This window comes from Gopherus evgoodei, chromosome 5 (assembly GCF_007399415.2).
Source record: "Gopherus evgoodei ecotype Sinaloan lineage chromosome 5, rGopEvg1_v1.p, whole genome shotgun sequence".
NCBI lineage: Eukaryota > Metazoa > Chordata > Testudines > Testudinidae > Gopherus > Gopherus evgoodei.
The window spans coordinates 63,066,932-63,355,289 of NC_044326.1; the positions used below are offsets into that span (position 1 = coordinate 63,066,932).

Sequence of the window (288,358 nt, forward strand, 5' to 3'; positions counted from 1 at the left end):
ATATATTTTATATGTATATATAGTGTATATTGTGTAATTTTTTTTTTAAGTTTAGATAACTGAGATAAGGAGGAGGATGAAACATAACCAACTGAGTGGAGCACAGAAACAAACTGGTGGAAGAAAAGAAACTGAAAACTAGTGAAATTTTCCAAAATCTTCCAAAACTGACATCATTTTTCGAAGCAAATCCATCAGAAGCAACATCTTCTCTCAGTAGCACAGATGTGGTTCCAAAACCTGTAGGTGTTTCAGAGACTGACCCTTCTTCTATTGGTGAAACAAACACCATTCCAGAACATGTGGATGTGTCAGAGACTGTAACTGATCATCCTACTCCTGTAATTGATACACTTGAAGCTCATATGAAGAGGAGAGGTGAAGTGTACAAAGAAGTATCACGTATATTTTCTTTTCTAAATGATATGGACTTATCTGATTGATAATATTCACAAGGTTCCCAAAAGATAGTTGACTCATACCCTCTTGACTTGAACATGAATCTCTGTGGAGATGTACGGCAGTTCCACTATTATATGTGCACAAAGTTTAATGAAACAAGAAAAATGAAATTCAGTCACATTGATCTTCATGACACAATATTGAAAGATGGAATACAATGGGTATTTCCAAATGTAGAGATTGCACTATGTATTTTTTTAACATTAGTGATTACTAACTGCTCCGCAGAATGCTCTTTTTCTCAGCTGAAAAGAATAAAAAACCCTCAGTGAACAACAATGTGTCAGGACAGACTTTATTCACTTTCCCTATTGTGTATGGAAGTGGACATGCTTCATTGACTTAGCTTCGATGAACTTATCCAGAATTTTGCAATCAGAAATTCTAAAAAGAAACTATTTTAATTTCAGCATACATGTAAGTTTTGTGTTATTTCAAAAAATAAAATTTTATATTACAGTATAGTATTGTTTTTATTTTGAATTACATATGGAGGGGACATAATCTTTTCATTGCTTAGGGCCTCTAAAGGTCTTAATCTGATCCTGAATGAGAGTCAACGGTGTAACACTGTTGCAAAACAAACAAACAAACAAAACCAAAAACCCACACATCATTCTGGGATGTATTAGCAGGAGTGCTGTTAGCAAGCCAGGAGAGGTAATTCTTCTACTCTGCTCTGCTCTGATTAGATCTCAACTGGAGTTTTATGTCCAGTTTTGGATGCTGCATTTCAGGAAAGATGTGGACGAATTGGAGAAAGTCCAGAGAAGAGCAACAAAAATGATTAAAGGTCTAGAAAACATGACTTATGAGGGAAGATTGAAAAAATTGGGTTTGGTTAGCCTGGAGAAGAGAAGACTGAGGGGGGACATGAAAACAGTTTTCAGGTATATAAAGGTTGTTGCAAGGAGAAGGGAGAAAAATTGTTCTCCTTAACCTCTGAAGATAGAACAAGCAGCAATGTGCTTAAATTGCAGCAAGGGCAGTTTAGTTTGGACATTAGGAAAAACTTCCTAACTATCAGAGTGGTTAAGAACTGCACTTGCCTAGGGAGGTTGTGGAATCTCCATTATTGGAAATTTTTATGAGCAAATTAAACAAATACCTGCCAGGGATGGTCTAGATAATATTTAGTCCTGCCATGAGTGCAGGAGACTGGACTAGAAGACCTCTTGAGGTCCCTTCCAGTTCTATGATTTTATGATTTCTTGGGGTACTATAAATCATGGAAGTCAGATCCCAGAGAAATTTTAGAGCTTCTGTGGTCTGTGGGGTACCTGATGATGTAGAATATTGAGGTGAGGGATTTCATGATTATTTTCTACTCTTTCCTGTGGTTTCTTTAAAAAAATCTCACTTCCAGACTGAGAGAATTACTGACAGCAGACTCCAACTCAAGGCTTTGGTGTCAATAATAGAGTTTGTATCATACTATTGTATGCTAGGGTTTCCCATGCCATCTGGGGGCTTCACGCAGATAGTGTGTTTACAAATGAATGTGACCCAAACAACTCAGCATTGCTTGGCATGGATGAAATCTAGTGCCAAATTCTGTCTCTGCCAAGCTAGACTGCTTGGTGCCAGTCCCACTCTTCAGGGAAATTGTCTGCAGAAATACAATTTAGTATTGTATAGTGTCACAGTTACAGGGCCAGCTGTACCGTTGACTTCTCTACTGCAGAGGAATCTCGTGATTCTCCCATCCTTTAGACAGGCGCTGGGGCTACAGTACCCTGTGTATCAAGTGTGCTTACCCAGCAGGTCCAACTGGATTTGGTACCTTGTGGTTCTTCTCTTTGGGAGTCTGTGATCAGTGGATTACAGTGATCCATGGCAGCCTTCTTAAACCAAAGTATTATTTATTTAACCATAGGAACAAATCATTTTCAGATAAAACAATCCCAAAACACCAAAAGATATATATATATATATATATATATACACACACACACCTATCTGTTTAATCATCCTCCTGAGGGGACCTAAATAGAGCTAGCTTCTCCCCAGATCCACACACAACACGCTCTAGCATCTCCTTAGTGCAAAAACCTGTCTCTCACGAGAGAGAGAAAAAGAGCGAGCGAGCGAGAGAGAGACTTTAAATCAGATGTTCTCAATCTGTGTGGAATGCCCCCTAGGGGGGCACACAGGAACATTCGGAGGGAGCATGATAGGGACCAGGGCAGCCCTCACAGAGGATGGGGCAGGAGCGCTACCCAGACCTGCTCCGCCCCCAACACTGCTCCTGCCCTGTCCTGGCTCCCAGCCACAGCTCTACTCCTGGCCCCAGATCTGTCTCGTCCCCAGCCTTTGCCCCCGAATGCAGACCGGCTGCAGCTTCTGGTCCCAGCCTTGCTCAGCCCCCAGCTACAGCTCCTCTCCCGGCCCCAGACCCACCCCCAGCTGCAGCCCAGTGTTGGTCCCTTTACCCGTCAGCGTCCCACCCACCAGAGCCATGGCCCTGTTCCCGGCCCTGGCTTCCTGGGGGTGGGGTGGAGACAGGGGTAAGGGTATGTGTGCCGATGAAAAGTTTGGGGACCACTGGTTTAAATCCAGCTACAGTTCCCTTTGATGTCCTCCCACCCAGCAAGGGGCCAAGGCAGGCCATCAAAGTGAATGGCTCTTGGATTGTCTCTCAAGTGGTTTCTGAGACGTATATATTTGTTTCCACTTCTCCCTTCCTGGGTGCTGCCCTGACAATCCTATTGAATGACCTCAATATACACATACAGTAAACATCAGAATCACCTGGTCAAGATGCAGTATTCACAAATTATTGCAGGCCACTCCAAATCTGTCACATATCATCTGTTACATATTGTAAAATGATTAATACACTCATTAAAATGCTCTCTGTGGGCACTAGTTCCATAGAACTATCAGCTTATCTGACCCAACAGTGATAGAGTTAGCTACAGATGGCTGTTAATTTCGATTTTTGGCAGTGAAAACCTGGCAAGTCAGGAGTGAGATGTAATTGTTTTATTAGCTGGATAAAGCGTCATATAGACGTGTGAGCAGAGAGTTCCCAATGGGTTCTGAAGACAATAAGGAGCTCCACAGATGTGATTGACAGCTGGGTTTCAGCCATCCAGTGGGGTAAAGGGAATCCAGTACCCTACAGTCCACCATGCTGTCTGTCAGCTGATTTACCCTGCTGCATCCACTTTCCCTGGAAACCCCAACAGCAGCCTTGCACCTGTGCGAATCCTCCACAAGGCACTGCCAGTTTCCAGTGTTGACAATTCTTGTGATTTTTTCACATGCCTCATGATTGTTAGTGTTTTTCTTAAAGCCCCAGCTGCTGAAATCATGGTACTTGATAAGAATCTCAGTTTTCACTTAAAAAAAAGAAAAGAAGAAGTTTCTAGCCCTCAGGGTTGCAAAGAAAAAAAACATGAAAATGTGAAGCATGTGCACCCTAGAGGCTCAAAAACCAGAAGGCAACTTAAAACCAACATATTTTTTGAAAAAAGTCTCATGAGTTTTAGGAGCCAGAGTCATGATTTTTGAACATTTGAGGTTGGCAATACCGTGTTTCACTGGCATCCCCATTTACCGCACACCTGTGAAGTCTCTCCCTGTTTTGGGCACACTTTGATGTGTTCCCCAGCACTGCTTCATTCTCCTGAGAGCTGCAGAGCTGGGGGGAAAGCGCTGTAGGGAGTGTCTTCATTCTAGCTCTCCTCCAGATAGAGAGTGGACCTAGAGAGATCCTACCATGGGAGGACTGTAACCATAGAGACCCCACCTAGAGCATAGGCCCCAACCTGGCACAGGGGGAGCAACACTGGGCAAATTGATATTGCTGTTGCCAAGTCTCGGTGTCTTTGGGTGTCTTGGGTACCATGCTGTAAGGTCAGGGTGGGGAGATGATTTAAGTGGGATGGTCAGCAGTCAGCATAGGAACTAGAGATGGGGATTGGTATAGAGAAAACCAAACCAGGGTGATGGGAGTAATTCAAGTGGGGAGCAAGGCAGAGTGGGGGACAGACCAGGCAAAGGGGCCAATATAGGGTGTGGGGAAGTCAGAAAGAGGAAGTGAGGCAAGGGGAGTGTATATGAAGGGGTTGGGGAACCAGAGACGGAAGAGGTGGCACATGTGAGGAACTTGAGGGGGAAGCCAAGAATGGGGGAGGTTGGAAGGGAAATTCTGGTGCAGAAATGTTTGGTTTGCGAAGGAGAACATAATGGTTCGACAGGAAGGAAGTGCCAGGAATTGAAGGATTTGACTGAGGGGAATATGTGTAAATGAGACAATGTATATTTGTTGAGTATACAAATCAGAGCGTTGAATCATTTGTATAAAACCTCCTTCTTTCTGAACTCACAGCTTAGCAGCTGTGCTTTACTGCATGCGCGAGCCCATTCAGTTTCCCTACGATTGCCTCAAACCTTTCTGTGGCTCCTCTCCTTCCCCCCCCCCCTCCATCTAGTCTGAACTCACGCCTCACATTTCCTCTCCTTTTCCCCCAGTAGATATCCCAGTCTCACTGAGCTCCCAGATAGCTCTTCAATGCAGAATTATGGAAGAACACTTGGAGGTTTCTTCCCACTAGTAAGAACCGCCTTTCTGCCTCTTAGGTAGAGAGGCCAGATAGCAAGGTTGAAAAATCAGGACAGGGGGTAGGGGGTAATAGGAACCTATATAAGAAAAAGACCCCCCAAAATTGAGACTGTCCCTATAAAATTGAGACATCTGGTCACCTTACTCTTAGAACTGAGGTATTGATAAGCCTGTAGTAGCACTGGAAGCCACAACCTATGAACCGCTGCTTTTACTTACTTGCACCTTATGCAGTCATTACAGCTTTGAAAAGTGAGTGCAAAGAGGTGGAAAATGCAAATCAGAAAGCAAGCATTTTACCCTCACTTTGCACAGATGTAAATGACTACACAGAGCAAAGAAGTGGAGATTCAAGCCCTGAGGGATGTAAAATGCACAGATGATCATTCTGATCTAGTGATTTGCACTTCTTCACTATTTCAGAAACTTCCCACTGCATGTCTTATTTACCTGATTGTATCACATTCTGGATTCTGTGTTTGTCTGGTGCTTCAGTATGACATGCAACTGAACGCAATAGACATGTACTCAGAAGTTTTCAAAGCACTGAAGGACGGAAGTACAAGCCATTGTATGTGGCTCTGAGCCCAGCTATTGCAACTGTAGCCCTTCGGCCAGATGTCAATGACTGCAACAAGAGGCAGGTTCAATCTGTTTAGCAGTCCCTTTCTAAAATGAATAAAATGGCTTGAGCCACACTTTTCTGGCTCTAAGAAATTACAATGTAACTAGGGTTGGCAGAACTCAGTTGTTAGTTGTTTATAATTTCAATGCATGATGATGTTTATTTTTAAGCATTTTAAAATTTTTATTACTTACATTTTCATAGTTGTAGGAAATTGTAGAGGGGTCAGACAATAATTATTTAATGATATACATTCAATTTAATGTTGAGATTCAAAAAGTTAAAGCTTTATAACTGTTGGAACACAAATTGGCAACATTGCATTTCAAAATATACAAAGTAAATATCATCTCCAATAAATCAAACTCCAATAAATTCTCAAACAGCATTTTCCTTACTTTGCCTCAATCGGTCAATTTCCATTTTTATCGATGGAAATATTTTTTCATCAGTTTGTGGGTGTACAATGAAATCAACGTTTACTGACATTCACTGATAAATTCTAATCCTTCCAAGTTCAAATATAACCTTCCTGGTCACTTTGTACCTGGTTATTACCACTCACCAGCACTCAGGAATCCTTGGGAATATGGATCCACAAACACCTATTTATTTAGGGGAAAGCAAACAAAAGAAGCACACCACCAATCATGTAACCCTGTTGGAGGGGGTGCTCCTGAAATACCACACTAAGCCTCTAGGAGACCTGCCCCTGGACTACACAGTAATGGAGACAGAGGCCCAGGACTCAGTGTCCCAGCTTGCCTAATGATAGAGATAGAACTGGTTAGCAATACTACTGGAACCAATCATGACTCAGAGAAAAGGGGCTGATGTTACGTTCAGTTGTCTCTTGTCAGTGTGTTTGGAGCCAGAGCGTAGCAGGGAAAGGAGCTATATAGCCAGAGAAAGCACTTCTACCCTCCACAGTCTTAGCCAAGGCGAAGACTGAGCGTCCTTTTAGGATTCCTGCGATTTTGAGCAATGTCATCGCAGCAGAAACCAGACACCCAGGAGGCTGAGGAGAAAGTCAAGGTCAGGCAACCAAAATCCAGCTTAACTGCACAGTCACATAAAATCATACATGTCATACTGACACCTCTGGGTGGTTTGTCAGCCGGGGGGCTCAATACATGAACATCTACTGTCTGAGCTAAAACACCCAGGTTAAGCCAAGACTACAGCAAGCTCCTCCATTTTTAGTTGGCCTAGCCACCACTAGAGGGGGACAGAGTGCCGCGCTGAGCAGGCATCAAGGCATGGCTTGCATTCTTCCCCCTCAGGGAAGTGCATCTGGAGCTTCATGTTAACACTCCGATATGGGTGGTCAGCAGTGGGGATCAAATACCTGGATCTTAATACCTGCAAAATGAGCCATCCATGTGGCAGGAGTGCAGCCCCCCCAATTCCAAGTATTAACTGTCCAGCTTCTGGAGGCCCAGAACTCATAGTCACAAAGCAATCCCTCACCCACTTAAAGCCCACTCAAGGGATATAACAGGGTATTCCTTCATCTCTTTCTTCTTGTCTCACAGAAACTGTGAAGACTCCACTAATTGTGCATTCACAGTGCCATTTATTTTGAGTTCCCTCCCCCAGTACCTCTACAGCCCCAGTGAAACAGTCTATTTACAATATCTTCTGGATGTTTGTCCCTCTCCTCAGAACCTGAGAGGGAGCAGAGGCTGCTGTTCCCTGAGGCCTCTGTTGCATATGTCAGTACTGTAATTAGAGGGAGAGAGAGCTCTGTGGTTTGAGCATTGGCCTGCTAAACCCCAGGGTTGTGAGTTCAATCCTTGAGAGGGATATGGGGGAAAATCAGTACTTGGTCTTGGTAGTGAAGGCAGGGGGCTGGACTCACTGACCCTTCAGGGTTCCATCCAGTTCTAGGAGATAGGTATATTGCCATTATTATTATAGACACGCGCAGCTGGCCTGTGGCAGCTGACTTGGGGCTTGCAGTGCTTAGGATGGCTAAGGGGATGTTTAATAGCGGTGTAGACATTCCAGCTCAGGCTGCAGCCCAAGCTCTAGGACCATCCCACCTTGCAGGGTCCTAGATCCCAGGCTCCAGCCTGAGCATCTACACTGCATATAAACAGCCCGTTAGCCCTCTTCAGAGGAGGTGCTGGACTTCTTCGGTGCATGTTTGCCCCCAGGCTGGTTTTCCATCTTCCACCTTCAGAAGTCACACTTCATGGGTGTGCGCTGCCACTCATAACTCTGTTTATGCCCATAGGCCCGCATGCCATGGGCAGCCTATTCCTCACTTTTTTTTACCCTCTCCTTCTTCAGCGTGGGGTAGGGCCTGTTGCTGTGCCTTATTTTCCTCCTCCAGTAGGGGCTCAAGCTCCCACAACCCCATGGACTGGTGCTGGGATTCCTCCTCCCACTGTTCTGGTGGTGAGGTTCCCCAGAACTGTCTGATTTCCAGCAGCAAGCTGGAGGTACCATTTACCTCTACTCTCATTCTAAGCGGCCTTTTTCCTCCCTTCCCTTTCCTAGGGAGGTCCCGTTTTCCTTCTGGCTTGTGTATCAGGTTCTCTGGTGTTTCAATGTCAAGTCCATTTGCTTCATTTCTTATTAATTTTGCTTCATGCCAAGGGGGGATCTGGACCCATGATTTTCTTTTATAAGGGAAGGGGCTCCAGACTGTCCCTATAACAGGATGAGGCAGTCCATGCCCCGCCCCTACCAGGGCTGGCTCCAGGTTTTCTGCTGCCCCAAGCGGCAAAAAAAAAAAAAAAAAAAAAAAAAAAAAAAAAAAAAAGCCGCGGCAGCACAATCACACCGCTCCACTCTTTGGCAGCAATTCAGCAGCACGTCCTTCACTCCAAGAGGGACTGAGGGACCCGCTGCCGAATTGCCGTCGAAGACCCAGACGTGGCTCCCCAATAGCGGCCAGAGGGCCCCCCCTTGGTATTGGTTGCCCCAAGCACCTGCTTCTTTAGCTGGTGCCTGGAGCCAGCCCTTACCCCTAGTCACTTCCATTTAAACCTCCCCTTAACCTCTAGGGCAGTGGTTCTCAACCTATTTACTATTGTGGGCCACATATGCGGCCCAGTGCGTTGTGTGGGCTGCATCCAATACTACCTTTATGGCGCTGAGGATGACATATGGGCCGCAGCTCTGTGCTGATTGGGCTACAAGTGGCCCGTGAGCTATAGGTTGAGAACCGTTGCTCTAGGGGTATTTCTGCCATTGGGAAGTCTCTTCTTGCCATGAATACATTCTAGTACAGCTCTCACCTGGCAGCATCCAATGGGGCTGTGCAGCAAATACCTCCAGACCAGGGTGCATTTTGAACCAGTGTTCACCAGTTCCTTCTGATGCCTCCTCCCCACATTTACAGGGATAGAGGTGTTTTCTTTTCCTGCATGTCTCTCATAGTTTTAGTCACAAAATTCTGTGAACCCACCTTCCCTTATGGGGCAGTCTCACTTTATATGCCTCGGCCATCCATACCAATAGCAAACTACTCCCTGGTTCCCTGAAGGAGTTCCCCTTGTCTCCTTCTTTTTCTTCTCATTTGTCATGGGTGTGTCAAAATTGCCTCCCTTATTCCCCAGGTATGGTCCCTGAAGCAGCTGGAATTCTTTCCTGGGTAAGTCTGCATCCACAAACTCTTCTGCAACCTCTATAGCTTCCTTTAGGGTCGTTGCTTGGTGCCTCAGGACCCAAACATGTGCACTTTCAGGGAGGCTCTGGAGAAATTGCTCCAATATTATCATATCTATTTTTAACCCAGCACTTTGTGTGTCTATCCTTAGCCAGCGAGTTGCCCAGTCTGTTAAGTTTTGCGCAAATGCCCTGGGTTGCACGCCCCCATTCATCTAGTAGCCCAAAACTTCTGACTGAAAAGTCAGTCCTGTCAGAATGGCCACCTTTATCCCATAGTAGTCCTTGGCCTGTTCTTCACTCAGGCCATGTAGGCTGCCTGGGCTTCCCCTGAGACAGAGTGCCATTTGGAGGGTCCATGATACCTTATCCCATCTGACTCCCATTGCATTTACTAACTCACAAAAGTTAGTAAAAATACATCAGGGTCATCTGCTGGACCCATCTGACACAGGCTCAGCCTCTGTGTCCTACTGCTATTCTCTGTTGGAGGACTTACCAGACCTTGTATCGGTTGCTGCTGCATCTGTGCCTGTTCTTTTATGAACTTTTGAAGGCTCTTCTGCTGCTTGGCCTGCCATGCAAGGAGGGACTGTCATTCCATCTGATGGGATTCCTGGAACGAATGCATGGTCTTCTGCACCTCTTTTTGTTGTTCCACCAACCATTGTAGAGTCTGATCCATTGCCCAAATGCCGAATCCTCACCCCAACTTCTCCTGTCTGGTCCTCTGTCACCACAGATGGGGAAAATCATGCTCCAGGACAAGACCCTCATGTGTACCAGGGTGTGCCTTCACTCCTGTCTTCTTGCCCCACAAAAACTGTGCAGACTCTACTAGCTGTGCATTTAAGTGCCATTTGCTTTAAGTTCCCTCCCCCAGTACCACTGTAGCCCCCATGCAACAGTCTAGTTACAATATCTTCTGTGCTTTTGGGTCCCTGTGTGACTAGGTTCAGCTAGCCCTGTTCCCTGCCCTCTCCCCCTACCCTCCTTGGAGCTTCCTTCCTGTACCTCATTATCTGATTTGGGCTGATGGGCTAACTGGTATTTTATCCCGCCCAGCTGGTTATCTGATTACCTCAATCAGCTTCCTAACTGCACTCTGTCGCAGGGGGCCACTTAGACTTTGGGGTAATCAGAGGTATGTCTCTTCTCCTCCAGTCAGCTTCAGTTCTGAGAAGTCTGAACTACCAGGCTCTGCTCTGCTGTGCAACTACCTGTGTCTGGTCTGTGACATCAGCTCTTGTCACAGCTGGTGTGAAGTCAGATCTGCACCATCATTGCCACCCGTCCAGCTCACAGCATTGCCAATTCTTATGATTTCACCATGAGTAATATGATTTTGGCCCCTGTTGGAGTCAGGCTCACAATGATGCAAGACGGTCCACCCATCCCTCAAGTGATTTCCAGCCCTCCACAGAGGGAAAAAAAAATCCTTGTCTGCCTTCTCAGTGTCCCCTATAGAGGTAGTAGAGTTCCATCCTTCTCAGGTCATGTCTACACTACAAACATATGTCGACTTAAGTTACATTGGCATACAACTGCCGCAGTTAGCACATCACTTGTGTGAATGCATACTTGGCTTCTTGTGTTTGTGCTGCGTGTACTCACCAGGAGTGCTTGTATTTATGCCAAGTGTGGTGACTATGGGCAGAGGTAAATGTAAGCCGGTACGCACCGGTATGGTGTACCGGCAAGAGCCAGTGTGCCGTACCAGGGCAAATCAGCTTCCCCTGGCAGCAATTTAAAGGGCCTGGGGCTCCCAGCAGCGGCTGGAGCCCTGGGCCCTTTAAATTGCTGCCAGAGCCCTGGGGAAGCAGGGATCTGGGGACGATTTAAAGGGTCCAGGGCTCTGGTAGCCACTACTGCCCCAGGCCCTTTAAAATTGTCCTCGGAGCCTGCCGCAGCCCTGGAGTAGTGGTGGCAAGGCTCTGGCAGTGATTTAAAGGGCCCGGGGCTCAGCCACCACCACAGCCCCAGGGACCCTTTAACTTGCCGCCGAAGCACCATCGCTGCTACCCCAGGGCTTGGCAGCAGGGCTCTGGAGATGATTTAAAGGGCCCAGGGTGGTAGCGGCACCCGGAGCCCCAGGCCCTTTAAATCACTGCCCAAGACCCTAGCTGCCGCTGCTACTCCGGGGCTCTGGCAGTGCAGCTCGGGTGATGATTTAAAGGGCTCAGGGCTCCTACTGGTGCTACCCTCTGAGGCCCTTTAAATCACCACCCGAGCCCTGTTGCTGGAGCCCTGGGGTAGTGGCAGCAGGGCTCTGGCAGTGATTTAAAGGGACAGAGCTCCTGGCTTCTGCTACTGCAGCGGAGCCCCATGCCCTTTAAAGCTCTGCCAGAGGCCAGGGCCCTCTCTGATGGTGATTTAAAGTGTCCGGGGCTCCACTGTGTTAGTAGCAGCTGGAGCCCTGGGCCCTTTAAATCACCCCCGGGGCTCCTAGCCGCCTCTGCAGCTGGTAGCTCCGGCAGTGATTTAAAGGGCCCTGGGCTCTCAGCTGCTGTTACCACAGCCCCAGCCCTGGACCCTTCAAATCCTAATTTAAAGCACCCAGGTATTTAAAGGCCCCACCTCTTCCAGCAGAGGCCACGCCCCCTCCTAAGGACTCTGGAGTACTGGTAAGTCCTTTAAGTTACTTTCACCCCGACTATGGGTAGGTATCCCAGTAGGGTGACCAGATGTCCCAATTTTATCGGGACAATCCTGATTTTTGGGTCTTTTTCTTATATAGGATCCTATTACCCCTGACCCCATCCTGATTTTTCACACTTGCTGTCTGGTCACCCTATATCCCAGTGTGCAACTCATCTCCATGCAGTGCACAGTCTTTTGGGAAGGTTTGGCAATCCACAACAGGGCTGAAAAGAGTTGCTCGGGAGCGTCTGGGAGCATGGAATCAACTTCCCAGTTTGCAGCTGTCTCAATCCCTTAATGTCATCTGTATCCCATAATTTTCATGCCTCCCCCCCTCACAAATCCCACATACATACCCACCTGGCCATCCTGACTGTCCACCATCTTGGACAGAAGCATGAAACCTGCATACCTCTGCACTATTGTCCTGAGTGTTGTAAGCACAGGACGCACAATTCTGGAGTATTTGCAGAACTGCAAGAACCACCTAATGAATGTGGAACATAACAATTCCTTGGAGGACAGATTGCTGTGGGACATAGTAAGAATTACTTCAAGGTTATTGGTGGCATTCACAGAGCAGCTGCACATGGTGGAGCATTGCTTCTGTGCCTGAGAAATAAGCACTGACTCGTGGGATTGCACCGTGATGCGGGTTTGGGATGACAAGCAATGGCTGCAGAACTTTTGGATGTACAAGGCAACATTCCTGGATGTGTGCACTGAGCTTGCCCCAGCCCTCCAGTGTAGGGACACCAAAATGAGAGCTGTGCTGACAGTGGAGAAGTGAATAGCAATCACACTGTGGAAACTTGAGACACCAGATTGCTACCAGTGGCTTTCACAGTATAGTGTAAGTGAAGCTGTGATTGTCTTTAATGTCCCCCAGGATAGAATTGTCAAGGTAGTTCAGCAACCCCTGAGGCCATGTGGAGTGTTGAGAGTGGGGGGTATAGGGAGATCCTGATACTGAGTTCTCAACAGGCTGAGCCCCGGATTGTTGAACCTGCAGGTCTACCAGAGTCTGCAGCATCTGTTTGCTACCTGAGAAGCCTCACTATGTCCTGGTGCATCTCCCTTTCCTTTACCTCCTTTGGACTCCTGGGCCTTTCTCCTCTCCGCTCTTTCGCTCTCCAGGCTGTCCGCAATGTTTATTCTCCTGGTCCTGTGCTCTCAGTCTGATGCGGCACTGGCTCACAAGTCTCACTGAACATGTTATCTTGAGTCTTCTTCTTTTCCCTCCTTATCTGGCTCAGGCATTCTGCACGCGTGAAGAGGGATACCCTCAAGGCCGCAATGCAGCAGCTGAAGATAAAACACACAGTGGTAGTACCATTGCCAGCATATTCACTACGTAAAGTGAAACCTAAGATGCTGATACGTAAAGTGAAACCTAAGATGCTGAATTCACGTCCCTTGCTTCCCTAAAGTTTTAAGCACTACATTCTTACTTCTGCTTGGGATTGCTTGTGCATGGCACCAGTCACAGGACTAGCCACGATGAGTATGGCCTGCTGGGGGTTGGGTTTGCACAGTTCTACTAGTATAGGGCAATGGCACTGAATACTGCACTATTTTCCACAGATGGTGATGATTTTAGCTGATATCTCACTCCTGAGTGTTACAAAGGCGTGTATGCTGCTCGCCTGTGTATTACAATGGTGCCTGCTGAAGTTGGCGTGGGAAAGTGTCCTACTGCGGAGGAAGAAATAAGGCAGCCCTCCCTAGAAACCTACTCCGGGGAGTGGGGGCCTTCTCTATAACTGAATATGTATGTACACACTTACCTGAGGTTTCTTCACCTGCATTGGGCTCGTCCTGGCTGGACTGCGGTGGATTCAAAAACAGGTCCTGGCTCACTGAGCAGCTGGATTCCCCTGGTCACTTGTCCCCTATACTCCTCCTCCTCCTTGCTGTTCACAGCAGGAACTTGTGACTCAGGCATCTTGGATGGTGCTGTGGTGGGTGGTGGTGGGATCTCTGCCCAGTATGGTATACAGCCCTTTGTAAGAGCGGCAGGTCTGAGGCTGAGCACTGGATCAACTGTTGGCCTCTCTGGTATGCCTGCCACAGCTGCTTGGCTTTCACATGACACTACTGCTGGTTCCTGTTGTAGCCCTTCTCCTGTATCCTCCATGCTATCTGCTCATAGACATTGATGTTTCTATGGCTAGCTTCGAGCTGTGCCTGCACAGCCTTTTCTCCCTGCAGGCCCAGGACTCGGGAGATCCAATATCTCCTGTCTACTCCAGGCATAGGCATGAGAGCATCTGGAGTGTGTAGCCATTATGATCAGTTGGTCAGTCACACTCAACAATGGAGAGCTGGTAAGTGTGCTCACTAAGCCAGGAAATCAGGAAAAAGAATTTCAAAAATTTGCAGGGCTTTAAAGGGAAGGGGAGCTTCCAGTCTCTGTGACCCCTGGGCAGTGGAGTTCATAATGGTGACCAGATTCATTAGCGTAGGGCATTATGGGACAGCTGCTGAAGGACAATTAGGGTCAGCATAACTATCGCAGTGTCTACACTTTCAGCCTAAGTATATTGACCATGACTCTATGCCTCTCAGGGAGGTGGTGTTACTATGTCAGTGTAACGGGGCACTTACCTCAGTGGGAGACAAATTTAAGTGTAGACACGTGCACAACTAGATTGACATAAGTTGCTTTGCCTCAAACTAACTTTGTAGTGTAGACCAGGCCTATGCCTTTGAGCTCTGGGCCTAACACGCCTATACGCAGGATTCAGCTCTCTCTGCTAGTTCCTTTCTGCTCCCCCCAATAACTACACACAGCTGGTGGACAAAACTAGTTATACCCAAGCACACACTCATAAGGTTTGTCAAGGTTCCTTCCCCACTCTGAACTTTAGGATACAGATGTGGGGACCTGCATGAAAGACGCCCTAAGCCTATTTACCAGCTTAGGTTAACAGTAAGCTGCCACCACCAAGCATGTTTCAAATCTTAGAGGAGAGCCACTTGGAACTCTGCCTTTCCCCAAATATTTCCCAAGTCCCTAATCCCCCCCTTTCCTGGGCAGATCTGAGACTAATTCCTCCCCCCAAGTCCTTACACCCCTTTTCCTGGGTAGGCTTGAGAGTATACTTTCACCAATTACTCCTGGTGAACACAGATCCAAAACCCTTGGATCTTAAAACAATGAAAAATCAATCAGGTTCTTAAAAGGAGAATTTTAATTAAAGAAAAAGGTAAAAATCATCTCTGTAAAATCAGAATGGAAAACAACTTTACAGAGTAATCAGATTCAAAGAGCCCAGAGGAACCCCCTCTAGCCTTAGGTTCAAAGTTACAGCAAAATGGGGGTAAACCTCCCTTTAGCAAAGGAACATTTACAAGTTGAGAAAACAAAGATAAAACTAACATGCCTTGCCTGGCTGTTACTTATAAGTTTGAAATCTGAGAGACTTGTGCAGAAAGATTTGGAGAACATGGATTGATGTCCGGTCCCTCTTAGTCCCAAGAGCGAACAACACCAAAACAAAGGGCACAAAACAAAAGCCTCTCCCGCCCCCAAGATTTGAAAGTATCTTGTCCCCTTATTGGTCTTTTGGGTCAGGCGTCAGCCAGGTTACCTGAGCTTCTTAACCTTTTACAGGTAAAAGGATTTTGGTGTCTCTGACCAGGAGGCATTTTATAGTATTGTACACAGGAGCGTTGTTACCCTTCCCTTTATAGTTATAACAGGGTTAAAAGGGGAAAAGGTAGAGAATACAGGATAACAAAGTTCCACAATCTGACTCTTTGCTGTATTTAAATTTGTGCTGCACTGAGATGCCACAGAAATGGGTGTGGATCTCTGGTCAGGCAGGTACACACTAGGCAAACCAGGGGACTGCTAGAGTTAGGTGCCACCGCACAGAAGATGAGAATTGGAGAGGCATAGCAGCAGAGGTTCAAAGCAGATCAATCCTTTTGTGCAAGATTATAGATTTTCAGGCAATGGATGGGCAGGAAGAAGCTGGGTTGTTGTTTACGGGTAAAATTTTAACATTTTTTTCATGTGTGAATTTGTGAATCACTCATTGATATTTTACAATGTTATAGAACACAGAAAACTTGCTCGTTTACAAAAGGGCTGTATGAATAATAGATTGTCTAATATTACAACACCACTTCACAAGTGGGTTCTTAGACTTGGAGCAGGGATTGTCATTTTTTTCTGGTTGGACAGCACCTAGCAAAATGGGGTCCTGGCCCATGACTGGGGTGCCTTGATTCTATGGTAATACAAATAAATAATGAGATGGGTTTTTTATGATAATCTTAGTCCAGTTTTCTACCAAAAGCCATAGCAAGAAAATAAATTACACCCGTGTCTCTGGAGATCATTTTAAAACACTCAAAAAGAGGTTGTTAACCTCTGTTAGAGTTCTTCTACTTAAAAACGTGGTTATTTTTTTAAAAGTTGTTTGCATTATTGCAGTGGTTTTTACAGACATAGCTAACTGAGTGGAACATGGAGTTTTATGCTGAAATAGACTCATAGAAACTGGAAACCAAATGCTACATAATTCCTACTGTTTTCTTTTGTTAGGCCAGAAGGCAATGTTAACTAGCACACACTGACTGATTCCTGGAATTTCATCTTAGTCTCCAATTTCTTGTACACAGTGTTTTTCCATTGCTCAGTACATTTCTTGAACACAAAAGTAACAAGCTCTCTCTTCTGCACACACTATACACTTGGAAGCAAAGTTAATCATACTTTAGCAATTAACCTGTAATCTTGCAAGCAAAGCAGTTTTAATAAATGGTGCTGTACCTTTAAACCCTGCAAGTCAAACCGGCCAAGTGAGAAGAGCAGCGTAAAGTCCAGCCCCTGAAAGCAGCTTCAGACACCTCACCCAGAGTCATTGCAAAGGGACAGGCAGCACTGACAGTCCTCTGGCGAGAGTTCTATCAACATGGCAAAGCACATGACCCTTTCTTTCCTCCTTGTTCTCACTATGGCAAGCTCATCTTTTGCCCGTCGAAAGCTTTTAGTGTTTCTGATCGATGGCTTTCGTTATGATTACATTAATGACAATGAACTGGAGTCCCTGCCGGGCTTTAAAGAGATTGTGGACAGGGGAGTGAAAGTGGATTACATGACCCCAGACTTTCCCAGCCTTTCCTATCCAAATTATTACACATTGATGACTGGTGAGTACTTTCTTTTATGTGTTGTGATGCTCTTAAGAGTTGTCAGCTAGCTTCTTAGATAAAGTTAAGTTCATTGGATCTTGCTACACAGAGGGATGAATATACTCTAGGTTAGGCTTTCAGCTGTATTGTTACCCTTAGTGAGATCTAAAAAGTATTACAGTACTCACTCTGAATTACAATGAGGAGAGCAAGATAAATAAATCTATCAGTTCTCTCCAAGCTAAAGTAAAGTCAGACACATGCTGTGTAAATATAATCTTGCAGAGCAGTTAGGATTTGTTTGTAAAAGTTTGCTTTTTCATTAGCTCACCAGCTATTTAGTTTTCATAATAAAGTTTCTTAAAAATTATTGTAATTGCTGTATCTATAACCTGTAGGCACAGGTGATCTCTAGTTGCTTCTCCTGTTGCATTTCATTTTCTCTGAGATACAGTACACACAAAATTCCTCAGATCTAAGTAAAATGCCATTTTTCATGCTGTCTGGAATATCTATAATGCTTGGACACTGTGTGACTAAGTGTCTTTTTCTGTCTGAGTTAGAAAGTAGAAATGGCTGGGAGACATTTGGAATGTAAATATACAAAGTATGTCCGGAGACTCAATTTATGCATTTAACAAGGACTAATATAAATCGAGGATGACCAAAGTATGTCTTGTTTTCAGAAAGCAGAGCTGCTCTAGACAGTTCTGCATTAAACTGGTCTTTAAATAAAACTGACATCCTGCTTTGGCCGTTAGATTATGGGCATTTATTGAAGTCTGTTTTAACTCTCCCAGGGCTGCCCAGAGGTTTCAGGGGACCTGGGGCAAAGAAATTTCCAGGGCCCCATCTATAAAAAAAAGTTGCAATACTATATTCATGTGGGGGCCCCTGCGGGGCCCAGGGCCTGGGGCAAATTGCCCCACTTGCCCCCACCCTGGGGCGGCCCTGAACTCTCCCCTAAGACGCGATATTTGTAAAAGACTATGAAGCATGCAATTAGAAATGAAAGAGTGTAAAGATTCTTGCTTTTGCTCATTCCCCTTAAAGCATTCTTACAATGCAGGCAATGTGACCACAATATTACAAATGCCCATTCAATCTGTTTTCATAGTATATTTTAAAATTGGTTTCTTTTTAACTCAGCATGATGCTAGACAGTTATGCAGTAGCAGACTAGCTAAGTACGTTAGGAAAGTTACTTTGGAGAATAAATGTCAGCTAAACAATCAGAAATGAAGAATTACTGTAAGCAGGGAATAGAATTTCTCAAACTTGAATGTCTCTCCAGTTATTCAATAAACAAGACCTTCAGACTAACTAGAAAAAAATCAGTTCTTTTCTAGCCATGTAGTGGCTTTGTCTGTCCACAGAACAATACAATGGCTAGCAGTTTATGTACTGCTTGTTTAGAAACAAATAGATGCCACTGTAAATCAAAAAGCTAAGGTCAGTTTTGCCTGGTTTGTTTCAAAATTACTTAACTCTTCCTTCCCTAGTTTGGAAGAAAATGCCCCTTTTCAATACTCATTTCTTAGAAAATGCACAAATGGCCACATCTTTTCATCACCATCCAGGGGAAGCCTATGAAAAACCCTTTTTGCAAGATAAACATCCTTATAAAGAATAAAGGTGAGACTGCACCATGGATCATTTTCTTGCTATATAAACAAATCACATCAGAACTTCATATTTGTAAAAAGGCTTTGCCTGAAATTGGCCCAAGAACAAAAAGTACAGAAGTGATTGCTTTCTCTCACTGCCAAGCTTGACCATCACAACCATTAGGTTTACACAGGAAAAGCCTCCTATTGGGGACAAAAGGGGCAATTTTCCCCAATGCCTGTTCGAGAGGGCCCAAAACCGAGTGGTGTTGTGACTGGTGCACAGGGTCACACCACCACTCAAATTTGGCCTAACTGCCCCTCCATCATAACAGATTCCTGGACCTCCCCTTAGAGGTAATTTGTTTTTTGAAGGATTGGGGGCTTCAGTTTCAGATTTTGCCCTCATCTCCCAAAAAATCCCTGTTCGGTTTTGTATACAGGTGGAGTGAAATCCACAATCTGTTCATCTCTTTGAGAGTGTAGCTCTGTAGCCCATAGGGCTACCTTAGCCTGCATTATATCTAGCTGTAACATAAGAAACCTACAGGCCCATATCCTGTAAGACCTTAGTTTAAGCAAATTAGTATAAATTAGCATAAGTATAGTAGGCCTGTGACTGTTGGCATAGAGAAATAGTGTGACTGTCACCCCTTAGATTCTGGGGCACTAAGTATACCTGTCACCCCTTGCTCAAATGGATCTTGTAGTGATCACTTCCATGTTCCTTGTGGTGACCTTTTACTGTTAAGTTCCAGCTGCTGCCATCGAGCAAGCTACCCTTAGTTCCCCAAAATCTAAGGGGGGAGTGAGTGTTTGGACTCATGCCAGAAGACTGTACAAGGACCATGCCATTGCTTAATCTTTAGCAAAACATGTGTGGTGTTACAGATCCCACCCGTCACATTGCTCCAAATGATAAGTGTTGGCACAAGTCCAAACGTGTGGATCGCTCCTTCACATGCCCTTGAAAACATTTCAGACAATACCAGATTAACAATTGTTCATTTTTGATGAAGTGTGGGAACCTTCCCACTTCTAGAAATTGCAAGGCAGCAGTATTTCTGTTTGCAACATATTCTCCATACACCTCGATAGTTACAAATTTACCTCAATAGTACAAATTCAGCAAGGCCCCCTTTGACATGTGTATACACTTTAAATGGCACAAAACTCACTCCCCACACATTGGAATCATTGCCATGCCGGAGACAGAGCTGGTTCTTTGTCTCTCACCACTAGGTACTCAAGGAAGAGGAGAGGGGGAGTATGAAAATCTAAGAGCTTATGAAAAGAACAATACCACAGCTATCCCCAGTACTATATTATTTTATCTTTTTTTCACGGGGCTTGGAGCTCTTCTGGCTTTATTAATTTTAATAACAATCTGCAAGGCTTTACTTTGCCCTCAGTGTGAGCCTCCTTGTCATCCATCCTGAGGATTCCAACAAGATATTGATTTTAATTCTGTATAGCCTGATTTGGAACAAGAACCTTATGACCTTTTGATCAACTAGCCATCAATACAATGATTATTAACTGTCAACAGGGTCAGGCAACAAGAGCTTGGAACATGGCCTGCTTCAAAGATCCTGCATACAGACGTCTCTCGCATGTGCTCTTGATGTTCCATAGCATTTATAAAGGAAGACTACGGCTTTAGATGAGGAAACAGGAATATTAGTTCTTTTATATTACCGCAGTTCTCACACCTTGGCTCGAAGCTACAACACAATTTGCAAAGCAAAATTCTTGTCAGAATCACATGTAATTACATTTAAATGTCACGTGTCATCCAAGGATCTCAAAGCATTACAATTACAAAATAATTTTAAGTATTAATTAAGCTTCATAAAACTCCAGTAAGACAGGAAATAAGTGAGTCAGTAGAAAAGCCAAGAACATGACTCGGGAGCTGGGCAAATCCAAGGAAGTTTATTTTCTGCTAATGACCACAAAGTTTGGGGAGCGTGGAAAACCCAAAGTTAGCCTTCATCTATCCCTCCAACTCTCCCTCCATACTCCAGGAATACGTTTCAAGAGCAACTTCTGGGTCAACTACTGAAAAGTGTGTAGTGTGGAAGGATGACGTGTGTCAAAATGCTGCAACTCCATGTTATCATTTTGTAATGCCACACCCCATGTAGTTATGCATCTGTGAGTACAGCATAGAAGGTAGGAGCTTTGCATTTTAATTTCCAATTCACTTTTAGCAGACTCTGATGCCACAAGCTGGGGCATGCTTGCATTTCTGTCCAAAGTATTCTTCCTACCCTATTAGGTATAAACTACTATTCAGGCATAGAGGACTTGAATTTTATCACAAGTTCTTTCTAGAACTCAGTGTTCTTATCATTTGAACAAGGTATTCTTCACAGCTTGTTCTAAACTGTTGTATTTGTGGACTGCCAAAGAGCTCCCATGTTCTAATCTCAGAGGTAGCTGCATTTCAGTGCACGTGTGTGTTTGTTTAGAAATTTATATAGCACTTAACCCCATCATAGTGTGAAATTAACAAAATTCCAGTCAGCAAGGAGTCAGCTGATGTTTAGTTCTCTCCTGACTTTACTCATGCATGTCAAGCTTTTTCTTTCCTGTCTTCTTTCTCCTAGTACCATCTGTGAATTTAGTCTCTCCGTTAGGAGGTGGTTGTTGCCGAGGGAAAGTTCTCATGAAATGTCAGTCACATCTGACCAGGACAATACTGTCTGCTGGACTGGAAGCCAATTTTCACCAAACCAGAATGATAGATTTGTATCCAGAGATTCAAATCTGACCACCCCTGCTACCTCTCTCTAGGATTGGGATCCAAAGTTCTGTTTTTGGACCATCTCCAACAGTAATATGAACCCTCATATTGATAGCTTATGTATCTAGCACCTCTCATTGCAAAGGGATCCAAATACTTCACAAACTACACCCACACTCACTACTAAAATGTAGCTATCTCTAGAGCAGACGGACTACATCAACTACACACTGCACAACAGCCTAATATTTACATAATGCTGTCCTTGAGAGTCAAAAAATCTTACCGCATTATAGGTAAACCGTGTTATATCGAACTTTCTTTGATCTGCTGGAGTGTGCAGCCGCGCCCCCCAGGAGCGCTGCTTTACCACATTATATCTGAATTCATGTTATATCGGGTTGCGTTATATCAGGATAGGGGGTACATATTGTAATTACAAGACAGGAAATCAAACCACAGAAAAATGTAATAATAATTAATAATAATAATAGTCATAGTCTGGCTTACTCCCATAAATAACCAGGTCATTCAGAGATCAGGAAAAAAAAAATCTAGTAACACAGAGCTAATCATAGACAGAATGCCATGTCGCACCCCTGGTATCATCCAGTTACTAATGGACATATTGCATCACAGATGTAGTCCAGTTATTAACTGCCATGTTGCACCTCACATATGGTTCACTTATTAAATGCCACGTTGCACTTCTTCAGTACACTGCAGTCTAGTGCAACAGCAGGAGGTTCAAGGACAATGAATAATACAGTCCTGAGCAATATACTGAGGTGTGGGAGTGACTTGTTTGGCAGTAAGAACACAACAGGAATGCATGGCAGTGTTCTGTCTTGAGAAAAGCCTGTGCTACAGATGATGTTTAGTTTAAAGAGAACACCACTCAACACTGATAATTGCTTCAGCCAGTGGGATCTGTCTGATGTGTAGGCTAAGAAACTAGTTTGATATGAACATCTTGTGACACTTCATGTTACCCTTAATGACCCACTGACATAAAATTCAACTATTTGAAAATCAACCTAACACAAAACATTTCCTGTATTTCCCTCCCCGCTATCTTCTCCTACTAAGGAGGATTGCATCAAAGCAGGATATTTTTTTAAAGAATTGAGCTGCTGCAGTTGGGCCCAGCTGATGCCTTAATCATAGGTTTATGAGGTTACAATTGGTTGCTTTGAAAATTATGTTAACATTACAGAAGATTTTGATCCCAGATGAGCAATGGGGACTGTCTGGCACCTGGGAAGTGAATCAAGTCTGGTACATCCCCAGAGGAGTAAGGTGCATCAGGGAAATTTCAGCACCAGGGAGATGTGTTTAGAGCACTTTTCTGGGAGTAGCAGGAGAATTTTAATCCTGAAGTGGGGCAAGGTGTATAAAGATGAGATGGGCACCTTCTGGAAGGTGAGTTTGGAAACTTGTGGAGGGGGCCTTGGTGGGTTGTAGATGGGCTTGGCAGCTGAGAAGTGGGGAGAAAATTGGGGCACTCAGGTGTTCTAAGCGTTAATTCAATTGTACCATGTGTTTTTGTATGAGTTAAATCACAGTCATCTTGGATGTTTATTCTTTTGAGAATCTTCACACAGATTATAAGGCTTAATATTGCTCTCTCTGATTTGGCCTGTTGCTGCATAAAGATTTCTGTCCAAAATAAATGGAATGTCTGAGTTACCTCTCCATTACCACTTACAGCTACCATTTCTTACTTCATAGTGGTTATTGCAGCATTCTCTGGAACAAGCCGCCCAAGATAGTAATTTTTGGGGTCCAGAGGTGCTAAAAGACTCTTTGCAAGGTGCTGCGTGTACAATAAGATAGCTATAAAGAGATGCTCGCTCCATAATGAGCATCCCCAAAATCAGTAACAGCTGAATGAATGCAGCACATCACAATGCCCTTTATAACTGAGGCCACAGCCAGCAAAAATAATTGATGGACAGTATTATATCTCAGCTGGAAATTAAGAAGGGGATTTTTCTAAGACTTTGTCAACAAAAATAGTCTTTTTTTTGGCACATCATTTTTTAGAACAAGTCAGCAAACCAATTTGCTCTAAAGCATAACTTTTCAAAAAATATATTTCTTTTGGCTTCCATGAACAGGAGAGGGACATTCCTACTTATGCAGCTGATGAAAAATTGCTAGATTAGGAGATAACATAATGGAGTTTATAGACAGTTGAAAGATTTTGATCTGAAATTGTAGGTAGAAAGCTGCAATGTCCCATGAAACCTAAGTTATTATGGATACACTGAAATATAAAATGCTTTCATGTAGAACTTTTCATTTGTTAAGCCTCTCAAATCACTTTATAAAGCATCTAATTAAGTCAGTGGTTTTCCTGCATACCCCTTCATAGGAGAAGGATCCCAGCTGTGATACTTTCTCCTGACTTTCCTACTTTATGACTCTCAGTGTGAAAACAAGATCAGTTCCTTGATCTTTACATGGCTATATCATGGTTCCACAACACAGTTATGACAGAGTCTGGTGTCATCTACAAAGAGAAGGCCAAAATGCACAGCCTGGTGGCCTGATGTGTACACAGTCCTTGTTTATAGAATCTTACCCTTATACTGCACCTTTCCTCTTTAATGATGAAATAGGGAATATTCAAGCCAATTATTTCATATTTATTAGTAGTACTTGTATCTGCCTTCCAGTAAAATATGCCCTCTGCTCTCTTACCTGTGCAGTCCTTCCTTGATTTGCATCAGACACATTGCATACTCAGATACGCTTACATATTTCTCACTTGCTCTAAATAGTTCTCCTGCTTGATAGGACAGATTCTCAGTATTTAAACAGCCAATGGTTAACAGACATAGCCTCATCCTTTGTGAATCACGAAGGACAAAACATGGTCTGAGCTGGAACACAAAAGCTGTGATTCAACCTCTGAGCCTTGCTGTTAGTTCTAAAAACTGCACTTTCCTGAGTTAAGGCTTCAACAGATATCACAGTTATTACAATAATTCAAAATATGTTCTATATTAGCATATTAAACACAAACAACACTAAAAGAATGAGGGATGGAGATTAATGCACATGAAGGCAGGGTGGAGATACAATTCTTGGCAGCTAGTTATTAGAGCAGCATTAAAAAAAAAGTATTAGCATAGAGTACAGTGAATAATGGCAAAATCCAAATCCCAAACAGCACTTGACACTTATTGTTTTAACTTCATTGATCTGAGAGTAAAGATGAGGGTTCATCTTCAGCTACTGTCTCCTCCCCAACCAAATCTGGGAAGTATCAGGACTAGAGCTGAGCAAATAATTTAAGTTTTGGTTTGATGGCCAAACCAAAAACCTGTAGGGGGAGGGGGAATCAGCTGATTTTGAACAGAAAGAAATTTCATTTCAGGTCTTTTTTTTTGGGCAAATGTATTATTGAACTGAAAAAAATTGTTCAGGTCTAGTCAGGACATGATGTCATCATTCACCAAGAGTCTGGAACTCTTCTATAACAGGTATGATAAACTCTCTAGGAAGCTATCTACAGTTCTGCACCAAGTAGAGGCAAGGGCCCAATTCTCCACTATCCTGCACCTTGTGAAATCATTAGCACCAGTTTAAAGAGGCTCGAAAACACTATCCAGTCAGAACAGCAGCATTTCACACACATGCTGCACTGGTGTAAATAACCTCACCAGGTGTACTAGTACAGCTGAGAAGGATAGATCTTTGCAAGTATAGAACATGAATTTATTTATAACATGGAAATGAATGGTAGGGCTATGGAAAAGTGGCATATAGCTCTCATTGGGGATTCTAATATTTATCCAGGTCCAGGCCTAGCAGCTGCAGAACACATTTTCTTATACCATTTTGCTCATTGCCAAGGGCAAAACAGCTCAATCACCAGACCTCTCTAATGACAATAAAGTTGGCAATTTGTGCCAAATGTAGTGGTGCTTTTTGTGATATGAGCATCTGCTTATTGGGTTAACCAACCCAGTTCCTAGATGCTGGGGGCAGTAGTTATCACTAAGTCTGATGAAGAGGCAAATATTAACTCAAGCTCATAATTGCATGGTTCAATGCCCTACTAACAACATTATTATTAACCTCATGGTAGTGGAGGATAATGCATGCTTGGAGGACACCGACTATCATTTTTCTCATATGATAGAAGCATGTGCCCGGTTTTTGCTACATAACTAACATTATCTGGGCTACCACTTAGTCAAAGAAGAGACTAAATTTAGTTCCAAAAGTAAGCTTCTGTTAGAGACAAGACCAAGGGTATGTTTACACTACGAAATTAGGTCAATTTAATAGAAGTCAATTTTTTAGAAATCAATTTGATACAGTCGATTCTGTGTGCTCCCATTAAGCACATTAAGTTGACGGCGTGCGTCCGCAGTACCGAGGCTAGCGTTGACTTTCAGAGCTTTGCACTGTGGTAACTATCCCACAGTTCCCGCAGTCTCCGCCGCCCATTGGAATTCTGGGTTGAGCTCCAATGCCTGATGAGGCAAAAACATTGTCGCAGGTGATTCTGGGTACATGTCATCAGGCCTCGCTCTGTGAAAGCAACAGCAAAAAATCGTTTCCTGGGTTACCTGTGCAGATGACATACCATGGTAATCATGGAGCCCACTCAGCTCATTGTCACCATATGTCTCTTGGGTGCTGCTGGCAGACACGGTACTGCAGTGCTACACAGCAGCATCCCCTTGCCTTGCCTAGCCTTGCGGACGGCAGACGGGGCAATACAACTGCTAACTGTCGTCATCGCCCTGTGAGTGCTCCTGGCTAGCCTCGGTGATGTCGGTCGGGGGTGCCTGGACAAAAATGGGACTGACTCCAGGTCATTCTCTTCTTTATGTTTTGTCTAATGGAGATTCAGTCCTGCCTGGAATATCATGCCAGCTGGAGGCTTCTGCCTTAGGTTGCTCTCCCAGTCAGCAGCAGCGTGCAGTTGCACCTACATCAGCCTACCCCTTGCTCCCATGGCTCATGAAGCCTGAACAGCCTGAAGAACTGAAGGAGCAGTTCAACTATAGGCTGAGCAAGTGCATAATGGTGGTAGAATGTGCCTTTGCATGTTTAAAAGCTCACTGGCACAGTTTACTGACTTAGTTAGACCTCAGCAAAACCAATATTCCCATTGTTATTACTGCTTGCTGTGTACTCCAGGGCTGCCGGGGGGGGGGGGCAAGAGGGGTATTTGCCCCAGCCCCGGGCTCTGCAGGGGCCCCCACGAGAGTTTTTCAGGGCCCCTGGAGCGGGGTCCTTCACTCGCTCGGGGGCCCCAGAAAACTCTTGCGGGGCCGGGCCTCGGAACTTCTTCCGCTCCCGGTCTTCGCTGGCGAGGGAGTCCTTCCGCTCCGGGGCGGAAGGACCCCCCCCATCGCATTACCGCTCAAGCGGGACCTGCCGCCGAAGTGCAACCCGGTCTTTGGCGGTAATTCGGCGGCGGGGGGCCCTTCCGTTCAGGGACCCGTCGCCGAAGTGCCCCGAAGACCTGCGGTGGGGGCCCCCCGCCACGGAATTACCACCGAAGAGCGCACTTCGGCGGTGGGTCCCGCTTCGGCGGTAATTCGCTGGCGGGTCTTTGGGGCACTTCAGCGGCGGATCCCAGAATGGAAGGGCCCCCCGCCGCTGAACAGGGCCGGCTCTAGACATTTTGCCGCGCGGGGGGCCCCCTGCCGCTTGCTGGTCACACGGCTCCGGTGGACCTCCTGCAGGCATGGCTGTGGAGGGTCTGCTGGTCCCGCGGCTCTGGTCGACCTCCTGCAGGCGTGCCTGCGGATGCTCCACCGGAGCCGCGGGACTAGCGGACCCTCCGCAGGCATGCCTGTGGGAGGTCCACTGGAGCCGCCTGCCACCGATGGCCCCAGGAATCCTCTGGGCATCCCTGGTGTGCTCCACAATATCTGTGAGAGTAAGGGGGAGATGTTTATGGTGGGGTGGGAGGTTGAAGCAAACAGGGCTGCCCAGAGGATTCAGGAGGCCTGGGGCAAAGCAATTTCAGAGGCCCCTTCCATAAAAAAAAGTTGCAATACTATAGAGTACTATATTCTCGTGGGGGCCCCTGCAGGGCCTGGGGCAAGCTGCCCCACTTGCCCCCCTACCCCCCGTAAATGGCCCTGGAGGCAAATCACCTGGTTGCTGATTATGCGCAGCCAGACACCAGGGTGGTTAGAAGAGCACAGCAGTGCACATTGTGCATCAGAGAAGCTTTGAAAACTGGTTTCATGACTGGCCAGACTATGGTGTGAAAGTTCTGTTTGTTTCTCCTTGATGAAACCTGCCCCCTTGGTTCACTCTACTTCCCTGTAAGCCAACCACCCTCTTCTCCCCCCTTTGATCTCCGCTTGCAGAGGCAATAAAGTCATTGTTGTTTCAAATTCATGCATTCTTTATTAATTAATCACACAAATGGGGGGATAACTGCCAAGGTAGCCTGGGAGAAGTGGGGGAGGAGGGAAGCACAGGGGTGGGGTAGTTGTAGGGGCACCCCCTAGAATGGCATGCAGCTCATCATAAAAGCGGCATGTCTGGGGCTCTGACCCAGACCAGCCATTTGCCTCTCTGGTTCTTTGGTAGGCTTGCCTGAGTTTCTTAAGTTTCACGCAGCACTGCTGCAGATCCCTGTTATAACCTCTGTCCTTCATGGCCTTGGAGATTTTTTCAAAGAGTCCAGCATTTTGTCTTTTGGAACTGAATTCGGATAGCACGGATTTGTCTCCCCATACAGCGATCAGATGCAGAGCCTCCTGTTCGGTCCATGCTGGAGCTCATTCAGAAGTTTGCAGGGCTTTTCCTGTCTACCCGGCCAGTGCATCTGAGTTGAGAGTGCTGTCCAGAGTGGTCACAATGGAGCACTCTGGGATAGTTCCCGGAGGCCAATACCGTCGAATTGCATCCACACTACCCCAAATTCGACCCAGCAGGGTCGATTTCAGCGCTAATCCCCTCTTTGGGAAGGAGTACAGAAATCGATTTTAAGAACCCTTTAAGTCAACAAAAATGGCTTCGTCGTGTGGATGGGTGCAGGGTTAAATCGATCTAATAAATCGACCTAAACTCGTAGTGTAGACCAGGGCCAAGAGAATGTTTCATATTTTAAAGACTCAAATGACATATCAAAGAAAACATATTTTTAAATATGTAAACATTTCCCATGCAGTGTCTGAAACACAAACACTGGAGCACTTAGAAGCTGAGCAAAATCAATTATAAACCAAACTGAAACTCACTTCACTAATTTACTTTGTCCATGCTGAGAGCCATGCAAAAAGTGAACAAAGAGCATAGTAACAAATAGTTTGAATGTTAAAGTTTTCCTTCCCTTTTGACAATCAAAGGTATTATTAGCAACAGCGTTAACATGTTTGTTTATGACAAAGGATTTTTAAGTTGACAGTGTCTCCCCTTCTTGAGTGATGTACTGTTACATTTCAAATGCCATACTGTGAATCACATACTGTAGCTGGCATTGCAGCACCACTACATATGGGCTGGTTACCCCACAGGAGAATCTATGGATATAACTACACTGCAGTCAGCTAGTTTTGACCTAGTGGCAATAAGGCAGTGGCACAAGCTACCTCTCCTGCCAGCCCAAATACACCCCGGCCCAGAACCCTAGGTATGTATGCAAGCAGCTAACCTGTGGTGCTTCCCATGCTGCTGAGACCACATGGCTCAACTGTGTCTAAACCAGCTTCACTCACTCTTCCTGATTGTAGTGTCAGCATAGCCATAGTCTTACAACATTATCAAGGCAGGGCCTGAGGTGCTATCCAGGGGAGTTGGGGAAGCTTCCCAAGTCTTGGGAGGTTCTTAATTTTGTTGACCCATGCATTCTATAAAGTATACGTCTCGTGTTGTTAATCCACTAGTATGGTTCTGAGTGCTAAATATTTCCCTTTGGATCTCAGAAATGTGAACATTTGGGTTTGTTTTTACTGGAAAAACATCCCAGAATGGAAAACATAAAATGTGCACAACTCTGGAGAGAAGTTCATATGCCACAAATTGAAGCATGGAGCTTTTTGCTCATCCCGTACCTAAAACTTTGTGTTGCACATCTGTCTATTTATGGTACTTCTAAGAATGTGCCTGTTACTAGCTAATAGTAGCAGTATCTGGACACAAATATCTCTAGGTATTTATATATCCAGAGCTAAAAGTATTGTAACCATTCACCACTGGAACACTGTAAAAAGTTCATATACTTTCTAGTTTACACACCATTTAGTAGAGGCATCCATTAGATCCTCTTAAAATATAGCCCTTAGACCAACAGCCACTATAATCATTAATACACCAATGTAAGGGTTCATGACATGAAATGGATCCTCCTTAGAAATCGAAAGCATGTTAACTAAGCTTTCTTTCTCATCCATTTGACATAAGATTTCCACCACTGCTGCACATTTGTGTATATTTTAGGCAGGGCCGGTGCAAGGATATTTTGCGCCCTAGGTGAAACTTCCATCTTGCGCCCCCCCCCACAAAAAAAATCACATACATTATACACAATACACGGTCACGAAATTGTGCCCCAGACCTTTTTTTTTTTAATCTGCCATGAGGCTGCATCAACTGTAAACAAAAAAAAATGAAATTTTATTCCTATCAGTCCTTTTTCTTGTTCACTATTAAAAGTAAAGGATAGCGAATGCATGTCACTTACTATAATTAGCTATTTGAATTTCATCAACTGTTTGACGTAAATATTGATTAAGAGATCAAAATGACTTTCCCTTAAAATTAAGCAATGTTGATTATAATCAGAAATATACCTTTTTTAGTCACGTATACGTCCTTCCTTCATATCAAAATCTGACTGGGAGTGCTGCGGAACCCATTCTGCCTAACTAGCCATGCACCTCCAAATGATTAAAAACATCAAATGGTACAAACTCAATTTGAATGAAAAATTCCATTTTCTAATAGGTCACACACACTCAAATGGTTGCCAAGTGCTCTCTGTGGTGGTATGTTCATCTGCTCTAAATGCCTACTAACTTCCCTGTGAAAATAATCTTTGACTTTGATCCAATGAAAGCAGGATGGAAAAGCTCCCCCCCCCAGAAGACCTAAGACATGATGGCTGGATGACATAAACAGACACCTGTCCCTCACAGGCACTACCTCATAACATGCCAGTTGGGCTTAGGACAGAACATCACAGAGGAATATTATGCATTCAGTGGTCTCTACACTGGCCAAGCAACAGCACGACAACTAACCTAACCAGTCCATCCAACTTTTTTGACTGCTTCTTGGGCACTGGTGAGGGGTAACGGTGCCAGACTGAGCCCGGTGATGGGTGCAGTACAAGTCCACAAACTGAGGCAAGGTGCTGGGCCTAGAGTCCTGCTGAGACTGCTGTCCTGCACCAAGTGGAGCACAGCCTCCATGAGGAGAGAACTCAAATAAATATAATGCTCCTTCTGCATGATTCCCCCAAGCACTTCTTCAGGCAGCTGCTATGGGGGTCACTCACAGGCTTAGGCCTGTCTGTTGCAGGCAAAACACAGCAGCAGGGCTTAAAACTCAGACAGGGCCGCCCAGAGGATTCAGGGGGCCTTGGGCAAAGCAAAATTGGGGGCCCCGTCCATAAAACATTTGCAATACTATAGTAACATGTATTAGGAAATGTAAAAAATAACTAGTGAAATACATTCAAAAATTAACCTGTAATAATTTGAAAATACACTAAATACATTATTTAAAAACATTAAAAGCTGTAATGGTATGTATACATTTGCAATTACATAATGGGCAGATGATGGGTGATTGTGATGGTTGGTACCAATGGGCTGTCGCTGCCTGGGGGTGGTGCTGTTGTTGCCCACGGCTGGGTGGGGAGCTGGGCTCTGGGTTCAGGGTTGCCCAGCTCACAGGGACTGGGCTCAGGGATGTGGGGAGATGGGGTCAGGGTGGTGTCCAGCTCAGAGGGGCTGGGCTCGGAGTTGGGGGTCAGGGCTGTGGGGGGATGGGGTCAAGGGGGGTGCCTGGGGGCACTGGGGCAGCAGTTAGCAGTTGTTCAGCCAGAGAGTTTTAACTCTTTCCCTGCCCCACACAGGATGAGATCTATGCCCCCCCATTACACTGTGACTGTATTATTCCCTGGTGTTTCCTTTTATTCTCTCTGCATGGTAAGGGACTCAGAAGAAAGCATATACTGTACCAACTTCATCCCAGCTGCAGGAAAACCTTTATGCAAATCTAAAAGCCACAAAGGATTGCTTGAGTGACTTGTTCCTTTCTTTGTGAGAGATCCAGAGGCTAGCTTTGGGCAACTGCTTTTCTGCCCTCTCATGTGAGGAACCCTAGGTTTCTCCTTTCTTTTATATTTGTGTGTGTGTGTGTGTGTGTGTGTGTGTGTGTGTGTGTGTGTGTGTGTAGAGAAGGACACTGAATCGATATACTATGGTGTCTTCAATACGTTTACTACTATACCCAGCTCTGGCTCCATTTAATCTAACCTGCCTGATGCAGTGGGGTGGCTTACCCAGTGCCTGACTGAAGCTGGGGATTGGATGTGGACCAGCTGGCTGAGGCTCAGTCTAAACAAGACCAAGGAAATACTGGTAGTTTGGGAAACACAACAGGAAGAGATAGCAGAGATTATATCAGCATCCCTTAATGATAGGGTGCACCACTGATTTGTCTCTTCAGTTAGCAATTTGGGAGTGTTCATAGATCCATTGCTGCTTAGGTATCTGACCTGAAGGAGAGCTCTGTATAAGCTCAAAAGCGTGTCTATTTCACCAACAGAAGTTGGTCCAATAAAAGAGGATCTCACCCACCTTGTCCCTCTAATACCGTGGGACTGATATGGCTACAACATTGCAAACAGGTATTTATCATCACCTCTGGCAAAAACAGTCTGGGTCTGTCTACACATAAAAACTGTACAGTGGCACAGCTACAGCATGGTTCTCCCATCACTGTAGCAACTCCACTTCTCCAAAAGGCAGTAGCTAGGTTGAAGCAAGAATTTCATGCTGTCTCAATGGGTACTTAGGTCAGTTAAGTACATCATTCAGGGAAGTGGGGGATTTTTCACAAGCCTGAGCAATGTAGGTGGGTCAATCTAATTTTCCAATGTAGACCAGCCCTAAATTTCATCTGGGCTTGGTGAGAAATGTATCATTCCTCTCAGATGGAGAAATGGTACGTTTGTCATCAAATAGAAGTGTGACAGGTATACAAATCCCACACTGGTCAACCAGGGATTAAGGAACTGCTCTGGGCTCAGCCAGCCCCACTCCTCCACACCTGTAGGAAGTGCACCAACCGGAGGCATTAAAAGGAAGGGTAGCAGCTCATTTGAGGGCAGACCAGGGAAGAGAGCAGACCTGCAACCATCAGCTCCAGCGGAGAAGAGCTGAGGGAAAGGCGGAATCTCTCCCTAAGACAACTGCCCACTCTGAGGGAAGGAAGGACCTCCTAGAGAGACAGCCTGAAAGGGAAGCATTCCCCTCTCTCATACAAACTCCAGACTTTGTTAATTACCTTTATTTTTTTTGGACCACCCCAGCAGGAGAAAGCCCTACGACTGATAGTGACCTGGGAGGGTGGGCCATACTACAGGAAGAGGCAGTTGCCACCCAAGAGAGCTATCACACTACACACAGCTGCCAGAGGCTGCCTTGGGGTGTGCGGACATCCTTCATGCCACCTTAACCCAGACAGCAACTTTGGGACAATCACGGGTGATGGAAAGTGGCCCAGGGAGGGCAGCCTTATGCATCCCCTGGCTGTCAGAGCACTGATAGCCTTCAAAAGGGCCCTGGGTCAGAGCCCCTAGCAACACCCCTCCACCCTGTGGAAGTCATGGGCCTAAGCCCTGACCATTAGGAAATGCTACCCTACCAATTAACCACTGAGCGAGGACCATCACAAGAGGTGAAACTCAGACGCATGACCTTCCTTCCCCCATCTAACCACACTACACCCCTCAAGACAATCCTGAGAAATTAAACGAGGCTTGAAGCATATTTTAAACATAAACTAAGCAGCACTTTGTTAGACAAGTGAGGGCAGTGACTTACACAGTCAAAGCCCCCTAAAAGAAATGGGAGATTTTTAGCTCACATCCCTCCTACAACTGCAATGACAGTGGCATCATACAGGAGAGATGCATTTTCTGAAGTAGTTTAGGGTTTTACAGGTCAAAACCAACATCTTAAACTCCACCCAGAAACAAACTGGAAGCCAGTGTTTTCTATGTGAAGTGCTACTTAGTAATGATCTGACCCGACATGCATTGAAGTCAAGGGAATTAGATTTTAATGGAGGCCAGATCAGGTCTTGTGTTAATAGCCTCATTCTTGGAGCAACTTGAGCTATGTAATGATCTGGGGTATAGCCCATGAATCCAGGTCGCTACTGAATGAGCAAGGGTAGTGATTTTGGAGTGGGTGCTGTTTGGGGCAGTTGATTGCAGATTTTTAAAATTTCCTCCTTGGGGTTGGTATATTTTGCTGTTGGCAAAAGTGCCTGGAGTCAGTGGGGGAAAGATGCTTGGAAGAGACCTAAATACAGAAAATAACGTACCATCCTAAATTAGCTGCAGCATGTAAACGTGCAACTAGTTTTGCTGACAACCTTCCCAAAGTGTTTGGTAGCAACTATATTCTTGGGAATTATCTTCTCTGTTTTTTCTGTTGCTTGGCAAAGGATGTTTTTGGACTGCCTTTACAGTCACTGTATCTAACAGACATATGCATATGTCATCTGCCTTTGCCCCATTGCTCCTCTTGAGGTTGTCCAATTAATGTTTAATTATATGGGGATGTAACAGCAGTGATAGTAACAATACAGCATGTTGTTTTGGTAGCCATCGAAAAGCAATGATGTAATTTTGCCAGGTGCCAATTGTTGAAAGATCTCCACAATTCATTTTCTTTGGCCTGAGAAAATGCCTGGCGGTAGAAGACTTAAAAAGCTTAATCTGTTTAGCTTATCAAAATGAAGTATAAGAGGTGACTTGATTACCATGTACCTTCACAGGGAGAAAATACCAGGAACTAAGGGGCTCTTTAATCTAGTGAGAAAGACATAACGAGAATCAATGGCTGGAGTTTAAAGACACACAAAAATCAAATTAGAAATAAGGCATACATTTTTACAGTGCTAATGGTGGTTAACCACTGGCACAAACTACCAAGGGAGATGATGGTTTCTCCATCTCTTGATGTCTTTAGCTCACGACTGGATGCCTTTCTGGAAAAAATACATTAGTCAAACAAGTTATTGAGCTCTATTCAGGGCAACAGGTGAAATCTTAAGGCTAGAGCCCTGCACAGACGAAAAATTTGTATCCACATCTGATCTGTGATCCACAGCCATGGTCTATGGATATCTGCGATATAAAGCAGATAACTGCAGATTTGCAGAGCTCTACTGATGGCTTGTATTAAGCAGTAGAGAAGACTAGGTGATCTAAGGGTCACTTTTGGTCACTTAAAATCAATGAATCTGAAAAATATTTTAAATGATCTTTTGTGCTTACTCCTTATAATAAAATCTATTGCAAGTTTGAAACTTCAGTTTCCCCACCATCACCCATTATGGGTGTATTGTAATAGTTTGTTATTTTAGGAGCATGAACATCTGCATGTTTTTAAATTGCAGCAAGGGAGGTTTAGGTTGGTCATTAGGAAAAACTTGCCTAGTGAGGTTGTGGAATCTCCATCACAGAAGACTTTTAAGAGTACGTTAGACAAACACCTGTCAGGGATGGTCTAGACCAGACGTGGGCAAACTACGGCAAACTTCCATCCTGCCCAGCCTGAGCTCCTGGCTGGGGAGCCTAGTCCCTGGCCCCTCCCCTGCTGTCTCCTCTCCCCCGCAGCCACACCGCTGTGCGGCTGTGCTCTGGCCAGCCACTTCCACTGGGCAGCATGGGGATGGCAGCTGGCTCTGGCCAGGTATCGTGGCTGTGAGCTCCTGCTGCTGGTAAGGGGGTGGGGAGCAGTGCGTTCTGGGGGTCAGTCAGGGAAGAGGGGGTGGTTGGATCGGGTTGAGATTCTGGGGGAGGGTGGTCAGGGGATGGGGAACAGGGAGGGTTGGGAGTGGGAGTCCTGGGGGGCCTGTCGGGGAGCGGGGATGTGGCTAGGGGTCGTGAGGGCAGTCAAGGGACAGGGAGTGGGGGAGGTTGGATAAGGGGGTGTGATATCAGGGGGGGTTCGGGGAGGGAGTGGTCAGAGGACGAGGAGCAGAGGGTGGTTGGATAGGGCATGAGAGTCCCGGGGGGCTGTCATGGGGCGGGGGTGTGGATAGGGGGCAGGGCAGTCAGGGGACAGGGAGGTTGGATAGGGGGCAGGGGTCCTGGGAGGGGGCAGTCAGGGGACAAGATCAGTGGGGGTTGGACGGGTTGAAGTTTCTGAGGAGGGCAGTCGGGGGCAGGAAATGAGAGGGGGCAGATAGGGGGCGGTGGTCAGGCTGTTTGGAGAGCCACAGCCTTTCCCACTCAGCCCTCCATACAGTTGCGCAACCCCAAAGTGGCCCTCAGGCCAAAAAGTTCTAAACAATACTTAGTCCTGGTCTAGACAATACTTAGCCCTGTCATGAATGCAGGGGACTGGACTAGATGACCTCTCGAGGTCCCTTCAGGTTCTATGATTCTATGTGGAAACACTGCAGAGTCCGGCTCACTCGGTAGATTTTTGCAGAATACAAAGTTCCTTTACAAAATGTGATGGGAGCTTTGAGAATGAAAACTGATGGCCCATGGCCTTGTTGAGCTTACTGTTAAAAAAAAAAATGAATCCATAGCAATGTGAGCTTCTCACTGATCTGAATAATTCTCTGCTCTCTGTTTAACAAACAATTAATTAAACCTCACAGCAACTCTGTTAGGAAAGTATTATTTTACCTACCAGATAGGTGGATAAACTGACAGCAATAGTATATTGACCCTTAAACCCCTAAATCATGGGTTCGAATCCAACCCAAATCCATGGAGGCTGAAGATCATTGTTATATGAAGGCTCTTTGGTAGCCTCAGTCCTGTTCTCAGTGAAAAGATCATATTACACAGAAAGTGATTGCAAATGGCAAAAATCTGGCTACCAGCTTCCAACACAAGCCAGGCCTGAATGGACGTGGAGACTGAACTACTCTTCCTAGTCGCGGGAGTGGTTGCTCCTATGCAGGGTAGTGCAGGGGTGGAATGATATCAGAAAGCATGTGCTGCGCTGCTGTTGATATTGTGACTGTTCTGTGGATAAACAGAATTATTAACTTTCTAGAGCTTTCAGGCTGGCACCATTCACAAGCACAAAATTTACCTAGGGGGATGAGCACCCAGTGGCACACACTTCAGGAGTCAGAATTGCCACACTATTCTACTACAACGAGTGAAGTTGGTTATGGAGAGGGAGGCTCTGTATGCACCAGGGATGGACTTCATGCATACTCTGCACAGTCCCACAAGGGAGCTGGAGACAGACCAGGGAAGGGGATGGATTTCTTCCCCCAAACCTATGCATAGTTTCCCCATACAAAGGCTGTTTCTACTGTTATAATGGAGGGAGTTTGTAGATACCAAAAGTATGTCTTTGACCTATGGGCAATCACAGACCTCAGTGAAGCTGATGAGCATGTTAGCTGCCTTTCAGTCAGCCTAAATGGAGCAATTAAGTGCCGCCTGATTTAGTGATAGCTGAAACAAAAAATCCACTGCCCAAGTCACAGAACAGCATGGTATGGTTGCAGTAGAAGCTGAACCTTAAGGTCAATGGCTTGAACTGAGAGCAAATACAGAGACTGAGAACAGATTGGATTGTAGCTGCATGTCTCTGTGTGTCAGAAGGAGACAGCCAAAAACAGAAAAGCAGCCAGGAGACCATCACAGAAACACTAGTGAGCCCTGAGAGGAAGCCGAGAGAGAGCTTCTTTTGGGCCGAATTGGAACTAGGAGCAAGGAAAATAGCTGCTGTCTGTTCCTACCACATTCAGGAAACAGGACTGTGTGTACATTCTTTATATATACAGTAACTCCTCACTTAACGTTGTAGTTATGTTCCTGAAAAACACGACTTTAAGTGAAACGATGTTAAGTGAATCCAATTTCCCCATAAGAATTAATATAAATAGTGGGGTTAGGTTCCAGGGCAGCTTCCCCTACTCTGCAAGCGCCAGAGCCAGGGGGCTCAACCTTCAGCTCGCCCACTTCACTCCTTCCTTAAAGCCCCCACCCTTGACTCACCTCTTCTCCCTCCCACCTCCTCCCCCTTTACTTCGCTCACTGCATCCTGGCTCCTCTCCCTTCCTCCCCTCCCTTCTAAATGCTGCAAGCCAGCTGACTGCGGAGTAGGGGAGGGAGAGGGGAGGCGCATCGAATCCTCTCACCTCCCCACTTCCTTCTGCCCGGGACAATCAGCTGGCTTGCTGCGTTTGGGAGGTAGGGGAGGGAAGGGGAGCCTGCGTGCTGAGTCCTCGCTCCTCCCCGCTCCCTCCTGCCTCCAGCCAGCTGATTGCTGCTGGCAGGAGGCAGGGGAGGCGTGCCAAGTCCTCGCTCCTCCCCCCTGTCTCCTGCTTCCAAAACTCCGCAAGTCAGCTGATTGCCCCAGCAGGAGGCAGGGGGAGAAGGGGATAGGAGCTGATCCGCAGAGTTTGCCGGTGGGTGGGAGGCATTGTGGGAACGGGGGCCTGTAGGGAGGCTGCCAGCTATGGAGAAAGCCGGCAGCCAAACATCATAAGAGTGGAGCATTGCACAACTTTAAATGAGCATGTTCCCTAATTGATCAGCAACGTAACAATGAAACAACGTTAAGCGGGACAACTTTAAGTGAGGAGTTACTGTAAACAGAATTACACCCAAGAAATGACTATAATCAGTTTAAGTTCCTAAAGGAAACAACCCATCAAGCTCTGAAGATCGGCTGACCACTCAGGCCAAAAAAAGGCAACGGTATTTTGGCTCTCTGCACAGCAGGAGAGGTCAGAGGGTGGGCAGAAGGTGCATTAAAAGGGAATAGATTTGAAGAATGCCATAAAACATTTAACCGGTTGCATGCTACTGGATGTATGTGGAACAAAGCATTCATCAAGCAGTGCCTCATGTCACAGCTATGACACTTTGAAATGCTACTGAAATATTGCCACTTCACGCAGCAGCTCACAGGACTGGGCCCATTTCATGGCTATGCCTGTATTGCTGTTCCCAGAATAACTCTTCCAGAGACAAGACGCTGTAGTGCAACTATTATGTATCATGCTGGGTGTGCAACTGTTTGGGAGGTCTAGCAGGTATTTCTTCAAAAGAGGAATTTTTTTAAGTTAAAAAATTCTTAAAATTAAAAAGTAAACTACATGCTATTTTTCCACTGGGGGGTGGGAAGGTAGAAAGGCAGGGGTCGGGTTGGGGGAGAAATAGCTTGTGTCATTAATTCAATGTATAACACATAGTAGAGAAAGTGATTTAAAAACCCTTCTCAAAACCATATGTACTCAAAGGATATGAAATCCTCCACTCAACAGATCTCATTTTAAAAATAATGTTGAGGTTATTTTAGTTGAAACTGCTGCACTTGTTCTCACAATAATCAAAACCTGTTATCTTGGTCCTTGCAATATCTCTGACTCACAGCTAATGATGAAAGTGTCTCTCACATACATCAGTTGTTTATTTAAGATGCGTAAATCATGAACTTTCAGTGCAACTTCATCTTGAACATTGCCTTTAAAAAAAGCCAAGTTAGTGATTAACTTTTAAAATACAGTATTCTGTCTTCTAGTAATGCATGGAAATTACAGACCACCTATCAAGAAATATGTGAACCTAGTTTCTTTCGTTGCATGGTAAATTTACAACAGACTTCTATCAAAAACTATATGAGTTTGTTTGGCAAAATACTGTAAACTCATCTCCAATGGATGCTAGTCAAACTGTGTCACAAAGATTTCAAGTGAAGAAATGTTGATTTGAACATCTCTGTGACTAAGCTACCTCCCATTATTTTTTCTTTGCTTTGGCACCATCCATCAAGCAACACTTCTCCATTTGGAGGGATTTTTTTGAAACAGGTGTCTTGGTAATCGTGTGCAAGGAATGTATTTTCTGTGTTAAAGGGTTCTGAACATCTCACTGCATCTTATAAGTCAAATTCATCCACTGACTTCAATGGAATTGAGGCTGTAACTGAGTCTTTGTACAAGGCAGTTTGTCTTCAAGGTGCACAAAGCTTCTGGTGGATATGAATGTGGAATAAGGATATGGGCCCCATCGAATCCTCTATGTGCAAATATGATAAACACCCTGCAAATATAGGAGAGATGAATATGACAAACAGGAGTGCAGGCTCAATGACATCATTCCACTGAAGTGTAAGCCACATTCAAAAGGGCTCTATGTAGTTGTATAGCTCTGTACAGATTTAAAACCAGTATTTCATATGCTCCTTCGACCTTGGTGTGGCTACAATTTAGGACTAAGCAGAGAATTATATATGCAGTAAACATGAATTATTTTTAATATCAGTGCTGGCATTAACTGAGGCATCATGAATATAATTAATAATGGAAAAATTGCATATTACTGACAATAGGTGTTAAGAGTCTTATTCAGTATTACTACAAAGGATAACTTTGCAGGACACAAGAGAAGCGTAAACTGAACCGTTAACTGTAGATAAACATGGACATTGAAAAATCTCCCAGGAACTAAAAAAACTATTCTTAACATCAAAACAGCATCTGGCCAACCACACACCAAGCAACCTCCTTCAAATTCTCTTAAAACTCACTTCTTCCAGTTAATCTTTGGTGCCAAATTTTTCAAAATGACCTCCAAGATTTTGGCTAGGAAGACCCCTGTAAAAAATGTGGCTCCCAGTCTCTCCCCTCTTCAGGGCTCTCCATGCTACTGGTATGTCTATACCAGGGTGCTGGAGCAATTTGTACAGTGGGGGTGCTGAGAGCTATTGAACCAAACGGTAAACTCTATATGAGATGGAAAGCACTTCAAGCCAGGGAGTGAGGCAGCTCCCCCAGCACTCCTAGTTCCAGCACCTATGGTCTGGACCATATTATGTTTCTCTCTCTCTCTCAGTTAGATTACAAGGGCATATGAGCCAAGGCAGGGGCCCATTCTTCCCCTATGTTGGTAAAGCACTATGTACTCTTATGGAATATATAATAATGGCTCTGATTCTGCTATCTTTGTGCACACTGGGTAGTACCTTACTATCAGAGTAGTCCCAGTGAGCTTATCAGAGCTGTTTGTATAGCAAGGCACTACTCAGGCTGAGTAAGGGTGACAGAATGCAGCCCTATATTGGAGAATAAATACCAGACTTGAGCCTTTCTTCTTACTGTCACTGAGGCTGTCTTTTGTGTTTGTCCAGCTGTAGACCTTATTCTAAAAAGTTAAACAAAACATAATGTTTTAAATATTATCCTGGAAAGAATGCAACTGATGCTGCACACAAGAGCAAACACAAGGAAAATATAATATTCCACAAACCGTCCTCTATTTTTATTTTTTAAATAATACTTTAATGATCTGCTGTTTGCAAGCCGCTTCACTGCCTTCACCTACCATTCTGGGTGATTTGGACTGTGTGTACCTTGAAAAAGGTCTCAGACTTGGCAGATGTCTCAACTTCAGAAGGACTCAAACCAGTCAAACATCTGGCATCTGTGTTTGCTATAGCCACAGTGAGTTGGCTTATCTGGGCTAAGCAGCGCAGGGTGTACATTATACACATGAGGCCAGAGAGGATCTATAGGAGCGGGTTACCATGGCTGAGTTTTGCATTGGCGTCAATCCCAACTGGAAGAAAGCTCTTGAGTTTTAATCCTGGCTCTGCTGCTGACTCACCATGTTGCCTTAAATAAATCATGGGCCCAGATATTTTTAAACTGTCTTTTAATTGTGAATGAATATCCAAAGCTCCAAATAAGGTCAAAGGGAGCTGCTGGTTCACAGTATCTCTGAAAGCCCAGGCCCTATGTGTATAAATGTTAGGGACCCAAAAACAGAGGCACCCGGAATTAGAAGCTACTATTTTCAAGTGTTTTAACATCTGTAAAATGGGAAGAATAACTATTATCTTGCCTAATTCACCAAGACATTGTGAGAATTCATTAGCTGTTGTTTTTCCAGTACTTTGGAAATAGAAAGTGGCAGATAAGTGCTTAGAATGAGAAGCTAAACACACTCTTTTCCTTTTTAGGTCGCCACTGTGAAGTCCATCAGATGACTGGAAACTACATGTGGGACCCAAGTACAAATACGTCTTTTGACATTGGTGTGAATAAAGAGAGCCTGTTACCTCTTTGGTGGAATGGATCGGAGCCTTTGTGGATTACCATGACGAAAGCAAAGAAGAAAGTTAATATGTATTACTGGCCTGGTTAGTATCTCTAAATGCAGTTCCTCAAAACCACCATCTAATGCTGCATCTTTAAAAATTATGGACAGCTATGTAGGATGATTCTTGAATACCTTGCAGGCATGAAATGGAAACAACAATTGCAAGTAGGTTTTTTAACACTCACACATGGCAACTCTATTTAATTTTTTAACATTTTTGATTAAAATATGCACATGCTAAAGATTATATTAAAGTAACCATTAATGCTTTAGCTTACGAAAACAACAGGAAATAACTGAACCTTTACTTTGAATAGGAAATGCTCAGTCTGCCTAGGAAACATATATGGTGTATAGAGTAAGAACAAGCACTTTTCATTACCTCCCAGCATTGACGCTCTGGTTACCTTTTCCAGACCTGAAGAAGAGCCCTCAAAAGCTTGTCTCTTCCCCCAACGGAAGTTGGCCTGATAAAAGATATTACTTCCCCCACCTTGTGCATCTCATATACTGGGACCAATATAGCTACAAGACCACCGCAAACATCATCTCTATCAGATGGAAATGTTACATATATGCACCATGGGCAAGTTACAAATACACATATGCAAGGCACTTAACTTTTCACTTCTTGAATTTTTATCATTTTAACACTGTTGTCCAAGCACTGCATTAATATACTTTTATATACATATAATTTACTAGAAGATCACACATCAGAATCATAAATCTCCAATATGGGTGGGCACAGCAGGAGAAGCTGACCCACTTGTTCAGGCTCACCGCCACTTTATCTCATCAAACCACACGTGCGCCCAGTCATGTCCTCCTAGCACAATGCTGCATAACAACATTCGAGAGAAAGGACAACACTTCACAGGAACAGATAGAAATGGCAACACAAGATGGTTTATATTCCACACGCTGACAGTCAGAGAAATTAGCCAAACAACTGCTATGTTACTGAGCAAAGCAGGAAACTTTGTATTGAAACATTGCTCCACGGGCCCAATGACACAAATATTTATGCTGTTTAAACACCTTTCGCCCCCTCAAGCTCTCCCCTCTTGAGGACTCCTGACCAATGTAACAGCACAATACATATGATGACAAACTTAAACAAAGCCTTTGTTTAAATTTATTAGCATATGTTTTGTGCTGTTAAAGCCATATAAAGAATGAATGTCCTCCCTAGCTGTGTTCTGCTCCTTTAAGGAGCAGAGTGCTGGTCCCACACACTCCCACCCTCCCGAGGAAGGGGGCGGGCTAGCCCCAAGTCTTTCTGCTACCCCGTACCTGCTAAAAATCTCTTGTTGGTACTGTATATTGGAGGGTACCGCCCTATTTGCACCCCTGATCATCTGAGTCAGATACCACCCGCAGAAAGTTGATTTTCTTTTTTGGTGGTTTGGGTTCTGTAGTTTCTGCATCGGAGTGTTACTCTTCTAAGACTTCTGAAAGCATGCTCCACGCCTTGTCCCTCTCAGGTATTGGATCGCACTTCAGATTCTTAAATCTTGGGTCAAGTGCTATAGCTATTTTTTAGAAATCTCACATTTGTACCTTCTTTGCATTTTGTCAAATCTGCTGTGAAAGTGTTCTTAAAATGAACAGGTCTTAATCCAAGACTGCTATAACATGAAATATGTGGGTAAAACAGAACAGGAGACATACAATTCTCGCCCCAGGAGTTCAGTCAGATATTTAATTAAAAAATTATTTTTTTAACGAGCATCATCAGCATGGAAGCATGTCCTCTGGAATGGTGGCCGAAGCATGGAAGGGGCATACAAATATTTAGCACATCTGGCACATAAATACCTTGCAATGCTGGCTACAAAAGTACCATGTGAACTCCTGTTCACACTTTTAGGCCATGGTTACACTGGCACTTTACAGCTCTGCAACTTTCGCACTCAGGGGTGTGAAAAAACACCCCCCTGAGCGCTGCAAGATACAGCGCTGTAAAGCCTTAGTGTAATCAGTGCTGCAGCGCTGGGAGCACGGCTCCCAGCACTGCAAGCTACACCCGTAAGGGATGTGGTTTACGTCCAGCGCTGGGCTGGCGCTCCGACCACACTCACACTTCAAAGCGCTGCCGCGGCAGCGCTCCCGCAGCGCTGCCGCAGCAGTGCTTTGAAATTTCAAGTGTAGCCATACCCCTAGATGACATTGTAAATAAGAAACAGGCAGCAGTATCTCCCGTAAATGTAAACAAACTTGTTTGTCTTAGCGCTTGGCTGAACAAGAAGTGGGTCCGAGTGGACTAGTAGGCTCTAAAGTTTTCCATTGTTTTGTTTTGTAGTGCAGTTATGTAACAAAAAAAAATCGCATTTGTAAATTACACTTTCATGATAAAGAGATTGCACTACAGTACTTGTATGAGGTGAATTGAAAAATACTATTTCTTTTGTTTATCCTGTTTACAGTGCAAATATTTGTAATAAAAAGTAATATGAAGTGAGCACTGAACACTTTGTATTCTGTCTTGTAACTGAAATCAATATATTTGAAAATGTAGAAAAACATCCAAAACTATTTAATAAATTTCAATTGGAATTCTATTGTTTAACAGCACGATTAATTTTGTTAATCGTGATTAATTTTGTTGAGTTAATTGCATGAGTTAACTGCGATTAATCAACCGTCCTATTAAAAAGGTACAATTTTCTATTCACTTCTACAAGATTTTTCTGTAAGGGAATTATCCAGAAATAGGGGAAGAAAGAAGCGCTGGGATAGACAGATACAGAATGGTGGCAAAGCAGAAGTGATGGTTTAAAACTACTAACGGTGCATGTTCCATACAGTTTTTACACTCAGGATTATGTGACCTCCCAACATTTGATTTTTGTTAGGGTATAGTATGTGGCAACTTTGCTTAGCAGTGGATAGTGGATCTTGGAAATTTGTTGCAGGTTCTGATCAGGAAAAATCTGGGATGCTGTAACAGTCACAGAGAGGTAGGCCAAATTCATGGTGTTGGGAGATACAATTTGCCTTCTGATCAATAATAAAGACTAATCCAAACAGACATTCATATACAAAACAAGTGTCATTTAGCTAACAAGCAGGACTACACTTTCCTCATAAGAATCAGACCATTAGGAGACATGAATTTTGGGTCTAAAACATGGAAATATGAAAGGGAGGATGCTAAAGTTATGTATGAAGCTCAGTGTTCGAGAAGCTAATCTAAAAAGTTAGTAATTAAGAACATAGAAAGCAGGAAAGTCCTCTGTTGTGAATAATCATCTATCACTTAATCTATGAGGATGCAAAAAATAAGAAAGCTAAAATGCAGGCAGAGTTTATTTGAGTGGAAACATAAAAGCAAAAGTATCCACACCAATAGGGCTCATAATTGCTGTCTGTGTTAAAACATCAATGTTCTAAGCATTTGGTTTTATGGAATATTTGCTCCTTCCTAATCACTACACAAAGAGGCCTGTTTCAGGGATGAGCAAACACAATTTATTAAGCAGTTTCTGTTCTCCCAATCTTTATCCATGGGTGAAATATCATTTATCCTTTAAATGATTTGCTGCTAAGTAATGTACAGCAAAATGTACTGTATCTGAAGTGAAATGTATGGCCCAATGTACCCACTAATTCACTTTGAAGCACTGATGTTCCAGTGGACCATGGCGCTTCAGAGAATTGCTACTGTATTTTAGCTGTAGCAGAAACACAGCAGTAAATGGATTAAAGTTCTCTTTCTTTTTTTCTCAGTGAGTTATGAGGTGGATTTTAACCAATAACCTTGTAGCTGCCCAATTTGTCAGGTTTGTTTTAAGTGAAGTATAGAGGCCTCTCTTTTAAATGTGATCAAAAGAAAAAACAAAACAAAACAACATTTTCCATTTAAACAAGACATTTTCCAGACCTTTGTGCAGGTCTGGAAAGTTTTCAGACCTTTGTGTTATGACACTTAACGTCCAACTGTTAAATCAATATTTAGAAATGCAAGTTAGAAATGGCAGAGGTTCAAGTTTCTGTGTCAAATAAAGGAAGATGCAGAATAGCATCTATATCATTGTGAAAGGGGTCCTCGTTTCTGCCCGAATCCCAGAAGTTCAGTATTTTAAAACAGTAGGTCAGTGGTGTGCAAAATGGTGCAACAAAAATATCTGAAATTAGAGCTGTGCATACAAAGCAAAATTTCTTTTTCACAATCAGCTGAATTTTAAAACATATTCACTTTACCTGCTTTTGCACATTTCTTATGTTTGCTTTCCATTGATGATAGAGTGAACAAGTTTACCAGCAGTTATGATCATGGACACAGTGAATTTTAAGTAATTACTGAGTGTTCATAGCAAGAAAATTATGATTTTGTAAGAAGAAGCCTGATTTTAAATTATGTTCAAGAAAGAGGGAATAAAAACATATGTGACTTTGGTGTCTCATCTACACAGCCTGAATTTCAAATATTTAATACTCTCAGTGAACTTCTCACATACAGACCAAGAAGTAGTACCAGAAATTATTTCTGTCTATAACTACCATATCATAGTGATCACTTGGCAGTCTAGAAACAGCTAAGAAAGAAATCTGAGCAACTAAGTTACACACAGCCCAAGGAGGTTAATACTGTAAACAAAAAATTAGAAAATAACTCTGAAAAACTACATTTGAGAAAACTGCAACCTGTTTGAAGACAATATGTGAACAGAAAAAGAGGCTAAATTAATCAATAGAATATATTTGTTATGCATAATTAGTCACCCTACCTGAAACATTCTGACTCAAAGTTGAGCCTGTTTGGATCTGTAATTCTAGATCAGGCCCATTACAGAGATAGGGCCAAACCACAAAATTCGGGTCTGGATTTGGATCCAGACTTCTCCTAAATGCAAGAGGCAAAGGAGAAGTTGGATCAGAAGTTCCAGTTCAGGCCTGTCTCTGTATAATACTAATAACACATGCCCAGACATAGGGAGATGCTATCCTCCATGATATTTGAGATCAGCTGCAGCCCAGTGCTCTTCTGCCAGTAGCTACTGGAGGCAAGAAACTTTCAGTGACGCACTGTTAACTCTAGAATTCATTCTGTCCCTTGGTGAGCCAGAGTTCAAGTTAGTCAGCCTTCAGTGCATGAGGTGAGGCGCCCTTGTTTGATCAAGCATTTGCCTGAGGTTGGGTTAGATAGGTAATGGGTGTCTGGCATGGAAATAATGGGGGTTGCTCTCAGTTACATGTATCATTCAGTGTTTTAATCGTTATGTAAATATACTTAGTGACTGTATTATGGGCCCAATATTTATGTATAAATTAAATCCAGTTACAGGTAGAATAGACAAAAATGGAGAAAAAGCTCTTGCTAATAAAGCTAAATGGAGTCAGCCCTTAGCAGTCTATACACTTCTGAGACAAGCCAAACTTTTAATTACTCTATTTAATATAGGCCAGCAGCCTTAAAAACATCACCATCTAAGTACACAGGACCAAACATCAGCAGGGACTTACTACAACAGCCGGGCAAATACTCCTTTTTTTGGTTTATTGGCAATTTCAAAGAACTGGGAAAGAACAAAGTTCTGCTTAGATTTTGAGCATTTTAGCAATTTTTAATCATTTACAATAAATTATAGGAAATTGTGAACCAAAAAAAAGTAGGTTTGAACAGAAAAAGATCAGTGTTTCATTTACAAAATGTCTAACTAAAATGTTTCAGTGCGGGTTTTTTTGTGGGGGGGAGGAGGGAGTGGGGGAGGTTCAAGAGGATTAATTTGGCAAACAAGGATGAACTTGTAAAACATTTTGGTGTCAGTGACCTGCATTTTTTTTTTGCTGAAAAAATGCTTCAGTCAAAAAATTTTGTCCTGCTTTATTGACTACCTAGACTTCCTAAAGCACATCTCTGTGCTACTGCTGTAGAAGACTAGTTAAAACAGAGATTGAATCTACAGCCTATCGTATGGATTATGCCATTCATCAATAATAAATAAGTGTACCTACCATGAGGCATACGGCCACACCACACATGTGCCTGGTTGATGGCCATACATTCAATTCCTATGGGTCAGTGAACTGTTTGTAATTCCATGTGATAAATACACTATAGTGAGGAATGCATCAGAAATGCCTTAGATTAAGGCTAAATTTTTCAAGAGTGGTTGTTTAAAACTAGGCTTCTAAATTCATATTGAAGCATGTAAATAAGTTGCCTGATTTTCAAAATTTGAGCACTAACCAATATCAGTTGATTTCAATGGGAGCTGCTAGGGGCTGAACACTTTTCAGCTTCTTTACATAGGCTCTTAAATAAGGATTTAGGAGCTTAACTTTAGGCACTCACTTTTAGAAATCTTAGCCTGAGTAGATAGATCACAATATGTCAATAAAGTATTTAATTCAGCATACTGATCTTGAAGTAATATCAGAATTATAGGACTGAAAGGGCCCTCAAGAGGTGATCTAGTCTAGTCCCCTGCACTCATGGTAGGACTAAGTATTACCTAGACCATCCGTTACAGGTGTTTGTCTAACCTGCTCTTAAAAATCCCCAATGATGGAGATTCCACAACCTCCCTAGGCAATTTATTCCAGTGCTTAACCACTCTGACAGTTAGGAAGCTTTTCCTAATGTCCAACCTAAACCACCCTTGCTGCAATTTAAGGCCATTGCTTCTTGTCCTATCCTCAGAGATCAAGGAGAACAATTTTTCTCCCTCTTCCTTGTAACAGCCTTTTATGTACTTGTATGTGATCCACAATGCCAAAGGATTCATATCTACAGCTATGGAGAAGCATCAATGTGCCAGTATAGCCTGCTTTATTTGGGTATTTTGTATTTTTCCTTGCAAACCAGCATTGTGAGTTGGTAATATGAGCTCAACCAGGCTGAGAGTTAGACAAATGGCTTTTTTTTGAGAGTCCTATTAAGCAACTATCAGAGTGGTAGCCATGTTAGTCTGGATCTGTAAAAGCAGCAGAGTCCTGTGGCACCTTATAGACTAACAGACGTATTGGAGCATGAGTGTTCGTGGGTGAATACCCACTTCGTCGGATGCATGTCATCCGACGAAGTGGGTATTCACCCATGAAAGCTCATGTTCCAGTACGTCTGTTAGTCTATAAGGTGCCATAGGACTCTTTGCTACTTCTATTAAGCAACTCTGACTGTAGTTGCTGGAGAGGTCACACTGAGATTGCTCAATCAGGGCAAACGGAAATGAATAGGGCAGACGATCTCCAAACTGGTGGTTTATTCTATAATTAGATTTTATCAATCTGCGGGGGTAATCCAGAGTAGCTCTGGAGACTTCAGTCTTGTGACTTAGACTTTCCCTGATAAATTTTAAGCAGATCTGAGATAAAACAGGATCGGGCCCGACTTCCTTTATAGCTAAAACAAGTTGTGGTCATAGCAGGGCTTCCTTGGCTGAAGAATAGGTCATATATATTGTTGCTTTGAAGCTAATCCCTATTTCCTAGACATTCACTGTTACCTAGTTGTATTCATTAGGTAATTAACCAAACAGTTCACAGGTAGTCTACTACAAATGTCAAAGAGGAATGAAGACAATAATATTATTACACCTCAAGTCCAATATAAATGATAATATCCTCTTTTGATCTTTGAATCAATAGAATACAGTAATAAAATAGCATAGACAGGAACAGAAGTTTAGCACTTATAAGATAATTAGCAGCTATAGGTTTACCTACAAGATACAGATAAACACAGACAAATACAGTTAGTATCTACTCTTAATTCTCCAACAATACAGGCCTACATTTCAAGGACTCTAGTCTATTTAAGATGGCTTTACTAACTATCTATAAGGAATGGCCCTGTTTTAGCATTTCAATACTCTTCTAATATGTCCTTAAGGGTTGTTTTCAGGTCACGTAGGCTGCTGGTTACTTAACCCTCGCTGGCTCAGCACCATAGCAACATAAACAGTGCTATGCATAAGTGCCGACTCCATGGGTTCTCTGGGGCTGGAGCACCCCTGGGAAAAAAATGGGTGGGTGCTGAGCACCCACTGGCAGCCACCCTACCACAACCTCCCTCCCGTCCAGCACCTTCTGCCCGCGGGTGGGCCCCGCCAATCAGTGCTTCTCCCTCTCTCCCAGCACCTACCACCTGCCACAGATCAGCTGTTTCGGGGCATCAAGAGGTGCTGGAGGGGAGGGGAGGGGAGTGAGGGCACAGTGTGCTCGGGGGAGGGGGCGGAACTGGGTGTGGAAAGGGTGGGGAAGGGAAAAGGCAGGGTAGGGGTGGAGCTGGAGTGGAAAAAAAGCAGGGAGGGGTGCAGCCTTGAGGGAATGGAAGGAGTGGGGGCAGGGCCTGAGTGAAGTACCCCCCAGCAGATTAAAAACTCAGCACCTGTGGTGATGTGTAACCTTATTTCTTCCTACAACAGAATCCAGCTCCCAGCATTCCTTAAAGCATAGTTCTGTAATCCCAAAGGTTTAGCAAAGTGGCCCAAATTGTGGCAGTTTCAGAGTGCTGCTAACACCACTTTAGGGTAGAAAAATACTCTTTTGTTGACCTAGCAAAACCTCAAAATATTTTACTACATATTTGTCTGAAAAAGAGAAGACAGAGGGGACATGATAACCATTTTCAAGTACATAAAAGGTTGTTATAAGGAGGAGGGAGAAGAACTGTTCTTAACCTCTGAGGTAGGACAAGAAGCAATGGGCTTAAATTGCAGGAAGAGAGGTTTAGGTTGGACATTAGGAAAAACTCTCAGAGTGGTTAAGCACTGGAATAAAGTGCCTAGGAAGGTTGTGGAATCTCCATCTGTCAAGTATAATTCCCAAATCTGGACCTTAGCGTCCAGGATATGAGTACTAGCATAAAGTCCTCTAAGCTTAATTACCAGCTTAGATTCTGTAGCGCTGCCACCAATCAGGAATTTTTAGGGCCTGATACCCTCTGGTCCCCCCAAAACCTTCCCAGGGGACCCCAAGACCCAGATTCCTTGAGTCTCACAACAAAGGGAAATAAACCATTCCCTCCCCCCTCCCTTCTTTCTCCCAGCTCCTTCCCGCCCTGGGAACACTAGGAGATCGCCTGATTCAACTTCTTGAATCACCAGACCGAGAGGAGTGTTACCTTCCCCCTCCCTTCTTCCCCCTCACCCAGAGGCCATACAGATTCAAGCTGCTTGAATCTAACACAAAGAGAAGAGAAAAGTTATCCTTCCCTTCTCCCCACCAATTTCCTGGTGAGTACAGACACAATTCCCTTGAACCTTAACTAGGAGAAAAAAAAATCAAACAGGTCTTAAAAAACAAAAAACTTTTAATAAAAATGAAAGAAAAAGTAAAAGGTTTATCTCTGCACTTTAGATGGTAAAAAGTTACAGGGTCTTTCAACTTATAAACAATAGAAAGAAACGTTCTTCAGCAGAAACACAATTTAAGCTACTTCCAGCAAGTACACATATGCAAATAAGAAAACAAATTAAAAGACTATAACCGCCTTTTTTCTTACTCACAATTCTGAATAGATAAGAGACTGTAGCAGGGAGATTGGCAGAAACCTGGTTGCACCTCTAGTCCCGTCCAGGACCCAGAGAGAACAAAGCCAAACCCAAAACTCATAAAAAAAAGCTTCCCTCCACGAGATTTGAAAGTATTTTGTCTCCTGATTGGTCCTCTGGTCAGGTGTTTGCAGGTCACTGTTTGTTAACCCTTTATAGGTGAAAGAGACATTAACCCTTAGCTATCTGTTTATGACACCATCATTGGAGATTTTTAAGAGCGGGTTAGACAACATCTATCAGGGATGGTCTAGATAATACTTAGTCCTGCCTGAGCGCAGGGGACTGGACTAGATGACCTCTCAAGGTCCCTTCCAGTCCTATAATTCTATGCAATGAAGCCAGTTTGCAAAAGATCTTTCTCTCTGTATTCTGGTAATATCCCAAGAAGTATATATTGCTGTGGCTCCCGGGGTGTTTAAAGCTAAATTGCATGAATTTTGTGTTACTGAGCCGTACACTTATAAATATTAATGTCACCCACTAGCGCAGTAACCAGACATAAAAAACTTGCTCTTCTGTGTTAAGAGCCCATGTTCTCCTATAGGATATGTTGCCACAAGTTGTATGCCAGAAAACACATTGTATTTTACTAGGAAAGGCTGCAGGTTACTAAGAGAGTTAATTGACTTAAACTGTTTTGATAAGAACCTCTAAGAATGAGATCTAACTGTTCCATTCCAGTCTCACATAGTAAAATATATTTTATAGAGGGTATTTTTATGGTAGATATTGTGTTTAATTGGAAAGTCTACTTTAGGAATAATAATCTAGACCTCTGTTACATTGGATATTTGGGAATGAAGGAATGCGATTGTATTATTGAAAACTATTACAAAAGGAGCCAACTTGGTGGTCTAAATGGCAAAGTCCTGCCACACAGGAATCAGAGTTTATCAAAGGGAAGGTCGTACCAACATGGCACTTTTAGAAGGGGAAAAAGGATAAAATGAATGGATTCCAGAGGACCTCCATCAAATACTCTCCATACAGACAAATACTGTGCCATCTTTCATGAATTAAGAATGTGAAATGAATGACAGATGTCATTTTGGCTCTGACGGTCTTCAAAATCTTCAGCTGATATGGCCAGAAATACAAGAACCATTCACCTCCCCATGCTCCCCAGTGTTTGTCGCCAAACCAAATCAAAACATACAATATTTGTCTTTTTAGGCTGCGAGGTTGAAATCCTTGGTGTCAGACCTAGTTTTTGTCTACCATATTTCAGTGTCCCAACAGACTCCAATTTCTCTGATGCTGTCAGTGATGCTCTGGAGTCATTGAGGTAAGTCACCACAATTCTTTATCACAATATTTCTTTTCTCAAACATTAGTATTTGAGCAGCAATAGCTTTGCCTTAAGGCATTTTCTTGGGAATTAGTGACCGTCTTGAAGGACCTGATGAAGCCAAGGTTGGTTTTGCTGTTATAACATGGACACAGAAAAATATGTATTTTCAATGGCTTTCTTCTTGCTTATGACATGGCATGCATGTGCCATAATCATTAATTATTTTCCATATACTGGCTATTAATAGAGAAATGAGGCTCAATCAATTTATATATCAGACTGATAGAATCAACTCATTTAGCTGCAAAAAGACTTTAATCATTTAAAGGCAACTGGAGTTATTGAGTGTTCAGCTGTTCTGAGATTTAAATCAGGCTACCTATTTAGAAGCTTAATGCTAGATTCCACATAAAAACTTTCCATACACAGATGTGCCCAACCCATACAGTTCAGATCTGGATTTGAGCAACCTCAAATGGAAGCTTGTTCAGATCCAGGCTTTTGGTTCAGCCATTTCTCAACCAAACGTTGATCAGGGAGAGTCCTGCTTAGCTTTTAAAACTAGGTAAGATCTGGGGCATTCAAGACCAACGCGGCCCCATTCTTGAGGCCACATGGACCAAACCTCTTCATTAGCAAATTTCTGTTATAACTATAATGTTGTCATTTCAGGATACACTTACTCTATTAAGCTCTTAATCTATTATATCATTTGAATTTGTTGCATCATTACCTTTCAAATGTTGTAGACTGCTGTATAAATCTAGGAAGATTATCATTGCAGAAAATGGGCATTGAACAGCATTCAACCTGAATTTAAGTTTCCAATTCTTAAGAGTGTGTATAAACTTGCTATTGTATATAAAACTGAAGGAACCTCAGGTTCAAACCACCCCTTAGTCTTGCATAAGTATATCATGAAAATTACCTTTTAGGCAGACAATCTGGAGTCTCATACTTCAGAGTGCATTTAGAAAGTTAAGGAAAACAAACTTCCCCCATTATGCAATTACAGTTTTCAAGATATGTAACTTTGTTGTATCTAAACCAAATTCCTTTAAACTTATCAAAAGGTACAAGTCTTCCCTGAGGACTGAAAATGCAGTCATGCAAACCATTAAAAGTGCTTACTCACCTAAACAGTCCCTTTGAAATCAATGAGATAATTTGCATGTGTAAACATTCTTTGCTTGAATAAAGTGTTGTAGGACTAGGTTAAATTTCCAAAAGTGCTAAGTGATATAAGAGCCTATGGCCATGGCTACACTTACAGTTCTGCAGTGCTGGTAGTTACAGCTGTGTTCGTACAACTGTGTAGGGCCAGCGCTGCAGTGTGGCCACACTGACAGCTACCAGCGCTGCACTGTGGCCACATTTGCAGCGCTGTTGGGAGTGGTGCATTGTGGGCAGCTATCTCAGCATTCAAGTGGCTGCAACGTGCTTTTCAAAAGAGGGGGGTGGGGTGGAATGTGACAGGGAGTGTGGAGGAGATAGACAGAATGGATTTTTGGAGTTGACACTGTTCTCAGCTCCCTGCCTTGCAAGTTCTAAGGACTGGAAGACACACAGTGCCTACCTTCAATCATTTTAAAAGTTCTGACCCTCTTCCCCCACCCTTCTCTCATTCACTAAATGCAAATGATGTACTCCTAAATAGCCGTCAGACCAGATAAGCATCTGCTCAACATGGACTTCCCCTCCCCCTCTGCCGTGTGAGCGTGCTGTTTCTCTCTTCAAGCAAACAGCTGTGAATATTCCAAAGTAATTCCCCTGCCTGCCTCCGCTCGCTCAGGAAACAGGAGCTGTGTTTCTTTTTTAAATAAGCAGTTTGGCTGAACTCCGAGCTCTCCCTTTCTTCCGGTTTGTTGTGGACAGGAATTCTGGGATACCTCCTTATACCCCGGAGGTCAATAAAAGCGCTGGTGGGGTCCACACTTGCTGACCAACGCTGGATCACCAGCGCTGGAATCGCTACACCCGAGGCTTGACCGGGTGTACAGCCAGCGCTGCAACCAGGGAGTTGCGGCGCTGGCCGTGCTTTGCAAGTGTGGCCACATCCTAAGTTGCAGCACTGTAACCCCCTCACCAGCGCTGCAACTCTCTAGTGTAGCCATGGCCTATGTTTCACTGAAAGTCAATCTTGAGTCCACATTCAAAGTTTTAAACTTAACCTACTTTGAGCGGTACATATGCAAATAAAGTATCTGAAAAAATGTCTTGCCTGGTATGAAAGATGTCTTTCATATTCAGATAAGTCAAGCAGCTGAACATCTCCTTTGTGGCTTTCAGGGATCCTGAGCACTGCTGCCACACAGCTGAGGAATCAATCCAATAATTCAGTGCAGGGTTTCTTCTTACTCATGCAGTTTATGAGGTGACTGGAAACCTGATATTAAATGTAAAAGCAGCAAAGAATCCTGTGGCACCTTATAGACTAACAGACGTTTTGGAGCATGAGCTTTCGTGGGTGAATACCCACTTCCTCAGATGCATCTGAGGAAGTGGGTATTCACCCACGAAAGCTCATGCTCCAAAACGTCTGTTAGTCTATAAGGTGCCACAGGATTCTTTGCTGCTTTTACAGATCCAGACTAACACGGCTACCCTCTGATACTGATATTAAATGGTTTCCCTGTTTGTATAATTTTTGGGTGGATGGAGGGATGGATAGATGGATGGACTGATGTGAAGCAACTCACCTGCTAGACTTTATTTGTTAAGAATTCCTTAATCATCAGCGTTCATCCTATTGAGTGATGAGAAAGAACTGAAAATGGTCATTGAAATCCTCATTGTAGGGATAAGTGCATCGGGCTGTGAGTGGGCATGTTTGTTGCTTCCTGGTTGGTTTCTGTGAGACAAAGGATGTAAGAGGGTTTGGAGAGAGTCTAGTCTTGGACTTGGCAGATTTTGAACATTATTAAAGTTTGATGAAGTAATGGCTGAGCTGTGAAAAACGTAGTCCCTCAAGCTGTTCTTTTGGAAAGCTGAAGCCCATTGAAAAGATTTTCATTGCTAATTCCCTCAGACATACAAGGCTGCTAGCTGCTGCCTTCAAGAATCAAAAAACAAACAAAAAAATTGGACAAGAACATGAGAGTGTCAGTTTTACAGCTCACAAGAGGAGAGAGCTGGCAATTTCAATTAACAGAGCAAACTGGTGGTACTGTAATATCTACAGTTAACACCACCTGCAGCCATGTGAGGAGCCAAAACACTGCAGGTACAGCTGGACCTGGAGAGCTACAACCACCTCTAATTTCCTATTTCCATTTCAAGAAGTTCTTGTCCGACTCCCTCTTGAACTTCAGCCAGAGGGACTGAGTTCCATTTCTTTAAACTCACATCCATGTAGCTGCTACCTATCTGCATAGACACAGCAAGGGAAGAATGATGGAGAGTGAGAGTGATTGGAAATAAAATCAGTCTTAAGTGTTAATATGATAGCTACTTACAGAAAGGGGGATAGGGAAGGAAGAAGAAGGGTATGTCTACATCTACAATTTGCAGCACTGGTTGTTACAGCTGTATTAGTACAGCTGTATAGGGCCAGCGCTGCAGAGTGGCCACACTTACAGCAACCAGTGCTGCAAGTGGTGTTAGATGTGGCCACGCTGCAGCACTGTTGCACACTGCGGGGAAGGAGACCTGCTTGGAGGGAGGGTCGGGGAACGCCAGAGCACACCGCGGGGCTGGATACCTGCTTGGAGGGGGGGTCGGGGAACGCCAGAGCACACCGCGGGGAAGGAGACCTGCTTGGAGGGAGGGTCGGGGAACACCAGAGCACACCGCGGGGCTGGATACCTGCTTGGAGGGGGGGTCGGGGAACGCCAGAGCACACCGTGGGGCTGGATACCTGCTTGGAGGGGGGGTCGGGGAACGCCAGAGCACACCGCGGGGAAGGAGACCTGCTTGGAGGGCAGTGGAGTTTGCTTAATTGAGAGGCTTCCTCAGGTATGCTGGGATACCTGCTTATTCCACGGAGGTCAACAAAAACGCTGGTGAGTGTCTACACCTGATGACCAGTGCTGGTGATCCAGCGTTGGATCCTCTACACCCGAGGCAGGACCGGGTGTACGGCCAGCGCTGCAAACAGGGAGTTGCAGCGCTGGTAATGCCCTGCAGGTGTTTACACATCCTAAGTTGCAGTGCTGTAACCCCCTCACCAGCGCTGCAACTTTGTAGTGTAGACAAGGCCGAAAGCAAGGAGATAAGAGGGGATTAAGATTTATAAACTATCTTCCCCTTATTCCTCATTTTCTCTCTCATTTCTTTTTTTTATCCCCATCATCCTTTTAACTACTTTAAGAAACAATGGACTGTTTTACTGTACTGTTGTGTTAGACGTAAGGCTGGAAGAAGTGCTCTGGAAATATAGTTATTTTAGAGCTGTAAATCTGTGCTCTCAATCTCAGTATAAAAGACACTTCCATCAGTCATTTCCATTTTTATTACACATGGCCAGGAGAGCTTCTGATTCTTGGCATTGTAAAAGGCAGATAAATAGATCCATTCCCAATTGTAAAATGCCTCCTTTCCACACACTAAATGCATTTTAAACCAACTAACCTATGGCTGAAATGAACTACATGTGGGAAAATGGCCCGTGGCAAGGTCATTCTCCCACATAAAGACAAGAATGCGAAGTGTTACACACGAGGTTGTCAGTCAGTTGGTTAATATTTGAAGCTGCAGTTAGAAAAGCCTGAAATTAAAATCCCCCAAATGTGCATTTTAGCTATAAGGCAGTCATTAGAAGGTAATGAATTGGGTCTGCTCCTGCTCTTGCTCTCACTAAAGTCAACAGCAAAAACTGAACTGACTTCAGTGAAAGCAGGATAGGGCCTTTTATAAGTCCGGCATGGTTTTGGGATAAGTCTTGGGTCTGGAAACAGGAATTCCTGAGTCTAATCTTGTAGTGAAATCCTGGCTCCATTGAAGAGAGTTTTGTCACTGACTTCAGTGGGGACAAGATTTCTCATCTGGAGTGTCTACTGGCTATGGGTCCAGTCCAACTCCTGTTGTTGTCAAAGGAAAGATGGATTCAGGAAGATTTCCCATTTCTTTGAATCAAGCCCCTTGAGAAAGTCACTTTAGCCAACATTTTCAAAACTACATGGCCAAAGTTAAGCTCCCATGTCCATATTTAGAAGCCAAATTTTACATATACACATTTGAAAAAAGTTAGGCCAAAATCTCTGTCACATTTTCCCCATCTGTAAAATGGTGTCATGAAGATAAGGTAATGTTTGTGCAGTGCTTTGAAAAGGTAAAGCATTTCTTGGTTATACCATACACTCTGCTCTCTTCAGTATTCTTTATGGTAAAAATGATAGCTAATAAGAGCTCAGTCTTGTAAAGTTCTGGCCACTCCTGCTCGGATCCTGGAAACCTCTTATGCATGCACTTAAATTAGGCATGTGGTTTGTCCCATAAAAGTCACATGCTTGAAGTTAAGCAGTTATCCAACAGGACTGAGCCCTTACTAAGAAATTTCACATCTCAGTATAAATAAGTCCATTCATCTCATACAATCAAGAATAAGTAATACTTAGATCTTATATGGCTTTTATATAGAATTAAATGATTTGGGAATGGGTAAGAGGGAAAACACACCTCAGATAAAAGTATTTGAAGGCTGTAAACATCAAAGAGGAAGAGAACTATTTAGAGAGAAGTTCAAAAGGTACATATATAGTAGAAGTAATCAGTTGAGTTTAAGAAAAAATAATTTAGACTGAATAGTGGGGAAATATTGTTATCAATGAGATCTGTTAAACCATGGATAGTCTCCAGAGGGACGAAATAAAGGCACCTTCACTTCAAATATTTTAAATTAGAGTAGGCAGAGAATGAGAAAATGTTTTGTACTGAATAAGTAACAGAGATAGGCTAGATTGCCTAACACAATGGTTCTCAACCTTTTCCATGCCAGGACCTCATTTTCTGTATTGGGATCTCCCTCCCATCCAGCTAAGACCGTCTCTCCCATTTAACAATATTGGAAGGATTAGGTGGTCACAATCCCAACACCTGTTCACAGCTCACAGGTTGAGAATCCCTGACCTAACACATTCTTCCAATCTCTAACTTCCATAATTCCCCCCCCACACATATTTTATTTTTTTTTTTGACTAGTGTGCCCAATAGAAGATGTGAATTTCAGATTATCTTGGGAGCTCTCTCCAAAACTGGCTGAAGCCAATGAGTAAAAAGGAAAACTAATTAAAATAAATACAGTATGCTACATTAATGGCTCAAAACATTATATTAGCATTAATGTAAACTGCAATGTTTTGGACCATTACTATAGAATACTATTTTAATAAAGGAAGCCAGGTCTAAGAAACTCACACAAAATCTTGTTGCAGTGATCCTAATGCAGATGATGGTGTATACTGTTGATAACATATCCTTGATATATACTAGACAAGTTAAGGTTAATTCAATGTTCACTTGAATAAGAATGTGTGGTATTGGGCCCTGAAAAGGTAAAACAATGTACATGTTGGCACCTGACTCTTTTGCTATGTTGCAACCCCAGAAATGGCAGTGCAGAAATGGCAGCAGTGTATTACGAACGCATTGATGTGGAAGGTCACCATTTTGGTCCTTCATCTGTTCAGAGGAAGAACGCTTTGAAAGCAGTGGACAAAGTATTGACCAACATGACCAAACTAATCAAGGTCAGTGATGTGACAAAAGATTGTGTGCTTTGGCATGCTTCACTTTTCTTTCTACTCTGATCCTTATTACCATTACAGCTCCTTTGCAATAATTCGCTGGTTAATAAGCATGTGGCATTTCAAAGGTTACAAGCTCTTAGCACCTTTCCCTTTGTAAATTTTCCTTCCTGTATTAGACAACTGCTTGGTTCCTTGTTAAGTGAAAGGTTCCTTGTTATACATGGTGTTTATAGTTGTGATTTGCCTTCTTTCTTGAACATAGTACTTAGCTGAATGAATCAGTTCAATGTTATAATGAGTTACCCCTCCTACCTTAAAATAACTCTACTGTTGCAGCAAGTGTTGCTAAAGAAGTATTTCTGAAACAGTATTTAACTGAGACTATAAAACAATGTTGTTTGAAGAGGTTAAAAAAATGGCTCTGCAAGACATTATGGAGAATGTTATGCATATTCATACTCAAGGGTTAAATTCAGCCGGAGCTGTACAGTGCAGAGCTCCGGTAAATATTTTTAAATTCACAGGGCTGATGTCCCAAACCCCAGTGCTTCCCAGGGGAGCTCAGGGAATTACTCTTTGAGAATTCAAGTCCTGTTCATACCCATGTAACGGCAGTTAAGGTTGAATTTCTGCAATAACAGAGGTTATTGATTTTGCTGGGAACTTAAGGCATGATACTGCTACCCTTAATTTAATTTCAGTAGACACTGTATTGGTCTCTGGTGGTTTGCATGATAATATCACTAGCCCCAGGAAGCTGTTAACCAGCAGGGACATTGCTCTTTTCAGAAATATAGTTGTCAATTGGAATTTGCACTTGTCATAAACAGATAGCTAAGGGTTAATGTCTCTTCCACCTGAAGCACCTGACCAGAGGACCAATCAGGAAACCAGATTTTTTCAACTCTGGGTGGAGGGAAGTTTGTGTCTGAGTCTTTGTTTTCTGTCTGCCTGCTTTCTCTGAGCTTTGGAGAAGTAGTTTCTACTTTCTAGTCTTCTGTTTCTAAGTGTAAGGACAAAGAGATCAGATAGTAAGTTATATGGTTTCTTTTCTTTGGTATTTGCATGAATATAAGTGCTGGAGTGCTTTGATTTGTATTCTTTTTGAATAAGGCTGTTTATTCAATATTCTTTTAAGCAATTGACCCTGTATTGTGTCACCTTAATACAGAGAGACCATTTGTATGTATTTTTCTTTCTTTTTATATAAAGCTTTCTTTTAAGACCTGTTGGAGTTTTCTTTACTGGGAAATTTCAGGAAAATTGAGTCTGTACTCACCAGGGAATTGGTGGGAGGAAGAAATCAGGGGGGAAATCTGTGTGTGTTGGATTTGCTAGCCTGATTTTGCATTCCCTCTGGGTGAAGAGGAAAGTGCTTTTGTTTCCAGGACTGGAAACGGAGAGGGGGAGTCACTCTGTTTGGATTCACAGAGCTTGTGTCTGTGTATCTCTCCAGGAGCACCTGGAGGGGGGAAGGGAAAAAGGATTATTTCCCTTTGTTGTGAGACTCAAGGGATTTGGGTCTTGGGGTCCCCAGGGAAGGTTTTTCAGGGGAACCAGAGTGCCCCAAAACACTCTAATTTTTTGGGTGGTGGCAGCAAGTACCAAGTCCAAGCTGGTAGCTAAGCTTGGAGGTTTTCATGCTAACCCCCATATTTTGGACGCTAAGGTCCAAATCTGGGACTAAAGTGCTTCCCAGGGGAGCTCAGGGAATTACTCTTTGAGAATTCAAGTCCTGTTCATACCCATGTAACGGCAGTTAAGGTTGAATTTCTGCAATAACAGAGGTTATTGATTTTGCTGGGAACTTAAGGCATGATACTGCTACCCTTAATTTAATTTCAGTAGACACTGTATTGGTCTCTGGTGGTTTGCATGATAATATCACTAGCCCCAGGAAGCTGTTAACCAGCAGGGACATTGCTCTTTTCAGAAATATAGTTGTCAATTGGAATTTGCACTAGAGAGATGAGTAAAGATTACTCATTTTTATAAGGGCTGTAGAATCAGACAATTACCTTTCATGACAGATTTATGGTGTTATTCATAACTCTGTATATTGCAACTTTGCTTTATCCAGCTGATTTTATAGTGGGGAATGAGCACATCAGGCTGCTGGGTAAAAGCTAGTTCTGTGAATTTCTCTGCTACCAGGAAGCATGAAGTGCTATGGATACCTGTCCACAGTGGTAAATAAACTTTGAGGTATTAATTTCCTCAGCAATAAGTAATATGAGGAAAGGGGTGAAAAATATTTCAATCTCAATAAACTATAAGAACACCAGAACAGAATTAAAGTTTTACATTCGAGGGAAATGACCTACCCAGGCAGATGGAAATGAGAAAGTTTTTCTCAGTCTATTTGAACTAAAAAGAGAAAAAGAGATTAGGTCAGATCCTGGTCCCAGTGAACTTCCATTCACTTTGATGAGATTGGGATTGGTACATAGCAGTTTGTATGAAATGTTCATTAACAACAAATGCATCGGAATGAAAGACTACCTATAACTAGAGATAGTGCCAGGAAGTTTAATGGCATTTATCCAGATGGGGATTAGAATTGAGATAGGGTTTGATGGTCAGATTTAAATTTGAACCAATAGTAAGATATGGATTCAAATGAGATAGTGTCAAATTCTTTTGATCAGCATTTGAAAAATCTCAGGCCAAAATGATAGAAAATCTCATGAGATCTGTCTGAATAGACTAAGACCAGCCTTTCTGTTGTTGTTGTAATTTACTATAAAGTATCCCAGGCAAAAGCCATCCCCACTGTAACTCCACTGATTGCAGTGGAATTTAGATAAGAATGAATTCAGCCACCTATCACAGAACTTTGACTCAGGAAGGAACACACTGTATTCTTTTCAAACTGTAATTGCTATCTTCACTAATTTGACAGGACAAGGGCCTTCAGAATGACCTGAATGTCATTTTGTTCTCGGATCATGGGATGACTGACATTTCCTGGTTGGACAAAGTGATTGAGTTGAAGAACTATATCAATATGACTGATATTATCCAAGTAAAGGACCGAGGCCCTGTTGTGAGCCTGTGGCCAACTAAGGAGAAGCAGACTGAGGCAAGCAAAAGAATCACCTCGTTATTTCTTCTGTTTTATACCAATCATTTCTCAGCTTTAGTTTAAATCTTGGGAATCCAGTTCTGCCCTCAGATATGCATGTACAGGTCGTATCGAAGTCAATGGGAGTTGAATATCAGAAGGCAGAATTTGGGCCTGTGACTCGGGTTTCACCTAATGATGGATGATAAAATGCAAACCGTTTTTGAGTAAAATTCACATCATGCAAATCAAAAACTATAATCTTTCTCTGAATTATATTCTTTATGCAAATACACACACACACACGTCTCATATTAGCAACATCTATTTCCTTTAGGCAGAGAGGTAGACTTGTTTTCTAATTTTTCTGTTTAATAATATAAAACACTGCCAACATTTTCTAACCTGGTGCCTAACACTAGACTTCATTAGACTAACATTAATCCATAAATAAATATTCACGGGAACCTAAGCATCCCCAGCCTTCATTGAGCTCAAGAGGAGCGCAGCATGTCTCAAAATCAAGTCAGTTCTACGTCGATTTTTAGGCACGTATATAGAACCCTAACTTTCAGCATCCAGGCTGGGATTTTCAAAGGAGTTTAAGGGAGTTAAGTGTCCCAATTCCACTGAATTTCAATGGCATTTGGGCATCTAACTTAAATAGGCTCATTTGAAAATTCTGGCCTTCTTTTTTTTTTTTTTTATACAGCAATGATAATCTCTTTACAACAATTTTGAAGCATTAGCATTTTTGAATCAATAAATGATAAAAGCCCCAAACTGCTGGCTTTGAGACTGTTGGAAATAAAATTATGGAAATCAAGTGAAGTTCTAGACCAGTGGTTTCCAACCTTTTTGTCTGGTGGGCACCAGATAAAGGACCGTGGCGGCGGTCGAGCATCCGCCAAAATGCGCTGAATTTCTGCAGCATTTCGGCGGTGACACCTCTCGATGACGTTGCTTGTCAGAGGCAAGCAGCGTCATCGAGAGGCATCGCTGCCAAAATGCCGCGGAAATTCGTCAGCATTTCGGCGGATGCTCGACCACTGGCCAGGATGCGGGCGCATTTAGAATAACGTAGCTGAAGTCAACGTAATTAGATCGACTTACCATGGTGTCTTCATCGTGGTGAGTCGACTGCTGCTGCTCCCCTGTCAACTCTGCCATCACCTCTCACAGCGCTGGAGTACAGGAGTCAATGGGAGAGCACTCGGGAGTCAATTTATCACGTCTAGACTAGACACGATAAATCGATCCCCGCTGGATCGATCGCTGCCTGCCGATCCGGCAGGTAGTGTAGACATACCCTCAGTGTCTCCATAATTGTTTCCAGTGCTGTAGCTCAGTGTGCACATGCATGCGTGCACATGTATACACACAAATTGGGTGTGTGTAGGGGGCAAATTTTCAAAGGAGCCTGTTAAAATACATCTACCAAATTTGCATAAACATCCATTTGCACCTGCAAAGTCTCATATTTGTATGCATTAATGAGTATCGGTGCACACAACTAGACACTTACGAAGATAAGCTATCTGTTTTAAAAATGCAGAACTTTTCCCTCACCAACAGATACATGTGCAAAACAGGCAGATGGTTTTATAACTTTTGTTTCCTTTACAGGTGCATAATAAACTGAAAGCTGTGCAACACATGAATGTTTATAGCATAGAAGAAATTCCAGATAGATTCTATTACAAAAAAGGGAAATTTGTGTCTCCTTTAACTCTTGTGGCTGAGGAAGGATGGTTCATAGCAGAGGTAAAGTGTATGAACAAATTATTGATTTACCAATCTGTTTAAAAAGTATAATATATAAAATGAATAAGAAAAAAGATGTAAAATTATAAGATTAATGGTGAGTTATACTACTGACTCGGAGTTTAGCTGGGATAAATACTACTGCCCCACATTTAAATACTAGAAATGTATTTTTAAATGAAACTAACGGTGTGATAACTACATCAAATTTAAGTTAAGATTGATCCTTTGTCCTGTCGTGGCATAATAAGAGCTGAAACTTAATCCCTTTTGCATATAATTATTTTTCCTCTTCATACAGTTTACCTTTTCCTTTCAACCTTCCTCTGGTTAGGTTCAGGGATTACTTTCTTTTGCACCCTAAGATTATCCTAATGTATGACAATATTTCCTCCACCACAGTACCCTCGACTTGGTTTCCCAGGTACTTGTCTGACATTATACTGTCACTTAAAAATACTATTTACTCTCTTGACTTCCCCCCATTTCCAATTATTTGCTACCATTTCCCTACCACTAAGCTCTACATTACTACAATTTTCAATAATTCCTTTGCTTCTGGTAATTTCCCCACCCTCTATGTAATTCAAAGGGGATGGAGGTTTTTTTTTTATAAAAACTAATTTATAAGGAATCCATGGCCAAAGGTGATAAAAAAATCAGCATTTACGCAAGAAAGTAACTGTTTTAGGTGTATGTAAGTGAATGATTACAAATGGCTGAAGATGGGCATTTTGTTATCTGCCATAAACACAACTATGTTAATGAAGTGTGTACACACACACACACACACACACAGTGGTAGTTATGTGTAATTATTTTGAAAATATTTTGTGGGTTGTTGTTTTTTTTAAATGTAATTGACACGTGTAGGCTGTTTTATCCAAAGGGAAACCAAAGCACTTCACAGATGTAAAGCACTTCACAAAGTATTTCACAATCTTCCATTCCTTATATATCCAAAACTCCTATTTAACTCAGGTTTTGGAAGGATAATACATACTTTGCATAATCGAGAGAGCACTGATTTCTATCCATAGGACTCAGTTTAACCACCACTGAAATGCAGTCACTTCTGGGGTGGAATACAATGGCTATTTCAGAGTGCCTTCCAGAAAGGTGCTAAAGGCTCCCAGGAGGCACTCATCTTGCAGGATCAGACCCTCTTGCAGTGCGTACAGTAGCAACCACAGTCCAAAGACAGGAAATGAAGAATACCTTATCCAATTGAAACTGCAAGGATGAATTTTAGTAGGCAAACTATAATAAATATTACAGAACTCAGTTAGTATACAGTGTTTAACATCTAAGCACTTTTTAAAAAAAAAGTGGAATTTGTTACTCCTGTATATATAGAGACTTTTGTAACAGTTCTTCATTATTCTAAAATATTACTACTATTATTTAGTATTTGATATTTCATCCAAGTCTTTCATGGTGCATTACATATAGGGTTGGGCAGGAAATAGTTTTCTCATCTCAAATTGGGACCAAAAAAATCAAATATCTTGAAAAAAAAATTGAAGATTTTTAAACCAAATGCCCAAAACTTTTTTATTTCAAAAATGTCAAAAGGTGACATTTCAAAACTTCTTTTCCAACTCTTTTTTTTAAGTTGGGAAATTCATCAAAACTCTTTCCCACAAATAATTTCTGATCTGACAAATAACGTTTTGGAAAAAAAACATTTCCTCAAAAAATTCTTGAGCAGCTTTAACAACAAATGTTACTTAAGCCTGACAATGCAGAGGTTAGGTAACTATAGTTATACACATTTTATAGACAGGTAAATGAAGGCATCACTATGTTAAGTAATTTGTCCAAAGTCACTTAATGGTGACATAAGTCAGTAACAGAATTGGAAATAGAACCTAGGAGTACGGGCTCCCAGTCTCTCTCTCTAATAACTATACCATACTTGCCTCATAAATTAACATAGCTAAACAGAACAGCTGCTTTTATGCCTGTCATATAGTTATCTGACTGCTACATTTTCAACATAACACCTCTAGTTTGTGATGGTGAGTTTCACAAACTTACCTAAATGCTTACTTTAAAAAAATCATTTATGAATATGGATTGGTAAGCTGCACATTTTCAGTTTAAAAATCTAAATGCCACTGATGAGTTTCAAGAATATATAAAAGAAAGTATCTGAAACCATTTTCTTTAACTGATTTTTTTTTAATGATTGCAACTAAAACCTTTTGTACAGTACCAGTTTAACATTCAGAACACTTATGAATACTGGAAAAAATTTAAATAATGGAAATTTGACAAACCCTTAACAACCGTAGAGCAAACATTGCTTACTACAAAATTATTTCTGTCTTTCTGTCCATTCCTCCCTATTGTTTCTGATTTTCTCAAGAATGCCCTCTTATTCATTCAGTGAATTTTTCCTCAGTCTGGGTGTATTTTCATTATCTGAGACTCAGATTTGAAAAAGAAGTTGTGTGTCACATTTTTAAAGTAATAATTGAGATTTCAATTATTTTTGTGCCCAAACCACTGAAAAGAGTTTGTCAAGCTCTTTCCTATTGTGTTCACCTTAAAAAAATTGTTTTAAAAAAAACTTTCCATTGTTGTTAGTACTCTCTGAGCAGTACTCACATTATCATTGAGCAGAAAGGGGGAATGTCTCTGGAATTCTACCCTCTCCATACATTCCAGACTTCACTTTTTCATATCACTATCCAAATATCAATACTCCCCCCACTCTTTTTTTAAAGTTCTGTTGGTTTCAGTGTTGATACTATTTTGTTCATCTTGAAATGTTAGTCATTCTTTACTCCAATTTAATTTTCAATATAACATATTTGGGCTTCAGTATCTCTATACTTAATGCTTTGCTTGCTGGCCTGTATATGTTATGTACCTCTACTGCTGTACTTTCTGCAGTTTAAACAAGCTGAATTTGTAGTTACAAGCAAACATAAGTATGTGGGAGAACCTTTGAATGTCGGGAGGGTTAGGGAATTGCATGGCCTTGTACATTAACGTTTCACTGTTAGAGATCAACGTTCAGTCTTGGTTTAAATTAGATAGGAGAAATAGGTTCATCAAATCTCATCCTAGCTCCCGTTTGTGCATATCACAAAATCAGCGCACATGCTGGCATAGTTCTGAGCTACTGGTACTCTCTTCTCAACAGAAGCATGACTGGGTTAGCAAGGGGAGTTGCTGCAAGTTAGGATGGAGTGTGGTGCCCGGGGAACTTGCATAGCACCTGCCCATACTATGCTTTCCTGAAGCCAGTGCTATTAATGACCCTATGCAACCATTTGCCAATGTAAAAGAAAGTAACATGATTTCTCACCCAAATACCAGAAAATGAGATAAAAGTTGCTATGTTTCTGACTGCATTTCACAGCTGCAGTAAGGTACTATTATCTTTGTACTCTTGGGCTGGTGATCGAAGGGCACTCTCTTTCCTGAGTTTGGCATTACTAGGGAAACAGCTGAGTCCATAACATCTGACAGTGCTTTTAAAAGGTTTAACTTCAGCCATGTCATGATATCTCCAAAGAAACTTTGCAACTTAGATAAGACTTGGCATGACTTGAGTGGATGCCAACAAATGCTATACAACTTGTCTTATGGTGAGCAGCCCGTTAATGGAGTTCCAGGAAACTAAGCAGAATAGCAGCGTAGGCAGGCACTATAGTAGGAGACTATACAAAAAAGCAGACTGAGTCCATTTTCTCTTTTGCTTTCTCTGAGTGCTGTCAGTGAAATCAATGGAGACAAGGCAACAGATTTAATTTGTCAACTAGAACTGTTCAATTATCTTGTACATCTGCTGACTGTTACATACAAAGAAATTCATGGATACTCAAGGGGTTCCTGCAGTTAGCAGCCTAAAGATCTACCCTTCATAATAAAATTTTTTATAGATCCCACAGTTTCTATCCATGGTCAATTGTTTGGGAAGGGGAAGAAGAGAGAATAAAATCAGATAATAAATATAAATAAAATGGAAATGAATCTTAAATCAGTCTGTCTCATCACTGGACCGAGTTTACTGGAGCTATGGATACAAGGTGAGTACACTATCTCTCTACAGTCCTGGCCACTCAGTGCCACTGTTACTCATCAGTCAGGAGAATTTTAACATATCATTAGTTGATGAAGTGAAATACTATTTAGAAGTCACTGAACAGATTACAATTATTTCTCTCTGGTCACCCAGCTCTAGTCCTGAGATGATGCCCCAGCATGGTGTTAGTAGGCACTGCTAAACATGCCATTTTTTGGATGAGATGTAAAAGTGAGATCCTGATTCCTTGCATTCATTCAGGACTCACAATCCTTTAAAAAAACAGTAGGTATGTTAACTCCAGGGTCCTGGCAAAATTCCAACTTTGATAATTACATTATGGTCTTCATAAATTTCCTCTGCAGTTTCAGACAACTACGTTGTCTTCTTTATTTCATGCCCTAAAATATTTGTCTGGCATTGTGCAGTGTTCAACAGCTGCAACATTTCATTCCAGGGAAGATGCAATCCAGTGATGGAGGAAATAACTCTCCATTATTGTTTGTATGTCAGGTATTAAGACCTGTAGGAGCCTCCTGGATGAAAACTACTATGATGAAAGTTTGTTAAGTAGTCGTTACTATGGAACTGGACAGACTGATTCCAAATAAATGTTTAAAAGTACTATTTCTGTGTAACATTGTTAAGTAAAAACAAACTGGAGATACAATGACTGTGTACAAGCATCTGAAGAATGTAGACACTAAGGAAGGAAAAGAATTGTTGGAGTGGTCTACATGGGTATAACTAGGAGTAATGGTATGAAACTGAGCAAAAGAAAACATAAGGTGAATGTCCTCAGCAAAAAACTTCAACAGACCTGATTTAGGAATAGTCTCCTAAAGGAAGCTTCATTGCTTGAATAATAAAGCAAGCAAACAGGACAAAACATTTGAGAATTTGTTGTAGGGAAGAGTCCTGTGCTGATTGGAATGACTGGATGAAATGGACCAACTTTTTTAATTGGTCTTTTCCTTTTCTCGCTTTTATGACATTGGTAATGAGGGCAAAGGACAAAATTAAATGTAAATTATTCCATTGAATTGAACAACAGAAACTGGTCAGAAAGTGGCATTGCTAGGAAGCAGCCATAGAAGAACTCACTGATATGGACTAGCTCTGTATCTACATTCATCCACCAGAAACATTCAGGGAAGAGGGGAATAGAAATTGAAAAGGTTATCTTCCCCGTTAGGTGCCCTCAGGAGCAGGGCCTGAGGATGTGGCATTGTATACTATAGAAGGTAATAATAATATAAGAATATTCTCATGTGCCTTCCTTTTATGTTTGTATTCTATTATAATGAATCAAGTGCCGTTTCTATATACTTGCTATGTCCCCTATTGGTGATTATATCCTGCCCTTTCAGGGGGTTGGTCTTGATGATCTAATAAGTCTTTTCCATCTCTGACTACTACTATCCTATGACTATGGTGGCAGAACATAAACTCCATTACAAAATAAAGATTACGATACATTATTAATTACCCAGTTCTTTCGTTATTTAAAGGCTCCCTCTTATGGCATTTATATGTTAACCTGTTTTTTGTTTCTGTTCCCCAGAGTAAAGAGAAACTTCCATTCTGGGAGAATGGCACAGGGAAAAAAGAGGCCTGGCAGAATGGGTGGCATGGATATGACAATGAGCTCATGAGCATGAGGGGATTCTTCCTCGCATATGGGCCAGGTAGGCCAAATGAATGATCAGATAATCACAAACTCCCCACCCCACCCGCCTCTACAATAGCTTCAGAGAAAAGGCGGATCCACAGTGCTGCACTGTTTTGGGAGGAGCATTGATGTAGAAGTTAATTCTGGACATGGAGCCTTTCCATCACAGCCCATATGAAAATAGAACAAGCTTGCTCTCCTTTTAGCCTCTATATCTTATGTGAAGCTGGGGGAGAAACCAATGATCTACCACTATGATTGCCCAAGCCTTGGATCAGCATTGAGTATCCCTTCCTGTTAACGTACTCCAAGACACACACACAGGCACATCAATAGGTCCTGTATTGTTTGGGATCCTCAATTGTTTAAATCCAGCGGTAGGCAACCTATGGCATGTGTGCCGAAGGTGGCACGCGAGCTGATTTTCAGTGGCACTCACGCAGCCCGGGTCCTGGCCACTGATCCGGGGGGCTCTGCATTTTAATTTAATTTTAAATGAAGCTTCTTAAACATTTTTAATACTTTACATACAAGAATAGTTTAGTTATATATTATAGACTTATAGAAAGAGACCTTCTAAAAACATTAAAATGTATGACTGGTATGCGAAACCTTAAATTAGAGTGAATAAATGAAGACTCGGCACACCACTTCTGAAAGGCTGCGGACCCCTGTTTAAATCCTTCATTGATCTTTGGCACATTGATCACTTCTATCCCAGGCCCTGGCAACTCATGATGTACTGCTATGTACACTTCCATGACATGCACACTATCATGGATTTTCCAGCCAACCAGTTATTATCTGAAACGACACAGAGTCTCAGATCCTGATCTCTATGTGGTGTATATTATGCTATTTCTATACTGCTACTAATATACAAGGTGCACAGGATTTAATCTGCAGATCTGAATACACATTGTAGGTGTGTACCATTATCCCCATTTTACAGATGGGAAAACTAAGCAAAGAGACATCAAGTGATTTGCCCAGGGCTACACAGGAAGTCTCCTAATTCCCAAAACAGTTTACAATCCATTGAACCTTGCTATTCTCAGCTAGGCTTGAGCTCTTTTAAATATGTATGAAATACAGGTATCCTTTTAGTCTTGGTAAAGGGCTCATCAAGACAGAATAGCTCCTTTGATAGCATCCATTTTGTTATTACTTATATCATACACCTGGCTGCATCATTACATAGAGAATTTCTGAGTCCCAGTTTGTCAGACCCTTTAAATATCGACTAGAGCATGTTCTTCACAGATGAGAGAAAAAAATAGATTTAGAATCTTTCCCACAATCATTGCAAAGCAAAACTATCTGCTGAAAAGGCAGCAGAGCGATGTTTAAATGCACAAACATTTAAATAGCTCCTGTGTTTAATAGTTCCATTCTCTTTTCTTATTTGCCCAATTAATTTTAACAGATAATTTTGCGTCCTACTCACAAGACTTTCTATTAGTCTCTGGAACGACATAAGGTCCCCGTCTCACCTAATTCCTTGTTTATTGGATGCTCCTGCAATTCAAAACCTCAAGCAAAAGAAATTATCCAATGTTAAATCCTGCCTGCCATTCAGAGATTAAAACACCTCTTTGCATTTCTTTGTTTCAGATTTCAAATCTAACTTCAGGGCGCCTTCAATCAGATCGGTCGATGTTTACAACATCATGTGCAATATTGCAGGAATACAGCCACTATCGAACAATGGATCCTGGTCCAGAGTGGAGTGTATGTTAAAAAATAATGCCAGTTTGGCACAGTTATTCCAGTGGAGCAGCTGGGTGCTGGCATTAATTCTACTTTTATTGTTTGCATAACAGATCTCATTAGTCTGGCCCAAAACAATATTGGTCAGTGTGACCAGTAACTTGACTTTTTTATTGTTGTTGTTTAGAATTCTTTATTTGGATAATGGCTTCAGTAATAGAATACTGTCTGGGTAAAATGCACCTATTCACCCAAATTCATCCCTCAAGTTACACAAGGGATAATCACAGTGGTTATAACAAACGCAAAGCCAAACCTTGCTTTAATTAACACTGTTGTAAATATGTACAGCAGCGTCAATGAGAGCAGAATGTAGCCCATTGTGAGCGTGAGTGAGAAAGTTACTCCAGGAGATAGAGAATGAATTCCTCCCCATACTACCATACCTAACTAAGGAGACGCTGTCACCTCTGCATAGTTAGGGGCTCCAGACTGGATATAGGCCTTTGTAATTTTTTTTCTTACTTAATTGGCCTCTCAGAGTTGGTAAGACACCTCCCACCTTTTCATGCTCTCTGTATGTGTATACATATCTCCTCAATATATGTTCCATTCTATGCATCCAAAGAAGTGGACTGTTGCCCATGAAAGCTTATGCTCAAATAAATTTGTTAGTCTCTAAGGTGCTACAAGTACTCCTGTTCTTTTTGCAGATACAGACTAACACGGCTGATACTCTGAAACCTGTAATTTTACCAATTGTTTTATTCTGGATTATTTCTTTCTCTCTGCTACAGCCCTGCCCTCTCCTCACAAATCAGTTACATGCATGGTGTACACTGCCCCATTCCTTTAAACAGGAATAAACAGTCTGTCTCCACTCAGGCCTGGTCTACACTACATGTTTATACCGATTTTAGCAGCGTTAAACTGATTTAACGCTGCACCCATCCACACAACAGGCCCTTTATATCGATATAAAGGGCTCTTTAAACTGGTTTCTGTACTCCTCCCCGACAAGAGGAGTAGCGCTGAAATCGGTATTACCATATCGGATTAGGGTTAGTGTGGCTGCAAATCGACGGTATTGGCCTCTGGGCGGTATCCCACAGTGCACCACTGTGACCGCTCTGGAAAGCAATCTGAACTCAGATGCACTGGCCAGGTAGACAGGAAAAGCCCCGCAAACTTTTGAATTGCATTTCCTGTTTGCCCAGCGTGGAGCTCTGATCAGCACGGGTGGCAATGCAGTCCCAAATCCAAAAAGAGCTCCAGCATAGATTGTACGGGAGATGCTGGATCTGATCGCTGTATGGGGAGACAAATCAGTTCTATCAGAGCTCCGTTACAGAAGATGAAATGCCAAAGCATTTGAAAAAAATCTCTAGGCTATGATGCAGAGTCCACAGCACAGTACTGTGTGACAAACGTAACGGAAAGCTAAAGAATCAAATGGACGCTCATGGAGGGAGGGAGGGAGGGGGGACTGAGGACTCCAGCTATCCCACAGTCCCCGAAAAGCATTTGCATTCTTGGCTGAGCTCCCAATGCCTGTAGGGTCAAACACGTTGTCCGGAGTAGTTCAGGGTATATCTTGTCAATTTACTCCCCCTCCTTCTCCATGAAAGAAAAGGGGAAAAAATCGTTTGTTGACTTTTTTCAATGTCACCGTATGTCTACTGCATGCTGCTGGTAGACACGGTGCTGGGGCAATAAACAGCAGCATCCTCTCCCCTCCCATCCCCGGTGCAGACGGTACAGTACAGTAGGACTGGTAACCGTCCTCGTCATCAGCCCGTGAGTGCTCCTGGCTGGCCTCAGGTGAGGTCGGCCTGAGGAGCCTGGGTAAAAATAGGAATGACTCCCGGTCATTCCCAGTAGATGGTACAGAACGGCTGGTAACCGTCCTCATCATAGCAATTGGGGGCTGTCTAAAGAAAAGATTCTGTACTGCCTGGACTATCATAGCAGCGGGATGCTGCGCTCCTCTCCCCTCCACCATTTAATGTCCTGCCTGGACTATCATAGCAGCTGGAGACTGCCTCCCCTTCATTTTATCTCACTAAAAAGTCAGTATTGCTTATTCCTGCATTCTTTATTACTTCATCACACAAATGGGGGGACCCTGCAATGGTAGCCCAGGAGGGTTGGGGGAGGAGGGAAGCAACGGGTGGAGTTGTTGCACGGACACCCCCTATAATGGCATGCAGCTCATCATTTCTGTGGGATCTGACAGAGAGCAGCTGTGCTCTCTGGTTCTCTGGTACACTGGTTCTCTAGTACACTTGCCCCAGATTCTAGGCAGGACTGACTATTTTTAGATACAACATAAAGGAGGAAATGACCCGGGGGGTCACTCCCATTTTTGTCTTTGCGCCCTCGGCCGATCTCAGCGAAGGTCAGCCAGGAGCACTCATGACAGTAGCAGATGGTACAGAACAACTGATAACCGTCATCTCATCGCCAATTTACAATGGCACAGCAGACGGTACAGAACAACTGGTAACCATCTCTGCTACCTTGCAAAGGCAAATGAATGCTGCTGTGTAGCGCTGCAGTACCACCTCTGTCAGCGGCATCCAGTACACATACGGTGAAAGTGACAAAAGGCAAAGCGGGCTCCATGGTTGCCCTGCTATGGCATCTGCCAGGGCAATCCAGGGAAAAAGGGCACAAAATGATTGTCTGCCGTTGCTTTCACGGAGGAAGGAATGAGTGATGACATTTACCCAGAATCACCCGCGACACTGTTTTTGCACCATCATGCATTGGGATCTCAACCCAGAATTCCAGTGGGCGGGGGAGACTGCGGGAACTATGAGATAGCTACGGGATAGCTACCCACAGTGCAACGCTCCAGAAATCAACACTAGCCTCGGTACATGGACGCATACCACCGAATTATTGTGCTCTGTGTGGGCACGTGCACTCGACTTTATACAATCTGTTTTACAAAACCAGTTTATGTAAAATCAGAATAATCCTGTAGTGTAGACGTACCCTAAGAAAAAGTAGGGATGGGAGCATTCAAGAACCATAACATCCTTTCCCCACACTTTGTCTCTCCTTCTCCTTTAAGAACATCACCCCCCTCAGTACTCCATTAGCTCACAGAACCATAGAAACCTAGGGTTAGAAGGGACCACAAGAATCATCTAGCCTAATCCTCTGCCAAGAGGTAGGGTTTGTTGTTTCTCAGCCATCCAAGTCAGAGGCCATTCCTGCACCCATTCAAGTCAGAAGAGTTTTACCATGGACTTGAATGAGTTTGAGAGCAAGCAGAGCATGAGAGTTTCACAATGAGACCAAACCTGAACTCAGGTCATCCATGTGGCAGTTTATTAGAACAGCCCATTGGTGATTTTTAAATTTAACATATCACCTGCCTATACAAAGGGTGCTATTTATTTCACAATTCTAAGGCCACCAAATTTGCTACTCATATTTTTACCTCGGAATCTAAGATTCATTAAAAAAAAAAGAACATTTTAAGCTCTTAAGCTTGAGAATAAAACCTTGAAAATATGAATCAAGTGTCCACTGATACAGTAGCTCTGGGAGATATGAACTGTCCTGTTCTTCTCCACAGGACAGTGTTTTTGAAACCAAAAGATGACAGTTTAAATATTAACTGTTTCACTGCTGATCATTTTAGCAGAAAAATCCAGCCAAATATATTTTAGCCCCAAAAGGCCCCACTGTGGCAAAAGCCCCAACTGTCCCACTGCCAAACAAGTTCTATGATGCTGGCATGCACTGTCAATGCAAAAACCTCTAAGATGTTGACAACTGAAAGCAGAGAGATGGCAGAAAATAAATTGTGTTCCATATCAGAATAAATAACACAGGGACTATTGTGCTAATTGCAATTTTCATTTTCTGCTTAATTCATTAAAAACCTCCCAGTTACATCTAAATGAAATGACCACTGAATTTCCAGTCTGCTGCAGAATACAGGGCCTTTCTAATTGAGACCCAGCTTACTGAGGTCTTGTATAGATTTTCAAGGAGAAAACTCATTTCTGTTTGCCAAAATTCTACCAGATTTCTGTCTATCATAGAAATGTAAGTCTGGAAGGGACCTCAAAAGGTCAGCTAGTCCATCCCTCTCATGCTGAGGCACTCAAAATCTGAAATTATTTAATGGCAATTAGCTCTGATGACGTGGCACTGCCAGAATGTCTAGAATCTTATTCTGCACCCATCAGTGGGGTATCTGAATACCTGTATGATTAACAGGAAGGCCTGGCCCTTCTAACTCCATGGAATGGCATTTGTATTTCTCAGTCACATGCACTCAACAAAGAAGGTGGAAGAGAAAGGTAGAAACACAATAAATTCAAAGTGCACAAGTGAAGAAATGAGATGTAACCATGCTTCAGAAGGCCTTAGCCATAAATCAAAATATGCCAGTGACAAGTATAATAAAACAGTTTGAAACACAACTGGCCTCTGTGTCTTTCTGGATGAAGTAGACAAACACCACCAGATGTTCTCGCTGGTCCAATACATCAGCTGAACTCTTGAAAGTTTTCAACATCTATTGCTTTTCTACCAGAAGCATCAGGGAAGAGCATGGTTTTAAGTGATTCCCATTCAAGCTATGGATCATGAAATACATATGGCTCTTTTCCCTTCAGAAGGTGCTTTCTGCAGCAGGGAGACAGGTTTATCCTGGTGGACTTTCAAAAGACTTTTTATCCTTTAGCCAGTGCTACAGTAGTGAGAGGAGGAGCTCATAGGAGATATCTAGGTTTGACATTCAAAGCCATCTCTCACACAGCAAGGATGACAGGAGGAGGACCAAAAATTATACAAAATGAATATTTCATCCCAGGAACCTCAAAACCAGTCCTAAGTTGTACTGGTAAAGTTAGATAGGGATAGACTCTTGCGGTGTCATGTCTACACTGGAGCTGAAAAGTGTAAATTCCAGTTTGAGTAGATATGACTGATTGATCTAGCATGCCAAAAATAGTCCTGGCTAAATGGGCAGTGAAATGGGCTAGCCGAGTGCCTACTTAAGGTCTCAGATAGGATTGAATTCAGAACAGATAGCCCATTCTGCTGCCCCTGTAGCCACAGGATGCTACTAGTTTTAGCACTCAAGGTTGATCAGAGCCAGCAGGGTATGTCAACCCCAGCTGGAAATTATACCTTCAGCTCCAGTGCAGACATACACTTGAAGGTAATTCATCTTGAAGGTTAAAGGCCCAATAGTAAGGTAAACCTGAACAAAAACAGGGAGGCAGAAGTAGCAAATCCCAACTAAGAACCTTATTATGCCAATTTTACATTGACACTACAGTTAGAGTTAGGTTCTAGTCAACATAAAATGGTGGAATCTGGCCCTAAACCAACAGCTATTTTATTTATTTCAGAAGATTAATTTCGCTTAGTTGTTACAATATTTTGCTGTTGTACTGCTTGATGTTAAATATGGGTGAGCTACATACATTTCAAAATGTTAGTAGAGATTTACACATCTTTACATAATTTTATTTTTTAAATGTTTTCATTGTAAAAAAAAAAAACCCCGCCATATCTAGAAAAGAGACATTTAGGATTTGGTCCTGCAAGGACCCTAAGTACCCTTAACTCCTCATGATGCTGATGGGAGTAGAGGGCACTCAGCTTTACCTCAAAGAAAGGGCTGAGCACATTGTCAGAATGAACCCGTGTGGAAACATTAGGGTCCTTCCTGTATAAAATAAACCTCTAAACATTAATGAGCACACAAACCCAGAGTAAAGCACATTTTGGATTGGTTTGATACAGTTAAATTAAGGATAAATGATTACAGCATGAAAAAAAATCAAACTAAACTTGATAAAAGACTTCTGAAATATCTGTAAAGATTTATGTAATGTGTTTTTAAAACTCAAGTGAACCATCAAATCAATTAGGGGGGAGGGGGAAGAAAATCAGCCTTTGTTATCAGGCTGTTGAGTATAAAAGGCAATTTAGGGCTTTCTAAGCATTTGCAGTGGCTGTGAAACAAGCATCTATTGTTCAAAGTTCCCAGTTGCTCTTTAATGGGCCAGGCTCAATGAATTCATTGGAGCACATTTTTTAAAAGTGGGAGAATCATCAGCATAAAAGATAACCAAATGACTACGTTACAAAGTTTTGTTTGAAAAACAACAGGATATAAAACACACACTAATCCCTTGACATTCTGGAGACTTAAATCCTATAATAAAAAGATTTCAATATTCTCTTATAGAGAAAAAAGAGCATAAAGGCACAGAGCCAGATTCTGATTTCTGTTACACTGGTGTAAATCAGGAATAACTATTCAATTGAGTTATTCCACTTTTAGATCAGTAAATGAGATCAACACTGCCCCACTACTGCATGTGTGTTTGTGGGTAACAGTTAGAAAAGTAAGTGTCTATATTCACAAAATTCTGAGTTTTTGCAAATATAGCAGAGTATATTTTCAGAATGTATGAGAATCTCATGGGGTTTAGTGCAAACATCCAATGATAACAGGTTCAGAGGGGTAGCCATATTAGAGACTAACAAATTTATAAGCTTTCTTATGCCCAAGTTTATGCCCAAATAAATTTGTTAGTCTGTCTCTCAGGTGCCACAAGTTACTCCTCTTCTTTATCCTATGATAAAGCACTTCAAAATGTGTTCGATCTCTGAAAGGGAAATTCTGTAATAGATTTACATCAAGTTGGTCATCTGCAAGAGAACTGAGAAATGGGTATGTTTTAGAAGTGCATCTTACTTTTTTGGTATTTTTGTACCATTATACTGATTCATGCTCTGGTTCAAAAATCAGAGCATTTTGCCTGTAATTTCCTTATCTGTGCAACAAATAACTGAGGTGAATGTATTTTTAAAACCATGGTTCTAAGTGATGCTTTCAAACAATGATTGATTTGTGAACGGGTGAATAATTATAAAAACACTGCATGATTTCTGTAAGAAATGGTATACATTTTTATAAATAATGTAAGAATAAAAAAAAAATCCTAGAACACCTTGTCTTTCCTGGTTGATTGTTACATCAAAATGTAGTCACGCTGGTCCACTTCTCACTTACAAATATAGAGATACTACAGTGTAAACAGTGTTTGAAGCTTATACTGACTAATCATCAGTGGGATGAATGATAACATTGTTTAAAAATGGTAAAGTCCTCAAAAAATGCATGTAAATTACATATTAAATAAATTGCACAAAATAATATGGCTTGCATGTTGGATAATTTTTCCAGGGGTATTATAATAAAGTTAATCTTTTGAATCTGTTCTTTTCCCCTTCCAACTGCATGTATAAACATAGCTGTATTAAATAACAGCACTGTCCATTGGTATCTCTACATCAACTAGGACATATCTGTAAACACTTCTAATAAAATTTGTAAGCTCCCTGGGGGCAGGGATGTCTTTTTGTTTTGTATTTGTACAGCATATAGCATAATGAGGTATAACAGATTTTACTACTCACCGCTGGTGCGCCTCCTTGTGGCTCATCTGAGGATTAGCTCGTCACTGGTTGGATCCCTGTTCCTGTGGCCATTCAACCCATCATTTCAAGCTCACCTTCCAGAACTCTGAGTAATCTTCTTTGTGACTTGGCTGCTCCCTCTTTGTGACTTGGCCCTCTGGCCAGTCACTATAGTCCTTTCCTTTTGGAGTCTGTCAAACTCTCTCGGGACAAAACACCCCTTTGCTGTTCCAGGAAATCGTCCATTGTATGTCCAAGGCTGTGCCACTTCCCCAGTGGCTGGTAGGAGACTCCAGGCCCAGCCTCTACTCTGGGGTTCCAGCGCAAGGACCCTATGTGCTGCAACTATGGGCTACTTACCCCCAGACCTGTTTGCTACTTCTCTGGGCTCTGTTCTATTCCCTCCTTCTATCCTCTGACTCCTCTGGGTTTACCAGCTGTCCAAGCTTCCTCCACTTCCCGGGGTTACTTCCTCCTATGGCTTCTCGCCAGACCCAGTAATCTCCAACCAGGGCCGGTGCAAGCATATTTTGCACCCTAGGCGAAACTTCCATCTTGCACCCCCGCACCCCGCAAAAAAAATCACATACATCATAGACAATACACAGTCACAGAGTAACATGTTATAATTTAGAATTTATGTTTCTGCACTTTAAGTTTAGCTAAATTTAGAAACAAGTTCCTCCTAGTCAATGCTGTGAGCAATGTCATGTTCTAGTGACAAGGTAGATAGCCCAACAAGTCTTTGTTGCAACATTGATGTTCGCATGTATGTTTTTATCAATTTGAGCTTCGAGAAGCTTCGCTCACCACTGGCCACAGAAACTGAGAGAGTCAAGAGGATGCGAAGAGCAATAACTGTGTTAGGGACACTATCTGTCAGCTGGGGGTCAGGGCTGTGGGGAGGATGGGGTCAGGGGGTTTCCAGCTCAGAGGGACTGGGCTCGGAGCTGGGGGTCAGGGCTGTGGGGAAGATGGGGTGAGGGCGTTTCCAGCTCAGAGGGACTAGGCTCGGAGCTGGGGGTCAGGGCTCTGGGGAGGATGGGGTGAGGGGGTTTCCAGCTCAGAGGGACTGGGCTCGGAGCTGGGGATCAGGGCTGTGAGGGGGATGGGGTCAGGGGGGTTCCTGGGGGCACTGGGGCAGCTCATCTCTGCAGGCTGCTGTTCTCTCCAGCCATCCAGGCACAAGGGGAGCAGCAGCAGGGACCAGCTAAGGATCAAGGGGGTAGGAGCACAGGCACCTGAGGCCAAGCTGTGGGGAAGCACATGCTTACCTTGCCCAACGCATGAGCATTGGGGTCCTCTTTCTTCCTCCACTCCACCAGACCACTGCTGAGGCTCTTTTCTTCTCCATGCCCCTCGTTGGGGCTCACGTGGAGGCTGAGCCAGGGGGCAGCCCCCGCTTTCCTCAAGAAGCCCTGGTGTCGCACTGCCCTTGCAGGGCTCCTGCCACGTGCCCTAAGCAGAGCTGTGCAGCTCTGCCCAGTCGCCAGCGCCTCCGCCGGCAATGAGAAAAATGGCACAGGCTGGAGCCCCTGCTCTGGGAGGGAGAGGGATTCTGAGCCTCTGCCTGCAGCCCAGGGATTCCCCTGGGTCAGCACGCCGCAGGCAGCCCGAACCTCTGGGCTGCCGCGGCGGCGCCCTGATCCAGGGGGGGCCCTGGGCTGCTGGCTGCTGCTGCGGCGCGCTGACCCAGGGGGGCCCTGGGCTGCCGGATGCTGCGGCAGCGCCCTGATCCAGGGGACGCCCTGGGCTGCCGGCTGCCGTGGCGGCACCCTGACCCAGGGGACGCCCTGGGCTGCCGGCGGCAGCTCAGACTCCCTCTCTGTCCCAGCAGCAGCGGCTGCTCAACCATTTAAAAAAAAATTGGGGGGCGCTGCTTTTTGGCACCCCGAAATCTTGGCTCCCTAGGCAACCGCCTAGTTCGCCTAAATGGTTTCACCGGCCCTGCTTCCAACACATCTCCCTCCTCTCAGGGATTGACTGCAGACTACTTCCCGTTGCAGCCCACTTCTGGTCTCAGCCTCTTAACTTTATAGAAACCCTGCCTGTTCCTGTTCAGGTTAGCAACATCCTTAATTAAGAGTTACTGATCCCTGGCTCCCTTCCAGATGCAGCCTATCTCGTTAATTGGCCTGTCTAGGCTACCTTAATCCCTTCCGGGCTGGTGTGAGGTAAACACCCCATCATATGGGACCCTGGCCCTTGACTGGGGATCCTAGCTCCTACAGTGATATAAATAAAAATAATGGATGTAGTGCTGACCATCATGAGTAGTCCCATTAATTGCCTTGCAAACAATTCTGCTGCAGGCTGAAAGTTGACATGGAAAAATTCTATAAGCCCAGATGAAAGTATATAAAGCTTGTGACCTCAGGTCTCAGGTTCAAATCTAGCATCTGGAGTAGAGACCAGAATTTACTATCACCCTTATGTGACCCATATAAAGTAAGTTAGGATCCATTTACCAGTGGACAGGTGCACATAGCACACACACCACCACAACTGGCATTGTATTTATTAGCGCCCTTTAGAAAAGGCAGAATGACCCTTTCAACCCTAGAAATGGTCAGGGCAGAGCAAAATTGAGGCCTAGTGGAGAAAGTGGGGCAGTATGCACTGTTGCCTCTGATCTGAGATAAATATAGAGCTGCCACCTCTAGGGATACCAGCCTCGTGCCTCCCACAAGCAGTAAATTCACACAAAGGTTGTTAAAAATAAATGAAGTGATTTTTAAACCCCACAGAAACAAAAGGAAATGAAGGATTATGCTCTCACTCCAGTCAGAGCTCCTCTACCTGTCCAAGAACTGCAGCACAGAATGCCCCTAGCACAATGTGCTCTTTCCAAGGTAATAGGAATAATTGGGGAAAGAAGATGAGGTCCTCTTTTCACATACTGCTTTTCAAGGCACTGGAGCAGTGAACATAGAAATTAAAAGTCAGCAAATGAGATGCAATCATATTGTGCCTGTAGAAACCACTGCCAACTAGAGACATTCTGTCAGCAGAGAACGTATGTGCTTCAGCTACCTTTACAGCTGCTGGGGAGTACACCAAGCCATGGCAATTACTGCAGCACACTGTCTCCCTCCCCACAGTGCTGGACCCAGATAAGTAGGCAGTAAGAAAGTGGGGAAAGGACCATGGTGCTGCACCAACCGTGCACACTTTTGGGTGGCAGTCAAGGATCATGAATCAATCATTACTGAGAACAGTAGTGTGATATAAATGTGTTTTACAGAGCTTAATCATTAAACACATCAGTCACCTGTACCCCTAAGCTCTGCAATCTCCCACTTTGTCTTTGGTCCTTTCCCACATTTTGGTCTGACATCAACCAGAGCACCACCATCACCTTATGGTACAAGATCTTCTGGTCTGAGCCCTAGGCTGCGAACTCCCACCTCAGACCTCCACACTCATTTTGCCTGTCTTCAGAGGTTAAAGCCTCCTCTCAGGATGGCTCTCAGCAATTACCACATACAGCCAACACCACCATTCTAGCTTAAATAAACCAAAGTTTACTTTCATGGAAAAGAGAGATAGGATCAATGGAAATAAATCACAACACTTCATACCAAAGTCAAAGGCTACCACAAACCTCATTAGGCAGGCAGAAAAGGCTTCCCTGACTTACAAGTAAAGATTAAGTAGGAAAAGTCATGACCCTGCCTTTCCTTCTAGTTAACTTTCTTCTGGTCTCAACTTCCCGCTCACATGCCTCTACCCTGAGACCCCTTTTTCTATCAATATATTCTGCCTCTGGCCTGCATGGACATTGGTTCCGACCTCCCACACATGTAGGTGACTCATTCATCAAATCCGCTTGGTCAGTGGGATTGATTTACTAACTTTCCTACCTCCCACGGTGGCCAATAAGCCCCTCTCTTCTCCAGCTCCCTTCACTATTTATCACTTGATGATTTTTCCAATCACACTTTCAAGCTATTCTGTAGTTCACTTTGGGAACACCAGCACACATTGCTAACAGCCCCTTGTCTGGCCACATTGGCTATTTACTCTGATATATCCCCTAGTACCAGGCAGCTGCACAATAGTATGCAAAAGTTTGAAACAGCATAGCATAGACATAAAAATAGATAATAATGACATTAAAATTGTTTATCCCTCTTAAATAGGATGGTTGGCGGATAGCATTTCAGATTACTGCAATTTCATTTATCAGATTTAGTTTTTGTTTGGTGGTTTCAAGTAGTCATCTACCACTTGTGAGCAGAGCATTGCCACTCACTCTTGAATGAGTAATATAAAAAATATAGCTCAAAGTGCATTGATCTGTTCATGGCAAGTGGGAGCAGGAGAAAGCCTGGATTGGATATATTAGGGACAGAACGGCCTGTTTTGGATAGGAGCCAGCTGGGACAGGCCAAAAAGATGCAAGTTGTTCCTCCACCAGACCTGACCCCATGGATTTTCCAAATGGAAAGGTAATACCTTTAGGCGGTGTTATCTTTTACACACAGTCTCTACACACTGCGGAACCCCTTTAAAGGAAGGCACCAAGGGCAGCCATGACAAGGAGCCATAGTACCATAGAACTGGGATGAGAAGCTTGGAGAAGTAGATATGGAAGTACAGGACAGGTACAGAAGCCCAGTGCCTTTATCATCCAGCTCATCCACTGGGAAACAAGCTCCACTCAACCGACAAAATAGCTTGTGGAAAACGCAAGAACCACCCTGTCAAGCTTTTCTCCTCCTTAGCCTTCTCTTGAAGGTTTCATCATTGGTGTTAGTGATCTACACTTAGTTATTAAAGCAAAGTCTCAAATTCAGTACAAACTATAGACTGGAATAGCCAGGAGCTTCAGTCATTGAAGATAATCCTGTGCACTGTACCTGCCTCCACCAAATCTGGCTTTGGCTAGTGCAATTAGACCCTTACTTTCATGAACACTAAATGTACAAGCAATTTTTAAAAACCTATAGTTTCCCCCAGCGTTTTAAACACAGAGCTGAGGGCAACAACTGTGATTTCAATGCTCAGCATTGTTTCACTATTGATTGGAGGGACACAGTATCTATTGAATGATATGGATAACATAACATCATATGACTATTATTCAAGCCATCTGAATTGCATGTTGCAATCCAAGTATTTCATGTATAGATGTATCCAGACATTTTTTTGTCCAGTTCATTATCATCTAGAACAGGGGTCGGCAACCTTTCAGAAGTGGTGTGCTGAGTCTTCATTTATTCACTCTAATTTAAGGTTTCGCGTGCCAGTCATACATTTTAACGTTTTTAGAAAGACTTTTTCTGTAAGTCTATAATATATAACTAAACTATTATTGTATGTAAAGTAAATAAGGTTTTTAAAATGTTTAAGAAACTTCATTTAAAATTATATTAAAATGCAGAGCTCCCCCGGACCAGTGGCCAGGACGCGGGCAGTGTGAGTGCCACTGAAAATCAGCTCGTGTGCTGCCTTCGGCACCCGTGCCATAGGTTGCCTACCCCTGCTCTAGAATGCTCTATGCAATTAACAACAATACTTTTCACTTATCTAACACCTTCCATAACATGTTCTCAAAGTGCTTTACAAAACCCAATTAAGCTTTACAATAGCCCTTTCAGATCTGGCACAACTGGGCTGACCACTCACTTGTTGATTGAAAAGTAGATAGATACAGAGAGGTGACAAAAGTGGGGAGCAACAAAACAGAGATGTTTGACTTAATTTTTGCCCAGAATCCCAAAGTCGTTGTGTGTTTCTGATAACAATTTCACTTCTTATAGTTTTCAGATTTTTTATATTTAAATATAAAAGCAGCAGAGAGTCCTGTGGCACCTTATAGACTAACAGACGTTTTGGAGCATGAGTTTCATGGGTGAATGCATGATTACACCAAGTTTCCTGTTTAACACTCCACTGCTATGAACCGGCCAATTCACATCGCTCAGAGCTACTGTTTCTGTCTCTGTCCCTCTCTTCAACCTTTATCATACAGGACGGCATTGAGTTTTTTTCTGAAAACATAAGGAAATGTGTTATGCTAGAAATGTATATTTAAAAAACAGATGGTCACCTTTTGCAGAAACTGATAAAACCAATAGAGAAGTGCTGGTCCAGTATATGAGTTTGGACAAGTCCTTCAGTGTAGATTTTCTTTTATTCCACCAGCTCTCCATCTCTATATTCATAACCCGCCCCTTCCTAAACAAAACACTGATATTTTATAAAAGATAAAACACATGGTTCAGTTGGAGAACTGGAAGAGGATTTATTGACTTTCTTTTCTGTCAATGCAATTTCTCTTGTTTTTCTGAGATGCAATTAACTGAACAGCCAGGGACCAAAGTATAGAAAACCAGCATAGAAAATAAGGGACTACATTAAAAAAAAAAATAAAGACGACCATGCCTGCCATCCGATCCACAAATGAGACTCCTAAATCAATCGCCAGAGCTATTCAGAGTGAATGTTCTACAATACTGTTCATTGTGTGGGGGAGGGATAGCTCAGTGGTTTGAGCATTAGTCTGCTAAATCCAGGGTTGTGAGTTCAATCCTTGAGGGGGCCATTTAGGGATCTGGGGCAAAAATCTGTCTGGGGATTGGTCCTGCTCTGAGCAGGGGGTTGGACTAGGTGATCTCCTGAGGTCCCTTCCAACCCCAATGTTCTATGATATCCCTGGTAACATGTCACAAACTTCTCCCACAGGAGATTCAGGACCATGTCCCAAATCCACATAAATCAGGCTGATGGTGAGAAGCCCCATCTACACTAGGATATTGTTGAGTGGCTGACTGTGTGCAATCAAGTCTCAGTCATATTTTCTGGAAGCACATTGATGATGGTTTTATCTCACCTATGCTAGCAAACAAAGTTTTCAGCATCGGTTCAGTTGCCAACTGTTGCCAACAAAAGATTAATTTCCTACTACAGAAGGAATTTTGTGTCACAGCCTTCTGCTCTGAACTCCTTATCTTGTCTTGGATGGGACAAACATTTGACATCATGGACTGACCACAGAACAAAGTAGAATATTTCCTAGTATGCTCAACTAAAGGGAACAGAAATAGCCACCTACATGGTAGCAGATTCATCCCAACCTATGATCTGTGGACAACAATGATGGAGCACTTTTTAATGGCCATAGAGAGCTGGCTGGTCATGTGGGGCTAACTCTCCACCATATTTCTCACTGCTAAATTACAATAAAGAGTTAAAAATACATACTTTCCTAATATTACTTTTCCCTTTAAACAATTGCTGTACTTGCAACAGAGGTGTGACATGACTACAAATGGGAAGAGAGGAGAATGAATGTGGGTCCACAGTATGGAAAAGTGTGAAAAAACATGTTTTATGATAACATTCCTTTAATAGCTGCACTGAAAGACTACTCCACTGAAACAGAATTACATGAAAAAATACATTTAAAAATGTTATTAAGGTGGCAAAGTCAAGCATTCAAAAGATGGGAAGTTCCATAATAAAAATTGCCTGTGCAACCTTAATTCTTCCCCATTGTAGCTATGGATTATGACACAGTAATTAATTACATGATTCCATAAATATTTTTCACGTGGAAAAAAGGCAAGCTCTTTTAATCTCTCCTTACTCATCCCATCTATTGGTCAGCCAATCCATCTCACTATTCTACCTTCTGAATATTTTTGTTTATCTTTTTAGATCTCTTTCCAATTTGTCAATAACTATCTTTTAATTGATAGGGGTGGAGAGCTGGAAATGAACACAACATTCCAGGCACGATCATAGAAGAGCCATAAAGAGAGGGACTGTTGTGTTCTGAAATGTGTCCACCTATGCAGGCCAAAATTGCATTAGACTTTTGCTATGCTTACATATTGCAAACTCTTGTCTAATTCACTGCACACTGCCACACTGAGGTCTCTTTCAGCATTATAGCCTCCCAAATTTATCCTCCCTATCAATTAGCTGGAGTTTGTATTATTTTTACTCAGATGTATTTTACACTCTGTAACGGGGTGTGTATATCCCACACTGGATGAGAGAGGATTAACCCACACTTTGGGCAGCGGAAGTCCCGCCCCTCAGACTGTTCTGGGCATGCTCCAACTACTGTCTCAGTATAAAAGGGAGCAGCCAAGTGCATTCTGGGCTGACCACTGGAGGGGAAACACCTTGGGTAGAGGCTCCACATGAAGAGCCATCACAGCCTTTGCCTCTGGGAACTGGAGACTCAGAGCAAGACTGGAGGTTGCAACTGACAGAGTAGCAGAGAAACACCCATGTTAAGGAGCCTGGAAACCCCGATGCTTGATGGACTACAGCGTCTGGAAGTGTGGTACAAAGTGACCAGAGAGGGTGTGCGAGTGGTACCTCCTGCCCAAGAGAGGTCGGCGTGTTTCGGTGGAAGTCCCCACTGAGCCAGTGGCGGACCGCTCCACCATTGCCAAGGCCCTGGCTTGAGGCCTGGTGGAGTCAGGTGGCCCCGGGCCTCCCGACCCAGGCCATTATCTCCCTGGTGGCAGCCCCTTCCTCCTCCCTGGGTACTGGCCTGCCCTGCAGCTAGGGGCTGCTATACTGCCCTGCAGCTAGGGGCTGCTATACTGACTTGATTCATTGGGCCACACTTCCTTGCGTCTAGGGACCACGATATTTACTCTGGCCATTAGGCTGATCTACCCTATACCAGAGGGCTGTTATATGGACCCCGGCCATTAGGCTATGTTGCCCTGCATCTGAGGGCGGTTATATTGACTCCAGCCGCTAGGCTGTGCTACCCTGAATGCAAGGGATGCTGTGATTGACTCTGGTTAACAGGCCATGCTGCCCTGCGTGCAAGGGCTGCTGGAATTGACTCTGGTTAATAGGCCACGCTGCCCTGACCCCAAGGGCTGCTATAAGGGTCTCCAGCCTCTGGGCCACACCACTTCTGGCCTAAAGACTGTCAGGAAAACTGTGATGGGGGAAGTATCACAACCCTTCTCTGCCCCAAAAGGGGGATGGGGTGTGTATATCCCTTAACACACTCCTTCCCTATCACACAGTGATGTCGTGAGGCTTAGCTAATATATGTGTAGTACTTTGTAATTCTCAGGCGAAAGCCACTACAGAAACATGAAATATTGGTATATTCTCATACAGAGGTGGTTAAACCAAAACTGGGAAATGTATTAGAAATGTCATGTTTTCCTACTGTCCACATAATTCCATCAGAGACTTAGCACAGGCCATAAACGGCACACTTCAAACTCTTGGTAGTAATGTCTAAAATGCTGGTTAGTCATGCCTTGAGTATAGCATTGAATACCCAAAAGGCATACAAATACCACAGCTTTTAATAATATTTTTTATGGATTTCCTGACAGGATAGTTTGTTGATAATTACCAGCATACAGCTAAAGTCCCCTCCTTAAAGCCTCATAAAACAGAGAAATACATCAAAACCAGTACAGAAAGAATTATTTTTTTCCATTAGTTCTGAATTCTTCTGTTGGTTCCAAAAAGAAGAAGAAGAAGAAGAAAAAGTAACCTGAACAAACAGTGCTGCAAGGTATAAAGGATATGGAAGTAGGAACCTCTCAGTACCTATATGGCATCCCTTTCCTTTTTGTATATTAATAGCTGGGAACATCAAGAGGCTACAAAGAGTACAACCTCGTAAATTACAAAGCCACAGCTGAGAAAACACAGTAGGAAAGGTATATACTAGTTGTAAATCAATCACCAGTAAATCTTCAAGAAAAATGAACGGTCTGTTTTAAAGACAAAAGCTAATCAAGCACTGAAGTTCTAGCAGTTTGTTATATGAAAACAGCGTCTTCTATGAGATGAAGCAAAGTAAGTACATGATATAAAATAATACAATGAATACAAATTTGCATGTCAAATCACAGTGTAGCCAGGCTGGCAGCAATATTAGAGTTTCCTTTCTGCCTAACGGATCTGTGAAGCTTTCATAGGTTTTTATTTGATATGCAAGCAGTGACTTTGTCTTACTCCCCTTTCCCTCATTAAGTGGTCCATTTCCACTTGGAATTTATTTAAGAAGTCTAAGTATAAACAAGTCTTCCATGTTGTTTTCATGAATTCTATGGCTCTAATCCATCTCCTTGTCTTTTCTCTCTTTTTTTTTTTTTTTTTTTTTTTGAGCTCATATTGTGCTAGTGAAGGATGTCAGCTTGACAGACTTGGAAATTGAAGTCCTCTAATGACAGCTACAGGAGCACTGACAGTGTAAGCTTCCCCACATTGCTCTGACAATGTGCCTCAAACCAGGGCTAGAGGGAGTGAGAGGGTAGCTCTGTTTCCATTTTCATCCCACCGTTGCCCTCTGGCTGAGTGTAACAATGCCAAATAGTGGCAATTTTGTCATGTGCTATTGGTGATGGGGTCACCTGACTTCAGCAAACTAGACAGAGACCACCAGCTCATTTCTCATAGTCCACTGAACTGCCATCAGCTGGTAACAGCTACTCCTGCCTGAGAGTAGATTTGAACTGGTGATCTAGCAGCAAAAGGTGTAAGGCTTTACCAACCCCATTCCCTCACTCCTTATTACAGTATATCTTCTTAGTGCAGAGCAGGGTTTTAGTTTGATTTTAATTTTCACCTTATAAGATGAAGAATAATGAGGAAACTCATATGCAGAATTAAAAAAAATGTGGAGGGGTCACACTGTATTGGCTGAGGACAAAGGCAAAGGGGAGAGACTTCTGTATTTAATGATACATCACTACATTCCGTTATTACCTGACTCAGAGCTCCCTCTTCTGGCTTCACATAGGGTTGCCCTTTTACTTCAGTCTAAACCCAGCAGCACATTAAGAGTTTGCTAGGAAACAGAAAAGAAACATTTAGCACCTTTGCTGAAAATTAAAGGTAACAGAAATCATGGCAGAGTGCAACAGTCTGACACCTATCTAAGCAGACAAAGCTAGAGGTATTTATAAATTGCCTTCCAAAATGTGCTGGTGACGTGTAGGAGAATGTGGAGAAAGAGAGAAAAAGGAAAAGTTGGCTGGTGTGTGTTGTAGTGCATGAAACCGAAAGTATGAAATGATCCAAGAAAGCACACACTGTAACATACATGTACTATCATTCAGTATTAATGCAGCGGTAATGACAGAGTGGGCTGAGACAGGGGAAGGCACTTTCATGTACACCCGCAAGTTTTGGTATATATTCCTGAGTATTCTAGGAAGACAATTCTGATATAGATCCAGACTTGAAACCCTTCATTGCTCAGGGCTGTTTAATGTGATGTCCAAAGGCTGTTCCCCACACATCCCTAACCAGGAAATTGGAACCACCAGAGATTACCTCCATTTTAGATTTTGCCCAATCCAGGAATGGCATAAAACATTAGGATTTTGGGTGTGATCTAAAACCCACTGAAGTCCAGTTTCAATATAGATTCATAGAAGATTAGGGCTGGAAGAGACCTCAGGAGGTCATCTAGTCCAACCCCCTGCTCAAAGCAGGACCAACCCCAACTAAATCATCCCAGCCAGGGCTTTGTCAAGCCGGGCCTTAAAAATCTCTAAGGAAGGAGATTCCACCACCACCCTAGGTAACCCATTCCAGTGCTTCACCACTCTCCTAGTGAAATATTTTTTCCTAATATCCAAACTGGACCTCCCCACTGCAACTTGAGACCACTTCTCCTTGTTCCATTATCTGCCACGATTTGGAACCACCCTTCAGGTAGCTGAAGGCTGTTATCAAATCTCCCCATACCTCTTCTCTTCTGCTGACTAAATAAGCTCAGTTCCCTCAGCCTCCCCTCACAAGCCATATGCCCCAAGCCCCAAATCATTTTCATTGCTGTCTGCTGGACTCTCTCCAATTTGTCTACATCCTTTCTGTAGTAGGGGACCCAAAACTGGACGCAATACTCAAGATGTGACCTCACCAGTGCCAAATAGCTAAATAGAGCCAAATAGAGGAGAATAATCACTTCCCTCGATCTGCTGGCAATGCTCCTACTAGTGCAGCCCAATATGCCGTTAACCTTCTTGGCAACAAGGGCACACTGCTGACTCAAATCCAGCTTCTCGTCCATTGTAATCCCCAGGTCCTTTTCTGCAGTACTGCCGCTTAGCCAGTTGGTCCCCAGCCTGTAGCAGCGCATGGGATTCTTCCATCCTAAGTGCAGGACTCTGCATGTGTCCTTGTTCAACTGTATTAGATTTCTTTTAGCCGAATCCTCCAGTTTGTCTAGGTCACTCAGACCCTATCCTTACCCTCCAGTGTATCTACTTCTCCCTTCAGTTTAGTGTCAGCTGTGAACTTGCTGAGGGTGCAATCCATCCCATCATCCAGATCATTAATTAAGATGTTGAACAAAACCAGCCCAGGACAGACTCCCCGGGTCACTCTGCTTGATACTGACTTCCAACTAGACATCGAGCCGTTGATCACTATCCCTTGAGACCGACAATCTAGCCAGATTTCTATCCATCTTATAGTTCATTCATCCAATCTATACTTTTTTAACCTGCTGGCAAGAATACTGTGGGAGACCATAACAAAACCTTTGCTAAAATCAAGGTATATCATGTCCACTGCTTTCCCACATCCACAGAGCCAGTATTCTCATCATAGAAGGCAATCAGGTTGGTCATGCATGACCTGCCTTTGGTGAATCCATGTTGACTGTTCCTGATCACCTTCCTCTCCTCCAAGTGCTTCAAAATGGATTCCTTGAGGACCTGCTCCAAGATTTCTCCAGGGACCAGTGCCTTTACGAGGGCAAGGCGAGTGAGGCACTTGCCTCGGGCACGGAAGGTGAGGGGTGCAGAAAGTCTCTCCTTCAGTGGCAATTCGGCAGCAGGTTCTTCCCCCTGAGAGGGACTGAGGGACCCGCCGCCAAATTGCTACTGGTCGTCGGCAAGGAGAGGGCGGCACGTCCGGCTCTTTGGCAGAAATTCGGCAGCGGGTCCCTCAGTCCCTCTCAGAGGGAAGGACCTGCTGCCGAATTGACACCGAAGAATGGCAACAATTCGGCAGCAGGTCCTTCCCTCTGAGAGGAACCTGCCACTGAAGAGCCAAACGTGCTGCCCCTGTCCCTTGCCTCGGGTGCAAAAATTCCTAGTTACGGCTCTGCCAGGGACTGATTTGTTTTAAAGAGCTGGTAACATGGGACACAACTTTCAGATCCAGGATTTTGTTTCAGATAACTTATTTTAGAGAAAGCACAAAAGAGTGAAATTTCAATCTGATCTGAATCACTTTCAGATCCACATCCCCCTCTCCCAAAACACAGGGTGTTTTGGTTCAGGTTTATCTCTAATAATTTAGAACCTTCAAAAATACAAAAAAGATTGGAACATCCAGTACATGATGACAATGAGACTAGACATTAGTAATACACTGTGAGGTATAGTTGAAAAGTTGCTCCTGGTTGTCTAGGAAGCAGTTCCATAACTGTCACCCCCTCCATCTAATTACAAGTGAGAGAGAAGAGATGATTTACTGAATCTCAATTAGAGTGGAAGCAGCATACATAATGAATCATAACAAAATCCAAATGCTACTGCAATCAGAGCAGAAAATATGACAATTTTTGAAGAGATGATTTTTGTTACTTTTATTTTTTATGTTCACAATAATTTATTTGGTTAGTTCAATACGTAAAGCAATTATTCAGTGTGTCATATGGATTTTTCCTTCCCAATAGGGAAGTCCTCTCAGACACTCACACAACCCCATGGGTCACATATTTTCCCCATTTATTCAGCCCTTATTGTGGCAAAGCTCTTTCTGGGTGAGGGTTAGAGCTTCCAGCTGTCAATGTAATTTAACTGTTTTTAAAGGGTTGTCTGATATATAGAGGGTCCAGGCAATATAGTTGGAGAGTGAAAGCAGGAGACATTAGAAGTCAATGAAGAAAGGAATACCAAAATAAATGAAAAAAGGGATAAAAGGAAATATCCCACTCCTCAGTGTTCCTTCTTTCTTCTTCGCTGAGCTGAGCAGAGCTGGGGAAACTATCAGCAGTGAACAATTTATCATACTTAGCACTTACTAAATTTGTAAAGTGTGAAAAGACCACTAATTTGACAAATGCATTTGCTGTTGTTCACGTTAATTCCATTAATATTTCAGGTGCAAACGTACCTCAGCCCATGTCTCGCTTGCAAACTGTTCACTGCAAGTATTCCTCCGCTTGTTGAGATCATGATTTGAGATTGGTGTTATTTTTTCCCTGATTGGCTATAGAGGAAATAGTTTGGAAAATACTTTGGAATAAAAGATGCTATATGTTCTGGGAAAATGGAAATGTCTCAAAGTCACATTCTTCTTATACTGAACAAGGAACTTTATTCAAGTACATCTGATGCTGTTCTACAGCTTCATCTGTCAACAGCGGCTGGTTACCTTCCCTCTTGCTAAAATTTACATGGAACCAGAGGAGAAAGTAATCCAGTCGGGTCCAGTACGGCGCACCAGGAAGAAAGCTGGTACACAGCTGACCGTAACGGCAGGGCCGCTGATGGTCTGAGTAGGGAGGTGCAAAAGGGGCAGCTGCCCTGGGGCCTGGCAATTTAAAAGGGCCAGGGGCTCCTGACAGCTGCTGGAGCCCCTGTCCCTTTAAATCGCTGCCAGAGTCCCAGGGCTCCTGGCTGCCACTACCCCAGGGCTCTGGTGGTGATTTAAAGGGCCCGGGGCTCCCGGCAGCCACTGCCACTACCTTCTGCCCTAGGCCCCACCCCTTCTGGGGGCCTAGAGCCACCGCCCCCATCCCCAGCTTGCCCAGGACCCTAGCTGCCCTGCATACCTGTAAGTCCCTTAAGTTACTTTCACCCCTGCATAGAACTATATTTAAGTGCTCACTGAAGGAACAGCATCTTCCAGCTCCGCTCCCCTGCCAGAGGCAGGGTTTACACTGGTGTAGGGAATAAAAGCCAATTCTCATACCAGTGATTTAAAGACAGGATACGGGTGTGACAGAACCTGATGGAACAAGAAGTTAGTCTCTGTTCTCCTCCCTCTGGGTGAGAGTTGGAGGGATACCTCCACCTTCCAGCCCCTCATCCTTCTTCAGGTTTATGAAAAAGAGAACATATGAGCTTTGTAGAAAAAAATAGAAGCATTTGGATGGGAAGGAGAGTGGGTTTGAGTAGAAGAGGAGAAGGCATTTCTGTGGCAGAACTGAAGGAGGTAAGGAAGGAATCGGAGATTTCCTTTCTTCTCCTTCGTCACTTTAGCCAGCTTCTCTAGCCAGCTTTCTATCCACTTTATAGTCCATTCATCCAATGTATACTTTTTTAACTTCCTGGCAAGAATATTGCGGGAGACCATATCTAACTTTGCTAAAGTCAAGTTATATCACATCCACTGCTTTCCCCATATCCACAGGGCCAGTTATCTCATCATAGAAGGCAATCAGGCTGGTCAGGCATGACTTGCCCTTGGTGAATCCATGCTGACTGTTCCTGATCACCTTCGTCTCCTCCAAGTGCTTCAAAATAGATTCCTTGAGGACCTGCTCCATGATTTTTGCAGGGACTGAGGTGAGGCTGACTGGCCTGTAGATCCTCAGGTTCTCCTTCTTCCCTTTTTTATGTACTGTGGTGTTGCTGTTAGCTGACTCTGATCATACATTTGTTTGTCAGTTTTGCCTACTAGCTTTTAAATGTCACCAGCCTCTGCTGGGATTAGGTGGGTGTATCTCACATGACCAATTTTCTGAGATTGCAGGAGTGGGCACTGATGGCTCTTGAGAGGCCTTCTGTTGCTCTTAAGAAAATAATATATTACTCAGTGTATATATATATATATATATATATATATATATATATATATATATATATATATATATATATAAAATCACTTTGTGAATATTAATTTGTCCTCACAATGAGCTTGTGAGGTAAATGTTTCTTTCCATTGTACAGATAGCAGGAGGAAGAGAGGTTCAATGGGTTAGCCAAGGCCACACACTTAGGCCACAGAGCCAGAGCAAGCCTTAAAACTCAGCAGTCTCTGGTTCCCGGTTTAGTGCTCAGAGCTAGCTTTCTCCCCACCTCCAGTTCACTGCATGGGCTTTTTGCGGTAATGTCATCTGCTAGATGTAAGTGCATGACTCACTAATGCTAATGGGAGTCATCCACAAGAAGTCAGCAAGAACAAATGTTTCAGAATATTCTGTTCTATAATAACCATTCCCAAACAAGAACTGAAACCAAACTAGTTTGTTTTGTGTATTAATGGCAAACAGCATTACTGCCCATACATGCATGCACGCGCGCACGCACGCACACAAAAAGAGAATGAATAGCAAAGCTGAAGCTTGATGAGATTGGAGGGTGGGGGAGGAGACTAAAGCCCTGAGGTAAGTGGGGAGGTGGGATACAGGAGGAAGCACGAGCAGGAGAGTGCAAGAGGGAGGACCCCTGCCTCATACTGAGAAAGCAGGTAAGATCAGCACATTATCTTAAGTACCTATACGCAAATGCAAGAAGCCTGGGAAACAAGCAGAGGGAACAGGAAGTCCTGGCAGTTGAGAAATTATATATGATGTGATTGGAATAACAGAGTCTTTGTTGGATAACTCACATGACTGGAGTACTGTCATGGATGGATATAAACTGTTCAGGAAGGACCAGCAGGGCCCAAAAGGTGGGGGAGTTGCACTGTTCGTAAGAGAGTAGTAGGACTGCTCAGAGCTCCAGTTTCAAACTGCAGAAAAACCTGAGAGTCTCTGGATTAAGTTTAGAAGTGTGAACAACAAGGGTGATGTCGTGGTGGGAGTCCAAAGGGATAAGGTGGACAAGGCTTTCTTCCGGCAACTAACAGAAGTTACTAGATCACAGGCCCAGAATGGGCCTCTGGATGCATTTGTCTTTCTGGATACTGATCTAATAAAAATATCTATACAGCACCAAGACCTTCAAACAGGATTACATGGAAATAAATGAAAAGAAAACAAGAGAACTTGCTAAGTTCACCCTGAAATATTATGTTTGATGCGCCAGATTCTCAGCTGATGTAAATCAGCAGTGCATTGATTCACACCAGCTCAGGATCTAAGCCAGTATTTCTTTCTACAACAGTAATTGCTTCAGACTCTATGAAAACAATTTGACCTGTCATAAAACAGATATAATTACTTTGGCATCCAACACTGCAAAAAAAAAACCACTGCCCAGCACATTGAAGATGTCAGACTGTCTTCTGGTGCTCTCACATTTGCATTAGAAGTACATTAGTATGCCAAGACTGTTACAGTTACGTAACTGAGATCACCTAGACACAAGGCCAGACAAGAGCAGACTTATTGTTCAAAGCTGGCTGAGGAAACGTCACAATTTGGTGGGGAAGTGTATAAAATGGCAAAGAACCAGGGACACAAAAACTAACTGTTTCCAAAATTAAAACAGAACACAAGGAAATTCAGGAGAAGTTTGCTTTGTATTCCAACTACTCTCTCTTTCCTTTCCTCACTTCATTCTTTACTCCCTAACCTCCTTAACTCCACTCCCTGCACATCTCTGTGTTGTCAGTATGGGGCATTGTGGGACAACTCCTGAAAGCCAGTAACTTTTGATACAAGCAACGCGGTGTCTACATGGACACTGCGTCAAACTAATTACTTCTACTATGACTCTTTACTACTTGGGGAGGTGATGTTACTAAATCAGTGTAGATGGGAACACACATCAGTGGGAGCCAAATTTAAGTGAAGACACTTCCACAGGTAGGTCAACGCACGGCAGCCTATGTCGACCTAACTGTGCAGCGTAGACCAGGCTTTAGACTGTACGCTCTTCCGTGCGGAGACCATCGTTTATTCTATGTTTAACTAGCACAATGGGAAGGGGGGTTGGGGCCCCTAGGGTACTGCAACAGAAATGCATCATTCATAATAAGTAACAACAGTACAAAATACCTTGAAAGGCCAAGCCTCCCCCTCCACAGCCTTCAGGAAACACTGATGACACTGACTTAAGAGGAAAATTATTTGAATGTTAAATGAAATGAATGTAAATATATTAGCAGAGTTCTGTTAAAAGACAGAGAATTATTTTCTCTGCAAACAAGATAAAATTCAGAGATCAATTAGGCTTTCTGCCTGATTTTCATGCAGTCTCCTTTTGTAGATGAAATGCCAGAACGCAAACTGGATAAACAAGTACCCGTCTCATTAAAGAGGACATATTTAGTACCCATTATCTGGAGAATACTGGAGGAAGGGAGGCTAAGAAAGAAGAACAAGAATCTATTCTAGGTGGTAACTGCTGAGCACAAATTGAAAAGGGCCTGAGATGAATCACACTTTAAGAAATAAAATACAGTCAATCATAAAGGCTGAATTTTAAGTGCCAATTGCTCTTGTTTGAACAGTGACAGTAAGGCCTATTATGCTAACAGGTGTGGCTCATGGCAAAGTTTTTTGGAGGGATCCTAATAATAAACCATTTGGTAAGTGTTCATACATGATAGCTAGAGAAGCTTAAACAATAATGAGGAGGAAGATGGAAGACAAAGCCACAGGAAAGGAAATGAATTAACCAGGTCCTGTCTTTTTTGAGGGATTGGAGGAACAATATACTGAAAAAAGGGCTCAGCCTCAAAGGGCTGAACTGCCTCAGCTCCCGCTGTAGGAACTGACAGAGCTCAACAACTCCTAAGAGTTGCTCTGCACCTTGCATTGTGGAGGCCAAAATGAAGATTGAACTGAAAACAACTCTATTTTACAGTTTTTTTTCACAGTACTCAAGTCTTTCTGGATGCTTCATCAGAGAGGTTGAGTAGCATTTCTTTGCAGAAGCTGAAATGGGGATGAAATCATTGGCACTAAGAGACACTACACTTTCAAACAGAATTCCTGCTCAAAAAGGCTACAGGTTGGTATAAATGCCAAGCTCCCCAGGATGAGCTCCGAGGAGCAGTTAAAAAACAATGAAAAATTTCCCATGAAGTTCAGATGACAGTTTTTGCTGTTTCTGATGATCTCACAGTCTTCAGATTTCTCTAGTCTGCAACGTTCAAGGAAATGATGATTTGTCCATTGAAAGTATGTGCAAAAATTCAAATTCTGAGGGTTTTTTATAATTATTTATTTAGGAACCTTTAACAGGTATACAAACCATTGGCTTATAAACATCAGAAATAAAACATCAATCATAACACCAAATTTATCATTTTGTTTAGAGAAACATCAAGTATAACAACCATTAAATCTCCCCTTTCACCACCATTTATCCCCATTCAACCGATCTATTATTTTTTTGTAACCTGACTGGTATGAGGTATTATTGAAACAGCTCTTGAAGATATTTTCTTTTATCATGCTACATCCCAAAGTTGCTGGTCCTCTTTTACAGATCACAGCCCATTCACCTTAGGTAACTTGTCTAACCAGATCCTTCTCTCACCATGTCATATACAGACATTTTTGTTAGGAAAGTTCTCTGCAAAGATTGATATCAATTAGTTATAATTTTTTTGTTTGTTTCCTTCTTGACCAGGATCCATCACTTCTATTGAAGTTAGGTTTCGTTATAGAACTTTCCTAGATAGTTGAGAAACATGACAACTAACTTAAAGATATAGCTGCCATATGGATTGTCTTCACTACTGAGGTAATTCGACACAAGTTACAGAACTCCAGCTATGTGGATAACATAGCTGGAGTCAACGTAGCTTAGATCGACTTGCCCCGGTGTCTTCACTGCACTGCATCGATGGGAGACACTCTCTAGTTGACTTACCTTACTCTTTTTGGAGAGATGGAGTACCGGGTTCGACTGGATAGTGCTCTGCTATCAATTTAGTGAGTCTTCACTAGACCTGCTAAATCAACACCCGCTGCATCAATTGCAGTGGCATCGATCTCCCTGGTAGTGAAAACAAGCCCTTAAAGATACAGCTGCCATGGGACAGTGTCCCAGTTAAAGTTACTTTTGATTTCTAAATCAGTTAGAAAAGTTTTCTGGTGAGCAGCTGTCCAACTGTATATATTCCATGGCACTCCCAATCAAACTATGAATTTTAAAGCCACCTGTCTCTTAGAATTAACCTTTTCCCCCTCCCTATAGAAGGGATAGAAAAGATTCACTTTTATGGGACAGTTTCATCAACTTTTAGGCAATGTGTAAGCTTGAATTTCATGCAAATTAGACAAATTCATGTACCACATTTTCAAATTTAAGTTGTACAAACTACATGGAGCGAATTAAATGCCCAGTTGATGAAAATAGGTTGTTTTATTCCTATTTCAGTAGTGCCTATAGGCTCCAGCCATGATCAAAGCCATACAAACACGTAGTAACAGGAGCTTAGCATCTAGGGCCCTGAAAGAGGATGATCTGGCCCTTTTAGAAGGTTGTATCAGGTGTAACCTGCCTCCCAGAGAAGGCAGTAAGTCCAGGGATCACATGATGGGAGCATATGATTCAAAATCAGGCCTGTTTGTAGAGTGCAAGCCTGCAGGAAGCAGGAGCCAGCTAGGAGGCTGTTATGTTGGGACTGAGCCTGTTGTAGGAAAACTTCAGCAATGGCAGGATTAAGAACCCAAGGGGCATGAGCCAGTTAGGAAGGCTGGAAGATGTGTTTGTTTTGAACTTTACATTAATAAACCTGAGTCCCAAAAGCAAAGACTAACTGAGACGACATTCAGAGGGGGAAGTGAGATTAACTAGGGAAGAAGGCATGGGCAATGCATGAACTGGTGGCTGGGGGAGGCAAGCCCCCAGCCCTGCCTCTTCCACTGGAGGCCCTGCCTCTTCCATACTCCCTGCCAGAGGCCAGAGCCCACCCTTCCCACAGCCAGCTAGCTTCCCCAGCCCTGAAGCACCAAGAGAGCAGTGAGCATGGCCACAGCTCCCCCAAGCCCCGGAGTACCAGGAGGCTGGGCAGCATGGTCACAGCTCTCCCAGACGTGGTGCAAAGGGAGAGTGGGTGGCACGGCCCCAGCCTCCCCAGCCCTGGAGCGCCAGGAAGGTAGGTGGTGCAGCAGCCTGAGCCGGGGCTACCCCACAGGGAGACTGGAGCCACGCCTAGTGGGAAACAGGGGGTGGAGGCTGGGGGATGGGTGGGGTCACGCCTTGCTGTTTGGGGAGGTACAGCCTCCCCCAGCCTATGATACTAGCCACCCATGGAAGAAGGGGAAACAGGCAGTGATAGGGCCTGCTGCCAGATCTGGCAAAAGTCTTCAGTGGAGGGGGAGGGGGTCAGATCCTAGGACATTCTGCAGTCACACAGGGGGGGTTCTATGAAGGGACCCAGGCATTGCAAAATTGAGCCTCATGGTGCCTAGCTTTTTAAGATCTAGAAAACCACAAGAACAACATTGAAATCCACAAAGCTGAGTTAGGTACCTTGACCCCTTATACAATGACTAGGGAGAGAGAGAGGTGCCCTAGAACGCTATCCCAATAGCCAGCATGCTAGGCAGGGAGATGCATAAGCTAGTCAATTGGCGATGCCAACCAGTGGAGTATGTGCTAAGCCACACCCCTCTTACAGAGTCACGCGCCTAAGTCTGGGCTGCAGGGAGTGGCCTATCTTTGCTTACCGATCCACAAATGGGAACCAGTGAGCCATTTGGATTCAGGTGGCTAAGGCGTTCTTTGCATGGATGAGTTAGGTGCCTGCCTCACTTTACACTGTTTTGGCCAGAGGAGGAGGAGGAGCTGGAGCTGCTGCCACTGCCCACATTGTAAGTGGCAGTGCAGTGGGCAGAGCACTTACCTGGAACGTGGGAGACCGATGTTAAATACTGCCATCAAGCAGAGAGGGAGTAAAGATTTGAAGAGAGCGTGATGCTTTCTCAGGACGTCCAAGACTGAAAGTCACACTGTTCCGCCCTGCATATCAGCAAGTGGGAATCTTTCTTGTGATAGCTGGGTGTTAGCACCAACCAGCCCTTGGGCCACTCAAACACTCTCCTCTGGGCTCTGCCAGCTTGTAGTTTGCCTTGCAGGTAAACACTTGGTGTATGCCAGTCACCAAACTGCTCAGAAGCATCTCCCTGTAGTGTCCAGCCCGTCACTGGTCACTCACAGTAGTTACCAAGTTTGCTTCTCCCCAGGAAATAGTATACACACACCAACATGTCTGCGTCAACTGAGTATCAGCGCCAATATAACAACGCAGCACTGGAATCTATTTATAGTGAAAGCAAATATAAGTTTAACAAAAAAAGTTAAAGACTTAAGAGAAAGTGAGCAAAGCACAGTAAGAACAGGTTACAAATTAAACAGAACTATAACACTTTTCTACTAGACTAAGAGTTGCCTTTAACAGGCTAACCTAGTCTAAAGCAATTTCTCACCCTAAGCCCTTTCTTGCAGCATTTCAACCGAGTTTGATTCAGATCTAATTTTCATGGGTAAAACTACTGCCCAATTACCCCCGCACACATATGCGGTGGGTTATATGGGCTCGAGGTGCCCGGGCTCCAGGAATATTCAGGGCCAGGTGCCCTGCTCCAGGAATATTTGGAGCTGGGTCTCTCCCCCGGCCCTGCCTGGATCGGGCCCCGGCCCCCGCGGGTCTCCCCCCACTGCGTCCCTGCCTGGAGCGGGTCCCAGCCCCAGCCCCCGCGTGTCTCCCCACACTGCCCCGCCGCATCCCTGCCTGGAGCGGGTCCCGGTCTCCGCCTCCCACCCCTCCCCCTGCGTCCCTCCTCCGCCGCGTCCCTGCCTGCTCTGCTCATGCTGCCAGAGAATGGCTCCCGGCAGAACTGCTGTCTGCTGCCCCAGGGTCCTAGCGCCTGCCATCCGCTAATGGCAGGGCAGGCTGCCTTTACCCTGCTCTTCTGCCCTAGCCCTGAGCTTCTCCAATGCCCCAAACCCCTCATCCCTCTGCATCCTGATCCTCTTCCCCAGCCAGAGCCCTCATCCCCCTGCACCCTGATCCTCATCCCCAGCCAGAGCCCTCAACCCTCCGCATCATGAACCCCTCATCCCCAGCCAGAGCCCTCATTCCCCTGCACCCTGAGCCTCTGCCCCAGCTCTGAGCCCCCCCACATCATGAACCCCTCATCCTCAGCCCCAACCCTCATTCCCCTGCAGCCTGATCTTCTGCCCCAGCGTGCACTATCTCCCCCTTCCTACACCCCCACCCAAGCCTGCACCCAAACTCCGTCCCAAAGCCTGCACCCCTCACCCCCTCCTGCACACTCACCCCCTGCCCCAGCCCAGGGCCTGCACCCAGCACCCAAACTCCCTCCCATAGCCTGCACCTCTCACTCCTTCCTACACCCCCACCACCAACCCAGAGCCTGCACCCAAACTCCATCCCAAAGCCTGCACCCCTCACCCCCTCCTGCACACTCACCCCCTGCCCCACCCTGGAGCCTGCACCCACCACCCAAACTCCTTCCCAAAGCCTGCACCCCTCCTGCACCCTAATCCCCAGCCCAGGACCTGCAACCCAGACCTCCCCCCTGAAACCCCACCCAGAGCCTTAGGCAGGTGGAGACAGAGTTTGAGGGGACAGAGTTGGGGGGGCCGGTTCTGGGCACCACCAGAATTTCTACAAACTTGCCTCCCATGCCCACACATGCAGACTAAAAGAAGGGTCCTTGTGCCTTCATCTTATATCTTAAAGTCCACTGTTTTTTCCCCTGGAGTCAGGATGACTCCCTGTGGTTTCCTGCCTGGGGTTCTGACTCCAAGGTGTCTTCCCTTACTCCTGTTTGTTTCACATCCCCCTATTGACCTGTTACTTTCACAGTTAAATGGGGTTTACTTTGTGTGGACTTTACAATGCTTAATTTATGTTTGAACCAAAGCAGGCAATTCCACATCCCTCTGTTTGGCAAAACCAGCCTGCCTGGGACACAGGCCATGTCTACATCTAAAATTTTGCAGCGCTGGTTGTTACAGCTGTATTAGTACAGCTGTATAGGGCCAGCGCTGCAGAGTGGCCACACTTACAGCAACCAGCGCTGCAAGTGGTGTTAGATGTGGCCACACTGCAGCGCTGTTGGGCGGCTTCAAGGGGGGTTCCGGGAACGCGAGAGCAAACCGGGAAAGGAGACCAGCTTCGCCGCGGTTTGCTCTCGCGTTCCCCGAACCACCCTGCAAACCGCAGGGAAGGAGACCTGCTTGCTCGGGGGTTCGGGGAACGAGAGAGCAAACCGGGAAAGGAGACCAGCTTCGCCGCGGTTTGCTCTCGTGTTCCCCGAACCACCCTGCAAACCGCAGGGAAGGAGACCTGCTTGCTCGGGGGTTCGGGGAACGAGAGAGCAAACCGGGAAAGGAGACCAGCTTCGCCGCGGTTTGCTCTCGCGTTCCCCGAACCACCCTGCAAACCGCAGGGAAGGAGACCTGCTTGCTCGGGGGTTCGGGGAACGCGAGAGCAAGCCGGGGAAGGAGACCAGCTTGATTACCAGAGGCTTCCCCAGGTATGCTGGGATACCTGCTTATTCCACGGAGGTCAAGAAAAGCGCTGGTAAGTGTCTATACTTGATTACCAGCGCTGGATCACCAGTGCTGGATCCTCTACACCCGACAAAACGGGAGTACGGCCAGCGCTGCAAACAGGGAGTTGCAGCGCTGGTGATGCCCTGCAGATGTGTACACCTCCTAAGTTGCAGCGCTGTAACCCCCTCACCAGCGCTGCAACTTTGTGATGTAGACAAGCCCACAGATTCTAAAACATATTTTCAATACATGCATACAACTTTTTAAACCTCACCCGTACATACATCTTGAAATGACTATGAGGATCACTATGGTAAGACACCTAACACAATTCTTTTTGGCTCAGTAGTCTGAAAACACCATGTTAGATGCAGTGAGTTAGTCAGGCCTGACAGGGCTTGCTGTTACAGAACAGTGAACCATCTGCCAGTTGGCACTGAGGGATTCTTAGGGTCACACAGGGTCTCCTGTCTCTCAGCAGAATGTTTGACCAACTGTGCTGTGGGATTCTATGATGTGGGGGCTCCCTCATTCTCTCCTGCAGAAGCTGTTCCACTGTGGATAACAAATGAAAGGTGACTGGAGCAGGGACCCTGGGTCTCCCAGTTCCAGTTGGGTGTTCTAATCCCCACTCCACAGTCACTCTTCCTCTGGCCCAATGACTGTTCTACTGTGGAACAGCTCACTCCCGAGAGGTGGCAGATGCTTATCCAAATCCTTTCTCCCCCTCTGATAGAGAGGGGAGAATTTAGCCTGGGTCTCCCATAGACCATGTGTGTACTCTAACCACTAGGATTCAAGTTAGAAGGTGGGCGGGGTAGTACCTCTCCTGCCTGCTCAATTTTGAATGGGACCCAATCCAGTAGGGTTGCTCAGAGGCTGCCTACCAGATCAAGCCCAACATACGAGTTAGGTGCCCCAAATGTTGCCCCAGTTCATGAATTGCATTGGCAGATACATGTCCAGATGCCTTGAGGCAGGCAGCAGTGTGCATTCCCAGAGGCACCCAGAGGACTTTTACCCTGAAAACATAGGCGCCAGGTTCAGCAGGAATTTTGTGGATCATGGTGCAGCCAAAACTGGGATTTAGGTGCCTAAACTTGAGGTTTAGGTATCTAAGTCTGGGGTTTAAGTGCCTTTGTGGACCTGGGCCTCCTACATTCTGTCCCCCTCCATTTACTTGCCTCGTATCATATACATTTAATAGTTTCCTAAGCTATAAAACAGCTAAATAATCCCCAAATGCTAATAATGGCAATACATCTGTAGCTATGATAACCTGTAATACTCTTCACTCCTCTTAGCTGATGCTTGTAAATTTCTCCATATCCTACAACTGTATCACCTGGTGTCTACCAGTCCTCCTCCTATCCCATCATCTGGTTATCCCAACACACTCCACGCTGTTTCCAGTGCCTTCAGGTCTCCTTCCATATCAAGCTTCCCCAACAGACTCCACTGGTCTCATGAATTCCTCTCCATGATTTGAGACTAAGAACAAAAAATATCTGGACACTGAAAGCCTTTTAGGTTACTCAGCTATCACAAGGGCTTGGGGCCTGCTCCTGCAAATCCTTAAGGCATGTTAGTAGTTCTTCCTCACACAAGTCGTGCCACTGAAGTCAAGGGAACTATTCATATGCGTACGGCTTGTAGGATAAGGTCCCTATTCATTTGCATTAGTATTAACTATTTGAAATCCAATTTCTCCCTTATTTTTGCCTTATTTTTTCAAGTAAGACCCTTCAGGCCTTCCAAGCGAGGACTTCACTGGCAAAAGTAGAGTGTGTGAGAATTCACCAGTTAATGTTTGTAGAGCATTTGAAAATACAAACTGCTCTGTACTTTCTAAATACTGATTTCTTCCAGAATCCACACATCTCTCTTTCGGGGGTGAGGATCGTATAAGCCTTTTCCTACAAAAGAAGGCTACTTACATGAGTACAGTCCCACTGCCATCAGTGAATTAGGGTTGCAGTACTGGACTCGTGACAACCACCTTTTCTATTTTAGATCCCATGTACATTTATCAGAAGAAACAGAGAGAGTGAGTGTGTAGGAGTAACACTTTTGATATTAGATCATTTCTAACTGCCGTTTCCTTGCCCTCCTATGTACTGCAGATGTGGTCATAAAAGGTCAGTTTGGGGCTGATTGTAAGTATCTGAAGAGGAAAGTGTTCCTGTAAATCTTGTATGCTAACTTGGAAGTTTTCTGTATTTCAGTGTCATCAGGAAACTCACATGATCCCGAGTTCCCTGTGAAAACCAAAATCTTCCCCAAATGCTGCTTGCTTCTATGACTGATGGTAATGACTGTCACTTAAATGTGAAGCAAAGGTTTCATATATCAACTCAGTAAATAAACTCAACCTCAAAACCTGCTGTACCCTTAAGGAGAAGGGGGAGGAAGGGAAAGAACTTGCTTTCTTATCATTTGTCTCCCTGATGTATTAATCTATTATGTCTGGGGATTGCTGCCATGTGCAGACATCTGGAATTCATCAGTATCCTCTGCTGCAGAAGTTTTCTGGATACTAAACTAACATGGGGGCACCCTGCAGATTTAAAAGGGAACAAATAGCATGTTTTTACATGTACTGAAGGAGTTTAGAAAGTTTTCATTCCTGGATGAAATGAGTCCTCAGGGCTTCCAGAAGCTTGACGAATACAAACCCCATGTGTCTGCAGTGAAAAAGAGGTTAGAGGGAACAATTTTCACTTGTATTTGTTTCGGGAGTCAGCTCAAGCAGAGAGGAAGAATACTGAGAGCTCCAAATTTTTCATTGCTTTTGCAAGCTGGGACTAGTTCCAGGCCACACTGTTTAGAATGACAAAACATTCCAGACCAAGGTTAACCAAAGCCAGAGAGGACTGTCATACTTTCAAAGTAAAGAGTGGGTGGCGATTTTTATTTCTCCTTTTTATAAATGTTATCCCCGCAGTCCGACTAATAATCAGCCTGACATTTTGAACTAACAAACTGAAGAGCTCCACTTAGTCTTGGGTTTACTCTGCTGCTCAGTTGGTAGCTGAAGCTGTCAGTCTGATCTCAGAAGGCATGCTTCTCATCTCCAGCCTCCCAGGAAACAAATATTTCATTTTTAGGAAGACAAATATGCATTAAAATATATGCAAAGATATATTTATGTCTTGTATGGTTATTTTGTCAATTGTAACATGGCAAGCTTTTAAATAAATGAAGTTCTATCTCCAAGTTACAGCTGTTCATCAGAGATCAGTTACCAAAAAGAATCTGATTTTATTGTTGCCTTGACCCACATGGGGTATCTGAACTATTAACCTGTCCCTGCTAAATCAGGACATTCCTTATTTCTAAAATTCAGCAATAGTCTAAGCAATTTTACCTGATACCCTTTTATTACAATTTCTGGTTCAATGAAAGTACATTTCACTACAGGAGAACACTTTAAAAATAGGGGAGGAAGATTTTTGAAACTATTTATCAATCTACAAGGGTTTAGTTTTCTGTTAGGCTCTTACCTCTGCCACAGAAAGTAGAGCCTCTCTCTCTCTTTTTTTTTTTTATAAAGGCATTTTTGAACAATTTGTGATTTGGTGCAGCTGCTATCTGCTGTGTATCACTGATGTATGAGAACATTTTTTTCCTATATACCAGGTTATTGGTAATAGTAAAACAGCTGCAGAAGAAAGAGATGGCAAATATATTAAGCTACATTAGGTCTGAGGGTTCTCAGGTTTCTTCATTACAAACGAATAATAAATCTGAGTCCCCCCAGAGCCTAGTTTAAAGGGGCATTCAAGCAGTTGAAAGATACTAGTTATTTAAAAATAAATAAGAAAAAAGAAAAGGAAAGTGAATGCTGTGTGTGTTGGGGGAAGGGGTCTTATAAAACATAGTGAATGTAACTCACTCTGGTGCAGAGCCTGCATGACTCACTTCCCCAGTTAAGTTCTGTCTTGCAGCTGTGTGAGGAGAGCAGCCAATAGGACAAACTGTGTATATAGGCTGGTGTGGGAAAGAGAACAGAACCCAGTTACACTGTGGCCCCACCAACCTGTACAGGTGACAAGGAAGAGGTAATATCTGTGGGACATGGGCTACAGCACAGGACACCAGTTTCTTTGCCTTTGTGAGAGTGAAGTGAATTTAATTGAGTACTAATATTATTAGCATTATGTTAGCACCCAAAGACTGAGGTCAGGACTGGGCTAGATGTTATATAAACATGTCTACACGCACACACAGTTTCTCCCCAGAGACTACAATCTAAGGACAAGTAACATATGGAGGGGTGGGGAAGGGATATGTTCAAAATGTGTTTCCTTTATATTTTAGGCTGCAGAGGTTGACCTGGTTATAGTTGAAGTTACCTAACACTTTCCATGGTAAGGCCCTGTTTTCATTTGCTTATAACTTTGCAAACAAACCGTTTGGGCTTTATCTTTTCCATGCCAGTTGTCTGCTTGAGGATAAAAAAATTTTATGGCAAAGTTTCAGTGAAAATGGTTCCGCTCTTTCTGAAAATATTAGGGTGAAATACACTGTATTGCCAATTTACAAGAATTCTTCCAACTTATGGAAGTGCTAGAGCTTCTCATCAAAACAGTTGAAATGGGAACTTGAAATTTGGCAGGGAGAAGGGGGAGTCAGGGAAAGGGGAGCAGGGAGGGTCTCCTCACGTTTTTTTGCCATTCTTGTGAAAATCTAGTCAAGGTAAGAGTGCCTGAAAATCTGCACATGCTCAGTAAAGGTTTGTTAGAATTTGGCAACTGAATTCTTAAAAGATTCTGTCTTATAGTAAGCATGCTCCAGCCTGATGCTGCAGGGGCTGAAGACGACTTTCTTGTAATTGCTGCTCTGGTACTGTGCACAGAAACTGAAAGCAAGGGAGACTGTCTCTTCCAAATGCTCTGAAGCCCAGGAAATGTGAAGGAGGAAGCAGCTCCCTGAATGGAATGCAGAAGGGCGAAGAACGGGGCCGGGGAAAGGATGCTTGGGAGGGAAAGTGGATAGGAAACTGGAGTTAAGAGCAGAAGGGGTCAGAAGGCAAAGAGGAGTAAGAACAAGAGGGAGGGGAGAGACAGGCAGGGCCTGGGGATGAGGGAATTTAGGAGCAGGGAATAGTGGGGAGGGAGCAGAGGGAACAGAATACAGGAGCTAGGCAGTGTGGGGACAAGCAGGAGCTGGGGAGGGTGTATCAGAGCAGATGGAGACATGAAAATGTTAGATGGGGCAGAACCTGTATTTGTAGCCTTTGGACAAACCACATTTGTAACCACTAGACAACACTCCCCTCCCCCCACCCACAGAAGCTGGAATTAAACCCACTAGTCCTGAGTCTCAACATACTTCTGCTGTCTGGAAAGCAGCTTTGAACTCTACTGGGAAAGATTGGTTCTCCATCCCTCACTAGTGCCTGATCCACATAGCAGTAGAAGATAGTGGAGTCACTGACAGAAGATAACTAACTCAAGTGGAACAGGACTGTGCTATGGAGCTGAAGATTCTAACCATGCTGATGAACCCTATCAAGAGTCTATATGGTTCCACATGTTGGAAATGTTCTTTTTCCAGTTTAAATAAAAAGGATATTTATCAGACCAGGCTAGCACATGTTTGTAATTAGGAAATTATATTGAAAAAACTAGATTAAAAAAACACCATTAAAGGCTGCAAAGTCAAGATCTCAAAATGTTAGGGAATGACAATTAAAATTGCTCCTGCAACCTTATGTCAATGACATGATTACAAATCTTTTTTTCCACAGGACCCCTGTCTCGTTCAAGATGGATTTGCTCAGGAGATGAATCAGGGTTGTGTGGTAAAGGAGGCTGTTGTATGTAGGGCTGCTGCCTTACTTGTTGCAGAAGCCGGAAGGTGTGCAGTGAATGAGGCAGAGTTCATGTATGATACTGGGCATGTCACTTAAACTGACCTTTTTACAGGTGGTCACTGTGTGATCCTCTTTTTCTGGGTACCTGATTTGAGATCCTCTGGTCTGATCTGTGGAAGTGCTGAACACACATAATGGCAACTGAAGCCAAAAGATAAACATATGAAGTGCTATATATTGCTAAGTACTTTGAAAAATTGGGACCTGGGTATCTCAAATTAGGCAGCCAGAATTAGTGGATACTTTTGTCCTTACTTGCTTTCTGCTTTCATTCCCAACCTGTAAAATGGAAGCCTCACAGGATGTTGTGAAAACATATTGATGTTTGTGAAGTACTCATACAATATAGTGATAGGCACCATAGGAAAGCTTATGAGGAAATTAATAATTCTATCTTCAGAGCAGAATTAGAGTAGTGTGCAGTAGATAAAGTATCTGAACACAAACTAAACAAGCTGAAAACAAAATATTGAACAGCTGCTCATTACGTGACCACTCTCTATTGGGTGTGCTGAATGAGGAAGGGGTCTTGTGGGGAAAAAAAACCCACGGTGATCATGTCATTAGAGAGACAAGCTGGGTGAGGTAATATCTTTTATTGGCCCAACTTTCCCAAACCTGAAGAGCAGCTCTGTGTAAGCTCAAAAGTTTGTCTCTCTCACCAACAGTCAAGTTGGCTCAATAAAAGATATTACCTCACCTACCTGGTCTCTCTAATATCCTGGGGCAGATACAACTACAATAAGCACTGCATGCATGTAATCAAAGACAATCTCATAATGCATATCCACACAGTGGTTGCTTAGGCAACCTTAATTCTGGCATTTCCAAACTTTTGGATTCTTGACTTTGCAATTTCAATAACGTTCTTTTAAACAGAGAGAGAGAGAGAGAGAGAGACTACAGACATTGTTGCAATTCACAGCCTAGCAATTAATGATCCCAGGCATTCTGAACAGGGAGCTGTATCACATACAAGATCCTTCTATTCATTGGTAGCCCTGCAATTTCAGATACACTGGATCGTATGTCCCAACAAGCTGGCTAGTAGGACTCAGAAGGCACAGAAGGAGCAGGATGCTTAGAAACTAGTTTTATCTGACTGTTGCAGGCTGAGGTTCTGTCTGTGCAGGAGGGAGCCTGAACATAAGTGAGGCTGGGCAGCCAGTTCTCTCCAAGAGCAATTCAGCAGGCACTTGGCAGGCACTACAGGGCACCAGCACACAAGAAATGTAAACAAGTTTGAGAGATATCACTAATTTTGTCCCAAGGTTCCCTGCATACCACACTAATTTAATGTCTCCTCACATTTATTTAAGAAAAGGAAGAAAAAAAAAATCATGAAACTGAGTTTATGGAGACTGATTGACACTTAAGGAATGAACCCCGCAGCATTTTAAGTTTCTTGCATGAATAATTTGCGTGTCCCTTGTGGGTTTTTGTCCCACCCTGTGTCCCACATTTGGGCCTTAGCAGGCTGACTGGCACTGACACCAGGGAGGACGTTAGGGGCCCTGAGAAGGCTTTATGGTGCTGCAACATTGGAGACCCACAAACACAGCAGCTAAAAGTGAAAGTGGTAGCAGGCTATTGAGATATAGAGACCTCTGCTATGAAGAGAGACTGATGCAGAAAAAGGCACAAAAGAAAATTGAGGGAAATCTTACACTGAGGAGAAAGCTAGGGAAGGAAATAATTAGCCTCACCCCACCACTGACAGATGTATAGAAGTTTCTGATGATGAACCCTGAGCCAAGGCAGAAATCTTAGAGAAACCTGCCTCTGAGAAATGGGGCTGGTGAGAGAAGAACTCCACACAATGACAGGAGATGAAAAGAAGCTCCTGTTGAACAAAAAGGACTGCACTTGCTGCTTGGTGAGCAGTGTTTTCCCCAGGAATTGAAAGAAAGGGATGGTGTTCAAAAATACAGGTGTGGGGTGAGGACCGATGAGGGGTGAGACTGTGAGGGCGAAGGTGGGCTGTATGGCACCATAGTAAACACTGAAAAATGTTTCACAACCATTTTATTAGATTTAAATCATCACACACATTTAAGTTGGCTACATAAGCCTATTATGAAGCACTACATCTACATTCTTCTTGGTTTCTTGTTGTAATTTTGCACAACTCTGTTAGTGAACTTCTCAAATGCAGTGTATTCATTTTTGGTGGCTTCTCATATGTCTGGTACTTCGAGTCCTTCATGAAGGCAACTTCTTTCAGAACACAAAATTCTATTCATTGAGGAAAAAATGCTCAACTGTAGCTGTTGTGATTGGGGCCAGAAAGAGATGAATTCCTATTTCTTTCATCCCAGGAAACATAGCACAAAAATTGGGTCGAACCACTACTGATGATAAAAAAAAGTTGAAATCAAATCTTCATTTGTTCATCATATGATATTCCACTCTCTATTCTGTCCTGATCACATGGCAGCCCCATTGCTGGTAATGCCTCACTCCAATCAACCATCGGTGACAGGCATTTGTAAAAGCTACATAGATGTTGACAGACTCCAGAAGTTGGTGGTGTAGAGCTGTAAGAATCGAGTCTGTGTACTTTACTTTTTCAGCTAGCTTAAACAAAACCTTTTTGTCTTTTTCATTTAAGGAGCCAATCTAAGTGTCCTAATTAGTCAACTTCTGAACTGAAGTCTTTGCGTCCTCCAGTACATTTTCAATGGATCTCTCTCCGATTGATCCAAGTGTAGCTTCCATTGCTAGACAGACATCTACTACTGTTGCAGCAGATGCCTGGATGGCATTGTTTAACGACCCAAGTGGTTTCAACAGTAAACTTACAAAAGAGAATGGTGTCTTCTCTGAACTTGGTAGCAAAAGTAGTTCACCAGCCTCACTACTTAGATTTCTATACCATTTCGGTAGATACTTTCCATGGCCAATAATAATGGTTGCAGTAATTTTAAGACAATAGCCAAAGATCGCTCATGAGAAAGCCAGTGGGTTTTCCCGAGTTGGACTAATTTGAACTTCAGTCTCAGTGTATCTTCTATATTTTCCAAGATGTTCAGTCTTTTTGGACTCTTGCTGAAAAAAAAAAAAGAGTATAATGAAGACATTAAATTTATGGCCCTCTGAAGATTTTGTAGCTTGTACTAGTGCTAGTTGGAATAGATGGCATCTGCAGTGTGTATAGGAGAGATTAGAGTTATACTTTTCTCTGAGCAAAGCCTGTACTCCACTATGTCTTCCAGAGAAGTTTGCAGCTTCATCAAATGCACAAGCAGCCATCTCTTTGGAGTTCAGTTTACAAGCATTTGACTCTTCTAAGACATGGGTTGTCAGAGATGCAGCCGATGTGTCTTCTGTAGCTTGAACATCTTCTAGAAATTCATCTACCAGCCTACCACTGACATCGGTAACGTACACAGTGACTTAATATTTGACACCCATTTGCATCAGTTAATTCATCAACCATGTATGCACATTTTCTGAATGTGGTGAGATAGTTCTTCACTTTTTCAACTGCTGAGACTTTCACTGTTCACAATGTGCTTCTAACCAGTCAGTTGAGTTTCTTGCAGAAAGATAGTGAGCATTTTTTGGTCTTTGTTGGAACCAGTGTCCAATTTCAGGATTAACAAATGATAATACACTTAACATTGGCCTCCTCTCTTGCTTAAAGAGAAAGTATGACGTGACAGCCATGTTTGTTTGAATAAACTCTGTCTCCAGCATTTTTAAGCGCCTCATTAAGTATTTGTAAAATTGGCTTTGATAATGACTGGCTTATAAGGCTTTCTGCATGTCGATGAAGTCCAGAAGATTGGTGTTTTGCAGCCTTTTCACATAGTTTGTCAGCACTGGCTTTGCGGGTTGATCTGGCAAACCAAGCTCCTCCACTTTTATTATATAAATCCAAATAAAGCTCCTGGGTCATTGAGATTGCTGCAAGACTTTCTGTACCTTGATGCTATCAGTTGTACCAAGCAAGTAGGTTCAGAAAATTTGTGAAGAGACCAGCATCCGGGTAGCAATTTTTGGAACACAACTGGGCTTAAACAAAACCCACTTACCTTCCTGCGAGGTGGCTTTAGGGTGACCAGATGTCCTGATTTCATAGGGACAGTCCCAATTTTTCAGTCTTTTTCTTATATAGGCTCTTATTACCCCCAACCCGTCTCGATTTTTCACACTTGCTGTCTGGTCACCCTAGGTGGCTTGCCCTATTGCACAGAGGAAGGCGATGTGGTATAAACATCACAAAGCTCTTCAGAGACTGGGATTTTAGTCATCTTCACTCAGCTATAAATACACACAGAGAGGTTTGGTAGAAGAACATATTGCAGGAATAAAGGGTAGTGAGGGAAATGAGGGGGAGGATATAAATGGCAGTGCTGATGAAAGGCTGGGGGTATTTAGACACCTTCACATTTTTTAAATCACAAATCCTGAACAGCATTTCACAAGACACCTAATGGCAGGAGCTCCTTTCCTGAAGCTGTTGTTCAGTTCACCTCCATTGAGCTATTTCAAATTAGCAGGAGGAGTTAAAAAGGGAAAGGGATTGAAGAAAGAGGAAGTTTGTACAAAGAGGATGAGATTTTGAGGGAGGGTATAGTTAAAAAAAAAACAACAACAAAACACAACATAAAGGGGGAAGTAGGGAACATCTAGAGCCAAGGAAAAGTAATAAATAACAGAAAATACTAATGGGGAAAATAAGATGCTAAAAAGAAGCAGAATCAGAAGATAATTTGGAAGAGTGAAGAAAATGGAAGAGACACATTACAGAAAAATTAGCTTGCAGGAAAACTCAGACAATGAAAAAGGTAGAGACTCAGATACAGGGGGACATGTGGAGAGAAGGAAGGGCACACTATACATTTAAAAAAAAAAGTTATTGGGTTGAAACCACTGTGGCCAGACAAGTTGATTCTGAACCAGCTTAACTGAAATTATGTTTAGGCAGAGACCAAATCTCTTGATGAGATGCCAGCCAGAGTCCACATTTAAGCTCCTAGGCAGGAGTAATCTCCTGATATGGAGAAATAGGGAGACACGCCATGCTACGTCTCTATGCTAAGGTCCATTCCGGTGGGTAATCTATGCTTAAGAGTCCAGGGCTCCAATTAAAGAGCAAGAGAACATAGTTGCTTAGCCCACTCCTGGCCATAGGCTTGGAGCTATTGTTAAAGTGACATTGGGCTATTTTAGCCTGGCCACATGGGTGGGCAGCAACCAGGGACCAGTGGCCAGAACCCTCTTTTTCCCCACAACACTCCACTTGCCTCATTCCCCATCTACCCCTTCTCCAAACAGGCAGGTGCAGCCAAACAAGGAATAGTCAGAGCTAGGCACCCAGCTTCAGCCAAACCAGAGCACCCCCATCAAATGGCAGGAAGCTGTCAGATGGCTCCTTCAGTTCAGGCCAAGCAGCAGCCAGCATCAGCAGCTAGCAAGACAACTGAACCGCATCCCTCCACCCAGTCCAGCAGAAGCAGCAGTGCCTCAAGCTGCCACCTAAGTTCTCTCAACACCACGCCAGGGAGATGGCAGAGCATAGCAATCCCTTTGCTTCTAAAGCTCATTCCATGCTGCATCCTTGTCAGGTTTACAGTTCTGCTAATTGGGACACTGGTAAAGCATATTCACATATTCAAATTAAAACATGAAGATATTTGCATGAAGTCTCCAGATTTCTGAACCTTCAGCCTGAACAGGTATGAAGCCTGTTCAAACACAGGTTTCCAAATATAGTTCTAGAAGTGTGTATAAAGGGCCTGGAAACATAATCTAGGTTTCCTCTGAGACAATGTGCAGGTGAAATCACAGACTAAGAGGTGAAAAGCTATCCCGTGAAGTCCTCCAACACTACAAAACACAAACCACCTAAAGGAAAACCAGGAGAGATGTATTTGAGGAAAAAAAAAACAACCTTGGGCCCAAATTACTGCTGCGTAACAGTGATGGGGCTACCAGAACTTGACTGTAGGACTGATGATTGGTGGAGTGATTAATGAGGTTGCTTTGCCTACAGGCCATTCAGAGCATTTTTCTAAACTTGCTCAATGTAGAGCATATCTACATACCCTTTGGGAGGGGGGGATAGCTCAGTGGTTTGAGCATTGGCCTGCTAAACCCAGGGTTGAGAGTTCTATCCTTGAGGGGCCCATTTAGGGAAGTGGGGTAAAAATCTGTCTGGGGATTGGTCCTGCTTTTGAGCAGGGGCTTAGACTAGATAATCTTCTGAGGTCCCTTCCAACCCTAATCTATGATTTTATTAGATGAGGGTTAATTAAAATGTCAGCCAATCCCTACTGAAACATGACCACTTTTCCTAGTCTCAAACTATTCTTAGGGATGAGATTATGAAAAGCAATAGGGAACAGATGGATGGGTGAAAGGGTGCAGTTCTTCTGGCACTACAGAAAACAGTATGTGTAATATTACAGTCATATGAATCACAGAGAATTGAAAAGTCAAGGAACAATGGGTGCCAGAACCCATTTCAAATAGAAACTCTTACTTGATATCCAAAACATTAATACATAATGCTTTATACCTGACCTTGGGGCATACGTGAACATTAAATCAGACAAATGGTGGTTGTTTTGGTAGTCAAGCCAACACTCCAGAGCCAAGCCAAAACGTTTAGGGTCAGAATCTCTCCATAACCCTTTCTCCTGCCTTGCCTGTTAGGGTAGGAAAATTGCATATGTAAATCTTGTTTATGATTTGTCAAGTCTGTTTCCATCCACAATGTCATCTGCACTTCACCAAAACAATCACCTTGCTAGTGGTTCTTCCTCTTCACTGACCTTCTCTGGCCCACACAGATGGCAAAGGGGAAAAAAAAGGAAAATTGAAATTTGTCTCCAGTTGATTTTACAATGCTTTAAAGGATTTTGCATTTCACCAAAGTCTGATCCACCTCAACTATATTCAGTCATAAATATGTTCATTGTAGTTGCATTAGCCTGTATGTCCAATTCAAGTTGGGAGTTTTAATTCTAATACTTATGTTTACTTTTCATCTTTGCTTCTTTATTACTAGAAATGCTCATGGAGATTTCATTCAGTATGCATGAAAATATCAAGCTGCAATTACCTTTGTTTTTTGAGATGGCAAATTTGTTGTGCACATTTTACTAAATGAGGGCAAGAAACACTGGATGAAACTCAAAATATATACGTGCCCTCTATATCCCTTGAAGGTGCAAAAAAACCCACGGAAAACATATAACCAAATGTTATTTAATATCTTAAAAAGTAACACAATCCAAAATGGAAATTTCATACAACACTACATAAACAACATGTACACAATATTACCATATGAAGGGACTTTCAAATATATAGACTTACAAAAATCCCTGTCCTTTTCTCCTTTAAATTATTATACTAAGCATGACAAGTAATCATCATTTACAATATGGTACACCGACACAATAAAAACCATGTTACAAATGTGCTGTTATAAATCAGTAACATTAGGGAAGACATTTTATGAACTGTAATTATTTCATATGAAATACTATACAATATAAACAGAACATCCATCTTGGATGACCTTTACAGCAACCAGAGACCAAGTAATTTTTAAAATTTATTTTCAGTGCAAACACATTTATACAAGGCAGTCTTGGCTGCAAAACTCCCTTCTAAAATACAGTAAGTCCCACTTGCATTTATTAACTCATTTAAACCTAATGCGACAGTCACATTCAGTCACTCACAGAAAGTTACCTGCAGAATTATGATCCCTTTAAACATAAGTCTCCTCTTTATATAAAAGTAACATCTGTGCCAATTACTCTAAGAGCCCTGTTCAGACCTTTCATACTTTCACATGGGCATCCTTTGGGTGGCTCTTATCCACTGTACAGCTTGAAGAGTGCATTATACTGAACAGAGATTTGACCTTCCACTGTGCAAAACAGATGGCTGTGCATTAGCATCCAGGTGGGGGAGCAGGAGGCTTGCTGACTGTGCATTTCACTACAGATTTCATATATAGGCATGAGAGAAACACCTGTTTATTCAAACAAAGTCATATTTTCAAATCCAAGTGTGAGTGGCCTTCTGCCTCTTCTACATATTTAACCCAGGGAAGGGAAACAAAAACCCTCAGCTTAGAACAAAGCTTCAATGGAGTTAAGGACTGAGTCTGATCTCAGTGTAAATCAGTAAAGTTATTCCAGATATACACCTGTGTAACTGAAGTAAAATTTGAAATGCTGCTACCAAAAAAATAAATAAATAAATAAAAAATTAAAAGAGGTGATAATCCCATCCTCCTTTCACACCAGTGGCACTTCAATAATTCCAGCTGGGCATGATGTATATAAACAGGAAATTCTGATGCACGAATAAACTATAGACTAAATTATGTATGTTATTTTGGGAAACATTTAAGTATATATGTTTAAAGGAATTAAGTAAAAAATTGCAGCATTTCTCTTTAAACTATATTGTCTTCTTCAGAGGAGCAGAGAGGATTGTAAACTATGGTGTGACACTAGATTAAAATAAAATTCTCCACTTACTCAGTATAGCAATTTGAAGCATCACCTTGGGGAAAGCCCTGTAAAATGTATTTGAAAAACAAGTTTTTAGTAAAAATTGACTTTTCTGAAACCACTACTGGCAGCAGCCCTATTGCTGAAATGTGAACATTTTTGGCACTTCCAAAATCAAAGTCCAGTGCAGGACTAAAGTAGTTTCTCTTGTACTTTAATAACTGTAACACCTCAGAAGAATATTGTTATAGTGTAAACATTAAGCACTTTGGTTAAATATTAAAACATTAAACCTATTGTCATGACTCAAATGAAATAAAGAAACTGATAATCACGATGTTGACTGTGTGATCTTGGACATGTCACTTTCTATGTTTCAATATGTCAGTGAGTAAAATAGGGGTAATGAAATTCGCCTACCTCACAAGTTTGTGAGGCTTAATTAATAGTTTGCGAAGCGCTTTGAGATCCTCAGGTAAAAGGCATGAAATATAAGTGCAAAATATCATCATAGTATATGATGGGCTCCAAATACTGTTTATAGCCTACTTTTTCAAAAAATAAACTACCACCACCAGCAATAAGGTCGACATTTTCATCAAAAGCTTTGTTTTCAAATAGATTTTACTGTTTGAATGGGGATGAGAATTACTTTCTACCATGTGGGTGTTTACATTGCTCTGCGGAGTCAAATGGGTACTATTCTCTCTCTTTTTTTTAAATTTATTTCTTTATTTACACAGCAAAATTGGCTCATCTAGCAATTGTATATTCATTTACAGCTGAGTAATGGTATTGGGATTCTGTATGCTTGAATAAATTCAGGTTTTGAACGTAAACTTCCACTTATTTTCCTTGGTTTTTGAAAATTTTCTAGTTTTAAAAAAGGCAACTTGTAATTGGCTATTACTGTACAGCTAACCCCCTTTTTATTGGAAGTCTGCCCAGGCTCTTTGCAGGATGGGCACCTCTATATACACCTGATACTAATCTCAAAAAAGTCAATTTAAAGTTTTATCATTAATTTCAATGGAAGCAAGCATCTGAGATGCATGGGATTTAGAAAATGAAGTGCGCATCATTTAAATGAGAGCTGGATAGCACATAGCTCCTGCCATTCAAGAGAAGTTCTGATGTGATATGTTGGCATAAGTGAAGGCAGAATAGGGCCCAAAGTGTTTGAAGGTTGGCAAAAAAATACCTGGTGTGTCTTCTGTTAAACTCCAAACAGCCAATCACATTTCATATACTGTAGGTGTTAATAATCTGCTAAATTACAACTATCATTTTCAAAGGGGTAGCCCTGTTAGTCTGTATCAGCAAAAGCAACTAAGTCTCTAAGGTGCCACAAGGACTCCTCGCTGTTTAATTATCATTTTGACTTTCTACCAGGTAAAAACTTTAGCAATAATAGCAAGACAATGGAAGGTATTAGGCTTCCGTTCACCATTAACAAAATTATGTGGCTTCATCAAAATCTCAAATTATTAAATTGAAAGCCAAATTTAATACAGTAAAAGGAAATCATGGCAATGAAAACATAATGACTTTGCATGCAAGCTCTGACACACAAGAAAACACCATGACCTAATGATTCAGAAATTTTTTAACCTTGCTTTTTACAAAACCCTTTTTTAATGTTGCTGCATTTCATCAAATTCATGGAGGTAGTTATATATGTAAAAAAATTACCAAAAAAGTAACGTTGTATTATAATAATACATATTAAAGTGTGCAAAATGCTGACAGACGTGTGGACCCTTTAAAGTTGACACAACACAGATTCAACCTAATCTAATTCTGTAAACCTTTAAATTGTAAGAAGAATGACAGATAAGCAACCATGTAATACAAGGCTATGATTTCATTGAAGGAGTAAGGTGATACAAAGCACTCAAGCTCCACTCCCGTGGTTTTTTTTTACCAGAACCTCACAACAGAATTTCTTTATATTCCCCCGTTGATTTTTAAAAAAAAAGAATTCTAGATCAGAATGTTTCTACCTGAAACTTCTGTTTACATTCCATATTCTGAGAATCACATTAATACAGGTAGTATGCCATGTTAACATTAATATGACATTTTATGTTGTCTGCTGGTCTATGGGAACTTTCAGAAATCACATACCATACAGTTTTTAAGTAGATACTATGAAATTTCTCTGGAAAGATGTCTTTTGTACAGTCAACTACCTGTATACATTTTAGTAAGTTTATAACGAATAAAACGTTTTCCCCAAAAAGGTAAAGTTTGTCTTTGCAGTTCACATTTTAATGCTGCAATTTGTACTTTCAGATAATCAGCTATAAGTTAAGATATTGTTCAAACATTTTTATTTACTGAATTGATACATACTACTAACATCAGAGCATATCTCAGAAACAAAAATCACAGTCAGCCACTGTATCATATATAATGACGCCTCACAAAAAAGACTCGAGTCTGCATGTAATAAGCAATCCTAAAGTTACATATTTAAGCAATAAGATGGGACAGGCAAAATATTATTAGGTCATGATAGCATGGCTTGGAAGGCATGATAAGGCAGGAGGCTAAGAGCCAAGTGACTTTTACCAACCAAGAAGCACAATGATTTCCCTTATGTGCACTGAAAGGTCTTATTGCTCTGATGAAATGGAATTTATGCATTAAAAATAAGAAAACCAGTTAGATGTGTGCAGTATAGACATAGGTTCTGTAGGATATGCCTGACAGAATCAGAAACCAATTGCGTCCAGAGTTAGAAAGCCATTTCATAAGTATGTAAGCTATATCCAACTGTGTAATATACAGCTGTATCTTTACTAAAGAATTCTGATGACAATACAGAACATGAGTGAGGCTCAAATGGTTTATACAAGTTATACAGTCACTAGAAACTTAAGAAAATGTTGATTTTTAATGTGTACTGTTGGGTGTCATACTTGGGTCCCAAGAAAACAACCTTTTAATATGTTCATTTTTCTTCCAGTTCTGATAAAATAGCAAATGTGGGAACTTTTGGAGACAGTTTGCTGCAGTATATGTTTGCATGTGTAACAGAACAGAACTTGGCCCTTTATACCTACAAATTACTTGTGGAATTTGCCTATCTGTAAGAGTTACTCTGGAGTAATCAATTTAGCATAAATTACTTTGGAATAACAATTTAAGGGAGTACAAATAAGATACACCACACCTGCAGAATTAGGATTTCTTGATCAACCATATGAACACATTTAATTTCAACTCATACGTAATTTTAAAAGCTATTCATGTCCATAAAATGCTGAATTGTAAATAACGCCCATTGACTAAAAGGCCTGAAGTTTATAATTCTCTAAATTTCTCTTTTGATAACTACTACAATGCACGCTATTTTCAACAGCCTAATTTAGGCACTCTACTTAAAAGCTATATAAAATAGAATTATGTCCTTCCATTAGAAAGAAATCAACTCTTCAGGCCATGCTTGTCATTTGTATCACAAAGAACTTCTCTTTTGTTCAAACAAATTTGTTATTCTGATTCTTATATCAACAGCACGTTGGAATATCAGATGTGCCACACCAATGAGATCACCTTCCTTAAACATTTGATTTATACTAAAAAAACCTGTTACGCCTTTTCTGTCACTATTTGCTTTGCCTCAACCATAGTTAGACTTCCCCTCCTTTCACCTGAATTCAAAGGCCTACAACTCTGTTTGCAATTACGGAAGGTTAAGTTTTAGACAAGCATCTCATATACTTTTGAAACAAAAAAATAAAATACAGCAATTCCCCCTTACCCACCCCACATACTAAAAACATGACCTCTTTTGACTTGCTTTTATAGATTCTTGCAAAATCGTGTCATGAAAACTCACAGTGAAAATGACTGATATATAAATAATTCACAGATAGAGCTGAGGTCTTTACTAGTCATGTTTGGCTTTGTTTTCCCTCAAGGTGACCTAGCTGTTTATTTTTAGTGGTGGCTCAATTTCTGAAATAAAAGGATCAACTCTGTGGCGGAGTTTAACCCTCACAGGGGGCATCACACATCTGTGGCATTTTTAAATGGAGTTGGCAGCTGCATGGACATTGAAAATGCAGATTACACTTACAGTGTCTAGACTTTCATATATGTGCTCAGTTACAATTAAGGGAAGCAAAGTTATACATATTATCCCTACTGCTATTCTGTTGCTACAGAGCTGCAAATGTGAAAAGCAATACCTTGAAATAAAGATTTCTTTGTTGTCCCTACATAGCAGCACAGTTTAAGTAAACACCAAAACTGTGGATGAGATGCTCGATTTTTTCCAAAGATGTAAACATCAGTCCCAGTGTCGTAAACGTTGCTGTACAGGATGAAACAGAAGAGCTGAGGCAGAATGACTATCAAACACTAGTAACAGAAGCTTGTAGGCAGTTAGCAGGTTTCTGCAGCTTTTCAGCTTCACTTGTTGGAGGGTCTGCAGTTGCTCGAAAGTTGAACATTGGACCTGCACCACCATGTGCAGGACTCAGGGCTGGGTTCTGACGTCGGTTACTTTCAACAATACTTGAAGTGTTGGAAGCCAGGCTCTCGCGAGTACTAAAAAGCAAAATAAATTAAATAAACAAAACAAACACACACCACTACCCCTCATATATCTACCGAAGAGGAAAACTGACTGGGGTGTTTTAAAATGGGTTTCCTGTGTTTGCATGCAGTGTCACACCAATGAACCATATCAGTTTGATTATTCACATGTTGCTCCAAAAGAGATTGCAAATGTACTCACTGGTCAACAGGTCATCGCACAGGTATAGTACTAAACAGACCTGAAGTTGTCCCACAAAGTTTGTGAGTCTGAGCCAATATCAAACATCTGGATTTTTCATTCAGGCAAATAACTTCCACATGAAATAGATCACATTTTTCTCCAGTGAATCACAGAATAGTTTCACTGAATCAGCCATGTGGCTGAATTGAGCTAGGAGAATTCTCCTCTGGGCAGTGTTTTTATGCCTCCCCATCAGTGTATATATTTGCACACAGAACATTTCTGGTACTTCTGACAAAACTGAAGATACAATTTTCCATTAAAGCTGTAATACTTCAAATTATGACATTTCTTGGCATTTTTTCTAGCAGCTGGCATCTGAGCCTTGAGATTCTGAATGCCCTCCACTATTAGGACTATCAAGATGCAGGATTGGGTCCTTAAACAGCATTAGTGTCGTAATTTCACTTTATCTAATGTAGACAGTTCTTTTAATTCAAGTAAATTGTTCATCTGTGGGATGACTGTGCACTCAGTCCTTCTGAAAATTAGGCCATTTAATGAGGTATCTAAATAAGGACACAGAAGCCTAAACTTGGGCCACCAATTTTTGAAAATCTTGGCTATTGTATTTAAAGTCAGTTCTATCCCTCCTCCTCCTCCTTTTATATTATACCTCCTCTTTTATGTTCTACTCGTGAGGACATTTGCATGAAGACAGACTTTATTTTTAATGAATCATTTGCTCCTGCTATTTATTCTCCACCTCCAGCCATAATTCTTTGTTAAGGATAATTATTTCTGTGAAGATGAATCCAAAACCATATACAGAGGAATTAATTCAGGTGTGGAATAAACAGAAACAGAACTACTAAGAATCACTGATGCCTTGCGGAAAACTTTGAGATATGTTATAATAGGTACATTTCTGCTTACCATTGGCCCTCTTCTGCCTTGAATATTGCCCATTTGCTTGAATGGACAATTTGCATACCACTCAAGGTGCGTATGACAGGCAGAAACACACCCTCTCTCATTTTCTTACGTCTCTTCCTAAACTTTTAGCTGGGGATGGACAGATGACTGAAAAACAGCCTTTGTTTTTACAATTCATGAGTTCCTGCTCTTTATTTCTCACATGAAGTCATATTAGTCAATTTGTAACCATCATTTCCAGATTTTCAATTGTTTTTAATTTTGATGTCACAAACTGACCATGACAAAATCTATATCCTGAGATTGCAGTCATCTTGCAATGCAAGCTGTGTGTGCAGATTGATAGCAGGGTTAGGTATAACTCCTGAGGAGGGAAAAGCAGCAGAATTGCATGATCTCTTTTTTTATTTTTTATTTTATTTTTTTTAAAAGGCACCTGGAGCCAACTTGAATAGATGTATCAGCAAAATGTAATGCAAGTCTGATAGAAGTTTTTCGAATATGGATATGTTCAAGAATTTTATAGATAAAATACCTTCAGCGTCTTTTGACTTTAGAAGGAATTCTTTCATTATCAAGATCCTATTAAAGTGTGTTTTTTCCAATTTGTCATCCTTTTAAAATATAATTTTCCTTTTATGGTGCTGAAATGATAATTTTGGTTACTCAGGTGTACTAAATACTCCTGTTTCCTAGAAAGGAACTCCAAAACCAACCTTTTTTTATTGTAAAGTGCGAAGGTAATAATAGTATTTTAATTAGAATTAAAGGGCCAAATTTACTCTCAACTCTTTACTTTAATGGAGTTACACTGGTTTTGAAATTGACCAGAAGTATCCATTTTAGTTATCTCACAATAAAACTCATTCCTTGGGCACATGAAAGCCCTTGAAATATCCAGAGTACATCCTGACTTTAAAAAAGCAGCTTCTTGACTGTTGTATGTTACACTCTTGACTCATTTTAATGACTCTTGCCAAAAAAAGAGATGTTAAAAAGTGGGTAAGTGAAGGCAGACAAAGAGACAGATTATACAATAAATCTAATTTTAAAAACTGCTATTTCTAGTTCCCATTTAACTTTATATAAAGCTAGTACAGCAGTACAATTCACTGAACTTATTTGTTCCATTATAAAGCTAGTTAAACTTTACGCTGGACGAACCATAGTTACAGTAAGTATCCATTTCTTTTACCTGTTGTTGCAGCAAACCAAGGTCATAGAATTTTGGAAGATTTAGGAATTGATCCATTTTATTGATCACGTGTTATGCAGATACTTAGCATCTTTCCACTATAACAGTCATGTGGGTATACTTGCATTGTATTCATACAAATTAATCTTTTATTTTTTAAATGGAAGTACACTTCCACTTATTCTTACTGTTGCCCATATAGCACTCTGCACCTCCCACCCAAACAATTAGATCTTATTTGGCATACAGAGCTTTTTCTTTCTCCGGGTTAGTTGCAGATGAGCCAGTTGTTATACTACTGTTTGGCTAGCTGGCAGGATTCACGCATGTGACTGTGTACCTCAAATTTGCAGTTCAGTTAGTTTTATCTGCTTTCATTCTTTGCACTGAAGCTGAAAGCTCTATTTCTTTGAAATGTGATGCAGACATGTATTCCACTTAGGTGTGTGGGCCTCAGCGTGTCAGAGCTGGAGAATTTTGCCTAGCAATACATATAGAGGGCAGAGCTTGCACCTTGTGGCTTAGCTCCTCCCCATTCGGTTCCTTCACAGCAAACACCCAGAGACTAGACTCCAGTGCAGAGGGGAAGGAACCGAAAATGCCATGAAAAATACTTTGGCATCACTCTCAAAGAACCACAGTTTCTCAAAGAAACTACATCTCAAAGAACCACAGCCGTCTCTTCTTCTTCAAGTAGACGAAGCTGTGTATTCCACTTAGGTAACTCACAATCAGTACCTACCCCAGGAGGAGGGACTCAGAGTCTGCCTATACAAGGATTGCAGGACCACCCTACCAAAACTTGCATCTGCTCTGGAAGATGCTATAATGGCATAATGATTAGTAAATGTATGTGTGAATGACCATGTAGCACCCCTGCAAGTGTCCAATATTGAGACATCATTGAGGAAAGCTACTGATATTGCTTGCACTCTTGTAGAATGAGCTCACCGCAGCTGAGGAGGTGGAGCCGAAGTTATCTCATATGCAGTCTTGATACAGGATGTTATTCATTTAGAGAGAGTCTGTGAAGAGACTGCTTGACCCTTCAAACTATCTGCACACGACACAAATAAGGTGAAGCATGAAACAGTTTAGTCCTGTTCAGTTAGATGGCTAGACATCACTTGACACCTAACGAATGGATACTCTGCTTCTCTGGAAATGAATGTGGCTTAGAAAGAACACAGGTAAATATACTGTGTGGTTCAAATGGAACGGAGAAACTACTTTAGACAAAAATTTTGAGTGTGGTAGTAAAATAACTTCGTCCCTAGAGACTTGTATATAAGGGGGCTCTGCCATCAGAGCCAACAACTCACAGACTCTCCTTGTGGATGTTATTGCTACTAGGAACCAGTGACTCTGGAACTAGGGGGGAGGGGAGGGGTGGGCAGCGTGGCCATAGCCTTCCTACTTTTTGGAAGTGGACAGGCCCAGCCCTCCACTTTTCGCCAGGGCACTCTTCTCCCTGAGGCCCACCCCTGGCCAGGCCAACATGCAGACTGGCCAGGGAGCCCAGGTGCCCACCGTGCAAGAGAACTGAGAGCAGCCCCAGCCTGTGTTCCCTTCCCCCGTGCTCTCCGGCCAGCCCAGGGCAGGTGGAGGTGGAGGGTTTGCAACTCTGTGCTAGCTCATTTCAGCTGCTCGCACGACTCTCCCCAAACCAGCTCCTGCCGGGGGGGGGAGGAGGGGGAAGAGAGAACCAACCACATGCCTCGGAGCTGCCACCCGGCCATGTAGGAGCCACACAGGCAGATGAAGGGAGCTGCAGACCCTCTACCTGCCCTGGGCAGGGACATGGGTGGGGGGTCTACTCTCAACAGGCCCCCAACACCATGGGCAGATGGAGGGTCTGTTGCAGCTCTCCACAGCTGCCTACGTGGCTCTCATGGTGGCTGGGTTGTGGCTCTGAGGCCATGCACCCTGGCCAGAGCCACACGGGCAGCTGTGGGGAGCCTGGGTCCCTCCACCTGCCCTTGGTGGAGGAAGCGGGCATGCAGGCAGGGGGCTGCTTTTGCTCCCCTTCCCCCATGCAAGGGTAAGATCTTGGGATGGCAGAGGCCTCCCCTCTCTGCCCCCCCATTCTTTTGGGAAGGCTCTGACACCCTTGCTAGGAACACAGTTTCATGACACAAAAGTGGAAGGGACAAGATGCAAGGGATTCAAGTGGAGGTCCCACTAAAGCCACTAGGACTGAATTAAGGTCCCACAGAGGATCCCACTCTCGGACCGGAGGACGGAGACAAAGAAGCCATTTTAAGAATCTTGCTATCATGGCATTAGATAAGACTGATCTTTTCTGAACGAGGCGGGGATGAAATGCTAATATCTCTGCCAGATCCCCTTCCAATGAACTAAGCACAAGTCCAATGACTGAAAGTGCAGCAAGTATTCCAAGATGTCCTGGATAGAGGCAGCACTGCTTGAATTCTGCAAGCCAATGACCACACCAAAAACCGTTTTCATTTCATTGCATAGGCTATTCTGGTAGAGGGCTTTCTAATGTTGAGTAGGATCTGTTATGCAGCCACCAAACACTGCTATCCTGCCTCATTTAGCCATGAAGCAACCAGTCTGTGAGATGCAGGGAACGGAGTGTGGGATGCAGTGTGTGACCACGAATTTAAGAGAGTTGGTCAGGATGGAGAGGAAGGGGTATGGGAGGCTGAATTGACAGTGCAAGAAGGTTGGAAAACCAGCAGTCTCAGATGGGCTGGGGCAATGAGAATGAGATTGGCTCAATCCACTTTCAGATTGAGGCTGACTTGTGGGATGACCTGGGGAAAAAACATACAGGACAACCAACTGCTAGCTGAGAAGGAAAGCGTCAGACAGGAAGCCCAGAATGAGAGCAGAACAGGTGATGTTTCCTGTTGTGTCTTGTAGCAAATAGGTAGATCGTCAGAATGCCCCAAGTTGCAAAGGTGACCTGGAGGATGTTTGTCTTCAGAGACCACTTGTGACACAGGGAAAAATTCCTGCAAAGATGGTTTGCAAGCTGATTTTGGACCCCAGGCACATAACCAGCTATCTGAGTAATGCCTTCCTCAATGCAAAACTGCCACAACCTGATTGCCTCTTGGCAGAGCCTCCTGAAGTGTGTTCCTCTTTGCTTATTCACATAATACAATGTGGTGGTACTGTCGGTAAGTATGTGAACCGCTGAGCACCTGATATGGTCCAGAAAAGTGTGACATGCATTGTATATAACTCAATGCTCCAGCACGTTGATATACAACGAGGGCTCCTGCTCTGACCATACACCTTGAACTTTCAGCAACCCTAAATGTACTCTCAAACCCATCAGGAAGGCATCGGAGACCACAGACCTGGTTGGCAAAGGCCAGATGAAGGGAATGCCCTGGCAAACATTCTCTGGAGGCATCCACCACTGCAAGGAGTCCAGGACCAGGTGAAGAAGACAGACCAATCTGTCCAGTATGTGAGGAGTAGGACGGTAAACCATCCTGAGCCACATTTGGAGGGACCGAAGGCAGATGCAAAATGGACCACGTGGCCCAAGAACCTCAGGCACATCCAAACTGTAGTGGAAGGCTGACACTGCAGACTGAGGCAAAGGTGGCAAATCACCTGAAAACAGTCGGCAGACATGCTCTCGAACCCGTAGAATAGGGCCCCGATTTTCTAAGTGGAAACCAAGGTTGACTTCAGTGTTTAGGATGAGACCCAGGCGGCCGAGCAAGCACAGTGTATTGTCAATGTGAGCAAGAACTTCCTCTCTGGATCTGCTGCTCTCTAACTAGTTGTCCAGACCCGGAAAGATGTGGATTCCTTTCTTCCTGAGGAATGCTGTCACGACAACCATGCATTTAGTATAAACCCAAGGGGCAGAAGAGAAGCTGTACAGAAGCACAATATAGTGAAAATGGCATTCCACTATGACAACTGAAGGAATTTTCTGTGGCCCAGCAAAACTGCCACATGAAAGTAGGAGTCCTGAAGGTCCAGAGTAACAAACTATTCATTTTGAGACAATACAGGAGGATAGCTGATGAGTGATTATTTGGAATCTCATGTATCTCATTATATTGGTTGAGGTCACTAAGGTCGAGACTGAACCTTACCCTGAAAGTGGTATCGAAGCCAGTGTGCTCCAGAGGACCTTAGCAGGTCCAAGTAGCTCATTGTTAATGGGGAAGGCGACTCTCTGAGGGGCAGATGACCTTGGGATATCCACTAACTTGTGAGTGTTCTCATGCAGGAGCTCCACCTGGATATCTAGGGAAGCAGCCACATGCCACAAGAGGTCCTGGTACACCTTGAAATCCTCTGGTACTGAAGGGGAGAAAGAGACCAGCACTGTGGAATTGTCCAGGGACAAAGATGGAGTGGTTAGCTGTGCCAGACACGGATCCTGCTCCAGAACTGATAGGCCTGGGCGGAATGACTCTGGAAGCTCTGCAAGGGGAAGGCTCACTGGTACCTGGGCTTGTAGAGGATTGATGGTCCCTGTCAGAGACCTGGTTGGCAAGATGAGGGGTGGGACCTCTGTGACTGAGGAGCATCCCAAGGAGACCCACTGGCATGGATAGGACATTGGTGACAGTAGGCACTGGACCAGAGGCCCCCACCTCGACTGCAAAACAAGTGACAGTCTTGGTACCCAGAGAGCTCCATGAATGGCCACTGACTTGGTCAGATGGTTTGACAGTTAGAAGATGAAGATCCTGACCTGGATTCCAGAGACTCCCAGATTTCAGGGGATAAAGGAGAAGCCAGCCCTGAGGGTATGAGCAACCGCTCCAACTCGTCCACAGCCTAGAATGACGAGGGAGCTGGGGCCAACGGTTGAAACAATACAGGTTGTTTCTGGGGTTGGAAGCGGTGTCGACCCTGAAGTCGACTGCAATACCAAAGTAACTGACAGTACCGAAATGGAGGGCAGTGAGTGCCAGTCACAATTCACAGGGCTGGAGAGGTCCATTGCACAGTCTGGTACTGATCCCACTTCTACTGATCAGGAAAGGGAAACCTCAGGGTATAGTGCCAACAGACTCCCAGGTTCAGTGGCCCACCCAGCCTATAAAAGATGCAGCCTTAGCAAAGTCCTGGATGAAGGATGAGGTCAGGACAGAAAGGCAGAAGAGGTCCCTTGTTGCCTGATATGCTGCTAGTGCAGGAACAGCCAGCGCTGGCATCCCCCTCATTGGTACTAGACTCAGTGGATGTCCCAGGGCCCCATAGTCAATGGTATGGTGCCTCTGACTTCCTTGAATGGTACTGGGAAGCGGTTGATGGACTTGCTCCATCCTGCACACCGGCTGATTCACCCTGTGCCGATCCACACCCCTTCTAGAGGAGGGAGATGAGTCCCACTGGGACCTGGAGCAGGCTCGGTTGGTCTTATGTTATCTTTTCCTTGGCACATTTGATGGGAAAACGATTCCTCCAGCTCTTCAGAGAGGAGCCAGCTACAGGAAGTGAAGCGGCAGCACTCTCAGAACCAGTGGGTGAATTCTGATCTGATGAGGGCCTCGGTGCAAAGATCCCTTGCCACTTTAGTCCGCTTGGTGAAAGATCTGCAAATAGAACACTGTTCCCTGATGTGACTTCACCTGGGCAAAGCAAGCACTGCATGTGGGGATAGTTGTTTGGGATCGCTCCCACACACAATGGACAATGTTTAAATGCTGGTGAGGGCATCATCAGGGAAATACTTAAACTACTGCTAACTAACACCAGGGTACGTCCACGCTACCTGCCGCATCAGCGGGTAGCAATCGATCTATCGGGAGATCGATTTATCACATCCAGACGCAATAAATCAATCCCCAAATGCGCTCCCCATCAACTCCAGAACTCCACCAGGGTGAGAGGCAGAAGCGGAGTCAACAGAGGAGCTGCGGCCATCGATCCCATGCCTTGAGGACGGGAGGTCAGTCGAAATAAGATACAGCGACTTCAGGACTTCAGCTATGCTATTCTCGTAGCTGAAGCTGCGTATCTTACATCAACACCCCCTCCCCACCCAGTGTAGACCAGGCCTAAGTATTAAAAGTACTAATTAACTATACGCAACTAGAAACTTGAGTAAAAATAAAAGGTTTGTGATAGTAAAACTACACAGAACTCTGCCTCCAGCCACAGGTGGTATGACGGAACCAAACGGGGAATAGGGCAGTGCAGTCTCATAGCCAGGGGAGAAGCTACGGTCACAACGGGTGAACGCTGCCCCCTTCAGGTTCCGCTTGGGAAAATACTCTGGCTCTGGAGTGCAGGGCTGCACACACTCAAGTGGAATACATTGCTGTATCTATTTGCAGAAGAACCTTAATTACGCTTTCTTCCTTTACAATTATATTTTTAAATGTACTGCTAGAAATAATTATCCCCATTAACATGTCTTTTCAAAAAATAAATTACCCCAGTGATTTGGTCGATAGTGCAGCATGTAGCTGATTGGCGGCAAAGCAGTAGCTCTAAAAATCCTTGAACCAGGGAGGGATAAAAGTGCCACAGAAGAGTTACCCTCAGCCACGGAGCAGCAGAGGAGATGTGAAACAAAACTGCATTTCATTCCCGCAGTAAGGCAGCTTTCCTTGACAGGCTGTGCTGTGAAACACTTGCTACTGTTTAGTAAGAGGAGGGACAAAGATATGTTGAGGGATCAAGAGGCACAAAGGGCTAGACAGAAGCCTAAAAGTCAACCTACATGACTCTCATTTTGAGCCATTGAGTCAAACTCTGCTCTCAGTTTACAACATCATCATTCTGGATTAACTATCAAAGCCAATGGAGTTTTCTCTAGACTGACATCATTTTAACTGAGAGGAGTATCTGGCTGTGTGTGCAGAGATGAGGACTCCTTTGCATACGTTCTGAGGCCCCCTACAACAAACTTTTTTTTTTAAATAAATTAACAATTTTGAGAAACTAAATCAATTTAAAACAGAAAAAAATATAATTTCCGTTTACCTAACAAGATTCAGATTTTATTTGTTGTAAAAGTGAAGCTGTTAAATAACTTAGGTCTACAATAGAATATTGCGAAAGAACTACCACCTGTAAATTGTTACTTTGTCTTAAAAATCATTGGTCCGGATTAATTGGTTGGTTTCTAGGATACACGAGACTTAATATCCAGTCTACCAGGGCCATGGCTTCCTCTTGGATCAGAGAGGAGAAGCCTCAGTGAAGGATTATTAAACTGGAGATGACACTGTAAAGTCTTCAGGGTGGGCATATATCAGCAACTGTCCCTTCCCATATGTTTCTAAAACTTCTACCACCACATAGAATCCTTACACTTTTTTCCTAGACATTACAGGCTAGACACCTCTGTTGATGCAGTGTTTGGACATTCAGAGACCAAACATCCTTAATACTTTCAGGGCTGTGGTACCTTCCTGAACCTCCGTCCACTCTTCTTCTAGGTAGAAGAGACTGCTCTTCATATCCTACCAGTCTGGACTGGTGAGAGACAGACTTCAGAAAGAGGATTTAAAAAATACCAGAGAAAAGTGTAAGTGGTATCTCTACGTCCCCTAATCAGCTATCTGTAATGTCTCAGCCAAAGACTCTGCCATTACACTGTATCTGTTCTTCTAGTTAATCTTGTTATCTTTGAGGCCCCCCCCCCATTCTAAATACAACATAAATTAATCAGAAAAAGCAATACAGGAAAGTTTGGGGTGGAGGGAGAATGAGCCTATGGAAAAAAGGCAGTGGTAGGATTTGTTGCTTTTGCCTATCTGAGGGAAAGAAACTAAGCCATCGGTCTGGATAGAGGCTTTCTAAAGCTGTCTAAAATTTTTGCCTAAAAGAATGTCTGAAACAGTTTAACATATTCCCACAATCACTCACCCATATGAAACAGCAATAACTGAAAACAGAGCATTCTAGAGTGGTCCTTATAATTAATTTTACAGTCCTACCGTGGAGAATTGAACCCGCTGTCTACAGTAATGCTGCTGCTGTCCATGCTGTCCAGTCGAGCTGAATGGGTAGCTCTCTGGTTGCTGCTGTTTTCAGTTTCCTTGGGGGCGAGAAGAGTGAGATTCTTCTCAAACTTTCTTTGCAGATCCCTTTCTTTTTCCCGCTCAAGCAGCCACTGCATAGTGCCCACATCATCCCTGTTTTTTTCTTCCTCAGCATTTTTGTTTGTTCCTTCCTCTGAGTCATCATCATCAGAAACATTGTAATAATCAAAGGTGGCTTCCTGGTTCCCAACTGGCTCTTGCTGTCTCTGTGAAACAGGTAAAACTTGTGTAACTGAGGTTACTATAGCTTGTTCAAGTTTCTCACATCTGACTGGCAGTGTGTCAGAGGGTGTCTTTTGATGAGGTTTTAGTAGGGGTGCACTGGACTTGTGATAGCTATTCACAGAGAGTGTATTGTGCAGAGGTTTAAAAAGTGTATCTTTGCTAAATATTTCTTTCCTTTTGTCCAGGCCGCTTGAGTCAGAGTTATGTTGCTGAACTAGTCGTCCATTTGCGATCACCTCAGGGGTCTGGCCAGCAACAACTGGACCACCACTTGGCCCTTTAGGGGACTCCTCTTTGTGTACCCCAGGTTCTCTGGCTATGTGGTGGGACTGTCTTTCTGAGGGAGACAGTTGTTTTATTCCATCTGTTAAAGTCACTGTGTCATGGTCCTCTTTATTCTTCCCCAGTGGTGATGGAGCAGTAAGCACAGTCTCACTTGAAGTGTTGCATTGAAAATAATCATCAATTGCTGATTTTGTTGTGCAGGAGTTGAGCTCACTATAAGATGGTAAATTCTCTGTAGGCTTGATTTGTTCCAATAAGCCACAGGAATTGGGGGTTTCCACATTGCCACTAACTTTTTCAGGTATACACACATCTTTATAGCTTGCAGAAGAAATAAGAGCCCTTTGATGGCTGAGTGACTGTGAAGGCCTTAAGGTACTGTCATCAATATATGCTTGGCTTGTTGTTTGGTCATCTGGGCTACATCCTTCAGCTACGTCTTCAGGTGTTCCTAAAGTAGCAGAACTCAGAGGTCCTTTAGAGTTGTCCATCGATCTAGACCTTTCCTTGGCTTTGTTAGACCTCTCGTTCCTTGACCTTCTATCTTGTGTATGGCTGTGGCTTCGATGGACCTTGGAGTGGGAGCTTCCCCTTGAAGGTTCAGGAAAAGGCATCTCAGTTCTTCTTTTGGCCAGTTCACCAGATACATCCCATTCTGGTGTCATGGGAAAGTGAGACTCAATCACGCTAGGATTGCTATGCATGATAAAATTATCTCCTTTGTGTTCTATTATGAAACAGCCTTCCCGTGGGGACCTAGTAAGGGGATCATAGAACCCATATTCTCTTTCACCTGGTATATCCAAATGAGAACCATCTGAAGGGTCTCCCTTGGACACCCGGGTCTTGCTGTGTGACCGAGATTTTCCATGAGACTTTCTGTGATTCCTACTCTTTTTGCTTCGCCCACTATGGTGAGCTGAAGATCCAGCTTTGCTTCTTTGAGCTTTTTCTTCTTCAAGTTTCTTCATTAGTGCAGTATGCCTCATTACATTTTCCACAGTCAAGTCTGGGTTAATGCGCCTAATAATCTCCATTTCTACCTCCCTAGGTATAGAGGTAGGGGTGTCTTCATCCCTCAAGGGCCATTCCTCAGGAGGAAACTGGGCAGAGAAATTGGCCAGCTGTTTTGCCTTGTCCTTTTTAAAGCTTAGCCGAAACAATTTTAGTCCAAATTTTTTAGACTGCTTTTCTACATCTTTAGGCTTTGAGAGTGTCTCTGCTTTATAAGAAAAATTTACAGTACTTTTACTTTTTTCAGTGGGTGGTACCTGACACAGAGAAGGAGGGCAACATGAGTCCTTACAGTCTTTTGCTGACTTCCTCTGTAGGGTGGATGCATGTATGCTGTGCATGTCTTCTCTGCAACAATGGCAAGAGTCGTAGTGGTTTTTGGGTAAAGTTCGGTCCCTGACGCAGCCTGAGGTGGAGGGAGTTATTGTTCCTTGTTGTGGAGAGGTACACTGAGACCTGTCAGGTATCCTCTCATCCAAATGGTACCATTTACTGTTAGTTCTTATGAGGGATGGGGTTATAAAATAAGTCTGTGGGGTCACGATGAAATAGCCATCTGGAGTTGGATATATTTTCCTCTCTCGTACAAGCATGTTCAAGGTATGCCGAAGAATTTCAGGGCTGGGAGTTGGAACGCCTAAAACAACAGTAAATACATATGAGCTACTGTATAATCATGAAAAGTTCTTTGGCTCCCCTCCCACCATCCCAAACAGAGTTTTGCCAATACAAAAGTTATAGTATGCTGAACAAACAATTCAAACTCATAGGCATTCTGTATTCCCACTTATCTCCTACACTTCACATGAATTATTAACTAAATAAAAAGAGGACATTAATAGAGTGTAAAAAAATAACACTAGTTACTTCCATTGTGTAGGTGACTTTAAACTACAAAATGGAAAGAATACAAAGAAAAAAGAATCAAGGGAAAAGATTTAATTTTTATTATTCCAGTCAAATATTTACATCCCAATCCATCAATATTTGTGTATTAATTATGATTTACAGCAATGTATAAATAGGTGCAAATAACATTTTTTTTCAGATAATGTGACAGAAACAAAGTACACCGGAGAACCATACCTCCAACACAATCCAACAGGCGGGACTTTCCCACCAAACCATTCCCCCATAAACAACTGTCCCCATCGGGCTCTAACTTCTTCAGCCTCTCCAAGAAAAAGACTATTTGAATTACATAGATCTATTTTATTCAAACAAACGTGTTGGTTATGCTGAATGATGTTATTTGTCTTTTAAAAACTTTCCCACAAGAGTTGCCTAGCCTTTAAGTGGAGTTTGATGGACCACACGCTTGAGTGCAGATATCAAATACATGCAGAGGGAATACTTTATTATTGATTACATAAAATCCACATAGGTCATTTTGTGGACTGGGCCTTGGGGCCTGATCCTGCACCTATTGAAGTCAACATAAAAATTTCCATTGACTTCAGTGGTGCAGGATCAAGTCCTTAAAACTTCATTCAGCACCAAATAAGACCCTGGCTAATGTGTAGTAGAAGCCAATGGCTGGGCTGCTCTCTTCTGTGTCTCCTCCTGTATATGGAGTTTGCAGTTACACTTTCCTACTTGTGTTTGAGTACAGCAGGAGGAAACATGGGACCAGCACAGTGAACAACATGTTGTACAAGAGCAAGCAGGCTGTTGTGGCAATTACAAACTGACTTTAAACACTGGCTGTGAGGGGAAAGGACAACAAAAATGTCCACATTTTGGAGCTTCATGTGCTAAAATGAAGAAAAGTATTTCTGATTCCTAAATGACTAAATTAATCTATAGTTTAGGAAGAGGATCAAAAATAAATAAATAAAATAAAATGGCATGGAACCAACCGCTACTATTCACCACTGCTTTCTTTCAAGGCAAAATGGATGCAGCAAACTAACACACACCCCACAAATGAAATACAATAGTTGAAACAGATGTTTACACAACCGCCAAAAAAGAAGAGAAAAAACTTTCACGCTTAATATTGAAGGAAACCTTTGTGACATGGGAATCGGTCGCTTTTGCTTAACGAACTGGAGACTGCTCAAGAACAGTTCATTGGTGTAAGTTAGTGAACTCATTTAGTACTAACAGGATGGGATCAGATCCTGCAGTAAAAGTTCTGGTTTCACCAGCTTACTCTTCAGGGAGATTTACAAAAGAGAGTCTTTTTCCACTGCTGAACAGATTACAGGATAAGCAGCACCAAGGTTTAGGACAGTCCCGAAGTTCTTGTTGCATGTACACCTTAGGGAAGAGAGGGTTTTCCATCTATTTGTTCCCAGGACTCTGAATAATCTAATCCCTGGTCTCATAAATGGGGAGAACAGAACCCTCCTCATCTCTAACCTTGAAAAGCTTTATTTTATTTTGGTTTTTTACAGGGTGTTGAAACATTGGCTTCTGCTAACCCACTGCAGAAAAGACCAGTTGGATTAAGCTCTTAACTGGAATTTACCTGGGAATATGAGGTAGGGGAAAGAGGAAAGGCCCAGTTGAAGTCCGTTCCCCTTCTTCTTTGATGAACTCAGTGGGATTCTAACCCACTTCCTGATATGCCCATAGCCTCACAGAAGAGCAACCTACTGGGGAGATCTCTCCTGCATAACTCTAGAGGAAACCTGCCTGTATCTGCCTTACTGTGGCTCATGTTGGGGTGGATTCTTCTCTACTTCCTCTGCCAGCATCTTCTAAAAGGCCTTTCTAGTAGCCTAGCCAAGAAAGTGTTAATGCAAATAGGTTCCAAGACTTCATTATATGTGTGACTGCTGCACTGCTTGCTGGTAATAGGCTTTAACCTTCCAAAGGCCAAAAATCTCCCCCACTCTCCACACTGGGAAGGTGAACCCAGATGCTGCTCTCAATCGGCAGAAGGATTCATTCACTGGAGACACAGATAGCTCTTGATGCTGAGAGCATTATGACTATGCTGCAGTCTAGGTAGTATCTCCCTCTCCTTTGCTTCCTCAGACAGCAGCCACCATACTGACCAAAGATGTGGGTGTTTGTCTGGAGACAGAACTCGGACTGCGGAAAATGAGGAGGGATGCAAAGAAATGAGTGCCAACATTTCTTTATTCCTCATTAGTTTTGTCTGTGTTAAAAGGACGTGTGGAGCAGTCACCACTCCAGAACTGGCAGTCAAGAGCAAAACAAAACCTTTTGGCATTCAATTACTAAAGGTAATTTAAAAAAAAAATTAATATGGAAAAAGATGCAGTGTTTCTTTTTCAAGGTTTGACTGCTTAAAAACAACAAAAAGCAACAAAAATCTCTAGTTCCACCTGCACCATATCAAATCCTTTTGAGTTGCATTTTTCTTGTGGCCTTTTCAGTTAACATTTTAGCAAAAGGCAATTTTAAAATTTCTTTGTGAAGTAAGTCATTATCCCCCTTTTTTCTTTCCAGTCGAAAGCTCTCTTACATAATACGCATTTCTTAATAGGAGCTTCTAGAGTGCATTTTACAAAAAATCGGAGTACAAAGTGAAGTGTTTTTCTCTCTTCCATACGTGAATAACATTTTAATGAGAAAGCTGAACTATTGCTGTCCAAATTTCATTAGAGTGGATTCTAATGTATGCCAGTGTTTCACTATTTTAGCAATTGTAGTTGTGTTTTTGCACACGCACAGCCCCGAGCCCTCTTAAGTTTTGACATAAGCCAATAGCCAAGATATAGAGAACTCATGCTAATCATTATCCCTAACTCACCCCATTAGTGGGTACTGTATTGCAGTATGTATAGTAACTACTCTCTTATCTGGCTTTCAGTGGTATTTGTATTTAGGGGTGTTTTTACTGGGTCAATTATTAGGAATATTTGTCAGGAAAGGTTTATAATGGACCTGTTAAGAAGTTGAATAGGAACAATATGGACACAAGAGTGAGAGCAGCAGCAAAAAAAGTGGGTGGAGAGGAGTACTCAGGGCTTGTGTATACTACCGCTTAAGACACTCAGGATTGTGAAAAAACCACTCCCCTGACTAAGTTAGATCAACTTAAAGTGGTGTCTACACTGCTCTATGTTGGTGGGAGATGCTATTCTGCAGACATAGCTTCCACCTCCTGTTCAGGTGGAGTATTTATGCTGACAGGAGAGAGCTCTCCTATCAGCGTAGCATGTCTTCACCAGAGGTGCTACATTGGCGCAGCTACATTGATGCATCTGCACTGACATATACTGCGGTAGTGAAGACAAGCCTTTAAGATTCCAACCTGTCTTCCCCAACCCCAAATTATGGGTCACATACATTTCATGAAATAATCATCAAGGTAAGGCAAGAGAACTCAGATTTCCCCTTCTCCCTTTCCAGTGAGTGTACCCTTGCTACAGGAGATCATCCTTGAAGTAGTAGCAGAGACACACATCACCACCCTGAATGAGCAGGGCACACAGGCAGTAGCAACAAATGGGAATGTCTAAAAAAAGTAGGCAACTGCGTACTGGAAGGTGGACAACAAGAGCTTAGCACATACGGAGCTCAGAGCTTTGTGTTATCTCCCTGGGCCAACACAAAATAATAATATGCAACAACCCCCCGCCCCCCTGGACCTTAAGCATCTACAATTAAAGAACTTGAAAACTATATTCTCAGCTTGAGCAGGCTCTTAGCATAGGGCAGAAGCGCCAAGAATGAATACAGTGCACACAGAGCCTGATATGTATTATCTGTTTATGTTTGGCTCATACTATCAAAGTGCATCTAAGTGCCTGCTTTGCTAATGCTGTCCCTTTCTCCTCTACCCTTAGTTTCGTCACCAGTGACAGAGAACCAGAAAGCCCGACTCTCTCAGCTTTTCTTTGTGTCTGTGTACAAGATTCACTGCACAATTCAATGTTATTGAAGTGCAAGGGTAATGGTGCACAAGTCCCTTTTCATGCTCCCCTCTTCAGTCTAGAAATACAGTTCCTCATGGAGACACAGTATCTCCAGGCAGGACACCTCACCATTCCCTGTGAAGGACTTCCCTATATGGGGAATAATGTAGACCTCAATCTTTAATTTTACTTGTTTGTTCAATACTTGTTTAAAAATAGGAAGAAAAGAAAGGAAGAAAGCTCTCTCCTGGGAGCTTTATGAAAGAGTTATTAAAAGAGATTGAAATGGATCTTTTGACGCTGTTATGGTTGTTATGTAAAAAGTATTGCAAATGCATTTAAAAAAAATATGTATAACTCACCCAACAGACCAGAATGACTAGAAAGTGTTGTGTAAAAGACTCTTTAAGCACTGGTTTAGCTGATGCTCTGTAGATACACTGGGAGACTAACTCCTATAGACACAGAGAGTGAGCAAAAATCATACGAAAATATAATTACCAGGCCTGGGCAGTAAGCAATTTTCCAAGTTAAATATATGTCAGACTTTTCTTTTCCCCCTCCTACTTGGGGGAAGTTAGCTCCTTTGCATCTCTGATGTAGTCCGAAGATATCCCTTTACCAAATCCACCATACAATCCCCCATTTCTGCATCTCAGCAGCAAAAAACGTGGTTGGGATTCTTTAGAGCCTATCACTACACACTAAAATTAGCTAGTGGTTTTATTATGGTCAGCACTTCTCAGGTCCATTGGAACGAATAAGTAAGTCCACATAAAGGGAAAGAGATCCAGAATTGAATGCGGCCTGCCTGCCTGGGAGCATAAAGCACTGACACTAGGCTGGCTCCCACTACTGTTTTTTAAAATATTTTTGCATATCATACAGTTTAAGTGGTCCCATGATAGCTGGAGAGTGCTTCCTGTAGCCCATATTCTGGACTGAATAAAAACAAAGTGTGAAGTCCAAAGGGTTTATTTACACCAGGAAGCACTTTGCACCACGTTAACAAGAAGCAGCCATGAGATATCATCATTGCTACTGAATTGTTTAATTTAATATACAAATGTAAATGATAGAAGAAAAAATGCAAAGAACAAAACCGTCTGCCAAAAGGTAATTTTTTTTTCCCTTTTAAGTTAACACTTTTCTGGTCCTTCTTTCCCATTCCTATTATTTTCTCTTCTTTCTCATCATTTTCTTACCTATCCACTTCCTTTCCACACTCCCTTTACTTCCCTCCTGGTCAGCCATGTTCTTTCCCCCAAAAGAGTTGCAATACATTTCTGTTAGCATTTGGTTTCACATCTGAAGTCGGGAGCATGGCTGAGATTCTCCCAGTGTATTATAAACAATGTCAGCAAAAATATATGACACTGGGTGGTTAAAGAGAGCCCTCCATCTACACTAGGACTTTTCACACTGTGTAGCTCTACTGCTAGCACCAGATGATGTGCAGGTGGACACAATATTTGACAACAGTAGATAAAAATGTTTTTGGTCCACACTAATACTTTCAAAGTTCCTAGCAGTGACAGAATTGAATAGGGCTAGAGAAACAGTGCAAAAAGCCCTGGGGTAGACAAGGCCATTAGGTGGAAATAGGATCTATCTATCTAAGTTATGATAATGTGCTCATCACTGTCGTATCTGAGTACCTTCCAGAGTTAAAAAGATAAAGTGAGAAAAACCTGTAAAGTGGGGATGAGAAGGGCTCAGTCCTGCTCCGAGTCACTGGCAAAGCACCGATTGACTTTAATGGGAACAAGACAGTAGTCAAGCTCTAAAAAATCCCATTTTTTCATGTTCCCCTCCATTTGATAGCTCTATTCACTTTGCCTTTTGCAAGTTTTGAAGCTTCTGCTGAGGAGAATGAGAAGCCAAGTTGGTCTTTTTGCTCCTGCAAACAGCTTGGTTATTCTGCGTGCAGAAGTCCAAGTATATGGATCTGCATATTCACTGTGTGATTATTGAAAAATAATGGTACAGTGATTATACAAATCTCTGTTCTGATTCTAATAATACTTGTCCATCAAGAAGAGTACAGATATTTGCACATTAGTTTGAGATTAGCTATAGACTGATGATGCAAATCAGATACCCAGAACCAATCAAGTTGCAGAGCTGTTGGTATTGGAAAAATGTTACTGTTATGCTTTTATATCTGTACAGCATCCTGCCATTCTGACTGGTGAAAACAGTTCCATTTCAGTAAGATATATAATAATTGCCAAAATTCATTTTTTTAAAGTCAAGCCCTTTCTGAGTTAGATCTATATCCTCACACCATAGGCTCTTCAGTCCCCATGTAGGTATTTATGATCAAGTCACCCATTAACCTTCTCTTTGTTAAGTAGATTGAACTCCTTGAATCTTTCACTGTAAAGGCATGTTTTCTACTCCTTTAACAGTTCTCATGGCTCTTCTCTGAACCCTCTCCAATTGATCAACATCCTTCTCAAAACCAGGACTGGACATAGTATTTCAGCAGCGATCACAGCAAGGCCCAATACAGAGGTAAAATAACCTCTCTATTCCTACTTTAGATTCCCTTTTTCATACATCCAAGGATCAAATTAGCCTTTTGGCCACAACGTTGCCTGGGAGTTCTTGTTCAGCTGATGATCCACCAAGACCTCCAAATCTTTTTCAGAGGCACTGCTTCCTAGGATAGAGTCCCCTATTCTGTAAGTTCAGCCCAAATTGTCAGTGGTGGCGAATCCACCATGACCGTTGGTAAATTCTTCCAATGGTTAGTACCATCACTATTAAAAAGATTACACCCAGGCTGAATTTGCCTTGCTTCAACTTGCCACCACTGACAATTTCTAAATCAAGATTGGATGTAGTGTTTTTTAAAAAAAGATTTGCTCTAGTTCAAACAGAATTATTCTGGGGAAGTTCTATGGCCTGTTATACAGGAGGTCGGACTAGATGATTACAATGGTCCCTTCTATCCTTGGAATTTATCAATAACCTTATTTTGCAAGTGGAAAAACTGAGGTAGAGGTTAAGTGACTTGCCAAAGGTGTCAGCAATAGACACTAGAGTCAGAAATAGAAACAAGATCTATTGGTTCCCACAAGATTATCCTTGCAGTGTAGACAATTTGGGCTCAGGTTGGAGCCTGGGCTCCGAGACCTTCTCCTCTCACTGGGTCTCAAAGCCTGAGCCTGAACATCTACACTGCAATTTTATAGCATGCCGCCTGAGACCCACAAGCCCAAGTCAGCAGACCCAGGCTAACCATAGCTACATTGCGGGTCTTTTATTGCAGTGTATCCATATCTTGTACGTTTGGGACCTGGAAGAAGCCTGAAGGCAAGAGAGCAGCAAGAGCGGTTTGCTAGCTAGTGTCCCCCCGACCAGAGAGCTAGGGCCAGAGGGCTCAAAGAAGGAGGAACAGCAGAGGTATTTCCTGCTGACTCTAGGCCAAAGAAACTGAGCTACGGTCCAGAGAGGGCTGAAGGCAGGGGAGCAGCAGAGGAACTGACATGCTGACTTTTTTTAAGGCTGCAGTGCTGGACCCAGAAGAACCATGAGAGGGCCAGGGGGAGTGATGGATGTTCCCAGCAGAGAGGTGGTGGGCGTGTGGGGGAACCTGCTGGAAAAGCAGAGTTGTACTCCAGCTCAAGGGGCTGACATTGCTGTCCTGGTACATGGATCGGAGTGGGCTGTGCTGAGCTGGGGCATGGTGAGGGATGCCAGGGTTTTATATTTTGCATATACTGTTAGGACTATGCTGGGGAAAATCTGGACTATGATTGTGAGACTTTTATTATGATAAATGTATACAGAACATTTGCAATAACTGAACCCCACAAGGGCTATATTTATACTTGGGAAGACTCCGGAGACTAATTCTGGGGATTTTGAAGGAGGGAAATTGAGGCAGGTGTGCCTGTCATGACGTGGCCTGCCACAGAAGGATGCTCCTGTTCGGGCTGCCCAGTGACACCCTGACAGTGTCCTGTTTATATGTAAACTCCCCCACCATCTCCAGAGGCTGGTCGTCTTTCTTTCTCGTTCTACTCTCCCAGTAAATAGAAGCACCGGTAAATATATATATTAGTTTAGAGAATCTGGCATTTAAATACTGCATGACAGCAGCAGTGTTATTTAAGATTATGTAGTGCTTTAATAATTCAAAAGCAGAAACTGTCTGGACATTGAATCAGACATGTACACTTGCTGCATCTCAAGAGAGTCTACTGTGCCTTCCACAGAGCTTCCAGACAGAAGATTATGTCTTGTTTGTTGCTCACAAAGAACAGTGACCTAAGGTGAACTCAGTTAATGTAAAGTACATCTTTTCATTGCTGCATATACATTGGGCATTCAATGTAAAAATGAATGTACAGGAACTATATATTTTTGAGGTGGACTTCACCTCAGTGCAGCAGCCATCTGAATATCACTTCTTTACTTCACAAGTGAATATTAACACAGGGGCATGTATTCTGTTACCGAAATTTTCAACAGTGTAAGCTGATTTGGTTAACAACATTACAAAAAAAATCTGTAAAAACTATTAAAAACAGCCAAGTCATTATATACCCATAAACTTTATCTACAAGCTTTGTTAAAGCCAGGTTCATATTCACTAGAGGGTAGATGCCAAATGCAGGAAAAGAGGTTAAATTCTTAGCTGTTATCCTGGATTTAATAGATTTACATTTAGTATATGAGATTTTAAATCTGGTCAATAAACATAACGCAGGATTTCATAAACATCTTCTTGCACGATTCCAAGTTAGAATATTACAATATTCACAGTAGTAGTGCTCTCTCTTTAAAAAGAAAGTCTGACAAAACATAATATACATAAAAAAGATGTTTATTATTATTACAAACATTTTTTCCCAATACCAGTGTATAAGTTTATGAAAAATACATTTTAAATTATGTTTAACTGGTGTTAAATCTTCTAAAATGATTTTCTCCTGAGCTGGCACTATGGCTTAACAAGGGATAAAAGAAACACTCTGATTGGCTCATGAAATACTAGTTTTAAGATGTAGAGTGGTTGCTATGTGATGTTATAAATAATTAGCATACCTTACTTCAGATATAGCTGTGGCCCAGATTTATGTCTGCACATTGGCTCAGCAAACTACAGGGCTAGTACGCAACTGTAAGATCCTGCACTGAGGAAAGAGGTTTCTTTTTCCTCAGTCTGAGAATGGCAACTGTGGTTACAAAGTTTACACATGCCATAAAACCCAGGGAAGTACCTGTCTTTACAGCACAAGTGACCTTGTGACTGCTGTGAAGCCAGTACCTATGCCAACTGGAAGGGTTCTCCCCCTTGGTTTAGGTCAGTGGCTCCCAACCTTTCCAGACTACTGTACCCCTTCCAGAAGTCTGATTATTTTTGCATACCTCCAAGTTTTGTCTCACTTAAAAACTACTTGCTTGCAAAATCAGACATAAAAATACAAAAGTGTCACAGCCACACTATTACTGAAATATTGCTTACTTTCTCATTTTTACCATATAATTATGAAATAAATCGATTGGAATATAAAGATTGTACGTACATTTCAGTGTATAGCATATAGAGCAATATAAACAAGTCATTGTCTGGATTAAATTTTAATTTGTATTGACTTTGCTAGTGCTTTTTATGTAGCCTGTTATAAAGCTAGGCAAATATCTAGATGAGTTGATGCACCCCCGGAAGACCTTTACGTATCCCCAGGGTACACACATTCCTGGTTGAGAACCACTGGTGTAGAACCACTCTGAGGAGAAGTAGCTAGGCCTACAGAAGAATTCTGTTTACCTAACGCTATCTAAACCAAGAGTTGGTTGGCTTAGCTATGCCGCTCGGGGGGGGGGGGTAGATTTTTCACACCCTTGAGTGATGTAGCTGAGTTGACCTAACTTGTTAGTGTAGGCCCTAGACGTGCAAATGTTCCTACATGATGAGAGAAAGACAAAATTATTTGACAGTATAGAATTTAGAATTATGTACTCAGAAATGCTCTCCTCTCTCTGTTATTCACAATCCAACAGGGGAAGAGAAACTATTAACATAGAAAAGGATATGGGATATTTTAAAACACCTATTGAGAAAATACCGATTCTCAAAAAGCTGGGACTCGTTAAGTTTTATAAGGGATGAGGAGACAAATGGAAAGATCAGCCTGCACCAAGAGTGGTCCCCTTCATTGGATGATGTGGCTCTCCCTAAGAGAGCTAATACAATGATATTCAATATTTTAATTATGTTATGCCTGCAAGGGTGGAAGGGAAAGGAGTTCCTTTTTAACAGCAAAGTAGTAGACTGGGGACGGGGAAAAAACAAAGCAAAAAAATAGTTTAGGACAATAAAGGCTGGAAGATTTTGTTTTTTAATTTTTTTGGGGGGGTGAGTGGGGGGATGGAGTGGGAAATGCAAGATAGGCTTTTTCTTAATCTCTGTCTTTCTAAAGACACATACTCTGTGCTGGAAAAAAGGGGGAGGCAGCAAGAGACTGTGCCAACTTGCCTAGGGATACTTGCAAGCACAGACTATAAAATATTCTAGCCCGCTGAATTATTTGTGTGTGTTTTTGTCTGATGGGAACAGCAGAAATACCAAACCAACCAATACTCATGTGCATAAGAAACTCAAGGAACGTATCTAATCATTTAGAATTTCAAGTATCTAATCAGGTTTTTGCTAAATGATATGGATTACAAGCTTCCTCCCAATGCTTCAGTCTTTGGAACCTTCTCTATACTTACTAATGTAATGTAGTGTTACCGAATGAAGTAAGTCTGACTTGGAGAAAATAACTGAGAAAAACTATACTAGAACTAGAAGTGTGAACTTTGATTTCCCTTTCCACCTTATGCCCCACATAATGGATCATTAACTTTGCAGTATGCAGAGATCACTGGAGAAACTTTATAAATAAAACTACAGGCTGAGACCGAAAACTAGGGTTTACAAAATATACAGTACTTACTGTACTCTCTCCAGATATCTCAGAGGGCAGAATTGAGCTTCCTTAAAGAACCCCAAGCACTGTAATTATTTGAATGGCAGACAAAAATCTTTATTTTAGACATAGTTCCAAATCCAGAATATTCTTCTCTTTTCAAAAATCTCAAGACTTACCATCAACCATAAGTGAAAGTTCTACATACTATAAAGCTGCACAACTCTATATGCTCCGTTATCCTACAGTCTAAAAAAAAAAAGAAAAAAAAGAAACCCAAACCCCAAAACCAAAAACATAGAGACATATATATCTAGCTGACTTCCAAGGCAGAGGAAGATATATATATTTTTTTAATATAGAAATTTAAGTAATTAATCTTTACACCAGCGATAGCAGGTAGGTTAGTAGTATCAACCTGTTTAAAGATGGGGAAACTGAGGCACACAATGACTAAACTTGTCCAAGGTCCCTGAGCAAGCAAGCAGTAGAGCTGGGATTAGAACTCAGGAGTTCCTAATGGCCACAGCTGTCTCCATTCCTTTTATATTACACTGCCCAGAAATGCCTACATAGGGTGCCTTTTGAATCATTCGCCAACCCCAGATATAGGCTGTTGGTATGGAGACAACATGCCCCAGCACATTATTTTTAATATTTTTCTTTTTTTTAAGTGTTACTGTGTCTGGAATATTTCCATGTCACCATTTTATAAAGAATTATTAACATATACTGACATAAAAGCCTCCTGAATTTAACAAAAGAAAAATGCATTTTTATGAAAGGCCATCAGCAAGACTGGTTATGCTAAAGTGGCTGAATCTATAGCTGCTAAAGACTTTTGGGCATCGTGGGGAGAGATGTCAGCTCCAAGAGCAGACCTCCTGGCTTTTTAAGCTATGGAGAGTAGAAAAGAAAGAAGGCAAGACCAGCACCGGAAGTCTGAAGGTCTATGAAAAAAAACCAAAAAACTACTGATCTCCTTTAGTTTTAAACATAAGCCCACTGAGGCAGACACTAATATTCTTTATTATTTGTATCATGTCACAGCAGTTTTGGCGGCCTGTCCAAACTGGCTAGGAGGGCCACTAATTCAGCAGGTGGGAATCCTGTTCTTGGAGACGGAATGATTTTGCACATGTACATGAAATGATTGCGTGAGGAATGGACAGTTCCTTTTGGTCTGTAAGTAAAGAAAACTCTAAATGACCTAGTAAAAGCCAGCATGGAACCTTCCATGTGGAGTAAGTGCACTTAGTTCCTGACACACACTTTCTGTCCCAGTATGCTCCCTTTCCAATTTTAGGGATTAAAAGGTACAGTGCAATCCAGTGCCACATGTACATTGCTGATTAGTTTGTTTGTGCACATTTAAGTGCTATGGTAAGCAGGCTATTTAGGGAATATTTAAGGAGCAGCCGTACCTATCTCACTAAATACAACACTGGTCCCTAAGTGCTTTAAACTATGATCCTGCAGAAGATTCAGATATTTCACAAGAAATATTGATCTAGCATATTCTGAAGTCAATTAAAAAACAGAAAAGAAAAAAACAGGCCAGAATATTATACTGATTTGTAAATGTTCAATATAACCTCTGTAAATTTCTTCAAATCCTTCATTGAGTTAGGATTCAACCCTATAAAGTTTAAATCACATGAGCAAGCCTCTTGAAGTGAACATGATTACCAGTGAGAGTAATAACTCATGGCTGTAAGGGCTGCACTATCAGGTATTACAGTTTCTGTCAATTTTGCTTCAAATCTCAGGATTAATTGGAGCTGCTATCTACAGCAGTGACTCTGGACAAGATTTGGGGGTCGTCGTGGATAACTAGCTGAACATGAGTTCTCAATGTGAAGGTGCAGCCAAAAAAACCAACCTTGGGATGCATAAACAGGGGAATCCTGAATAGGAGTAGAGAGGCTATTTTACCTCTGTATTTAGCATTGGTACGACCATTACTGGAATACTGTGTCCAGTTCAGATGTCCACAATTCAAGAAGGATGTTGATAAACTAGAGAGGGTTCAAAGAAGAGCCATGAGAATGATTAAAGAATTAGAAAATATGACTTATAATGACACACTCAGAGTTTGATCTATTTAGCTTAACAAAGAGAAGGTTGGAGCTGACTTGATCACAGTCTAAGTATCTATGTGGGGAACAAATATATGATAATACGCTCTTCAATCTAGCAGACAACAATATAACACAAGCGAACATCTGGAAGTTGAAGCTAGACAAATTCAGACTGGAAATAGGGTATAATTTTTTTTAGACGTGTGGGTATTAACCAGTGAAAGAATTTACCAAGGGTCACAGTGGAGTACCCATCCTGACAATTTTTAAATAAAGATTCGATGTTTTTCTAAAAAATATGTTCTAGAAATTATTTTGGGGAAGTATATTTTACAGGAGGTCAGACTAGATAATCACAATAATCCTTTCTGGCTTTGGAATCCTTGAATAAGCAAAGTTGGTTATCTACCAAGCTTCCTTTTCTAAAGTAACAAAAATTGTAACCAACCCTTTAGGAGGAAATCTTTGACGGTACTTAAAAAAAAGAAAATCCAGGTTCATATGATTAGTAATACATTAATGCATGGTTACCTGGGAAGCAGGTTGTTAGGTGTTCCATTAGTGCTTCTTGTGTGACTTGTTTTCGTGCAGAGTTCATTGCTGAGATAGCCAAGCAAAGGATTTCCCCAAGTGGAATAAACTGTGACTGACTGATGGGAGACATATTGATTGGTGAAACATCACCTGTAGAAAGAAAGCAGACATTCAATGAAGGATTTCATTTAAACATTACTCACAGAACAAGTATACAGAGAGGTGTCCATTACAATGTACACAATTTTGTATAGTTTATATCATTCTTGTGATAAAATCTTCAAAATAAGAACCACAACTTAATAGAGAAGTCAAAGACAATACATTTTTGACATTGAGGGTGCACTAAAATATTCAGGGAATATTTTCAAAGAACGATCCAATACTTGAACCCACAAAAATTCATGCACACCCATTGCAGCTGCAGAACCCCAAGTTTGCATGTGCAAAGCAACAACTGCACACACAAGCATGAACTTGTGAATGCAATGGCTTCATACACATTTTTGTAGGCACAGCCACAACTCTCTTTTCAAATCCTGGTTGTATGGGTCATCTACAGTTTGTACTACAGAGAATTTTGATTTTTTTTTAAATTGCAACAAAAATTAGAAAAAAATTCTGGAAATTCTGATAATGAGCCATATTTTTAGTTTGCTGGCCAGCTGTATTATGCCCTCTACTCAGTGGCACAAAGGCACCAACTATCTAAAGAGTTATGTTCAGAAGAGCTCCTTCCTTGATCTGCAGATGTAATGACTTTGCATGACTTTTGTAGATTAAAGAGAGAAATTTTTAAGTTTTGTTGATGAAATATGAACAAGTACAGACTTTTGTGTTATCTGCTTTAGGTGAACCTTATTTTAACTTGCCAGGTTACTTATCCAATTAATTTTTCCCATGAAGTCTTTAAAATATATTTTATTAGCCAATACTTTAAGAGTACTGAAAAACTTTTAAACTTAAAAGGTTACAGGATGAGAAACAATTTGATGAGATAAGTATACAGTGCATACACATTTAAAGTCTGCTCTTTATCTCCTGTTTCAGTGGTAATAGTTCCCAGATGGTCCCAAAAGTACGGCAGTGCTTCCTACGTAACCAGCGAAAAAGCAGAAGGATTGGAGGTTTCCTTAACCATAACAGAATACTAGATAGAAACAATGGGCTGAAGAGTTGGTGTTAGGATTCCAATTGGGTTTGCACTACGGTTCAGGTCACAGACCGATCAATCATTGGGTTGCAGGTTTAGATTAAATGGCTTTGAAACTTCATGAGCTGTTCTCATGAGATTTCAGCACATCTGAACAACTAGAATGCAGTTTTGGATCAGATCAGAAACCAAATATATGGAAGTGGGTTCTATGAATATATGGAAGTGGGTTCAAATCTATGAATCTGATCTATGATTGGATCAGATCCAATCCACTCCTGAAATTCAAAGGGATTATTAGATGTTCTGAGTGTGGCCCCATTAATTTTAATTATCTTGTTTTTTACTAAGCAGATACAGTGTGCTCACACAGGGCTTGCAAATGGAAAATCAAATGCATCTAATCTTCAACAGTACTCAGAATTGTTGTACTGAGTATTTTGTAAAAAAGTTTTCATAAGTGCTTTAGGTTAACCCTATGTGTAATCTTTATTTTTCAAATATGCCAGTTGTATATTCTGTTAGACAGTAGGGACAGATGTGAACAGAGATGCATTAAGGATTTTAAAAAACACACATACAAATATGGATGCATTAAGGATTTTAAAAAACACACATACAAATATGGAAGTGGATTTAAAGTAAGTTTATTTGTGCTGCATCTCTCTGGAACACTATTGCCTACCACCTAAATAAGTCTCCATTCTGCAATTGGATACACACTGGCACAGCTTAGAACCTATACAGAGCCCCACTGCCTCCAGTTGGACTCCGTGGGAGTGCAAAGATCTGCCCCATGTATATTTGACTTCAGGACTGGAGCCTTGAATTAGAAGCTCTTTGGGATATTTTTATTTTACCTGTCTGCAAAGTGATTGTAACATTACTAGATTACTATACAAAGTAATAACCAACAACAATCTGGAAAATGGTGGACATCTGATTAGGAAGAATAGTAGACAGTGTTACACATGACAGAAGGCAAAAGCACGTAGGCGCAGCATTCCTAATCTTTTAAGAGGGGGAAAAAACTGAAGAGTTAATTATACTATTGTTAAGACAAACGAATATTTTATCTGTCAACAGGTAAAATTATTTATATAAACATATGAAGATAAAATCTTTAAAAATCAATGAGACATAAATAAGAAAAAGTCAGTGTTCAAATGTATCTAGAGAATACTTAGTACTGCCATGAGTGCAGTGGACTGGACTAGATGACCTCTCAAGGTCCCTTCCAGTCCTATGATTCTATCTACAAAAATGACATTATATTGGAGAGAATACGACATTGCCCTAATAATTGGTCTCATACCTGAAAAGCATCAGAATTAGTGATTACACGCACAAACTTGTACACACACTCCAAAGGATTACAACTGAAATATGAGATCTTCCTTTTTAAATAGGCCACTTAACCCGAGGAATCATTAGGGTTTAATAAATGATCTTTTACAATTTTTAATTAGTCTTCTGAAGGAAGAGATTGGATTCAGAATGTTGTGAACTGTTAGTTTCGGCTGGCTGCATACTAGTCATCAAGTAGTAAAGTTCTTTTTATTTTAGAAACACTTGGTCCTTTTTTATGTAGAAATATCTGTGTACACTGTGCATGAGAAACTGTTTTATAACGTATGCAAAGTTCAGACGAGGCCCTGTAAGCCCCAATTTTCAAACGGCAAGTCTGCAAATATTGTTATAAAATTGTGAGCTTAATTTGCATAATTAGTTACCACTAAAGCATCTGGAAATTGGGGTTTTTATGTAAGCAAATCAGGTAAAATTTTCAACAGGAATCCATACACATTTTAAATTCAAAAGGAATGGCTGACATATATTAGTCTTGTAAAAGGCTATCATAATTCACTCCTTGCTAATTCCTTTGAGAGTTGGTTAACTTTGACAAGGCAACCCTCATTCATCTTCACTGCTGTCAGAATTAATTCTATAGTTAAACCTACAGATGCCAATAAACCATCTACTTGAGATAATTTGCAATTCTTCAAAAAGAGGAACAGAACATCTGTAAAACTTACTATAAACCTAGTGATAGAGAGCCACAGAGACCCACACTTATGGAGGTACTAATTTGCCAAATTTTATCTTAAACACCCTTGGGCTCTGGGAAGTTCCAAGTACTCTGTAGCTGTAGGTAAGTGAAGAGATTCTTTTAACAGAAAGTATCTTATGTTTACAATTTAATTTAATACATTAACACCAATTATATGTATAAATAGCATTTAGCCTTTCGAATACAAGACTTACAACAAATCTTTTTAGGGAAGATTTGTTTAAAAAAAATCAAATATTCTTTTCCTAAAAAAATTTTTATTTTTGGGTAGACCTCAACACTTTATAAAGGATTCAGCATATGGCTTCCATTAACTCAGACTGATGCTTGTTTCAAGAAGCTTTCCTTTGAAATCAAATTACTAGACTTGACTTTCAAATGTTTGTGTTCAAAATTAAAAGGAAAACGGTGGAGCCCAGAAAGCAGCTTTCACCAGCTAACTGTATGTTTTATTAAAATACCATCAGCAGCTAGAAGTACTTGGTTTCAATTCCATTTCAGCTTCCAGTGGAAAGAACCAACAAACTTTTTTTTTTTTTTAAAGAATTATAAAATTAAGTTTCCTTGTATTTTCTTATGTACTTCATAAGCATTTTGAAAATGTCTAAGCACAAAAGTAATTAATGGGATCTAGTCTCTCGTTGATGACAATGGGATTTACATAGATAATTACCCTTTTTAATGGCAGCTATTATTTAAAAATTAAAAGAGTCAGTTAAAAGTAAAATAACCACATGCTTAAATAGCATTTTTCTTCCATGGATCTCAAAGCACTTTACAGAGGTGGATAAACAGTATTATTTCTACTTTACAGATGAGACACCACAGCACAAGGAGGTTAAGTGATTACCCCAGGTTACACACAATCAGTAACAGAGCTGGAAGTAAGAACTCATGCTTCAGTGTCCTATTCACCAGATTTGCTATACACCATTTAGTTCAGTATGTCTGAATCTCATCTGCTCACTTTACTGACAAAAAATATTTTTAGTACAGATGCACTAATGACAAATGTTATGAAAGAAACAGACTGCATTCTGCTCTATGCATTAACAACAAAACTGTCAGCTAAGTTCTGAAAATAGAATCTTTATTACTGATTAAGCGGTTAGAAAGAGCAGAGAGTTTGAATTCCAGCTCTCTGCCTCAGTTTGCAGGGACAGCAGTTAGAAAAATCATCTTTGACTTATAAATGGAGCCAATTCAATGCATCCACTGAGAGAGAAAAATATGAAAATACTACAATGTTTTTACAGAGTCACTTTTCAGAGTACAACCACACTTTATTAGAATTTATACACTTATTTCCTCACATATGGGGAAGAAACCCCCTAAGTGCACTTCTGCAGTGCAGTGAAATGTAAGAAGCCCAAGTGTAACGAATTCCTCCCCTTCTCCCTGTCACTCAAAGCTCTTTAACCTTTTGTGGTACAACAGTTTTCTCCAGATAAACTTTAAACATATGATTTTATTAAAAAGGAAATTTCGAGTTATGACATACAGCCCTTTCATGGTATCTAAATACCACAGGGAGGGTTCGCATTAGAAATGCCTTAGACAGATTTCCATACCAACAGACTGATATCTTCAGCAGATGATTGTGACTTCACTATGGGATCAAGCAAAAAGAGAAGCTTGTTTGTGATAATGGAGAAAGCTTTTCTTCAAACAAAAGATCGCTAACAGCAGCAGCTGGGGACAGAGAAAATTACAGACAGAAGAACAAGCTCCTCATATAAATATTCTCTTTTCGAGCTTACCTAAAATCCCGTTTTGAAGGGACAATTCCAAAATCACTTATTGTGAGCCTAACTGGTTAACACTGGTGGATAAACTGAACAAGTTATACAATTGACAGGGGTTACAGCCTCATCCCTAAATTTCAAGTTCAATCATATTATTTCCAGAACAGCCCACGTCATAGGCTAGCAAACAAACATTTAAAAAAGGCCAGTTCAAAACAACAATCTACAAGCACATAGCAAATTGCCACTTTAGGCTATATGGCACCTTTTAACCAGATTAAACAATAGTGAGAACTGGAAGAACATGCAGCTTCTGATAGCATTAAAAATGCTAGAAACATTAGATCTATGATGTATTAATATATAAATGAACATATGAGTCAACTATGTAACGCTGTTGCAAAAAAAAGGAAACATCATTCTGGGATGTATTAACAGGAGTGTTGTAAGCAAGACACAAGAAGTAATTCTTCCGCTCTACTCTGCACCAATTAGGCCTCAGCTGGAGTATTGTGTCCAGTTCTGGGCATCACACTTCAGGAAAGACATGGACAAATTGGAGAAAGTCCAGAGAAGAGCAACAAAAATGATTAAAGGTATAGAAAATATGACCTATGAGGGAAGATTGAAAAAATTGGGTTTGTTTAGTCTAGAGAAGAGAAAGCTGAGAGGGGACGTGATAATAGTTTTCAAGTACATAAAAGGTTTTTACAAGGAGGAGGGTGAAAAATTGTTCATAATCTCTGAGACTAGGACAAGAAGCTTAATGGCCTTAACTTGCAGCAAGGGCGGTTTAGGTTGGACATTAGGAAAAACTCTCAGAGTGGTTAAGTACTGGAATAAATTGCCTAGGGAGGTGGTGGAATCTCCATCATTTAGGATTTTTAAGAGCAGCTTTGACAAACATCTGTCAGGGATGGTCTAGTAATACTTAGTCCTGCCCTGAGTGCAGGGGACTGGACTAGATGACCTCTCGAGGTCCCTTCCAGTCCTATGATTCTATATTTTACTGACCATGACTGAAATTTAAAAAAAAAATTAGTTTGTCCAGTCCCAACTAAACATAAACAGCCATGATTGAGCCTTCCTTGTAAGTTAATTTATCATTTTTTTAAATCACATTTTCACACTTACTTTGCTGATATATACATAACATCAAAATGTGGTATCAAGAGAAGACTGCAACTGGATAGAAGGAAAATATTCTAGAAAACAAACAAACAATTTATCCTGTTTAAGAGAAGGCTAAACTTTATTTATTCATGTTTTAAAAGAGCAACCCTAACAGTTAATAAAAATTCCACTGACTACAAAATAAAAAGATATCCCTATGTCTCTAATCAGTTTCATAAACAATGATGGTATAGGCCTCTATATGCTTGCTAGCACAATGGAATCCTAGTCAATGACTGGGGCTCTTAGGGTGTATGATAATAAAATTATTATTATTACTATTATAACAGAATCTTGCATGTATATTTGCTCACCAGCTAGCCAATTTCACACCACCGAAAACGTATCCACACCAAAACATACCTTCTTCTTATAGACATAAGATGCTGTTTCTTAATTCAACTAATATTGCAAGAATGTAACTATACGATATGACCATTCAAACTATTTTTGGCCTTGGGAACTACACAGAAATCCCAGTGCTGACCTACAGTATGACAAATATTTGCTTCATGTGTTAACATTCTTAGGGTAGCTTTTGAATGCTGGTAGTGATTAACTCTGTTCCAAGCATGTAAAATAACCTATTCCATCCTTTGGACCTGATTAAAAATGACACTACAGATGTAACATACCAAATTTCAGTTACTTTATCAAGATGTGCTGAAGTGCCCACAGTTGTCAGACTGTCGCATGTACACACACACTCAACACATTGTGATCTAAATATTTCAATGTATTTTGCTCCATTCATTTGCCATGGCCAGTTAATTCCTGACTCCCCAGCTATGCAATGCTATGATCACAAATCTTATTTGAAAATCTAAGAGACTATCCCAGAGAATATCAGGAAATTCCTTTTTTATAAAATATATGTATATAGTGTGCTTTTTAAAAAAAGCTACCCAAACATTTTTTTCAGTTTCTTTTTTCTGAATTACTATTTTATACTTTCAGCACACAATACATTAAAAAGGGGATTTACCTGAACCCCTATGCTCCATTACAGTTCTATAGTAGCTGTGATGTCACAACATTGCCAGGGCATTACATCATAGTGGAATCTGGCTGGCTGCAGCAGAGATCAATGCCACAAGACCTGAATAAAAATAAAGCATGCTTTTAAATAATAATATGTTGAATGCTCATCTCTTACCAAAACTACTGGGGGCCTCCAGACCATAAATGCTAATGCATTACCAGTGCGAGTCATCTGTAAGGAATTCTATAATACTTGAATCTTCCCATAATTTTGCACGAGAGAGAGAGATACAAACATAGCTAAGAATTAGGGGGGGAAAATCTCTAAAGAACTCTACAAATATACCTCCTACTCAGTGTTATGAAAACACGTTTTCAAAAATATCTCTTCTTTCACTCTATATTCATGGAACAGTTGGAATCACACTCTATCACCACCCCCTGTTTTGAAGGCACTCACAGTCTTAGTAAAGCAACTCTCCACTGCAATGCCTCAGGATTCTGCAGTGTCACTCCTCTTCTGCCTGGTTCTCTGCAAAGTGAAGTCATAGGAATGGATCAGCCAACCTGCCTTTGCACTACCCTGCCCAGAATCCTTTGTGAACTGAAATGAGTCATCGTTCTGAGAAAAGCTACAGTACGATGTTCCAAGGTTTCTCCGTATGTCTGTGCATGCTTCTTTGTCTTTGCAACGGAATGTTGCTGCTTTTGTAACAGTGCATCGCTGCACTGTACAAGAGTAACAAACCAGTATCCTTACCAAGTGGGCAAAAAAAGCCACTTACATGCATTAGCAGAGACAAGTTAAAGCTTTAACTCCCAGACAAGCTACAAAATTTACATCTAGCAGCATCATACAGACACATACATACATGACATTTATTTCTAAATCATTTGCAATTTAGCTCACACACTTACCCGTGTTTACTATAATCACAAAAAAGATTTGCTTTCCTTTTCCATGTCTGGAGAAAGCTGCAGACCTATGTGTAAAACAGATGGTTCTATTGTACAATGGATCAAAGTTGTGCAGCTGTGAACTGTTCGTCAAAAATTCACATTGGGGAACAAGTCCTTTCAAGCTTACGTCTTGTCATCCCATTCACCAGCTAGGTTCACAATAAAGCAAGCCCTGAAATCATGCCAACGAGCCAGCAGAAATCGTCAAACTGCTCCAAGTGCAGAGAGCCAGCGGAGCTGCTGCTGCTTCTGCTGACAAAGAAGGTAACGTTCAGAATGAGGTCACTGTGTCAACATCTCACTCTCAATGTGAGGCTTCTGTTTGCTCGGTAAGTGCAGGCTAACTTAGGCTGTTTGGGTGAAGAAGGATGAATTTATTAGCTTTGAAGAAATGTTTTAATTTGGGGGAAATTTTATATCCAACTGTGATTTGTCAAAGAGACAGAAACAATGCACAGGAAGCAGAAAAAACAAAACAAAGGCATTTTGATATGGGTTTTTCTTTAAAGGCGTATTTTATTCTGCATAGAATAAAGTGTCCTCACTTTAAAAGTACTTAGACTCACAGGTCCATAAAATCCTGTAACACTACTCCTTGATCGTCATCAGACCCCATCTACACTGCAGTTACAACTATGAAAGGTAACACTACAAGACCAAGGTTAAGGCCTTATCTCAACTAGGAAAACAAGTGTTTGGATATTGTCTGAGTTACCCATGTAAAAGGTAGCTTATCCCATTGTAGATTCAGTTGACCACCTTTAAAATCATATTAGCTGATTTGGCTTAATGATGCTAAGGCCTACCCTGACCAACTAACAATTTTAAAGGCATTAAACCAAATCTGCAGTAGATGCCTACTGGTTCTCCTAATGGCATTAGCTACCCAGAAGTAGAGAATTTGATTAAACCAACCAACCAACCAAACCAAACAATCTTTTCCTAGTCTTGACAAGGCTCTATACTGCCAATTGTTGTAACCTCTGTACCAGCTCATGTGACAACTGTGGGGTAAACTGGGTGTCTTGACACAACTGTAACTATAATGAAGCAGGGGCGTCAGAAGGTATTTGAAGCTCTAAGGACTGTATTTTTGCCATACTTACACCCAGTCATTTTATACAAAAAAATCATATCCTGTGGTACTTAGCCAGGAAAACCATTGATTTTAAGAGACTTTTGCCTACTCAAGGACTGCGGAATCAAGCTCAAAGTTTCTAAAAGACAAATGAATCCACCATTGCAAATTGAATTAAACAGGTCTCCCAGAATCTTCCTGAAGAAATCTCTGCAGTTAATCCATCAGATCCACATCTAATTTTCTAATAAATTCTCTTCATGTTTCTGAAAAGAAAAGCTTACTGTGGGCAGTCTTAGAATGGAATTACAGCAGGACATACTGTAACAAAAACAAACAACCAGAGATTTTTCCTATATTTTTTTTCTTTTAAAACACAAATTACTATTTCAATAGTTGAAATGGACTGAAGTTGAAGAACAATCCAGGACTTCCACCATCAGTGATATTATTGCAGCATAAGCTAAGAAAAGGAAAGTCCAAGCAAAATAATATCAACTGAAGTCCAAATTAGTGAAGTGGTTCAATTATCAGGCTCCTCCCTCTCCAACACACACACAGGACAAATTGATAAGCATTCAGTAATAGCAGCAACAGCTGACAGTATGTATTAAATTGCCATTGTATGGCCACCTGCCATATCCGACAATGACATCTCATCTTTTCTATTATGGCTGTATAGTCAGATCTGTAAGGAGCAAAGGTTGTGAACAGACGTCACATAGGAATGTGTAGGCTCCCACTGAAGATTTGTCATGAAACTTGGCCCTTTTTTTCAATCAGTTTTTCTTGTCTATCATTCTCAAAGAGTTTACTACTTTTATTGATAATTGCTCTCCATTCAGGTCTGTCCTTGGTAATGTCTTCAAAGTTTTCATGAGTTCAGATTCTGTTTAAGGGTATCTTTGAAACATTTATGTTGATCAACCTTCCTGCACATTGAGTTTCAGCTTACCATAGAGGACTTTTTTCGGAAGTGTACCATCATCCATTCTGGTAACGTGACCTGTCCATCTAAGTTAAGCTTTGATAATCATTGCCTCAATGCTAGTTGGTGGTCAATTTTCAAGGATGTTAATGTTTGACAAATTGTCTTGCCAGAGAAACTTCAGAATAGAATGAAGACAGCACACGCAAAATTTTTCAAACTGCTTGATGTGTCTGAAGTAAACACTTTACATTTCACATCTACATAAAAGGGATGCCATTGCTGCAGCACTGTATATCATCCATTTTGTTGACTGTCCAATGATACGCTGGTTGCGTATCTTGGGGCGAAGGCTTCCAAAAGCCTAGCTTGCCTTTTGTATTCTGTTTGATATTTCCTGATCTCACTTGAAACAGTACTGTCAAGGTATGTAAAGCAACTGACGTTCTTTAGTTTTGTAACATCAGTGCTGATATTTGTCTCAGTGGTGGTGATTGATGGGACTGTTTGGAAGAAGACTTCAGTTTTTTTCCAAGCTGGTGGTGAGTTCAAACTGTTTAGTTGCCTCTGGGACCATGTGAAGAATAAACTTTAGGTCACTTTCACTATGACTAGGTGGAGCACAGTCATCCCTAAAAAGGCCTTCACACACGAGTTCCTCATGGATTTTTGTCTTTGCAGTAAGCCTTACAAAACTAGAGAGACTTCCATCAGTTCGGTTCCTTATGTATATGCCCTTTTGAAGGTTGTGAATTGCATAATTCAGAATGGCTGCAAAGAAGATTGATTCCAGCACACAGCCTTGTTTCACCTCATTGTACATGGAGAATGGGTTAGAGAGGCCACCATCTGAGATTACTTGACCAGTCCTGTCTTCATGGAATTAAAGTATGATGTTAAAAAAATCTATTTTGAGTTGTCTCCTCTCTGATGATAATCACCTATTCACATAAGATGGAGCCTAAAGAAAAAAGCCCTTTGTTGAATCTTTACCCTAACTTGTACAGCACATCATCCCAGTCAGGGCTCTGAGATTTATGGTCTTTATCACTGCCCTTCTATCACTAGAGGAAACTCAGAGAAGAAAAGGAATAGGTTTGCCTGCACAAAGAGGAGAAAAATTAAAAATTAAAAAACATCAGTGAAATATGATGGGGAGGTTACCCTTATGGATGAGACAATTCAAAATAGATTCGTATCACTTCTACTGCATTCCTACATTTTGGATGCTTAATTCAGCTATTATCACCTAGCATTAGAGTGGGTGCTGGAGAAATTGCAGCTCTTTTCTTATAACTTCTTTTTGGTCCCAGAGATTCCCAAATCAACTTGCTACCTTGGTCACCTTATCCCTAGAGGGATGCTACCTACTATATCATAACCCTTCCATGCGTCCTCTTCCTTCCAGCATAAACCCCAGTCTCTCCCACCCACAGCCTCCTTATCTCCAGTTTGTTTCTGGACCCTGAGTTTCATTCAGGGCTTTGGAGCAGAGCCTGGAGCAGCTCCAGGGCAGCGAACTTCAGGTTTTTGCCTGGAGCTTGCTCCGGGGCCGGAGCACAGCTCCAAAGCCCTGGTTTCATTACTTGCTGCTAAGCTCTCTCTCCCACTGAGGGCAACTATCAGTAGCTGATAATATCTGATATGCTCTGAAGCTACTACTTCATATCCAATAAGTCTGGAAAAACATCCTTACTTATTACATATCCAAAAGGTGCCACGCAAACAAAGGAAAAATAATCACCAATCCTACCTAACACAAGGCAAAAAAACAATCGATGCCTCACTCACTAACAGTAACAACCTGGAACCTTATGAAATGCTGAGGCACTAAGTTGTTAGTCTTAAACAGCAGATTCTGACAAAGAAAGGCGGTACTTCTAGAAATGATTATCATCTCTTCTGTGTTTCCTTGACCCCTAAGGGTCTGTCCTCACAGCAAAGAAAAATCCACAGCTGGCCTAGGATTGCCAACCCTCCGGGATTGTTCTGGAGCCTCTGGGAATTAAAGATTAACCAATATGAACTACCAAACTGGAAACCCTAGCGTGGCCATGCCAGCCGACTTGGGGTCACACCAACTGACTCAGGCTCACAGGGCTCAGACTGCGGGGCTGTTTCATTGCAGGGTAGATATCTGAGTTTGGGCTACAGTCCAGGCTCTAGGACCCTGCCGGATGGGAGGGTCCCAGAGCTCAGGCTCCAGTCCGAGCCCAGAAGTCTACGCATCAATGAAACAGCCCCGGCCATAGCCCAAGCCCAAATTGGCTGGCCTGGGCCAGTTGCGGGTTTTTCTTTGTTGTGTAGACATACCCTAATAGCTACTTCTCCAAACTGTAGATCATTGACAAGAACTAAGGAAGAGCTATTATAAAATATCCAAGGAATCCTGTAACAGTGTCCTCAACTTCAATGGTAGAAAAAGGGGATGATCTGCATCGCTCAACAATGACCTCTAAGGAGCGTTAAGTAACAGCGCTGTTGATCTCCAAAAATAATTCTGTCCATTTCTTTCAGTTGACAAAAAATGCAAGGGAAGAGGGTCAGGGGAATCATCTGAACTCCGGAGAGGGTGAAGTGGGAGAGGGAGAGAAAGCAACACCAATAGAAAACAATCACTAATCCATACTATACCATGCTGTTTTGGAGCAGAAGTTTTATAAAGTACAACAAAAATATCCTTTTGCAAAAAATTTTGGAAACAAAATTAAACTAAACCAATGCAACAAAATGTGTGGGCTGGCTTAGCCACACACTGTTCAGTGTCTAAGGTATTTCCACTTTGGTTTAGATAGAACAGATTTTCAGTGCAGCTGGGGATGTTGTAACTAACAGAAAAGCAAGCCTGACAGTGATTAAAATTCCTAAAGGTGAGTGGTGCCCCTGAATTATCAGGGAGAGGGCCCAAATGAAAGACCAGTGCATTTCCATTTCTAATGACAGTGATAAATGGGAGAATTTTCAGCCAAAAGATGGGGCTGCAGTAGCTATAGCTTTAAAAACAAGTATGATGACTGGTGAATAACTTCAATTCAAAAGGAGAGTCTGCTACACGCAGTGAAAAGGATCCCCTTAATGTGCGTCCCATGGCACCACAGCAGCCTTTAACAGCCTAGTCTTTCCTACATCGGAGAGCACTGATGAAAAAGCCAGGCATGGAATCAACTAAAATAGAGCCAAAGTGGTTTTAAAAAAATAAAAAAGGTTAGACACTCCAAAGACTTAGCAGTCAAGAGTTTATTAGGTCTTTTTTCCCCCTCTGGGTGGAAGGAATAATTTTCATTTTGTCTAGAACTGATCCAAGAAGGAAAAGAGAGGAGCACTGCAACAGTTAGGGAAGCAATTCTGATAAATTATACTAAAGATTAGCTAATCTAGCATATTCTGCATGTATGGCCTACTGTTAGAGGAGGCAGGTCCACTGCTCATGTTATCTTGTGACACATTAAAATTCCTCCATTTAAGATCAATGATTGGACCGTGAACACAAGAAATGCTGTACTAGAATGGATCAATGGCTCACCTACCCCAGCAGGCCTTCTCTGATGGTGGCCAAGCCGTCAGAGGAAAATTAAAAAAAAACAACCAAAATGCACCTGGCCAACTGTGCTATAATGCACCATCAGAGGAAATGCCTTCCTGATCCCCATTAGGGATAAGTTCATTCCCTGAAGATCCTCAAGGATAGAAAGCCCTTGTAATTTTTATCCCAAGTAATGAGTATATAAAAATGGCATAGTATTATAAATACAAATGCCAATGTGGGAACCTTCAAAGCAAAAAATGAGTGTATTAGAAAGCCTGGCATTAGGAGGAGAGCAACATAAAAAAGACATTTCTCTTGGGAAGATTCCACAGCACACAGTAAGTCCTGCCTACCAGCAGAAAAGATACGTTATTCATACTGAGTTGAGAGAATATTTCTGGGTGGAGAACACCATTACACAGAGCCTGTATGATACAAGTACCAGCTCATGAGAGAAAAAATAAATTCATGAGGGTTATATTTTTGGCTCCCTGGATCAGTAAGATCATAGCGAAGTCAGAATGTTGACAAGGATCAGAGAACACATACAGCAAATTTATATTAGAACAGTAATAATAGGTACCTCCAGCTAATATAAAGTGGTTGTATGCCACAGCGGAACATGGCTGGAAGAACAATCTCTTGATCTAAAATATATATTTTTCTTGAACATCTTATTCGCAAGCATAAAATAGGAACGACTACTGTTGATTCACACCTAAGTAACACATAAGAATTAGTTCAGGAAGTAGTGTGTGGAACCACTAAGAGACAGTAACCATAACAGTAACCATATAATAAACATGATCAACATTCTCACAATGGAAAATAATCAGTGGCAGTGTTAATCCCCTAGACTTGATTGTACCTTTAAAACTCAGAACCTGCACAGTGCCTTTCAGCAGCTCAGGAGAGCATTGATTATACACAACCTTGCTTGAGGGTGCAATAGATGTACCTGGACAGCACCTTTTGGGAGATTAGAACTGGTGTAGGTGTTAGCCTTCTGAAAGCCCTGGAAGTGAGTCTAACTCTGATGCTGGGGTGCAGTGGCCTCGTGAAGTTTCCTTGTGCCATCTATCCCCTTACCAATGCAGTACCCAGCAATAAGCTGGCATGTAGAATTAAACTGGAGGTTGCGTAAAAGAAATTCATTCATAATCCAGAACATACAAATGAAATAAAAGAAAGAAAACGGAGAAAACATATGGTATGACTAAATGGTAAAGCAGAAGGTCTTATTTGGGCCTAATGAATTCCTTTTAACAATGGGAAATCCAGCAAAAGTCATGCTACTAGAATGGAAGATAGACAGGTAAGAACAACGGTTAAGAAGGCTAAGCCCTGGTCTACACTGGGGGGGCGGGGAGGGGGAGGATCGATCTAAGTTACGCAATTTCAGCTACGGGAATAACATAGCTGAAGTCGATGTACTTAGATCGACTTACTGTGGTGTCTTCACCGCGGAGAGTCAACTGCTGCCACTCCCCTATCAACTCTGCCTGCGCCTCTTGCAGTGGAGGAGTACAAGAGTCGACGGGAGAGTACTCGGGGGTCGATTTATCGCATCTAGACTAGATGCGATAAATCTGTCTCCGCTGGATCAATCACTGCCCACCGATCCGGTAGGTAGTGTAGACATACCCTAAGGGAGAATTTGAAGATTAACCAAATAAGACGACAACATAATTTTAGTACCTCAGAAGTAGGAAAGCTGTGAAAAGCTGGGAGTCCTTCTAGATTACTGGGTTTTGGTGAAGCAGAAGGAAGGCAGGTTTGAGTGGAGTAAAAAGCTACTTTGTGGAGGCAGAAAGCTAATCTACATGCACTAGTGGGTGCTTTTGTTTTGTTTTCTTTTTGCCCTTATGCACTAGTCTGACCTTCACCCTCCAAATAGCTTATGGCAGCATCACTGCGATATAAAAGATTCAATAAAAGCCTCAGTTAAAAGCCTGATAGAACAATGTGCCTTGTTATTACACCCTGAAGCTCAAACTCTAGTGCTAACGAACCGCCAGAGGGAGCATTTTCTACAGGCAAGTCCTTCTCATGAAAATGCCCAGCTGCTGCTCCCAGCGAGTATTCATTCTTCAACGACTTTCAATGAGTTCTTATATGCTTTGGAGGGGCTTGAAGGCAGGATGTTTCAAAAGAAAAATATCCAAACTGCTCCCCCCAGTGACTTATTCCCAAGTGTTCACAACGCAAGATCAAAACTAGTTCAAGAGAATTTTCTAGGAAAACTAAAGAAACAAACAGCATGCATATTAATAACCACTTATTCAATACCATTACATTTAGACAGCATGCAAAGGGTTCAACAGTTTGTATAAATATCCAGGCAGCAAAGGAACAAACACTCAAGACAGTCTGTTTTAACAAGACATCACCAAGGCTGCCTTTAAAAGTCCACTGATTCATATTTATTAAAAACTCTTCCACAGAATGAAGGCGTTCTCCAAAACTATCTGAAAGGGTTGGAGAAACACAATAAGAGGCCGTTTCACAATTATTACTGGTATTAAGCAATATCCTCTGGAAAATTAGCTGTGAATCTTTGTAATAACTGTTTTAATAATACACAACTCCACAAAGGTTTGGAACAACTAGTTAAGAATCCATGGTGCTGCTTTCTTGTGGGGCAACAGGAAAGTTTGAAGATCTGAGAATTCCAGTCACAGAGACTATAAAAGGTCCCTATGCATTATCGTCTAAAACAGAAAACTAAGTACTAGTTTCTGGCTATGACACCTGTAACTGAGCACTGAAAATTCATTGGGCTTGTTCTTAACAAGTCAACACCTGGCTTAAAAGTTTCATTGCATGTGTGCTATCGCTACCTTTCATTTAAGCGTCATTACTGATGGAAAAGTGCATGAGAATTTCCCCTGAGATAGTCAACCACTACTAACCGATCAGCACAATCTTGATTTCAATTTGGAAGGGACTGAACATGCATACAATTATTTTACAATATATATTTCCTAAAATACAAAAAAAACCTTCAGAAACCCAGTCAGTCCCCCTAAACATCAGAGGTAAATGTGTTCATAACAGGACTCTCACTTTTTGGAAACTATAAGCTGTCAGTCAGCCTTAGCAGCATATTTTGGCTAAGGAACGCCATCCACCAATTTACTAGTTTCGTTTGAGGCTACTGGGGATTAAGGCAAAAAACATTAGCATACCTGTCACTGTCGCCTCATGACAATGATCTACCAAAAGCATAAGACACTAACATCAATCATAAGAATCGATCCACCCTGAAGCTGTACTTTAGCTTACTGTTGTGACATGTACGCAATCAAGCTAGTTGAAACACATGGTCATTACTTTAGAACTATGTTAGAGGAAAATTTTTCATGCTGCTGAAAACTTTTAACTGTAATACTTAACCTTTCTTGCCATATTTTCTAACTATTTGTGATGTGAGATTTAAGAATAATGTCTCCCTCTCTTTTGTTAATAATTTTCTTTATCATTCATTGGCTACAGGAGGCTTTAATTTGGACCAAGTTTGTACTGCACAGAAAGACTGTCGACTTGGGGCATATTTCTGAAGGGCATACTTTATGATCATTTGTGTTTGCGCAGTCACTGCAAACTGGAATTTCAGTGCCAAGATGCCTGATTTGCACGTGCAATCATCCATGGTAAATGCACAAGCAAATGGACGTTTATGAAAAAAAGATGCTTTTAAGAATGCACCTCAGTAGAAATACATATTGTGACAGACCCAGGCCAGTGGGGTGCAGGAGTCTGGTAGAGGGCAAATATACTGGTCACTGGGCGAGTAGTTTTCTGTTCCCTGAGTGACCAGAGCAGGGTCTGCACTAGAGGAGTCAGGAACTTGCTAGAACCAATTAAGGCAGACAGGCTGATTAGAACACCTGCAGCCAATCAAGGCAGGCTAATCAGGGCACCTGGGTTTTAAAAGGAGCTCTCTCCAGTCAGATGGGGAGGAGCCAGAGGAGAGGAAGTGCGTGTGAGGAGCTGTGAGCAAGAGATACAAGGAGCTGAGACTGACAGGGTGTGCTGCTGGAGCACTAAGGAGTACAAGCGTTATCAGACACCAGAAGGAAGGTCCTGTGGTGAGGATAAAGGTGTTTGGAGGAGGCTTTGGGGAAATAGCCCAGGGAGGTGTAGCTGTCACACAGCTGTTACAAGAGGCACTATAGACAGCTGCAATCCATAGGGCCCTGGGCTGGAACCCGGAGTAGAAGGTGGGCCTGGGTTCCCCCAAAACCTCCCAACTCCTGATCAGACACAGGAGGAGTTGATCCAGACTGTGGGGGAGATCCCTGAGGTGAGCAAATCTGCCAATAAGTGCAGGACCCACCAAGGTAGAGGAGGAACTTTGTCACAATATGGAATAACAATTTAAATTATCATGAAGTATTTTAATGTCCACGTGCAGTAAAAAATGTAACATTTTAATGAGGTACAAAGGGGTTTTACTCAGGAAGAAGAGGGAAAGAGAAGGGTGAGAAGTCCTGGAAGATGTGATGAATAGGAAGCAGGAGGGGAAAAGGAGAGGAGATGGGGAAGAGATTCCACGTTAGAAAAATCAGTATTTTTAGGTAGATTGATTCTATTATTTGATGTCTCTCTTTACAAAGCATGAATATGCCAACTAGACATGGATTTCTACTGTTCCTTGGGAAGAGTCTGCTGATGGCTGTATGGCCTACAGAAGAACATCAGAAATACACAATTTCTCCTTCAGACAGAGAGCAGCTTGTCTCCCTCAGCCCACTGCTGCAACCTACAGTGAAGTCACAATACTAGCTCAGTGATATCACTCTATTTTCCACAGCAACAGACTCTGAGGTCACAAATAAAGGATTATGACTTTACTGAAGGATTAAGGAAAATGAGAAGCTGGCCTGTGGAGATGGGTCTTATTCAAAATAACAGGAGCTAAGGGAATGCTGAAAATAAATGGCTTAGTAAAATGTCTGTGCTTGAAACATCCCCCCTTTTCAAGGGCACTATAGATATAAAGTGATTCTTCTAAGGCTTCCTAGGGACCCACTGAATTGGCAGCTGTCTCCAGAGCTACCACAAGAGAAACCGATTCTGGAGCAACTTGCAGAATTTTTGCTCCCCCTATCATTTGGTTTCATAAAATGTTTCACAGGTGTCAGTCATACTTGCTGAGAATCCTTTGCTGACCAGTTTGTACACAGGCTTCAACGGCAGTTCAGAGTAAGTGCCTAATTTGAGGAAGTATCAGAGGGGTAGCCGTGTTAGTCTGGATCTGTAAAAAGCAACAAAGAGTCCTGTGGCACCTTATAGACGTATTAGAGCATAAGCTTTCGGGGGTGAATACCCACTTCGTCAGACGCATGTAATCTGAGGAAATGGCCCAAGATTAAAAAAGGAATAGGAAATTTGCAAGAACTCTGCCTTAACACACCTTTATGTGAGGGAGCAGCTTTGTGAGGGGAATTCCAGGTTAGGAGACAGTATTCCCTAAACAGTTTTATTATATGCTTGCATCATGGATACAGAATTCATAGCGGATTTAAAATGCAAGAAACAGCAACAATTAGAAGGAAGTTGGAGAATGCACTGCACTTTTCCTGCAGTAACGGGAAGCCATATAATAAGAATTGCTGTTAAAGGAAGACAAGAATCAGTTCACTATATGCCAAACGACTTGATTTACTTTTCAATGATAAATGATTTGCTGCTTGATAAATACTCTTATGTATCCATGTTTTCTAAATAAATTATTTATTCAGTTTTTCATTTTAAATTTTTCCAACCCCCCAACTCTTTCCATCTAAAGACCTGCTCCATCCTGGAGTAGATATAGAGCAAGTGAGTATAAGCTGACAAGCCAAATTTAGCACTGACTGGTACTCTGTGGAAACCTACTCAAGTCAGTTTATTAATAGTGACTTAGCCATAGGCCAATGTGACAAAACCAAAATATATTACAATAAAATGAACTAAACCCAGAAATTTAAAATATTAAAATCCATATAAAACCAAATTAAAAAGAACATAAACCAATTAAAACACATATAATCATTGTACCACTCACCTTCTCCTTATTTTAGCAGCTGACCATGCAAATAAGGTAACTGATCAGATTACAGATACTTTGTCAGTTCCTAACAAATATTCTCTTTTCTGAAAGGTTATAGAAAAAGGCATCCAGGACAAAACTACAAAAAGCCATCTTGACCTCAAGTGGCAATAGAAATCACAATATTATAAATATTCCAAATGGACAAAGGCGATTACATTTCCTGAGGAAACCTGAAGGCTTCCATGAAATTGCAGAGAGTGCAGAGGCAGTGAATTTGGTCTTGAGCTTTTAAAAGCACCTAGACTAACAACTGGGCTTTTGATTCTGAGGCATGGTGAAAAGAAAATGGAGGACAAGGAGTCTAGAAAGACTGGTTTATGAGCAGTGACCTACATTGTGATGCATTCTTAGTGGAGTTTTATGGTGTGAAAATATCTTGCAACTTCCCCAGGATTGGGAGAAAAAGGTCTCTCTGTAGCTTATTCCTCCTCAAAGAAGTGATTTTTCACCATTACAAGTGCATGAGCTAGTGCCAATTTCCATTCCGCAAATGCGAGAGGTTGTGGGACTCTGTAGTGTCTAATCAAGACTTTAATTGCAATTCTGTGTATGAAGTAGACTTGGTGCACTAGGTAGTAACTGGTTGATCACCAAGCCTCTTCTCTTTACTTCATTATTTTTGGCAAATTTATTTCATGCTTCTAAATATGTTCTGTATTTTTGTAACATGTATCAAAGAACATATTTTGTGCTCTGATCACTGAAAGTGCATCCAAAGATCCAGAGCGCTTCTAACAAGAAGTACCTGAACTGCATCAGAGTTGCTTATTTCACCACAGACCTAAAACTTCCTAAGCCTGCAGACATGCAGACAAAGGGTTAAATTCATCCCCGCTGTAAAGTGACAAAGCTCTGTTGCCTTCAACTATGTGTATGTTTTCACAGCAAAAGCTGTGCACGAGCTATCTTGAATCCAACTAGCATAGGTAACAAAAGCAGTGAAGACAGCATAGCACAGATGCTTGCTACGCACTCAGCTTATTAACGTGCTCTGGAGCCAATGCTGCACTATCTTTACTGGTGTTGTTATCCAGGCTAGCGAGACTCAAGCTGGCCCATGCACAACTTTTGCTGTGTAGACACACCCTGAGTTGTGGTTGCTTACTCCAGAGCTGAATTTGGCTCAGATCATCTACATTAAACCAGCTTTTTACCAAAGAGACTAATAAATACATTGTTCAACTAATGGACAACAATTAGGAAACCAAGTGTGCCAGCCTGCAGACAAAAGCAATAGGGCTATTTAAACTTCCCAACAGCAAAGAACAAAAAAATTGGCCTGCTCAGTAGTGTGTCTGATGCCAGTGCAACTTCAGAACCTTCACTATTCTAGAGGGTGCTGTGCACCTCTTCAAATCAGCCAACGTGCAAGAATTATATGAGTAAATTGTGTGAATGCAATTCCAAATTCTCTTCCCCTCCCCTATAACAATCACTCAGAGGCTAGCCCTTTATTATGGGGTTAAAAAAGGATTCAGCACCTTAACTTCACTCTCAGCATTACAAGATTATGCTAAAAACATCTCGTACAACATCTTATCAGTCATTCTGCCAGCAGATACAAGTTAAAATGCTCACCTCCAATTCCTACCATATAAACAGAGACTGTATAAACCCAGTTACCATTACAAAACTTCTTAAATATGACATAGTGGGTAATTAGTTCAAAAGGGAATGAAAACACTCTACACTACAACCTTTCAGAGCTCCAGTTCATAATCCCAAAAGATTCAGAAGCATTACCTCACTGCAGCCTTGAGACAAATTGAGCAATCACTCTGGGTCTTACCCAGCATACCCTAGTCTACACAAAGACAAGAGAGGCGTGACCAATCACATTGTGGCTAGCAGGCAGGGTTTGAACGCTCCCTCCCTGCATTGCCCATTGACATGCTAGCTGGCAGCCTACTGAACTTGTTGTCATGGCAACACATCCCAGCTGCTCTCTGTGGAGGCTTGTTACATTACTTTTTTTCTTTTCACCCCTTGCTCTAGCTAATTAAAAATTTAGACCTATGTTTTGCATGTTGGATACAAACAGCAAAAACACAGTTTCCTTGTCTCGGCAGAGCAGAGCTGAAGACGCGCTAAAAAAAAACAACAACAAAAAACCCTCGGTCCTATGAAGTCTCATTACAACCAATCAACAGAGACATAGCTGGGTAGACGTGGCCAGATGGAACTTGTCACTAAAGCTAGTCTGCTACAAAACAAAAGCATGCATGTAGCAATAGAGACTCCTCCCCGTTTCTAACATACAAACCTACTCGTGCAACATGCTATAATATCCGCATTTTCTTCCAGGTCAACCTGTTATTTAAATATTCTTCCCTGATACACTACTATGTTACTGATTTAAAGACGCTTCACCCATAATTCCGTAATGTAAAACACAATAAAGATGCCAACATTTCTGGGCCAAAACAAAAGCTATCTAATCCCACATCCCTAATACAGAAGTTGAACACAACACATTAGATCTTTGCAATTCACAGCTCTATTGTTAGCAACAGTGGGCTAGAGTCATCCAGGGTGCAACTTATAAGAAAGTAATTTACTTTGCTAGCATTAGGATAGGTTTTTTCATCAGCACTCTGCACTCATTGAAACATGCCATTCTCTCTGCCTGTGGCAAAGGGTTATGCAGATTCTTGACACTTCAAAATGCAATAAAGACATGAACTCTTCTCCCTGTCTGTATTACTAAAAACTTAGCAGTGAGATGGAATATTTACTGGAGATTCAACTGATGCCAAATAGTTTCAGTCATAAATCAAAGTGATTACAGAAATAAAATAATCCCTTCTACCCATTACATAAACACAAAATATTGTAATTAAAAATACATCTTTTTAGTCAAACAACTTCTGAATTATTTAGCCTATTTAAAAAAAAATCAAAGTCACAAAATACTCTCCCTAGTAGCAGTTAAGATGGGATCGGTGCTTGCATTAACACTGACTGATTTTCACTCTTGTATACGTTAATGTTTAAATAGGCAAATAGAAAAATAAAAACATATTTTTACATAAGAAAGTTTGAAACACAAACCTTTGAAAACCTGGTATACCAAAAGTTACAACTAAACTTCATCTTCAACTGATATGACTCTGTCCTTAACACACGCGGTAAAAATAGTGATAAGTATACACACCATCATCCACTGAAAAGTGTGATGGTCTGACAGGACAAACTAGCATGTCAGGACTGTCGAAATTCTGTCTGCCATGCTGGAGTCACTTACCTGCTCAAGCATGCTTTTGCTTGAAGCTGAAAACAGCTTCAAAAGTGGACATAAGAATTATCCCACTTGTAAACCCAAAATGGTGTCCACATTGCAAGAGTTGAGGGTTTGGGACTTCACAGCCCACATGATGCACATATTCATAGCTGTCATGAGGGTCTGCTAGGCTAGATCTACACTTAAAACGCTGTAGCAGCACAGCCTGACTACTGTAGCGCTTCAGCGTAGACACTCACTACAAGGACGGGCTGGGTTCTCCGTCACTGTAGTTAATCCACCTCCCCAAGAGGCAGTAGTTAGGTCAATGGGTCTACCCTGTGGGTTAGGTCAGCATAGATATGTGTCTCAGAGGGTGTGGATTTTTCACATCCCTGAGAGATGTAACTATTCAGATGAAAATTTTCAGAATAGGCCAGTCCTTAGACAATATCACACTGACTTCATACTCCTCCAGTACCCAGACACAACAAGGGAAATTAAGAATGGATTAGCAGTCAATTAATGACAAATTCAGCCTGAACTTGAATACCCTTTCACTTCATGGGTTCACTTACCCTTTGCATGACTTAAATGGAAGCTGTGTAAATGTTATTAGGGCTATAATTTGATGCATTTAAGTTAGTTAGGAAAGTTTTGAGAATCTATCTTAAAAAAAAAGATAAATGTCTTCCACTTGAGTGAGGAGAAATCAAGGTAATGCAACACACACAATGGGCTTTTTATTTGATTGATTTTTAAAGGCTTTCTTTTAATTTCAGAACCATTCAATACAATGGTTCTGAAGAAAAGATGACTGAATGCCAAAGGGAAGCAAAATCAATGGAGGAAGGCCTCCAAAAACACACCATGAAGAGGGCAAGATCCTTGCCTCTGCTTCAGCCTCCTTATTCCAAATAAAAAGATCCTGTGTGACATAAAGAGGCCCTAAAAGAGGAGATTATTTACCTGTAATTGGAGGTTCTTCAAGATGTGTGGTCCCTATTTGGATTCCAAACATGGATGCGCATGCGCATCAGGCACTGGAACAGTTCTGTAGCAGTGTCTGTTGATCCGCCTGTGTGTCGCCCTCGTGTACAGGTCACAATGCAGCCAAGGACACAGACCTGATAATGGGAGTGTCCAACCATAAAACAGAGGAACTTTCGGTGAGCTCGGTGAATGTCTATGTGGAAATAGGCATCTTTCATGGCGAGAGCCACAAACCAGGCTCCCTGGAAAAGGAGAGGGACAATCAAGGGAAGCATCACCATCCAGAATGTGAATTGCTTTATAAATCTGTTGAGCACTCAGGAGTCCAGAAGGGGGCAGGTCCCCCACTCTTCAGAATGAGGAAGTATGGGGAATAAAAGCCACAGCGCCTGTAATGGAAGGGAACTGGTTCTATGGTGCTGTTTCGGAGAAGAGAGTTTGCTTCCTGTCTGAGAAGATCACAATGGAAGGGATCTGCCTGGTTACCTCAGGGCAGGCAATAAGAGGGGAAAAAGAGAAATTTGATGGAATACCCCTATGGGACAATGTCTAGCACCCAATGGTTTGTGATAACCTTGCCCCAATTGCTGGTGAATAGGGCCAGATGGCCTCTCGAAGATGACATGGGGCACCATGAAGGGGAAAAGAGGAAGTTTATGGGTCTCGACTTGGAAGTCAAAACTGTTGTTTACACTGGCGGTGGTGGAAGGCTGAAGCAGTGGGGGCAGTAGTGGAAGAGTAGTGTGGCTGCTGGGAACGTTGGTGATGTCTGGGCAGCTCCTGCTGGCGTTGAAAATAGAGCAGACAGGGGGCACAGGGACGGAGACAGAAGGACGTTCTTTGTTGCTGACAGCTCGCGGTGTAAATGCCAAGTGATCTGAAAGTGGTGCAAGAGTCCTTGTGAGAATGAAGGGATTCATCAGTCCTGTCACTGAAGAGTTTGTGGGTGCCAAAGGAGAGGTACTCAAGAGCAATCTGGACCTCTTTAGGTAATCTTGACAACTGCAACCGGGAGTCCCGGTGGAGCATGACGCCAGTCACCAAGGAGTGGGAAGCAGTATCGGTGACATCTGCAGCTGCCTGAAAGCCCACCTTGGCCATGAACTGGCCCTTGTCTACCAGGACCTCAAATTATTGCTGCTTCTCCAGTGGCAGAAATTCTTTAAACTCCACAAACTGGGAGTAAGTATGAAAATTGTATTTCGCCATAAGTGCCTCGTAGTTGGCAATACGAAACTGGACTCCCATGAACCTTCCTGCCCAAGAGGTCCATTTTCTTCACCGACCAGTCTGAAGGAATAGACTGAAGATGATGTTGGTGAGCACGTTCCATCTCTGTGTGGACCACCAGCAAGTGAGGGAGTGGGGGGCAAACAGTAAGTCTGCTCCCTTTGACAGGACAAAGTATTGCCTCTCTGCCCATTTGGGGGCAGGAGCACAGGAGGCTGGCATGTGCCAGACCATCTGCACTGGCTGCAGGATGGCCTCATGGATGGGAAGTGCAGTGCAAGAGGATCCTTGTGGTTGGAGGATGTCCAGAAGCTGGTGGTCTAGGTCTTAGACCTCCTCCATCGGGAGTCAAAGATCCACTGCCATACACTAAAGCAGTTTGTGGTAGCATGGATCAGTGGCAGGGTCGTAAACTGGGGGATGATGTAGTCTGCGCCTGGGATCCAGACTGCAAGCCTGGGCAGAAGAGAAGGAGGTGTCCAGCTCCAAGAAACCCTCGGAATTGGAGAATGGATCCGAGAATAGCAGAACTGATGATGCCAGCGGTCCATGGTGGGTGGAAGGCACATGCCTCTTTGGGAGGAAGATTAAAGGTTCATCCACTGGAGAAGGCAGAATCTAAGTGCCAAGAGGACCCAAATGTAGCACTGAACCTGGCTATGGCAGAAGTAACTTCGCAGTGGGTAGCAGCGGTTCCAGGCAGCCCGGCATACAGAGGACCACTTGTGGCAGATCGGAAGGACCCCGTGGCGTGGATGGTGCCAGCAGCTGACCGAAGTCAACTGCAGATGTTTTACTGCAGTGCAGACATACCCACTGAGGGCAAGGCTGGGATGGATGTGCTGCGACAGTGTGGAGATTCTTTAAAATGTGTATCAATGCATCATGTCCTTGGTACTTATATTCACTCCAGAAGGACTTCGTAATTTCCAACGTAACACTGTTTTGGATTGTTTACATTTTTATGAGGTCCCCAAGTGCTGACAATCAACTCTGCCTCTCTAACGTCATTGAATCACACCACTCTCCCAACCAGGTGCAAAGAATGATGCTTTATTGAGTGCCATCAGGGTGCATTGCTTGGCACTTTTCAAGACTACAAAGAAGATAGTCCCTGCCCCAAGCAGCGTACAGTCTAGTTCAGACAGAGCCAAAGCATTTCAGACAAAGACAAAACATTTCACACCTGCAATGGGGTGTGTGAGATAGCACTTGTTTCTTGTCAACTACAATTTTACACATCCTTTTTTTTTAAATTGCTTTAAAAAAAGCCTGACAATGTTGGCTTTGGGTTCAACAATTTAATATTTTCCATTATTAAAACTTCCATGTTTCCCCCCCGCCCTCAGGTGCATATGGAAGAACCTGGCAAACAACAAGAACACAAAATGATTGACAACAGCTTACAACTAAACTAATAACTGCTTAACCAAATTGCATAAGTCCTCGAAGAAGAGCCACAATGGTTAGGTTAAAGCTAATGAGCCTACAGTCTGAAAATACGGTTTCTACTTGGCACCACTTATTGTATCTAAAGAAATTATAAGGAGGGAACTGTTGCACACATTTATGCAATATTTGAACACAAGTCATCTTTTTTGTCTTTTCACTTTATGGACGAGTGCTTTTAAGGTACTCATTGTAGCTGGAAACCTAAGACAATCTAACTACTTCTACATAAAGGTCTTGCCCAAAACAACAGTTACTGAAATTTTAGTTCATCTCTGGAGGATTACACATTTTTTGTTTCATATTTTCTTCTTTCCCCTGTAAAAAGACTATTGCTTTGACACTGGCAACAGTTCAGTCAAGTGCTTCATTTATTCTTTCCTCCTACTGGATCCAGGTCCAGAGATCACACAAGACGGCTCTGATTATCAAGCAACAGCAAATATTACAAATGAAGCTTTGATCCTCCCTGCAATGAACAACAGTAAAGCCCTCAGAAGAGTTTGCCTGGCAAGGGGGACAATCAAATGGTGTATTTCTATTAAGATACCCTTTCTCCGAGCACAGAGAGCATGGCTACAGAAAAGCTGTGCACCCAAAAACCCCTAGCTCCTGGAATGGTACTTCGGGGCAATTGGTGCAAATTAAAGCAATCTTCACTCTGATCTAATCTGCACCAGGAGAACAGTCGGACATCAAGATCAAGGAGTAGAAAGGTGTTTTAAAGATACAATCTAGAACTCAGCATGCCCTAGTCCAGAAGTGGGCAAACTTTTTGGCCCAAGGACCACATCTGGGTGAGGAAATTGTATGCAGGGCAATGAATGTAGTACTAGGGCAGGGGTGCGGGAGGGAGTGCAGCGTATGGTGCGGTGTGCAGGAAGGGGCTGGCAATCTCGTGGTCCGGATTGATAGCCCTGATGGGCCGGATCCAGCCCGCGGACCATAGTTTGCCCTCCCTTGCCCAAGTGACACACTTGCTCATTTGGACCGTTCATACTTATTGTCAAGAAAATTTGAAACTGTAATACTCATCCTATTTTACAGATTAGCCCATACCAAAAAAAAAAAAAAAAAAAAAGTTAAATGTGCCATATCCCCCATTTATAATAGGAAGCTGGGGTTAAATAGACAATATGTATCTGTCTATCAAAATGTTATTACTTTTCTCACAACATGGTACCTAACAGTTTGTAAGGAAATACATACTCACAGGAGAGAAATATGCAGAAATTATATGTTCTATATCTACATCTAAATTTTGTCTACACTAAGAAATTTGACCCACTGTCAAGATCACATCGGGTGCCTATAATGGATGCTGCTGAGCCAGTGCTGAAAAAACTGTTTAACTACAAGCGTAGACAGGACCAAACCATTTAGCTCCACTTCAAAAAGCATGGCTGAGTCCTGCTCAGGAGACAGTTCAAACCATTCAGCACCAGTTCAGCCACATACATAGCTGATATCCACCTTTAGCAATGGGTAGATTTCTGAGTGCTGACAAGGCTCCAGATACCGAACCACTCCAGCCTGCAGGGCTTGCTTTAGGCCGATTCGCCCGATTCCCCGGAATCATGCCCTGCACCTAAGAGGGCCCCGCGCCTTTTTAAATTTTTTTTTTTACTCACCCTGGCAGCAGTCAGCTCTACTGGGGTCTCTGGCAGCCCTGCGCCCCTGGCCAGAGCACTGGTTGGAGCATGGCAAGCCCTGTGGCCCCGGCCAGCAATCCAAAGCACTGCCGAAGGCTGGGAGCGCCGCCCGGTGAGTACAAGCCCCACCCCCCCAGGAATCGAGCCCCGCACTTGCTAAATCTGACCCTGCCAGCCTGCCCAACTGTTTGAAACAGAGACCTTGCTAATAATTTATTTTCAGCAACAGGCTTTCCCTCAATTAATATTGAAAGTAGGTTAAGCACTATTGTAGACAAGACATAAGGAATTTTCTATACCATTTCAGAGGGTGTGTTTAGCATTATCTATACTAGAAACATTTTGCAAAAATTCCCCTTTGTTGCTAACACAGTTTTAGTTCCATCAGTGTTAGCAGCATTGGGAGTCCTAGTATAGACACGCCACCAGCTGTCTCTGATGTTTTAAGCCCAGTGTCATCTAATGTGGCTGCTCACAGCAAGTTTAATCAACATAATGTTTAATACTCTGAGGGCTCACTTATCCTACAGGTGGGATTTTCAAAGGGGCTTAAAAGAGTTTAGTACCTAAATTCCATTGACTTTAAAACTTAAACCCCTTTGAAAAGACCCAGCCTAGATCTTCTAGCATTTGTCTTAGCAATGGTGAGTAACATTTGCAAAATCTCCCTATAGTGGACAAGGCTAATCATGCTCTCTTAAATGGCACTGAAACTGTTTTACCCTGTTTACCAGGCCATTGAAATGGAATGAATGATGCTCAAGTTACTCAAATGTATAAGCATATCAATAGAGAGCATGCTTTCTGTAAATATGTTTCAACACCTTTTTCCTGACTGCACTAGGACATAACCAGTTTCAGCAGTCGTTCAAGGGAATTTGGTGAAAACTATAACCAGAAATGACCAAATTCCCCAGATATACAGGAATTTAGACACGCAATATTAATTATTATAATGGAGATCAATAGAAATTAACAAAAAACTAAGATCCTGCATTTTTGTTCAATGAGAACTTCTACCGACTTCAGTGCAAGGAATATAGGATCACACTCCTAAATACACAAGACTATGGCTGGTTGGAAAACTTTAATGGAACCATTTTCCAGAGGAAATACAGTTCAGTTTAACTCAAAATGCTTTGTAAAAGTGTGCTGAGTTCACTGAAATTTTTATTTTGGAGGAAAAATAGGGGAAGTTTGTACAAGATAAAAAAAATCCCATTTTGGCATTTTCAGAACGAAATGTTTCAACTTTTTCCCTTTCAAAATGACTTTCTGTTCAGAAATGTTTAAAATTTTGTATTATAGATCATAAAATTTTAAAAGACAAAATCAAACCAAAATGTTTTGATTTTGTTTACATTAAATGTTGTGAGTGATCTAAAATGAATTTTTGTTAGGAATTTACTTCACATATAGTTTAGGTTTTGTTTTGAATTAGAACAAAATCTAATTTTGAAATAGTGTAAACCTCTGCAAAACAGAATTTCTGTTCTCAGCCCTATTCCGTACCATCCACTGATTTTTATGAGACATAACTTTCAATACATATCTTAAGAAGATAATCTAACATCACACTATTTCTTCGGGGGGGAGGGGGGAAACAGTCTTAACATTTTAATACTAAACTTTGATTTTACGTTCATAAGATTTGTGGCTTGCCAGTTGTTGCCATATTTCATATCCACATCATTTGAAGGTTCTTGTCTCATTAACTTTCTTTGTGAACTGAATATTCTGTTCATTTGTATGTTTAAACACATATTGGCAAGTAACAGAATAGCAAGCCTATGATAATATCAGATCAACATAAATAGCTTTCTATTGTTTCTCTCCTCATTAATTTCCAAATTCCCAGCTTCATTTATTTCTCTACCAATAGCAGAAGTTACTCTAAATATGTTTGACAAATATATTTCTACCATAGCTGCAGCTACAGATCTTTAATAAAAACAGTGGAAATATCTAACAAATATTCTTTTAATTTTTGTAAAGCCATTTACCCTGCATGCGCATTTGTGTGGAAAACGTTTAAACTGCTCCATTAAAAAAAACCTTCAGTCCTAAGGGAGCTTTTAGAGTTATATACAAAACAGTTTCACAGAGATCGAGGGCATTAAGCACTTCACGCATGCAAGGGGAAAAAAAAAAGGCTTGAAGAAATGTTCCAAGAAGAAAGCAGTAATATTTTAAGTCTGAGATAAAGATCTCATACAACAGTCACACTGAAAACAAACTGAGAAGAAATTAAAGGAAAAAGAAGATAAACTACAGAACAGATCATTTCTAAAGCCTTAGTCAATATCTAATATACATGATTGTCGAAGGAATTTTTTTTTCTAATTTAAAATGACATTAACCTTAAAAAAGTAAACCACACAACTCTTGCAGTTCTGCATTGAACAGGTTTGTCCACCCTTCAGAAAAGTTGATAATACCATAAGAACATAAGAACGGCCATACCAGGTCAGACCAAAGGTCCATCTAGCCCAGTATCTGTTTACCGACGGTGGTCAATGCCAGGTGTCCCAGAGGGAATGAACCTAACAGGCAATGATCAAGTGATCTCTCTCCTGCCATCCATCTCCATCCTCTGATGAACAGAGGCTAGGGACACCATTCTTTACCCTTCCTGGCTAATAGCCATTTATGGACTTAGCCACCATGAATTTATCCAGTTCCCTTTTAAACATTGTTATAGTCCCAGCCTTCACAACCTCCTCAGCTAAGGAGTTCCACAAGTTGACTGTGCGCTGTGTGAAGAACTTCCTTTTATTTGTTTTAAACCTGGTACCTATTAATTTCACCTGGTGACCCCTAGTTCTTGTATTATGGGAATAAGTAAATAACTTTTCCTTATCCACTTTCTCCACATCACTCATGATTTTATATACCTCTATCATATTCCCCCTTAGTCTCTTCTTTTCCAAGCTGAAGAGGCCTAGCTTCTTTAATCTTTCCTCGTATGGGACCCTCTCCAAACCCCTAATCATTTTAGTTGCCCTTTTCTGAACCTTTTCTAGTGCTAGAATATCTTTTTTGAGGTGAGACCACCACATCTGTATACAGTATTCGAGATGTGGGCATATCATGGATTTATATAAGGGCAATAATATATTCTCAGTCTTATTCTCTATCCCCTTTTTAATGATTCCTAACATCCTGTTTGCTTTTTTGACCGCCTTTGCGCATTGCGTGGACATTAAACTGGGCATTTCACAAAAGTTGTCCAACACTTGATTTGAAAAATACTCTTTTTCTACAAGCCAGCAAAATATGAAAAGTGTGAAACTAGTAAAAGTAAATCCTTAGCAAGCTGAACATTTCTGTCATGAAAGAGAATGGGTTGCCCATTAAAAGTCGGTGAGGTAGTCACTCAGGGCAAAACTCTTGGTAAAAAAGAGTGAATGCCATTTAGACAACCCACCATGAATGTTATTAGGGCACTGCAACAGAGCACTGGGCCTTCAGTAAGTATGCATCCTAGTAGTGCTCCTGTTATGGCCCTCGGGTCCTTTAAAACTGGGCGCTGTAGTTGTTGGTCACATGCCTGCTCACAGTTGTGTATAGGAACTTCCTGCCTCTTAGGCAGGGATGCAGACAGCAGAGATGCAGGGTCACACAGACAAGGGGAAGGGGTGGGGTGGGGATCTCCACATCTGCCACCTGAAAAGGATGAAATTTCAGGAAGAAGGAGCCAGCTGGGAAAGAAGCCTCAACTGGGGAGAACTGTGAAGTCCTGGAAAAAGGCTGTGAGAATGGTGAAGCCCGGGAGACAAAGGCTAAGACAGGGGTCAGCAATCTTTCAGAAGTGGTGTGCCGAGTCTTCATTTAGTCACTCTAATTTAAGGTTTCGTGTGCCAGTAATACATTTTAACGTTTTTAGAAGGTCTCTTTTTAGAAGTCTATAATATATAACTAAACTATTGTATGTAAATTAGATAAGGTTTTTAAAATGTTTAAGAAGCTTCATTTAAAATTAAATTCAAATGCAGAGCCTCCCTCCCCGGACCGGTGGCCAGGATCCAGGCAGCGTGAGCGCCACTGAAAATCAGCTCGGGTGCCGCCTTCGGCACACATGCCATAGGTTCCCTACCCCTGGGCTAAGACAAGACTCTTGGGGTCTTGAGGCTGTTTTCGGTTGCTTCATTTTGAATCATGGCTTTAAATTACTCAAGAAAAGCCTTGAGCAAAGGAACTGGGGCTGTGCAATTGTTTGGAGCATGATTTCATCTCTCCTGGACGATGGATCAGTTGAGCAGTTTACACACGTATTGTGAGGCTAATGGCCCAGATCCACCTCAGGAAGACAGGAAGCCCCAGTGGAAGACTGTAGAGTGAACAGGGTTTTCCTGGTTCTAAATGCAGTGGCTGGGATTGGAAGAGGGCTCTGTGTATAAATCACAGTGAGTGAGCAGAAAGAGTCTCTATGGGTCCCTGGAGAGAAGCAGAGGCAAAAAGATAGCTGGTTCTTGGGATAAAGGCTGGCATGCCTTATCTGGGAGTTCTGCTGAAGAGGGCTGCCTATATGCTGTTTATTCTTGTTGCTGTTTGTGGAATCAGGAAGGGTGTAAATTTCTGCAAAGAAACAAGTTGTGCTAGGAAACATCCTAATTGTGTCACTCATTTCTCATCCAAATGAAAAACACCCTGCAAAGACCTGAATTTTGGCTACCCTGGGCCAAAGGGACGATAGATTCATAGATTCCAAAGCCAGAAGGGACCATTGTGATCATCTCGTCTGAACGCCTGTATAAGACAGGCCATAGAATTTACCCAAAAATAATTCCTAGAGCATATATTTTAGCAAAACATCCAATCTTGATTTTAAAAAGGTCAGTGATGAAGCATCCACCAAGACCCTTGGTAAATTGTTCCAATGGTTAATTACTCTCATCATTAAAAAATTATATTTTATTTCCAGTCTGAATTTGTCTAGCTTCAACTTCCAGCCATTGGATTGTGTTATACCTTTCTCAACTCCACTGAAGAGCCCATTATTAAATATTTGTTGCCCATATAGGTACTTAGAGACAGTAATCAAGTCACCCCTTAATCTTCTCTTTGTTAAACTAAATAGATTGAGTCTGTCATTACAAGGCATGTTTTCTAATCCTTTAACTATTCTCATGGTTCTTCTCTGAACCTCTCCAATGTAAAAACATCCTTCTTGAATTGTGGACACCAGGACTGGACACAGTATTCCAGGAGAGGCCGCACCTCTCCCAAATACACAGATAACCTCTCTGCTCCTATTCTGCTCCTATTCGAGAGTTCCCTGTTTATGCATCCCAGGATCACTTTAGCAATCTTGGACTTAGCATCACACTTGGAGATCATGTTCTGTTGATTATCCATCATAACCCCCAAATCTTTTTCAGAGTCATTGCTTCCCAGGATAGAGTCCCTCATCCTTTAAGTATGGCCTACATTTTTTGTTCCCAAATGTAGCTACATTTACATTTAGCTGTTTAAAACACAGATTGTTTGCTTGGACTCAGTTTACCAAGCAATTTAGCATGCTCTGAGTCAGCCACCTGTCCTCCTCGTTATTTACCATCCCCCAATTTGTGTCATCTTTAAATTTCATTCGTGTTGATATTATGGTTTCTTCCTGGTTATTGATAAAGATGTTAAATTAGTGTAGGGCTAAGAACCAGTGTCTGTGTGAGCCCCACTGGAAATGATTCCCTGTCTAAAGTTAAATTTTGAAATCTAACAGTTAATCAATCAGTTTTTAATCTATTGAATGTGTGCCATATTCATTTTATATTGGTCATGGGATTTTTATATCAAAATGTCATGGGACACCAAGTCAAACAGCTGTATTATATCAACACTATTACCTTTATCAACCAAACCTGTGTACCTGTGTTCTCTTTTAAAAAAACAAAACAAAACAGACATCAACTTAGTTTGACAGAATCTATTTGCCATTAATCCATCTTGATTTGCATTAATTACATTGCCCTCCTTTAATTCTTTATTAATAAGTCCTGTATCAGCCACTCCATTATTTTTCCCAGGATCAATGTGAGGCTGATAGGCTTATAATTACACTTGGGTTGTCCTATTAACCCTTTTTTAAAAATGTGGGACAACATTACCTTTCTTCCAGGCTTCTAGAACTTGCGTAATGTGCCTAGACTTATTGAAAAATCAACATTAATGGTCAAGCAATTTCCTCATCCAGCTCTTTTAAAACCCTTGGCTGCAAAGTTATCTGGACCTGCTGATTTAAAAACGTCTATTTATAGACGTCATAACAACTTTCAGATATATAAGCGGAAAAGTAAAGAGTGTTATCTCTATATGATGAGACTGCATCATCTGTTTTTCCCCCAAATACAGAACATAAATATTTATTTAACACCTCTTCCTTTTTCTGCATTGATAATTTTACCATTTTCATCTAGCAATGGCCCAACACCATTGTCAGGATTCTTTATGTTCCTAACTTATTTTTAAAAACTCAGTCTTATTGTCCTGACCTCTGCTGGCCATAGATTTCTCCTTGTATCCCTTGGCTTCCCTTATCAATTATCTATAGTTATCCTAACTTCTGAGTTATATTAATTACTATCAACTTTCCCTTTTTTAAACCTGCCTTCATTTCTCCGCTAAACCAGGTTGTTTTTTTAAACAAAGCACAGCCTTCCTTTCTCAGTTGTGGGATTATGGATTTTGGGGCATGTAGTAAAGTGTTCCTAAATTATCCCAATTACTCTTCACACATTCTTCCCATTAAATTCTTCCTCCCAGCTGATTTGGCTCAGAATTGTTTTTAGCATTGTAAAATGGGCCCTACTAAAGCCAAGTATATATAGTACTAGAGCGGACTTTATTCTGCCTGCACATTATATATGTGATCAAGTTATGATCACTTATACCTAAGTTACCATTAACTTTTAGTTGTGTTATCAGTTCCTCTTTATCTGTTAGGACAAGGAAGGTCTAATTTAGAATTCCCCTCTGTTGCCTGGAACACTTGTTGAGTTAGGAAATTGCAATCTATAATGTTTAGAATGCTACTTTAAAATTTGGCATGCCAATTGGAACTGAAAGAATCTATGTGGAAGTTCAACCCAATTAGATCTTTATCAGCTGAAGAAATTGATGTTTTTGGTGTAAATGCATGTATAAAAAGAGTATCTGTTTTAAATTAGCACCAGGAAAGGCAGGATCTGCTTCGCTGACAAATTCTTGGACATAATATTTTGTGTAAATTTTGGTGCACCTCTCTCACCCTTCATTCATTTTTGTCATTTATGACAAAGTTATTCTGGTCAAGGACTTGGCTTACCTTGCACATCTGCCCTGGACATGGCACATTCAGATGCTACTAATATACAAGAAAGAAAGACATTCTGCAGGGCGCTTCCTACTCAACTCCTAGGGAAATCAGCAGGAGTGAACAGTGAATGACAATTCATAAGGTGTAGTCAACACACTGCAGGATTAGGTCCAAAGGCTGCCTTTGTGCATGTATCCAGTAACAACAGAGGTCAAGACTCATGAGGCAACTATACTAAAAACTTCTCGGGTGGCAAAACAGACAGGGCCTTTTGGCCTGAAGCCTCAAATCTATGTGCGTATCTAATTAAACTTCACATCATATAACATGTTGCTTCTTCTGCAGTTACCACAGAACTACAGCAATCCATGAGGCTTCTATGGAGTTAAAAAGACATCATATAATGAGACACACAATTTCTCCAAAAATTCATCCAGAGACCTTTCCAAATAGCATCTAGTGCCACAAGCAACTGTCCTCAGGAATGCTCTCTCTAGTCCTGGGATCAAATTTTGTGCTCATTTACTTGTACAATTCCACTACATTTCATAGGACTGCATGGGTACAATTCAGCACTGAATGTGGCTCTGAGTTCTGCCAAAATAAACTGTCAACTGTTTAGATACACTGGCTTCCTCTATTTGCTGATGTTACTAGTCTGGTTCTCTAACAAGAGGCAAAATTTTGACCAAAAGTAACAACGTGACTCACGCCAGATATCAAAAGACAGAGTTAAATATGTTTGAACAATGCATTTAATACTCACATCCTATTTGCTTTCCTATTCAACTATACTTCACAAACAAGCTCAAATGTAAGTAGGTGAAACTTACAAAGGTGGCCAGAGCTTGCCAGTTCTCAGGAGATAATGAATCAAAAAGTTAACTTTGCTTTCAAGAGGATTCTGGATTGCTGCTTCAGTGAGTTTGTTTTCAGTTTCACTCTGTCCCAGTCCTGGCACATACTGCCACAGAACACACACGGAGATCAGAAAGACTTCACTTAAGATTCAGAAAAGGAGATGAAAAGTAAGGATGATTAGCAGTGTTTTCCATCAAGAAGTAATGGGGGAGGGGGAACAGGCATGAGAAGAGGCCAAGAATACAAAACGGGGGAAAAAAAGAGAGTAGATGATATAATGAGAAAGGGAAAATATTATTCCTAAACGAGAAGGGAAAATGAAGAGAAGAGAGATCTAAAGGGTTATGAAAAAAAGGAAGGCAGAGTGGCAGCTTTTGAATTTCTAAGAGAAAAGCAGCTAAGAGTATTAGGGAAACAGAAAGTGTAAAACCAGGGAAAAAATTAAGCTGGAGGAAGAAAAGGGAAAGGAATAATTAAAGAAGGAAGTAAGGGATTCATGCATGGGTTTTCTTTTAAAAAATACTTAACAGCTGCCCAATTGACCCCTATGCTTTTCTTCGTGGTTGCAGGTAGAGGCCCTGCAGTAGGGGGGAGCGGAAATGTCTCTCTCACGGGAAGTTGGAAATAGGGGGAACCTAACAACAAAACAAAACAACTGTCCATTTACTTACATGGATCTTCACATTTAGCAAAGTGAAATAATTGTTTTGGATCTGCACTTGAATGCCCTCCCCGGAGCAGTGGCAGGATTGCACTCACCAGAAGTTCCTGTAGGACTTCTCCCAGCGCAGCCTTCCAGGGCTTGCAGCTGTGCAGCAGGACCTGAGCCACAGTCTCACCTGCTCTAACCCATCTTACCTGGGGGTATGGAAGACTAATGGCTGCACTAGCCAGCTTCCATCCTGCTTAGGTGGTGCAGATAGCCAAATATAGCTGCTCCCTGCCTTGGACCCCCTGGAGGAACGGGGAGAAAGAATCTTCTTGTACTCTCGGAGTAACTCCCTGTGCAGAAATACTCTGTGTGCGCGTTGCAGGACTTCCTCCTGGATAATGCAGTCTATGCTTGGTCAGCCATTATTTGTTCATATTCTTCTAGGACAGAATCCTGTTTAGTGTGGGTAGCAGGTAGATTAATACTAAGCCATTAGAGACGGGAAAGTTGACCTAATGCTAAAAACATGCAGAGAGTTCTCACTACCAATAGGACAATAAATTCCAGATATTTTTTTAAACTGTTTCTCCATTTCTCCCTTAGTCAAGACAGATTTAATATTGAGACATAATCTTTCCTTGCACATTTGTTCTTTTAATATTTCTTTTCCTTGGAGAACAAAATGGTTTGACTTGTATCTGAGTCTGTGAGTATGTCTACACTTCAATCAGATGTCTGACTGCAGCATACCTGAGCTGGCTTTTATCCAACTAGTACGTGAGCATCACACATAGAAAAGCCATGGCAGCACAGACTTCAGCAAGGACTAGCAGCTTAGCTAGGGTTCTAGCAGGGGCGGCTCTAGACATTTTGCTGCCCCAAGCATGGCGGCATGCCGCGGGGGGCGCTCTGCCGGTCGCCAGTCTCGCAGCTCCAGTGGAGCTCCCGCAGGCGTGCCTGCAGAGGGTCCGCTGCTCTCACGGCTTCAGTGGAGCTCCCGCAGGCGTGCCTGCAGAGGGTCTGCTGCTCCCGCGGCTTCGGTGGAGCTGCGGGACAAGCGGACCCTCCACAGGCACGCCTGCGGGAGGTCCACCAGAGCCACGGGACAAGTGGACTCTCCGTAGGCATGCCACCAAAGGCTGGCTGCCTGCCACCCTCCCGGCGACTGGCAGAGCGCCCCCCCCACGGCATGCTGCCCCAAGCATGTGCTTGGCGTGCTGGGGCCTGGAGCTGCCCCTGGGTCTAGGCAGGTTTGTACAGCCCATGCTGCTATGGTTTCACTGCTATCAATACCTCTACTAGTTAGCTTAAAGCTAGTGCAGGTATGTCTACACGTGCCACAGTGACACCTCTGACAGCAGTGCAGACGAAAGCGTGGGAAGTGTCTCACAAGAAAGGGTTTGTAACGGCCCTTTTGCAAACAATGGAGAGAAGTTTCAAGGTCTCAACCCTCCATTCCTGTACACTCAAAATTCCAAGTGAAGGTGTCTCATTTAAATTTTATTCAATGTTCTGGGTCTCCTTTGCTGTATTATTTCACTAACAAAACATATAAGCATTACATATGGAAAACCGATGGGAGATCCCAACATCAACACCTACATGCCAACCACAAGAAACAAGACTTTTAAAAAAAGTGGTTGGTGCACAAAGATAGGACTTTTTGTGCCTACCACAGGACTGCAATTCCAGTTACTCCAGAGTCAGAATAAGGAAACTGTCTTTAAGAAATCATGGACAAATTTAAAAATGAAGCAATAAATTACAAAAAATAAAATAAATAAATATACTCTAACTTCACTGAACAGCGAAATCAAATTGCTATTTATTATAGTGACTAACATGGGCCAAAAGGTTAATGGAATGGAATGGTACCTAGGAAACACCAGAGAGAAGTAATTTTGTTAAAAGAAACCAGTAACATCGTCTTCACTGTCCTAAATGGACTAGACGTATTCTAGGCTTCCCCCACTTGGAGCACTAGGACTCATGTAGCATTCCCCTCCCATTACTTCCTCCCTGCCCCCCATACTCTGAGCCATGTGGGCCTGGGGAAGAAAGAAATTCCAGGGAGGAGCCAGACCCAGAGAAATTCTAGCTAACAGAAGCAATAGCAAAGAGCAGCCTCAGCAGTACCTCTGCAAGGACCATCAGACACTGATAATGTCATAAAACTATTCACTACAGTTCTCTCTCAGGACACTGTCTCAAGGGACTGTTTGCACCAACCTTCACCTACCCCCTCTTACAGTCTCTTCACCTCAGCCTCACTCCACCTGCCTCCTTATTCTCCCTTCTCCTATTGTCCCTTCCTTTGCCTTTCCAATTAGATAGTCCCCTCCTAATAAAACCAACTCAAGGTATTTTTAAAAAGAAATGTCAGCCCTCACCCTATTTGCTCTGCTTGTCTGTTGGATCCCTTTCCCCTGTCCTGTGTCTATCTTGTCTATTGGGACTGCAAGCTCTTCAGAGCAGGGATTGTCTATTATTTTGTGTGCCTAGCACAATAGCATGCTGATCTTGGTTGGCCACCTAGGCACTACTGAAATACAATCAATCAATCTCTGCTCCACACCAGGCCTGCTAAACTCAAGTGGGACCCTTCAGCTTATGGAGCCAAGGTTTGAACTCCTGTTCATGACCAGGTCATAGCCAGTGAAGGGTCCATGTCTATGGAACTCACTCCACTAGAGGTCAGGCTGAGTTCACATCTCACCGTCTCTAGATAAAATCGCAAGATTAACTTGCTTTGGCATTTTTTCCCTAGGCACTCAAGAAGGCTCTCCTGGAAATTAACCCCCACTATCTGATCACTTTAAGCAAGTGTTATAAGAAGAAGAAGATAGTTTTTCCCTTTAAAGCATAAATGACGTATTTTAAATTCTGCAGATGCTATGATACAGGCTCACTATATATTTAATACAATAAAGATCCTAGTTCCAAGGTCCTTATTTGACGAACTCCCATTGGAGATCTCTGTTTACAGAGGAGCCGTCACCGGTGCTGAGAACCAATGTGGAAGCTGCTTTGGCCCTGCAAGCAGTGAGCAGCTCTAGGGTGGGTGAGGGGGCAGCATGAGCCTGAGACATGGGCTGGGTGGACACACTCCTGCTAGGAGGAGCAGGGACCTGTCTGACTGGTTTGTCCTCTGCCCCAGCTCCATGAACTTCTGTCCCAGGGCCAGAGAGGGGGCTGCCCAGGACAGCAGGGGGAAGGGACCGGTGAGTGTCACAGAATCTGCCAAGAAGAGCAGTCCCTGCTGCAGGGTCAGTATGACTCAGCCAGGGAGAGGCAAGGCTCAGGGAGCTGCAGACAGGTGCTAGAGCCCAGCTCTGTTACAGAACCGAGTCCAGGCTCAGCCCCAGGAGTGAGTGGATGGTTGCAGCTGGGTCTGGATGTGTATCTGGCAGGGTTCAGAGCAAGGGCTTTGGGGTGAGAGAAATAGCTGGAGCTGGGATTATGGGGCTGTTTGTGTTCAGGGGCTGGGGGCAACTAGCAGCTGGGACTTTGGAGTGTGTGTGGGGATTCAGAGCTGGGGTTTTGGGTGGACATTTGGTTTGGGAGATCCATGTTCAGATCCAACATCCTGGATATGTTTGGCATTGGAGCTGCGGAAGTTGAAGGAATGTCTGAAGTTGGTTGTTTGGGATGTGAGTAGTATGTTTGGATCTTGGGGGTTGGATCTGGGCTGCACCCATCACTTCTCCCTGGGGTCCTATGTTTTCTGCTGGAATACTGCGTCCAGTTCTAGTGCCCACAATTCAGGAAGGATGTTGATACATTGGAAAGAGTTCAGAGAAGAGCCATGAGAACAATTAAAGGATTAAAAACATGCCTTATAGTGATAGACTCAAGAAGCTCAATCCATTTAGATTTACAAAGAGAAAGTTTAGCCATGATATGGTTACAGTCTACAAGTGCCCATATGAGGAATTTAATAATAGGCTCTTCAATCTGCCACAGAAAAGTATAAGACGATCCAGTGGCTGGACGTTGAAGCGAAACAAATTCAGACTGGAAATAAGGCATAAATTCTTAACGGAGAGAGTAATTAAATATTGGAGCAGTTCAGCAAGGGTTGTGGTGGATTCTCCATCACTATTTTTAAATCAAGATTGGATGTTTTTCTAAAAGAGCTGCTCTAGGGATTATTTTGGGGAAATTCTAAGGCCTGTGTTATTTGGGAGGTCAGACTAGATCACCACAATGGCCTTGGAATTTATGAATATATTATTTGAAAAGAAATAATTCATGAAAACAATAAATAAGAGGGATTTTTTAAAATGACAGAATGATAGTTATTAGAGAACGGAGCTGCTTCAGGCCTGTGTCAGCGTGTGGGAGTGCCTGCTGGACCGGAGGATGGAGACCCAGCATGTTTCATAGTAAAGCTGATAACAGAAATACGGAGACTATATACAGTACCAATACAGTAATTGCAGTATATTTACAGGAACACCAGAAGGTTTTTTCTATAGTGTGCAACAAGAAGATAGAGATAACCTAGCTTCAAAGAACACAACAACATACTTATTTTCTTGATTTTGAGCACCCTCACAGAGGTTCAAAGCAAGGAAGTGACACAAAGAGAGGTTTTACCAACCAAAATGTGTAAACCTTATTTACATACCCACTCCCACTTCAAGTTGTTTAGAAAACTAGCTCATATGTTTTCTGGGACACTGCCCTCAGCCAACACCTACTAAAAAAACTGTGAGAGAAAAATGAAGTGGCTGACTCAGTCTTTGAAAAATTCAATACTAGCACTGGAGAAAATACTGTGAAAGTATTTTCAGGCATTCATGTGAATAAAAATGCAAATATTCTTCTATAATATTCACATCACACTTTATTAGATTTTTGAGAAAATTAGTGACTAGATCTGTTCACAAAAATGTTTACAGAAAGAAAATGTGGTGAATGTTTGTGCAAATATGCATTTGCAAGAGTATTCATAATTGAAATGCTCACAGGGCCATCATGAAAGGTTTTGTGCATTTGGGAGTAGGGTTGCCAACCCTCCCGGTTTTGCTCGGAGTCTCCTGGTTTCACCGCGAGCCTCCCGGAATCATGCTACATCTCCCAGAGGCTACTGAAGCCAAACTGGGAGATTTTAGGTGCTGAAAGTCTGGCAGCACAGCGGGGCTAGGGCAGACTCCGCACCACCCTCGAAAGCAGCTGGCACGTCCCCGAGGCCTCGAGGGTGGGGCGGAGAGGAGGTGGCTCTGCATGCTGCCCCCACCCCCAGCACCAACTCCGCAGCTCCCCTGCCCCAGCCCTGAGCCCCCTTCAGCACCCAAACTCCATCCCAGAGCCTACACCCCACACCCCCGCTCGCACCTGAACCCCATGCCCCAGGCTCAGCCCGGAGCCCCCTTCCACACACTGAACCTCTCAGCCCCACCTCCCAGCTCAGAGCCTACACCCCCTCCCGCACTCCAAGCCCCTGCCCCAGCCCAGTGAAAGTGAGCGAGCGTGGGGGGAGAGCGAGCAATTGAGAGAGAGGGGATGGAGTGAGCGGGGCGGGGCCTCAGGGCACAAGCAGGGAAGGGAGCGGGGCAAGGGTGTTTAGGTTTCTGTGATTAGACAGTTGGCAACCCTATTTGGGAATCAGTGGCTAGGAAGACAAAATATTTATGGCACATAGGTGGCCAAACACAGCACAAAACACAAAATAAGAGTTGTGAATATTCAAAGCAAGTCATGGAGAAAATTAACGAGCAAGTTAAAGTCTGAAATATGTCTGCAGAAGCCATTCATATTTATTTACATTCACATTCATAAAAAGGTACCTATCCAGGATCCCAGCACTTCTCACATAAACCTGTGAAATCCATATGAAACCTAACAATCTAGTTCACATCTAGCAGCCTCACCATACCCAAGGATCAAAAGAAAGACACCTAACCAACCACAATGCTAAAATAAATGAAATGATTTAGAACAAACAATTCACCAAAATCACAAGTCTGTGAGTGGTTAATATACTAACACAAAAAAAGAATTACATTTGTTGAATAAGTGAATATCTGGAGATAGCTGAACCAGATCTCAACATTGACTGGAGCTATTTTCTGTGAGGGACAGGAGGACACCACACAGATATTTTGTTCTGTACCATTTCTGACAATGGCTAACAATATCTTGCCTGAAGATCATGCTAATTATGTAGCTCCAAGTAATTTACAGCTTTGGATGTGATCAAGCTATATGGTGCTAAGCGATGGCATATGTGACAATACTGCTAACATGACAGCTTAGCAATACATTTCACTGTGAGATACATTATAATCAGTATAATCATTATACAGTAGTTACCTTAGTTATGCAATGAAGCGAATTGCCTTGGCTTTTTTATATGAAGGTTACAAGTCCAACATGGTATCTATATTCTTGCCCTTTTTGCTTTAATGTCTAAAGAGTTTCCCATAGGAGCAGTGACATCTGGCATCTTGGGAGATGCTCCTTTTTCTTCTCCCTGCCTGCAAATGGAGAATGGTTAATATTTATACTGGGTGAGATTCTGTGCTGAGCTTTGAAGAGGCTGCACACAACTCACAACCCAGGAGGAGGTGGGCGAAGGTGGACTTTAAGCCCTTCGGCCACCTTTGCACCCTCCCAACCTCAGGCTGCTCTGCAGCTCCCAACACAACTTAGTTACAGCAGACTTCCCATGCTGCCATATGGGCCGCAGCAGTTCTTGGAATCTCTGCAATGCAGCACACTGAAGCCTCACTTCTACACACCCTTCTGTCCTTGGTACTACGGCTTACGAAGCATTCTTGGAAGGCAGCCTTAGAGCTGTTCTTCATGGTTTCTGCACTGAAGGAATAGTCCCCCAGGCAGATCTGGGGCTTTTAATGCCCCTTGACACCACTCTGATCCCTTTGCTCAGTGTCAAGGGGCAGAGTAAGGATAGGACCTCCCCCCTGTATTTAAAGGATAATTAGGCATGTCTTTAGCATTAGTGGTCTTAACGGCCATACTTCGATATTTTCTATCAATGTAGTTATTTGACTGAAGATTGCTTTAAAGTGTTGACTGTGTGGATTGGTGATCTGTCAAAAAAAATAGTAGTATTGACTTCAAGGACAATTTATAAAATGGTAAGAATGAAAACAACCAAAGGTCCGGAACTACGGCTGCATTATTAAATGCTCCTATAATAAATAAATTAAGCATCACATTCACTAAAATGGACTATGGCCTTCAGGTCCTGGGGAGGTAAGAACACCTATGCGTTACATGTAAAGGATGTTGTTCAGGTGTTATATTTAATTCCCCCACAACTCCATCCCACATTTTTTTAACATGTAATCCTTCCTTCAGATGCAGAAATGTCCCTATGTAAAGTCTTAGGGTATGGCTACACTTACAGTTTTGCAGCGCTGGTAGTTACAGCTGTGTTCATACAGCTGTGTAGGGCCAGCGCTGCAGTGTGGCCACACTGACAGCTACCAGCGCTGCAGTGTGGCCACATTTACAGCACTTGCAGCGCTGTTGGGAGTGGTGCATTGTGGGCAGCTATCCCACAGAGCACTTCGTCCCATTTTGGCGCTGTGGCTTGTGGGAAGGGGAAGGAAGGGTGTGGGTCTTTCCGCTTCCTGTTCCAATGCCCCGTGGTGCTTTGCTACACATTCCGAGCAGTTTGGCGGCATTGTGAGTCTGCAGCGCGATTTCTGAGATTTCTGTTACAAATGGAGCCTGAGCTGCTGAGGACCTTGCTGATGAATGTTGCCAGCACATCACGCATGGCAGTGGAGCTATTCTATCAGCTGCAAAGTGACAGTGAGGAGTCAGACGATGATATTGAAACGCCTGACACTCAAGACACTCAATTGCTTGTGGCAGTAACAGACGTGCTCAGCACCGTGGAACGGTGCCTTTGGGCTCGGGAAACCAGCACTGAGTGGTGGGATCACATCGTCCTGCAAGCCTGGGATGACGAGCAGTGGCTGCAGAACTTTCGGATGAGAAAAGCCACTTTCATGGGACTGTGTGCTGAGCTCGCCCCTACCCTGCTGTGCAGGGACACGAGATTGAGAGCTGCTCTGCCAGTGGAGAAGCGGGTGGCTATTGCAATCTGGAAGCTGGCAACTCCAGACAGCTACCGATCGGTGGCGAACCAGTTTGGAGTGGGAAAGTCCACCTTTGGAATGGTGCTGATGCAAGTTTGCACAGCCTTTAATCGCACCCTGCTAAGAACTGTGACTCTGGGGAACGTGCAGGACATTGTGGATGGCTTTGCAGAAATGGGTTTCCCTAACTGTGGAGGGGCAATAGATGGGACGCATATTCCTATTCTGTCACCACCCCACCTGGCATCAGAGTACGTTAATCGCAAGGGGTATTTCTCCGTGGTTCTCCAAGCGCTTGTGGATCACCGTGGGCGTTTCACTGACATTTACTCAGGATGGCCTGGAAAGGTGCACGATGCACGCATCTTTCGGAACAGTGCCCTGTTCAGGAGGCTGAGGGCCGGGACTTTTTTCCCAGACCGCAAGATCACAGTAGGGGACGTCGAAATGCCCACTGTGATCCTTGGAGACCCCGCCTACCCCTTAATGCCATGGCTCATGAAACCATATACAGGGAAGCTTGACAGGAGCAAGGACCGGTTCAACTACAGGCTGAGCCGGTGCAGAATGACTGTGGAGTGTGCTCTTGGCCGTTTGAAAGCCCGCTGGAGGTGTCTTTATGGGAAGCTAGATTTGGGGGAAAGCAGCATCTCCGCTGTTATATCCGCGTGCTGTACCCTCCATAATATTTGTGAAGGGAAGGGTGAAAGATTCAGTGAGGAATGGACCTCCAAGGTTCGACGCCTAGAGGATGAATTTGCACAGCCAGAGAGCAGGGCTACTAGGGAGGCCCAGGAAAGGGCTTCAAGGATTAGGGATGCTTTAAGGGAGCAATTTGATGCTGAGAGCCAACAGTAATGTTTGGTGCCTTTGCTGTGCTTTGTTCTACCTTGGGGTACAATATTTACCACTTCCTGCAATAATAAAATGTATTGTAAAAGCCATAAAATCCTTTATTCAAAGTACAGTACAGAAAAGGCCAGGGGGGTTAGGGTGGTGGACTGTACATTCAGAGGTTTGAATATGTCCTGTTTTGATTACTGTTCAATGTCTGCTGCACTTCAGGATTACTATGCTGCAGGGTAATGGTGGTGGAGTGCACAGGGTAAGAATTATAGTTATCAGGGCTGGTAGGTGATCGTACAGGTGTTGGGGGCAGCTGGGGGTAATAAGAAACTGGCTGCTGGAGAAAGGTGTTTTGTGCAAATACTGGGGAACAAGAAAGAGAGCTTTGGGAGGGGTGTTGGTTACCACGGTACATATCTGCCTGCATGGCTACGAGAGACTCGAAAGACTCAGTTTGGCGAGCCAGGAGGCTTATCATCTGCTTTGAGGTTTTTTTGATAGCTAATTCCTTTCTCCTGATTTCTGTTTGCCTCCACTCATACATTTTCTCTCTCCATCCATACATTTTCTCTCTCCATTCCTGCGTCTTCCTACGTTCTCTGTTGTAGTGAATCATAACTGCTTTGATCAATTCTTCTTTTGATTTTCGGGGATTTTTTCTCAAGTTCTGCAACCAACGTGAGGCCGGTGATCCGGCTGCATTAGTCAAGGTCACTAAAAAAAACATAGATAGAAACATGTAATACACAGAGGCTACACTGTTTATTATCACACAGTGAAGGAGTTTTTAGACTTTTTGTAGCATCCTTCCCACATACCTCACATAACACAGAGAGGCCAGGGAAGCGAAGGCATGGCGAGCAATGGGGTGAGTGTTTCTGCCCCGAGTGCACCTGGGAGGGGGAATTGACCGATGGGTCACTGGGGTTTATCTGCACTGGGTACAGGAGGTAGCTGGTGTCCTGCACAGGGGACAGTAGTGCACAGGAAGGTGGCGAGCTGCTGGCGGGGGGCGGTCCGCGTAACTGCCGGCCTGCTGGTGGTGGTGGGGGGGGGCTGTCTGCCTGCTGGGAGGGGAGGGGGAAGACCGGAGCACACCGCGGGGCTGGCTACCTGCTGGGAAGGGGGTGGGGAGACGGGAGCGCACCGCGGGGCTGGATGCCTGCTGGGAAGGGGGTGTGCGCCCTGCACTCAAGTATCCCTAAATTCTCAACAGGGTTTCCTACTGCCAGATATATCACTGCTGCGTGTTACCTGGGAAGAGAGGGACGGTCTTCTACAGCAATGTGGATTCCGCCCTGGCCCCTATGCAGCTTGCCTGTGTGCAGCCATGGTCCCCCCACCCCTCGCTGCACAGTGGATCGGACGAGTTAGCCTGACCGGGACAAGGACCATGGTGGCTCTCCCGATAAACTTGAGAAAGCACATTGCGCACGCTCTGGCTGCAATTTTTCAAGAGATTACCGAGGCAGATTACAGAGACGTGATAGAGCAAATCAATGGGCTATTCCACGTTTAGGCATGCATGCAGGCAGCCATAACCCAAACCCTCCTCTTCCAAAACATAAAAATCTGCTTACCCCGAGCACGCTCCTCAGTTTCTTCCTCACCAGCTGCTGTGACTGGCTAGCCTCCTCCTGGCTTGAGAAGAGCTCCTGGCTGCATGCCTCCTGGGACTCCGGGGTGTCTCCCTCCACCACAGTAGCCTCACTGTCGGCTTCCTCTACACCCTCCCCCACTTCTCCCTGCTCTGAACTCTCCATCGTGGTCCTCGGATTGGCAGTGGGGTCACACCCAAGTATGGCATCCAGCTCCTTGTAAAAACGGCAGATTGTGGGGGCAGCTCCTGAGCGGCGATTTCCCTCACGGGCTTTGCAGTAAGCACTCCTCAGCTCTTTTATTTTGACCCTGCACTGCAACGCGTCCCGTTCATGGCCCCTTCTCAGCAAGGACTGCGATATCTGCCCATAGGTATCATAATTTCTCCTTCTAGAGCGCAGCTGTGCTTGCACAGCTTCCTCACCCCAAACACTGATGAGGTCCTGCAGCTCGGAATTATTCCATGCTTGGGCTCGTTTGGGGCGTGGAGGCATGGTCGCTGATTGATTGAATGATTGATTGCACTCCACACCTGGCTGAGCAAACAGGAAGGGGATTTTTAAAATTCCCAGGGCATTTAAAGGAGGGGTCAGCTGAGCCCAGGGCAGTGGAGTGTGCATAATTACCAGAGAGGCTTCTAAAGTATGCTGGGATACCTCCTTATACCCCAGAGGTCAATAAAAGCGCTGGCGGGCGTCCACACTTGCTGACCAGCGCTGGATCACCAGCGCTGGAATCCCTACACCCGAGGCTCGACCGGGTGTACAGCCAGCGCTGCAACCAGGGAGTTGCAGCGCTGGCCGTGCTTTGCAAGTGTGGCCACATCCTAAGTTGCAGCGCTGTAACCCCCTCACCAGCGCTGCAACTCTCTAGTGTAGCCAAGCCCTTAGAGATCCAAATAGGTTTCCAGTCACAAGTTGCATTTATGTAGCAGTCATCTGCAGCAGTGGCAGTGTAAGGGATGGTAATACCAAGAATAAAATATGTGGTGGACTGATTGGTAAAAGCACAACTGTTTCCCTCCCAGCACGTCTCTGTAAAGTAAGCAAGAAGGCAGTAAGTTGCCTGAAAAGGCCATGCGCAATCTCGCTCGTGATTTGAAAACATTCTATTAAAACCTGCAGCAAAGTTGATAGGGAAACACATGAAGATAGATACTAAAATGAGAGAGACATCACACCCCTCCTATAGACACATCCCATTCTGCCAGACAATTTTGCTCCTGTCTAGTATGTCAGCCGCTCTTGTTCCATCTCACAGCTGGTGATTAATTACTCTTCAGCAGAGCAACTCATCCAAGACCCGCCTTGGAAACAGAAAAACACTGAGGGAATCTTACACATCGCTGGGAAGTTCTTTGCATTACCTCTGAAACTGAAGGTAATGCAACAAATCAAGTATAAACGTTAAGGGCAACATGTTTGATTACTGAAAGTTTGTTCAAGTATCTAAGGCCTTGCAGCAGGGGAAAGAAAAAACAATTATGCTGGTTATATTAACTATTTAAACAGCACTGAGTACACTTTTTGCACCACGTAAATACAACAGAAGTTATTCTGATGGAAATGAAATTTCTTTTGAAATCAAATACACAAACAAACCTGTTCTATGAGCAACATGATATTCTGTGACACAGTGTTTTGCCATTCACACTTAGTCTGGGCTTTGCTTCAATAGAATATGAACCGGCCCCTCCACTGTTCTATTATAGAAGAATCTCAGAGTTACGAACACCTCAGGAACAGAGATTGTTCATAATTCTGAAATGTTCGTCACTCTGAACAAAAAATTATGATTGTTCTTTCAAAAGTTTACAACTGAACATTGACTTAATGCAGCTTTGAAACTTTACATTGCAGAAGAAAAATGCTGCTTTTAACCATCTTAGTTTAAATGAAACAAGCAAAGAAATAGTTTCCTTACCTTGTCAAAAAAAATTTAAGCTTCCCCTTTATTTTTTTAGTAGTTTACATTTCACACAGTACTGTTCTGTATTTGAGAGAGAGAGAGGGTGTGGGTGTGGGTGTGTGTGTCTCTCTCTCTCTACTGCTGCCCGATTGCACACTTCCAGTTTCAGATCAGGTGACTTGGTTGACCAGTCAGTTTCCAGCTCTGGCGTTCATAACTCTTGATGTTCTACTGCAGTTTCTTAAGTTGACAGAACCTGTAATTCATTGAATTGCTGCCATCTCTATGTTGTTTTCTTACTTCACACTATTTGTTACAGCTCTGAATAAAAACCAGACTTGCTGTAATTCTAATTTAGAAGACTAAGTTATCCAGATAACGCCATATATGAATGCAATCACCAAGCATCCCTCAGTAAGCTAAATAAAATGTACTGTAGTAATAAAACAATGAGAAGCATTCTTTCAGGCCTATGCAAAGTCTGGTAATAGTTACAATGTATGGAAAAATGTAATATCATTTAGTAACAGTTATGGATGTATGGATAAGTTCAGTATTATTTCACTTCTAGAGGTAAAAAATAGGATTTGGGAGCTGTTTTTCCAAAAAGCAAAATTTCCTTCTGCTTCCCTTATTCTTGATAATTAAGATATTTATTTTCTTTGTATATTTTATTAATTGGACACAGAACAGCATACAAATAGGAGTAATAGTATTAAAGAATAAAACAACATCATAATAACTGCCATTCTTAAAATACTGAATGGTTCAGAGGGCTGCTAATGAGATATATTTCTAGATGACCTAGTCAAATCTGGCCAAAAGTCAGTAGTGACAGAAAGATGGGTAGGCTCTATGAAGTAAGCTGACAGTTAACACCAATAAGAGGCTCTGCTGAGCCCTTACTCAAGGCAATACATAATTTACACAATATAGCCCTTAATATGTATCAAGATTAATGCAAAAATAAAATTAAATGGAGCATGTGTGTGTATACAACATAAAAACTTTACAAGTCACAACATGTCCCCAAACTAGAGGGCGGGTTTGTGTTCCCATTTTGACTCTCCAATATTTGTTAGTAAGCCTGTTGGAACATAAGCACATGATAGTTTGTGCAAGCTAACTGAGATTAGTGAAGACAGAGCTTGGCATCCAAGTCTGCGAAATTCTGATTGTAAATATATGCAAGTTTTCAATCTAGATCGCCAGCCTAAACTTAGAGACATTTTGTACAACAAATCAAGTACCGATTTAGGTCATGATTCTGCGAACACTTACATACTTGCCTAACTTTACTTATGTGAAAAGTACTATTAACTTCAATGAGTTACTCACAGGAGTAAAATGAAGCATGCACACAAGCGTGTGCTGGATCTGGGCCTAAGTGCGGTCAGCTTCGTTTATTTTTTTAAGAATATATTTAAAATTAAAATATAACAAGAAACCAGTTTGGCCATTTGTTGTCTTTTCCAATGGATTTTTTAAAAGGGGTTAGGAGGTACCAGATGAGTATACTACACACAGTGTTTCTCAAAGTGGAAGATGTGAAGGACTACCTAGGAGGGGCATGGATGTGTATGGAAAATGTGGAAGATGCATCATTTAAGATGGGTTGGCCTTTAATACCACATGGCAGCATATAATTTTCATGAAGGGAGCCGAACTTTCAAAAAAATGGAAAATTCAGCAGCAGACCTGGACTTTTACATACTTAACAGAACCCCTTTAACCAGCAGTTTCTGAAAATCAGGAAGATCTGGGTTATAAGGGACTATATGCTTATCCTCTGTCCTAAATCTGTGGCCAGTTGACCCCTTTTGCACATTTAGACCAAGAATAAGTGATCTGATTTTTAAAAGTGTTGAATATCCAGTTGTTCCCATTGTATTTAGAAGCCTAAATATGGATTTAGAAGCCTGACTTTAGTGTCCTATTTTTGGAAATCTTGGTTTGAATAGTTTTTTTGCTACAGTAGATAGTGATTTTCTATTCACTGTATGCCTATATATTTTAATTCAAATATTAAAAAAGTCTGACCACTCTCCCTAAAAAAAGTGAGGATACTCAGAATTAAAGCAAAAAACTATGAGCTCTGTTTCTCAAAGTTGGACCTACATTTTGCAGTATAAGTGGCACAAATATAAATAAAAAATCCAGATAAACAAACAAACCATCCAACAAACTTGTATCTTGACATGGAAGATCAGTTACCAGAAGAAGTTTCAGCCTTAACTGTGAACTTCCTTTTTTCCAGTTGACAATCAGAACCACAACTTTTTTTTTTTTTTTTTTTTTTTTTTTTTAAAACTCCCTCACCTCCATGATTGCCCACTGGAAAAAGTTCCCAGGATCTCTGCCTTCAACTGCCCTGCCCATTGTACCCTCTAATTCCAATATCGAGAAGAAGTTAGGAGATCCGCCTGCACAATTGTGGAGGGGAGGGAAGGTGCAGTGTGACACTCTGACTATTCAGATACAGTCCATACAATGAAAAAGTTTAAGAATCTGCCCTGCTAAGCCATACAGAGGTTGCACCAAACATGACCTTCTTTATAGCTACATGGGATCTACAGAAAAAAAACAACCCATACTTTACTATTGTGTCTTTTGCTCTTCACACAATAAAAACAATACCAAGAACCTACATGGGCACAGCTGGGTCCAAATAACTAACATTAATGATAGACATGCCTGCCAGGCCTCACTACATACATGCTGCTACTCTCGTTTCAGGCGGGTTCTACAACATAGAACATAGCAAGCATGAGAGGACTCAAATTAACGGCCCTACTCCCATATGTTACATTTACAAAATCCTGATGAGGCAGTAGCCCAGTCCCAAGCACCTTGCCACGGCAGAGCAGAAGACATCACTGAAGATCTGGGCTTAGTGATATATGAGGCGCATACCCTCCCTATGCCAGCGTCCAGTCACTCTCCGCAGAGCAACGGAACTGTACCAGAACTGCTGCTGTTGGGGTGCTTTGCGGCTCCGGAGAAGGGGAAAAAATTTGCTCTCATAAATAATATATAATGTGACTGTATGATGTAAATCTCCCTTTTTTCCACTCCCCGCACACCCCTGCAAATTCAGTGTGTGGATGTACAGATGTTGGAGATGAAAATATATATAAACTACAAACTTCAACACTTTGGAAACTAAATCCAACAGGCTTTGGCCTTTTTCAGTTCTTTTGACTATCTATTTCTGTGTGTTGTCTCTTCCAAAGTAAAAATAATCAGAACAAAAAAAACCCCTGTAATTCTAGGAGCTGACTCTTCAGAACCTCTTGCACAGAAAAGCCATGTGCTTATGATATTTCACTCCAACTCTAACTTCCTAAAATGCAAAGCAATTTAAATGTGTAAGTCTCTTAGCTTTTGCTGAAGATATGCGCATGCGATAAGACAGGTATAATTGTTCACAGCACTATTTTACTGAAATCATTTAATGTAAACATTTGCTAACACTGCACTTTAAACACTCCATATCAGAGTTGTTGGAACTTTCAGTAGAAATTACACAGACATTTGCTTCCTTTGTGGTACATTCCTTGAATATTTACACATTCAGGATTATCACTGGTCCTGAATTAAACAAGTTATCCTAACACCCAAAGTATTGACTAGGCAGTTGCACTTCGCCATGGAGATCACTTCCAAGGGGTTGTTATGGGTTACACAAGTTATCCTCTTTTACCACTGAATAAGTGGGGAAAAAATCTTAAAGAAATGTTCTCACACAGTTCTTCTGTTGGGATTAATACAACAAACTTTTTATTTGTAATTCTGAGGCTTTGCTTACTATGGTACAGTAGTTTTACCATACCCCCTAATTGTTTAATAAGTATGTTAAGTCTTCTAGAAACCTACTTGTGACTTTTTCTTAACTTTAATCGCTTCATGGGAATAATTATTAGGGAAAAAATCCTGCTTGGAACAAAGTCCCACTAAACACTGGATTTAGCCGTTGATTGCCTCCAAAACTATACAGTTACTCTCATTTTACTCATATATTAATTTCTGGTTCAACCTGCCACCACAAAAAAATCCTTATTGAAATGAAGAGGGAGTTTTGTGTACAAAATCAATGGGAGGATATGGCTCATTCATAAGAGGGAAGAGTTATTACTTTATGGTACCATCTACTTATTTAAGGCCAGATTCTGATTAAGTAGTACCCTACCCTGAAAGCAGTACCATTCATTTTAGTCTGGGACTGCTCAATGTGAGAAATGATATCAGAATCTGGCCCTTAAAATTAAAATAAAAATGAGGAATGATCCTACACATATCCAGCATTAAAAGTCTGCTGATTTCAATGTTTGCAGTTGATCTTTGATCTTTCATGGCTTTTTGACCATGATCAAGTGAACTGTGAATTTGCTCTCTGGTACTTCGTCTGGGGGTGGGGGGGGAATATCCTGCATTTGCAACGGTACAGACTCAGTTGGCCTGATTCTCCTATCACACTGGTGTAAACTGGGAGTTACTTCATTGTAATCAATGGCATTAAATTGGTATGCGAGTACAAGTCCTCTAATCTTAGTGCCATGATAGAAAAGCCAATATATGGAAAGAAAACATGAAAAATATTCACCCATGTATTGCCACTTCTAAGGTCAGCTGCTGAATTTATGACTCACTTCACTATCTAAGATTACAGAAACTTTAAAGAAAAAAAATCAGTAAAATACAAATAAGTAAGTTTATGGGTATTTGATATACTCTTAATATGAACCAGAGCAGCAAACATATTAAAAAACTTCTAATATGTATCAGAATGATGCAGGCCATTGAATCAGAATACACCTACGTTGAAGTCATTCTGTGTATTTAATTAAGTACATACTATGAAGACAGAGTTTTAAAAGTATGCAGACCAGAAACAGGAACATGGAGAAGTCAGCCTCCTGTGATTAATCTACATTTTATCATGGTGGTTAACAGCATTTCTACAGGTCAAAGAAACAGCAGCTGGTTTTCAGATTCTTGTGTTTGAATTCTTGTGTTTTCCAGTTACACTTATTTTTATATAAATGGCCTTAATTTGCTGTAATTTTTTTTGTACTTTGTTTTGTACTCTGCATGTCATACTACTTTCACTATTTTTCTGAACATTCATGTTTTTCTTTTGCTAAGAAAATATTGCTACAACACTGACTGTAATTACTGACATCAGCAATGTCTAAATTAAACACCTGTGCATGTGCACAATCCATACATCAACAGCACATGTTCATGTCAGTTTCTTTTCCACAGACAGTATTTGATACACAGATGCTCAGATACCATGGTGATGAACATGATATAAAAAAAACTAATCAACATAAAGGTGCAACTTAAAGAGAGGAAGCCTGCACTTTTAACTTTAAAAAAAGATAAAATTCTAATTATATGAGTCATATATTGCATCTTTACCTCTGTTATGCACTTGCATTCAGTAACACTATTTACTTTAATCAGTGTTGTATATTTTGTATTTTTGCATCATCATTTATAGTCATACAGGGAAAGCCTGTTGTCATTTGACATATGGTTGTGCAACACTAGCAAAATTCAGTCTCCTCAGTTGCCATCAAACCAAAAATGATAAGTTCAGTTCATGTATCCCATGCAGAGTTTGAGTTTCTAGGTTCATGCTTACCAAGGAACAGTGCTGGAAAATTCTGGCCTATGGCAATTGAGGTGAATAATTACATCTCTCTAGGGACCCAATCCTATTAAGTACTCAGCACCTTCAGCATGATGAAAATAGTTCCTTTGGGGGAAAATGGGGAACAAGGCCCTCCAATCCTGCAGTCTTTTCACAGGAAATTTCCTAAGATATCAAAGGAAGTTTTGCATGAGGACGGATGAAGAATGGGAGGAGGTGGAACTTGGCGGCATCCGGACACCAAACCCAATGCCCAGTATGAATCAGGAGTTAAGTATAATGTTAACTAGGAAACAAATTTATTCCAAGCCTTCCCTCTAAGATGAGACCTGGGATACAGAAGGGGTTGGTTTTTTTTGTTTTTGTTTGTTTGTTTTTTTTAGGGAGAAAGGTGAGGGGAAGAAAATTGGATGGAGAAGGGGATATGTGGGAAATGAAATTGGTGATTGAAATAATAGAAGTTAAAATAAAACATTCCTTTGGGAACATCACAACCTGCTGTGCAAACAGAGAACGTGTGATGATCTCCATGCTATTAATATGCATGATCAGAAGATTCTGGAATGTTATATGAAGAATTTGGGGAGAGGGCTGATAGCAGGGTATGAGTTTAAAGTGTGTAAAGCCTCTGATCTTCTTCAGCTCTGCATATTTTCCACATCTGTGATAAATGATCTTCAAAAGAGGTGTGGGGTGGCACCCAAAACAAGCAGATTCAACAAAAAGTAACACAGAGTTGCCACTCTGATTTTCACAGGATTGTGACATACCGTGTGTAAGGCTAGCCCTTGCACTCCCTCCTCATGCACACAAGTGCCACAATTTATTTCTGGTAAGAAAAGGCCCTTCTTTAAAGCTATCATCATCATCATCATCACCACTATCATGACAGAATTCTCTATCTTGGGATCTTGTGCTTCCACAAAGAACTCTCCTAGCTCTCAAAAGTATGGCCCTCCAAAGGACTAGTAGATATATCCCTCCCCCTTTCCATCCATTTAAACTGCCACCAATTCAGTCCTACTTCGAACCAAAACATATAATGTCACATAATGATAAACTGTCACAACATTAACTTTCGGGGGAATAAAAACCATTTTTTATTTTAAATTAAATATATTTAATAATACATTAAATAAACCTATTTAAAATTAAATACGAAATGATGATGACCTATGTTAAGGCCAAAACTTACTATATTCTATGAAAATCATTTAAATTAAAAATTGATATATTAAAACAGTACACGTTTGCTGTCAAGTTTTAAAAAAAGTCAGTCCCCTGAACTGAAGGAATTTACTGGCTAAGCACCTGGACCCAGAGTTTATTGGAAGTGCTCAACCGGCTTTGGACAGAAGCGGACTCTTCTGTAGACGGAGAGAGAATATTTTCTTAATTTCAATTTATTCAACTAGTTCAGTTTAATGGATAGTTTATTCAAAGTTGAGAAACTACCTTTGAAAAGGCAGGCAGTTTGTTTTCCTCTTTCAATCTATTAATAAAAATGGCGTGAGAGGATGAGATTCACTAGTTTTCAGATCCTGAAGGACAGTGACCAGAAACAATTAGTTGAATTTACTGACTTTAGATAATACTTCCTTTGTTTAATAAATCAGTTTGTTTTAAATAAAAAAAACAATGTTTTGATGAACTAAACTTTTTTTTAATGTATCCAGCATATTTAAGATATTTCTATTTAAGTAATAAAAACCATATTAAGTGGATAATTTATGATTTATAATGGATTTCTAATTTCCATCCAAAGGCAGTTGGACACAACTGAATAAAAAAATTAATCATCATTCACCTTTCTTTTAACAGAAGTGCAAAAATTAAGAATCTGAATAAATTTAAGCTATATAAATGCTTAAATGGATGTATACATATATAATGCATCACTCTTGGTTAGCAAAAAGTACCACCAAATTATACCAGCAAATGAGAACCAACCTTTCTTCAGAAAAATAACTAAATATTACAAGTGTAAAACAAGATTAAAATCAATGATTTAAAAAATAAGATTTTCTGCTTGCCTGACTTGAATTTGGATCACCTGTGAATCTCGATCCTCATGACAAAATAGCAACCCTAATGTTACCACCCCTTACATTAATATTAATATAATACACGTGTTTAATGCTTCTGATCTGAAATAGGCAGACTTGAAGCCAGTATGTTAAGCACAAATTAAAACTGAATTTAAGTGGAACGTGTTCTTGAGGTTCCTCATGTATGTTGCCAATAGTGAGCTGTCTGACGATATTCAGTTGTATACAACATTGGTTTAACACCAAGCCAAATGTAAAAACCAGCAGCCAAGGTCACAAGGAATTTGTGGCATTCCTTGAAAGGCATTGCCCCTCCCCCCCATGAACCAATGAATGAATTAGGATGAAACATAAAAGTGAAGTGCTTTTTTTCTTGACTTCTTAACTAATTAATCTTCATTTAAATATTAAATCTTACTTTAAAAATTATCACACTATAACTGAATACAAGTTACTAAATTGAAGCATTTTTCATTTTACTCTAGTGCATTTCTTGAACATAAAAATGAAAACTTTAGGTAAAATGGTATAATTCTTAATGATTGGATACACTGTATTATTGGGCTATATGTTACTCTGACTGTAATAATCAATATTAGAATAAAATTGCTATCTTATCAGTATATTAGATTGAAGCATTATTTTACTTCCCAAACTTTGTAAAGCATTTAGAAATCCTCAGATGAAAGGAGCTGTAGTCCTGATGCAGATATGCCAAGTTGTCTTGGCTAAATCACTTCGGCTGAAATCTACAGGTGAGTTAGGGAGGCAATATTTCCTGGGCCCAGGACGCAAGGCTACAACACTGCTCCCACAGCATCAGTAATTCTGCCTAGGACTCTTCCCTGACTCACTCACATTACAACCCTCCATGCCAACCTTGTGCTGGCCCTCACCATTAAGGGTGAATGTCCTTGCCTCCGTTTCTTTATCTGTCTGCTGAATGACCCTCCTCCAAAAGCAAGCCTTCTGGATTTGAGTGGAAAGCTACTCACGTGTTCTATTCCAAGCTGCATTAACACCCCCCAGTAGCTTTTATTACCAACAGGAAGGACACGAGGTGCATGTATAAAAGAGAAGGCTAATGTGTACGGGTGGGGCAACAGCAGGGATGGATGCAGTATGCTTCCTAGGCCTTGTCTACTTTGCCACTTTACAGTGCTGCAACTTTCACAACTTTCTTGCTCGGGGTGTGAAAAGAACACAGCCCTGAGCGCTGCAAGTTTCAGCACAGTAAAGTACCAGCTGGTAGCTCCCAGCGCTGGTAGCTACTCCCCTTGTGGGGGGGTGGGTTTGTTTTTTTTTTACAGTTCCGGAGCTGTAACTACACAGCCATGTTAAAGCGCTGCTGGGGCAGCACTGTAATGTTGGTAGTGAAGACATATCCTTAGTTACAAGCCAGCCATAATTTTACTTGCTTGCTTTTCTTATCAAAGGGGAAGAAATTAGTCCTAAGGGGCCCCTCACACATTATTATTGAAAATGAAACCAAACATCCAGATTTTGCAGCGTATGGGATTTAATAAATTTTCTTAAAATGTATTTTTAAAATGATAAATAGGCCAATATGGCAGATTATAGATCTGATGAACAGCTACTGCATATGGTTTTAAAATGAGCATTATTTACATAGCTATTTCAGTCTCTCCTGTAAACAGATATTTAAGGACATGTTTAAAAAATAAATTTTCAAAAGATGCTTGAATTTTATATTTAGGAGTTATCGGATCACATTTATTAGATTAATTTAATTCCTTAGATTGAAGCTAGGTCTGAATTAAATAAGAGGGAAAAATTCTAAAGAAAATGTGTTGCTAGACATTTGGTAGAGCCGGTTGGAAAACAGAGAAAAACTATTCATGAAAACATTTGCTTTTGTTTTTTGTCAAAATTTTCTTACCAGACTTACTTTTTATGATGAGCTCCTCAATGGGAACCAACTCCAGTCCTGCAATTTGATCCAAGAGAGAGACCCCTACATTTGTGGAGACCTACACTGGCTCTATGGGACCCCACATCAGCACAAGGGTCCCTCTGCAACGATCAGGGCCCAAGTCTTAGGCCCTTCTTAGAATTTGTCACCATTTCCATTGTAATAATTATAATACATAAAATATGTATTTATAATGGAAATAAATATATATTACAGGCAGGCCCGGTAGCCCTGCCCATTATTAAGGCTATCTGACACTTGCCATTATAAGACCCTGTTAAATTTTTTTGGTGATTTTCTCTTTGAAAAGTTCTAACTTCTTACCCACGCAGGGACTTAAAACTTGGCAGGAGATGACGACCTTTGTTCAGGGAAGGGACTTTTGCACTCCCAACTCCAAGGCTCAAGTTGATCTGCAGTGTTCCAAGGCCGGTAGTGTCATACAGGCCACTGCACTGGAGCTACTGAGCACAGACCTTCTTGCTGATCCATCCTCCGTCAGTACAGAAGGTAGGTTGATGCCAAATCCATGGGAAGGGGCTGTTCTCCTTAAGCCCCAGCATATCGAGGTTACGATGAGGCAGGGAACCTGATTCTATCTCCTACTTAGTTCTTGGGTTGAATCTGTGTCAATGAATCAAAATTGAGACCAGAACCTTGGGCTGAGCTGTAATTTAGGACTTGTACCTTTAAACTGGTGTATTTACCCACAAACTTCTCAAGAGTAGAGCAGAAGCAGTGGATTTGAAGCTGGCATTGCATGTATTTCAGACGATGTTTAGCCCACTAAACTCTTCTCTGCAGCTTTAGTTTTCTCCCTATACCTATGCAGCTCTCACTCCTAAAAACGTTGATCATATGGACATCTTTTAAAAATACTTCAGTTTCACCCCAGACCAAATTATTATTTATACATGGGCTTATTGATGGTAGAGCAAGGTCATCACAATATCTAAGAACACAAATTCTCAGTTGGTAATCAGGGGAACAGAATTTAGTATCTATAGGCTTTGAAGGATTAGACATTTATCTGTAAATGTTGATAAACACTGATTTCATTGTATACACACAAACCAACAAAAATATTTCCATTGATGAGAATCAAAAATTACAGATAGGCAAAATAAGTTCTCAAGCAGCATTTTTTCTTATTTGATTTAAGGATATTTACTTTGTCAACATCACATGTCAAAATACACAATTTGTGTATTTAACAGTTATAAAGCTAACTTTTTGAATCTCAACATCTAGTGCCATTAGATAATTGTCTGACCCCCTCCCCAAATTCCTGCAACTGTGAAACTTTAAATAAATGCTTAAAAATGTCAAAAATTATAAAAAATAAAAATCAAATTCTATCAAGCTGCACTATAACAACAAGATTGATATTTCACTCTAAAATGCTGCATTTGGGGGGGGGGGGCAGGCAAAATGTGCATCACAACAAAGTTTTGTACATCACTTTTATAAGACAAAGTGAAGCAATCCAATTTATAGTATCTGGAATGTTCTCTATGTGGTCAGAAGTTCATTTTTCTGAAACTAGGTCACAGGCCATCAGCAGGAAGATGGGGGTGGGGAAAGAATGAAAACAACATAAGTGGGCATGCAAATTAGTTTAGATAATAGTTGTGATGAACTCAGATCTTTCGTACAGATCTTTGCCTTTTCCAGGCCAGCATTAAATCAATACTTTTAAATTGTCTATTAAAGTCTTTGCTGCCCCAAATTTTAGAGACCAAACTTTTCACAAAGGTCAATTTATCTTTAACTGATCCTGCTGGGGAAGGAAATGAAAACAGAAAAAACAAAATGAAAATGTTTAGTGATCACCAAAAGTTTCTCCTTAGTGGCTCTTGCAATGGGTGGGATTTACCCAGTACCTCAAAGCGTAGTAGGTGCTCCACAACCAAGCTAGGAGGACTACATCTCTGCCCTGAGGAACATACTCTCTTCTTAATATACCCCCCAGGAAGGTCTCAAACTGTTTCACCCTGAGCATCTCAATCAAATCAGTAACTGCCCTTGTGAGGCTTGAACATAGTAAGTGATGGGAGGAAGGTCAGCTTCAAAATAACTTTGCTTCATTGATATAGTCACACCAGTGCCCTCTTGACATAATATTCAACGTAATTAACAGTTGATTAAAGCTAATTAGGAATAAATAGGGTGACCAGATGTCCTGTTTTAAAAGGGACAGTCTTGTTTTTTTGGAACTTTTTCTTATATAGGCGCCTGTTACCCACCACCCCATGCCATTTTTTCACAGTTGTTATCTGGTCATCCTAGGAATAAAGCACTTTTATTCCAGAAGAAGAGTGTCCACATGGCATAATTCAGGAAGAGTTAATCTGCCATAAATGCGCGCTATTTTATTCCAGATTAATTTTCACGTATAGCCAAGCCCTAAAAAACACCAGATAAAAACAGAATTTTCCTGTCTCTGCTCTCCCAACTTTATTTCTGTTCTAAAGAATCCTGCATCTTTCTGTTGCATTGGGGGGGGGGGTGGTGTGGTAAAATAAATATGAACAATTTTCACAAAGAGGGCCTGATCCTGATTTATTTTGGTTCAAAGGGCCTGATTTTACTGGGAAATGCAGGTGCTAAGTATCCCCCAGAATTTGGCCCTTTGACTGCTATAAAGAAAAAAGAACTCCATATAAATACGACTTATAGTTGGTTTTCTATTCAAATACATTCTCTCTTATTTTCAACTTTCAAATCCTATATCATCCAGCTATTAAACTATCAAGATCTATTTGTTTGGTACTCCTGCAAAATCATAACTGCAGATTAAATTTAAAATAAGTTACGTATTTGCAACTATTCCAGGAGTTAATGTTTCCTGCTGAATTAACAGGAGCCCCTCCTCACTCTTTTCAAATTACCGGAATCACATCATCTACAATTTGATGAAAAATAGAGTTATTTTTGGTTTGTGAAGAGTTGGTTGGCATGGTAAAAGTGATAACAGTCATTCCACATCATTTACTGCTGGTATTATGAACAAGTAGGATTGTTTTTCAGCTAGCATGAAGGAGGGATGGAAATTTCTAATGTGTGCCACAGAATCCAGAAGTTGGTTTGAAGGATTCTATTTGCAGAACCTCAATTTTTCTCTGCACACTAAGGAACATATTCTGGCTGCTCATCATTATTTATATTACAATATCACCAGCTGAGATCAAGACTGCTTTGTGGGAGGCACTGCATAAGCACATGATAAGAGCTCTTGCACCAAAGAACATACTGTATATACTCATTCATAACCCGAATATTTTTGGTAAAAAAGGTGACGCATCAAAGAGCAAGGGTTGGCTTATAAAGGGTCTACACCAAAATTTGATGATTTTAAACTCTATGGAATCGTTGAATTGAATACCTAATACGGGGATAAACAACCTATGGCACGCATGCCAAAGGTGGCAGGCGAGCTGATTTTTAGTGGCACTGAGGCCATGGCTATACTGGAGAGTTGCAGCGCTGGTGATGGGGTTACAGCGCTGCAACTCACTCTGTGTCCACACTTGCAAAGCACGGCCAGCGCTGCAACTCCCTGGTTGCAGCGCTGGCTGTACACCTGGTCTGCCTGTGGTGTAGCGATTCCAGCGCTGGTGATGCAGCACTGGTCATCAAGTGTGGACACCAGAAGCGCTTTTATTGGCCTTCAGGGTATTAGGAGGTATCCCAGCATACCTTTTCAGCCACTTTGCTCATCGTTTCACACTCCACTGCCCTGGGCTCAGGTGACCCGCCCTTTAAATGCCCCCGGAATTTTAAAAATCCCCTTTCTGTTTGCTCAGCCAGGTGTGGAGTGCAGTCAATCAGTGACCATGCCTCCACGCCCCAAACGTGCCCCAGCATGGAACACTTCCAAGCTGCAGGACCTCATCAGTGTTTGGGGTGAGGAAGCTGTGCAATCACAGCTGCACTCCAGCCGTAGAAATTATGATACCTATGGGCAGATATCAAAGTCCTTGCTGCTAAGGGGCTATGAACGGGACGCGTTGCAGTGCAGGGTAAAAGTAAAGGAGCTGCGGAGTGCCTATTGCAAAGCCCATGAGGGAAAATCGCCCTCAGGAGCTGGCCCCACAACCTGCCGTTTTTACAAGGAGCTGGATGCCATACTTGGGTGTGACCCCACTGCCAATCCAAGGAGCACGATGGAGAGTTCAGAGCAGAGAGAAGTGGGGGAGGGTGTAGAAGAAGCCGACAGTGAGGCTACTGGGGTGGAGAGAGACACCCCGGAGTCCCAGGAGGCATGTAGCCAGGAGCTCTTCTCAAGCCAGGAGGAGGCTAGCCAGTCGCAGCAGCTGGAACTTGTTGGTGAAGAGGAAGCAGAGGAGCGTGTTCCCGGTAAGCAGATTTTATTTTTAGGATGGAAATGTTTTTGTGAGAGGAGGGTGGGGGTTATGGCTGCCTGCATGCATGACTAAATGTGGAATAGCCCATTGATTTGGTCTATCACGTCTCTGTAATCGGCCTCGGTAATCTCTTCAAAAGTTGCAGCCAGAGCGTGGGCAACGTGCTTGCGCAAGTTTATAGGGAGAGGCACCGTGGTCCTTGTCCCGGTCAGGCTAACTCGTCCACGCCACTGTGCCGCGAGGGGTGGGGGACCATTGCTGCACACAGGCAAGATGCATAGGGGCCAGGGCGGAATCCACATTGCTGTAGAAGACCCTCCCTCTCTTCCCAGGTAACACGCAGCAGTGATATATCTGGCAGTAGAAAATCCTGTTGAAAATGTAGTGATGATTGTTCAGTGCAGGTCCCCAACCATCTGCCATCTGCTTTCCCCACTGCAGGTCCCCAACTGTCTGCCCTCTGCTTTCCCCAATGCACAGAAACCCCAGCACTCAGGCAGTTCCCCTTTCCAGGTGAAGTCGCGGCAGAAACACCCCACTTCTCACCATGCCTATGCCTTCACTGCCATGGCCTCTCTGTGCTATGTTAGGTATGTGGGAATGATGCTACAAAAAGTCTACAAACTCCTTCACTGTGATAATAAACAATGTAGCCTCTGTATTAAATGTTTCTATTTATGTTTTTTTAAGTGTCCTTGAATAATCCAGCCCTATCACCGCCTACGCGAAGATTACAGAACTTGAGGAAAAATCCTAGAAAATCAAAAGAAGATTTGATCAAAGCAGTTATGAATCAGTAAGCCAGAGACAGTAAGAGGCTGCAGGACTTGAGAGAGAAAATGCATGAGTGGAGACAAACACAGAGCAGGAGAAAGGAATTGGCTACCAAGAAAAGCACAAAGCAGCTGATAAGCCTCCTGGCTCGCCAAACTGACTGTATGCAGTCTCTCGTAGCCATGCAGGCAGATCAGTACCGTGGTAACCCTCACCCCTCCCAAAGCTCTCTCCCTTGTTCCCCAGGTGTTTTGTGCAAACACTTTCTCCAGCAGCCTGGTTCTTACCACCACCAGCTGCCTCCAACACCTGTACGTTCACCTACCAGCCCTGATAACTACAGCCCTTACCCTATGCACTCAACCCCCATCATGATGCAGCATATTAATCCTGAAGTGCAGCAGGCATTGAACAGCAATCCAAGCAGGACATATTCAAACCTCTAAATGTACAGTCCACCACCGTACCCCCCTGTCCTTTTATGTACTGTATTTGAATAAATGATTTCCTGGCTTTTAAAACATTTTTTATTATTGCAGAAAGTGATAAATACTGTACCCCAAGGGAAAAATGGGCACAGCAGAGACACCAAACATTACTGTTGGCTTTCAGCCTCAAATTGCTCCCTTAAGGCATCCCTAATCCTTGAAGCCCTTTGCTGGGCCACTCTAGTAGCCCTGCTCTCTGGCTGTGCAAATTCAGCCTCTAGGCGTCAAACCTCGGAAGTCCATTCCTCACTGAATCTTTCACCCTTCCCTTCACAAATATTATGGAGGGTACAGCACGCGGATATAACAGCGGAGATGCTGCTTTCCCCCAAATCTAGCTTCCCGTACAGACATCTCCAGCACGCCTTTAAACGGCCAAAAGCATACTCCACAGTCATTCTGCACCGGCTCAGCCTGTAGTTGAACCGGTCCTTGCTTCTGTCAAGCTTCCCTGTATATGGTTTCATAAGCCATGGCATTAAGGGGTAAGCGGTGTCTCCAAGGATCACAATGGGCTTTTCGACGTCCCCTACTGTGATCTTGCAGTCTGGGGAAAAAGTCCCGGCCATCAGCTTCCTGAACAGGGCAATGTTCCGAAAGATGTGTGCATCATGCACCTTTCCAGGCCATCCTGAGTAAATGTCAGTGAAACGCCCACGGTGATCCACAAGCGCTTGGAGAACCACAGAGAAATACCCCTTGAGATTAATGTACTCAGATGCCAAGTGGGGTGGTGCCAGAATAGGAATATGCGTCCCATCTATTGCCCCTCCACAGTTAGGGAAACTCATTTGTGCAAAGCCATCCACAATGTCCTGCACGTTCCCCAAAGTCACGGTTCTTCTTAGCAGAGTGCGATTAATGGCTGTGTAAACTTGCATCAACACTATTCCAATGGTCGACTTTCCCACTCCAAACTGGTTCGCCACCGATCGGTAGCTGTCTGGAGTTGCCAGCTTCCAGATTGCAATAGCCACCCGCTTCTCCACTGGCAGGGCAGCTCTCAATCTTGTGTCCCTGCGCCGCAGGGTAGGGGCGAGCTCAGCACACAGTCCCATGAAAGTGGCTTTTCTCATCCGAAAGTTCTGCAGCCACTGCTCGTCATCCCAGGCTTGCAGGACGATGTGATCCCACCATTCAGTGCTTGTTTCCCGAGCCCAAAGGCGGCGTTCCACCGTGCTGAGCACGTCCGTTACTGCCACAAGCAATTTAGTATCTTGCGCGTCAGGCGTTTCAATATCATCGTCTGACTCCTCACTGTCACTTTGCAGCTGAAGGAATGGCTCCACTGCCATGCGTGATGTGCTGGCAATTCTCAGCAAGGTCCTCAGCAGCTCAGGCTCCATTTGTAACAGAAATCGCGCTGCAGACTCAAATGGCGCCAAACTGCTTGGAATGTGTAGCAAAGCACCACTGAGCATTGGAACAGGAAGCGGAAAGACCCGCGCCCCTCCGTCCCCTTCCCACAAGCCACAGCGTCAAAATGGGACGAGGTGCTCTGTGGGATAGCTGCCCACAATGCACCACTCCCAACAGCACTGCAAATGCTGCAAATGTGGCCACAATGCAGCGCTGGTAGCTGTCAGTGTGGCCACACTGCAGTGCTGGCCCTACACAGCTGTACGAACACAGCTGTAACTACCAGCGCTGCAAAACTGTAAGTGTAGCCATACCCTCACACTGCCCAGGTCTTGGCCACCAGTCTCTGCATTTTAAATGAAGCTTTTTAAACATTTTAAAAATCTTATTTACTTAACACACAATAATAGTTTAGTTATATATTATAGACTTATAGAAAGAGACCTTCTAAAAACGTTAAAATGTATTACAGGCACGCGAAACTTTAAATTAGAGTGAATAAATGAAGACTAGGCGCACCACTTCTGGAAGGTTGCTGACCCCTGATCTAATTCATTTTGTTTACTGGGAGAATCTGCAGGCATGGAGCCCCTCACCCCCTGTGGCCATGGTTCGCAGCTCCCATTGAGGAGAGCCGAGGGGCTCCATGCCCGCAGATGCTCCAAGTAAACAAAATGTCTGACCCACCAGCGGCTTACCCGATGGCCAGGAGCCAAAGTTTGCCAACCCCTGAAATATAGGGTCAGCTTATGAAAGGGTCATATAGTTTTTGCTAATTTTTACCTAACCATCTTGGGGGGTTGTCTTATAAATATACAGGCTAATATACAGTACTTTAAGTGGACAAACAGAAGAGGGTGGGAAGAGAAAGACACAAATAGGTAAAGAAAAATTTGCCCCAGGTAACAAAGCCAGCCAGTGGAACAGATCGGAATAGAACCCCATCTCCTGACTTCCAATCCCATGCCCTATCCACTGGACCATGGTGCCTCTCACACATGAGGCCCTCAGTCAGGGGAAGAGGATAGGCACAGTGAGCCCTTCTTTTCCCACTCTCCCAATGTCCCTGTGCAGGGGCAGCAAAATCCTAGTGCTTATGCACAGACTATGAGGTGTAGCAAAGTGTTAGTATTCCTAAGTGACTAGACATCCCAAAGTGGGTATAGTAGAGAATTGGCCAAGACCTCACCCCTACCAACTGGTGGCTATTGATAGCCCCCAAGAAGAGCACGCACTAGATCTTTTTAAAGGGTAGTTGTAGTTGCCGTCTCGGAGCATTCTCCCTCAGAGCCCCAGAGCTGCCTTTGTCCTCAGCGAACAGAATGCCACCAAAAACTTCAGCAAGAACACTGACAGAGATACACAGAGTTGCTGTAGCTTTAAAAAGCCACAACATAACCCTGTTTTTCCACCCATGTTTCATCTCTTTTTATAAAAACCACCCACTATTACAGGAGTTCAGGGTGAGATTGTGGAGATTTAGTTTTCAGTGTCAAACGTGCAATTTTTTAGGAAATTAAACCCAACTTACTTCATGTAATATTGTTCATCTCTCAACTGTTTTTTTTTTTTTTTTTTTTTTTTACAACAAAAGGGCATCCTTCATTTCTATATGCAAATTTACCTCCACTCCACCCAAACCAGATGTTATCCAACTCTGATTATTTAAAAATTATTGTAATTAGTAACACACAATGATCAGCCGTTCTCCCCCCCACACTCGATTTATGTATAATGTTCTTTAAGTGAGAAGTTAATCCTAAATTATTTTAAATTCCAGGCAAGCTTTATTTTCTTGGTCTGCCTTCACTTTAGGTCTTGGTTTCACACAAGCCCTAAACTAGACCACAGTTTCTCAACACCCTTTTACCGTTGCTTGGCCGCTTCCAGCTAGCCAGACCATGTTAGATTTGAGTTCAGAGGAATTTAGGTTTGAACTCTATTTAAACATTCTGAATCCAATAAAAAATGGCTTCCTTTAAACATGGACTGGGCCACTGCATCCCAGATTTTGGTATCAGGAGATTGCGATACCTGGAGTGTTATAAGTAGAGATAAACTGCAAATTTGTACAGACTGAGGAAACCTGCAACATACCTGTGCCAGTCTACAGAAACCTCCCAGAACACTGGGGGGGGGGGGGGGGAAAGCCCAACTCTTTGGATTTGGAAGAATGCCACAATATTCTTAGGAAAGTTTCAGCCTTTTTTTTTTTTTTTTTTTTTTTAAACCTGGTGCCCCAGTATTACAACTGTACACAGAATTTTACTGGAGAAGGTAGTTTAATTCTCCCTCTGATCCTCTGTGCTTTCTAAATGAGTGCATATATGAATTAATTCTCATTGTGGTGGCAATTAATATGGGCATTGGGCTGGACCTAAGGTGAATCTTCAAGCCTCAGATTCCTCCATCTCCCTTCACCATGCAACACATTTTGCAAAGATGTGGTTTATATTCAGTTCCAGACTGGCAGGTTCATCAAATCTGAGATTTAGTGGACATTAAAAGAGAAAAATCTCTACAAGAAGGCAGAGTGTAGTTTCTACTTGTGATTTTATTTGGAGCTGACTGTAATCTTTTATGAATACTTTGTGTTTGTATTTTCTCTGATTTTTGGGGCAGGGGAAGGTCTGTATACTGATTGGGTTATTGCAATATATGCATATATTGAGTTAATTTAATAGCAGGATTGAGAGGAAATGCACCTTGGAGTGGTGTAGAAACAGATATACACTTCCCAGAGTACACTTCAAAGACAATGCAAGAGCCATTAATTTGGATGCTCTGGCTTTAGGCCCACCCCCACCGGCACCGACCCCCTGCAGTGCTCATTAAAGATGGGGAATGTGAGCTGGGAGAATGAGAACTCTGGCTGGATTTAAAGAAAGGCCATTAAAAGATAGGGGCAGCGGGAGTTAAGGACAACAGACTAAGACCTAGACTCCCAAAGGTTATGGGTCTGGGTTAGACAGATGTGTCTAGGACTCTAAGAGAGACAGGAATGCATGTAGACCATTTGTTGTTTTAAAATCCATTAATCAACAGTAAAAACTAAGCATAATTTAAAACAACATTTTAGTTGTTTTGGTCACTGTATTCACAAATGGTCACAAGCTTTTGAAGGGAAGAGCCACGGATATCCAAATCCAGTCAGACCTGTTGCACAGGCATGCTTCATACACAGGTAACTACAGTCTAGGGCCTGGTCTAAGAGTGGAAGAATTCACTCTACCCGAGGGGAAGGCATGAAGCCTGAGACCTGAGAGAGTGCACTCAGAGATACCATAGAAGAGGTCAGAGATACACAGTCAGGGTGACCAGACAGCAAGTGTGGAGGGCAACAGGTGCCCATATAAGACAAAGCCCTAAATATCAGGACTGTCCCTATAAAATCCGGACATCTGTTCACTCTATACACCAGGGTTCAGCAACCTTTCAGAAGCGTTGTGCCAAGTCTTCATTTATTCACTTTGATTTAAGGTTTTGCATGCCACTCATACATTTTAACATTTTTAGAAGGGTTCTTTCTATAAGTCTATAATATATAACTAAAATATTGTTGTAAGGTTTTTAAAATGTTGAAGAAACTTCATTTAAAATTAAATTAAAATGCAGAGCTCCCCGAACCAGTGGCCAGGATCCAGGCAGTGTGAGTGCCACTGAAAATCAGCTCGTGTGCCGCCTTCGGCACCCGTGCCATAGGTTGCCTGCCCCTGCTATACACGATGTAACAGGGAATAGTGGCATCAATGTTGTAGGATGGTGACAGTGGAGAACTTCCAATAAGTGAGCACAGCAGTAAAAACAAGAATTGCAGAAGGAAAAATCTAGAGAAAAAATGTGTTGTGTTCTTTTCAGGAAGAAACTAGGAAAAGATAGATAAGAAAAATGAGCTACGAGCAGCTCAAGAAAGATTAGCTAGCAGAGTTATAACTGAAAAAGTCAGAGCTGGTGGCTTTGCTGTTTGAAGCTGATCAGAGGCAGAATGGGTACCAGACCAGTACACGGTAGATGGTCCCAGTTCCCTTGTGGGGCAGGTGGGTTCTCCAGAGGACAAAATAGATGGGTAGGGCCAGGGGTGCTGGAACCATTTGTACAGTGGGGGTGCTGAGAGCCAATGAACCGCAGTATAAACCCTGTATACAATGGAAACCATTTCAAACTAGGTGGTACAACAGCACCCCCAATACCCCTAATTCCAGCACCTATGGGTAGGGCCAGGAGCTTTGACGACAACTTTCAGAGGAAAATGAAGAAGAGGGTGTCAGGAGTGTAGGCAGTGAACAAAGGAGCAATTGGGCCACATCCAGACTGGGTTCACCGATCCAGCAGCAGAGGAGGAAAAACTAGTTTGAGAGAGAAAAGCTGCACTTGGAGGCCACACAGCTTGCTGTTTGGAAGCCAGAGAGACCAGAGATGAGGTCAGAGGTGCAGCTGACCCTGCAACCGTATCATTAACAGGTTCAAAATTTTTACTGGTCCATTAATGGACTCAACTTAGATCATTTCAGAATCCACGGAGATTGGTACAGTGCATCACTATAAAGCAGCTGGGTTGGAAAGTGCCTTAGTTTCAAGCTTAGACAAAGTAGGTGATGTAATGCTGTTTATTTCACTAACAATTACAGTACAGCAAATCTCACGCCAGTATATGTACCTTCAAATAATCAACTGAAGAGAGACACGTTAGCAAGCCCCAAAGTGTTCTGTATTGTGCAGTCCCTCAGCTACAGTAACTTGGGTATTCTTTTGACCACCAAGCCTCTATGGACATCTCCCATTTGTTATTAATTTGGAAGGGTCAAGCTTAAGAAAAGATCTAGGATTCTCCAATTCTCTCAAATAACTCCCAGGCTCCCTCTGTTAAATGAAGCTGAAGAGACAGTACTATGCTTTGTGTCAAAATGTAATCCCTCAAAAGAAGTACAGAGAGGAGCAAGCTTTTTCCTTCAGAAGCGAAGTTTGCACTGGGCAAAAACTGCTTGAATTGTGTCCAGTTTTTTGTTTTGTTTTTGCTAATAAACTTTTTGTAAAGATAGTGGCTCATAATGGAACACCAACTGGTTTATACCAGAGCTAAATTTCATCCACTATGCCATTACTGTTAACTTCTGAGCTCTGAACTAACTGCAGACATCTCAGAAAGTAACCCCTCTGTAGTTCCAGAAAGTACTCATTTAAAGTCCTTCAGACATGCTCTCATGCTGTTTACATTAGACTGTTTCTTTATGATGAAATGGGATAGGTTTTGCCAACCTCAAGTTAGTAAATTACCTGGAACCCCAACAAGCTTTATTTAAAATAGCACAAAGAGTTGGAATGGTATTCATATATAACAAATATAAAAGCCAACCCAATCCAATTTTGGTAGTCCAATATAATAGCTGTGTAATCCACAGCACATGGATCATCTCTCCTGATTAAACAAAAACCAAACAAACTTTCTTTACAAAAAAAAATGCTTCTGACACTTGATGAAGTATATACATTACCTTATGTGGTTTTTCAGAGTCCCCTTTCCTGAATCTAAGTAACTTTCAGTCTCCTTGGCGTTTTAAAGGACTTTATTTTCCCTTTGATTAAGTAATAATCAATAAAAATATAAAAAGTAAAATCTCTTTTTCGGTGATGTGTGCAAAATTTATTGCACCCATTTGTTCAAAATCTCTCATATGCAAGGGCAAACACCTTTATTGTTATAGTTTTCTTTTCAGCAATAGAAAAGCTTTTTTCCTTAGTCAGTCTTTCACTGGCAAATTAATATTCAGCATAAACAATGAACACATTGCATGGCCTTTGAATCCAGTGGTTGCTAGGAAGCCTGAAGAAACTCTGAATTACAGCAGATTAGATAGCCAGCACTAAGAGATTATTCACCATAAAAATGTGAGATTTTTCTAGATTTATATAATTTTAAATTCATTCTTCATTGATCTGCCAATCTCTTTGTGGGCTTCCCGACATAAATTTCATCCATATTTGCAATAACTGCCACAGTTTATGGGCAGTTTGCCCTGAAGGTACTGAAAATGCTAATACTAAACATCAATGTTTCTTACTATAAATCAAATTTCAAAACTGGTTCTTCTTCATTATCAATGAAAATATTTTTTTTTAAATGGTGCACCATCACTTCTCTAGTAAGGAGTCTGCATTTTTCCAAAACTTTACTTGTAGTACACAATTCTTCATTAGCACCGCCTAGTATTTTTGTATTGTTTAAAGGAATAATGTGTATATACCGGATTTTCCACAAAACAATTCAGAGTTATATTTAGTGTTTATTTGTTTAAGATTTTTAGTGCCATAGTAAAGAGTCATTTGCTCATTTGCCTATTCCTATCTTATATCCCTGAAATAAAGCAATCAAGCCAGAAAACAAGCTTTCCCTCTCCTTCCCCCACTCTCAAACAATGCAGCATTTAATTGAAAAGGACAACAATACTAATGGTGATTAGGTTAAATGACTGGACAAATAGAATGCAGAAGTCTGAAAAGCCTATGCATTTCAGGCACTTTCTCCTGTACAACATTTTGGGTGACAAAGAATGTATTTGTAGTCACAGTCACAACTTTTATGCAAGATGACTTCCTATGGATTTCCTGTGAGGAAGAAATTACTTTAATAGATCTGCTTATATATAGTACCCTTTCCTCCCAAACCTACTATTTGGAAGTGCATTGGACAGGGCTCATTTAAAAAAAACAAAACAAAAAACAAAAAGCAAGCCACTCACAAAAAGATCACAATTACATTTCCTGCTAAAATTCTACCTACTTAATTAAAAAAAAAAATTCTGGTTTTCATGTCCATTTTGTAATGCCTATAATAACTTTAGGAGATCACTCATACTAGATGTGACACCTGCTTTTCTTCCTCCATTATTGTGTTATAACATTAGAAATCAGTCTCCTATATAGTCATAGCTGTATCATGACTTTCTGGGATTATTTTATAACACATTTATAATGGATGTTACCCTTCCACCCGCATCTCTCACACACAGACACCTACTCTAAAATACAGATCGCTACACATTTGATCTTAAGGACGACTCAAATTTGATCGTACAGACCCTGTTAGGATAATGCTTTTGTGAATTCAGACTGTTTCCAGGAAGAATGTATCTGAGTTGCACTCATGTGTTAAAATAAATAAAAATAACCCCCCCACCAACTGTCAGAAACACTGCTGAAAGATTCTTTAGCTTCAGAACTGGTTTCCATACTAAAAGAAAAGCTTAAAAGTATTGTTTGAGATAAAATTGACAAGGTGCATCTCAAACTAAGAATATCAGAAAAGTCAAAGAATAACTGTTTAGATTTTAGAAGTACATGCTGGAGTGAAATCTGGCTTGCATCACCACTCAAAATATATACAGTACCTACCACTGTAGCTTTCTTCAGCTGCTTAACCATAAGTTATACTTGTTATTTTCCTTAAATATGAACCGTTCCACGACAGAGAAAAATCAAGACGACTATTGCCAAAACAGCACAATATCCTTATGAAGGCAAATTTGCAACTTAATGCACATTATTTCCTTTAGGTTTTGGGGTTAATTACAGAAAAATCATGAGACAATTTTTAAAACACGAAAAACCACTCCTGGCTAAAAGAGACATGTTTATTAGGAAGAACAATAATAAAGTAAGAATGTAACTGAAAACCACAAGCTTTGATTCAACCTTTCCAGCATAGATGGGATTGGAACTGTTTTCAACTATGCATGGTAAAATACCTTCATTTTCTTTCTCCCTCCTCTTTTTTCCTTTTAAAGGAATCTGCCTACTCAACCTAAATTAAGCCTTAGAGGAAAAATGTGCCTTCATGATAAATTGGTATTTGACATCATAGTAATGAAATGTTCTGTCTCATCATCACAATAATCAAGCAGTTGAACAACAAAGACGACTTCCAGGATTCTTCTTCCCCACCACCCAGCATTCTCTCAAGTATTCTTCCTGTGTTTATCGAATTTCTGAATTACACGGCTGATCAGATACATTTCAAAATGAACAGGCTTTCATTTAGAAATATGGAGGCTTTTTTATTTACATAAGACACTAATTTGAAGAGTAAACCCTTCCTTATTTTTGCCTCTGTTTTTACATTTTTGTGCTTCTTTTCTGCCAAGCACAAACGTTTTGATTCAGGGTCCATTATTTCCATACAACTTCTGTTTAAAACAATGAATTGATGAATAAACACGTACACATGTGCATGCACACACACACATTCTTTATAACAAATACGGCATTTATATTTATTTTCACTATGGATACACGTCTCTGTATGGAAATATGCTTCTGAAACCTGACAAGCTTGGAACAGGGCAAGAGCATTCAGAATTACAGGTGACACTTCTTTAGAAAATGCAATATAGATATGCCCCCATTGAGATAATTGTACCTGACCAGTTGGAAAGGGAATGTTTGGTTAGGTAGTAAATATTCAGCACATACTTATTCGTAAGCACAAGAGCAAAGGGGCTGCTCTGATCATGACACCCAAGTCATTTTTATCTATCCTGAGCTGAAAATATAGGTAAGAAAATTACTTCCTTTCATTTATTTTATTTTTTACTAATAGATTTTAAACACCATATTGAGAGGGCCCTGCTGTGAATCTTGCTGAGGTACAAAATGGTGGATATCTGTGCCTTTTTTTTTTTTTTTTTGCATTATTCACAACTTATGCTATCAGTCATATTATATCCTTTTACCTATCAACACAGTATTTTATAAACCAGCCAAATAAACACCCATCATTGAGCCTTGCAATAAGCACAAAAATGCTGTTACAAACCTGATGTCATGTAGCCCCGTGACGCCTGGGCAATAAAAGCTGGTGGGAAGTGTTTGTGCAGTCGGTAGTCCTTTTCACTGCGGGACCTCATGCGGTCTGAGGCCCGGTCGGAGAAATCTGAACTAGGCCAGGCTCGCCGTAAGGTTGTACTCCGTGTCTTCTTCATTTTGAGGCTACCTGCAGTCTAATCCTCCAGCAGCAGTGGCATGAGTCAGGCCTCACGGTGTGCTTGCGACGCTTCGTTTCATTAGTCTACTACAGGCACAGCTTGGGTAGAATCTGCAAACATTTTGTCACTACCTCTTCTGTGAAGCAAACTGCAGGTCTGTTCCTTTTTTTCCCCCCCTCGAATGATCCAATTTTTACACACGTCCCACAATGCATTACACTTCATTTGCAATCAGTCCAGCTTATAGCTTCCAGATTCATGTGGAGGAAAGGCACATTATGTGGCTTCTCGGGCAAGGAGGGTGAGGGGGTAGGGGATTGCAGCATGAAAAGCTCTGGGATCCCAAACAATAGCTCGATTCAGCATAGGATGCTTAGTCAAGTGTGAGCCAGAACACAAAAAGACACAAACAAACAAAAACCCCACTGCCTTTGGTTTTGACCAGAAACAGAGAGCGCCCAGGAACTGTAAGAAGCACGGTCAGATCTCCAACTGCACAGGATTAGAATGACGCTTTGATAACAGTGAAAGTCATTTTTCTTCACCTATCAGAATCCAAGGCAAGACTCCATGGAAGCATCCTAAACCATTGCAGCAGTAATCATTCGATCAATCTTCCTGTTAGCAGCACCCACCGCTTTTCCATACACACTGGATGTACATGTGTCTCATTCACACATCTAGCACATATGACCTACAAGAAGCAGCAACTGTATTCTTGTAGAATCCGGGAAACACAGATGGTCATAATGGCTGAGGCGTCTGTCTTATGCCCTCCTTCAGCAGTTTGCCAGTTGTTTCTTTTGTGTGTGTGGTTATTTGTTTTAAGGGATAGATGTATATTCCTCTCTAATGCACTAGCTCCTGCCGGCTTGGGAGGATAGGCTGCAAATTAATCCAAACATTTGCTTTCAGTGAGTCCACCGTGTATAGTCTGCTCAAGTTGCCACAGCTCCTCCGCTGAACAGTTCTCCGCCTTGAAAACAGTGAATAGCTATTGAAGGGCAGGAAACAAGGCAGCCACCCAGTCTCATGCTAATCAAGAAGCTGTCTTAAGTTAGATCCACTGATCCTGTCAGGCTTCACATTTTAATGTGAAACACCCTTGGGCTCACTCAAACTTTGGCTTGTGCCCCAGCCTATAATCAGCTTGCATATATTTTCATACAAAGCTGTGTGTTTTTAGGATAGTCCATCCCCCCTGAGAAGGAAGGAAAGAAAATCTGTTGTTTGGAAAGAATATTTGCTGCAGAACTTCTTCCTCTGCACAAACCCAATGGATTGCAAGTCAAAATGAGGACAGCAGGAATCGGTTCATCTGACAGCTGCAAACACATTCCATTGCAGAGGAATCAAGCTGTCTTGAAACTAGAATGGAAACAGCTACTTCACTCTCTCTTCTCTAGTCGTTAACCACTACCAACTGGCTAAACAGCAGGAAGGCCTGCAACCTCTTTCAAAATCAAGGCTCAATACAGCTGTTTCTAGTCCCACAGCCAATCATTATAGGACAACAATGCATGCAGTGGGGGTGGGGAGCAGAAAGACAAAAACAGATACATTTCAGCTTGGGCTACAAGTCTGGAAACACCCAAGTTGCTGCTACGTGAGAGTTAAAACCCAGTTTAGTGAGAGTTGTGGTCTTTTGAACTGCACACTTTTTAGCTATGATTCTCAGTATTAGGAGTTTAACTAAACTTCACTCTGATTACAAAAGATACTTAGCCCTTCCATAGTGCTTCACTTCTTCAGAGTCCTCATATACAATTATGACCCTCCCTAGACTGCAAGGCCAGCAGGGACTACTGTGATCATCTAGTTTCACCTTCCCCAAAATAATTCCCAGGGCATGTCTTAAGAAAAAATATCCAATCTTGATTTAAAGCCTGGCAGTGATGGAGAATCTACCACAACCCTTAGTAAACTGTTCTAGTAGTTAATTACCCTTTTTTTTTTAAAAAAAACAATAAAGTCTCATTTCTAGTCTGAATTTGTCCAGCCATTGGATCATGTTATAACTCTCTCTGCTAGACTGAAGAGCCCATTTTCAAATATGTTTATCTACTGTTGGATTGCTCCACATCTATTTTTAAATGAACTTTTATAAATCACCAATTCAAATAAACTGAATTCATTTGTTTATTTTTTTGCATGGAACCAAAAGCGTTAACCCTCACCACCAGTCATAAACACACACCCCCCCAGACACCCCCGCCACACCTACGGACTAATCAATCTTTTGGGGTTTTTTTCTTTGCTGTGCTTATAGGTCATGAGGAAGCTGCTTCGCAGTACTGATGAAGAACTACTCTCTGACACAGATGGATTCCAAATGATCCACCTCTCCCCTCCACACCCCCAGTGCTGTTTCCTGTAATTTAACAAAATGATATACATTAACAATTAAAACCATATATCAAAGAAGCAGGAAATGCTCCAATAGTTTCCTATTCTATAGATTACGTAATATTCATCCTAACACAGAAATTCCAGGTTTCAGAGTGGTAGCCATATTAGTCTGTATCAGCAAAAAGAACGGGGAGTACTTGTGACACCTTAGACTAACACATTTATTTGGGCATAAGCTTTCGTGTGCTAAAAACAGCCCACAAAAGCTTATGCCCAAATAAATGTGCTAGTCACTAAGGCGCCACAAGTACTCCTCGTTCCTTTTTACAGAGATTCCAGTTACTGTATCTGGATTCCAGATGCCATCTTGAAGAAATATTTAGGCTCGGATTTTCACTGAAATATGAATTTATAGACTTCTAAAAATATATTAAACACAGAATTACTCCTTAGTGAGGCTTTTATAGTGGACATATATTTGTAATGGGATAATGTGAAGAATCTGCACTGTCATCTGAAGTTCACTATAATGCAGCGTTTTAAAAAGTTACTTAAATTAAAACTCAAATTAAAATTTATTATTGCAGCTTTAATTTACTTCTTTAATATGTTACTCTTTCCTCCTAAAGGTATTTCACATTTTCAAAGGATAGCTAATTAGAGTTCTGTAACTTTGACTGCAACTCCAACTGTTTTAATAGTATTAAAACTCTGAGGGCTGGAATAATAAACTGAGCATCGGGAGTCAGTAAATATGCAGTTAAAATCTCACATCTGACTTGTGTTGCTTTGGGCAAGTCACTCACTGCCTCAGTTTCCCTACCGAGGCAATGCAAATAAGAATTATTTGTAGTTTATATGCTCCTCTCCTCTTGACACCAGTAGGAGTTACATGAGTAAAACTCCACATATAGCTTTCAAAATGAAACACTGGGGGATTCTTTCCCATTCACCCTTATTTTCCAACAAATACATGTAAAAATGTAAAGGACGACAGTCAGGTCATTTTTCTATACTGCTACAAAGATGCATGTTTCCTTTGACACTTCTCCTTCATGAGTTGAAGGCAAGTGAAAATGAAGATCAGCAAAGATATGACCGAGAGCTCCATTTAAAAAAAAACAATTAGATAAGATTTTTTTTAAGCACACAATTTACTAAACAGTCTGGGTTTCATCCCCTATAACTATATGATGCTTTTGCTGGCCAGTGTTTTCAACCTAAAAGTAGAAGCCATAATAATTAGAACTCTCCTCAGAACTCTTAAGCTTTGTGTAGCCTAGAAAGTGGCAGGGCGGATGGGATAGCTCAGTGGTTTGAGCATTGGCCTGCTAAACCCAGGGTCGTGAGCTCAATCCTTGAGGGGGCCACTTAGAGATCTGGGGCAAAATCAGAACTTGGTCCTGCTAGTGAGGGCAGAGGGCAGGACTCAATGACCTTTCAGGGTCCCTTCCAGCTTTATTTAAACAAAAAAGGGACTGAGTTAAGGTCGGGATTAGTTAAGACAAACTAGCTAAGTGTGATCTAAAAACAGCCACTTTTCCTAGTGCAGATATAGGTCAAGTCATAGCCAAAATCCTAGGCTGTAACTCTACCAGCTAAAAATTGAGCTAAAGATGTTCCCTGAATCTACATTAGGAAAAATATGTTTGAGTTTAGGTCAGAGTTAGCCAGTTCACATTACCTATCCCTAGCCTAGACAAAGCCTTAAATGCCAGTCTGATTTATTATATAAGACTTCATAATGTGCTTCTGCACATGAGAATGGAGCTGCCATTCTACTGCTCCTAAAAATAAAAGGATGGCTGGACAGATGAAAAATAAGATTAAAATAAAAAGACATTAGGAAAAAGAGAGACAGTCTGAGGCAAGGGTCTAAATGGAGTAAGTGACAAGGGCGTGGGGGGAAACAAGGTAAAGAAATAAGCTTAAGGGCTTGTCTTCACTACCAAGGTAAGTCGACCTAAGTTACACTACTCCACATAGCTGGAGTCAGCGTAGCTTAGGTCAACTTACCATGGTAACTTCACTGTGCTGTGTCGAGGTAGACGATCTCCGGTCAACTTCCCTTCACCTTTCCAAGAACAGTGAGTAACGTGGTTGACCAGAGAGGGCTCTGCTGTCGATTTAAGCAGGTCTTCACTTCACTGCATTGATCTCCCCGTAGTGAAGACAAACCCAAAGTGAAGAGGAGAAATAATAGACTAACAAGTAGGGCTATACAAGCAGGGATCCTGACATTGGCTTCCCGCATAATGATTCCCTACTGAAAATTACTGAGTTGAATTTTAGAGTCTACCCCAAACGATCAATTTTTACAAGAATAGGGATATAAGGAACGGCTATATTAAACGCAAAGGCGTGCGTGCTCATGCCACTGATAAGCAGAGTATTTAACTCTAATTCTTTACTAATAGCCTGAGAAATACATGGACAGCAATTAATTTCATTTTACTTTTGTTTCCTTAAACAGTACACATATCTTACATGGTAACCTGACCGTTTAATTTCCTGATAAGTTCTATGCACAGCAGATACAGGATGTTTTCCTGGTAATATGTAATTTATATGGTTAATATAAGATCACATCTTTTCTTCTGAATGAGTACGTGTGTTTTCATGGTTACTGCTATTGGTACAGAGTATGACATGAGCTGCATTTTTGTCCTGGTACAATTTAGAGCAAATTAATACAATTGTCCCAGAAAAAACAGTCAAAAAGTCAGATTTCTGTTAAAATAAATAAATAAAACCATCACCATCACCAAACTTCTCCTTCCCCCCCCTCCCTCTGGTGTTTTAGATATCTGTCTGAAGCATGTTTCAGAGGCCATCTCTCACTTGCAGAACCCTTATTAGAGTGGCCATCTATGCCTCCCTCCTCCTTGTACTCAATTTCTCAGTCTCTCTCTAGGCCCAAGCTGAAAAGAGTTTTCTGACGTATCTGAAAGATTTCCTCTTTTGAAGAGAGAAATCCAGAGCAAGTTTCCTCCTGCTATTGTATCTGTTTGAAGCCAAAGGGTGTTAACTAGAGTGAATCAAATGTATAACTTGAACACCTAAGTTTAAGTTTTGGCTGTTTTGTTTGGGGGGTGGGGGGTTGAGGAAGAGCTTCAACCAAACTTGTCATGACCCAATTCAGCTAAGGATGGGGGAGAGGGGAAGCCCCCTGCATATGGACATTAAAAAGATAATGGAATTTTGCTATTTGTTCTAATAGATATAGAGGACTGTCATAGTATAATTCCCAACTCTGGACCTCAGCGTCCAGGATATGGGTACTAGCCTAAAGTCCTCTAAGCTTAATTACCAGCTTAGATTCTGTAGCGCTGCCACCAATCAGGAATTCCAGGGCCTGATACCCTCTGGTCCCCCCAAACCCTTCCCTGAGGACCCCCAAGACCCAGATTCCTTAAGTCTCAAAACAAAGGGGAATAAACCATTTCCCTTTCCCCTCCTCTCTTCCTCCCAGCTCTTTCCCGCCCTGGGTACACTAGGAGACCCACCCCGAGAGGAATGTTACCTTCCCCCTCCCTTCTTCCCCGGAGAGAGATACAGAGGCCATGGCTACACTAGAGAGTTGCAGCGCTGGTGAGGGGGTTACAGCGCTGCAACTTAGGATGTGGCCACACTTGCAAAGCACGGCCAGCGCTGCAACTCCCTGGTTGCAGCGCTGGCTGTACACCCGGTCGAGCCTCGGTTGTAGGGATTCCAGCGCTGGTGATCCAGCGCTGGTCAGCAAGTGTGGACGCCCACCAGCGCTTTTATTGACCTCCGGGGTATAAGGAAGTATCCCAGAATTCCTGTCCACAACAAACCGGAAGAAAGGGAGAGCTCGGAGTTCAGCCAAACTGCTTATTTAAAAAAGAAACACAGCTCCTGTTTGCTGAGCGAGCGGAGGCAGGCAGGGGAATTACTTTGGAATGTTCACAGCTGTTTGCTTGAAGAGAGAAACAGCACGCTCACACGGCAGAGGGGGAGGGGAAAGCCCGTGTTGAGCAGTTGCTTATCTGGTCTGACAGGTATTTAGAAGTACATAATTTGCATTTAGTGAATGAGAGAGGAGTGGGGAAAGGGAGTTAGAACTTTTAAAATGATTGAAGGTAGGCACTGTGTGTCTTCCAGTCCTTAGAACTTGCAAGGCAGGGAGCTGAGAACAGTGTCAATTCCAAAAATCCATTGTCTGTCTGTCTCCTCCACGCTCCCTGTCACATTCCACCCCACCCCCCTCTTTTGAAAAGCACATTGCAGCCACTTAAATGCTGGGATAGCTGCCCACAATGCACCACTCCCAACAGCGCTGCAAGTGCTGCAAATGTGGCCACACTGCAGTGCTGGTAGCTGTCAGTGGGGCCACACTGCAGCGCTGGCCCTACACAGCTGTACGAACACAGCTGTAACTACCAACGCTGCAAAACTGTAAGTGTAGACATGGCCAGAGATAAACGCAGAGAGCAGATTTTTCTTCCCTCCTCCCTTTCCTTTCTCCCACCAACTCCCTGGTGAGTGCAGACTCCCTTCCCTGGAGTCTTACAAAAGATAACCAAAAAATCAATTAGATAAAAAAAAGGAGGAAAACTTTAATAAAGAAGGAAAAACATAAAAATTGTCTCTGTAATCAAGATGGTAAATATACAGGGTGTTTTAGCTTATAGACAATAGAAAGAAACTTTCTCCAGCAGAAACACAATTTAAGCTACTTCCAGCAAGTACACATCTGCAAATAAAGAAAAACAAGTTAAAAGACTATCACCGCCTTTGTACTTACTCACTATTCTGAATAGATAAGAGACTGTAGCAGGGAGATTGGCAGAAACCTGGTTGCACCTCTAGTCCCGTCCAGGACCCAGAGAGAACAACGCACAAACCCAAAACCCACAAACAAAGGCTTCCCTCCATCTAGATTTGAAAGTATCTTGTTTCCTGATTGGTCCTCTGGTCAGGTGTTTGGGTCCCTGTTTGTTAGCCCTTTACAGGTAAGAGAGACATCAACCCTTAACTATCTGTTTATGACAAGGACAAAGGATCTGGTTCTGATTCATGACTCTAGGCCCTTTCATTACTGAGAGAGAAGGCCTTGACCAGGTTCAAGTGAAGTTGTTGTTCTTGATGGTTACTGTTACTGCTGGAGGCCCTTACAATGGCTCAGCTGGTTGGATCTCCCACACACAGCATTAAAGAAAGAGGCAGAATCAAGGGTGCACTGGCCACAAAGATCCCAAAGTGTTTTGAGTTGAATCAGAAGAAACCGACAGCCTTAACATCCATTCCCTCACTTAATTTGTGTAATTACCAGAAGCAGACTGCCTACAAATGGCCACTTCAAAGATGCTGGCTTGGTATTACACATTTAAAGAGAATGACTTAGAATACCCTTAATATATCCTAAAGCAATTTTTTTTTATTATTAAGTAAAAAGTGTGCTAAACACCTCAAACTCCTGGTGAGTTTACTGGGAGTTAAGGAAGCTCAGTAACTTGCAATAATTGCATAAAAGTTTCAGATGCTTTCATGAGCTATCTGTTTTGGTCCTCCTTCACATTTAAACAAAATGAGCAAACAAGTATTCCTAAGCATTTCTACTGCATTTTTGATCAGAGTCCTTTACAAAAATTAAATAATCAACCCTCCTTGACAGAATTAATTATTACAATCTCTGTTTTACAGATATGGAAACTGAGACAGAATGAAAAGTGACTTGCCAAAAATCACAGAGCAAGTTAATGTCAAAGTTGTGGTTAGAAATCAAGAGTCCCTGACTTCCAATTCACAGACCACACTTTCCTTGATTTATGAAACATGTGATCACTCCCATATGACATGGTGTGTCCAGTGTTGGCAAGATGCGGATTTTGAAGTAACATTATGGTCCTCTTTGAAATTGAAAAAGTAAAACCAATTTGCAAATAGAAAAAGGACAGACCTTTAAAATAGCAGAGTTGGTGGGTGCTGCCATTTTAGCTTTTGAGGCCTAAGGGTCAACTGGCTCAGATTCTAAATGAAATGAGAGTTTAAACTAACAAGACTCCATCTTGACAGTAAAATCAAAACGGGGGAAATAATCAAGACACACATGAACAGCAGCTTTACTCCTCATTTTAGGGAAAAAATGAATCTCAACGTTTGTATACCTGTACACTCAAGGATTCATTTCTACATTACTACCTTGCCTTGCTCATTGCATATAGTGAATCAAATGTCTCACAAGGAGGAAATTGAAGCAGCTTTGCTTTATTACCATTGGCAGAGTTTGATAGCTGACAAGCTTCCAACACAATCACAGGAATCAGTTTTGGAGTGGTGCTTAATTCCCTGCAAAAAATGCTGACATTTCAGTCTCTATACTGTTAGCATGTAATGAGAATCCTTTCAAAGCCTGTAGAAATAAGCAAAGAAGAATATGAGAGTTTGTGTTTATATTGCAAAGGAGATGGCAGTCTCTACCAAACAGGCAATATAGAAATAGGGTGACCATGTTTCCTGGAAAACTACAAATAGCTCCAATTTTCAGGGACAGTCCTGGCCTCCTGGTTGTATTTATAAAACTAGGGATTTCCTAAGTATTTCAAGCTGAGATGTTGTCATAAACAGATAGCTAAGGGTTAATGTCTCTTTCACCTGAAACACCTGACCAGAAAACCAATCAGGAAACCGGATTTTTTCAACTTTGGGTGGAGGGAAGTGTGTGTCTGAGTCTTTTGTCTGTCTGCCTGTTTCCTCTGAGCTTTGGAGAAGTAGTTCTATTTTCTAGTCTTCTGTTTCTAAGTGTAAGGACAAAGAGATCAGATAGTAAGTTCTATGGTTTCTTTTCTTTGGTATTTGCATGAATATAAGTGCTGGAGTGCTTTGATTTGTATTCTTTTTGAATAAGGCTGTTTATTCAATATTCTTTTAAGCAATTGACCCTGTGTTGTATCATCTTAATACAGAGAGAACATTTGTATTTTTTCTTTCTTTTTTATATAAAGCTTTCTTTTAAGACCTGTTGGAGTTTTTCTTTACTTCAGGGAAATTGAGTCTGTACTCACCAGGGAATTGGTGGGAGGAAGAAATCAGGGGAGGTCTGTGTGTGTTGAATTGGCTAGCCTGATTTTGCATTCCCTCTGGGGAATAGGAAAGTCCTTTTTGTTCCCAGGACTGGGGAACGGAGAGGGGGAATCACTCTGTGTAGTTTCACAGAGCTTGTGTCTGTGTATCTCTCCAGGAGCACCTGGAGGGGGGAAGGGAAACAGGATTATTTCCCTTTGTTGTGAGACTCAAGGGATTTGGGTCTTGGGGTCCCCAGGGAAGGTTTTTCAGGGGGACCAGAGTGCCCCAAAACACTCTAATTTTTTGGGTGGTGGCAGCAAGTACCAGGTCCAAGCTGGTAACTAAGCTTGGAGGCTTTCATGCTAACCCCCATATTTTGGACGCTAAGGTCCAAATGCCTGTAGAAATAAGCAAAGAAGAATATGAGAGTTTGTGTTTGTATTGCAAAGGAGATGGCAGTCTCTACCAAACAGGCAATATAGAAATAGGGTGACCATGTTTCCTGGAAAACTACAAATAGCTCCAATTTTCAGGGACAGTCCTGGCCTCCTGGTTGTATTTATAAAACTAGGGATTTCCTAAGTATTTCAAGCTGAGATGTGGCCTAGGTTTGTCCTAAAGTTACTGTGCAGCTGGAAAACACAGTTACTCACCTTTCATAACTGTTGTTCTTCAAGGTGTGTTGCTTATGTCCATTTGATTGTAGGTGTGTGTGCTCGCCACAGGCACAGATGCCAGAAGTTTTTCCTCAGGGGTATCCATAGGCGACCGGTTCTGGCATGGCATGTGTAAGTAAGTGTCAATATAAGGGGCGCTGCCGGCCCCCTCCCTCCCTCAGTTCCTTCTCGCCAGAACTATGACAGAGGGGAAGGAGGGTGGGTCATGGATTGGAAATGAGCAACACATCTCAAAGAACAGTTACGAAAGGTGTGTAACCATTTTTTCTTCTTCAAATGCTTGCTCATGTCTATTCCATTGTAGGCGATTTCCAAGCAGTACCTCAGGAGGCAGATAGGAGTTTATGGACATGTCAATTGCAACACAGCTCTGCCAAATCCAGCATCATCCATAGCTTGCTGGGTGATGGTGTAATGTGTTTTGAAGGTGTGTATTGACGACCACACTGGAGCTCAGCAGATATCATGGATGGGGACATGAGCCAGGAAAGCAGCCAACAATGCCTGAACTCTCGCCAAGTAAGCAGTTACTATTGGCGGGGGCATCACCCACGCCAATTCGTGGAAGGTATGGATGCAGGTAGTGATTCAGGACGAAATCCTCTAGGACGCCCTTCATTCTGTCAGCCAACGCAATGAAGAGTTGAGTCGATCTGCAGAAAGGCTTAGTATGCTCTAGGTAGAAAGCCATGGCATGCCTGATGTGTAGGAGCCTGTCCTTGTTAGATACGCGTGGCTTTGAACAGAACACCAGGAGGAAGATGTCCGGGTTGACATGGAAATGCGACACCACCTTTCACAGGAAGGTGAGATAGGACGCAACTGGACTTTATCCTTGTAAAACACCATGTACAGGGGCTCTGACGGAAAGCTTTAATCTCAGAGACTCACCTTGCTGATGTAATAGCTACAAGGAATACGACGTTCTGTGACATATGGGAGAAAGAGCACAAGAGGCTAGAGGCTTGAGAGGACGACTGGTAAACCTGAAAAGGACCAGACTGAGATCCCATTGGGGGAACCGTATCGCGGACTGGAGGAAACATTCTCGAGGCCCTTGAGGAACCTGATTGTCATCTTATGTGAGAATACTGATCTACTCTGGATGTGCAGTTGGAATGCTGATATGGCCGCCAAGTGCACCTTAGTCAATGAAAAGACAAGGCGCTGTTGCTTTAAATGCAGAAGGTAGTCCAGGATGGATTGTAAAGAGGCACTGGTAGGGGAGATATTCCACTCCGAAACCCAGCAGGAAAAGCATTTCCACTTCGCAAGGTAGATAGTTCCAGTGGAGGATTTTCTGCTTTCCAGAAGAACCTGCTGGACCTGCGTGGAGAAGGCCTGCTCCTCAGGGCTCAGCCACACAGCATCCACACCGTGAGGTGGAGAGAGGTCAGATTTGGGTGCACCGACCCTCCAAGATCCTGAGAAAGAGATCTGGATGGCCAGGGGAATCCATGGGACTGTCATTGCCACATCCATGAGTGCACTGAACTAATGCTGGAGAGGCCAGGCCAAGGCAAACATGACGACTCGTGCCTTGTCCTTGATCTTGAAAGGGATCCTGCTGATCAGTGGGAGTGGCAGAAAGGCATACATGAAACCCTCTGACCAAGATAGACAGAAGGCATCCAATAGCGAGCTGCAGCCGAGGCCTTGTCATGAGCAGAATTGATGGCACTTTCTGTTCTGTCTGGTTATGAATAGGTCCACTTGGGGAGCTCCCCACTTTTAGAAGAGCATCTGGGCAACCTCCAAGTGGAAGGACCACTCATGGTGAGAGAAGAAGGACCTAATGAGGCGATCTGCCAGCATGTTCCAAATACTGCGGAGGTGAGAGGCTCCTAGGCAGATAGCATGCTGGATGCAGAAGTCCCACAGGCAAAGAGCTTTCTGACACAGGTCTGACGATCAGGTTCCCCCTTGTCTGTTGATGTAAAACATGGAGGCCGTATTGTCTGTCAGTACTTGCACCATTCAACCAAACAGAAGGGGAAGGAATACCTCGCATGCCATGCAGATGGCCCTAAGCTCTCTGTTTATGTCAAGTGACAGCTCCTCCTGTGACCACAGTCTTGAGGGCACCAAGGTGCGCTTCGCACCTGAGGTCAGACACATCTGCCACCAGGGATTCTGTGGGCCATGGAGCCACAAATGAAACCTCTTCCATCACCAGATCTGGATTGCACCATCATTGGAGGGAGCTGCGTACCTGGGGTGGAATCATAAGGAGCCTGTCCAGGGGGTATCTGAGGAACAGACCAACAGCCACATTTGAAGGGGCCTCAACCACAGCTTGTGTGCTGGACTACGTAGGTGCACACAGCCATGTGCCCTAGGAGTCTGACAACAGGCCCAGGGCATGACAAGTGGCTTGCAACGCCATGATACTAAGTTATTGCGCCTGCCCTTTTGGGCAGCCCTTAATAAGCCAGTCATCCAGATAGGGATAGTTCTGGACCCCCTGACAGTAAGCTGCGATTACTGCCATGCACTTTGTAAACACTCTTGGTGCTTTTGCTAGGTTGGACAGAGGCACTACAAACTGGTAATGTGTCTACTGACCAAAAACCATAGCAATCTCCTGTGGCTGGGAAATACTGAGATGTGAAAGTACGTGTTTTTCAGGTTGAGGGCAGCATATTAGTCTCCAGAATCCAGGGAGGGGGTGATGGAGGCCAAGGGGACCATGTGGAACTTCAACTTTTTGAGATATTTGTTGAGGTCTTGCAGGTCTAAGATGGGGCATAGACCCCCTTTGGGCTTCAGAATGAGAAAGTACCAGGAGTAAAATCATTTTCCTATTTGTTCTATGGGGACTTCCTCCACAGCCCCCAGCTGCAAGAGGGCTCGTACCTCCTGGGCAAGTAATTGCTCATGAGAAGGGTCCCTCAAGAGGGATGGGGAATGGGAATGAAAGAAATTGGAGGGTATACACCACTGCCACCGTATTGAGGACTCAGTGGTCCATAGTTATGGCCGTCCAAGTGGGAAGGAAAGATAAACGGTGGGAAAATAAAGGGTAAGACAGAGCCTGTTGCAGGCTGGGAAATCACCCTTGAGCGTCCCCTCAAAATGATTGCCTGTTCCTGGGAGGGGCATGGCTCAAGCCCAAATGAGCCCCCCGTTGTAGGCGGCTGGCCTTGGCGACGCCTATATCCCCTGCTCTTTCTGCAGGATGGTTCCACTCTGGTCTGGCCCATGAACCTCTGCGTTTGCTGAGGTTTAAATCTCTTCCTAGCATGGGCCTGGATGTACAAACCCAATGAGCAAAGAGTGGCCCTTGAGTCTGTTAGGCTGTGTAATCTGCTGTTTGTTCAGCAAATAAATAGGGCTGAGCCATCGAACAGGAGGTCCCACAGGGACTATTGGACTTCCACCAACACCCTAGATGACTGAAGCCATGACGCCCTTTTCATGACCATCATGGAAGTCATTGCCCTGGCTGAGGAATCTGCCGTATCTGAAGTGGCCTGGAGGGAGGCTCTCATGATTGCCCTACCCTCATGTAGTATGGCATTGAACTCTTGCTTAGCGTCCTGCAGGAGCAAGTCAGCAAACTTGGCTGTGGACTGCCATATGTTAAAATGATACCTGCCAAACAAGGTCTGGTGGTTTGTGATACGAAGCTGTAGGATGGCTGTAGAACACATTTTCCTGCCAAAAAGATGAAGTCACTTCATGTCTTTATTTTTCGAGATTAAGCTGGTCTGCCCCTGCCTCTCGCACTCGTTGACAGCCGCGACCACCAGTGACCCGAGGGAGAAGTGTGTATATAAGTATTCAAACCCCTTTCCAAAAACGTTGTACTTGTGTTTTGCCCTCTTAGAAATGAGGCAGGGGTGACGGGCACAGGTAGACCCATCTTTGCTGTGGCCACTGCCGCCAAGTCATCAAATAGGGAGTCCGCAGGTTCGGACATCTCCACCTCCAATCTCAGGTTGGCCGCCACCCATTTAAGCAGCTCCTGATGGGCTCTGACATCATCTTGAGGCACAATCTATGACAGGCCTGCTACTGCTTCATCAGGCGATGATGAGGGGGAGGCCACCCAGGATGAGGGGAGGGTTCCATGTCCCCTGCCTGGAAAACCACATCAATCAGAGGAAGTGGCTCTTGGGCCCCTTGGATGGACATGACATCTGAGCCTGGGAATGGTTGAGACACCAAGGCCGAAGGTCTTTCTCATGCCCCTGAGATTGAGCGGTGGGCCTGAGGTCCCCCAGCTTGGCTAACTGCCCATGAATTATAGATTTGCCAGGGCCCAGGCCACTGACCCTGTGGCCACATGCTTGCAGGCTGGCTCTGGGAAGAACTTGCTGGCTGTGCAGGTGGCAATTGGTCCCTGGGGACTCCTCGCTCTCAGAGCCCAAGGATGAATGGTCTTCCTCTGGTGACCACAGTGTCGCCATAATAGGGAGACTTTCCCCTATGTCTGGCAGTCTTATGCCTGCCAATCGAAGAGCAGTATCAGGAGCCCACTGACCTGTGCCATGTATCTGGCAACTTGCAGTGCTGCTCAAAGGCCCGGTAATAATCTGGAGAATGATGCCACCCATTTCGGGGACAGTGTGCAGGCTCTGGTGATTGGGACTGGGATCATGGGGATCGTCTATGACACTCCGGCGACCAACATCTGGGCTCTGGCGACCAGTGATGGTCAGGTGATTGGCATCAGCCTTCCAATGACCGGTGTCTGGGCTCCGGAGATCAGTGTTGCTCTGAGGAGCAATGCCAGGACTCTGGAGAGCACCGAGGAGGCTCTGGTAAGTGGCATCTGGGAATTGGGGAGCAGCACCTTCTGGATGACTGCTGCCAGAGTTGCGGGGATCAACAGCGTGCCTCTGTGGCCCGGTACCACAAATCCGGTGACTGATATATGGATCTCAGAGACCGGTGCCTGGAGCTTGGTGACTGATGCCAGGAACTCACCAAGTGGCAACGAGTCTGTGATTTGAGAAGCAGCTCTGGAGATCATTGGCACGGTCCTGGTGAGTGGGATGAAGTATGGTGCTGTGGGGGTGACTTCCTCAGAGGTGCCACTGAGGGCTTTCCCCTAGAAACAGATGGGCAGGAGGGGTTGTTTGGCCTCTCTTCCCGAGAAGTGGGTGGCAGTGGGAGGGAGAAGATGTTTTTTGCTGCTTGAAAGACTTCTGGGGTGGACGGCCATGAGGTACCATGTACTTCTACCATTACCTGGGGTAGACGATAGATTGCACGACAGACTAGGCCCAATAGGTGAGGCTGCCGCTTGGCTATGCTCCAGTAATGGCAAGATGGTCCAACTTGGTCTAGGCTCCTCTTCTCCCATATCTTTACCCTTACGGGACCCCAGGGAGCGCCCTCTCCTGGATTTTTGTGCCTTTTGGCCAATACTGGTGACAAGGTTCGGCGTCGAGAGTCAGCGAGTGCTGGGGGCACACTTTTTGGTCAATGCTGAAGTATTCGGCACCAAGTCCAAATGTGCTGGCTCCAAGGCCAGTACAAGACCAGACTCCATGAGGAGCAAGTGGAGCCAAATGTGTCTCCCCTTTCTGGTCTGAGGTTTGAATCCCTTGCAAATACAGCACTTTTCAAGAGTGTGGGCCTCACCCAGACACTTTGAACAACTAAGATGTGGATCTCTGACTGGCATAGGCTTCTTAAAGCAATCCCAAGGCTTGAAGCCTGGAGAACCTGTGCTAAGTCCCTCAGGGACTGTGAATAACTAAGTATATTAAGACTATTAGGAACTGTTAACTACCTCTAACTGCAACTATTTGCACAAGGAAGGTTCAAAGAAACACTGAAAGAGAAACCCCTTGCTAGAATTAGGGGAGCATTCCAGCACTGACACTGGCAGTAAGAAGGAACTGAGGGAGGGAAGGGGCCACCAGTGCCCCTTATGCCAGTATCAGAGGGGTAGCTGTGTTAGTCTGGATCTGTAAAAGCAGCAAAGAGTCCTGTGGCACCTTATAGACTAACAGATGTTTTGGAGCATGAGCTTTCGTGGGTGAATACCCACTTCGTCAGATGCATGTAGTGGAAATTTCCAGGGGCAGGTATATATATGCAGGCAAGCTAGAGATAATGAGGTAGTTCAATCAGGGAGGATGAGGCCTGTTCTAGCAGTTGAGGTGTGAAAACCAAGGGAGGAGTTGTGCTGTGGCATCATCACGGATACTGTTCCTGATCTTGGGTAGTATCCACAAACCCGGAAATCCTGGACACCCCATCATCTCAGGCACTGGCACTCTCACTGAAGGACTGTCTGGATATGTGGACTCTCTACTCAGACCCTATGCCACCAGCACTCCCAGCTATCTCCATGACACCACTGATTTCCTGAGGAAACTACAATGCATTGGTGACCTTCCAGAAAACACCATCCTAGCCACCATGGATGTAGAGGCTCTCTGCATGAACATCCCAGACACAGATGGAATACAAGCTGTCAGGAACAGTATCCCTGATGATGCCACAGCACAACTGGCTGCTGAGCTCTGTGCCTTTATCCTCACACACAACTATTTCAAATTTAATGACAATATATATCTCCAGATCAGTGGCATAGCTATGGGCACCCGCATGGCCCCACAATATGCCAATATTTTTATGGCCGACCTGCAACAACGCTTCCTCAGCTCTCGTCCTCTCACACCCCTTCTCTACCTACGCTACATTGATGACATCTTCATCATCTGGACCCATGGGAAGGAGTCTCTGGAAAAATTCCACCACGATTTCAACAGCTTCCACCCCACCATCAACCTCAGCCTGGACCAATCTACACGGGAGGTCCACTTCCTAGACACCATGATGCAAATAAGTGATGGTCACATTACCACCACCCTATACCGAAAACCTACCGACCGCTATGCCTATCTTCATGCCTCCAGCTTCCATCCCGGGCACATCTCACAATCCATTGTCTACAGCCAAGCACTGAGGTACAACCACATCTGCTCTAACCCCTCAGACAGAGACCAACACCTACAAAATCTCCACCACGCATTCTCAAAACTACAATACCCGCATGAGGAAATAAGGAAACAGATCAACAGAGCCAGACGTGTACCCAGAAGCCTCCTACTGCAAGACAAACCCAAGAAAGAAACGAACAGGACTCCACTGGCCATCACATACAGTCCCCAGCTAAAACCTCTCCAACACATCATCAGGGACCTACAACCCATCCTGGACAATGATCCCACACTTTCACAGGCCTTGGGTGGCAGGCCAGTCCTCGCCCACAGGCAACCTGCCAACCTGAAACATTCTCACCAGTAACTGCACACCACACCATAGTAACTCTAGCTCTGGAACCAATCCATGCAACAAACCTCGATGCCAACTCTGCCCACATATCTACACCAGCGACACCATCACAGGACCTAACCAGATCAGCCACACCATCACTGGTTCATTCACCTGCACCTCCACCAATGTAATATACGCCATCATATGCCAGCAATGCCCCTCTCCTCAATCTCCCCGGCCACACTATAGCAGACCTTAAGGTGGCCATCCTGCAGCAAAAAAACTTCAGGACCAGACTTCAAAGAGAAACTGCTAAGCTTCAGTTCATCTGCAAATTTGACACTGTCAGCTCAGGATTAAACAAAGACTGTGAATGGCTTGCCAATTACAGAACCAGTTTCTCCTCCCTTGGTTTTCACATCTCAACTGCTAGAACAGGCCTCATCCTCCCTGATTGAACTACCTCATTATCTCTAGCTTGCCTGCATATATACACCTGCCCCTGGAAATTTCCACTACATGCATCTGACAAAGTGGGTATTCACCCACGAAAGCTCGTGCTCCAAAACGTCTGTTAGTCTATAAAGTGCCACAGGACTCTCTGCTCCTTATACCAATGCATATGCACACCACTTCAGAGGGTGCCAGAACCAGTCTCCTACAGATACCACTGAGGAAAATATTCTGGCACCAGTGCATGTGGCGAGCACACACACCTACAATGGAATGGACATGACCAAGCACTCAAAGAACACCACCAGGGCTAACCAGGAATCTATTGCTGACACGACCTTTCTTTTATATCTTGGTGGAAATGGAAAAGGCGTCAGACCCACACAATTCAGAAGTACCAAGCAGCACAAGTACTGCGGAATGCTCCTTGGGCTGCGGTGCAATGTATCCTCTTTAGGCCACTTCTCCCCCAAGGTCCCCAGAAGAGAACAGGCTGTGGGAGGGGTGTGTGAAGCAAACATACTACTATGCACAGAAGAGAGAGAAGCAAGGGTGTGGATAAGACAAAGGAGAATAGAGGGTGGAAAGTAGAAGACTGAAGGATGGGAAGATATGACGAGAGTTGAGCAGAGGATAAAATGAGAAAACATGAGAGAAATTAGTACAGGCAGCTGAAAGCAAAAAAAAGCAGGAAGGAGAAGGGTATAGTTTAACAACAGAAAAAAAAGAAATAATATAAGATAGGACTAAGCACAGGGGGACAGAAACTAGTAAAGAAAAATACCACAGATATCTGTGATGCTACAGTCTACTAGCTCTCCAGTTGTACAGTCGGCCAGTGAAAACAGGTAAACAAGACCTGAATTTCTAATATAAACATACAAAAAAATATTAAAAACAAAAAAGTTTTCAGATTTTTACACACACAACACAGGAGTTATGGATATGCCACTACTGTCAGATAAAGCAAAAATGGCACTAACCCAGGTAACCTTTAAAGAAAGGTTTGTGCAATCCCTTATTGCATAAGAAGGTCTGCTAACAGGTTACAACTGTCTTTTGATTTTAGGAAGTAACAGGGTTTCTCCTTCCATACATTAGCACTTAGGTGCACTAATAAAAGTAAACCAGAAAACATACACTGTAGCACATCTCCTTTTCAGATCACTAAGGCTTCCAGGTGACTACTGTTATTAATTTGTCACCTATTACAAGCACTCATCATCCATACCATATGTGAGGAGCATGCGGGGAACGAAGAGAAGCCACGCTATTTGGCTGCCCAGGCTTGCAACCCATATTACAAAATAAGGCAGCTTCTGCTGATGGATTTAACAGCTACAAAGGAGTTTTAATAGCTGTGCTCATTCAAAAGAGTCTTTCTTCTTGGACAAACTGTTGGGGGGGGGGGGGGAGTGAGAGAGAGAAATCCAGAAATTGAACATGTGAGAGAAGAAACATTCAAATGGAACAGGGGAAAATATTTCAAGCTTATCAGAAGGCAACCCTGCAGCCTAACTCCAGAATGATATCAGGTTATATTATGCTATGGTAATAATCCTGGCTTAATTGCACCACCTCTTCAGCTAGTTTCAGATCATATTTCTCTCACTGTTATGTTTTGGGAACATGTGATGACAGGAATGCAGTGCTGCTGCACAAATGCTGTATTTCACTGATTAATTTTTTTATGTGTTGGCTTATACAGTCCAGTATTTATTTTAGCTAGCACCGCTTTTAGATAAATCCTGCCTTCCCCCTACCCCTTCTAAGGGAAGAAAGCCCCTCCTGTATGTGTTTCCAGTCCAGCCGTTTTGATTGCATTCATGGCTTCCCTTGTACAGAAGACAATTGATAAGGGAGTGTTAATCTGAGTAGCCCAGGCTACTAAAAAACACAGCTTGGCACCAAAGGGAATACATTTTACAAGTTATAGTCTTCTCTTGATATAAATTGTTAGCTCCCATTATCATTGAGTTGTGAAGCGTGTGAATCAAGAGGGAAAGGAGGTCTCTAAAAACAAGCTGGGCAAGAAAAAACCTGAATACTGCACAGACTTTTAATCATCCAAGCCAAGCCGAGTTATTAAACCTCTCATATATAATAAAAATCAAAACCCTGGAAAACTGGAGTTATAAAACAGTTAGGTTCATTCGTTGGCTGCATGCACAAAAGTAGTAATAGTAAAGGATGTGCCAAAAATGTTGACCTCAACTTACTTGTTTTCCACTAGTGTCAAATATCTTCAGTACACTGATATTTAAGTAACAAATTGATATGCAGAAGCCAGCTGTACTATAAGTTAGACATAACCTAACCATCTGATATGGGATGTTAAAAAAAAAAGATAAAAATAAATATCTAATAAATCTTTACTAGTAGTAAAACCCATGACATATTATCTCCATTTTTCAAAGACTATTGTACATATAGCTCTTTGCCTTTTTTCCCCCATTTCCCCATAAAGAAATTAATTGGCACTCAGAGTTTTTTCTTCCATGCCCTTTAAAAAAAAAATACATTCCAAAATAAAAAGGAACCATGTAGCTATATCCATAACAAGTGGGCAATTTCTGTATTTTTCAGCAGTTACCATTCACTGGCACATTTATTTTTAAATTCCAAGCTCTTATACACAGGAGGAAAGTATTCCCCTTCCACACACAGAAACCCGAACAAAAACACCAGAGGCACATTTGCAAATGAACTGACAAATATGTTTGATGGATAGTTTAAAACTTAAACATACCAAGGGAACTAAATCTTGACAGCTGCTAAAACTCCATGGAGCATTTCTTGAAGTACCAAGCACTAACTTCACCTTAAAAATCCTTGCTTATAAGTATATACACAATATAGTATGTATATAGCATATACATTATAAGTAGCATGTATAAAGGAAAAGGGACTTTAAAACGATGGGGAAGCCTGCGAGTTTGAAAAAAGTCTGAACACCTTCAAGCATGAACACTCCCATGTATACTTGAGGCTCTTCACAAGTTTGTTTCACACAGGTAAACACTTCTGTGTAAACTCTGAAAATACTTGATTGTATAACTTTAGAATGCTGCCTATATACACCAAACACCTGGAGTGAACCAGGAAGTGGCCAGAGGCCCAGTTGTAAAAACTACGTTTCCCTGCTACAGTGGAGATGTTAGAAGTTAAAGCAGACTCTTGAAGCCTTAACGCACATAACTAGGACGACAGCGGACCACAGAAATGAACACTCACTATTGTTAATCACAGTCCCAGAGATTGTGCAGTTGGGTCTACCCCCACAAAAATATGGGCACTGCTTGAAAGCAGTACAAAAGACAGGACCCATGAGCCAAGCCAGCAAGCAGACCACTTACCATGGGCTTGATCCAAAGCCCATTGAAATCAAAAGAAAGATTCCTACTGGATTTCAATAGTCTTTGGATCTGGTGCCAGGGTTTCACATTTACTACGCTCCCACACTGGCAGATTGTCATTATGTGGCTGTTGTAAGTGGGGCACTGTGATTTCTCTATTGCTTTTTGATGCCCCAATGGCACTGATGAGGGGGAAGAGGAAGGACCTGTGTATCACTGGAATGCTTACCATGTGTATTCTCCATTACTATGGTTTGTTGCCATCCTCAACTGTGTTCCAATTCGCTTTTGTAACACACACATTACCCACCCATATACCCAGAGATGATTCCACTGTCATGTTTATGGGCTGTGCAGGAGATGATGGGCACAACTTGTGCTTGCATACCTGAACGCGTTTTTCTGAGTACTTCTCAGTGTCTATGTTTCACATACAAGAAGAGGACAAGGGAGGGGCATTTACCAAGGGCATAATGGGGTGTATTCCAAACCTACATCTCCTCCTCACAACATTTTTAAGTTCCTCATTTTAAAAATATTTATGCAAAAGGAAAGAATTTTTTTAAAAACTTTTACATAATAATGCAAACTGTGAAAGCAAGTTTGCCAGTCCTGGGGAACTCTGCAATACACAATATTCAGTTTCTTTTTTCTTTTCTTTTTTTAAACACCAAGAAAAAGTGTTATCTAGTATAGAAGGGTTATCCCCTAGCTTGTCTGAAGCCTGCTATGGGATCGTTAACCCCTTCCTGGAGTTGCACAGAAGAAACCTAGATATAATGCCTTATCTGAAGCATTATACACCTATCAGAAAGCACTGAAGTGTCACACTGGGTAGGTGAACAAACCCTGGTATGAATTTTTCAAGTTACAAATCTTCCAACCAAAGTCAAGAGTGAGAACAACAGAAACTTGACAATACTATGAAGTGTGAGTCAATTATTACATGGGAATATCATTGCAATAGCCATGGAGAAACAGTGACATTAAAGTATAAAATTAAAAGGCATTCTTGTGCTGTAAAATAAAATCCTCAATGCTTCTGGGTAAAAGATTACTTAGTCAATTATAGAACAAAGCATGTGAACAGGAACAGCAAAGGATCACGTTTCTTCCAGAGTAAATGCTTTTCACATTACTGTACACGAGGTGAAGCTCAGGAAACTACTTGCACTTAATAGTTCAAGAAATCTAACAAGAGCCTTTAAATAAACAAAACCTAAATTAGGTGATTTTAGAAGAAAGTTCATAGCCCACATTTCTTTGCATTAAACACTTTCACTCAAAAGAATTACACAGATACTGAGGAACGGTGCTTTCTCTGGAGTCCTCATTAAAAACTGATCACTTTTGAACTGAAATCAATACCTTGATAGTCAGTTGAGGTAAATGCCATTAGTCACGCTGATCATCCTATAAACTCTTGAAGGAATGTCAAACCCAGCTTCACAAATTTAAAATGCTCTTTTTCTCCAGTTACTCTAAGATTCATCACACGTCAACCTACACCTGTCTTGGGTTCTGTGAAAGAGTAAAGGAAACTCCATCTGCATGCGCTCTCACCTTTTCTCTTGATCACTTTCTTGATGCCACTACCACCTTCCTCTCTCTCCTGCCACACCTATAAAACAGGTCAGGAGATTAGCCCCTAAAACCCATGGATCCAAAGTCCTTCTATTTTCAAGAACAGTCCCCAGCACTGTGTGGAATGCAATATGAAAAACCCAGAGAGACCTTGTGTTTAGAAATGAAACAAAGGTAGCGCCATCAGGGAAATGCTTAAGCATCTTTGCTTCAATTGCCCAGGGAGTAAGGAGCTGTGAGCACAAGCACCTGTATTTTTAGTGTCCTGATCCCCTAATGATTTCAGTAGTACTTAAATGCCAGAGATTTCCACTCACGGAAATAAAAAACAATTGGGGGGAGAGAGGGAAAGGCTGATGCTATTATTGAACTGCCAATGAAAAAGTTTCGTCTAACACCCCTTAAATATATCCCCCGGTGTTCCTAATGGGAACACAAAAGGTTGGGATTAAAAATGCTGAGATTAAAACTGCAGTGTCTGCGCCCATTGATGACAATAGTTTAAATCCTTGGCTATTGCTTCTTGAAGGCACAGCCTACACACGGTCTCCAAAGTTCTTTGAAATGTTAAATACTAAGCTGGAAGAGGTCATAAAGGAAATATTCTTTATAAAAAGAAACAGATACAATGTACAGCTTTTGAAAATTCATTCCTCATTGCTTTGCTTTCAACAGCCAGCATGTTCTCAATTTGTTATTGTCTACAGTTCTAACTTCTTTTGAAATGAAACTAGGGAATGGAATAGCTGAATTAGAGCTGGAAACAGCTGCCAAAATATGCATGTTTTACTTCTTAGTGCTCACCAGTCTCCAGTAAAAAAGATATCCCATTTCTTAGCTGGAAAGACTAATTCCTTATCTAATCAACTGTCCTGTTCTGACTATCCAAATCCCATCCATTAAATAAAAAAAGTTCTATTGTATTCTGGATTCCAGAATCAGACTGCCCGCACCAATACAAACCTATATTATTGCTTTCTGTTTCACTACCAATCCAGATGGTGAATTATCTTTCCACAAACAATTTCTTGATAAATAAAAATAGAAATCTAGAATTATAGGACACTAGTTTATCACCTCCCTTCTTCCCATAAATTATCAACTCCTTTGTTTATCATATTTTTTGTTGATTAATAAGAGTAATGATATACAAAAAAAGTATGAGGACAGCCAATCAATCGTCAGTCAGGGCCTGGAGAAATCACCCCTGTGACATAGCTTTTCCCCCCAAATATAGCATCAGCTGAAACTGCTAAAGCCACTGCCTGTCACCTTAGCAGTCAGGCAAAAAAATATATAGATATATTGCAGTACTAGTGGTGAAGTGACATGGGGCCAAGCTGGATGTGATAAGCCAGGCTACACAATCTAAAACCCTGCAAAGAACGCTTCATCATCAAGAACAATTCCTCCACATCAAACCATATTCCATCTATTTAGGTTCTTCTAACAGTTCCCAGAGTAAGAGTATCTGAGCAGAATTAACCAAACCAAAATCATAGTAGACTGGTGGTCACATTTCCCCCTGCATTTCCATCACCTTAACACACTGGGATTTGGGGGAAGGGGAGTCCTCCTCCTGACTGCCCCATTTTATACCTTTCCATTCTTTCTTGTTGCCTTCACCTATTTTTCTTCCTTTCTTCTTTGCAGTTTTAAGCAAAATCTGGGAAAACTAAGTTGAAAAATTAAGTTTTATACTCATTCTGATACCTGAGAGCTCTGTGGTCACTCTTATCCTTTCTGGTAATGACTTTCAAAGCCATGGCCCTATTACCAGGAAAGTCTCACCTCATGTTACCAGGGGCTTCAGGTTTCAGGTTGACAGTTGCATAGTTCATGAGGAATGCAGCCACTCAGGGAGGTCACTGTTCTACAGATACACACACTGTTGGGCGTATTGTTGGCCAAGTCTATGAAGGGCTTTGAAGATTCATAGACATCTTGATTTTGATCAGTTCTAGGGGGAGCCAGTGCAACAAACAAAGCACCAGAACGTGCGCTGGGTGGTACAACTAGAAACATGAATTTTGCTTTGTTTTATCCATCCATCAAAACACTGCTCAGCCAACCCAGGAATGAATAGATATAATTTAACCCGTCTGGGTTATAAGTATAGGTAATAAGCAGGAAGAACTGGAAGTGCTAATAAATAAATACAACTATGACATTGTTGGCATTACTGAAACTTGGTGGGATAATACACACGACTGGAATGTTGGTGTGGATGGGTATAGTTTGCTCAGGAAGGATAGACAGGGGAAAAAGGGAGGAAGTGTTGCCTTATATATTAAAAATGTACACACTTGGACTGAGGTGGAGATGGACATAGGAGATGGAAGTGTTGAGAGTCTCTGGGTTAGGCTAAAAGGGGTAAAAAACACGGGTGATGTCATGCTGGGAGTCTACTACAGGCCACCTAATCAGGCGGAAGAGGTGGATGAGGTTTTTTTCAAACAACTAACAAAATCATCCAAAGCCCAAGATTTGGTGGTGATGGGGGACTTCAACTATCCAGATATATGTTGGGAAAATAACACTGCGGGGCACAGACTATCCAATAAGTTCCTGGACTGCATTGCTGACAACTTTTTATTTCAGAAAGTTGAAAAAGCTACTGGGGGGAAGCTGTTCTAGACTTGATTTTAACAAATAGGGAGGAACTCGTTGAGAATTTGAAAGTAGAAGGAAGCTTGGGTGAAAGTGATCATGAAAATCATAGAGTTTGCAATTCTAAGGAAGGGTAGAAGGGAGTACAGCAAAATAGAGACAATGGATTTCAGGAAGGCGGATTTTGGTAAGCTCAGAGAGCTGATAGGTAAGGTCCCATGGGAATCAAGACTGAGGGGAAAAACAACTGAGGAGAGTTGGCAGTTTTTCAAAGGGACACTATTAAAGGCCCAAAAGCAAGCTATTCCGATGGTTAGGAAAGATAGAAAATGTGGCAAAAGACCACCTTGGCTTAACCACGAGATCTTGTGTGACCTACAAAATAAAAAGGCATCATATAAAAAATGGAAACTAGGTCAGATCACAAAGGATGAATATAGGCAAATAACACAGGAATGCAGAGGGGCAAGATTAGAAAGGCAAAGGCACAAAATGAGCTCAAACTAGCTATGGGAATAAAGGGAAACAAGAAGACTTTTTATCAATACATTAGAAGCAAGAGGAAGACCAAGGACAGGGTAGGCCCACTGCTCAGTGAGGAGGGGGAAACAGTAACGGGAGACTTGGAAATGGCAGTGATGCTTAATGACTTCTTTGTTTCAGTCTTCACTGAGAAGTCTGAAGGAATGTCTAATATAGTGAATGCTTATGGGAAGAGGGTAGGTTTAGAAGATAAAATAAAAAAAGAGCAAGTAAAAAATCACTTAGAAAAGTTAGATGCCTGCAAGTCACCAGGGCCTGATGAAATGCATCCTAGAATACTCAAGGAGTTAATAGAGGAGGTATCTGAGCCTCTAGCTATTATCTTTGGGAAATCATGGGAGACGGGGGAGATTCCAGAAGACTGGAAAAGAGCAAATATAGTGCCCATCTGTAAAAAGGGAAATAAAAACAACCCAGGAAACTACAGACCAGTTAGTTTAACTTCTGTGCCAGGGAAGATAATGGAGCAAGTAATTAAAGAAATCATCTGCAAACACTTGGAAGGTGGTAAGGTGATAGGGAATAGCCAGCATGGATTTGTAAAGAACAAGTCGCGTCAAACTAATCTGATAGCATTCTTTGATAGGATAACGAGCCTTGTGGATAAGGGAGAAGCGGTGGATGTGATATACCTAGACTTTAGTAAGGCATTTGATACGGTCTCACATGATATTCTTATAGATAAACTAGGAAAGTACAATTTAGATGGGGCTACTATAAGGTGGGTGCATAACTGGCTGGATAACCATACTCAGAGAGTAGTTATTAATGGCTCCCAATCCTGCTGGAAAGTGGGGTTCCGCAGGGGTCTGTTTTGGGACCGGCTCTGTTCAACATCTTCATCAACGATTTAGATGTTGGCATAGAAAGTACGCTTATTAAGTTTGCAGATGATACCAAACTGGGAGAGATTGCAACTGCTTTGGAGGACAGGGTCAAAATTCAAAATGATCTGGACAAATTGGAGAAATGGTCTGAGGTAAACAGGATGAAGTTCAATAAAGATAAATGCAAAGTGCTCCACTTAGGAAGGAATGATCAATTTCACACTTACAGAATGGGAAGAGACTGTCTAGGAAGGAGTATGGCAGAAAGAGATCTAGGGGTCATAGTGGACCACAAGCTTAATATAAGTCAACAGTGTGATACTGTTGCAAAAAAAGCAAACGTGATTCTGGGATGCATTAACAGGTGTGTTGTAAACAAGACACGAGAAGTCATTCTTCCGCTTTACTCTGCGCTGGTTAGGCCTCAACTGGAGTATTGTGTCCAGTTCTGGGCACCGCATTTCAAGAAAGATGTGGAGAAATTGGAGAGGGTCCAGAGAAGAGCAACAAGAATGATTAAAGGTCTTGAGAACATGACCTATGAAGGAAGGCTGAAGGAACTGGGTTTGTTTAGTTTGGAAAAGAGAAGACAGAGGGGACATGATAGCAGTTTTCAGGTATCTAAAAGGGTGTCATCAGGAGGAGGGAGAAAACTTGTTCACCTTAGCCTCCAATGATAGAACAGGAAGCAATGGGCTTAAACTGCAACAAGGGAGATTTAGGTTGGACATTAGGAAAAAGTTCCTAACTGTCAAGGTAGTTAAACACTGGAATAGATTGGCTAGGGAAGTTGTGGAATCTCCATCTCTGGAGATATTTAAGAGTAGGTTAGATAAATGTCTATTAGGGATGGTCTAGACAGTATTTGGTCCTGCCGTGAGGGCAGGGGACTGGACTCGATGACCTCTCGAGGTCCCTTCCAGTCCTTGAGTCTATGGAGTTTCATTTCTGAAAGAACACAAAACAATTTTTTTAAAAATACGAATAATCTAAAGGGAGTTTACCGATTGAGAGAAATTCTAGCAGTCAAACTAATAGGTCCGTATTGACTCAATAACAGGTTAAACACACCTCAGAGATTCTGGCACTCTCATAACACAGAGGCCACACCATAAGCCCTTCATTACAGGAGCTGCAGAGAGAACATCAGGAAATAAAACTGCACATTTGTACACTGATACAGCAATGGAAACTATCCAGATACCCAAATGCATTTATTATAAAAACTCAGAGTATGAATAATTTCCTGGATAATAGTTAGGGTCAGTGTAGGAGGCAGCCAGCCTGTCATGTTAAAGGTGCACAGTTCTGCTTTTGTAGTATGACAAGGTATCCAGAGTTGAGCCTGCTACCTAACAAGACTGGAATTTCACCCATAAAGCAAAGGGTTAACATTCTCTTTAAACTCAAAATACTAATACACATATATTCAACTTGCCACCTCGGGAATTTATGTATTAAATACACACATAAAAAAAGCAGGGAGAAAAATGATGTTTGGGGGATAACAAAACAGATGGCCAATTAGTTATCACTCCTGGTCTGATGATTTACGTGGGCTAAACTTGTTTATTTACTCTCTTATTTGCAAAAAGAAGCATGCTTTATCTTAGCAACAGCCATGTAACATGGTCCTTAGGATACCTTAGTTACATAGTTACTCTTGCTACCCCCAAAATTAAACATCCATATACACACCCACAAACCATTGTATGACTACCTATGATGAATGGAAAACATGTTACTCCAAATACACCACCTATTTTTCCCTTTCTTCTCCAGACATGCTTTTTATTATAAAAAAAGTTTCTTAAAATTCTATTTAAAAAAGATTGGAATTGTGTGTGCACACGTGCTAGGATACTAATCTTTGATCTCATTACCCGTCTTTTTACAAAAGTTCTAAAACAAGAGGTGGCTTCCTTGGTTAACTTGATTTATCTGCTGAACAGTTCCTACATTTAACCTAGCTACTACATGGTGAAACTCACTCATCAGTTTTTCACAAGTAGAATTTACAATCTGTGTCACTGGCAGTAAGATTCATAATGTGAATCATGTTTAAAAACACAGATTGTCTCATGGACATCCTCCTTTCTCATTTAAAGCTGTGTGTAACACATTCTCCCATTTCTGAGCACATCAACTGTATTTACTATGTTAATGCCTAAGGCTCAACCAAGTCCTTTTCTGGACAATTTTATATTTTTCCCAGAAGAAAAGGTTGTTCACAAACACGGCAATCTTTCTGTACTGAAACTGAAGTGACAAAGATTTAAAGTAATTAGTATAATTTTACTTACTGGCAAGAGCAGAGAAAGTAGATCAAGACATTTTTAATGGTTCAATAACTTTTTCAAATTAGCAGAATTTAAATATGTCAGGAAGTGCTTATCAGAGGCATTACAAACAGAATCATGCTCTGAAGAGAGGCCAGCAAGGGAAGACAGAATCCACTTGCTACAGACCAGCCTCAATATTGTAATAACAGACAAGTCCTCAGTGTAGATCTAGTGCTGAGGGGAAGCCACTTTGGATAAGTTATTGAACTACAGCACTCCAAACACTAAACCCATTTGAATCAACTTCTCTTCACGTCTCTCAGGACCTATACATTCTCACTCTTAGGGACAGTTCTCACTACTCTAAGTAGGCCCACTGACTTCAGTGGGACTGCTTGCAACTGGGAGTACCATATCTAGAAACAGATGTTTATAAGTTCATACACTAAGAAGTAGGTAGTTAGGATGGGAGGGAGGAAAGGGCTCCATGAAGAAAGATCTCCAGTTTGATGCAATAGTGTCTGTTGCTAGAGCCACCATTTCTGTCTCTCTACTGCAGAACTTTTCAGTTCTTGTTTGTCAACATAAAGAAGTCTACCCCCATCTCTCCACCCACTTACTGGTGTAGGAAGTGTTAGAGACTCATGAACACCATCTGCTTGCCTGTAGAGTTTGATTTTTTTTCTGGCAGATACGCAATTACAACAGTACAGCATGCACAAACAGAAATATACAATTCTCTATGTAGTGAAAGAACATCAAAGTCAAATGTAGTATTTCGTTTCCCAGCTTAATTTACCTGCATTATTTCTTTCAAACAGGAATTTTTACAGGCGCATCAAGTTTAAAAACATGACTTTTGTCCCAATAAAAAATTAATGGCTGCATAGACATTATTGATAGGTGTCATTTCCAGACTCAAAGTGGAGAGCTACTGTAGGGAACAACTTTTAAAATGTCATCTTTATTCATTCCACATACAAAAAGGAACATAACACATTTCATATATCAAAGCACACTATCGCACCAAGTCTGTTTCAATCTACCAAGAAAAATATCCCTCCTTTTTTCATGAAAAATGTGAAATGGGATATTTACAACTGGGGAAACTGAGGCAAAGAATAACCCTATTTTTCTAAACTCTCCAGTGATTTTGGATATCTCCATTTTTATGGCATCCAAGCTGAGACACCTTCTGATCAGGTCCTAGAGGTACTGGGCACCCACGACTCCAGCTGAAATCCGTGAGAGCTAACTGTGCTTAGCACCTCTGAAAAATTAGGTACAAGCAAACTCAAGTAAAGAAGCCAAAAATGGAGACATCCACAATTACTGTACATTTTGGAAAATGCTGGTATAAGAGCCTTGCTTAAGGTCACACAGAAAATAAAAACATTTTTTAAAAATAAATTTAAAACATCAGATTTTTGGTTTATCTAAATCAAACTTTTTATTTTGCTATTTAAATTAGAAGTTTTTCCTTTTTAAAAATGAACATGTTTAAAATGATATCTGAATTTAATATAAAATATATTATAATATCTTAAAACGTAAATAAAAAAATAAATATGCTGAATCCATGAACATCTTCAAAAACTGAGTTTAAGGCTGATTTTCTACATAAAGAAAGAATGTGGGAGGGGGACCTAATCTTTAATGAATGTAGATATAAATATGGCCCAGTACACAGCCACAGGATTTGAAAATTACTCAATTTCATGTTTTCAGACATTTACAACTCAAATGTTATGGCACTGAAACCATGAGGGTCCTAACTCAAAAGAGAGTCGTGGGGGCGGAAATCTCAAAGCTGTTGTATATCACCCTCATTTCTGCGCTCCACCACCAGCACCCTCCCAGCCCTGATGCTTCCTGGGAGGTACCTGGAGGTGGGTCTGATCTCCCCTGGAGAGCAGCTGTGGAGGGGAACAGTAATTCTGACCCTCTCTAGCCCAGAACCCAGGCTCCAGTCGGACATCCAGAGCCCAGATATCCAAGGGCGGCTCTAGGTATTTTGCTGCCCCAAGCACGGCAGGTGGGCTGCCTTCAGCGGCTTCCCTGCAGGAGGTCCTCAGTCCTGCAGATTCGGCGGCAGGCCTGCGAGAGGTCCGCCGAAGCCGCAGGACCAGCAGACCCTCTGCAGGCAAGCCGCCGAAGGCAACCTGCCTGCTGCCCTCATGGCGACCAGCAAAGCGCCCCCCATGGCTTGCTGCCCCAGGCACACGCTTGGTGTGCTGGTGCCTGGAGCCGCCCCCGCAGATATCTACACTGCTCTTTTATAGCCCCACAGTCAGAACCCCACACCCTCAAGCCTGAGTCAGCTGACACAGGCCAGCCACAGGTGTTTACTGCAGTGTAGACATACCATCATTTCCATGTGCAGAGTTGTACGTAAGCCACCTTGCTGAATCTTGTCTGTACCTGTGGCATGTTAAATTCCCCCCCTCACTAAGCTTCTTCAGGGCAGACTTAAGAGGTTGACTCACATTGCTCAGCACTCTGTGCATTTCTCTGCATGCCATCAAAACTTCACTTCACTTCACAGGTACTGAGCATTCAGAGCTTATGCTTTGCTTCACCAAAACCATTTCATTCACACTCTGCAGCCTCAAGGAGTAAGCTTGTCATTACCTATTGAATTTTGTTACTTTTCTATAACCGGACACTGGACTTATTACTGTGGTCACATTGCATCCTAAAATATACATTAAAATAATCTTGAATTCTACATCTTTAATTATTATTTGAATGACCAACAATACACTGTAATGCATTAAAACAACCTGAATCTTAAGATGATACTGAAAACTTTACATAAAGTGATTGTTTAGCTTACAGGTTTATCATCCTCTATATCTGTTTTTCTTCTTTAGAGGCTACCTGCAGAGGCGGCCAAATATCAGGAAGAAAATTCACTGCATCTTAGTCAACAAATATTGCCGTTATGCACTGAATAACTTCTTTAGTAAACAATATTCGACCAGCGATAGAGCAAGCTGAACACTGACTAACCATGTTAGTCAAATTATTAAATGAAGATGGAAAAATTGTATGAATTATTCAATGGATAGCTATCAGTATTTAAGACATATGTATACATGGTTCTGATATCCATGTGATAAATACAGTTTTGTCACACAACTTTGACCACTTCACTTGCATGATATCACAGATACATAGTCCTTATAGCACTCCCATCACTATAGTGCCTAAACACTTACTATGAGTCATAACAACAATGCCAGGCAACAGTAAGGATGAAGTGAGAAAAATTTGTATCATGGTAATTTAAAAAACAAACAAACAAACAAAACAAAAAACCACTTCCTCCCCCACCACAACTTCGATGCTTTACACCACCATTTATTTTCTCTGTCTCATGAAAGGATGGCTGGAGAGAACCTGGCTACCAAAGCAAACTGTAAACAATATTTCAGGGGCAACTGAAATGGGAAAACGTATTTTGAAAGGCAGTTTTATAACTAATGAAGAAAAGAGAAAATCAGTTGTTTTAACTTTCGATGCCACACAGTGCCCTCTACTGTATAAACAGGCAATAAAGCAAGAATGCTGCTTAACAGAGGCATTGTTTTAGATGAACTAGGAGAATGTTGTGTGTATTTTCCCTTAATTATTAGCATTTTTAGAAATCAGAGTTGTTTCTGCAAACATATGCAGTATTGGCTTAAAAACAGACTTTTGTTAACCTCCTTCTTCTAATCCAACACTCCGTCTGGAGGCAATTGTCACATCTAAAAGAGTAGTCCCTTAAAGCCGAAGGCGAGTTTGAGATACCAAGCAGATCAGACCTAACCATTGCGGGAGGAAGGGGGAGGAGAAACTATTCCATGCAGTTGTAATAAAATGTAATCACAAAACAGCCATTATGGCCAAAAAGAATTGAATTAATGAATCCACACATTACTCTCAACACTCAACCAATAAACCTAGATATTAAGAAACAACTAGGAATCAATTAATACTGGAGAACCACACTCGCCTGTTCTCAACTAAAAGGAACATAATACATCTATATGAGAGAGTCAGCTATTTAACATTTTTACTTGCAAATATATGTGCACTAACAGTCTACAAAAACACTCATGCTCACAAGTTAAAAGACCTAAATGGAGACTGAAGGAACAATCATAGATTCATACACTTTAAGGTCAGAAGGGACCATTATGATCATCTAGTCTGACCTCCTGCACAATGAAGGCCACAGAATCTCACCCACCTACTCCTGTATCAAACCTGTGTCTGAGCCACTGAAGTCTTCAAATCATGGTTTAAAGACTTCAAGGTGCAGAGAATCTTCCAGCAAGTGACCCGTGCCCCACACTCTAGAGGAAGGCAAAAAAAATCCAGGGCTTCTGCCAATCTGCCCTGGAGGAAAACTCCTTCCCAACGCCAAATAGGGCGATCAGTTAAACCCTGAGCACGTGGGCAAGACTTGCCAGCCAGACACCCAGGAAAGAATTCTCTGTAGTAACTCAGATACCACCCCATCTAACATCCCATCATAAGCCATTGGGCATATTTACTGCTAGTAGTCAAAGACGAATTAATTGCCAAAATTAGGCTATCCCATTATACTATCCCCTCCATAAACTTATCAAGCTTAGTCTTGAAGTCAGATATGACTTTTGCCCCCACTACTCCCCTTGGAAGGCTGTTCCAGAACTTCACTCCTCTGATGGTTAGAAACCTTCATCTAATTTCAAGTCTAAACTTCCTGATAGCCAGTTTATATCCATTTGTTCTTGTGTCCACATTGGTACTGAGCTTATTAATAATTCCTTTCCCTCCCTGGTATTTATTCCTCTGATATATTTATAGAGAGAAGTCATATCTCCCCTCAGCCTTCTTTTGGTTAGGCTAAACAAGCCAAGCTCTTTGAGTCTCCTTTCATATGACAGGTTTTGCATTCCTCGGATCATCCTAGGAGCCCCTCTCTGAACCTGTTTCAGTTTGAATTCATCCTTCTGAAACGTGGGAGACCAGAACTGCACACAGTATTCCCGATGAGGTCTCACCAGTGCCTTGTATAATGGTAATAACATCTTATCTCTACTGGAAATACCTCACCTGATGCATGCCAAGACCACATTAGCTTTTTTCACAGCCATATCACATTGGCGGCTCCTAGTCATCCTGTGAACAACCAATACTCCGAGGTCCTTCTCCTCCTCTGTTACTGTCAACTGATGCCTCCCCAGCTTATAACAATAGTTCCTGTTATTAATCCCTAAATACCTCGCACTTTTCACTGTTAAGTTTCATCCTATTACTCCAGTTTCCAAAGTCATCCAGATCTTCCTGTATGATATCCCGGTCCTTCTCTGTATTGGCAATACTGCCCAGCTTTGTGTCATCTGCAAACTTTATTAGAGCATTCTCACTTTTTGTGCCAAGGTCAGTAATAAAAAGATTAAATAAGATTGGTCCCAAAATCGATGCCTGAGGAACTCCATTAGTAACCTCCCTCCAGCCTGACAACTCACCTTTCAATACAACCCATTGCAGTCTCCCTTTTAACCAGTTCCTTATACACCTTTCAGTTTCCACATTGATCCCCATCTTTTCCAATTTAGTTAATAATTCCCCATATGGAACCGTATCAAATGCCTTACTGAAATTGAGGTAAATTAGATTCACTGCATTTCCTTTGTCTAAAAAATCTGTTACCTTCTCAAAAGAAGGAGATCAGGTTAGTTTGTCACAATCTACCTTTTGTAAAACCATGTTGTAGTTTGTCCCAATTATCACTGACCTCAATGTCCTTGACTACTTTTTCCTTCAGAATGAACCTGAAAGAGTTTACTGACGGTCAGACACAACCAGGGAGGTCTGCTAACATGGAACACAAATATTTAATCTGATTCTGAAACCTTATCTGCTGCCTTTAAGAAGATTAACATATTTTCTTATAACAGACTATGAATTTGATTGGCTAATGAACTAGGAATATTTTCAAGATACAGAACGTGTCTTTCACCTAGTAATAAAATTCTTACTCAAAATAACTGCAATAATACATTCAAGAGTCAAGTTTGTTCAAGAAAGTTATGCCACGAAAATGACGTTATGATGTGCCACTATGTACGTAAGTAACTTATGTGCATACACACATGAAAACCTATATACATGAAAACCTATATACATTTGTGCACAGTCAGCACCCTCGTCTCAAAAAAAAAAAACTGTGTACAAATTACACATGCAGTAATCTCTCTAAAAACCACCACAAAGTTTTTCACAATTGGCAGATTCTGCTCTGAACTGCAATGGAAGGAAGAGATGATACGGGGGTAAAGGAAGGGGAGTAGGAATTTCCTTTTTTGCAGAGCTTGAAATGGAGACAGATCATAGATATCAGTTAAGATGACAAACTTTTTAGCGAATGAAGCGAGTTCAACCTGACAGTGAAGGCCACAGAGAGTGCTGCATATGCTAAAGGCCAAATTCTTGTGCCACATGCAAAGCATGGGTAAGTGTGATTTGGGCCTGGTCTACACTTGAAACTTAGGTCAAGATAGCTACAGTGCTCATGGGTGTGAAAAATCCACATCCGACTGCCATAGCCTAACTCCAACATACAGCAGCTAGATTGACAGAAGGGTACTTCCGTCAATCTAACTACCATCGCTCAGGTATAAGTTCCTACAGTTATGGAAATTGTAGTCTATGTCTGCCCTATTGAGTCACTGCAACATATCTACAGCACCAGAGCTATGCCACTACAGCACCCATAGTGTGACCATTCTTTCTCCGATGCAGTAGAACACTTCCTCCACTCACCAAGGATTTGTAGCCATATGCTGAGTTGGGAAGATGGGTTTGGATTTGCCTCTAAGGCCTTGTCTATACTGAAGAAAACGTGTTTTAAAAAACAGTGTTGACTACATTTGAATCATCATTTGGGGACCACTGTTGATCAGAGAGACAAAAGCTGCTAGCAGTCTGCTCCATAGGTGCATGCCTCTTGGGGCCATGGGATGCAATTGCAAGTGACTTCTGCTGAATGCAGAACTTCTGAGCTGGTCTGCAGGAATGCATAGCAGGCCTGCCAAATGTGTGAATTTAAAGCAGGGCTACTAAGTGTCGCATATTTCACAAGACACCCACACATTTGGTAACCTGCTTTAAATTCAGGTAAGCTGACTGGGGTTGACCCTATAGGGGTTTTAGAGATGCTGAACTACATTTTAACACTAGGTGCTACATGGTGTTTCAACTACAGGTAGCTAACATGATTAACAGCAATGGGAGAAGAGATGCATCACATATTTTCTCAATTTACACAAGGCCTAATATCAAGGACAAATAATATAACCCCATAACTCAATAAATACTCTAATACAGAGTTATTTTTGGTACTGATTACTATGTTAGAAAGTAATGGCACCTCTGACATCACAGGATGGATCTGGTGGGTGGTTGGGGAAGCCACCTCAGCTCTCTTTCTTCTCAGCAGAGAGGTGGGGAATTCCTGTCCTATGTGGTAACCACAGAGCAAGGAATGAAACGCTGGAGCCATGTACTGGGTCTGGGGGAGTTATAGTTGCTCTAGCAGCTACCAGGTATTCTCAGTGCTGATGCTTTGATTACTGCATGAGCCAGGCTTAGAACAGTCAATGTTATTTTGACAGAACGACAAATTTTCCTTAGGAATATAAGCCACAGGAAGGAAATGGCAATTTGAAAACAGTTTATCTATCACTAAACCCTGAATAGAATTTCATGAGACAAAGAAAAGACACTTCTCTAACCCAAGGGCCTTCTCCTCCTAACTGTCAGAGACCTACTGCAAACAATGCAGGTTTTAAGAACTTCTCAGAAAAAGAACCTTTTATAATGGAAATAATTTGCTGAACTATGTAAAAGGTTAATAGATGCCCTAGAATGGTTACCATTAAAATTTAAGAATAAGAGAAAATTATTTGATTTTCATAATAAAGATCAGCCTGGAACAATTAACATGTTAATAACACTAACACAACCTTTTATATCATTAATTGTCAGAAACAAGTTTCTAATGGGAAAAGTTTAGTAACTCAGGACTAGTGAAAGTAAGTTCTCACATTTACACCTGATTAAATTTATTTGGGAATTAGGGTTAAAAAAATTAATCACGCTGTTAAACAATAATAGAATACCATTTATTAAAAAAAATGTGGATGTTTTCCACATTTTCAAATATGTTCATTTCAATTTCAACATAGAATACAAAGTGTATCACTTTATATTTATTTTTATTACAAATATTTGCACTGTCAAAAGAAATAGTATTTCAATTCACTTAATTTAAGTTCTGTAGTGCAATCTCTTTATCGTGAAGTTGAACTTACACATGTAGAATTATGCACCAAAAAAACTGCATTCAAAAATAAAACAAAGTCCACTCAGTCCTACTTTTTTTCAGCCAATCGCTCAGACAAACAAGTTTGTTTACATGTGCTGGAGACAATGCTGCCCACTACTTGTTTATAATGTCACCTAAAAATGACAACAGGCATTCACATGGCACCGTTGTCGCCAGCATTGCAACATATTTACACGTCAGATGCGCTAAAGATTCATATGTCCCTTCATACTTCAACCACCATTCCAGAGAACACATGTCCATGCTGATTATGAGTTCTGCTCAATAAATGATCCAAAGCAGTGAATGTTCATTTTCATCATCTGAGTCAGATGATACCTGCAGAAGGTTGATTTTCTTTTTTGGTGGTTCAGGTTCTGTAATTTCTGCATCAGAGTGTTGCTCTTTTAAGACTTCTGAAAGCATATTCCACACCTCGTCCCTCTCAGATTTTGGAAGGCACTTCAGATCCTTAAACCTTGGGTCAAGTGCCGTAGCTATCTTTAGAAATCTCACATTGGTACCTTCTTTGCATTTTGTCAAAGCTGCAGTGAAAGTGTTCTTAAAATGAACAACATCTGGGTCATCTGAGACTGCTATAACATGAAATATATGGCAGAATGCAGGTAAAACACAGAGAAGGAGATGCACAATTCTGCCCCAAGGAGTTCAGTCACAAATTTAATTAACACATTAATTTTTTTAACAAGCATCATCAGCATGGAAGCACGTCCTCTGGAATGGTGGCTGAAGCATGAAAGGGGCATACAAACGTTTAGTATATCTGGAACATAAATATCCTGCAACACCAGCTACAAAAATGCCATGCAAATTCCTGTTCTCCCATTCAGGTGACATTGTAAATAAGAAGAGGGCAGCATTATCTCCAGGAAATTTAAACAAACTTGTTTGTCTTAGCAATTGGCTGAACAAGAAGTAGGACTTAGTGGACTTGTAGGCTGTGAAGTTCTACATTTTTTTTTTTTTTTGGAGAGCAGTTATGTAACCAAAAAAAAAAATATCTACATTTGTAAGTTGCAGTTTCATGATAAAGAGATTGCACTACTACTTGAATGAGGTGAATTGAAAAATACTATTTCTTTTATTATTTTTACATGGCAAATACTTGTAATCAAAAATAAATAAAAAGTGAGGGCTGTACACTTTTTATCCTGTGTTGTAATTTAAATCAATATATTTCAAAATGTAGAAAAACATCCAAAATTATTTAATAAATTTCACTCCATATTCTATTGTTTAACAATGTGATTAAAACTGTGATTAAATCACGATTTTTTTTGAGTTAATCGTATGAGCTAACTGGAATAAACTGACAGCCCTATTGGGAATACAACAGTCTCAAAACACATCTGAGGGGGAAAATTGCTCTTTGTGCTAAAGATTTGATGTGTTTTCATAATCTTTTTATATCGGGACTGCTAAGGCACTGTATCCTTCACAAGTCTTTTGGAATTTATGTCTCAGATAGGTAAAAAAGGAAAGACTCTTCTACTTTTGCAATTTTTTTGAGTTACTCTGAAAAACATCTTTGTCTTTGTCAAGCTTCTTGCTTCTCATACTCTGCTGCCTAACTACTATAGAGCATTCACAATATCTTCTTTACAAGTCTGGATACATTTTTAAATGTTTAATTTAACCTACATCTGGATTTTTAACACTTAAAAATGTGTGAGAATGCAAGCATTATGTTGGTCTCTCTACTCTTCAATAAAAATGGCCTCCATACCTAAATTTCACCTGTGAGAGTTCCTTTTCTCCCTCCCTTTTCTTCCACAAACCCACACATTTAAGATGGACGTAGATGGTTTTTGCCTGCTGGAGCATTAAGGGTGCACATGTGCAAAAACAGAGGGAAAATCTGAGTACTTGAGAGATAGTTAATCGGTTTTCACTAAATTTTTCACCTGAGCTGGTGGAAGCTGAATGGCCTTAGGCAGAATCTGACCCGATAGGGAAGGGGTTGGCAGGTTTGAGTGTGGAGGGGAATGGAGTGAAATGGTGAATGAGAGTATGGATGAATTGAAAGTATGTGTGTGAGGCGGAGAATATTATGGCACATGGTATGGTAAGAACTAGAGTGCCAGGAATAAGTTAGGAATTGGAGAATACTCTACATAGGGATAAATATTCTCTTCCGCTCTGACCTTCACAGTAAAGTGTTCCAACCTTTCATTCTGAGAGGGAGTGGGTATAAGGAATAGGCAGGGTGCCACTTCTTCCTAGTTCCCCATCAGCTTTCCCTAGACTCCACCAAAACGCTGCTATGTGATATCTGCACTCTCCTACAGTGTCTCAGGGCTTGTCTACATCTGAAAGTTGCAGCGCTGGTGAGGGAGTTACAGCGCTGCAACTTTGAGGGTGTACACATCTGCAGGTGATCACCAGCGCTGCAACTCCCTGTTTGCAGCGCTGGCCGTACTCCCGTTTTGTCTCGGGTGTAGAGGATCCAGCGCTGGTGATCCAGCGCTGGTAATGCAATGTAGACACTCACCAGCGCTTTTCTTGACCTCCGTGGAATAAGCAGGTATCCCAGCATACCTGAGGATACCTCTCTGGTAATCAAGAAAACTCCTCTGCCCTGTGCTCACCTGACCCCTCCTTTAAATACCCCGGGAAATTTAAAAAATCACCTTCCTGTTTGCTCAGTCAGGCGTGGAGTGCAATTAATCAATCAATCATTCAGCGACCATGCCTCCACGCAGCAAACGAGCCCCAGCATGGACCAATGCAGAGCTGCAGGATCTAATTAGTGTGTGGGGAGATGAGGCTGTTCAAGCACAGCTGCGCTCCAGAAGGAGAAACTACGATACCTATGGTCAGATATCGCAGTCCATGATGAGAAGGGGCTACGAACGGGACGCCTTGCAATGCAGAGTAAAAATTAAGGAGTTGAGGAGTGCATACTGCAAAGCCCGTGAGGGAAACCGACGCTCAGGAGCAGCCCCCACAACCTGCAGGTTTTACAAGGAGCTGGATGCCATTCTTGGGTGTGACCCCACCGTGAATCCTAGGAGCACGATGGAGAGTTCAGAGCAGGGAGAAGTTGGGGACGGTGTAGAGGATGAATACAGTGATACTACTGGCGTTGAGGGGGACACCCCGGAGTCTCAGGACACAGGCAGCCAGGAGCTCTTCTCTAGCCCTGAGGAGACTAGCCAGTCCCAGCAGCTGGAAGCGGACGTTGATGAGGAAGCTGAGGGTCGTGCTCGTGGTAAGTAGACTGCAATGCTTTGTGATAGCAGGATTCTCGTTATGGCTGACTGCCAGCATGCCTAAACGTGGAATAGCCCATTGATTTGATCTATGACATCTGTGTAATCTGCCTGAGTAATCTCTTGAAAAGTTGCAGCTAGATCTTGGGCAATGTGCTTTAACAAGTTTATAGGTAGAGCCACCGTGGTCCCTGTCCCGTTCAGGCTAACTCGTCCGATCCACTGTGCAGCGAGGGGTGGGGGAACCATGGCCGCACACAGGCGAGCTGCATAGGGGCCAGGGCGGTATCCACATTCCTGTAGAAGACCCTCCCGCTCTTCCTTGGTAACACGCAGCAGTGATATGTCTGGCATTATGAAAGCCTGTGGATAGTTTAGGGATAATTGAGGACAGGTAGCTAGAAGCACGGCTCCCCAGCGCAAGGCGGTCTGTTTCCTCTGCCCCAATCCACCCCCCCCACACCCTTCCCAGCACGTAGGCATCCAGGCGGGGTGCTTCTTCCTCACCTGCTCTGCGGTGTGTTCGTCCCCCAACCCCCCTTCCAAACGTGAAACCTGCTCTGCGGTGTGTTCGTCCCCCAACCCCCCTTCCAAACGTGAAACCTGCTCTGCGGTGTGTTCGTCCCCCAACCCCCCTTCCAAACGTGAAACCGGCTTTGCGGTGTGTTCGTCCCCCACCCCCCCTTCCAAACGTGAAACCTGCTCTGCGGTGTGCTCGTCCCCCACCCCCCCTTCCAAACGTGAAACCTGCTCTGCGGTGTGTTCGTCCCCCAACCCCCCTTCCAAACGTGAAACCAGCTCTGCGGTGTGTTCGTCCCCCAACCCCCCTTCCAAACGTGAAACCTGCTCTGCGGTGTGTTCGTCCCCCAACCCCCCTTCCAAACGTGAAACCGGCTCTGCGGTGTGTTCGTCCCCCACCCCCCCTTCCAAACGTGAAACCTGCTCTGCGGTGTGCTCGTCCCCCACCCCCCCTTCCAAACGTGAAACCGGCTCTGCGGTGTGTTCGTCCCCCAACCCCCCTTCCAAACGTGAAACCGGCTCTGCGGTGTGTTCGTCCCCCAACCCCCCTTCCAAACGTGAAACCTGCTCTGCGGTGTGTTCGTCCCCCACCCCCCCTTCCAAACGTGAAACCTGCTCTGCGGTGTGCTCGTCCCCCACCCCCCCTTCCAAACGTGAAACCGGCTCTGCGGTGTGCTCGTCCCCCAACCCCCCTTCCAAACGTGAAACCGGCTCTGCGGTGTGTTCGTCCCCCAACCCCCCCTTCCAAACGTGAAACCTGCTCTGCGGTGTGCTCGTCCCCCAACCCCCCTTCCAAACGTGAAACCTGCTCTGCGGTGTGCTCGTCCCCCACACCCCCTTCCAAACGTGAAACCTGCTCTGCGGTGTGCTCGTCCCCCACCCCACCTTCCAAACGTGAAACCTGCTCTGCGGTGTGCTCGTCCCCCACCCCCCCTTCCAAACGTGAAACCAGCTCTGCGGTGTGTTCGTCCCCCAACCCCCCTTCCAAACGTGAAACCGGCTTTGCGGTGTGTTCGTCCCCCAACCCCCCTTCCAAACGTGAAACCTGCTCTGCGGTGTGTTCGTCCCCCACCCCCCCTTCCAAACGTGAAACCTGCTCTGCGGTGTGCTCTGTCCGTCCCCCACCCCCCTTCCAAGCGGGAACCGTGTCCTACGGGGTGCTTTTCACCCGGCCCCCCTTCCAAGCAGGAACCAAGGCATCCCACTAACAGGGGAGAATTTTAAGCAAAAGTACTCACCGCACAGCTAGACATGTCTTAGCTTTCTTGAGCTCTACAGTGTTATGTGAGGTATGTGAGAGGGATGCTACCTACATTTTCCAGTGTCCTTCAAAAGTTGATAATAAACAATGATGCCCCTGTGTTTTACATGTCTCTATCTCTATTTTTTCTAGACAACTCGAGAAATGCAGCTGTGTCACCAGCCTCACGTAGATTGCAGAATTTGAGGCGCAATCCTAGAAAATCAAAAGAGGAGCTGATAAAGACCGTTCTGAACCACTACGACAGGGAAAGTAGGAAGACTGAGGCGTGGAGAAAAAGTTTACAGGAATGGAGGCTGACTGAAAGCAGGAGACAGGAATTGTCTGCCAAAAGAATAGCCAGGCAGATGATGAGACTCCTATTTCGCCAAACCAAGTCTTTTGAGTCTCTTGTAGCCATGCAGACAAATATAAACCGTGATATCCCACAGCCTTCCCAAAGCACTGTTCCTTGTCCCCCTGTGTATCCTCAAAATACCTTTATGCAGCACCCAGTTCCTTTTTATCCTCAGCTGCCCCCAACACCTATAAGATCACCTAGTAACCAAGATATGTTTAATTCTTACCAAGTGCACTCCACCCCAATCATTCTGCAGCAAAGTAATGGTGAGTTGCATCAGGCGGTTACAATTGAGTAAAAGAGGAAATAGAAAAACCTGTGAATGTACTGTGAACCAACCATACCCCCTTTCCTGTTTTTTACTGTATGACAAATAAAAGGATTTGGTTTGTATTTCTTTCCCTATGTTTTATTGGTGATAGAAATGGTTACTTATACACAGCAAGGTAAAGCAAAGCACTACACATGCACCAAACATTACTGCTGGCTCTCAGCATCAAATTGCTCCCTTATAGCATCCCTAATCCTTGAAGCCCTTTCCTGGGCCTCCCTATTAGCCCTGCTCTCTGGCTGAGCAAACTCATTCTCCAAACGTCTAACCTCGGAGGTCCATTCCTCACTGAACCTTTCACCCTTCCCTTCACAAATATTATGGAGGGTGCAGCACGCGGATATAACAGCGGTAATGCTGCTTTCCATCAAATCTAGCTTCCCGAAAAGACTGCGCCAGCGGGCTTTCAAACGGCCAAAAGCACGCTCCACAGTCATTCTACAGCGGCTCAACCTGTAGTTGAACAGTTCCTTGCTCCTGTCAAGCTTCCCCGTATATGGTTTCATGAGCCATGGCATTAATGGGTAAGCGGGGTCTCCCAGAATCACGATGGGCATTTCCACTTCCCCTACTGTTATCTTGTGATCTGGGAAAAAGGTCCCGGCCCTAAGCCTCCTGAACAGGGCACTGTTCCTAAATATGCGTGCATCGTGCACCTTTCCAGGCCATCCAGAGTAAATGTCAGTGAAATGCCCACGGTGATCCACAAGCGCTTGCAGAACCACAGAGAAGTACCCCTTGCGATTAATATACTCCGATGCCAGGTGGGGTGGAGAGATAATAGGAATATGCGTCCCATCTACTGCCCCTCCACAGTTAGGGAAGCCCATTTCTGCAAAGCCATCTAAAATGTCCTGCACATTCCCAAGAGTCACGGTTCTTCTTGTCAGTGTTCGATTAATGGCCCTGCAAACTTGCATCAGCACCATTCCAACGGTGGACTTTCCCACTCCGAACTGGTTCGCCACCGATCGGAAACAGTCTGGAGTTGCCAGCTTCCAGATTGCAATAGCCACCCGCTTCTCCACAGAAAGGGCATCTCTAAATCTCGTGTTCATGCGCCGCAGGTTGGGGGCGAGATCATCACAAAGTCCCATGAAAGTGGCTTTCCTCATACGAAAGTTCTGCAGCCACTGCTCGTCATCCCATGACTGCAGGACGATGTGATCCCACCACTCAGTGCTGGTTTCCCGAGCCCAAACGCGCCGGTTCACGGAGCAGAGCACGTCTGTTATTGCCACTAGCATTGTACTGTCTGCATATTGATGCGATTCAGTACCATCGTCCCTCTCCTCAATGTCAGTCACACGCATATTTAGCAGCCTAAGGATTAGATCAACAGTACGGAGAGATGTGCTGGCAATAGTCATTACTAAGGCATTCAGTACCTGAGGATCCATTCTTGAAAGAAAATGCAGAAAAACCGCTTTAGAGTCACAATGCTGCCACAGGGCTCCGCATGTGTACCAAAGCAACGCTGGCCGTTGGAACAGGAACAGGAAGCAGAAGGACAATCACACTTCCTTCCCCTTCCCACAAGCCCCAGCGCCGCTTTGGGACGAGGTGCCCTGTGGGATAGCTGCCCACAATGCATCACTCCCAACAGCGCTGCAGTGTGGCCACATCTAGCAGCGCTTGCAGCGCTGCTAGCGGTAAGTGTGGACACTCTGCAGCGCTGGCCCTATACAGCTGTACTAATACAGCTATCACAACCAGCGCTGTAAAGTTTTAGATGTAGACATGGCCTCAGATTTTTCACTTTGAAAATATGATCAACCTTCAGAGGAGACTGTGTCCATGTGTCAGTGTCGGTGCTGCAGGTAGCAAGGAACACAATCTACTACTGGTACCCCTACTGGACAGATCTCTCTGGTGCAGCCAATGTTACTTTCATCAGTACTGCAGCTGCCACAATCACCAAAGTCCTGAGCTTGTTGTAGCTGTTATAATGGCCTAAGAAATTCCCCAAAAGCCTGAGGTAAGGCAAATAAAATAAACACACTGTGATCTAACACCACATTAAAATTTCCAAACATCCCTCTCCTGCCAAAAAGAAAAAGAGAAAAAAGACAACTCTAGTCTGGAATTTTGCCACAGGAGTTTGCATCAGAACATACCTATGACTGTAACGATAAAGCTTTATAATTATAGGCTGACTGCAAGCACATAATAGATGAATCATTGTGGATGAAATAAAATAAAATCTTAAAAGTAAAACTAGAGATGGATCAAGACCAGAATCTCAAATCAGACCTCCTTTGAATTTTGAAAAGAGAATTTAAACTTAAATCTATGGATTCAAACGCAACCAGAACCCCAGCCTGCTTTTCTGGGCTGGATCCAAAACTAGAAAGGGCTTAATTTTCCAGTTGAGATGTAGCTAAAACCTCAAATTCATCAGCATTTGCAAAGGACATTCGGTGCAAGATACCCGAACTCTTGTGAAAACAGCTGAGCTTACATAATTAATGGTACTTGAAAAGCAGCAAAGAATCCTGTGGCACCTTATAGACTAACAGACGTTTTGGAGCATGAGCTTTCGTGGGTGAATACCCACTTCCTCAGATGCATGTGAGGAAGTGGGTATTCACCCACGAAAGCTCATGCTCCAAAACGTCTGTTAGTCTATAAGGTGCCACAGGATTCTTTGCTGCTTTTACAGATCCAGACTAACACGGCTACCCTCTGATAAATGGTACTTGAGGTATTTATGGCATTTTTGTCCAAAATACTGCAGGATCTGCTTGTGGGATTTTAGTGCCAATGAACCCCAAACTATAATCAGCGGTAGGCTTTAAACAGGGCCTAACCTTAGTCTGGATTAAAATAATATCCCCACATCCCAACTCCAAGTAAAACTTAACTGTTTGCTGCAACCACAATAGCTGGATGCATTGTCCAAATCCCAGCATTATCTTAAGATGAAATTGTCAATGACTGTTTCTGACAAAACAGTATGGGGAAAAATATCAGCCCACCTCTAGCTATTTATGTCTCCGCAAACATTACCAACAAAAAACTATACCAGCAGCCTTTGTCCAGTAAGGTGTGTTTTTCCTCCCATACCCACGAAGCATTTTTATCCCTGTGCTCAAGTTGGCACAAAACACATCCTCAACTTTTAGTTTTAAAATTTTATTATCTACCACCTTCACAATCTGGGCAATAGAATAGCCCACAAACCGCCTCTGCATACTATGTTCACATCTCCTCTCACAAATTTGACATTCCACTTCTCTCAGTAGACTGTTTCTGCCTTTTTTTAAAAATTCATAAGTAGTAATTTGTCTGAACGGTACTTAAAGGGAACATGCCACACCTCCGTCCTTACTGCTCTCTCCAGCAACATGCAACACTAGCCAGTGCTTTGCATTGCACATACAGGGATAATCGCTGCTTAACGTTTGGGACTCTGCTTTCACATTAAATGAATGGCTTATAAGTATGTACTGCACTGCCTTGCTGTGCACTGCACAACTCAGGGAATAATTGTGCCTTGGTGTTTCTGGCTGATTTGATATCCCTGTAGCTTATACTGTAGCTGTGATTTCAGGTGCTTTTTACTGGCAAAAGTGTACAATGCAGTGTCATTGCCTTTACAGCTTCTAACTGTGCAATATTTCATGAATTGTTTGGTGATTTCAGGTTATAAATCATATCCCAGAAACAGATAACTGACTTATGAGATCTAAAAATCTAGAGGAGAAACAGCAAATGAAGTTTTTAGAAACCTTTCACACACCACTTCTTGGTAACAGAAGTATGTTATGGATCTTCCTGCACTACCTCTACCCACGCAGTTGCTGTTCTGCAGATATATATGAGGACTTCAGTTTCTGGCTCTGCCATGCTGAACAAGTGCAGAATCATTCAAAAAACAAACATAATTGCATATTTCTAAACAGGTTTTCTGAAATTTCCTAAACTTCTTAGTTACACATGGGAACCATGTGCAGACACCTCATCTGGAGGGGACGTGTGCACTCCACCCATACCCTCAGTACAGAGGGGCACCATGAGAGTCTGCGCCTCAGAAGGTCTTGGGGCACATATTGCAGCTTCTGAACGCATCCTTGGCATAATCCCTGCAAGCACTGGAGAGTCAGGGCAGAAGCGAGTACACCATGGCTTCTCGTCCCAGAAAAGGATTCCAAGATAAGGAACCAGACCTCTATGAAACTAACTGCGCTAAAAACTAAGACTACAACAACTTTTTAAAAATTATTTACCGGGAGAAGCCATACAGCATGAACACTGAAGCTCCGTCCTAGACCACAAGCAGAAAGAAGGAACTAAAACGGTGGCAGTCCAGCAGCCTCCTTTATTCTATTGGTGTGGAGCACAAGGAGAGCAGAGACCCATGAGCAGACCACATGGACACTGCTAAAGAAAATTCTCTGGTCTTTGTTGCATGGAACATATGCCCAACCAAAAGTGCACTACATGTGGGGACAGTCACTTGAAGAACTGGCTGATTTCTGCAATCTGCCATCAGCTCTATTTTCAAGAAAGCACGCGCTATTCCCAATGCCACAGTAGTTGTGTAGGATGCTTGCATTTCTGAAACAGATGGCAGATATATACTATTTTAACCAAAACCCTTCTTCAAGAACAGTGATCCATACAATGACAGTACTTGACAACCAACCACTGAGGCATCAAAAATACAACTACCATAACATCAATTAATGTTGCTCTTTTAAAAATGTATTAATAAATTATAACAGATGGCCTTGGCAATCAGGCTGGATGACCTCATTTATTGCCAAAAGGTGGTGTTTTTTTTTTTTAAATTAAGCTTTAGTCAAAAACCTATTTCCAAACACACAATATACTTTGTAAAAGCGGAAAATAAGCTGTTCTTATGTTTCAAGCCAAACTCTGTTTTAAGTCAATCAGAATCAAGCTGGTACTGAGCAATTCATTCACTCTACTGCACTAATATGCGTCAGGAAAAAAATGATCACAACTAGAATACATCTTTTTGTGTGTGGTATGATGCAAATAAAGCTATTGGAAAAAACTCTGTCACGACAGCAACGTCTACTAATTAACAAATACATTATTTTCCTTGTCATTTACACAGTAGGAAGAAAGTACTGGCCTATTCTATTTTATTGACATCTCTTAAATAGTAGTTGCTAACAACAGTATGAAATGTAGATTACATCTTGCAAGGGCAGAAATAACTCAGATCTCAAGCTCTGCCTGTTGAAAGGTCTGCTTTCGTCAGGAAACATTTCCTGTTTTTTCAAATGTAAAACATCAGCCCCCTTTCTACACCTGACCAACTACAGCCTCAGTGCTCTCTCTCTCTAATGAAGGATATGTTCTATAGTTCCATACTTACATGCTGTAGAAGGGTCCATGAATTCTGATTTTTGCAGCTGAGCAAGAAGAGGTATAGCTGTCAAGGGTCAATTGGCACACCTTAAATAACCCTGGTGATCATTGACAATCTTCAATTACAAGATTCCCTTACATTCGGAGTTAATCTGAGTGGAACAGCACTGTTGCCAGAACAATCAAAAGTACAAAGTTTCAGGATTCTCAAAAGCCATCCCAAATATTTAAAATAAGCTGTCTGTATATTTAGTCTGTACTTTTCCCTCTTTCAGATGTATTGTTTATGTGCAGAGATATCAGACTCTCTTTACATTTCACATACATTTAGAAGTATACTCTTCCAGAACTACTTTTTTTTTTTTTTAAAGAAATTTACATGCTAGTTCTCCTCCAAATGCTTAGCTGCACAATCATTACTCTTCTTTTAGTGGCTCTGATTGGGTTATTTTCCCACACACTGCTCTTGTGGTGAATGATTTGTCTGGGCAAGTCAGACAATGCTTTGGGCAAGAGATTAAAGATATGCACAGAATCCTGTAAGATCCTACTGGGCTGGGTCCTGACTGGCGTGGCATGGCTCTCAAACAACTGTTTAAACACTAGAAGCAATATGAACTGCATAGCTACCAAAAAGCCTCATTTTTTGGAACTTGGGCACAATTATAATTTGTACTCTGTCCCCCTGATAAGGGTTGAAATGGTTTCCCCTCCCCTCCAGGAGGGTCAGAATGACTTCTCATCTCCCATAACAAGAGATACTGGAGCTCAGCCCTATAATTAATTTCAGTGTTATACAGAACGGTCTGCAATTCACATAAACTGATTTAAGTGTATTGTACCATAGGTTAGCAAGTGAAGAAGAGAGGAAATCTCATCCTTGGGAGCCAGGATTTAGATTCCATTTAAAAGGAGTAGAGCAGGGATTGGCAACCTTTGGCACACGGCCTGCCAGGGTAAGCCCCATTCATTGGCCTGTGCTGCTTCCTGCCACCCCCATTGGCCTGGAGCAGCAAACCGCAGCCAGTGGAAGCCATGATCGGCCAAATCTGCGGATGCAGCAGGTAAACAAACTGGCCCGGCCCGCCAGGGGGCTCACCCTGGCAGGCTGCATGCCAAAGGTGGCTGATCCCTGGAGTAGAGAACTATATATTTACCTGAGACAATCCAAAATACTGAAGAGCTCTGAAAGACCTTTCTGAAATTCAGGACATGGATTTATGCATGCAAATGCCAGCATGCACTAACTACAGCGCAGAACACACAGAGGGTAGGTCAGGATAATTCAGCCCTGATTTGTGTCATCCCACCAGACCCAGAGGGACCCACATTGGCCTAGCCAGTCTCCCCTCCTACCTACTCCTCCTCATGGTGAACAGCAGCAGCTGGTAGGAATGTTCAGACTCCTGAAATCATTCACTTAACCCCAAAACTGGACTTTGGATATACTTATTCCTCTCAACTACTGGTTGGCTGGTCACCTTCAACTTGACCCTCTTGCCACTACAACCCAACCTCTTTCTCCCTACTTATTATGCTTCCCCCTCTCCACCACCTTCTCCCATTTTCTCCTCACTATGCACTCCTCTCACTTATTCCAACATCCCCCTGTGACAATTAAACCCCATATTAGTCATAAAAATATGCTTATGAAATGAATATGGCATAACTAAGATATATTTTATGCAAGATGGGTAATGTGAGATACCATTAGAAAAGTTATGATTTACTGAATGTGATTATCCAGTTTGTATGCATGAATCATTTCTGTATCTGAAGTTAGGAATATTGACTATATAAAAGTGTGTGTGTACTTGGTAAACACCCATCAGACAGCAGGCCATCCACTCTGATAATCTCTCTCCTTCCCCAGAAGCTTCCTGGGACCATGCTTTGACATTACTGCCTTTTGTAGTTAATAAACTTGTTTTATTATAAAACCCAGTTTGTGCAACAACCTCAAGTGACTCCTCAAAAACCAAAACCCTACAACTATGTGTTTGTAATACAAATAAGATTCCACACAAAAAGATCCCAGAGCAGTAGAAAGTAGGCAAAAATCAAGATCTCAAAAGTTTTTCAATGCCAGAATTAAGGTTTCCCATGCAACCCTAATGGAAAAAGTCTCTAAAAGGAAGGAATAATACTTTCTTGCCTAAGTAAAGGATGAGAAGACCTGCACAACAACGTCTGAGAACACCTATTGTTCCAATGTTCTTGGTGTTATATATATGTGTTATATAAAAATAAAATCTCACACAAACACCCCTTCCTACTGTATTTTCCACTGCATGCATCCGATGAAGTGGGTTTTAGCCCACGAAAGCTTATGCCCAAATAAATTTGATAGTCTCTAAGGTGCCACAAGTACTCCTGTTCTTTTTCCTGATACAGACTAACACGGCTGCTACTCTGAAACCAGAATTATTAATGTCAGTCCATGGGAGAGGAGGGACAAGAACTCAGTCTCCTGGCTTCCAGCCTAATCCACTATCATGAAAACCAAAGCATCTCTTGATAGGGAAGAGCAGACATGTAGGCAGGTCAGCAAGGATCAAGAGCATGACAGTGAGGCACGAACATTCAGAAAATTAATGGGCAAATGTTGAAAAAATGCTAGTCAACATGTGCAAGTGGTAATTTTAGTAACCTACACTTACATTTTTTCTTTTTACATGCAGAGCACAGGTCTCTGAAGCCTCAAATATTCACTCACCTCCAGAAATTTCTAACTCCAACTTACAAGAAGTGGAAGATTGGACAAATGACCAGGGAGGAGTATAAAAATATTGCTCAGGCACGCAGGAGTGAAATCAGGAAGGCCAAATCACACTTGGAGTTGCAGCTAGCAAGAGATGTTAAGAGTAACAAGAAGGGTTTCTTCAGGTATGTCAGCAACAAGAAGAAAATCAAGGGAAGTGTGGGCCCCTTACTGAATGAGGGAGGTAACCTAGCGACAGAGGATGTGGAAAAAGCTAATGTACTCAATTATTTTTTTGCCTCTGTTTTCACACACAAGGTCAGCTCCCAGACTGCTGCACTGGGCAGCACAGTAGGGGGAGAAAGTGACCAGCCCTCTGTGGAGAAAGAAGTGGTTTGGGACTATTTAGAAAAACTGGACGAGCACAAGTCTATGGGTCCAGATACGCTGCATCCAAGGGTGCTAAAGGAGTTGGTGGATGTGATTGCAGAGCCATTGGCCATTATCTTTGAAAACTCCAGCGGAGGGCAACAAAAATGATTAGGGGGCTGGAGCACATGACTTATGAGGAGAGGCTGAGGGAACTGGGATTATTTAGTCTGCAGAAGAGAAGAATGAGGAGGGATTTGATAGCTGCTTTCAACTACATGAAAGGGGGTTCCAAAGAGGATGGATCTAGACTGTTCTCAGTGGTACCTGATGACAGAACAAGGAGTAATGGTCTCAAGTTGCAGTGGGGGGGGGGGTTAGGTTGAATATTAGGAAAAACTTTTTCACTCAGAGTGGTGAAGCACTCGAATGGGTTACCTACGGAGGTGGTGGAATCTCCTTCCTTAGAGGTTTTTAAGGTCAGGCTTGACAAAGCCCTGGCTGGGATGATTTAGTTGGGAATTGGTCCTGCTTTGAGCAGGGGGTTGGACTAGATGACCTCCTGAGGTCCCTTCCAATGCTGATATTCTATGATTCTATGAATGCAATATCCCAGCATACACTCCATGAGTTATACCACATCCACCATTGAAGAGCATTGGAGTGGGCAGGCTGCTTATGAAGTAAAGGGACAAATGGTATCCATTTCGGTTACTGTACCTCCTGGACTTGGGGAGGACAGAAAGGAGCATAGGCACAAAGGTTCCATTAATTGTTCAAGCACAGTTTGAGAACTCCAGCTATTTAAATCCCTCTGTGATCTCTAGCACATTGTCCATTCTAACCACATATCCCGGAAACACACAATGTATTTTCCAGTTCACCTCCCTCTCAGCAGCACCCTTTAGGGTTAACCACAACCAGTTAGCACATTTTTATACTTGATTGTCGACACCAGTGGTTTTCAACCTGTTGTCCAGACCCTGGGGATTCACAGACTATGACCTGGTCTACACTATGACTTTAGGTCGAATTTAGCAGTGTTACTTCGATTTAAGCCTGGACCTGTCCACATGACTAAGCCCTTTTTTTCTCCGACTTAAAGGGTTCTTTAAATCGATTTCTTTACTCCATCTCCGAGGAGGGGATTAGCACTGAAATTGGCCTTGCCGGGTCGAATTTAGGATAGTGTGGACGCGATTTGATGGTATTGGCCTCCAGGAACTATCCCAGAGTGCTCCATTGTGACCGCTCTGGACAGCGCTCTCAACTCAGATGCACTGGCCAGGTAGACAGGAAAGGCCCGCGAACTTTTGAATTTCATACATTTCTTGTTTGGCCAGCATGTTTGCAGAGCTCATGCAGAGCTCATCAGCATGATGTGCACATTTCCGGGGCACACTGCCAGCCTGTACTTTGTGAGAAAAGTCCATGACTATGTCCCTCTTGTGACCGCACTGCCATCACCTCCTCGCCTGGTTTTGTGCAAAACTATTGTCTGCCGTTGCTCTGATGGAGGGAGGGGCGACTGACGATGTGGCTTACAGGGGGTGGATTTGCATCAAGGAGAAACACAAACAACTGTCACACAGAATGGCCCCCTCAAGGATTGAGCTCAAAACCCTGGGTTCAGCAGGCCGTTGATGTCACAAAGCAAATCAGGTCAATTTCTTGTTTTGGTCCATCTATCTTTTACATCTTAAGCTGGCAGCAGACAGTGCAGTACAATTGTAAACCATCATCATCTCCTGGCTGCTCGGCAGAAGATGAGAATGACCTGGCTGAATCACTCCCATGTCTGCCCAGGCACCCCTGACCGATCTCACCGAGGTCGGCTAAAAGAGCACCCAGGAATATGACGACGATGGCTACCAATCTGCTGCCAAAAGGCAATGAGCTGGTGCCGTGTAGCAATGCAGTCCCATGTCTGCCAGCAACCAGGAGACATATGGTGACTGTGAGCTAAGCGGGTTCCATGCTTGCTGTGGTATGGCGTCTGCTCAGGTAACCCAGGAAAAAAGGCATGAAACGATTGTCTGCCGTTGCTTTCACAGAGGGAGGGAGGGAGGGAGAAAGAAGGGGGCCTGACAACATGTACCCAGAACCACCCACAACACTGTTTTTGCCCCATCAGGCATTGGGATCTCAACCCAGAATCCCAATGGACTGCGGGAACTGTGGGATAGCTACTCACAGCTACCCACAGTGCAACGCTCTGGAAGTCGACACTAGCCTTAGTACTGTGGACACAGTCCGCCGACTTAATACACTTAGAGCATTTTGTGTGAGGACACACACAATCGACTGTATAAAAACGATTTCTAAAAAACGACTTCTATAAATTCGACCTAATTTCATAGTGTAGACATACTCTATGTCTACGGGTCCACGAAAGGATGTTGTTACCACAGAACAGTGGTTTTCAACCCAAGGTCTTCAGACTATGTCTAAGATTTCCAAAGGGTCCACACCTTCATTTGAAAATTTTGAAAAGAAAATTGAAAACTGCTGGTCACGCTAAATACTATTAATGATGCATTAAACAAAATGTTTTAGTTTCTCCCCATTCTAGACAAAGCCACTGTAGAACTTCCAACTTCAAATCAGTGCCCAACTAACCAGTGAAGCCAGCTCTCACAAGGCAATTCTCCCTCTCTTCACCATTTTGCAGAGAGCTTTCTTTGTAGTGCCAGACCACGAGGATCTCGGGGCTAACTCAGCAGAAAGGTATGAAAAAAAAGCATCCTTCCTCTTCATGAAATTATGCAACCAGGGCTGTTGGTCCAAACAGTCTGTGGCTGTGGTCTGAACTCAGACACAAAAGTGCTCTATTGGCTGGATCACCCTTAAGCACAAGACACCGCTACCAACTCAGGAGGTGCTGTGTGCATGATAAATGCATCATTGATTCTGCAAACAAGCCCAATCCATGCTCTAGCTGGCCACAGATACTAACAAAACACCTTAGATGCCTCATGACTACTCTTCAGAGTTCCAGCAGAAATGTTTCCTGCTGAGCAAGGAGGCAGAACAGAACATTCACCTAGCCCCTATTTTGTTAAAAAGGACTAGGAACAGGCACCATCTCCAGGTAATTTATGACAGTTCTCTGGAGAGTTAAGAGACTTTGAAGTCTTCTCTTGTAAATTCCCTCTGCTCCCCAAAGCCTTTTGAAATCTCTCAGAAGATGCTGCATCTGGGAATTGTCAGGAATTTTTGAGAAAGGTACCCAGAGGGCAGTGTGACTACAATGGCGTAATACAGCACAACATGGCCATGGGGCAAATGCAAACAGCATGACTAGTGCAAATACACCTCGCTGTTGGTAGCTAGCCAATGCTATCCCACTGATTAAGTTTTTAGTGGCTCGTTTCTCTAGGGCAGACATGGTCTTAGTGTTTTAATAGTCAATTCAGCAGAAAAAGGAGAGGAAGGGGAAGGGAGTTAGTGCAATTGTTAATATTCGGTACCACTTAAGTAAAATAGTCACACACAGAGTTAGATTTAGGAGGTGTCTACACAGCAAAGAAAAATCTGCAGCTGGCCCATGCCAGCAGACTTAGGCTCACAGAGCTCCAGCTGCAAGGCTGCTTCACTGCTATGTAGACTTTTGGCCTGGGCTGAAGCTCGGACTCTAGGACCCTGCAGGATGGGAGGGTCCCAAAGCCCAGGCTCCAACCCGAGCCCAGAAGTCTACACTGCAATGAAATAGTCCCACAGCCTGAGTAGGTTGGCACAGGCCAGCCCCGTCTTTTTCTTTGCCGTTTAGACATAACGCTTAAGTGCAAAGAAATTCAGATACAAAATGGTGTCTCATCTGGGAACAATGATTTTCTGGTATTTTGTCTTCAGTTGCTTCACAGTTTTTACATTTCAGCATTAAAAAAAATAGTACAAAATCTAACAAGATTATGACTTTTAGAATAATTGTGCAAATTTGTGACGGGAGTTGGGGTGAATTTTACAAGTGGCAGTAATAAAACAATGCAGCATGGTAACATTCTGACACCTCCATTAACAGGATCTGGGCTTGAAATTATAATTATCTAGGTACAAAAAAGTAGTTAATTCTGACATTTTCTTTAAAAAAGCAGGTCTTTGTAACAATAATAAAAAAAAGCCTGTGTCTCTTAGCACTAGAGATGAGCCTGAACCAAAGAGTATGTCTTCAGTGCAGTATTAACCTGGTTGATCGGCACCTGCTTCTGAGCACTGGCGTTAGCCTGCTAGGGAATGAGCAGACACGCTACAAATGCATGAGTAGAGTTCTTCACTGGTGCCACCCTTCCTCTGCATATTACTAGGACTTATGGGGGGTGGGGGGGCACAGCCCATGGCTCTTTGTACTGCAGTAAGCTGAGCCGCTCTGTGAGTCTTTTCCAGTGCACTGTGGAAGAATATGTCCTACAGGGCATGTAGGGGGAATTATGGGAAAGTATTGAAGGATGAGGAGCACACCATAAAGTGTGACAGTTACAAGCAGAACCCAGGCTACAATTCATACCTTCAGATGGGCCAGCATCACTACACTCAGGGAGAAGAGGTTTTGTGTATGGACAGGAGAGGAATTAGGGGCAACATCCAGGTAAGGAATCTAGGTTAACTCTGCTGTGAAGATATACACAAAGTCTTTGATCCAAACTTTGGAAAAATTCAGTTCTTTGGAACATATGATCTTTGTATTTTGGGCTCAGATCTACTTTGCACAAAAGCTACATCTACACTGCATCTTATATCATCATAATTTATGTTGCTCAGAATAAACACCCTCCTGAGCCACATAAGTTACACCGACATAAGCACTCGTGTGCACAGCGCTATGGCAGCGGGAGAGCTTCTGCCAGGCATGGAGCTGGTTTTATTATGCCGACAGGAGAGCTTTCTCCCATCAGCATAGAGCATCTTCACCAGCTGTGCCGCTGCAGCGCTGTACATGTAGACATGGCCTACATCATTGCATCACAGCTGTGGAGGGAGGGAATTACCTTTCCCCAAGGTGTAGATTTGACTCCGATGAAAAAAAACAAAACTGCCAATCTGGATCTGACTGTGATCTCCACTCATTCATACTTAGAGCAAGATTACTTGATCTTCTTCCAGCGCCCAGCCCAGATATGAAAGGCAGTTTGGTGCCTTTAAGCCCCCCAAAAAATACTTCTGGGGAGGAAAGGGTAAACCACGAAAATCACCACCAGAGACAGAGGGATATTCCGGATTGCTAGACATCTACTCAACAACAAAAGCAGAATGACCAAGAGTCAATAAATAAAATAACCTTCCCCGTTTGTGTTGAGTAAGGTCTTTGGGACGGGGACTGAGAGCCATTTTCAGCACTAAGCAGATTATTTGCATTTACCTAGTAAGCATGCAGAACTATGGTGTTCAATACAAGAAACAGAAAATTAAAAATCCAACCGGTCAGTGTTCCACACATAGATACAAACAAAACTTCTTTTCCGCCCCTCTTCATTCCAACTAATGCAGGTGGAACAGAATGGAATGCCCTCCATAAATTTTTCCAGTGGAAGAGAGGTTTTTACAGTCAAAAAACCATTTTTTTAAAGATAACAGAATACATGATTTTCCATCAATTTTACAAACATTGAAAATGTCTGCCATACCACAACCTTTCAGGCCAGGAGAGCTAAGCCAATGATAAGACTGGAAGTTGTGAGACAGGAGACTCCAGGCAAAAGCAGCAGTGGATAAAGGAAAACTGGATAAAGGAAAATGAAAGGAAAACCTACTAATTTTTTCCAACAATTCCCTCTCTACAGGGTTTTTTCCCTTCCTTCTGGTGTATGGGAGGGGCAGTTAATGCAAAGCCAGCAGTCTGGTTTACATCACACCGAAGACTGCCCATTCTGGCTCCTACCAAAACTTGTCACTACAATCAGTAGAAATGAGAATGAGAAAACACAGTAATACAGCTCTGATCACAAAGCTAATATATTTACAGTAACAATCCTAACAATAGCACTCACTTTTATTCTGTCAGAAAATTTTAATTTCTTGTTATTTTCTTTGTTAAAGCCTGATTACCAGAAAATTCAGGTGAATTTTTTCTTCTTTCTGCTACACTATATCCATCAACACCTATCAGAAGAAACTACCCACAAGAAATATTGAAGGAAAAGATGATTTGATTAAGCAGATTAGAAGCAATAAAGCCTCTCCATTCATTAATATGATTTATTATTTTTCAACTACAATTCGCACCGTTCCTCTTTAAAAGCAAGAAGGCCACTATGTCCAACTTCTCATGCATGTTTGGAGAGACGGCCATTGAGCTGCTTGCATATTTCTGCCACAAAAGTTCAGCACATCCCCCTTCCTCCTGCCACAATGAAGTTATGGCCAAGAGGATTAATGCCAATGTCTCCACATGGAAGCTTGTTTCTCCCATGTGTTTAATAAGAAATTTCTCTCTGCTCTTTTCACAATGACACAAATAAGAGTACTTCTCCAAGAACAGCTTCCCACCATCTTCTACACTGACGTCTTCTGTGGCTGCTACCATATTGCTGCAGGATGTTGAAGGGCTTCTCACACATTCTATTGCTTGACTCCATATATGGATAGAGGTCACAGTATAAACCTGGATCTTAAGGTGTTTAACGACCTTTGAGCCATAGATTTTTCCTCTGCAACATCACCAACACTTATTCCTTGAAATTAAGTGGTTGCTCCCTCTCACAGTATTTGACCCTGATCAGGGCAGTCTCTTATAAGCCATTGAACTATCAGTGGAGAATGTGGAGGGCTCGTTTCTGTGCCTCCTATACCTCCCCTGCTCCTGCTAAACCTTAATCCCCTGCTACACCCAAAGATTCTTTTTGTCTATCTGCAGAAAACAAAAGCACAAAGGAAGTGTATTCTCTTTGCTGAAAGTAAACCATGCTTCTTACTCTGCATGTTTGGCTACTGCCCTTACGAAAAGGGACTTGCCTCCAGGAATTTTGGCAATGCTTGCCATTTGATTTAGTTGCCTGACAGACACGTCCACAACTGTCTCCTACATTCCACAACCCTTGGAGCAAGGAATAACTGGAGAGGGACACTACTGCCATACGAATTTCATGCAGAACAGATGGAAATTAGTTCTGTGTCTTGATTTCTCCTTCAGGCTCATCACACCAGACTAGCACTGATGTCCAGATTGACATGGATACTTGCACAGCAGCTGCTAAATCTTCTCAGTTCCTTCTTAAAGATTGTTTATCTCCATCAATCCAAGCTATTGAGGGGGAAGGGAAGGAATCTCCCTCAGACGGAATTACCGTGTCTTTGGCTAAAGAAGAAATGGCTACCTCACCTTTAGAGCACTGTTTGAAACACATCGTATCCTCAAACTCTAATGTTACCTAGCTTGCCTATTAAGTCTCCTCCTTTTGTTAGGATGTTCCCATGCAGATCTAATAATATTCTCAACAGATGGAGTAACTCCGGATAACAGTTTCTTTCTTCCTACTTTCAGAAACTTCCTTGTTTGTTTTTTGTTATCTTCCTGCTCTGGTTTTAACGCCAAAGTTTAATGAACTATTTAACCACAGGGTAAAACAAATCCTCTGGGAATAACTTGTGCCAGGGCCATGTCACAGGCTGATCAGTACTGAAATTTGATCATTCGTCCTCTTCAGTAGAATTCTTCTGGGAATAAAGAAACCCCACCTAGTCACGGAATATTTGTTTTCAGACTTTCCCTTGAAGAGTGAGATGAGGGAAGTATACCTGTGACAGGATGGCTCACCCCTTAATGGCTGGAGGGCCTGGAACCTGCCAACCCTGATTACTAAAGGAGGTGGTACACTCTTGTAGGAGAAAAACTGTTTTCCTATAAAGAGCAACAAGTGGCCACATTTAGCTGTGGATGCTCAGGAAACAGAAGTCTGAGAAGCTATACCTGGCTTGAAGCAGCAGCAGCAAGATTCTTGCAGAGACATTGAACTGTGCCCAGCTCTGAAAAGGAGGGAACTCCCCTAGGGAAGAGAATATTTAAATAAAGATGATACAAAGAGTTAAAAGCGTCAGTTGTTGGTCATTGGGGGCAACATACAGAGTATAGGGGGATGCTGGTATTTGGGAATTGGTTAGCACATAACATATACAGTCTGTAAGGTCCCCTAATGTGGGGTGTACGGTGGGTGGGATCAGGAAGCAGTAGTACTAAACTAATGTTGAGGCCTGGAAGCCTAGTGCATATCTGAGAACTGAATAAAGTGGACCCCAGGTGGGGAATGTTTTAGGCTCCTTTGGTCTGGGTTGGGTTTGATTAAGGACCCCAATGAAGAAAGAAAAAAGAGGCAGGGGTCACAGAGCGACTTCTGGCCACAAGGGGGTGCTCAGGTGGCAGCTGACCCCAATACAATACACACAACTATTTTTTTTCCTAACACTCTCTTTCACAGATTTTGATGCATTCATTCTCTTAATGCTCGAGTATAAAAATCACTGGGAGCCAGGAAATTTACATTCCTGCGCTGCCTTTGAGTTGCTACATGACTTTGTACAAGTTGCCCCTTCCCTAAGCCTGAGGGATATTTATACCTACTTGCACCTACCTCATGAAGCTATTTTAAAGCTTAATTCATTTGTTTCTCAAATGCCTGGAGAACTCCAGCTGAAGGTGCCACAGACATGCTCTGTTAACATGAACCTGGCTTAACTCTTTACTCCCATCTGCTGGTCAGTAACTTCTTGTTTATCAATTTGAGTTACTACAGACTGCACACCTCATCCTGAGATGAATCCCAATTTTCTTCCCATGGAACGATGTGGACACGGCAGGATTCAGTTGTAAGGGGTTTGTGAACTGGCCCTGGAATGCTGCAATTCAGAAAGGCTGGGGACAAGAAGAACAGGGAAGGCTGCCCAGCTATTGAACTGAATGAGAGGAGGGAACAGAGCTTTATTTACTTTGTGGTAGGCAGCGTGGTGGGAAGTGAATTATTGGAGGAAGGTGCTGCATGGAGAGAAGGATAAGACAAGCGTAGAGGCAGAGGGAGTGAACCTGTCACTGAAGAGGGTTGGCACTGAAGGTTTAGGAGAAGAGATAGAAGACTGACACAAAAAGATGAGATTACCAGCTCCCTTTGAAAAAAGAGAGAACTGGAAATCTTCTGCTATAAGGAGAAGCTAGAGAGGGTCATCTTAGGAAATAGGCAACTAAGGAGGGATACTATAGAATAGTGTAGAGAAAGTAAATAAGGAAGTATTATTTACCCCATCCCATAACACAAGAACTAGGGGTTACCCAATGAAATTAATAGGCAGCAGGTTTAAAAAAAACATAAGGAAGCACAGTCTACCTGTGGACCTTATTGCCAGGGGATGTTGCGAGGGCCAAAAGTATAACTGGGTTCAAATAAGAATTAGGTAAGTTCTTGGAAGACAGATAATAGCCATTGATGGACGTAGGATGATCAGGGACACAACCCCACACTCTGGGTGGCCCTAAACCTCTGACAGGGACTGGAGGACAGTGGACAGATCACTTGATAATTGTCTTGCTCTGTTTATTCCCTTTGAAGCATCTGGTACCACTGACAAAGGACAGAATACTGAGCTAGATGGACCATTGTTCTGTATGGCCATTCTTATATAGAGTGTGTGAAAAGACCCAGGAAGGAGAGACCAGGAGCCAAGTGGGAAGAGAACACTCCAGAGCACATGTGGATAAAAGTACTGGGCAATTCTTGAAGACAGGGTCAGATAGACAAGCTAGTTGGAAAGGAGTTGAAGGTATGCCAACCCTCTCAGGCAGAAGAAGGTTAAGGTTAAGTTATTGGCAGGCCACAAATAGTGTAGAAGGATTTAGACAAGGGCTGGGAGAAGGAGGGACAGAGCAAAGGAGAAGAAAGAGGATGTAAGGACAGAATGGCAGCAGGGGATTATAGATAAAATAAGGGGAGATTAAGTGAAACAGAGAAATTGAGAAAGAGAGAAAGACAATACGGAGCAGAAAAACAAAAGACTTGGGAAGGAAGAAATAAAAAGTGGAAATGGCAGTGTCTAAGCAGGGCTTTGTCACTGGATCCAAAGCAGAAATCCATGACCATATTACCCCTTCCCCCTCAGCTGCTATGGTATTTAGTATGTACGTCAACAGATTCAGCAATTTAAAACTAGTACTGTTCCTGCCTCACTACATTCTCCCCCTGTCATAAACAGATAGTTAAGGGTTAATGTCTCTTTTACCTGTGAAGGATTAACAAGCTCAGTGAACCTGGCTGACACCTGACCAAAGGACCAATCAGGGGATAAGATACTTTCAAATCTTGGTGGAGGAAAGTCTGTCTTTGTGCTGTTTGTTTTGTTCTTTGTTCTCTCTTGGAGTTAAGAGAGGCCAGACATGCAACCAGGTTTCTCCAATCTTTCTGAAACAGGTTTTTCATGTTCAAAATACTAAGTACTAGCTAGAAGGTGGATTAGTCTTTTGTTTGTTTTCTTTATTTGCAAATGTGTATTTTGCTGGAAGGATATTTTACCTGTTTGTTTGCTGTAACTTGTAACTTAGGCTGGGGGGGGGGGGAGGGAATCCCTCTAGTCTATACGTAAGCTGAAGACCCTGTAAACATTTTCCATCTTGATTTTACAGAGATAGAAAAAGTAAAAAAAATTCTTTTTTAAGAACCTGATTGATTTTTTTCTTGTGTAAGACCCAAGGGGATTGGGTCTGAACTCACCAGGGAGTGGTGGGGGGAAAAGAAGGGCAGGGAAAGGTTAATTCCTTTCTGTTTTAAGATTCAAGGAGCTTGGATCACAGTAACCTCTCAGGATAACCCTGGGAGGGGGGAAGGAGGTGGAATGGCTTATTTCTCTTTAAGACCCAAGGGGTTTGGGTCTTGGGTCCCCAGGGAAGGTTTTGGGGGACAGGAAGTGTACCAAATCACTATATTTTTGGTTGGTGGCAGCGCTATCAAATCTAAGCTAGGAATTAAGTTTAGACGTGTACATGCAGGTCCCCACTTTTTTGGACACTAAAGTGAGAATAATACCTTGACACCCCCACTCCCATTCTCTCCAGAAACCGTGGTTTGGTCCACCACCCCACTTAAACTGCTCTGAAAGACTCTGACAGGGAATATAATGCTAAATAAACTATCTCCCTCTCATATTTCAGTTCTCATAAGTTACCACTTGACCTCAGGCAGACCCTGAAGACTAACTGCAAAGGAAATCAATGTGTAAACTTGAAACTAACATGACTAAAAGTCAGGGGGCAAAGAAGAGGAAACAAGTATTCCAAAGGAGCCCAGGGTAAAAACAAAACTCTTACAATTAGCCAATGAACATTTCATAGCTTTTAAGAAATTATACTGGGATGTTTCACTCCATATTCTTTGTGGAAATATGCTTATGATATGAATGACATAACTTTTTGCAAGATGGGTCTTGTAAGGTATCATTGGAAAGGTTATGATTTACTGAATGTGATCATCCAATCTGAATGCCTGTATCATTTCTGTATCTGAAATTAGGATATTGACTATGCTACTTTGGGTGATGCTCACTGCTAACACTTCAGATATAAAACAATGGAAAAGCCAGACAGGGCTCATGGTCCATCAGTGAGGACAATGGACTGTGAAAAGGCATGGCCTTCCTGTGGATGCTCCCTACTGCCACTGACTCACGGACGCTGTGATACTAGAGTCAGGTGGTCTTGTCACCTGATACTAAACATTACCTGGGACTTTTTGTAACTTTCCACTGGAAGGGAAGGGGGGTCAAGTTTGGGAAACAAAGGATTTCTGCCTTATGTAAACCTAAATAAGGGTGGGGAGGAAGGCAAACAGGGCTCTTCCTCTCCAGGGCTGGTCTGCCCAAAAAAGAAAGACGGCTAAAGCCACGTGAAGGCAAGGCAAGGGGGGAGTCCGGACTGAGACAAGGGTTTAGTCTGAAAGGAAATATAACTGGAAATCTGTACCACAGAAATGTTGCAATCTGCCTTAACACAACATTCAGGGTAAGAAATTATATTTTGTAATCTGTTTCTGAAGTATATTGAGCTTATCTTGCATATTTTGCTTTATTTGATCAGTAATCTGCTTTGTTCTGTCTGTTATTTCCTATATTCACTTAAAATTCACCTTTTGTAGTTAATAAACTGGGTTATATTATGAAAAGCAATGAGTTTATGTAATTTCTATCTGGGGGGGGCGGGCAAGAAGTTGTGCATATCTCCCTCCACATTGAAGAAGGGGGCAAATTTGTACCCCTTAAAAGAGTGGGCACCAGAACAGATTTCTGTGTCTCTATGCAGCTGAGTGTGGCTTGTGAGCCTAACGCAACAAGGCCAAGGGGACCCAGGCTGGCAGAACAGGCTGACTCAGTGGCAGCTCAGCACATCAGGTGACACCCCAGAGGGCCCAAACCCATCACAATACTTAGCTTAAATAATGTTTGCATGTGAAAATTCTTCTTAGGAGGGCAAACTAATATCTAAAATGTTTTTTAATCTTTTAAAGCTATATTTCACTGGGGCGGGGTGTTTATTGTATTTTTATTCTCATTGTTTTCCTCAATTCAAACTTTCTGCATTAGATTTCCATTTCACCCATTTAGATAATATACTTTTCCTATTTTTTTAAATATATGAAGACAGTGTGCAGTTGGGACACAGACAGCCAAACCTAAACAACGTAAAAGACACAAGACAGGCAGACAGTGAAGTTTTATAGACATGCATTACATTAAGGGTAGCTTATATATTATTGCAACATGCTAGTTGCATACAGTGTGCCAGAATCTTCTCTCTAACCCATTATTTTTACAGGCTTGAAAAATCATACATAAAAATGCACTTTGAGCCTGAAACTCGGGAACCAAGGTTTCAGCTAGCAAATACATTCCTGGTTTCATGATATTTACATTATAATAGTAATGTACGTGTATTGAAATAGCTGTGTCTTTGCCCCCCTTTAAACTCAAAACCAGCATAATTTAAAACTGAATTTTGAAGCTATATTAAAAAAAGGGAAGGGGAGGATAACAGTATTTAGATATTAGGATATATATTCAATATTGGCTGCACATCATGTTACCTTAAATAATATTTACTTCACATACTTGCATATGAACAGGTTCCTGTAGTGGCACAAGACATTTTTCCCCAAAATTCAGTAAAGATTCTTAACACAGAAAAGTAAATGTATGAGGTTTGGCTCAATCTACATTTTAAATCTTGGCATTGTGCTTCTTAATACTGGCAAAGTTTTAAAATGCAAAACATGCAGGAGAGCCGCCAGCTTTTCTGGCGCCCTAGGCGGCGGAAGGTCACGCCCCCGAAATGGTGCCCCCGACAGAGGCGGTGGAAGGTCCCACCCCTGAAATACCAATGATCCGGCTGCCGTGGTCACCATCCCCCAAATGTTGGCACCCGAGGCGACTGCCTACGACGCCTAATGGGTTGCGCTAGCCCTGAAAATATGTATTTACA

The 288,358-nt window shown here is 42.4% G+C and overlaps 2 protein-coding genes and 1 long non-coding RNA gene across 10 annotated transcripts; 1 reads left to right on the top strand and 2 right to left on the bottom strand.

Annotated features, from left to right (window-relative positions):
• Nucleotides 1-5,136: 5,136 nt before the first annotated feature.
• LOC115651835 lies at nt 5,137-16,786 on the bottom strand. 5 transcript variants are annotated; one of them, XR_004000461.1, is made up of 4 exons: nt 13,703-14,811; nt 13,004-13,220; nt 9,775-10,005; nt 5,137-6,675 (listed from the first exon to the last, which is right to left on the bottom strand). It is a non-coding gene; the product is annotated as an uncharacterized LOC115651835 (long non-coding RNA). The 5 variants fall into 5 exon arrangements; XR_004000459.1 differs by lacking the exon at nt 5,137-6,675 and adding an exon at nt 16,699-16,786 and having other exon boundaries at nt 8,432-10,005; nt 13,703-13,917; XR_004000458.1 differs by lacking the exon at nt 5,137-6,675 and adding an exon at nt 16,699-16,762 and having other exon boundaries at nt 8,432-10,005; nt 13,703-14,255.
• Nucleotides 16,787-16,801: 15 nt separating this feature from the next.
• Nucleotides 16,802-71,940, top strand: ENPP6 (ectonucleotide pyrophosphatase/phosphodiesterase 6). The gene is made up of 8 exons (XM_030563060.1): nt 16,802-17,078; nt 41,594-41,773; nt 52,413-52,524; nt 59,075-59,216; nt 62,119-62,298; nt 63,907-64,044; nt 69,648-69,771; nt 71,370-71,940. Exons 1-8 carry the CDS (start codon nt 16,841-16,843, stop codon nt 71,573-71,575), a joined length of 1,320 nt encoding a protein of 439 aa, XP_030418920.1. The 5' UTR covers nt 16,802-16,840; the 3' UTR covers nt 71,576-71,940.
• A 44,415-nt stretch (nt 71,941-116,355) lies between these two features.
• STOX2 (storkhead box 2) lies at nt 116,356-224,475 on the bottom strand. Of its 4 annotated transcripts, XM_030564346.1 has the most exons (6): nt 156,445-156,534; nt 155,987-156,058; nt 155,531-155,644; nt 148,401-148,553; nt 132,396-134,661; nt 116,356-122,194 (listed from the first exon to the last, which is right to left on the bottom strand). In XM_030564346.1, exons 3-6 carry the CDS (start codon nt 155,547-155,549, stop codon nt 121,999-122,001), a joined length of 2,634 nt encoding a protein of 877 aa, XP_030420206.1. In that variant the 5' UTR covers nt 155,550-155,644; nt 155,987-156,058; nt 156,445-156,534; the 3' UTR covers nt 116,356-121,998. The 4 variants fall into 4 exon arrangements, with proteins under 4 accessions (XP_030420206.1, XP_030420207.1, XP_030420205.1 ...); XM_030564347.1 differs by lacking the exons at nt 155,531-155,644; nt 155,987-156,058; nt 156,445-156,534 and adding exons at nt 191,788-191,951; nt 223,338-223,393; XM_030564345.1 differs by lacking the exons at nt 155,531-155,644; nt 155,987-156,058; nt 156,445-156,534 and adding an exon at nt 223,338-224,475.
• Nucleotides 224,476-288,358: the final 63,883 nt, after the last annotated feature.

Bases quoted from the DNA above. Each gene is read 5' to 3' on its own strand.
- ENPP6 (XM_030563060.1), top strand. From the start codon at position 16,841: ATGGCAAAGCACATGACCCTTTCTTTCCTCCTTGTTCTCACTATGGCA. The intron at 17,079-41,593 runs GTGAGTACTTTC...TTTCCTTTTTAG, and splicing joins TTATTACACATTGATGACTG to GTCGCCACTGTGAAGTCCAT. The intron at 69,772-71,369 runs GTAGGCCAAATG...TCTTTGTTTCAG, and splicing joins CTTCCTCGCATATGGGCCAG to ATTTCAAATCTAACTTCAGG.
- STOX2 (XM_030564345.1), bottom strand. From the start codon at position 223,503: ATGAAGAAGACACGGAGTACAACCTTACGGCGAGCCTGGCCTAGTTCA. The intron at 134,662-148,400 runs GTAACCATGCAT...CTGTTGTTTTAG, and splicing joins CCTAACAACCTGCTTCCCAG to GCGTTCCAACTCCCAGCCCT. The intron at 122,195-132,395 runs GTAGGACTGTAA...TTTGCTTTTTAG, and splicing joins AGCGGGTTCAATTCTCCACG to TACTCGCGAGAGCCTGGCTT.